Source organism: Streptopelia decaocto, assembly GCF_964273445.1.
Source record: "Streptopelia decaocto genome assembly, chromosome: 6".
Lineage (NCBI taxonomy): Eukaryota > Metazoa > Chordata > Aves > Columbiformes > Columbidae > Streptopelia > Streptopelia decaocto.
In genome coordinates, this window is record NC_138660.1 from 20,499,816 (window position 1) to 20,788,173 (window position 288,358).

The 288,358-nt window shown below is 37.0% G+C and overlaps 1 protein-coding gene across 1 annotated transcript; it reads right to left on the reverse strand.

Annotated features, from left to right (window-relative positions):
• Positions 1–38,317: 38,317 nt before the first annotated feature.
• Positions 38,318–236,407, reverse strand: CLSTN2 (calsyntenin 2). The gene is made up of 16 exons (XM_082056323.1): positions 236,289–236,407; positions 122,879–123,074; positions 119,970–120,178; positions 114,890–115,039; positions 101,825–102,010; positions 93,540–93,788; positions 92,836–92,957; positions 64,914–65,076; positions 55,114–55,280; positions 51,324–51,472; positions 49,641–49,864; positions 46,806–46,976; positions 46,034–46,179; positions 44,462–44,585; positions 42,699–42,883; positions 38,318–42,074 (listed from the first exon to the last, which is right to left on the reverse strand). The coding sequence occupies exons 2-16, from the start codon at positions 123,037–123,039 to the stop codon at positions 41,868–41,870; spliced, it is 2,613 nt and encodes an 870-aa protein (XP_081912449.1). The 5' UTR covers positions 123,040–123,074; positions 236,289–236,407; the 3' UTR covers positions 38,318–41,867.
• Between the last annotated feature and the right edge of the window lie 51,951 nt (positions 236,408–288,358).

The window sequence follows — 288,358 nt, forward strand, 5'->3', positions numbered from 1 at the left end:
GCCCAAATCTAGGCGTTATGTGTAGCCATAAATACTTAACGCATCTTGTGATGCAGAGCCAGCAGAGTAGGTCAGAAGTTTCCCATCAACAGTGCTGCACTATGTATCGCAAGTTGATGACAAAATACTAGAGTTGAAGAAAAACATATTTCTCTCACAGAATTCTTTTTCTCACATCTAATCTGAGCCTTTATTATCACATTTCCAAGTTTTTAGGTTAATGAGAAAACCATTGATAGATCATAATGAAGATCTCTATGTTGACCTTAAATGACAAAACAGGAACAGATAGCTCGTTTTTCAAAGAAAAAGTCTCAGAAGACTGATTTGGGGATGTGGAAGACAAGAAAAAAAATGTGTTTAATAAAGCCCTCTGGAAAGGAATATGATCTTTGTGGTTTTGGTGCCTACTGCAGATATTACTTCAAATTGAATAGTTCTGTTACCTAATAGTGAATATATTGGTTCTGGTGCTAACACATATCCACCAGTGGATTAAAATACTGAGATAGTTCTAGCTGCTATGGTGAGAACTAACCAAGGCTGCTTCTTTTCAAATGACAATCCTTACAAATGGAGTTGAGAATTACTATTTTGTATCTTGTCCATTACATCCTGAAGAAGCTTTTTGTGCTGGGCACAGAACTACAGCTCTAACAGCAATGATGATCTTTGGTCACCTGGAAAATTTAAGATGAAAGCAAATTATTCAATGTGACACCACTCGCTGGTGGTGATTCCATTCGTAGGTGGCATCCTGGTTCTACACATATTACACTGGCATATTTTACTCTTTGCTGTAACCATTCTCAGTATTTAACATGTCGGTAAATACCAGAGGGTTTTCTCTTGAAGACTATAGTTATAGAGTTGTCCTCATTATTGTCAATTTAAATCACTGTGATACACAGTGGATTTTAAGTAGGAAATGAGTCGTGAAGAGATAGATTGATTGATTGAAAAGACTACAGGGTAAACACAAGTAGAAGGACATGACTGAAAGAAGAGCTCACATGCATTAATAGTTGGCAAAGAAAAAAGAGAATATAATAGGGCTAAGCCACCATAATACAGAGGAATACAGTACTGGCAATGACTTGCATTCCTGTGGCATCCTTCATCCAGAATTGTCTTGGGACATCATTCCCACAAGTCAGTCACCTTTCAGGTGAAGGTGACCAAAATAGATTAGAAAGATTAGGAGAAGAAAAATTGCTATAGTCTAAGGAAAGAGAGGCAGAACAGGCAAGCCTAGTTTTCTAGAATGTCATGGCCCTGCGCTGGTGAGATTGATATTACAGGATAATTTAGATTGTGCCTGGAACCTCATCTTGGGCAAATGGCTGTTGAACTTAATCCCCTCCGAACTGTATTTTGGGGCTGGTCCTGCCACGTGCAGGCAACATGTCCTGACCGTATCCTAGTCTCACAAGGGAAGTTGCCATGAGGGAAATGTGATCTCCAGCCAGTCCTTATTTTGGACTGGGTATATAATACACTACAAAGGAAACCCACAAGTTACCTCAGACTAAAACGTGATTTCAGGTATAGTTGAGGACTTAAAACATTGTATTACTCTCTTTTAAAACAGGAAAAATATTAAGGCAACACTGATTTCTGCCAATTGTTTCCAAGAATTCTGAGAAACTTGTGAGTTGGAAGAGTTAAAGTTGCTTCTTCACATTGCAGGTGCAGGGTATTTATCTCCAGTCCACCCACAGGCTGAAATCATTGCAGGTGTGATGGGATACTCAATGACGGAACTGCAGATACAGGCAGTTTGAAAACAGAAGTGAGATGAAGTTGTTGTATGTATGTTCGTACCCACGCTTCCTAAACACAGGCAAGAGGAATCTTTCTTTTTCTTTACTCTGTACACATGTCACATTCCTAAAGGACAGACTTCCATTTTGCAACCACAAAGTCAGAGCCATCTTAGACTGTAAGAAAGAGAGACTATTATATCTCAGGGAATGGCGCTTTAGTGTCATTGAATCCAGTAATTCAATTAAGAGCATTGGCAGCTTAATACACGTTCAACTGAATAGTGTTGCATGCAGCTGTGCTCTACCACATGGTGGCATAAGGAGGAGCAAGCATTTGATCTTCAGCTACACTGATTTTTGTATTCATCGTGTGCAGTGTGCTGCGTGGGCTGCTGGAGAAAATTCTATCCAAGTTGCTGCACAGCCGTGTCTGGATGCTGACTGATTACACCTGCCACATTTCATTTTTAGACAGGTTCATATTAACCTTCTGTATTGCAAAGTGTAGTCTCCTTTCACGATGCCTCAGACTGAATTCCTGAGAAGACACCTCATGTTCCTCCCTTAAAATAAAAGGCAGAAGGACATATTCTGTTAAACAAAATGATGCCTGAGGATTTGAATCTCCTCCATGTCTCCTTGCCCTACCTCTCTAGTACCATTCTTCCATCATCCAGATATTCTGGTATGTAATTCAATTTTAAGTAGCAGAAGCTGCATAGTTCTTATACATCCCTGTCATCTGGTGCATGAAATAAAGATGCATGCACAGCCCAGGAGGTACATGCACATCCTTTGCACTTAAGAAAAGCAAGTAACTGGTACCTATGGAATTACGTAAAATCCCTACTCTGTATCCCAAATTTCATTTCACTCAACTCATTCAGATTAAAATACTCCCTTCTTGTTGCTTCTGTTTTTATAACTTCATGTTTGGCTTCACAGTAATTCCACTGCGATGTTTTTGGTTGTGGAGAAGGGAAAATTTCCGTTTTCACTTTGTCGTCTGGTTCAGAGATTTATTCCCATTATCTCTGTACTTTGATTTTGATAATTGATACTTTACATCATCCGAGCTGACATGCTCTTTCTTTACTGTGTATCCTGTTTCACTCGTATTACTCTCTCACCTTTGTGTTTAAGTGCTTATCTAAGTCTTAGATTTTTACAACCTGTGTATGTACTTGAATGCCCTTTCCTAGTTCTGAAGGGATTTCAGTACAACTTGCAAAATGTGAGAAAAAAATGAAACAGTTATTCCTTGCTTGTGATGGTCTTGTGACACTTCTGTAGAACACAATTCATATTTTTTCCATGACTTGCACCAAATCACTCCCTCAGTGACTTTTGTCTGTTTTTGTCGGTGAAGCCATACTAACTTATTCCAACTGACAAATCAGCCTGATATTTTACATTTACCCAAATGTACCATGGGAGTTCTTAAATGCAACTGTTACTTGAAACATAAACTCTCTGATGCAATAAAGATAAATTTTCAGTCTTTATTCGACAGTTTTGTATGGAATAGTACGTGATTATTTATTAATCTAGCAGAGCAACTTGTTCCCATCCTTGATATTAGTTCTTCAATCATTACAGCTTTTATAGTTCTTAGAATATCATAATTCTTTCTCTCCCTCTTTCTTTTAAGTATTTGAATTCTAAAATATGTGTCTGACCCTTAGAATATGAAAACTTCATCTTTGTTTTCTTACAAACAATTCAGTCACCAGCCTTGTCAATGGGCATGATTTATTGAAGGCAAATAATCAGCCTTTGTCAGAGTGAATGGAAAGAGCGAGTGATTATGGTGATGCTAGTAATACTGAAGAGACAAAAGGAGGAATTTTTTCCTAATATACTACAGAATATTGCTGCCATAATGTGATCTTACAATGATTCAAAAAACTTGTCTTATAAAAAGTAAATTATTAGGGAAAGGGGTTTTTTGTGATGTTGTAGTCCTCAGTCTACTGCTCAGTGAATGCAGATTGAGAAGCATGTTCTAAACAAGATATGCACCTACACAATGCTTAAGAATCAACAAATCAGCCTCGGTCAACAAATTAAATTACACGTGAAGAGTAATTCCTAAAAATCAAGCTTTTTTTTTACAGTATTTCTAGAAATACGCAAACCGATTTCCACCAAGGACTTGCATCCGTAGACTATCAAGGCATATATATACCCATTATGGTGACCTTTATTGTATCAGTCATATGTCCCAGCAAAGCGCAGTCGCCTCCTCATGTTTTGCTACAAGTCTGATGTGGGAGCAGAACTGGAAAGCTGGTATTTTCATGAATGCTTATCTGCAGATGTACTGTTTTGGGGATCCATGTAGAGCCGGATGAAAATCTACATTTTACTAGAGCTGATTGTAGAGGAAAACTACTCAGTCGACATAGTTTTAATCAAATCAGGATCAAAGCAGTAGACTGATTTATGAATGACAATAATTAACCAGCAATCAATGAAGTGTACATTCATAGTGAGTATCACCAATACAGCATAATACACCATAATGCTAGATGCTTAGAATGTTAATAAACACAGATTTCTCAACAACTTACTATAACTAATCCAAGCAGTTTCCAGAAGTGGCAGTTCCAGCAGAGCAACTGCTGGTATTTTCAGGCCAAGTTTGGATGCTGCCCTCTATCATTTTCTCTCTCCCCACTGTTGAATATTTCCGTGCTGCTTTTATAGTTCTTTCAAGCTGACTTCTAGTTTGTTTCAAAAGTGCCTCTGTTACAGTTGAATGTGGCTGATGATCGCTTTTCTCAGTGTTACAAGTTTTGGGGAAAATGACCTCTCAGGCAGTTCGATTACACTTGCACTCCAGACTTACCAGTCATTTTCCAAAAAGGGGTCTGTGTGAATTTGCCCCCAGTGTGCTGTCAGACTAGGTGATATCAGCCTTAGAATCAGATTCAATTTTATCTTCTGGCTCAAGCATGGAAAAAGTACCTTGAGCAAAGCTAAAAGAGCAGTTTGTAGCTTTTATTCTTATTTATCTAGCTCTCTCTTTATCAGAAGCTTTTTTTTTCCTTCCTCCCCTAAATACATTTTTACTGTCTTGTCTCTAATTTATTCTATGTCAGAAATAAGGTATTAGATATCTTTGTGATGTGAGCCTTAAAAATTATGGATGATTCTATTTCCTGGATAGATGTTATTGAAGAGTAGAAAGGCTCAAACTCATCACTCATCTGTAAATGTTCTTGGGGATATGGACGTGAACGATGACTCTTTGTTGATGACCCATAAAATTCTTCATAACTTGGACCTGGAGATTTATATTATTTTCTTGTATATATTTTCTAATTCATTTTTTTGCCAATGATTCTCTGTTATTGAACATATACTCAAATAGCAACACATCTAAAACATTTTCCTACCAAAGCGGTCTTTCAATTATTTCCTTGTTTACAAAGGCATTTTGGTTTCAACAAGTTCACTGTGTTATCAAATTATTAGAATTTCTACAAATGTTAGTGTTGCTCATGATGTATGAAAATAATAGTCTTGTCTGGGATCTAAGTAATTATTAATTTCTGTTGCATTATTCATCAGTTTATTATCCATCATCTATCTGAAGTTTTCCTGTGTTTGTGATAGTCTCTGATTGCGCCTTTTCTAACACAGAGGACGATGGAGTTTTCTTTTTCTGCATCAGAAATCATAAGTTCTTGATATCAGAGGAAAACAGGAATTTTCCAGAATTAACACACAAGGCCAGATTTTCAAATTTGTCAGTTTCAGGTGTCCTACTTAAGCATTTAGTGAAGGTCTGATCTCTGAGCTCCCAGGAATACCAAATAATTAGTCTGTAAGAATCAAGTACTTTTCCAGTGACTCTGGTAGTCTGTAATGGTTTGTTTGTCATATTGAGAAATTAAGAAATTAAACACTGGAGAATTTTTTTCAGTCTTTCTCTCTTTGCTTTTTTTTTTTTTTTTCTTCTCAGGATGATTTTGATGTAATACTGCCCATATTCAATTTTTAAAGTATGAAGTGAAAATTAAATGAAAAATCAAAATGAAACAGAAATTAAATTGAATAATTTCTGGCTAATTTTATTCTGAAGTGATGTGCCATTACTTATTCTTTCATTTATCAGTGTTTCTGCTCTCTAAGTTGCAACTCTGGTCTGAAATGTTATAACAGATAAAGGAAAATCCTCTTCTTTCCATTTCTGTTAAAAAGGGCAGGTATTTATGGGTCCAGATTTTCAATGTTGTGCACAATATTTTCAGTAATGTAGCTGCAGTTAACATAACTATGTATAAGAAAAAATTATGCCTCAGTCACCATACATGTATAAGTCACGATCTGTACACCAAATTACAAAAACCTATGTGGTTGGTTTGTTTGGTTGGTTTGGCGTTTGGTTGGTTGGTTGGCTGCTTGTTTTGGTGGTGTTTGTTTGTTTTTTTTAATTAGGCAAATACAAGTGTTTTCCTGTGTTAGAGCCAGACAGGCACATGACATGTTAGCGTCCACTGCTGCCTCCATCTTCTTTAGCTAGAGTCCACATTTTATGGAAACTTCTACAGGAAGTGTCTGCAATGTTTCTTCCATTATTCCACATACACCGTCATGTTTACGTTAGCCTTTCAAACCATTTTTTTCTAGTGTAAAAGTAAAACATAACTACTATGATTTCAGAAAGTACAAGACCCAAGTTCTAGTGGTTTGCTCATGAGTGACAATTTTTTCCTCTCTTCTCCTCTATTTTTATCTCTGTTCTTCTTGTCTTCTTTTTATAATTCAAGTACCTGGACAAAAACTGTTCCAAATGCTTTCTTCTAGCATGATGGTCAAAATATAACCTTTCAGCATAAAAATCAGATAAGCTTTTTACATGTAGTTTTTATTTTCTACTTTGGTATTTAGAGGGTCATGTACAGTTATAAAATCCCCAGGGCAGCAAATTCAGAGGAAGTTAGACATAAAAAGACAATGAATCCTAAAGCTGTAGTTGCAAGAATTGTCATTGCTTTTTGTTGGCTTCTGTCAGCAGGACAGACTAGAGAGCAGGGTCAAAAAATTCATGTGCTGCGTGGTGATAGATAGATGCAGAAAAGTAGAGAGAAGCTTTATGTCTTCCCCCAGCTGCCGTTCAGCGCTGGAAGCACCTGAAATCTGTAGACAGTTCTCCTGCACAGTGTGTTTTGAGATAAAACAGAGTGTGATAACTCATAAAGTTCCAAAAAGTACTGTTTCAAGTCGAAGTCTGTTATAGTAGCTATATAAAAAACAACAGGAAGAACAAAAATAAAATTAAAAAAAATGGTTGGTATACACATTTCAAGGTAAATTAGAAGGTTTGTTGAGATATCAGAAAAGTGCCTGTAGAACATAAGCAGAGTGACATCCACTGCAGAGAGGGGTGTACCAATGTGGGCATGGAGCTTGTGGTGGAATATCCCAATTGCTAGAAACCAGTCACTGATCTCCAGTGAAGGCAAACACATCCTTGAAAATAAGTTCTGAAGCATCTTTTATTTCTTGCCAGCTTTGTATATTGAGTGTGACAGATTTCAGTCAGGAAAAAATCCTAATTTTGTCTGTTTCTGTGTGTGTAATCTGTGACATGAGAACATGAACACTGAACTGAACCCGGGTCAAAAGCGGAGTTCAATAAATGATGGCATACACTGAGGTCTCCTCATTGCAAAGAAGGCAGCTATTGAAATGGTTTGTGTCAGACTGTTCAATGCTTTTAAATACCTTTGTTGTTAAGCACTTGTGAGCAGTTTGTTAAAAGTAAACAAGTAAGAAATGCACTGATTTCATTTATAGAAGGGGGTGATGTCTTTGGCTGTTTACTGTTACACTAGGATGTGCTGAAACTTCCTAAGTGACTTGGGTCCTCACTGTGCAAGCTGCTATGCATGCACATAATGGAAATGGAGCGCAGTTTGTTACCATTTGGATGACACAATATAAACAATGAGACTGCAGTCCAGCAGGATGAACTGTCAACCTTTGCACCCTAGAGCAGGTGTCTGACTTTTTGTCCCTGTGTACTGGTGAACATGGAAGAAGTTACTGCGTGTAACTGCTGGAAACAAAAATGCAGACAGAAGTACAGGTCCTAAACACATCAGTTTTTAAAGGAAAACCTTAAAAGGATCAAATCTATTGATGATCCCTTGTCCTGAGTATAAATGCATTTCTGTAAAATGACTGATTTTGCCTTTCATTTAAACAGCTGTTTATCAGTGCCTCACAGCACCATTTTCATTATCAAATTCCAGCAGACTGTAGTGTTGGCTCTCAGCATGTCTCTTGGGTATTTCTTGGCCATGTGACCAAACAAGGCCTATTTTCCAACTTACCTCCTTTGACATCACATGTGGTATCATACTTTGCAATAATACTCTAGGTTGCAAGTCAAGGACAGAAAGGTTTCAGCAGATGTGAAGCAGTATAGGTACCCTGACTTTGGCTTAAAGGATAAGCTGTTGACTTGGAATCAATGAAAAATCAGGCAGCACTCTCACTGCCTCACTCTGTTCTGTGTGGAGTTTCTGAAGAGAATACCTCTCAGCTGAGGGGAAATTCTGAAATGGAAAGTTCAGGATAAAATGGTGCAGATCGCTATGAAAATCTATGTTATGGTTGTTTTACTCATCATAAATTCTCCTCCCTCTACACTTACTTTCCAAAGCTTTATAAAGACTTCATTGTCCCGATTCAGTAAAGTGCATACACATTCAAAGCACTGGAGTAGCTGCAGATAGTAGAAAATTGTCACAAAGCTGTTGACCTCTTTTTGATTTGCATCCCCATGCATTCCAATTTACAACCCAAATGGGACCAGGAGGTAGAAATGAAAGCAAAAAGTTGACTGTTAAACTAAATGTTATATAACAGTTTTCAATCCAGCAAAGTTGTTAAAAGTGTTCCACCCTGCATTTTGGCAAAATTTGCGTGGTGATGTGATTATGGTGTGTTCTTATCCACGCTCTTGGGAAAATTTTGTAGTTTAAGCCATGCTAGATGTTGTAGAAATGTGTGTAATTGGGTCTTTTATTTCTGTATAGTGATTTATCCTAACTAACCAGAACAGATTTCCTTGTTCTTCTGTGTAAAAGACTATAATAAAACTAATGTGTAATAAGCTAAGCAGAGTATCATGGTGATAAGCCTCCTCACAGAATTCTTATTCCATGGCGGGGGGAGGAAGAAAGAAAAGAAAAGGGGAAAAAAAAACAAAAAGGAAGGAAAGAAGATACCTAGTTCTTTATACTGAGATTAGATATAATTTTTCTTAAACAATCTTTCTATCAATGATATCCTCTTCATGTTTTGGAGTGAAGAAGTGCATATCGCATTCCTGGTTTGCAGTTGCTTGTTGTCGAAGGGGTATCAAGTTCATAGAACTTTGTTGTAGGGGATGACTTGTACATTATTGGAAGAAAAAAGTCTATCAGGATTGGTCTTTGGCTTTAATTAAAAAATAGCACCCAGGATATTACAAGTGTCTCACTTCATAATGGGAGTATCACACAGCATAAATTATTGTAAAATTTTCTTGCATTTTCTACAAGCAATTACTGTTTGAACATGTTATTGAGCAAACTATTCCAGAAAGGAGAAAAGAAAGAAACTTCTTAGTAACTTGGTTATATTATCCTAGAATCCACCAAACAAATGTTAAGGCTGCTTATTTATTTAGACTATTACCATATGAATTTTGTTCAGACAGAAATGAAGAAAAGCTATACAGTTGAAGGAATATAATTTCTTTGTCTGCCTGCATGGTGACTCCAAAAGCATCACAGGTCCGTACATATAGCCCTCAATGGTAGCTTTTTTATTTTCATCTCTAAATTAGCTGGAAGATCTGAAGCCTGAAATGATCAGCATTGGCTACTTTGAGGAGTGCTAAGTTCTTTGCTTGTGTGACTGAACGTAGGAAATATGCTGTTTGCATGAAAAGGATTGATTATAATAAGCTTTCAGAAGTGTCTCTTTGAATGACTTAGAAAACAACTCAGTTACATTCAGAACATTCTGTGCCCCAGGAATTTTAAGGTGAAGACACAGTGAAACAGTGGTGCTATAACTGAGTAGATGGATAAATAGATAAAGGGATGAACTTGGGTCATAAGTTCTTTTCTCTGTTGTATTCAGATCTTTGTGCACACCTCATACATATGGATGGCTTCTCTGCTTACTCCTGTAGAAATATGTGTGTGACGAGATACACAAGATCTTGCTATGATCATATGTTGTTCTTGTTTAAGAGGAGGAAAGTCTGTATTCTTATCCCACCTCTGATGTCCTGTTGTCAGCTTCTGACCCCCAGGTTCTCAGTCTGGAGAATGAAAATGGTTTCATGGAGCCTCAATCTTGACATGTAGTCAAAAATTTCCTAAAAAAAAACACTGAAAGTCTGGCTTGGTTGCAGTCTACTATCTCCAGTCTTAATTGCACTTTGTAGTAGAAGACAACCCTCCAAGATATGAAGGGAGTATTTTTACAATTTTTCAAACAAAACCAATATATATGTACCAATCTTGTTAACTGTGGCAAGTATTATAAATTGTAAATTACAGAAGACACCTCCAAATATCTTCAAAATATAATTCTATGTCAGCTTTTTGCTGTTAAACAAACTTGCATTTTGTGAGAAACTGCCTGAATCTAAACCAAAGAAAAGACTTGCTCGTGCCCCTGGGAATCAAACCTGCCAGATTTTATGCAGCTTCAATTAAAATACAAGACACAACAGATGCTCAGGCTCAAAAAACTCAGAGTTAGTTTCAGTACTGCTGTAGTACAATATCCATCCTTCAGTGCTGGTGTATTAATGAATGATAGATATTTTATTTGTTATGTAGAGAAACAATTTTGTGTCTGCACCACAATGTTCTGGTATCAATTCAGGTTGTGAGAAGCCACACATACTACACAAAGTTAAATAATAATCTAAATCACCAAGGTCTTTTGGGATTTGAAAGAATGAATGGGAATGCTGATACCTTCTGAGGTACGTCAGTTTCCTTACAGACATTGGGGTTAGCAGCAATTCCGGTATCACATAAGTGGACTCAACAAGTTCTCATCTAGCATCCAAAATGCAGATGTGATATTTCCATGTCACCTATGTTTCTTCATATTTTGTGAGTTTTTTGCTGTTTTTATGGCTTGTTGGCAGGCGGAATACTATCTGTTTACCAGATAAGGTTTCCATTCATTATTACTATAAGGGATGTTTTAACCAAATTATTTTTCTTTTCTGTGACTGTTTTGTTCACATTATTACTTTAGTATATTCCAAGCATCTTTGAATTTTCTTTTTTCCTTTAGATGAAAGCCAAATCAAATCTACATTTAGTAAGTCAGAGCAAATTGACTGGAAAAGTATCAGTTGCTGCAGTAGTTAAAAGTAGTATTATGTTGTCGTGCCAGTAAAAGGTAAAAAATATGCATAGTGACTGAAAAGCCTGTCCCATAAAGAGCTGTGTGAAGTTATTCTTGCAAAAGGCAATAAAAAAATGAGCCCGTTCTCTTTCTTCAAATATGCACCTGGTGTTCAAAACTCATTTTTTATTAAAGTAATAACAAGTAACTAATTTGATGACCTACTTATTGGAAAGTGACTTGTTCTCATAAGAAGCTCAAAATGAATTTTTTAGGACATTATTATTTGGTTTGGTCTGATGCAAACAGGGTTATTTTAGCTTCATGCTTCTGTTATACGGAGCAGAATGTAACTCTATAACAAACATCTTGTGTTCTAATGGAATTGAATAAATGTATACAAGAAACATTCATTTTTTATTATTGCTTTTTCAGCAATAGTTGTCGTATGCAGACATAACTTTTATTTTCTTTTCTCTTTGACAATTTCAGCTCCCATCTCTGGGGAAATAAGAAATCAGTAAAACATCATCTTTGCTTTTTAGAAGCTCAAGTCTGTAAGAAAAAAAAGGAAATGCAGTATTGCTTCTGCCGCCTTAGCCAGCCAAATCGATTTATTATTTTTTTTTTTTTCTGAATTTTTAAAAGATCTCTGTTGGCCTGCTGCTTCTTTGGCTTTCTGGCATGGAGAACACACAAAACACAGCATTGCAGTATAAAGAAGCCTTCTCCTTGTCTATTTCCTCACGGTGAAAAAAGAGGATGAAGTGTTGAGAGAGCAGACAGCACGTGCTTGTTCCAGAAGCCCTGTTCCCTTTCAGCGAGGAGCATCAGCTTTCCTGTCCCGAGGCCACAGGAGCAGTTAAGCCAGCTGAAGATGGCTGCAGCTTGCCCTGTTGGACACAGGACTTCCAAACTTCCCTTTGATCTGGGATCGTTTCAGCTTTTCCCCATTTCCTATCTCTTTATCTATTATGTTTCACCTGACAGCTGCTGCACCATTGACATTAGACATTTCCTGACTATGTAAGTTCCCATCCTCTTTCTTCAGATCACAATGATCAAAAACTCTGGCCTGAAGGACCATAACTTGGATGTCTTCGGTACTCTGACAAGGAATGTCAGTGTAGTCAGAGATGATCAAGCTCTGCCTGTGCTTTCAGTCAGATGCATGAGATGATCATCTGGCTCTGCCTGTGCTCTAAGTTAGAAGGACAGGAGCCAGGTCCTTGCTCAAAGGAGCATATAACTTGACTAACAGGCATCCCTCCTGCTTACTCAGGAGTCTGATTGAGACTCACAGCTAACAATTTTTATAGGTTTGGAACAGGTTTATGTCCCTTGCTGGAACACATCTCTTTCCCAGTCTCCACGCAGATAAAAGTGTGATTTAAATTGCTGCTCTCTAGATGAGGACTTTTCTGTTTCTCTTCTTATCTGGTCCATGGATTATGCAGAGTCTGGTCTTGTTTAACACAAGGTTGATAGTTTTCTGCTCTTTGAGACAGCCAATATCAGCATTTCCTGTTTTTTAAGAAGGATCTTGTTCAGCCATCCATTGCAACACAGGTTTGCTAAACTACCTTGTGTTCATGCAGTTAATTTCTTGGCTCAGAAATACTGATTATGCTTAATTTATGTTCTTTTAAGTTGTTTAATTCTTGGTTTTGAGCCAACTTGGTTTGACATCTTTTTTTAAGTACAGTTATATAGAACTAATCGTACAAGGGTTTCTCATTCTCTAGTAGAAAACAGGGTTATCTTCATGCATGACAGCTGACAGCGTGATGCATAATGTCAAGAGTAATTAGTTAACTGCTGGTGTCAACCCTTGCTAAAATCTTCCTGAGAAGTCACTGGTCATCCAAAGCAGTCATGCAAGAAAACACATAAGCATATTGTGACTAAGCTTTAAGGAATAATGTGCTAAAGTAATCTACAAAGTATACATAGCCTCTTCTACTATGCATGAGGAATACCTTTCAGTAACCTCAATTCTTTGGAATCTGTTTGGTTAGTGATTTTGTTAAATGCTTCTAGTCTTGCGGGCTTAGAGTTCTGCCCTTCTCCTTTACCATGGACTTGTTATGAGCAATCTCTATGCTAAAGCTGGTTTCTCTCTTGATTTATTCTTTGAGAACACATATCACATATGGCGCTTTTACTCTTGCTTGATTGGATGAATGCATTTCTAGGATTTCTAGGGCAAATTATGCATATGCATGTTTAAACTTCGGGTTCTGTGATCATTCATACCAGTTACGGCTTCAGGGAAATCCTATTTCGAATACAAAAGCAGGGTGAGAAAAGACCAGAAGAGAACTAATTTAAAAGCTGAGATGAGTATTCATAGTGAAATCCTTACAAACTTGCAATTTTACAGCACCAGCCTTAGGTAGTAGGGTTTTACACTTTTTCATTGATAAAAGGATAACTGGCAATTCTGTTTCTAATAAATACATTTTAAATACTGAGTTCTACTTGCCAGTTATGAATTTACAGTTCTATGGGTCCACCTGTTGCTATTTTTTTTCTGGCACCAGAGAAAATTGGAACAGAAAGATTCCAGGAAACTAAATATGGGCCAGATTTTTGAACTTGGACTTTTTCCACTGCTGCAGTACCTTAAAGGGAAGATAAAAATAGCTTTATGTCCTATTTATATTGTCCTTCACCTTCCACTTCTCTAGCCCTTGCAAAGTATCTTAAAGCCTCAGATGCTGCTACTGTCTCTATTGAGATATTCTCCTAGCTAGGGTTCTCTGGAAGAGTTAAGTCATGCCCTTGGGTCCTTTGGGCCAAGAGAAACTCCCTTATGCTTCCTAAAACCAGCCACCGGAAAGGCTGATCTACAAGACAGAAATGAAGCAAAGGAGATGGTATTAAGTCCGTTTGACTCCATCCACTTCAGAGACTGCAGTGGCAAAATAGCGTCTCAGGAATAGTTATCATGAGAGCACTATGGAGCAATCCTGATACTATCTATAGACTAGAACAAAGGGGTGCACCAGAAAAGATTTTCAGTATAAACAACTTAAATCCTAAATTAATTTATAAAATAAAAGATAATAAATAGCCTGGCTTAGTGTACAATACATTAATATTGCTAGTAACAATAATCATAAAAATTGTACTATTATAATATTAGACTCTGAAGTTCCTGGTTTTAAGACAGTTAAATAGCTGGAAGTCAAAGAGGTATAAAATTGCTATGGTGTTTTCCTTCAGCCAGGGTGAAATTAAACAGCTTACTTTGAGATTTGGTTGAAACTATAAGTTTAATTAATTAATGGTTCAGTGCACAAGACTTCTGATAAGGCAGACTCTTTGTGGAAAAGAAAAAAAAAAAAGGAATTTTTCTTTTCCCAAGAAAATTAATCAAATACTGGTTGCTTTTAATGCATTTTGCCCCTGCTGCTTTGCCCACCCTTACCTGATCTGCTAATTAGACTACATGTCATCAAGCTAGGATCAAGCCTCCTTCTGAAAGGAGTCCCTGCAGAGACTGCCTGCCTAACTTAGGCTGGAAGTTTTCAAAACCAGTTAGGGAAAGGGAAGCAAAATAAAAAGAATGGAGCTCAGGGGAAATGACTGAATATGAAAGAAACATAGATTTTCAAGCAGTTCAGGTACTAAGATGTGGCTATAATTGTAGTATTTTATTAATCTTCTTTCTATATAGTGAATTTTCTTTCTTCATCTTCTTTAAAGATATGAATCTGTGTTCATTAAAGTCAATGGACAAGATTTTGTGGCCAAATTTGTAAAGGTCTTATGGCAGATAGATCCCTGTTGGAATTAGGTTCCTAGATGCTATTGAAAGTCTCACTAGGTGCTAGTCTACATCCCTAAACAGTTTTGAAATCACCGCAAAATCATTTTCATTAGGTCTGTGATCAGGTCTTCATTATCCAGGCTAAGGGGAAGAAAAGTCTGAACGATTTGAATAAGGCACTGAACATATGTTCCAAATCCCCAGGTGCCATGGTTCATGAGTTCAACTGTGCTATTTACTTGAGTGAAATGTATTGAGACTCTTTGGAACATTAAAATAATTTCATGTCTAAAATCATTCAAGTTTGTTTCACTACAGTAGTGAAGAACCAGTTTAAAATGAACCCGATCCATAGAAATCCAGCAGCCGCTGTAGGTGCCAGGCTTCAGTCTGCAGCAGACACCTGTGGGCAAAGCAGTGGGTGGGAAGCAAAGGAAGGCTGAATTCTCTTTGAACTCTGTGGTGGAGGTGATGATTCCAGCAAACTTCTGTCTTTCCTGAGCTAAATACTTCAGCCATCATTAAACTTAGTGAGAAATGAGTATTCAAATAAGTGCTCACATAAGATCATAAAGAATTGTAATGTGTGGTCAATGCATGGTCCAGTTGTGTGTGTATTCTGTCTCAGACATTAACCAACACCATAGGCCTAGGAAAAATATAGAAACAATGTAAATATACGGTTTCATCTGAATAATCTCCCAGCCTGCAGAAATTTGCAAACCTAATAATTCTTGAACTGGAGAAAATATATTTCTTCTTAATGGCTCTTGATGGATGTTCTACCGTTTGTTCAATTCATTTTCAAATACTGAGCTTTCCTCTGTCTTTGGAAATCCCATCCATGGAATCAGCACTGGCACTAGCTTTTTCTCTGGAGGCAAGAAACATTATGTTGCAGCCATCACAGGAGGGACCAGAGAAAATAGAAAGGGGCTACATCATCTGCTTCACATCAGCATTTGTGTTGTATGACCTCAGAGCAGCACTGTGCTTGCCACAGGTTTCTCCTGCCTACAGGCTTCTGTTACTTGGTTGCAGTCTGCACAGCCCTCTACCCCAAGAATAGTTAAAGACAGGCCAGGATATATTCTCCAGCAGGCTGATCTTTGTGACGGCTACTGAAAAGAGATGCTTTCTAGAAGTGCTGGACTTGATCACCTCCTGGACAAATGAAATTAAAACATTATTGAAACTCCCTGGAAGGGAAAAGTAAACTTCTATTAAAATCCCTGGTCAAAGAAGTGAAAGATTAAAAGCAGATATTATATCCGTGGCTAGAGAAGATAATTATCCTTGAGGTAGTGAGAGAAAAATCATAACAATTGAAAATTCTCACCCAAGAGAACAAAACTTTTCATATTAGGAAATCTCCTAGTAGAGACTTAAAGATTAGAAAAATCAAGTTCAAATACAGAGTAAAGACAATCATAGGCTCCTCTGCGCTGTTTTATTGAAAGTTTATACTATGTGATACTGTGAGTTATTAAGTCTCCCTTTTTTTCTTTAATCACGATTAAACAAAATGCCAAGAGTGGCAAGCATTTCTTTTTTCTTATGTTCTTTCTGCTGTATTAAGGAACAGTATGTAGATTTTTTTTCAAGGCGGGGGGGCAGGCAGAGGGTGGTGTGTGGGTGGCAGAGAGTCATGTGTACTGTTCTGCATCTTCTAATGGTCGGGCAAAAAAACCAGAAGGTGTGCAGTTTTAGTATTCCATAAGGGAGCTGATCACCTTCAGAGATAAGGTTTGCATATACTGGTCCTGATCTTTGCCCTTTTGTACCAATTTTGTATTGACAGCTAAAGAGTGGTGCTCTCATGTTGTTGATATCCCTCCAAGTAAACACACTTGAACCAAATAACCTCCCAATATTGAGAAGGAACTTTTGCTTTAGTCTATATGATTTTATTTCCTTTGTTCTATTGATGTCATCATGTCCAGTAGTGTCATTTGAATTGAAAGATTATTCCTGATCAAGCCATTTTGTCAATTGGTTCCAGTTGTTTCACATGACATTTCCATTATTGATCAGTCTGTGTGCAGACTGATCGCCAACTGTCCGTAAGAGCATCCATTTAGGGCTGTTCTTGGGTTCTGTTTGCTTGTTTAATCCCACAATCTGAAACAAATATTTATCTCAGCATTAGGGTCTGAACAGGCAATTCTATTATCATGGCTTAAAAGTTATCATCTGTCAGCTAAGGCATATTAACATGTCCGTGTGCATGTTTTTAGCACTGATTATTTTACTTTGCAGATGATAAATGGCAATTTGCTGGTTGTTCTGTCACTTTGGATCATGTGGCTTAACCCCAAGACATGACTTTTACAGGTGATTATCAATCACCAAGTTTATGAAGGCCTCAGAACCCTAAATAAAGCAGGAGGAATTGGGTACCCTGGGAATTAATGTTTGCAGGTTTGTCTAGATCTTTACCGACAAGCTGTATTATTGACCCATGAAATAGAGTTTCATACCTCTATTTCTTTCTTTGCATGCCTATGTACCAGGACTTAGAAGGAAATAATGCAGTTGGCATCTAGGCTTCCTGGATGTTTTGTTTAGACTCAGAATTTTAGAATCCTTTTAGGCAAGTCCTGTCCTTTTATGGACCCATACCAAGCTTCAGGGATTGCTAAATGTTAGACCATCTGCAATGTGAATTAAACAATGTGGATTAGCTGCAGTTTCTTCAGGTAACTACTGACCAATCTTAATGTTTGGTTGTCATGAGGTAAGTAGGTAAGTAGGTAGGAAAAATACTTATTTTCGTACTTAATAATCAAGTGGAGGTGTCTGTAAGGTGCAATTTTCCCTCTCAAAATAAGTAGCTCCAAGCAATGCATAATAAATATGAGTGTGAGCTGTGAAAGTGATGAGAGCACTGTTGAATTAATAAGGATAGTCTTTGCCTGTAAATTTGTTTCTCTCATGATTTCGTTCTTTCACTTATAAATCACAGGATGTTTATTACATATTCTCCTACTCCGAGCACAAGCAGCTTATCAAATACTATACATAACATGCCCTGTGAGCTACTTGTAGTCTTTTCTGCATCTGAGACAAAAGTCAAAAGACTTTCTTTACATTGCTTTACATTGGACTTAGGGCTAGACATGTAACAGGGTTTCAGTAATGATGTATGATCAGACTTACGCAAACATGATGAAAAGATCTCAGTGGAATTTTCCTCAAAAATGTTTCCCTTATAGGAACATCCTATGAAACCTATTAAGAATAAAATCAAGAGGATTCTATTGAATTTGACCCAAAGTGCTACTGTATGTAATAAAGAGCAATTACTCTTTTTCTTTCCTTTTTTTTTTTTTTTTAATAATCCTTCTGAAGATCATGAATAATTATATCTCTGCTAGCAAATCTCAGAGGCTGGTTTTAAAAATCTGAGCAAAAATTTCCCAGAGGAATTGATTTCTGTAGGTCTCTTCAATGTGACCATATTCTTTAGTACAGTTACTCATTTTTTTTTGTGATACATTTGAGAAAAGAGTATTTCCACATAGGCTAGCCAAACCTTGATGTAAAAGAGCCACATACTTTCACAGTTTTGGTTCCTTCAAAAGTCCCTTTCATCTCTATGCTTGAAAAATCCACTCTACTATATTGTGCACAAAACATTTCCCAGTAAATAGCTAAGATGGTAATGGGCTACAATTTTTCATAAATTTCTGAGAATTTCTAGTATATCTCAAAAACTGTTCATACTCATCCCATGTAGTTGTCTGATATAACTCTGTCTGCTCTCTTACCAGAATTTTGCTCAGTACAGTTCAAATCTGTGTGCAAGTAACAGAGACCTGTTAATTAGGGCTGTGATAGAAGTTGTGTGTGGGCAAGCTGATTTGTTCAGGTGAGTTCAAGCAGCGCACCACAGCCCTGTGTTGTGCCACGGAAACACAGCCAGAGAGCTGACTCCTGGACTGACTTCCACAGCAAAACTGTTTCAAGTGGCACAGAACAACTTGAAAGGCAGTTAATGACACCAACTCATTCTAAAATAGTTTCAGTGTGCAGAGTGGAGCCCAGGCCCAGCAGGATGAATGACTCTGTTTTAAATAATATTTTGGTTTTAAACTACACAGAAATATGTCCCTGTTCTATGCACTTCATGATACAGAAGTTTTATAGGACAAAAGGATTAGGTGGTTTTTTTTCTGACGGTTAAAAGTTCTTATCTGCAAATTCAGCAGTTTAAGCAGTAGTATCTCCTTGAGGAGGAGAAAAGAGGCCTTCCTGAGGCAGTCTATCCTCAAGGGTTAGCTTCTCTCCTACCAGCATTTCCTACACATTTTTCCCAACTGATTCTATTCTATTCTATAGAACTTTTACTATGTAGCTTATTACTTCCCTTTGCTGACAAGGAAAATTTCCACGTTTCTTTTAAAATCTGCTCTTGCTACAGCCTGATGTGAATAAAATACACTTTTAGGGAACTTCTGTCAAGCTTTTCCACAGAGTAACTGGGACCTTGAGAACTCTATATAACCATGTTCTGCGTTGGATTACTCATTTGGAAAGCTTAGGTAGCTGTGGATTTAACATTGGAGGTCTTAGAATGGGCAAGATGAATGGAAGTCAATAGAATGAGGGACATCTGGAATTAGTAACATATTATCATTACAAAACTCAAACAATTGAGACGTAAAATATTCCCAGACTACCTGCCTCTCACTGCTATACAATGTACAAAATAGGCTATGTCTTCTTAAAGCACTTATGTAGTCAAGGAGCATGACTGGGAACACAGATAATATTTGTCTAATGAGAAATGGAGAATTCAAGCAGGCATGATCATAACAAATATATGATAGAAGGAAGACAAAATTAATCTCAGGTGCTAGGATTTGGTACACAATAGTGAAGCTATTTGGAAGCTATATATTAGTACCTACAGAGTATGTCAGAAGATCCTCGTCTTTGAGCCATTGAAGGTCAGCAATTCCTCTACAAAAGCAATAAAGTAGGAATACTTGGAGTTAAATATTCCTTGGCTTCCACAAAAGGAAGGTTAGATGTAACTCAGAGAAGACTCACTGTTTTTCTCACATTTGTGAAAGCTGAGTAACTGGAAGCAGACTTGACATTTGAATAGCCTCTTTATCTAGCTCCTTAAAAGACAATCACAACTCCTGTAAACTTGAGTTGCACAAAATGAATGCACTGAAACAAGTGTCTGGTGCCTGTCAACCCTAATCAGACAACATTGATCAGAGTCTTACACTGCACAGCACTAATTACCGTACTTAAGCACCCAGTCCATGTGTCACCTGCTTTACAGACCCTGCCTTCATATCCTTCTTTCAACCAGCTTTACACTAGAATCTCTGTCTTTCTGTAAACTGCCATCTTTTCATACTAATACCTCTTTCTTTGTATGCTCTTACGGGCCCTAACTGTGGTAATACTGAGGGGAGGTGTTCCACTTATCCTGCTGGACACGTGAGCTCAGAAAGAAATGACTTTAAGTTAATTAGCTGTTCTGTGATAACTTCCAAAGAGTGGCAGCTTGTTGGTGTAATGCTCATATTCTGATAGAGACATTAATCTAACCCCATTTTGAACATGCTTTGAAATAAGGGTAGACGTATGAATGCAAAACCAGGGCTCACACTTTTAGGTGATCTTGTGAACCTTACCCCTGAGATAAGCACACGCTGCTGTTTTCAGTTACAGCTAAATTTCCTCTCTGTTGTATAAAAGCAATCACTATTGAGGACTTGATGAACTGGAGCTGCCTTCCTATTTGTCACGTGATTCTTTGTCAATTTGTAGCCCTTACTATGAGGATATATTTTAGAAAATATGTGAGGTATCTGTACTGGCCATGAAAGCATAGGCCAGACCAATATACAGTATGTTTGCTGGCCCGTGGCCCGTGTATCAACATGGCCAGAGAATGATGCACAACAGCTACTTACAGGGGATGCTTTTTGTGCAGCTCACAGCACAAAACTCTTCTGAGATGTCTGCCCGACATCAGGCATCTTAACATGACTGCAGGAGGGTATGGCATATTTGGCAACAGGCAGATGGTTAAAGCAGACCCATCAGATGAAGGTACCTCGGTTGCACCTGGAAGTGCAAGGCAAGTTAGACAGTCTCTTTTAATGAGCAGGTTTTATGTCACAGACTTGTGAAATATCTGAGAGTAGTTGTGCGATTCTGTGCAATGTTCATTGTCCTTTGTCTAAGCCTGAAACAAGATAAATTTATTTAAAGGGAAAAAGTTAATCTGTGAGGGAATTGCCATTCTAGAAAAGCCACCTGTTTCTGAGGTAGATGTACAGTGGAAACAAATATTCTTCTCCATCCTGATGACACTTCTAGGAATAAAAATAATGTTCTGTTTGTCTGTCAGCACTTTACTGAACCAGGGCTTCAGAGCCTGGTTCACTTTGAATTCATGCTTAATGAAGCATAAATTGTATTAATAGCAGCTATGAAATCTAGATAGTGTAACAGAAATTTCAGCTCAACACACAGAGTCTGACAATGGCTCAAGTAACAAAGACTGACAAAGCCCAGTTGTGATGCACTCCAGAGATTTCAATTCAGTTCCTAATGACACTGCCCATGAATCACTGCCCACATAAGCAGAAGCCTTTTTCTGGATAAAAAAACCCTTTACGAGAGCCAAGGGTATTTCAACAACAGTATCCGTGAGGCACAATGCACAAATACTTTCAGAGAAGCACGTTACAGAATGTGGAAGAAAAAATTCCAGCGAGTGTTAAGAGGCCAGCCTGCCAGCTTAGAAAAATCTATGAGAATGTTTTTAATAGTCAGCTCTCCATTTCTGAGGATAATTGCGGGGCTTTGGAATCCTGGAAACTCCAGGGGCTTTTAGTATTTGCTGGGTAGAGCAATGCAAAAACATATAGAGAGGGATACTGTGAAGTATCGCAAGGACTCTGGGTGGAGATGATCCTCGTGTGCTATAGGCAGCACTGAGCCTGAGCTAATAAAACACAAGATGAGCATGTGGAGCATTGTACAGATACCCAACCTGGCTTTATACCTAAATCAGCTCAGGTACAGCAGCCTTGACGAGCCTGAATTCTGCACTCTGCAAACACATCTATTCTGCTTCTTGGCAGAGCAGAGAGTTAATGCACTGCATTTATTTGGCAGTGCACTGAGCTGCTGAGCCCTTTCCAATCCAGCTGCCTTTTCATCAAGCCATCTTGGGAGCTGCTTCACCTATGGTACTGTTTATTCATAGATCAGCTGCTAACAGATAATCTGAGTTGACTATACTTGTCAAGTCAGAAAGGCCAACGAGTGGCTTACATTCCCATCTCATCCTCTGTACCTAAAGATCAAAATACTTTATGGAATTAACTAATCAATATCTACAGTACATTACACAAGCAAGATATGTTGTTTCATCTAGTTATTGATCTTTGCTAGTTGACTATGTGGTTTTTGTTTGTTTTCCAAAGCAAACTGATATTTATTAAAAAAAAAATAAAAATCAATGGTGCAAAAACCCCCAAATCTGTAATGAACATAAGGCTTTTTCTTACATAAATGTCACATAAATGCAAAGTGGTCTAAATTGTTGCACATGCTTCTTTAGTATCGCTGTACCAATACATACCAACCACCTCTCTTGCTCTATGTATAGATTTGCACTGCAAGTGCAAACACTCCCAGTGTAATTGAACATACAGTTGCTTTCCTTGGCTGTGCTGCAAGTGGTGCAATAGCAATGTTGAGGCTGTCTTAGTGTTTATTCTGTATGTTTTCATCCAGTATTAGTAGGCTTTCCAAGAAAGAACAGGTGTCTGTCAGTGTATGTGCCTGGGTGCGCATCTGTCCAGTTGGTATTGGTTCTCATTGCACAGGGTTTCTGAAGTGACTGGTGAATAAGGTTCCTGTATGAGATGCTCAAATGATTGTCCAAATGCCTCTCAGAGGGTGATTATACAATGTCTTGTGAAAACCAACCCACATTAAAGTGCCCCAAAATGCAACCACTTCCAGAATGACTAAGTAGACATGTTTCAAAATCCTAGCTAATTTCTTGCTCTGTCACCCTTAAATGAAGATAGTAGTTAGGACTGATTTTCTCAGTTATAATTATTCCACTTAGAATGGAGATATTTACAAAATAGTACAATAAATATCTGCATCTTCCCTGAAAAACAGCAAGCAAAATAACTTGTGTGTATTCTAGACTTTTGAAACAGCATAAATAAAATTGATGCTTTCTGCTTTAATAGACTTTGCTTCAACATTTATTTTGGCTAAATGGCTCAGCTTTGCCTTGACATTTACCCAAGCAGCAGAGGACTAATATTCTGCAAGAAAGCTCTATTCTCTGCACTAGCTCTCATAATTATTATTCTAAATGGGACTGAAACCAGCTATTTGGGATAAATGGCATTTATTTATTGTGAAAAGAAACCTAAAAACAACAATGCTGCCTTTAAATTGGAGAAACATATGGGATACAGCCTTTGAACTCAAACGTCTGCTCATGCTAATTTCAAGAATTCCTACACTGCTTTCCCACTTTCAAGTCTCTCACTAGCTATATGGTTATTGTTGTCTTCTAGACATATGTACAGTGGGAATGCAATGTTCATGGCTGATGGTTTTAGTCTTAGGTAGAAGCTCTCGTTCTTATGTTTTAACTGTCTCTGGGAGTATCGTAGGTCTAATTTAAAAATAAAAATTGTCACATTCTACTAATCACTGGAATGAGGCCTTGTCTGGTAGCAGGATCACCTTGTCAGAGTGAAAGCAGTAATCAGCATTTAGATATTAATTTTAAAACACAATGTACTAAAAGAAGAAGCTATGAGAGTTGTGTGTTTCGGAACATCTCTTGCTGTTCTGCCTGCACCTCACTGCTTGTTACTCCGCTTGATTTTGTCATATCAGGAGACATGTCCCACCAGCATTATATTCTTTTCAATTCTTTCTTTTGTAATGGTGAGACTTGCAGTATATATTATGGAATTTAGGAGCATAAGGTTAATTACGTAGATAGTACGGTGGAAAGTATTTCTAGTTCGTTAAATATTCCTAGGATGTTTGTTGTGCCTCCTTATATGAAAGAAGACATTTTGTTGACTGAAATGCTTTATTAATACTCAAATTAATATTCAGCAAGTGTAAAGCAGTTTATTCTCATTAATTTCTACAGGTCTCCTAGACCACTGTAGATCTGGTCCTAATGTTTATAAAATTAGAGATTTCTATAGCCTTGAATAATCAATATTTTTTAAAATATTAAACTTTCCCTAGTGTGTATGGATTGCCATTTGTTTATGTATTTATCATGTATTTAAGGAGAAAAATATTTTCAGTGTAAATACTGAATTTCATTAGGACTTGATTGTCCCTACTGCAGTTACCTGCTTTCCCTGGACATGGCCTTTCACTCTTAGGCAGCTGGACGTCACAGTCACATTCCATCTGCAAGTGAGCTGTGGTAGAACAAGATTTGTTTACAACCGCAATATTTATTATCTGCAGCAATCAGGATAGTCACCTTCCTATATGATATTTTATGCAGGACTTAGCACAAGCAAGATTCAACACATACATTAGAAAAGCTAATTGGAAATTTTTGTTTAGTTCCATTTCATAGGAGGGGAAAGTGAAGTACAGAGCAGGATGAAGTGTCTTATGAAGATAACAGGAAAACAGGGTAGGAAAATAAAGTCCAGGCAGGCATATTTGAGGCTCATCTCTATCTGCTCTGCCATGCCACATTCCAGGTAGCATTTATCATTTATTAGTATTGCTATCTGTTCTGTGTAGTATCATTCATGGCACTAAATTCAAGGGTCCTCCATGCTACAGTCTATAAAATATGCAGTAGAAAAGACTGCCCACAAAACCTACAGGATAAGTATTAAGCAGGCCACAACAGGCAGCTAAACATCAGACAGACAATGGAAATCAATGAGACAAAGCCGAGCAGCCTGATAAGGAGCCATCCTGATGCAGCAATTGTCTAACGAACCTTCTGCAAGTTACATGAAACTGTGGACAAGACAGTATTTCTGTAAAGCAAAGCAGGTGGTCTGAAATGACGATCTGCGTCCTGGAACTGTCAGGGCAGGAATATTCTGCAGGGTGGCTCAGACTTTTGTGAGCGCGGATTAACAGCAAAATTTTGTTTCAAATACATGTAGAAAGGTATTGCAGAGTAAGACACTTCAAAATGTAGGTCACCTGTGGTTACTGGCTTGCTTTGAAAATATATTTGGTGTCCTGAATATATCCTGGAAGCCTGCAAACAGCCCTTTTTCTTCTTTCCCACCCCAAGGACTGTATATGATCAAGGGAAGACCTCACCACCCCCAGTTTGAAGTGAGAAGGAAACTGTAAATGTAATGCACCACATGGTCACATAGCGCTGTACCTTTGCAAGGAGAGCTCTGGAGTGCAGATTCACGGGAAGAACAGGAAAGCAGCCATCAGTTTATTGATTTCAAACTTTGAAGGTAGAGAGATGAGTGTGTGAAATGCACACAGATCTAAATGGTTTCTTGGATTATATTTTTGAAACTTTTATTCCCTACAGAATGGTTATTTCTGTTTTCTATCTTTTCACTTATGAGTGGCAGCAGATGAAAAATTTGGAAAACAGAGGGGTTCTTTTACCTGCAGAAAGACACACTATGGAATCACTGCTGAGGGCTCTTCCAAGCATTTAATCTGAAAACAGATTTATTAAGTATTTGGTTCTTGCTGGAGTTGCTAATAGTACAGCTAATGGAGACGGTGATTCCTTTTGTCGTGAACCACTGCTCGAAGGAATGAGACAGAAATGTACTGCAGTTAAAAGATACAGAAAGCTCTCAGATACGACAGTAAGGGGGGAAGATAGAAGAACATATCTAAAGTGAATCAGTACCATCAATCCTCTCCATAAACTAATCCAACCACCTCTTCAACAGAAAAACACTTTGCTTGCTCTAAAGATTTAACTGAGCTGGAGTCATCACCCTGAAATTCTCAGCATCTCATTTCTGCCTATCTTATCTGAAGACATAAACCTCACAAACAAGATCTGCAGTTCTCGCTTTTCTCAGTGACCACTGCACTGAAAGAGAGCAAGAACAGAATCTGTACTTCTAAATTGCTATGATCCTCACCCAGGCCTTTGAAAAAGGAGCTAGAGAGCATTACAATTTTTTTCTGAACTTCTGCAGCAATTTGTCTGATTTGTATATATCTATAAACCCCTTTTTTATTGTCATTGTGTGGGGTTTTTTTGTTTTGTTTTCTTTTTGTGTTTGCTTGTTTGTTTGTTTGTTTTTCTCTTTTGAGCAGACATTTCTGATTGAGGGGGTAGTGGATTTTGCTCAAGCCACTGCTGAAAAATTTGCTGTCTGTAGGAGCTTCCCTGCTGCAAGTCACCCTTTTGTTCCCTTGGTGATCTTTCCCTCAAGCCATTTCACACAGAAGCAGCCAGGGAAATTTTAAAAATGCCCATGGTCTTATTTCCTAGCCTTTCCCATTTTGATGAAAAACCTCAGACTGTAACTTCTTGCTTGAGGAGAGAAAGAGGCAGGAAGGCTGTGAATACTGCTGCTCTGGTCAGGTAGCTCTGTTGAAGTTGGAAGAAAATATTTGACCATTGCTTTGGTAAGGCTGCCACAGTGAGTGCTTGTGGTAGAAGGCAGCAAACCTTGATGACACTAGATTTTGCTGCTAGTCTACACCCCGTGAATTTGTTGTAGTCGAGCTGGAATAACTGTAAATTATAACCTCTAGACCACCTAAGCCTTTTGTCGACTGCTGTACTCTGCAGAATAATCTGCATCATGACAGGAAGGCAGATATAAATCTGTTGGTCCTCCTTCCATTTTTGCATCTCGTGTGTAATAGTATATCATTTGACCAACTACAGCATTTAAAACATTGAGATCTATGAACGCTTGTCTATACATAATCCATCAATATATGTCACGTAAGAGCTAACTGCAAGTTTCTGTCACTTACTGTAATACTTGCTACTACCTTACCTTGCATTTGATCTAGGGATAAGACCAGATTCTGGTTTCATGTTTCAGTGTGGTAGAGGACTGATGTTTAAACATTGTCATAGTACAAGCAATAACTTGCAAAGAAATGAAAAGGCCATTTGTATCGGTTAACTTGTAATTTCCATTTTTTCTTCCTCGTGTATTTTGTGTGTGGAGCTAAGAAGGAAAAAAACCAAAAGCGGCACTTTAGCGCATTTGTGGTTGGGGATTTCAGCCTCCTGAACTGGGGAGGACTCAGCATAGTGTGTGATCCCTTGAGATAAATTTTTAGACAGACTAAACCACCAAGACTTGTTGAAGGTTTCCAAAGCCACAAAGGAAGATTACGAAGGTCATTAAAGATCCTACAAAGGCAACAAAGGCTTGGAATTATTAATATAATTAGACTATACGTAGAAATTATTTATATTTATAAAATTATAAGTGAAATTATTGTCTGTTATATCATAAGAAATAATTTTTTGCAGAAAGAGTTATAGAAACCATCAAGATGCACTAGCTCATATGTCTACATACTTTTCAGAAGGTCTTCAAGAAATCTCTAAATGAAATGAGTGACAGTATGCTTTAGTTTTTAGCAGACAATGTTTTCTAATATTTATTTATGAAAAGTCACAATGGGAGGAAAATTTTAGGCTCTTTTTCTGGAGCTCCCGTAACTCGTTTTACTTCTTTGAATCACTGCAATTTCATTGAGATTGATTTGGTCTAGACTCAGAGGTTCAGAAAAGCACATCCTGAATTATTGATAGGTGTTACAGCTCTTTAAATTGCTAGAAACAAAATACATGGTCAAAACCTGCAGTGACTTGCATGGCTTTTCAGGTCATTGCATAGTGCAACTATAGTTTGTATGAACAGACAGTTCCAGGAGTTAATGGTTACTCTGGTTAAGACTAATGTGTGATATAATTTTCTTTCTTTCCTCTTTTATTTTTTATTTTAACTGATGACACACACAGAAGTATAAACCCAGATTGCACTAAAGGATGAGAGGAGAAGAAAGACAGGCAGGAACTGGTCTCTAAGGAGAGAAGGATAATTAGATTTTAAAACTTTTTTTTTCCATTAAGAAAACAGGCCTTGGAGCTATGCAAACTGATGATGGGCCCAGCTTTGCTTGGGTGGTGCAGTCAGCACAGCTACTCCTAAGTAATATTTCAGACCCTCAGGAAGCTTTATTATTAAAAAGTGAAAACGACCGTATTTAATCACATGTTACGCTAAAGGGAATAACCTTTCAGGAGTGCAGGAAGGATTATTTAAATACATCTTCTCGGTTCTCCTTAGGTAAAGAGGAAATGGAACTTTATACCAAAGTCAAGTTTATGTGAATTAGAGCATGAGAAATTTATGTAAAACCCACTCCTGCTGTTAGCAGTGAAGAGGAAATCATGGACTAGTAGATCTCCAAAACTATGGGGCAGTACTGCTTAAAGAAGTGAGGTGACCACCCTCATTGTGAATTTCTATCTAATTGCAATTCCCCTTGCTGTGACTTTCATCTGTTGCTTCTTGTCTGTTCGGTTGTGTCTCCAGCAAAGGCTTGGCCATTAGGTAGCCTGGAACAGTAATTAGATTGCTCCTCCGTTTCCTCCATGGTGAGCAAATTCAGCTCTCAGCTTCTTTTTGTCAGCTTTGTACTCCAGATCCCTTACAACTTTGGTGGAGTTTGTCAGTGTCGTGTACTGGGGAACCCAAAACGGGACACAAAACTTTGGATACAGCCTTGTTGATGCCAGGTACAGGGAACAATCACTTCCCTTGACCCATTAGTGTGCTCTTACTGATGCAGCCAGCATGAGACAAACCAAAGGGTACCCTAGTGACTCAAGTACACTTTGTCTAACTGACTTCTCCCCTGCGAGTCTTACTCCAAAAAACTGCTTGCTACCCCTTCAGCCCCCAGTCTGCACTGATGCAGGGTGCTATTCTATGCCAGGTATAGGGCTTCGTATTTGCCACTGCTAGAGCTTTGTCAGCCCATTTCTTTAGTCTGCTGAGGTCTCTCTGAAAGGCAGCTCAGCCCTCTGGTGTGTCAGCTGCTCGCTCCATCCCTTTGCTGTCATTCCCATATGATGTCTGCAATGTAAGGCAGGCTGACCGTGCACACCTCTTTGCAAAGCTCCTGCTAGTCAGGGAAGGCAGATTGCTAACAGACGTTTCTGACAGGACAGAATATAAATGAGGTTTAGAGATTAGATTTTTCTTTTCTCTAAGACAGGAAAAAACTGTCTGGCAAACCCCCTTAGGCTATATAATACAGATATATCTTTCTGTAAATTTGAAAATTGTACACAAGCACAAGAAGACAAAGTGTAAGTTATTTTATAGCTATTTAAGGCCAATCTTGAAAACTGGAAACAATCACTCAGGTATATATTTCTCCTCTTATGTATAAAATGAATTCTGTTACATAGCCTAAATAACAGCAGGTCAATAAGATGCTAAAAATGAATATCTGTCAACTGTTTATGCATATTTAATTTGCTCTGAATGAGTCATTACATATTTTGACTAGGAAAAGGTCACGTTTAGTAAGAAGTCCTTTAGGATATTGCATACGTATGATAATGTTTTATGACATTTTGCATATATTCAACCTTCATACATGCAGAAATTTTTGATGTGTATCTTAATTGTATAGACAAAGCTATTTCCAAAGTATATAGTATATCCACTATCTCTTCCAGTTCTACCTATCTAAAATGTATAACGTTCAGCCTTCCCAGTATTGCTGCTGAGGTACCCCCGAGCTGGCTAATGATTTGAACGGATGGCTAAGGCTGCGGAGATTGGCTCCACTGCCTGCGTGCGAGATGCAGGAAACGGGGACTTCTGATGGCAATCTGCAAACCTGTAATACTGCTCTCTAACCCCAAGACAGGATTAGGCTCATTGTCCCTTGTGTGTAGGATACAGGCAATATTTTCCCTGAGAGATTTTCCAAACTCCAGCCAGCTGTGCTATGCTATGCCACTGAAATCAGGAGTGCAAAATTTGATCTTGGTTTCAGCACAACCCAGCGAAGGTTGGGGACAGTGATTTAGTTCAGCTTAGGCTTTGCCTTTTTGCCCACTTCTGAAGTGGGAGTTGGACTCTTCTGAAAATTCAAAAGAGCCAAATAGCATCTTAGCTGATGTTTGGTACTCAATCGTGTGTGGCTAATTAAATATATATGTTGAGTTTTTATTATATTTTGACTTGTAAATCATACCTTATGTGATCAGTAGAACATCTCATTAAAGAAGTTAGTGTTAAGGGTTATTGTTCAGGAAATGAGAATATCCCAATATTTGGTGAAATAAGGATTAAAAACCAATACTTTTTATGTGAAATTCTAAAATTATATTTATTGGGCAATTCACAGAAAGTGCTGTAGTAACCACTAAAAATGAATTTGGTTTTATATGTGTAGAGGTGCACAGGCCAAGTTTTAAAATAACAGATCTATTTTCATTATGCATTTAATCAATCATATGGAAAACATCAGGCTATTAACAATTTCGAATTCATAAATGACCATGCAAAGTGATATGGTTTTTATGAAATATACCACTTTGCCATGGAAAGGGTTTTGTCCAACTTGTTCCCACTACATGTGAAGTTAGGTTTCATGTACTTTACTGTGTGTCAAAGTTTACTGTACATTTTCATAAAGAAAAGGTCTTAAAGAACAAAGCAATCAACCAAAACCAGTAGTTTTATGTCTGTTCAAAAATAATTTGCAGTTCATATTCACCTTTTTAATTGCATATAGTCATTTAATTAATGTGATTCTGTGATTCTGCATGAATTGTATAGATTCACACTTTCACAAATGCATTTAGCATCTGCAACAAGACATTTCAAGATGTAGTTTATGGTTGTTTAACAGATACATTTTTTTTTTATAATAGCATCTCTCCTGGACTGAAAAATTTGTTGCTTTGAGACACACTTAAGGGGTCACAACCATACAGATGGTGTTTATTTGAATCCTATCTGGCATATCTTTATTATCAATAGAAGTGGCCACAGCAACACAGAGATTGGACTGTTAAGAAACAGTTCCAAAGTACCAAATACATGTCACCAAGTGCACTTACTGCTCCTCAACAAGAACTAATGCACCTGCACTGACATGGAAGCAAATCGGGGAAATGATAAACTGTGTGTAAAAAGTTCTACACTTTTGCAGGTAGATGAAGTATTGCTTTTACTGTCAAGGTATGATGAAATATGATATAGAATTGTCCCAGCCAATTAGAGCTCAGAGCTGTTACGTTCAACATGATGTGATTGTTTGTCAGCTCTTCAAAATCCCATGTTCTCAGTAACGTATATTTCATAACTATATGGTTAATTCTAACTAGAAACATCTTCCATCAAACTCCAACAGCGTTCAAGGTGAATGTCTGATCCATCACAACTCAAATCATGTTTTACAGTTTAGGAATTTCTCTTTTTTCCTCTTCTTTTGCGCTGCAACATCACCTTGCAAGGCTTAATTGTTTTGCCACCTAGTCTATTAGACTTAAGTTGCTCTTCTTGCAATGGCTGGTGTTGGAAAGGTGGGCAGAGAAAGGTGGGCAGAGACATCTAATGACACAGAACTTACTTGAAGATTGAAAGGTATTTCCACTAACTTTTCTCATCCCTTGTATTAGCCAATGCCAAGGTAGTTGTCTTTATTTGATCCTGGACCTAAAACCACTGATGGCAATTCAGCATTCCCTACAGTATTCTTTGTACAATGCTAGTTAACACCTATCAGGGACAGAGATGTACTGAGGGGAGTGTGTAGTACCTTGAAGTCAACATTGGAATTCTTAGTGTGCCTTGCTCTCCCTTTTACATCAATCCTTTTAGACAGAGCAAATGAGGAAGACAGTTTTATTTCACTTGGGTCTTAGTGATGCAGTGGACATTTGAGCACAAGGATTCCAGTTCTGTTTTGGCTTCCAGGTACAGAAGGCTGGGGTAGACAAAGGAAACACATCAATCGAAAGGCCCAAGCTGACTTTGTACATCCTGTTTGCTTGTGTAATCAGGCTTCTCAGCCAGAGAAGAGGTTTGCTTGAGGCATGCTTGAAAATTAACCATCTAGTCATCATGCAAGTCAAAGACCATTAATGCACTGCAAATTTGAAATATAATTGTAGGCATGGCAATACTGAGAAAGGTTGGTACAGTTCTGTTTCTTTGCAGCAGTTAACATGTGGCTAGAAAACTTGAGTACTTGTTTTAGAAAGTAGATACATTCTGCAAATGAGATTTGATGAGAAACCATATATATGAATCTGTGTTAAAGCAATGTATTTGTAAGAGTTTCTGTTTAGCCTAAGTGTCCCCTTAAAAGCATTGGCAGATGAACAACAATACCCGTTTCAAATTAATGAAGACAATCTAAATTTTAACAAATGACTACTTTGTATTATTGTTTGGTTCCAATGTTTATTGGTTGGCTTTGTCAAACCATACTGACATAAAAGATGCTGCCAAATTCATATTACATCATAACTTAACCATAGATTACAGAAAAGATATTTTAAAAATCAAGTTTCAATATAAATTTTTTTAAATCTTTGACAAGCTATGCAGTGACACAGACCAACACAGAGCACTTTAACAGAGTGAACTGACCGTGATCAATTGAAGGAAATACCAGGATACTAGGTTTTCAGTTTGTGTATTAATGACATTTCATGAAAAGGTAAGAAAAGATGAGTCTGAAAGAATGAATTGGAAGGAGGAGGGTTCATAGCTTCCCTAAGAAATGACCCAAGGCAACAAACTTGATAACTATCTAAAAATATTCAAAGGATATAAATCATAAGTTAGACGAAATATTTAGGGTAGTGCAAAAGGATATAACTGGGACTAATGAGATAAAAATTACAAAAAGGATTATTGAAATTCATTATCAGGAAAAGCTTTCTAATGGTGAATTCTAATAGATTCTAGAATAATCTCTCAGGGGAAGGAGTAGAAGCCCCAGGCTTATGAACACAAAAATAGGCTGAAACACCCCCACCCCTGCCTCTAACACTAGAAAATATATTCTAGGGAACAATTCTGCACTGATAGCATAATACTCTACCTGCATTAGTTTTTCTTTCTGTCTACTGATCTTTATTTCTAGGATTTAATGAGTCCAGCAGCAACTTCTAAACACAATGAAATGTAGATGAAACATTTATTAGGAATCTTAGCCACAGTGTGTGTTATTCTGCAAAGCAATAATGCACTCTGGTATGTTTCCATCTCTGTTGTGATGACCCTTTGAACAGAACTGCCTGTTAACCACAATCAAGTATTTCCCCAAGATTCTGCTGCTGCAGTATTCACAACACAATATAAAAAGGCATCTTTTGAGATGTACCTCACATTTTTCAGATCAGTTTGTAGAGGATCTGAGAATGGAGGTAATAGCTTCAGCTCTCAGAAACATCCAGAGATTATTGTTATCCTTGAAAAATTTTCTGTCTTGTGTATTTTCAAAAATCAAGATTTCTAACTATGTGGTCACTTAAGAAATTGGATCATTACAAAAAGTTTAATTAAGGGCCTTTGCAACATGGAGTACAGTCTTTCTTGGGTGTTCCCCGTTCCTTCTCCAGCCTATGGAGCATGTTGGTTGTAGAAAATCTCATCAAAACAGTTGTGTGTGTGCAGAAGTTCTGTCTCTTACCTCAAAGTAAAATGGGTGATAGTTGTACAGTGATATTTAATTCACTACAGACAAAAAGTTTATGTGCAAATCACCAGCAGCCTGCCTTGGCCGTAAAATATTTCCACATAATACAGACACCGTATAGCAACTTTTGTCATGGTCTTGCTCCCTTCCCAGCTCTGCTGGAGGTAGTGAACTGTAACTAATGAAGCTGCTGCAGACAGCAGCAACCATGCTACATAACTTAAGGTTCTAGTTCATTACTACAACCACCACCTCCATGCTGGGAATGATTAGGTGATTATTCTGTATACGTATATATGTATACATGCATATGCGTGCATGCATACAGACACGGCCATCTCGGGACTCTTCAACATCCTTTATTCCTTTTTCCTTCTTGCTGATAGCTGTCAGTTCTGGACATGAAAATAGCATGTTTCCGTTTTCCTGCTGTTTGACACTCAAGCTTTTAATTTCTCTTCTTTTTAGAAGATGAAATTCCAGCTTTCTTTCACATCAGCTGAAAACCATAACTCTCTCTGTTATTCATGCATTATTCTTTTCTACCTCCCTGTTCACTCTTCCCTAAATGACAATTCAATTTTCTAAAAGAGCTGACTGCAATTAATCAATTCCACATTCCAAAGAGCATGCCCAGTTAAAACGACCATCCACCTTCCCATCTATACACGTGCACATTAAGCAGACCGGAGACAAGAATTTGTTGTCGGTTTCAGTGTTGGTTCAAAATCTCATTGTAGTCACTGACCGGGCCAGGATTATCTGATCAAGTCCTTGGTATCTGTTTATATATCTAGAAGATGCAGAAGTAGAAAGAGAAAAACCCCAACCCACACAACATATTGTGATTTTAACAATTTTGATTGGTGGTTGTTTGTGGTTTGATGTGTTGTAGGTTTTATGTTTTGTTTTTCCTTACAATATCCTGAAAACATCAGCCAAAAAACCCCATATTTATGGGTTATTATGCCTACAGGAACCTGAAATAACTTTATATCTGGTTAGGAAGTTAGATGCCTCTGAAAACCCAAAACTGTATCCAGGTTTCTACAAAAGGACAGCAGTAGGGCAGCAGAAAGGCCTTTTACTCCCAGGAAATTTTCTGGTTTCTGAAGTCCCCATTTGGAAAGAGTTTCTCTTTGCATTGGGCAGGCTTTGTGCACCTCACCTAGTGAAAGCTGCATTCTTCTATCACACACTGTACTTAGCTGGGAAAAAATTCTTCTGCTTTTTTGTTCTCAGCAGAGGAATAAATAGTGACAATACATGACCCTGCAGCTTCAACAGCTGATGAATGCACAATTTCCACACAAGTTGGAGTTGAAAATAGGAATGAGGGCTTTTTCTGAACTGTTTTAAATGTGTGTGATGTTTCAAGCTATTGTGTTTCTTTATAGGCAGTAACTAATGAAACGAGCCCAAAGTTCTTGACTGTAACCATTGTGTCATTGATTTTGCAAGTGTATAGGGTGCTCCACAATGGAGGGCTGTAAGAAGAGCTGCAGCAGAATTATTGAATCATAACACCACCAAGCTCTTCGACAGTGCTTTTTGCTTACAGGGCTCACAGTACTTTGTGAGGGTTGTCAGCATCATTATTCCTATTTACAAGCAGAGAAATGGAAACTCTATGTAGTGAACCACTGTCAGTACCTACTCAAAAGGCAGAAAAATGCCTCCTGGGAAGCAGGGCACCAGATTAGCAACTCTCTTTTCATCATTAGGAATGAAGTTGTGATCATGCAAAACCTCCTGGATTCATTTTCTTGTGCCTAAACTTCAATAATGTGGGTTAAAATTGTTTATTATTTTAAAACCGTTTGTTAGACAGGGCTTTATGAAATGAAATGAAAGCCCTTGCTCCCCTTTCACTTTTGCTATGTTTAAGCATTGTGAATTTCTGTTTTATGTTCCTGTCATCTTTAGGAAAACAAACAAAAAAGGCAAAACCAACCAACCACCAACACAAAAACCCCTCATACCGTGCTTGTACTTTGTTACTCATACAAAGGTAATGAAGTATAATTACCTTCTGCGATATTGCTGGAATAATTTTCCTGATAGATTTAGCAGAAATACTTCTTGGGATTGGGTGTGTAAACAGAGTATGTGTTTTACTCTGCTGTAGCTCTAGTGGTCATCCTTCGAACCTGTCTTTATTCTCAACGCTAATAATAAAGAACCTGGAATCCAGGAGAGGCTAACGAAAAAAAAAACCCCAAAAATAACAAAAAAACCCCAGCAAACCAAAACCAAAAAACAAAACACCCTAGTGCTAAAGCAAATAGTCTGATCACTGGATACACCTTCTTTTGTCGGCTCATCTGAAACTGTCATTTCTTTCACTGGAAATCTGAAACATGCACACAAACCTGACACATTTCTTATGCCTTTTTTTTTTTTCTTTCTTAAAAGGTAAAAAACAAACAACAAAACCATTTTACACAAATATACAAAGATTGTACAGATCACTGTTTGCTTCTGGGTAGTGTAGAAAGTGTTTATATTCTAAGTGTTGCATGCTTTGGACATGAGCATGGGAGTGCTGGTTTTGAGGGACAAGGGTGGCTGTCATTCCTATGGCTGTTTGGAGTGGTGTTTTTATGCTATGAAGTGTGGGCAATGAGGATGTGGCATGAACAAAACTTGTCATCTTGCTCAGCTCAGCCTGAGGAAGCAGAAATCTAATGCTATTATGTGGTTGGTGATACTGGTTGAAACATGAAGATCATACAGAGCATAGCATTATGTACCATTAACAGTAATATTTTTTTGTCATTTCAAATTTGCTTTTACTTTTGCTGTCTTTGACAGACCTATTTTTTTTTAATATATTTTTCTATTTCCCCCTTAGATTTGCGCAACTGGTGTATAAGAACTGCCTTATGGATACTGAGTAAAGGTCAGCAGCTACAGGAATCATCCAGAGGTGCACTAATCCCAAGGCTTATGGTCAAAGTAAATGACACTTCACGATGAGGCTACTGCACATCCAGGTTTCTCCACATATGTCCACTTTTTTGTTGTTGTTCAGTAATTTTATCATGGCAGAAGCAGAGCTCATGGGCCATTTGTTTGTCATTTCCAGCTAGCCAGCATGATGACTTGCATCTGACTGGGATGCTAAAAAGCCACAAATGGCCCCATTTTTAGGGCACAGATGCTGTATACCTTGATGCCAGCATTTCCAGCTAAGTCTCAGAGCAACTCCAGCTGTGCAGCCTAAATCCATGCAGCTTTATAGAAAATGATGGATAAAACAAGAGGTGTATTTCCAACCCAGATAATCTAGATAATATATTTTTATATATTTTTAAAAACACACATACAATATTACTTAAAATTTGTATGTATACAAAATTTTATATTTTATATATATATGGAATATAAGTTATCAGTTTGTGTTTTTCAAAATTCTGCTCATATCACTGCTATTTGTCTACCAACTGTCAATATTTGTCCAAAATTTTAGTTCATGAAATTGTTCTTTTTCAACACCAAGTTTTCATCAAGAAACAAATACCAAAGTGTATTTTAAACATGTTTTTACAAGCTCTGACACCTTTAGTTTTATGCCAAATGAACTGTTCTCTTGCTGTTAACCTATTGGTTGCTTTTTAAGAGTAGTGCTGAAAGAGTAGACAGCATACATCCACAAAACAGCGACACTCCACAGAGGTGAAGCAAATTTGCCCAGCAAAGTCATGATGTCAGATATCAAGGTTTTGTGGTATTTGGCTGCTTTGCCTATGGCTAAATTCCTCGTAATTGTTTAGATGGAAATTGTATTTTGCTATGAGGTTTTATTTTCATTTTCAATAAGCACACAAAAACTGATGGGGATACACTACTATTGAGAGATCTAATCTAGTCAATATGTATAAGTTTAGGGAAGAGGAGATTTTTTTTTTGAAGTCCTGGAGATGTCCTTAGAGTTAAATTTTCTCTCCCTGCTTATCCATATGCTATTGCAAATATCCTTAATTTTGGTATTATCATGTCTATTCCAGGAGCAGCTGCACGAGTCCATCCCAACAGACCTTGACCTGCTGTCACTTCACTGAAGACTTTAAATCTCTTCTGCTAAGCATGGACAGTGGTGGAGACGACTGGGGAGGTGCTGGCACCAAAACTTGCAGAAGACAAAGTGTTGTGTCCCAACCTGCGGGGATCCCCACCAGTTAAAAGCACTGGAGCTGCCTCTCGCGTTACAGGCGTTACAGGTCAGGGAAAGGGACAGCTGAGAAACAAAGCAGGTGCAGGGCTCTAAAGGGATTGTCAAAGTACCCTCTGACCAGCCCTTAACCTGGGGCTACTACTGTCCCATGGCATTATTTCAGCTTAGGGTCAGGAAAGAACAGCTCCTGCAATGGAGAGACTGGATTTCATCCCCACTAGGGGATATGTAAACCCTCTGACCCTTTCTGAGTCTTATTTTCTTCCTGAATGAAGGCTGGTGAATGTGCTGGCAGCAAGGCCAGCACCATGACACACCCGAAAGGGAAATAAACTCCGCCCTCCCATTAGGCCTTGGCCAGGCAGATCATCACCAGTTAAAAAGCAGTTGAGCCACTACTGCAGGATACTATTGCCTGAACAAATAACAACTTTTTATTTTAATTAGTATTAAAGATGTCATGAACCCTAGATGTCTATTTCTAATTTAATCTAAATGGTGTCAGCCAATGCAATTGAAATAAATATTGAGCTTAATCTCAAAAAATATGCATTTTAAGTTTTATTTGTAAAGATAAAATACCTGTGAAGAGGGTAGAAGTGAAAATGAAATGTGAGCCTATTGATCACAAAAAGCAACTTAGGCAGTTACACTAATTCAGGTTTATCACCATCTTGAATTTGCACTTGTAGGTTTTGCAGCTTTTCCCAGCCTTAGATTAGAATTTCAAAAATGTAAAGGCATTCATTGATGTGATGTCACTCTAGACCTCTGGCACCACAGATTCCTGATGTCATGCATTACAAGTACCTCTTCAGAGATGGGGATTTTTTTGGTTGCACTTGTTTATTGCTACTGTAAAAAACTGCCTTTATTTGTGTATCTTCACAGCTCAAACTCACAACAGGGCTAAGGATAAACATTGCATCTTGAAGAGCCAGACACCGCAGTTGCCATTTCAAAATTTACAGCATAAACATTTTTTTTTTCAGAGAGGAAAGGAGAGATATTTGGCTTTTGATTAGGGGCAAAAAGCAGTTGTGTGTGTGGGGAGGTGTATGCGCACACACATATATATGTACATGTTCTGGTTTGGTTTTGAGCAAGTATTTTACATCAAATAATGCTTAATGGAGGAGAGGAAATATTGTTAAAATTATTTATGAAAAAGTGATTTTTCTATGTTATTCTCCTAGTAGGCTTTTGCTCATGAAGCCATTGCTGTCAACTTCCAAACAGATATTCTAATTCTAAGCTTCATTTTGTAAAGTATCTCATTCCCACTAACATTTTGTGAAAAGGATTCTTCTGTTTATTTGAATGAAAAATGCTGCATAATGCTCTCCAAGGAGTAATCTAAAATAAGGACAGTGATACATTTGAGTTTGCTGAGTATCTTGTTGCAAACCAAATTTTAGTGATAACACACATGCCTGTATTACTTTGCTTAGGTTTAAAAATGTAGGTTTATTTACAGTAGAGAAAATACTTTGCTTCTTGTGCAATCTACCAGCGTGATCTGAAAAGATTTGCTTCTAGTAACAAAAAGCTAAAAAACTATTAGATGGAGAAATACACCGATGAACACATGAACATATAAAAGCACTAAAGGCTTGTCAGGTTGTAAATTGCTGTTTTCAAATTGCCTTGATGTTTGCTGTGATAACAATAATAATCAGGAAAGGCAAACTTTTTAAATGATTAAATTTTAAATAATTTAAGTCCAGTTTGAAATTGAACTTTTAAATATCTACTTTTTTTTTTTTTTTTTTTTTGAGAAGAATGCTTTGTTGATGTGTGCGGATAATAATCATCACGAAGAGTCTGCTTTGTGTCACTACCATAATTACCACTAGGAAATTCTTTAGGGTACGAGGATGCTAGGAAATGATCTAACATAACATTTCTGTTCAAGATATTCTGAAATTTTAAAATTAGTATTTTATTAAACAAATTTTGGCCAATTTTAAAATATCTATTCCTATAGATAAATAGTGTTTATGTGGGCTTGATTCCGCAAGTATTCTTGTAAGTTTAATACATGTGAGAGACCAGAATAAAAAAAAAAAAAAACACACAGGACTGCTCACATAAGAAAAACTTTATATATTACCAGTCTTAACAATGATGTGCCCACATGATTGTTGGCACAACAAAAAAGAACACAAAGATCTCTAATTTTAAAATTAATTTGGAGTTCTTTTCATTTACTTTCTAGTTAAACTACAAGCTCTAGTTGCTGGCAATCTTCCCTGCAACTATCAGATGCAGAAACTGGAATTAAAAGAACTCCCAAACCCAGAATATATTCTCCATATTCCAAGATGTTCAGGAGCTGCTAATAATTGAGTATTGAAGGAGGTGGGTACCCTTTAATTTTGCTCAAGTTACTCTTTGCAATATCAACTCAACTCATGGGTGCTCAGGAAGGTCCTGTTGCTGCAAGACCGACTGCTTGTTTCTCTGGGAGGGAGGCGAAGAGGAAGCAGCTCATTTTAAACAGCAAATTACAAAAACAAAAGTCAGTGATAAAACTGTAAAGAAAAGGAAGTACTTAGGAAAAAAACAGACAAGCCAGTTGGCAGCATTTACTTCCATGCCATTTTGTTTTTTATGCATTAGAGCAGTTATCCTAGCAAGTGCGGCATCATTTGGTACGCAAAGTTAGTAAGGGGACAAAAACCACACCACACAGACTTATTGACACGTTGTACGTAGCTTTGCTTTTTTTTTTCTTTTTTCCTTTTTAATCAGTGTTTAAGAAAAATACGCTGTGTTACCATAACAAACTAAAGTATTCAGCCCCTTAAGAGTTTAGGTTTTGTTTTCACTTCTTTTGGTTCCAGGTAGGTTTTATTTCTTCTTGTTCTACTTTATAAAACTTTTTCTCAACATTAATGGCTTCAGGAAGAAAAAATAAGGGGGAATTAATGAGCACAAAAGAGTGCTGACTGTTGTGTATGTTGTCACTTTCTCTTGTGCCATTCAGAGGTGGGTAAGTATACAGAAGAAATAGGGCATAATGTCTTAAAGAATACAGTCAGACAGGAATTCCAGCTGGCATTCACTAAAGCAAAAGGGAACATTTTCATCATGTAAAACCATTGTTTAAATCCCAACCATACATAGCTATGGAATAATGGGGTCACTTATTTTCCACTACTTCAGTAAGACACCGCAGCAAGCTAATGATTTTACAAGACAGACAGTTTAAAGCATCGATTTGCTGCAAATTGCTCAATCCATAACTAATGAACAGCTCTACAGGTTTTCAGCAAATCAATCCCATTAGAATTTACGGTTTGCATAAGATCATTTTACTCAATCTGTGGAAACAGAACAATTTCTTTTTTTTTTTAACCTTCAGTAGCCCCTTGTTGTTGCTGTATTTTAAACTCCCTTAAGTTTCTGTGGGTAGGTTGGATAAAAACCTTGTCTCAAGGGTTTTTAAGCATGCCTGAAAAATACACCGTCCACTTCTACACAGGCACACATGCATCCCGTGTCAAGTCCTAGATACTTCCTTGTAGAAAACAGTTAACATCCAAGAAGGCAGGACAAGACAACAAATGGAATTCAGTCTCTGTCACCTGTAGCACTAAAACTCTGCCCTGAACTGAAGGTGGATTATATTTACACCTATAAGAGTGTGAAGTCAAACAGCAACTGCTATTTGGACCCACACAAGTAATTCTTCATAACAAGCTGAAATCTCTCCTGTATGAAAAAAAATAGCAAAAGTAAAAACCTCTGTGGACTGAGTGACAGGACTTTTGTCACATATCTGCAGTATAGAAACAGGAAATGGAGAACTACGCTTGCTAACAGATCAGGTTCTTGATTACGTTATTACTGGTGATGCCAGTATCTTTGTACAGTGTTTCCTCCAGGCTTTGTAAGAAAAGGGTCAGTTCTATCATTATTAGTTACTACAACAAGATCATTTTAGGCAAAACAGTAATAGGCAAGCAGAAGTTCAAATCCTGTCAATGAATTCATAGACTCTGAAAAAACATTGTATTGGTTGTTACAAAAGAATAATGTGGCTGGAGGGCTCTTAGTACGGGAGTGTTGAATCATCCCACTCCAACTGCTCTTGCCTGGTGACATTCTGTTTGTCTCTCTTTTGGATGATCACTTCCTCTTCCTCCTCCTCCTCTTCCTCGTCACTTTCATCTGATTCAGCACTGGTTGTGTCTTCATCTTCATCTTCTATGTCTTCTTCCTCACTCTCCTCTTCTGTCTGGTGAGGCTTTTCATATTTCTACAGTACATTTAAAGAAGTGAAAGAGAGACAGTAGAAGAAAAGTGCCTTCTTGCTAGTCAGGGGCTGTGAGGATGTCAGCAATTTTTCCACATCTAGAAATGCCAGCATACTGGGAAAGTCTGCTTTCCATCATTATGTGACTATTAGGTATCAAATGTGATATAATTCAGTAGCAAATATTCAAAAATTACTGTAACAAGAATGGAATGTCAATAAGCAATTATCTATCTTAGTCAAGCTGCCAAAATTTAACCCTTCAATGCCAGCTTCTTTAAACTGCTGATCATTTATCGTCCCTTGAGTGTATTAGTGCTTACATTAAAAAGTTAAAAGTAACTATATGATCTAGGGTACTAGGATGCAGATATGGATAGAGAGGAAGTGGTATTGTACCAAAGACAACTTCATCGTCCTATTTAGTAATTATATATGACAGCAGTTATATACTACCATGGTGTGCAGAGCTGAAAACTGAGATGGGGTCCTGAGTGCGCATACATACCACTGTTTTTCCAAGCCTAAATAAGTCTACCCTGAAAGGCTTTAAAGCTCACTGCTAAGCTAACAGCCCAGTCAGTAACTCCTGGTAGTATCATGATATAATACGTCTCAGTTATGTACCTCCATGGGGTTGACGGTAATAGTCAGAGCAGAATCATCCCAATCCATTTCATTTTCTTTACTTCCTTCGTTGTCTGCAGAGCTGTGCTGATGAGCTGTCCGAATTCGATAGACCCCCAAGGTTATGATGAAAATGAGTATGCTCACACAGATTATGATAACGAGAGTAGCCACACTTGGAACAACTGGAATATAAGGAGGAAACAAATTTGTGGAACAAATTGCATATAAAACACTAAATACATTGTCTATTTTTTTCCCTCAGCATCTCTTCCTTTGGACTGTGAGTCAGCACAGCAATCTGCCATGTGCCTGAGACTACAGAAAGTGCTGACAAGTGCCCATCTACTAAGGCTGAGCATACACAAATGGTGTTTACAGACATCTTATAATTAGTATTCTAAATCATAACTAAAAAGTGAGTATGCCTACCACTTGTTAAGTTCTTTATTACAAGGGACAAGTAGTCAATCAGTGCAGAATGAATTAGTTTCAGAACAAGTGTTTTTGCAATAAGGTTCAGTTATCTTACCTGCATGTTGTCCCCTTCTGACTACATCTGAGGTGTTAACCTCACTGTGGGAAAAAGTATATCTCAAAGCTTATATTTTCAAAGGTTTCAAACACTGTTACTGTAATTTAAATCTCAGTCTCCAAGAAATAAAATAAACATGTTGCCACTCTATTTGCCTGCGCTACAACCTTCCTGGGAGACTCTTGAGCATTCAAGTCATTTTTTCCTCACTCTTCTGTTGCACTCTGAGAAGCATAGGAAGAAATTTCTCTGAACTACTCTTATATTATCAACTTCACAATTAGGTTAGTGGAGAGGTGCTGCCACTTTCTATGCACCTTTGCTATGATGTACTGCAGTTCCAGAAGCTACAGAAGTTCTGTACTCCAGTTTATCACCTTGCCCTGCCTGTAAGAATGGAACTCTGAAATCAAAACAATGTTCAAGGAAGAAAGAACTAGTTTGAAATAGTTCATTTTGTAAAAATTCAGTCACCTTTTAGTAAAATATCTGTACAGTAAATTTCCAAGCATAACTGTATATAACTACATATCACTACCTACACTTTACATCAACTTTACTTCTTTACATATGTATCATTCAGGTAAAAGGTTTTAAGAATCCAGTATTTAAACAGATATATTTGCACTGGGTTTAACTTTATTAAAAAGGTTTCAGATTTGGGTATATATTTCAACTCGTATAGTCTAAAAATTCAATTTAACTATATATATAGATATATATATCTAATGCCCCCTGCATATGGCTAGGTGGACATATCTTTTCTCCAGAGAGCTGCAGACTGAGCCCTGGATAGCAGCTAGCAGAAGCACTGCAGCAATTATATATTTAAAAAAAATACAAACATTTCTTCCTTTTGCTTAGAAAAGGCTGGGCAGCAATTAATATATCATAGAAATACAGATGAACAATACAATGTGAGCATAAATATTATCCTTCATACCATTCAATACTAGAAACAAGACATTTTCTTAACTACATGGGTCAGAGTACATAACATTTAAGGAAGACTATGTAATTAAAAACTGGTATCCATTTTTAAAGTACCTCCTTGTAAAGAACAAATTCCAGGTTACCTTCTTTCATACCTGTGCAATGATCTCTGTGCGGTTTCACAAGCTGTAACTATGGACTTCAGGGCTTTATTTGTTGACCAGGCTGAATCACAAGGGAAATACCGATATCCCAGAATCATTTCTGTAGCAGTTTCTGTAAAGTTGTCACATACCTGAGTTGCGAACAGCATTTATGCTTTCCTCTGGGTGATGGACAGATTGGAGAAATTGTGGTTCTACTATCATATGATTTACATGGTCCATGAAGTTGGAGTTGGAGCTGTGTAGAATATTAACCTGGCACAAGAGAAAAATAAGAGATCAGATGCTAAAATGTGCTCTATCTTCCAAGCCTACTGGCTCCACACATTACATTGAACTATGAAGTCCATCACCAGAAAGGAACATTATTATATAGATCTTAAAGGCCAAATTAACTTCTTCTTTATGCCACTGAAAAGTACACAGGTTAATATATTTCTCATTTCTAGCATTCAAAATGTATTCTAACATTTCTAGCTGTAGACTATGAAGTGACATGAAAAGTTATTATAATTTTTTTTAATTTAGCTTTCTGGATAAGTAGTGATTTTTTTTTCTCTATATTAATCATCAGCTTCTAGGTGTTCCCTGAAAGTTAGTGGGCTATTTCTCTTTGTGAACACTGACAGATAATGTATCCAACTCATTAGGTTTAAAATCAAAACAATAAGAGAGAATTAAAATAGGTTTCAGTTTTCCTGCATCCCTACTTTCAGAGTGACTTTCTTTGAAGATACCATTTCCATTCTTGTCCTACTGACACATATGCTCTAAGAAAAAGCCCTGAAGTCCTTGTCAGGGCTGTAGAATGCCAAGGTGAAAAGAATTTTCAATACAACATAAATATGTAAAAATTTTCAGAACCACTAATTAAGTTTTAAGCTGATTGCTAAGAAGGTCCTTCTCCTTCCTGTAGTTACGTGGTACCTGGTTTCTTGGCTGGATCCATTGGTTCTTCAGAAGAGGTCCACAATTTCTGCTGAGGTGCATCAGCAGTAGTTGTCAGTCCCTGAGCAACTGCTGCACTGGACTTAGTTCTAGCACATATAAGCTCAAGAGTGGTATCTAAATATTCCTGGAGTGACTGACCATGTCTGCGTGGTGGATCCAAGAGAACATAACACATGAAGTCCACCCTATGTGATCATTAGCTGTATACTGACTTTCCTCCTCAAGAAATTGGAAATAATGTAAATTACCAGGAATGATCTCCATCTGATGAAGAACACATTATAAAACTTATTGTAATGGAGTACTGCTTGGAAAAACAGGAAATAAAAGTATGTCAGGTTAAGTTAAAAAATAACTAATCTAAGGAAAGTAATGAGGCTGTAATGATTTACTTTTGAGCGGGTGTATAAATCTTCAAAAAGTCCCGTAGGAGATTTTACATTATGGAAAAACAATGATGATGATCTTAGCCTCCATTCTGTCTGAACAGGAGTCATTCTCCAGGTTAGTGCAGCTCAAGAGGAGGGTCATCTCCTTACACAGCAGAATAGAGAGACCCACGTTGAGGAATTCCCATAAAGGAAGTCAGTGTTCAATTTGAATGGAACTTAAAACTTTTCCTCTATTTCATTATTGATACCAGAATATGTCAATCATTTTACATAGTTTAAAGAAAACTCCATGTTGCTGAAGATAAGACTAGTGCTTAGCCTCAGTGCTGGAAAAGAAAAATTGACTAAATGATTGCTTACCTCCAAGTTAAATTCATTGCTGGTGTAACGTCCATTGAGCTCGGAGCACTTGACTCTGAACTTTCGGTCAAAGGTGGCAGAAGTGAACCAGTTACGATATCGAATCTGACGAAGAACCTGTTCATAGTTGTGCATGTTGTCCACACCTGAAATGATGGCAGAGAAGTAATAATCTCAAGGAGATACTATGTAGCCAATGCTCTGTGCACTACAGGAGAAATCAAATGGCCACAGAAAATAGAAAATTTGGCAGAATGATCTGAAAATGGCAGTGCATTAAACATTTCCTGATAAAGCCTCTGGCTGCTACTAAATTATGTGAGAATAGTTTTTGTAAATGAATGTAGCGCCATAATGGAGAAGAACAAACGCAACAGCAAAGGTTAAGAATAAATTATTTAGTAATTCAAAAAAACCAGCCAATGTGTTACCAGAGCTGTGCAGGAGCACTGAGGAAACCTCTCTTTCCCATGTTCCACTGTGATGGTCCACAGAACCCCCACACTTAAAGAAAGCAATGTTGCTATTTTCCGTATTTGGGGAGTAGCAGGAGGGATGCTGATATCAAGACAAAGCTGTGCTGTATTCCAGAGGATAAACACAGCACACCTAGAGATCAAAAATGACTATGCTTTTTTGAGACACAGTCTCTTCTGGAATATTTTGCAACTACTACAGATTTCTGTCTAATTTCTTTCAAATTAGTCCTTTCATTCCAATAATGCAAGTGTTGGTGGGAAGAAATAAGGGAAAGCAAAGTCCATGAACGTACCATAGATTGAATATCCTGCTGTGGAATTTGTGGCATCCAGATGTTTTCCTTGAAGCTCAACACGATCTAGTTCTAAACACTCTTGTTTAGGATCTAATTCTGCACCAATGACCAAAATATCACAGAAATCCAAGTTGTGGAGCATTTCCTCTAATACCACTGGCTTATTGTCTGTGAACACATGGCATATACCATGAAAAGAAAGAAGAAAGAAACAAAGACAAATGATCACAGAACACCACAGTCATTTTATGTGCTTTGCATCAAGGCTTTCCATTTTTGCAAAGATGGGTGCATTGTTTTTTGCTGATATTAAATACAGAATACTTGAAGCAAATCAAAAGAGAAGTGTCTTGCCTGTTCAAGTGCTATGATGATGAAAGCGTACAAAAACACCTAGTGAGATAGATAGATAAATAGAAAGAAAGAGAGAGAGAAAGAGAACGAGAGAGAGAGAAAGGGAGAGAGAGAGAGAGGAAAGAGGGAGAGAGGAAAGAGAGAGAAAGAGAAAGAGAGAGAGAGAGGAAAGAGAGAGAGAGGAAAGAGAGAGAAGGAGAGAGAGAGGAAAGAGAGAGAGAAAGAGAGAAAGAAAGAAAGAGAGGAGAAAAGAAAGAGAGAAAGAAAGGAAGGAAGGAAAGAAGAAAGAAAAGGAAAAAAGGAAGAGAGGAAGGAAGAAAGGAAGAAAATACATTGCTCTGTAATAAAAGGCATTCAAGAATGGTACTGGAAGTAGAAAACTGACATGTGATCCTGGATATAAATTCCTGTAACCGATTCTGGTTTTTAATACTGTATTGATACCAGGTTGTTATCACACATTCATTCTTTTCTTAAGGAAAACCAAACTGGAAAAATACATGTCAAATAGATCTATACTTGGATGAGTCTCTCAGTCACTCTATGGCCCATAAAAAATTTGCATAACAAGCACTATAGCCATCTATCCAAGAACATGATATCATAAATGGCAAGATCCTGTGTTGTGTGACTTGCACAAATTGAATTGTAAACTGATAATCCTTCAGTACGAAAAACATTTCTATCGCTTGTTTAAAAGAGCAGCATACCAATTTAATATTTTAATTTTCTGGTCAACTTGGCACCGTGCCTGGCAGGACTGCTTAACCAGCTCCCCGAGGGTACCACAGACACAGAGACTGCAATCTTGGAAGTTAGCGCCTGCTTTGTGTATTTCATGTCAGAAGGTGGACAGGGAAGGAAGGCGCAGACAGAAGTTTTATGCCCTAGATTCCCAACTCCTGGAACAGTGAAGCTGGGTACCTCCAACTCATCCAAAAATGCAACCCAACTCAAATTTGCAAAATAGGCAAATCTGAATATTGGTCCTGTGACTGGAGAATACACAGTGACTAAGTCAGCTTTCTCAGTCCTGCTATGTGCATCTCTGCTATAGTCATGATGATCACATTATGTAAAGTCCCAAAAAGTGGAAAAATAGCTATAGGGAGATATAGATCAAGATTTATGGCTGCGTTTGCCTTTGTCAGACACAATATCTAGGCTGAGAGAAACAATGATTGAAGCTTGTAATGCAGGAATTGAGATTAATAATTCAATAATATTTTGCAAAAGATAATTATTCCCAAAGACAACTATTATCTATCCATTTAAACCCCTGTTAGTGGAAATAAACAAGAGAAGGTGCACTAGGAGGTTCCTGACTTTCAAGGAATTAAACAGTAGCTTAAGAAATGTTGCTATGTTCCTTTTCCAGGTGAGACTCAGGCTTTTTAGGTTACAAGGTGCTGCAACAGGAATTAAATCAATAATTGTTATGGAAAAAAAATGGGATGATAGAATAAATTTATGAACTAAACTTGAAGGGCAATAGTTTCAAATTCACTGAACAGTTTTGAAGATATAACATTTAGGGACATGGAGTGTCACCTATGCACTGTGTCTTAGGTGATGGATAAAGATCACTCTTTTCTATGCAAGAATTAATTTTTTTACTTACTGCAATTGTAAGCTGTTGATATTATATGATACTTTCCAGCCTTCAGAGGACAGATGCCGTTTCAGGCAAGTGATAAGCAGCATTATTACAGATCATGGCTCCAGGGGATTCTTGCCCCTACACTTGCATACCATCAGCGATTTTATCTTTTCAAGAGATGTACATCTAGTTGCTGCTTATTCTAGTCCAACAAATATTGTTTAGAATGATTCCTCAGATTACTAGGCTTTTCACTTACTTGCATACAAACATCCAAAAGGAAGATTCCTTTATAGACAATCATTTTAATCCTTATTTATATTTTTGAACCTTCACGTAGTGTTGAATAATTATGCACACATTACTCAGCACTAGAATAAACCATCAACACTGAAAAAAAACCTTCATGAATTCTTATATTTACATTATATAGGTAGGGAACTGAGGCACAACATTACTTTCTCAAGTATCAACCACAAGTCAGTATCAGAGCTGGAAATGGAAGAACAGATTAAAACTCCAACCATAGATTTAACAAAATTCTGTTAAAAATAGAGAGATTCTAATGAAAATATGTTATTCAACAGAATATGTAAATATGAGGGGAAAGGAATTAATCTGAAGTAAGACAGACACTAAATGGAAAAGCTGCTTTTTTGAAGCACATACTGATCTATCACTATTTGACACTTTTTTTTTTTCAATGCGTTTCATTGAATGTCTTCAGTACAGCATAACTGCTGCCTAACACGGTCTAAATCAATCTGGGTGAAGCGAGTTCTTCTGTGTTACTTGCTCGCACTATCCTTTAAAAAAATGCGAGGACTAATTTTACAGAGTAAGAGTTAAGTAATAATATTTAAAAGAAATCCACAAACCTCTGTCATGTTCTTTTAAGTCCACTGGATGCTCCATTTTAGTGACTGTGCTGACAATCCTGATGTCAGGTAACAAAATAACACCTCTTTCAGTTTCAAATTGTGCAGCTGGTCTAGCAAAGTGGTCCATCCCACTTATCGTAATCTTGGGCTCATTGGCCTGAAACACCACTACATGCGCGTCTATATCTGGGATAGTAATGCAGACATCTTCACCAAAACATCTGAAAAATATATTATTCATTAACTGCATGTAAGACATTGCATATCAGACTTGTACTGCACAAAACCTGCCCAATGGCTCTCAACCTTTTGTATTGTCTCAGACCAGTCTATTCCAGACTTCGATACTGCCATACGTAAGGACGTGCATCTACACCAGCTCGTACACAGGCCAGCAGTGACAGGAACAGCTCTGTTCCTCTCATCCCCTCCCACATTCACAACTACTGAAATTCTGTAGGGACAGCTTAGCAAACAGATTCATGACAAGCTCAGTCTTTAGTAAGGTCACAATGAGAACAGTATTTTGATGTTTAACTGACATTTAAGGATGTAGTGAATGGTAAAAAAAAAAAAATTAAAAATTAATAAAGATGACAACTAACTTTAGTAAAGCTAACATTAAATTCTCAAAGTGATATCTAATTAATATAATATGGTTTTCTTGTTATGTGTGAATAAAAGGGCCTAATTATCTATTTCAATTGGACATATCATGAGTTCATTCCAGCACCTCCCAGTATTTACTGGAGACCAAAGGGGTCTATTATTAGCATTTTCATCTGAATCAGCACCGTGCTTTGGAAGTGAATCTCCTGACAAACTCTTACCTTACTTCATCTTGGCACAAGGCTTGGGCCAGCCTTGGAGTGTGCAAACTGGGTTGCTTCCAGAGAAACTACAGCAGAAGATGCTCTCCTGACACTTGGTGTGGTCAGCACACAGCACTGGACTAAACCTAGACCTTAGTAAGAACTGTATGTGCAGTAGATGAGAGTTTGTAGAACTGATTTTATTTTCCCTCTAAAGATCTGCTTTCACTGCTCTACAACTTGTAACAGAGACACAGCCCAGGGGAGCCCAGCAGTGGCAGACGGCTCTTTGATTATGTAGAACTGTAAACATTATTGTGCTGGTTCTGTCACTATTGTTGCAGAAAAGTGGAAGGACACAGGTTTCTGTGTAACACCCAACGCCAGCACTTCAGTGATGAAACCCATGTCAGGACACAGACTGACAAAGACTATTCAAGCACAGCTACAGATACTGTTCTTGCAGATATGTCATCTTTTAGATGTAACAGGTCTGCTTTAAAAAGCCATGGGTCTAGCTAGAAGAAACTACAGTTCAGAAGAAACTATAACTTTTAAAAATGCACAGTAAAATAAAAATGCAATAAGTGCAAGTGCTGTTCAGTCCAGACTGTATGCTCCAAACTATAAATAGAATGGAAGTAAATTACATTAACAAGAAAAGTTTCTAAAAAGGACATTATCAGAAGAAAACCACAACATAAATCAACATAAGAGTAAATGAAATTCATCCTTTAGGCTCAATAACATAAAAGTATGATTTAGCAATGTAATTTAGCCAAAATTGTTCTTTTTACATACCCAAAGAAAAAAAGTAATTCATTAAAAATATTCCTAATCTAATCGGTTCAGCTGAAGTGTAACTTACTGGACTTTAGATGAGACTTTGAGTCGTCGTACGCCTGCAGTAGGAAACTGTCTAGAGTTGATGTATGAGACCTTTCGGAGAGCTTGATTTATATTCTCAATGTCATCTCCTTCCATGACAAGGACTGACTGGGAAGGGTTGAAGTGATACTAGGGGAAATGCATATAATTAGTATTTAAGGTAGCAAGTACAGAGTACATATAGGACATTTTTAAGGAATGTTGCACAGACTTAAGTTTAAAATCTAATTATTTAAGAAAAATTCTTAGTAGCTGTTGTTGGCTGAATCCACATATTGTTCCCTAAAACATGTACTCGTATCAGTCATATATTTCATATCTGAATTACTACCATTATAGTTAATTTTATAGTAAACTAATCCTGATTTGCTGAACTTTGCCCAGCCTTATCAATTTTGCTGATACAATTTCTGCAGCTGTAGAGTTCAAAACCTTAGCTTAATGTGATCATAATTATTACGATGTATTTTTTTTTAGGTTAAATACATCCCCCATATAAAAATAAAACAAAAATATGGGCTTAAACCAGAGCAGCATGCAGAAACATCTTTCCTGGGTTCTGTTACCCTGGGTTATCTTTCCGAGACATATTTCAATGTGAACGAACAAAACAATTATAACATTTGCTTCCTACGTCTTCATTAACGTCAGACACAATAAAGGGGATTCTCCTTTCTGTGTCTCATGATCAATAAGGGTGTCGTGATTTAAGATGGAGCTGCTACTTACACAAAGCCAGCTGCTCCTTTGAGCAAGCAAACCCTGCAAAGTCAATGGCTATTCTTATAGCCCTGATCCTTCTCTAGTCCATTGCATTGAACACAAAACAGTCTTGCTGATGAACACATGTTGCTACTATAGCAAAAGATTGATTTTTGTCTTTATCATAACTCATCCTTATTCCATTTTTTTGGGTCTCTTATTTGGTTCAGCAAACCATCTGCATTGCAGAGAAAACCAGATTAACCCCCTTGATTTTGTACTCTACTGTTGTCAGCACAAAACACAAAGAAAAGCACACTTCGCTCATGTACAGTCCCTTCCCAAAGCTGGACATTGATTAGAAGAACATGTTCTATTATTTAGAGACAATGGTTGTCTACACTTCCTTACAATGAGAAAGGCTAAAAAGCAAAAGAGCAAATAGGCTGTGAAGAAGAGAATGAAGCACAGGGCTCTCTCTGTTGAACAGAAAAGAGAGGACTGTCTTTAAAGCTTGTGCAGGAAGGTCATAACACACTGGCAGGGTATTTTTTTAACAAAGAGGAGGAGGACTAACATGAGTCACAGCCTGCATATGCTTCTTTTTCCTTTCTGTAAGCTAGCAGTAATAAGAGAATAAAATTAGCAAAAGGAGACTCTAGCTAGCTAGTTAAGTTAATAGCTCAGCTGCCAAAACAGCTGGAATGCTGCCAAAGGGACTGGAGAAAACCTCAGTCTGAGCCATTTTTGTCTTTCTCATTAAAAAAGGCTAAAAATAGCAACAGTTTAGACAGTGTTTCTGAGGGCTGTTACAGGTATCTGAAAATTAGGTTGCAGACAAAAAAAAAGTCAAACATCACTGTGTCAGAAATTGTATTACAGCTGCATTGCTTGCTCTTAGGTGGCTAAAGCGTGAAGCTTCCTGAATCCAAAGTGGCCAGCAGAAACACCTTCCAACATCAGCTTGCCAACATGGCATCTGCTAAGCGCCGGGTAAATAGCCACACAGAACCTATCATCTGTGCAACTGTCACATATGCTTGTCTGAGGTCAGGTATGTCTATTTTTGACACCAGAAACCATTTCTCTTTATTAATCTGCTGTTCAAGGTCAGGTGCCAACTGTTCCACTTTCATCTGAGTTTCTTGTTGTCAGCCCCAATAAGAAAACCTACCACAATTTATCTCGACTGCTCCTTTCATTTTTGCCTCCTGCTGTTGCGCTGACTGTGGAGCTTGCTAAGGAGGTGAAAATGAAAACAGTAACTTTAAGAAAACACTATAAGAATAGACTATGCCTCATCTGAAAATGAAAATGTTTCAAAGTTTGGTGAAAGAAAGAAAAGGCAGAAAACAATCCCTCATCTTCTTTTTCCCCACTGCACTGCTAATACAGTAAGGAAGCCAATCACCCATGCTGGAGCAGCAGTGGGTGCTATAACAGAGATTTTTCCAAGCCCATGAAACATGACTATTCAAATGTTGCCAAGTTTCAGAAAGTTACAATATAGGAGAAATCAGTATGCTTTTAAGCACCATGGACCAACTGCTTTAATTCATGTAAAATCCCAACCAAGAACTTACTGGTAGGCATACACACTTGCATTCCAGAAAATTCTGATTGCTCTTTGGAAGCACTGTCTTTTAAAAATAGTTTTTACTCCTAGGTGTGTAACTATGCTGGGAGATACAACAATGTGAAATTCTTAATTATGTCCTTGGTAGGATGAAGAAAAAAAAATTCTTTGAGGTGTTCTGCTCATATGTAAAAGCTAGAGCTACCAAAATCCTTCCTTACCATTACACTTTCAATTTTCATTTTAACCCTTGTTTTCACAAACATATTGTTTGTACTACATCACTGTAACATTACCTAGGCAGACATTAGAGTGTATTTCAGGTCAGTCTCCTATCTTGTACAATGAAAATATTTAGCTAATAAAATGTAGTACATGGCTTTTGAGTGCATGCTCTAGAGATGAGGAGTGCCAAATTCATTTTTAACCTCATAAATGTAACTAGTCTTACATTTATACAGTCCTAAGATTACAGTTGGCCCTTTGAAGGCAACCATGAGGCTGATGTGGCTCCTGGTGAAAATGAGCTTGACACTCCTGCTCTAGATCCTGTGTTACAACACCAACCTCTTCCCCACTGAAAACACACCTGTGCAGTTTCGCAGGATGCACAGTCTGCAGCCAAAGTACCTTCCTAGTTTGATTTTGAAGCCAACTCCTTTGGAAGATGGTATTGTGATTTGTGTTCCCGGAAATAGCTTAACAGTGTGTTAACACACCATGCAGGAGAACACCTGTCACCCAATAACGGTATCAGTAAAGGTAAACTGACAATGCACCTCATATACGCATTATAGGATTTATGGTCAAGATCCTACCTATGTATCCAAAACAATGGAATTTGTCTTAATGAATGCAAAGCAATCTGGCCACTATGTCAGCTGAAACAGGATTTCCCTCTGTTATTGTCCAATCTTCAAAAAAGTGCTACAATATCACTAAAGATAGTCATATGCATAATGAAGATGGATAATGATTTATATGCAAATGTCAAATTATAATTTCTCTACTTTAAGGTTTTTTTTTTTGGTCCTCTTTTCATGTCCCATAACATTTTCCTCTTGGAACACACTTTGAATGTTTCAATACTATTACATTGAGACTCTCAGAGTTGTCTCTAGATGAAAGATATTCCACTTATGTTTTCCATTGCTTTAAAGCTACTTGAGATCAAAATTCAATTATTCTTTGGAATCATGTCTATTTCTGTAAAATTACCAAAATAAGCACGAGAACATGACCTGGCAATTCTTATGGACTCTGAAATATCAGCAGCGCCTTACTTTCTGAGCATCTAGCTTTGCAGTAATGGAAACATTTTTCTTTGCAGTGTCACAGCTCTTCTACTGTTCTGCTTTTTCTTTGCATGACTTTATGGGAAATTACATTGCTTCTGGGAGTACATTTGTACTGTGTGTACTCTACCTTGGGCTCTCCACTTCATAAATCAGCTCTAAATTTTTATCAAAGATGATGTCAGTTCATTCCTCACCTTTATTCCTTGGCCAAGACTCTCAAGAGAATTAATATCCAGACCTTCCTTGCAGGCCTGCAAACAGGAAATCACTTTCTGACTCTCAATTTTGCCGGGTCGGATAGTAAGACTGGCCAGGCTGCCATGGAAATACTGAGCAAATCTGGGCTTGGTGACTTCGCCTCCTGCAAGAAAGAGCATACAATATGATTATTGATACCAATACACAAATCCCAAATCTAATAATTCATATTATTTTGTAACACATTTAAAGAATTGATATCTGTTTTAGCAAAGTATTTTTGAGATCACATTGATTGTGATAAGTGGAATTGCTTTGTGGGTTGTTGGGTGGTACCTAGTAGCACCCTGTCTGTATGATTGTCAGTGTTTCTCCAGCATTGTATTCAGGTGTTTATAAAGCTGTGATAACATACTCTGAGATGAAACATAGCTTCCCAAATCTGTGTCCAAGGAAGCACACAATTCTCAGTGTGTGACAATTCAGCCCAGGATACCCAATCTCCAAGTCCTAGTCACTCTAAAATTCTTAGCTCCCAATATTAGCTGAGTATAAATACATTTAACCCAACATGAAAATGGTTATTCTGTATATGTTAAAGCACAGTGCATAATTGTAGCTAATGTTGATAGTAACACTTTTACAGAATGTTATCCAAATTCTTCTAATTACTGACCTTTCCAAATAGAGACCCTCTGACCCTGAGTAACACACATTTCATGCCTGTGCAGCTCCACACGCAGCTGACAGGCAGCTCAGAGCCTCAGACCTCACTGGGAAGGAGGAATGTGCAGTTCCCATGTCCAAACTTGACTCAGCACTAGAACTGCCACATGCTAAGAAACAACTGAGGGAAAGGCATAAGCTACACCCAACCGCTCTTACTGCTTTAAGACACTTTGAGTTCTAATACCAAACCGAGCCTAAGCAACAGTATTTTTGAGATAATGAAGAAGGTCTAAATAGATTACACAAACCTTTGGAGCAGCAGTGCAGAGAATGAAGTGGAGCTCCAGTGATACTGATCTTCAGGTAATCCAAGTGTCCTAAAATTTTTTCTACTTCTAAATCTCATGGTGCAGTGAAAACAAAAGTGTTCTGTAGCACAGCACCTGCCAGTTTCTACCCAGAGGTCAGGCCATCCAGTGAACCTAGATTGCGTCAGCAACTTTCATAGGATTTTTTTGCTGTCAGGGTCTTTTTGCTCTTTCCTACAAGTGAGATACAGCTGAGATACAGCTCACCTCCACAATGGCATTACAACATCAAGACCTCAGAGAACAGGAAAAAGTACTCCTCAACTGTGTTACACACTCTGTTTTGCTCAGCTCTATTGATTACAACAGATTAATATGTTGTGGATGCTAATTCTTGGGGAATAGTTAAGTAGGTCAGACTTAGCTGAATGATGCAATCAACAAAGGAGAACAGAACCTTCCCTGCTGTCAGTCAGGGAGTTAGGTTGATGGCTGCAACACAAAAAAGACTGAAACAGCATCACTTATTCTTATTACAGACCCTTGCATGACAAATTTTAAGAGCTACGGTTTTTTTTTTTTTCCTTCCTTTAATGTAAATGTTGCAGTCACAATTACAATTGTGAGGTGACAGAGGCCACAGTGTTATTCAGAGCTTGATGATAAAATTGTGTATTGCTTTTTCCATCTGACCCAGCACACACATCCCCTCCCAAAGCCTGGCAGATACAGGAGGATGGATGTTGGCCTTTTTGGCATTAATTCAATCCTCATAATGGGAAGATGGTGTCAACAGACTGTGGGAGGCATCCACAGGAACTGTTGACTTTCGTAATTATTCACTGTAATGCTGTTCACCGCAGTCATTGTCAAAGGAGTATGCATCACTTTTTTTCACTTGCTGAGATAATAACTATTTTCTGGACTGAGATTCTTCTTCTTCTTCTATGCTGGTTCTGATCTCTTCTTCCTGGAACTTGTTTTTTTGTTGTTGTTGTTGTTGTTGTTTCTTTTTTTAATTTCTCATTGGGTTGATATAGAGTGGCAGAATTTGATTACTATTGAATTTTACATTTGTATTGTTTTCACTTCAGAGAAATAAAGTGCTGTTTGCATTCACTTACCAATCTCCAAAGAAAAATCATGCCTTTTTGTCAAAAGAAGTGACTTTATTGGCCTCACAGATCTTCCCTTAGGCCTTTTGCCCTATGCTAATAATGAGCAAGTAATTATCAGGTCAGTCTAAGCACAATGAAGTTTTCAGTGGAAATGATGAATCAAGAGGATTTCCAACTGAGATGCAATTCTTTTAAGAGATTATAGACTCTGCTTATACTGACCCAGATAATTAAGGAATGATTGATTATTCAGGGTCCCAACATAAAGATTAAAGTGAATCTGGAGGCAGCTGCAAGACATTCTGGCTCTGAAGTCCTCAGATCCAAGTCCCCAAATTTATCCCATCTCTTTATTAGGGCAGTTTAGGGAGCTGTGTTTAACTTCCTGACAAGCACACGGGCTGTTAAACAGGATGAAACCTAACACAGATTGCAGGAGTAGTCCCAATTAGAGACTCGAGTTTTTATACTCCCAGAGCTTCTCAGCATAAAAAAGTTTTAGTGGGTTTTTTTATATCATTCAGACAAAAATTACTCAGAAAATTACTCATCAAACATGGCACTATTTAAGTTTGTCCCTGCTGTTGGTAGATATCATACCCTGAGGACCTCAGACAGACAGCTTTAGGCTTTAAAGTATTATCTGGAATAAAACAAGTGCAGAGAACACTAAGGGCTACCTGGTCTTAAGTATGCATATGGTAATCTATCTCTGGTAATCTATCTCATTGATCCATGGATCAAAAGTATGGTATAACTTGCACTGTTTAGGATATTTTTTCTCAAGAAAAACTCTCTATACTCTCTCCCAATTAAGTCAATCAATTTTTGCTATTCCCAGGGGAACTGTGGGAAATGATGACAATCACAATAAAATATTGCAATCTTATATATGTTAGAGGAGATCACAGTCTAAGTGATGTTAATGCTGCCCAAATAACTATACTCCTATTCTCCAAATAACATTCCTATGCTGGTGCATAGTTCCCAGTGCAGAAATTCAATTAAATAAGGGACATTATCTATGCTGCATTAGTGACAGATAGGAATGCAAATTCAGCTCTCAAGAAAACGTCTTCCTAAACTAACCTTCCACATATGCCTGTATTTCTGCTACAGCTAAACTCCAGCAAAGATCTGTGAAGTGCATTGAAATCTGCTCCATCTTGTTTTTGATGAGAAGGGCAATATTCAGAAAACACTGCTGTACTGACAGAAGCAGCCGCACTGCTCAGAGAGGTTGTGGAGTCTCCTCTGGAGACATTCAAGACCCACCTGGGCTCATTCCTGTGCGATGTGCTCTGAGTGAACCTGCTTTAGCAGGTGGGTTGGACTAGATGATCTCCAGAGGTCCCTTCCAACCTCAGCCATTCTGTGATTCTGTTGAGTGATACTGGCTGCTGCTACATTGTCCACAGTGTATTTGGCTCTCAGGGATCTGACCCCTCTCCAGCTTTTAACTCTTAGCACTTTTCTTGCCTTGAATAGTAAGTCAGTTCTCTGCCTGCAACTGATATGTCAGCAGAATATTTACATATAAGGTTAATAAGGTTACTCCACAGAAGGACTCCATTAAAAAAGTGATCTCCAGCCTAGGCTAAGCGAAGAGGACAATGACAGGAGAATATAAAGAAAGACAGAACTGAAAACATAAATAACTTAGAAAACAGGAATTAGAGTAGCCTTCTGCTATCCTCATGATACCAAAGCTTCCCTGTTGACAGGCTTCTCCTAAAGACTTTCCCCTGTGCAATGTGCTCAGCTTAATTACGCTGTGAAGCTCCAGCACTCTAGAGTGGGTGGTGTTATTAGAAATATCAACTTACAGTCATGGTAACCTACAACATAACCTTGTGACAAGTCATTAACTTGTGTCACTACTTTCCTGCCAGGACTTTGGGAATAATACATAGAGTAACAAGCCATTTTAGGAGGGGAAGAGTATGAACTCAAGACCTTGTATTTTCACAGAAACCTGGAGGAAGTCTGTTTGCAGGCTGTGGTACAACAGATGATTAGACTACCAAATCATGTAATTTACTCCCTTCTTCCGGGTGCCTTTGCTACAGAATATATCGCATAAAGGGATCACAGTAGGAACCTATAAACCTTAGTTTAAGGGAAGAAATTTCTCACTCTGTGGAAGGGTTCATTTGCTATGTCCCCAGATAAACTGAATCAAAAATCATGAACTCAGAGGAGACCTTACTAGGGTAAACTCCCAGAAAGTGCAGCTCTAGGATGAGCCAACCTTAATTTGTTTGTACTGCTTAGGAGAATGAAACAGGATTGCAAAAGCTAGAAGGGAGAATAAGAACAATTTTGTGGTTGATCAGGAAGTCTGATTCTATTCTTGCTCTGATGCAGATTTTTTTAAGTGACCTGAGGAAAAATCACCTGCCCTCTTGATGCTGCACTTTATCCTCACAGAATAAGAGTAATTCTACTTCCTTGCTACCTCTTTACTACCTTGTTACCTCTTTATTGTTTGGAAAGCTCTCAAGGATCTTTATCCGGAAGGGCAAAGCTGAAGTGTTTTTCTTGCTAGAGAAGACAGAAGAATTGAGAGCTGAAGTTGAGCCTTGGGGAGGTCACTACCATCCCGATGGACCATGTCTACTTCTAACATCCATTCAGGGAGGCAGGGGTTCAGAGACAGTGCCAGGGTCACACTTCCCACTCGTTGGTGTCTCTTTTGTTCTCGGAAGCACACGTACAAGGATGTCAATTTTGTCCTTGAGAAAGAGTAATTTTGCCTCAAAATCTCTTTTACTGTTAAGAGACAGAACAGCACTTTGGACCTAAATAACACCACCTACATCAAAATCACACCCTCCACAATCACCTGCGAGACCACTGGTGTGAACAAAAAAGGCCCTTTAAAGAAATTAAAATTAAGTTATATCCTTAATTCTAAGTATGTGCAGAGAAAGCTGTCAAACTTTACGAGGGTACATAAAGGTCTAATTTCAAGAATATCTGTACTAGGACTCCAAACTGTTCATTTTTGCCCTCAGTTACTTCATTAAGAGACCAGTTTGCTTAGCTCTGTAGGCAGCATTACTACCTTTTTCCAGGTCTAGTGCCACTGAAATCACAGCTAAGAAGTCAGTTAGGATTTGCCATCATGAAGACTGGCACTCTGCTAGAGATAGGCTGCAACAGGTTAAGAACTTTATGTCTCCAGCTGCTATTGCTCTTGGGTCGCATGTAACTGAATAAACACAAACAGTTTAGGCTAAAGATAATGCTTTAATTCCCACCCCCAAATAAACTACCCCTCTCTAAAGTACAGCAGTATTAAACATAAACAACACAAAAGACAAAAACAACTCTATGCTAACCATTGCGGTAGGGCCCTAAATCAGTGAGGTAGCTCTGCCTAGATTTTCTGTTCAGTGAGCTCTCTGAAGAAAGAACAAAGGTTTTTAAAGTAAAAAAAGGAAAACTATACTAGAGCGAAATCCAGAATTCCTAATATTAAGTAGAGAAAAATTCATATTGATTATGGCAGGACAAATGCAAAAAATATATTTTTATACAACTTTCCTCATGCCCAATGTGTCATTAAAGCTGAAAACTATCCTCTAGGCTTGGTTTTAGGTAACTGAGAAGTTTCCTGGGTTCAGTAAACTTTACCCAGTGCCTGACAGGCCCCAGGGAAGTTCTGTTCTTTCTCTTCTCTTCTCTTCTCTTCTCTTCTCTTCTCTTCTCTTCTCTTCTCTTCTCTTCTCTTCTCTTCTCTTCTCTTCTCTTCTCTTCTCTTCTCTTCTCTTCTCTTCTCTTCTCTTCTCTTCTCTTCTCTTCTCTTCTCTCCTCTCCTCTCCTCTCCTCTCCTCTCCTCTCCTCTCCTCTCCTCTCCTCTCCTCTCCTCTCCTCTCCTCTCCTCTCCTCTCCTCTCCTCTCCTCTCCTCTCCTCTCCTCTCCTCTCCTCTTAACTCTAAAGCCTGGCTCTCTGCTCTTTCAGCCATCTTCACCCTCCACTTGTCTCCAGGCTGCCATGCACATCCTGGGACCTTAATGTCTGCCTCCAATACCTTCTTGCCCCCTAGAAAAGACTCTGCTCTTCAGGAAAAGGCTAAATTTCCTCCCTTTAGGAGAGTCCTAGCATTCAACTCACATTATTTGAATAAATATTGCATAAAATCAGGAACAAAATCGGGCATGCTTTTTACACTGCCAAGCCAAGGATAAGAATGGAAGAGAGACTTGCCCATTACAACTGGAATGCTCATGTCAAAACACAACAACAGCAACAAAGTGAAAAAATAAAGGCAAATGGTTTGATGCACATGGGATAGAGAGCACACCATAAGGTAAAGTTTACATTTATCATGTAAGCCTGAGAAACTGCACATTTGTTTTGTTTTCATGTTAGATTCACGAGAACAGCACCAAACTTCAACTGCTCTTATATTTCACTTGAACAGGGGAAGGTAGAAATAAAAACTAACCTAACTTTTCATAATAGATGCTATAAACAGGGCTATAAAAATCATAAAATAGTTACTCTGGAATTGAAATATTAATAGGAAATCTTGATCTTAAAGCAAATAATTATTTTGCTGTGCTCAAGACTCCTGCATGACATAGCTCTGAGAAAGACAGGAAGGAGGTGCAAGCATGGTACTTGCTGTGTAACCTCCGGATGAGTACCAGTGTAAGTGATGACAAGACCAGGGCTGAAAGAGTCACTTTTCTCATAACCTGGAGGATACTTGGATTCCTAGAGAAATAGCAGAAAAATTCCCAGTTTTCAGCTCAGAAATGAAAATTGTCTGGAGTAGCAGATTTTCCTATCAGTGCTAACAGAGTAAATCACAATTACTTTTGGTTTTGATTTTTTGCTTTGCCCTCTAAATACAATCTTCCTGCTCCCCAGCAGTTCTTCAGCTGCCCTGCAGTCATGATGACTTACTTTTTGCTGTGAGCAAATCAGAATTGGTACGGTAAGAAAAAGGAAAGTTATTTCTCCTGGTTCATTTAGTTGTCTGAGTTGAGATTGTTTTTCAAATAATTCGACTTTGATACATGGATACTGTGTACTCAGAACTACAAAATGGTTTAGTAAAGACAGAAAAAAAATCTTGTCCTTTCTGAAGGAAGGGGTTAGAGCTTGTGTTCCCATTCTGCCAGTGCTTTGATGAAAATGGGAGGAAATAGGCTGAGCAACCCAAAGACAGACTGAAATAGAGTCCCGAATCCTATTAACAAAATGACCTTCCATGCGATTAATTTAAAATAGTTTGAGGTGATCAAAACAATCTTATAAAAAGATACACTTTGCCAAAAGTGATATCTTGAAATTTTGTTTCATATAGCATTGAAAATTCTTCTTTTTGCCTGACACGTGACAGTTTAGCAGAATCTTTAGCACACTATTTTAGCTAAATCTGAACATTTTAATGAGATGGAAAATTTATTTCTGCTTTTGATGAGCTCTAAGTTTCACACAAAACAGCAACAACAAAATCTTGCGGTAAATATTGACAAAAGCAATAGGTAAAATTTCAGTACTTTAAATCAGTTGTTTAATCAAAAAGGAAGAAGCATCTTATCCTGAATGGTTATTCATTAAGCCATCAAATTATTCAAGAAAAGCTAAAAATGTCTGAAAACAATTGCAACTTTATATTTGTTTAACAGCTTCAATACTAAATATAGTTTGTGGCCTAAATTTATTATGAGCCTATATAACATTTTTTACCATAATTCTTTCTCTTAACAATTTGAGATGAAGAGAGAAAAATGGAAAGGAAATGAGATAATTCTTATTGTATTTGGCTGCCTTGGAGGTAGATGAAACCCACAGATGCAGCAGTGTGGCAAAACTGGCAAAGCTTTTGCTCACATGGTGCATGTTCCATGGAACTGCTGCACAGTTCTCAAAACTTTGCACCTGCATGATGATTAACCCGAGACTCAGGAAGGGGCTGAAGGGAGTGGATTCCCACCAATACTGAAAGTTTTAGGAAAAAAGAGAGTGATAAACCACCAGGCATGAATGAAAGAAGTTATGGGGCAGAAGCACTACAAATAATGCACAAAAATATTTATATAGACCTATGCAGAAGAACATGAAGTAAGGGATTAAAATAAAATTTCTCTAGCACAGCTACTGAGAAATGCTGATTTTTCAGAAGGCTATACTCCATGATTATTCACAGTCCCGGTGTCATTTGCTCATGTCTGAAAATAACTGAATTTATTCCATTCAGGAATTACATCTGCATTTTTTAGCTCTGGAACTTTGATTTAAAAATACTGCGCCAGAACTACACAAGAAAACAAACAAACAAAAATAAAATTAAAAGAAAATTCATGTAAATCAAGTTGGTATCTGACAACTATTTGTCCCAGGAAGCTACTGGCTAAACCACAGTTCTGGTTTCTGAAGAGTCTGATAGGTATTTCACCATGTGTTTTTAGCTAAATAAGGAACAACTTGCCCTTAGAGCACCAACACCTTAGAATAAAATGAAATGTATTCTGTTATGTATTTAACATCAATGAGAAATTCCAATACACCTAAAGTTCATCCTACAGAGATGGAAGCCCACACATGCAAATACCAGTCAGACGAGAATCCGTGTATACTTGTACGAATACACGGGATTAGTGTCATGCTCATTAGCTATCGTTCTTATCTTGGTGATCAATATTCAAAATTTATCAAATCTTGTTTTTAGGATTAGTATGGCATTATTCTGCATGTTATCATCAAAGTAAAGATTGGATCTTTTGTGTTCACAATCCAACAGCTGGATTTGCTTCAAATATTATTTACACTGAGCAGCTCTGCCATGCATAAGATGTCCAAATTTTGCAGATAACACATTGTAAATGAGCAGAGATCAAACTGGCAAACAAAGTAATAACAGAAAAAGTAAGCCAACATCAAAGAGCGGGGAAGAAACACAATCTGTGTGAAAGCATTTTTTCTTAATTATACAGTTTGCTTCACTTCATATTCTGTCTTAAGTGAAAACAAGACATAATAAATAGAAAATCAACATGGAAGGTTACTGTAGACAACTTTGCGGGAGCAGATGAGCTAAAAAAGAGGACTGCTTCAGTTGTAAGGCAGGAACCAGAAAAAGAAACAGTGGCATAAGTACCAGACAAATGAATGAGAAGAGCAGGATTATAAAAGGTACAAAATGGAACAAACCCTAATATTTAAGGAAAGACCCATACAAGTATGGCTCAGGGGTTGTAACTCTTGTTTTTATCTTACTCTCACATGTGGTCTATAACAGGGTGAACTGATTGAATTAGTGGAATTACTGGTGATATACATCCAATTTGAGGAGTGCAGGATCAGGCCATGAGTTGTGGAAGAAATTTGAGGCAGAGACTGAAAGATGATAGCTGGAGCTCTTCAGAGTAATATTTAGATAGTTTGCGTTGTAGAACAACGGAAACAATTGAAAGAAGTGAAGAAGAAAAATAAAGAAGACATTCATTCACATTGAATACACAAACTGTATTCCATACTTCTTTAGATGATGGAAATGCAAAGCCTGTTAATGTCCCATCCATTTTATCCTTGGACTTGATTAATTGTTAACTCTGGATTTACTTTGGATATTATATCATCAAACTTTATGTAATTTATTTACTATACAATCAATGACACAAATAAGATTATTCTTGGTCTGAATTGATACTTCTACTTTCTACTATTAGCTGTCATATTACCTTGCCAACAAGCCCCAACTGTCAGCTGCATGGCTATGTGGGACGGGTGGATAGGCCAGTCATTGGTCACAAGGTAAGGTTCATATGTTGTTCCATCCATGTATAGAGTAACAACAGGAAATTCAACATTGACAACGTAGTAATGCCATTCTTTATCACAAATCTGAAAGGCAGAATGCAAGAGAAAAATATTAATTAGCACTTATTGGAAGGTGTCTACTTTTATATGCCATATATTTTTAAATGGTATTGTTTCCAAATTCCAGTCATAGAAGAAAATAATGTTATTGCAATGCATACATCTCTAAAATTGATTAAAGTGTAAAACAATGTTGATAAATATTAATGGTACACATGCAGAATATATTTGATAAATAGAGCCATCTTAAAACACACTCTTTGAAAACAAGACATGGATAAAATAGAAAAATCATACAATTTGGTATCTGGTCTACATTTTCACCATTGTTAATATATAGTATTAGTTCCTTAATGCCTATACTAAACTTTTGAGAATGCAAAATTGTTGCATACTTGAGACGTATAAGCATAGTTACTGGGGATCCCTGTTAGTTCCAAATTAAGAAAATACATAGCACTTAGTCACTAGATTGATGAGTTATTATTGATGAGTTGATTCAATTGTCATTATTAACTTATTACATATACATAAACTTTGAAAAGCAGCAGCCACAGTTACATTCTCCTTTCAGGATGACAATATGAGTGTCAAATCTCATGAATTTCTGAGCTGGACAAGCAGGGATTACTGCAAGATGGACAAATTCAGCTTTAGTTCAGAAGGGCACAGCCAGCTGAATCAGCGCCTCTGAGGACGGAAGCCCAGTGTGTAAATACCAATGCCTGCCCCACTCTTTTTTCTTTCATTGTATCTTTCTCATTGAAAAGTTCAAAAGAATAAATCACAGCAAATTGGTGGATGGGTAGGCTGCTTTTAAAAATAAGGCAATTGTTACAATCATGCTACTTTCAATTCTGCAGAGATACTTGTTTTGATGTATTAAGAAACAGAAGTGCTTGAATGCAGATATCCTTGCTGTTTTCGTAGAGGCAAGCAGAAAAGTGATGTTCAAACGTAACACTTTGTCCTTGGCCAGGTTAAGTGCTATCTGCTGCAATATCTGCCCTTTGAAAACAAAAGCTAATGTTTTGTTCCAGAAGACATTTCAACAAGGACTTAATCACTTCTATTTCAAACGGATACATTTATTACTGCAGACATCATAGCTCCACAGCAAGAGATAAATGCAGCAAGGGGCTGCTAGAGCTTTCCTTTTGTAAGCAGTAGACAGCACAAATGTTTTCTGAAGGTTAAATGAAGTGAAACCAAAATGGAAAGTAAATAAATTGGAAGACTGAAAACTTCATTGAACAAACAGCCATCACGAACAGTATTTTGCAGTCCTCCCTTTCAAGGAAAAACAGCTTGCCAAGTTTCCTGACCTGGTCATTAGAATTTGATGCATCACAGCTGCATGTGTCAGACATTTTATATAAAACAAAATGAATGATGTGTCCACATTTGGAAGACCTTGTATGACAAAAGCTACAGGCCTTAGTACCTGACACTTTTCAGAGAACTATCCCAGTGTGTTTGTGTTTTACAACCCTAACCTGCATCACTTGGGATGCCCCAAGTGCTATTATTTAACCAAAGCAGGAGCACTTAAATATAGCAAACCCAAACATTTTGGGATGTCATACACACAAGGACCATGACTTCTCTGTTGACTGACCAATAGTGAAGTTATATTTTTCAAAGAAAATGCTTTCTGGAAACCTGAGATTACATAAATTCCACAATTCAAGACTCCAGCAACTGGGCTCCAGTGCTTCCAAAAAATGCAGATGTCCAATTGCAGATATCCACACCAGACAAAGTACTTATGAACCTCTATTTTTTCTGATACATAAAGACATCAAGTTTTATTTTAAAGGAAATTTAGGCACTTAAAATCTCAGCTTGGTGCTTCCTTAGATTTCAAAAGCACCCAAGTAAGTCAAGTGCTTAATTGTCATATGATTTCAAATACAGCTTAGGTACACAGACACATGCATATTCCAGCAAAAGATCTTTAAGTATCTGTACTGGGTTCCAGTGTATAAAAAAATATTCTACAAGGAAGCAATAAAATTATTTTAAAACTTTGGAATATATCCCAGTCATTCAGCAGCAGATACTATTTCATGCCTTGCCATTTCACAGGTAACAAGATAATGAATCAAAGAATTGTGGATTGTAGTTTGCTATGCCGTCATTTCAGACACCTTCTTTACCTCCTTAAAGAGGAAGCCAATTTCTTCCCTGCGTGCATTCCACAGTGGCAACAGAATGTCATACGGTTGAAATGAAGCCATGAAAATAAAATTATAAAATATACTAGTTTGGCAAATAAAGGAATATTAATCATCTCAAATAGGAACTTTATTTAAAAACACCTAATTTATAAAACTATCCTAATGACATAAAATTACAGATGAATAAGCTTAGCTTTCAAAGAATCCTGGATGGCTAAGTTCGTCTAATCACTCTATCATTTCAGTCTGCCTCTAAAATGTATTAATCAAATCACAGTGAATTCACCAACTTGAAGTCTTAGTGATGATTACAAGCCATTTCATTGGAATATGCTTTTATGAAACAGATGAAAACAGACTCAATATAAATACTATGAAGTAAGTTTCCCAAGTCATCTTCCCAAGCTCTAAGCATCTTCTGATGAAGAATGTCAGACATTTTTCTGGTTTATATTGGAATGCTTAGGAATGGATTGAAACCAAAGTATTTTGGTCTGAGAAGCACATGGTGCTTAGAAACAGACATTATTGGTCTGCAAAATATTTCTTTTTACAGCTTTGTACATAAGGACTAGGCATGCACACATGAGAAAACGCATTTTACAGCTTACAGCTTTCTTTTGGCCTTGTTTAGGTCAGTTGAGGCATATTCATGCAAAATTGATCATTCACCTCTTTGGCCAGCTATACAAAAAGAACTTGTACTTGGAGAAGTGTCCCAGTGGCTCAGCTCAACACTGAAAAGCCATGTGTATTTGCAGCCCTCTGACTAGTTTCCTGAAAGCTCCTTAAGTGCTCTTCCAAACCAGCTTCACACTTTTGGAAAAGCTACACCCAGGCGGAGGCAGAACACCCTGGCTAAGCAAGGCCTCTTTGGAAACTTGCTCTCCCCTACTGCACAGACATTGGTGCTTCCTTTGTTCCACTCTGCTTACCTAGTGCCAGCTTCACGATTCTCCTGTTAATTGCTGACTACTAATGTGAGCTGGGAGGCTCGCAAGAACAGAACTGCTTTGCAAAATAGATTTTTTAAATTCCCTTTTAGAAATAAACCACTCAAAATCCTAAATTCTCAGTGGAAAAACCAAACCAAACCAAACCAAACCAAACCAAACTGATTTTCAGCAGTCACAATATTTCATTGTAAACATACTTCAGACATAAAAGAGAAAATAATAAATAAAAAAAAAGGTGATGGTACAAACTTTAACGATTTCATCTGAAAATGCAAAAATGCTTTCAACCTAACTAGAGTGCTCTTTTTCATCTTTTCTTGTGATTTGGCTAGTATCAGCAAGTGGTCAACACTTCAAGTTAAGCTACATTTTATTTTCTGAAAGAATTTTCCAAGTACTTGCAAGCAGCACCAAAGGAATTTATCCTCTAGGTAACCCCCTCATTCTTATATCCCTCTGATACATAGCCCTCTCATCTGTGTTTCAGATACTGTTTTTCCAGTACCTCTCTTACTCTTACATAAATTAAGCATAATTCCAGTCTTATTAACTGATACAAATTTAAATAGTTGCACATGAGAAAAATTACATACTATCATCTGCAAAAAAAAATATCCTAAAATAGCTTGGAATGTTGGAGGTGGTGTTTTGGTGCTCACGGCCAAAGGTCAAATGGCAAAAGAACGCTAATGGGTCCATAGCTCTCCTCAGAGGGACACTCTGTGTATTTGGGCTGAGGAAGGGACTGACTACTGACAGTGAGTTATGTGCTAAAAACTTGAAAATATGATGGTTAGCTAAGAAGACTGTAGTAGTCATTGCAAATAGCTGGGCTGGTGAGGCCAAGCTGACCAATACTTTCTGTCACAGACTAGAGGAGTTTAAAATCTGCAAACACAGAACCTGACTTTTGGAAAGTGAATAAAGATAAACACAGAAATCACAAAGGTGTTCAAAACACTTCCTCTCTTTTGCTTTTTATGGAAAAGAATCTAAGTATGATTTCCATTAAACATTAACGTTAAATGAATTAAATCACTTCTACAATTGAATTCTTATCAACAGAGGTGACTCAAATTGAAAAAGAATGTGCACTGCTGTTTGTTCAACCTAACCTTACAGAATATAAATCATCCTGCCTGAACTGATGCGCATCTGCTGAAATGTCACTCCAAGAGGTACTGGCCTTTACACAACTGGAACTTTCTCAGACCATGGAACACTTCAGTAGCAGTCTATTATTCATCGCAGTTTAATTCTGTGTCATCTCAATAAATCTACTTGCTGTTGTTTGGCAGTATTTCAATAAGTAAAACATTAGGCCGCTCTGTAATCAAGACTATAGTGGAGAAGGCTATTACATTCATTTATAGCAAAATGGGACCATTAATGAAGGAAGAACCACATTCACATCAGGAATACCCAAGCAGCTAGAATACTAATGCTTACCTCTGCTTGCAAGGAAGTCAGGAACACACTTGGGATTATAAATTGCATATTTTCATAAAGTAGCATAATAGAAAATTAGTCATGCTTAATATGTTTCTGTACAAAAATGTCCTCTCCAATGGTTGTACATGTCTAGAAAAATGCAAAGTCTAAAGAAGATGAAGGCACTGTTTCCATTAATAAAGAGTTGCAGTGCACCTTCATTAAGAGGCTGAATTATTACCACACTTATTAATTAATAGTTAATAGTAATAATTATTATATTAACAGCAACTCTTTCTCTGTGGATGTACATTTGTTATATTTATAAGTCTGCAAGCCTCCAGGCAAACAAAATATTTACCTCAAATCCCTTGTATGCTCCTGTACAGTGCTCATACAAAAACCCTAACAATGGAATAGTTTCCTTATTTACAAGCATGTCTCCATAGAGCTGAGGGAGGTCATCATTGTGAAAGCTTTGTAAACAAGCAGAGGCAATTCAGGCTCTGCATTTTTATCTCACTTCACCAAAGAAGACAACAAATGCAGGGAATCTTCCTTTGATCTTATGCTCAAAGGCATTGGCATTATGTACTCAGTCACAGCACCCACATCCAACCTCTGCACCTTCCAAAAGCAGCCACATGCTTTGCAAATCTGCCTCAAAGTGTGGGAGCTCCCTTTACCCTTGTTCAGAGTACAGAACACTGATGATATTTGGAGGGGGACACGGATATTATTTTTGGTTTTAAAAAATACTTTTGTTTCCATCTCCAAAATAATCCTTTTTCAAAGAGCTTTGTAAAAATACACAAATTTTGGCATTGTTCTTTTCTGTTGGTGATACTAAATCATTAAATGGTTCCAATATATTTTGATTTTTGATTTTTTATATATTTGGACTATCAAAATATTTTGTTACATATTTTTGACATGTTTTTATAGCACTAAGAGAAAGCACTATAATGCATACAAACAGGGAGCTCAAAGGCAACAGACTTACAGGTTCTCAAAAATGGTTTCACTACACCTTTGATAGGGACCCAAGGAATTCTGCCTCTGTAAGAAAGCAAGTCTGAAAAGGTAATTATTTGGAAAGATTTGGCAGTGGATTTCAGGTAAAAATGAAAAAGTTACAGGTATTTGCAATTTTAACAAGAAAAAGATACATTTACATATGCAAAAATAAAAATATTTCTTAAGAGTTTCAGGCAGCGTAGTCATTAGGCACAAGGTCAATAAATTCTGCAGGAAGGTAATCCAAAGGTGAGCACAGAAAAGGCTTCTCCTGTCCTACTCTGGGGTTTGTGAAATGCTGTTCTGAGGAATGAGAACTTTAAAGACATTGTTGAATGAGCTTTTATCTGTTACTTTAGAAACTCATTTAGTATTTGAATTGTTTTCCTATTGTCAGTTCTCATCCACAGACTTCAACAATTAAGCATGTTAGTTTAAAAAAATAAAAGAATATACCTTAGGTAATTCCTTTTGCTATAAGTCTAATGCTCTCTTTTGATTTTTTTCCAATAAATCATTGCATTAAATTTCAGTAGCTGAGCTACCTGCAAAAGCTGATTAAGTGATATAGGGAAATAAGTTACACAGTTAACTTTTTCTCTTTTTCTCATTGTCTAGAAGCACCTTATGATTTCGTGTTTGTTTTGTTTGTTTGTTTTTAATTATCTCATCACCACCAAGAACAAAGGATATACTGCTAAAAATGTCCTAGAGTATGTAATTCAGTATTCAGAATGCTCCTGCTTCATTAGATAGTTGGGTTAGCTAGTGCATTTTTGTTTTCTAATATAATGAACAAAAATATATTTCTGCTGTAAATATGCAGGCTTTATAGTAAAAATTTGCTTTTTGTGTGAATCAACAGATACGCACTTCAAGCTGGCTTTGTGCTACAGTATAATCTGCCAACATATTCATTTTGGGAAAGAGCTATTGAAAATAAACAAAAGCAAACTGCTAACACAGACTAATCAAATTAATCCAGTAATATAAATTATTATGCCTTGTAGCAGTATTTATTCTACCTCAATAATAGGCTCTGTGCATTAGGACAGATATTTGCAACGTTGTTGGCTTTACTTAGTTGAAGCACTGCTGAAACAGAAAAGGATTAAAACATTTATGACAAAGGGCCAGTATATTCTTGGCCACTAAGTGGAGCTGTGCGAATATGTCCCAAATACCACAACCTCTTCAGAAAACTTCAAATATTTAAGCTCTAAAATATTAATATTATGTACTGTATATTTAAAAAATATTTTTGAGTTTCTCTTTCTACATTCATCTTTTAGCAGTTCCCTCACAGGACAATTTTTTTTTCCCTGTTTGTAAAATCAATATGCCCTGCCACTGAAGTGGCAATAAATGCAGTACGTATGTAGTAATTGAGGCAGGCTGGAAGAAAAATATACTGTGTATGGGAAAATAAGGGCTCAATATACTCCCACCAGTTAAATTAACAGGTGATACATTGAAAAGTGTCATCACAATCTACAAGTTCAGTGTTTTTTACAGAAAAATACTGTTGCACACTTCCAGAGCCTGAACCTTAGCCTGCATAGCCCTGCTCGAATTTGATCACAAAGTCTCTCTGAACAAGTTGCTGAATCCTGACAGCTGATAGCAGGCAATGAAGGAAAATCAAAACCAAGCCAAACCAAAATCCCAAACAAACAAAAAAACCCAACCCAACCAAATACTAACACCTCCCAGATTGCTTTGCTCTGGACCAGCACTTTTACACTTGTGAGACTAGAGCATTGCCGCTTTTCCATTTGTTAGCAGTAGTGGTTGTTACATGGAGTAGTTTGTACTCCTTTGTGAGAAAGCTTTTCCATAGCTTCTATCTGTATCAGAACTTTGATGTCTCTAGTAAATATGTTGATGTTACTTCAGCGTCATATAGGGGAAAATAATTTGGAATATTAAATAAACACTCTTCTATATCTCTGTGTTAAATTTACTCCTTCTTTCTGGCACCTCAACTAAGTATCAGAAGAACATTAACCAGAGAAGGAAGTTGTTCCCTGCTCCTTATGCAACTCCTAAGCTTCCTCACAGGACTTTCAGCGAGGAAACTAGAAACACAGCTTGTATTCCCTGCCTCTGGTTGCGTGCACAAAAGGAAGAGAAACCTTTTGGGATTCTATTAAGGTGGTTGAGAGCCACAGGAATCTCATTCTGAAGGCTCTACTGACAGGGGAGCAAGTCCAAGCTCCTAAATGAGGTACTAGTTACATGCCCACAGACAGACTGTGAAACCCTGACAACAACGGCCCTACAGTTCTCTTCAGATATCAATATATTGACACCTTATTTAGGAAGCAAAGCAAAGCAGAAGACATTTTTCATGACAGCATATTTTGAAACAGAGGAACTGGAGGTGAAGGACTTGGAGGCACTTCTTTGCCCTTATAATGTCACTAAAGAAAAGATAATGTAATTTATTGCTGATTGTTTTAATATCACATTTCGTATAGGTCACAAAAATAGTATCTCAATATAAATGACTCAACACAATGTATTGAGTATAAAACTAACAGATTTTCTCATGTACCTTGCTCAAGTAAATGCTGTAGGCAAATAAGTACATATCTAATCACAGTCCTTCCAAACTGATATTTTCAACTGTTTACTCACTGTCTAGCCCATGTTTTTTCTTCTGCTTCATGTTTATACAATTTAGATATTTACTTTCACTTAAAAAAACAAATCACAGACTGTTTAGGAAACAACAGTAAGATTTGTTTGGTATTCTTAAGAAAATATAAACAGAATATGTTATTAGAACACTTTGAGTTCTGTTATTTATGATGCACTGTGGTTTATTTAACATGTCAAACAGTAAAGTGTGGATGGCCATTAAATAATTCAGAAAATTTGATGAGGGGAGTACCACCTTTTAATAATTTTTTTCTCTTGAGAAATACCCCAATAATATTAATTGGTCCAAAAAGAATTCCTGGAAATACATGTATATAGCATGCTTGCCAAGTATACTTTATAGCTACTTATGTTCCCATAAGAAACGCCTTGTTGCATGTTATCAGAAATGCCTATTTATGGTGTAGTGACAAATAAAAGCAATCCTTTCTCTCTCTCCTCAGCCCTTTCCCCTCCATGTACATTCGAGTCAATGCAGAAGGAAGAGCAAGCTCCTAAAGGAGCTGAGTCTGTATTTAGTACCAGACTTACAGATGTAAGACATGTTTTGATCTTTGATTTTCCTGAGATAAAAAAAACCCTGAATCTTGCAGAGCTCTGTAGTGTATTTTATTTTGGGGCTGACTGACACAGCAAATGTCTTTCATCTCAAAGAAGGTGGTGAACAAAGGCACTGCAGTCACCCTGTGGCAACTGGGGCAAATGTTTTATTACTGTAATTTAGTTTTAATCTGATTTCTGTATCATCCTCAGCTTAAAAGAGCTAAATATATAGATGACTCTGAGTTTTCCAGGGTTTATTATGTTTTTGTCTAAACTACCTGCCCCATATGCTAGAGAGAGAATGTTAATTGTAGCATTGACCTCTTTGCTAGATAGATTCTCTTCGTCTCCCTTGTGCTGTTGGCATTCTGCCAGGCAGAGTAGATCACTGACTTCCATCGCAATATTCTGTGCCCTCTTTTGTAATCACAACATCTAATCTATTACTCCATCATTTAATGAAGTCAACTTTATTCCAGCCACATATGACGTATGAGTCATCTGCAAATCAGCCTTCAGAGCATAAAAACTGAAAGGAATTAAAAAAATCTAATGGTAAATCTCTATTCATTAACTGTAGGAGAAGAAGGGAGAGGGGAAAAAATAATCAAAGACTTCTCTTAGCTTCTCATTTCGCAGTCCTCTGATAAGATCTTGCATGATATTACTGCTGGCCCATTTCCATCAGAAACCAGGCTACTCTGAAATATATCTGGCTATTCATCATTCGTCTGCCTTACTCTTAGAAGAGACTAGGCTACTCTGTACTGTATATAAAGACTTTTACATTACTGTAGGATTGAGAGCAATATTCCCTTCTAAATAGGTTGTCAGAAACTGATGCCCAATGAAGGAGGCAGCACCGATTTCAGCAGAAGTTAGAAAGCCAGGAGGTGAGTAGACCAGTTAAAGAAGCATTTAGCAACTTCCTCCACTGTTGTTTTAATAATAATTTAAAAATAATTTTAAAAGGTCTCCATTTTGGCTGGTCTTTGTTCTTACAATACTCATTGCCTTTAAGAGAAAACTTTACTGAGCACTAAGTCATACTGCTAAGTGTTAATTTACTTTTTTCCCCCTATTAATTAGCATAACTTGATCATGAGCTAACAAAAGGCAGAAACATACTCTGATGTACAGTCAAACAGCACTTAGTAGTCCAAATGTTTGCCAGAAATTACTGATATAAAAGGAGTATTAGATAACTGTTTTGTTTTCAGCCCTCTTAAGGAAGAAGAGTCTACTAGATATCAGAAAAAGTTCATTGTACAAAAAAAAGACCACAGTCTTCAGGATTTCTTCTTACTATTTTATAAAATATTCCTTTAGCAATGGCTAAAATCTTAAAAATCTTCATTAGGAGAAATGCAGTTCTTTCATAAATTCAGTATTTTCCATGTGCATTTTATACAGAAGTTGTTTCCAAAACAAAATGAAACACAACATGGCAGAAAATTAAAACAAAAGAATCCACAGTAAGTACTCAGGATTAGCTCTGCACATCAGTAGCACAAGCAGCTTGAGTGCAAAGTCAGTTTTGTGGGATAATGATGCATGCTGGCTTTTCCTTTTTTTTTTTTTTTTTTTTTTTTTTTTTTTTTTTTTAACAAAGATTAACATTTGATCAGTTCCTGCACATGTAATATTTATGGATGAAAATAATTATAATATCCCAGTTCTATTAACTTGGGAACTTAAATTATGCTCTTTAACAATTTTATGCAAAAGATCATCTGACCCATTCATACCTTTTTAGCAGATGAACTAAAAGTAGCATTGGACACACTCACTGCTTCCCAAATGCTTCCCATTTTAAAGAGGACAGTTATGCTGATGATATTTGTAAGGTGCTCTGAGATCTATCAGATAATATGGTGGTTACTGCTATTTATCTGCAGACCATACAAACATTCCACAAATGAGTCACCTGCACATATACAAGAAAAAGTAAAACTATTAAGGATAATACAAATAACTTTACTTTGGAAATGCATCACGGCCAATGTCAGCACAGATTTGCCATTTGAAATCTACTGCTGTGCAAAGCAGGGAAAGAAAGGGAAGAAAGAGGCATTATACCTCCCACCATGAAATGCTGCAGCTTGTCAGGCTCAATATAATATTTCCTTAGTCCTATCAGGGTGGGAAACTGTTTCTTTCTAAATTGAAAGAATGATCAATATTCTGAGATGAATGCACTTTCTACCTAATGATGAAACATGGTAACATTTTTTTAAATCAAGTTGAATCAACCCTTTTACCTAACTGAAACTGAGGAATAAAAGAAACAACCAAAATCTTACCCAGAATAAACATTACAAGCTTAATTTTCTGCCTCCAACTTTAAAGCTTATATGATTTGTTTGTTTATTTACATGCCAGATATTGATCTACTCTCTGATTTGTCAGTATAAATCTTCTGTTAAACACCTCTTTAAATTCCAGAAACTTCTATAAATGTTACATATGCAAATATCTATATATATGATAAGATATTAAAAATGCAAAGACTTAGGGAGATAATGTCTTTGAGAATTATTCACAAACCAAACACATTATTATCACTTAACACATAAGAATAACACCCTTGCCTAACTGAAACAGCCCAAATACCTCATTTGTTTCATAGTTTGAGACATGAAATCTGTTTGACACTATTTTATTGAAATTTTCAATAAAATTTTTGAATTTTGACTATTGATGCTTTTACAAAACACAAACCTGTTATTTCCAAAAGGTACAGATTATGATCATGAATACATCAATGAGAAGAGACTAAGTAGATTAGGAATAATGTTTTCATGTACCTTGAGGCCCACATTGTGTTAGTCTTACATTCTTGCATTATTAATATCCTTTCTAAAATTGACATGAAATCAAAATTGAAAAGAAGTGTGTGCTTTTGAGCACACTATCTTTGAAGACAGTAAAAATGAGCTTTCGGTCTGTGAGTTTATTCCCACCTCAACACAGCTTACGCAGAACTCCCACTTTATTTCACTTACGAGGCCTCATCATTCATTTTTGGACCTTATGTGGAATTTATACCACTTCCTCTGATCTCTGGGATCTGGCTTCTGCTCAGATGATACGTGCAGGGATTCTGCCTGTTAGATATTTCTATTAAGAGATTTGCAATGAACTTGTTTTTTTCAACTCTTCAGAGGGTTCAGTAATGTGTATAGTCTGCAAATGGAGTTCTGGTCATAAACTGAATGAAAAACACATTTAATGAGCCTCCTGAAACATGTATTATTTGCTAAAAGACCAAAAAATACTTTTCAGTATGCTAATAATACTCAATTAAGAAAAAAAAAGATTGAGTGTTAATACATAACAAGCCCTCCTACCTTCGCAATTACTTTTCAAATATTAATCTACTGGGTTTTATTAACTTTGCTTTCTAAAAAACTGGCTGAAACACTAATACTCAAATGTTAAAGGTCACATTTAAGTCAGGCATCTTGACTGCCTGCTGTTCCCCAGACTGAGATTTCTGGCCATACTCCTGAAAGGTATTCAATATCTGAGTATTTTTTTTCCTCTCTGAGCATAAGGAGGTTGCACTAAGAAAAAGGAGGTTGTCACTGTTCAAAATAGGATGATATATCCTTCCCTTGCTGTTGCTGTCTGAACAAATATAATGCTTGTTTCAGTCAGTTATTTAGACATGTTATGAAGGTGCAGAGAGTGTGATTAATGCAAACTAGACTCCAGAGACAAAGCAAACGGGCTAGATATGGTGTGTTTGATTTTGACAGGAAGCACTTGGGCTCAGCTCTGAAAACCAGATTCTGAAGACATCTCCCCTCTTCTCCCTCTCACACATTCCCACCTACATGCATCGCTCACTTTGTTAAACCAAAGCACTCAAGTCCCCTTTATCTATTCAAATCCCCCAGGAAGTGCTATGCGCTCTTTCTCATTCATGAAATAAATATCCAGTCTTGATACCTCAGTTCTTGCCTACCACCAGGAAAATAATACAATTCCTGGGCATTCTGCACACAGAAGGAAGCCCACCAGAGTACCCCCCAGGCTAATGACCTCTCTGCTGCTGAAAATGGTACCGCTGGCTCTTTGAAGCAAATCCCTCTTCAAAGGCTTGCTATCTCTGAAGGAAGTGTTGACACTGCTTGCAAGGGTTGCTTTAAACTTACTCAGCAAAGGAAGAGAGAGCTGACACAAGCATTAAACACCCTTTGACAATTTCCACATTTTGGGAAGGTGATTTACTTGAAAGATATTTGCCGTGTTGAAGGTGCACAGTGCAAATCAGAGATAAAAGAATTCCTGCTCTTACACAACTCTCACATATCTCCAGAGAATCACTTAGTGTTATTCAGATGGGAGCCCACTACTATAGTAATTTTGAATATCACTGTGGTCTGAGATGGAGGTAGCTATAACTGCAGAAAGGCACACAAGAAATAGATGCTTCTTCCCCATACACATTAATGTTGTATTTACTTCACTTCCAGCAGGTAATTAGCACATAATGCAGAGAAACACAAATGCTATTTTGTCTTTATTGCAGATAAAAGGTGGCAATGAATCATATTTGGCTACCTCAATTTCTGTAAAGTGAAGAATGGTTGTATATCCATGCTTCTGTATTTATATTCACAGATAAGTCAGGAAATTATACAGCCCAAATATTATGCACAGTCTCTTTATTGAAATGGTAACTGCTGGGCCTTTAATTACATAGCTGGCACTTTGCAGATGGCCTGATTATATGTTATATACCATACAGAGGTAATTAGGTATCAGCTATATTTGTGACACTGCCAGAGAATGTTATTTAGTCAGCATGTAGCTTTCTTCAGTACTAATCACAGTCATGTTCTTGGTGCTTTTATGGGAGGAAACAAGTCAGGATTGAGGGCCTGCATCCCAGAATAGTTCCGGGTGGATGTTAGAGACATGAAATAAATAGACTGTGGGAAGAAAATTTCAATATCAGTGTTACACAAACCCTAAAATTTTGATGGATATCATTAAACTAATTATCTAAAAGTTCAAACATCTATTCACAGTTGAGCTGGCTGAAATTTTCCCTGTGAAACACCGTTTTACTGCTTGGAAAATGGCTGCTGGCTTACAGACATCTTCCTAAAATTAAATTACTATTGCTAGAAATGGGACAATTGGTTCTTCAGAAAACAAACAAGCAAAAACCCCCCAGAACCGAAAAAATAATATTTTTATATTTGTCAAAGGGTGGCAGAAATGGTTCAGATGTTTTCAAAATTGTATATCACTTTTTTAAAAGAAAAAAAGAGGAAAACAAAAGCTTAATATTGAGGACAGAAGTCCAATATGCTCCCCTAAAGTATTTTGTAATAGACCCAAACCAATTCATATGGAACGCTCACAAAAGCTGAAATTTCCTCTTAACATTCCTAGAACCTTTGGCAGAGTCAGAAGGTAATTTGGGATGAAAACTCTGTCCCTCACAGCAGAATTCTGAAAATAAAATGTGCCTCAGAACGAAACTACCCATCTGACACTTCTTTTTTATTGCTTCAATACCAAAAAAGAACTAAGGGCCTATTTATCTGCAGTTCTGCTCCTCATTTTACTGTGATGCTACCAATAGCAACTTCACAATTAAGAGAAGGAATGGCAGATACTAACTTATTCCATTTTACTCAGGTACCTCAGAAGTACAGTTTGCTTTCCCCAAAATTATATAACGTGATTCATCAGGAAAAATTCATTCTTTGGAAACAAAGCACAGGCTTTTGTATGGCAGCAACAACCTCTCTCCTCTCCACTTTCTGCAGTAAATTTCTCCTTCTTCCTATCTCTGGTCATCCTTTTCCTCCCTTGTCTCCTCACTACATCCCTCTGCATCTTCCAGTAGTTTTTTAATGTTCTTGTTTTCATTGCAAGAACTAAATCTCTATCTGTATTTCTCTCTTGTATGATTCAGAGATCCTCATATTCAAGACATCCTGCTGCTTCTCTGCTACTTTTCTCCCTTCCAATACTCTCAGTCAGAACCAGGAGCCAGTGTTATGCTTTTTGAAAGGTACTACTTCTCATGGAAAGGATTAGACTGAATTTGCATTGCTTCTTTTGTAAAGTATTCACCAGTTCCTGATGGACAACGCCATTTTAGTGATTGCTGCTATCTTCCATTCAGTGACTGGACTCATTTGTGCCCTATTCAAATATAGAGTACTGAACCCCAAAAATAATTTATAAAACAAATTAACCATGCACAGAGATAAAGAAAAAACAGGGCTATGAAGTGGTCATGCGCCAATAATATTACATATTAAAATGTAATTGACCGTACAGAGGTAAGCCAAATCAATAGTAAAAGTAACTCTGGCCAGTAATTTTCCTGTATACTGTAAAGGGATCATCCATCTTATATACCAAAATACCCCAAAGATTTCTGATTTAGCCTATCCATTGCTATCAAGACTGTAAACCCCATAAACCATGATAAATGTAGATAACTTCAGAAAACAAGGTCCACAAGGTCCAATTCCAATCTTAGATACAGAACTTCCATCACTCCTTATACACTACAGCTATGAAAATTGGGAATTTTGCATGCATGAGACACATTTTCAGTTGTATGATCTTTTATCTTCCTTCTAAACAATGAAACTGAGACCAGAATTAGGTTTATGTATGAACAGCATGACATATAGGTAGATTGCAGTCAGTAACTGAAGAATATTGGAAATAGTAATGAATGAGATCCATGTATCTCACAACTTACATGTTTCTTAGAATTTATTTCACTTGCCCAAGGCTAGTGAATGCTCTGCGTACTTTGTATTAATATCCACTGTTGCACCACCAAGCCTGAGCTACTTTATACCATTGCACAGGAAATAAGTGGACTCATGTTCGTTCACATAATAATGCCTCCCTCTCTCTTTTACTCAGATAAGTAGCAGACTTACAGATATTAATGGGTGGCAAATGTAACCATTACTAGAAAATAAGTCTTGCTTTAAAAAAAAAATAAAAAAAAATCAGGTTTGCCCTTTATGAAAAAATAATTTTAAACCCCAATAATATAAGTGAAATACATATTTTGATATGTAGCCCTGTATTTCCTGTCTATCTGTACCCTGGAAGTGTGTAGAGGAGATCTATATCTCCTTTTGAGATTTCTCTTTTTCTCTCTAATATTTAATCTTACTCTTAAAGTATGACAAAGCATCTTCTGAATCGTAACCTTTATGTACTACTTTTTCACTTAACACTTTTTATTCTCTCACATTTTAGCTCTACAAGAAAAGATTCTGAAGCTCCTGAAAGGGCTTGTGTATCAAGTGTTTCCTCATGGTGACTAAACGTGTCATAGGGGTGTGAAGACAGGATGCACTTACTGTGAGAAACCACATTTATACTATAGCTGTCATACCCAAATGACAGCTGAAAGCATAGCTAACTTCTTAGTGGAGAAAAGGCAACTCTTTGGGGCAGCCAACTATCAAAGTGGATCTGTGAGAGCATCCCGCAGTGTGGGGCTGTGTGCAAGCACACGGAGAGCGCCCGCCCACCCGTCCCTTGAGGCACAGGAATGGTTCATTTTTGGGTAGCATTCCCACTGCTGTTTAGGTTAAGAGGACAGCATACCTGACTGTACAAACTAATAACGCACTTAAAATTCAGAGTACAGCATATTGAAAAAAATTACAGAAAAGCAACATTTGCATTTCTTTTGTCTACTAAAAATGACTTGTGTTCCGATTTTGATGTTATGGGTATAAGTTTAAGATGCCATTAATGCATGAAGTTATGCAGGTTTCATCCTCTGTTACTCTAGACAATCTTCATTCCCAATGCATAGAAGTACATATGATACATCAATAGATTGTGCGGATAATTCAATGTAGTAAAGCTTTCATTTAGTTGTCTGAGCTGATAATTAAATAACTGAAATTTGGAAATTATAACAGTAAAATCAAACTTTAAAAAAATTGCTATGATATCTTTTATTTCAAAATATAGCTGTGAAAAAAAAACTTGTATGCCTTCAGGTCAGATACAGATACTCTGCAACTGACTACTCAGGACTCATCTGTCCTATTAAACTACTATTTCAGCTTACAATAAATAATTATTGTAAGATGCCCTTAAACTATAAGTACCCAAATATTTCCGCTGCTAGCAGAGGTATGAGGAAATTGGAAACTAATAGACAGGATTTTTGAAGACATGAAATTCAAAGGTGATGTTTTTCACAGAAGTCGTATCAATTGCAGTCAGACAGATACACTCTTTTTCATACCAAAACTTAAAAGTTGCACTTCTACAACTTGGAACTCAGACGTTTCTAGCAGAACCCAATATACTTAGTGTGCAAATTTCACAAAATATTGCATTGTTGATATTTTCTTTCAAATTTTCAAGCAAATGTTACTTCATTTAAAGCAAACAAAATTTAGGAATTAAAGTAGGGATAAGGTACTGGAGCCTACATAATTTTAAAAGATAAAGGATTTTTTGGTGGATGACTCTAACATACCTTAGTCCACGTATATATCAGGAACTGATTCATTGGCTTGAAGGACTGCAAAAGGTTTTCAAATGTGGAAAAGACGGCTAGTGTCCCAGCTGTTGAGGTCATGAGGAAAGAGGCACCTACTTAAAAGTTTTTTGACATTTCTGATGAAAAAGTTTAAGAGCATGTAAGAAATCAGAGGGTTACTTAACTTCCTGAGCCTTTATGAAAAGTTGTGTGGTGAACAACTAAACAGGCTTTACTCTTTTCCTGAAAGCTTCCAAGGCAAGCAATTCAAGACTTTGCAGAAAACCCTCGCTTGTAAGACTCTACTTGTCTAAATACGATTCCATAATTCCAAGCCATTGCTATGTGTAACACAAAACTGAAAGGTGGGGAGAGGAGCATGGTTGTGTTTTAATTAAATGGTGTTTAATGTAGGTGCAGATTTTTTTCTGGGCTGACTCTTGATGCCTAAATTCCTAAACAAAACAAATTGCTTAATGTGTATGAAAATTGCAATCAAGACTTCAAATCAGAACAGCTTTTATATGTAAGCATGTGGACAGTTTAATTAAAACCACTGTAACTGCTTAAATACTTAAAGAGAAGTCCCTAGGTAAACACTATGCCAGCTCATGGGTGTGTATTTCTGAAATCAAACCACAATTAGTTCACTTCATCTAGAAAGTGACAGTCAAGGAACAGAAGAACAGTACTGCAAGGAATCCAAGTATGTCATTCAGAAAGGTCTCCTATAGCAGTTATCTGAAGGAAAGTGGAAGTTTCCTGTTACCTCTGCATACAAAGCAGTATGGTCTTCTATCACATACACACTAGAGTTAGATTAATAAAATCACTTTCTGTTTGAATTGTAATACACTTAACTGTGATCCCTGTTCTTCTTCTATTTACTTTAGCTGAGCCCTGGGTGATAAGTTACTGCAAGAATCTTCATTACATCAGCCATATTCAGTTAAATATTCAGAACGTGCAAAATGAAGACTGAATTTGAAATCAGGGTCTCTGTGGTGGCCACAAAGCAGGAAACCCTGACTTGAGAGTGTGTCCAGATCCAATGATGTTAGCAGAAACTCTTCAGTGAGACAGAGCCTGGGGCCACTTATGCGAAGACTAAAAAAATGCCATGCAGGCTGCCTATCCCATTACAACAGCCACAGTAAATCGCTCTGAACAAATCTGAGTCCACAAGTTAATTGGCGTAAACAAATTGAAAGGGAAAAGGCTGGATTTATAATAAAACAGTCATCGTAAGCTTGGAAAATAACTTAGTGAGACCCTGAATTCTGACTAACTGCTTGAAAAAATGCAGTGAAATTCTTTAGCCACTTGAATACCATTAATCGTCCATTTGGAAGAACACTAGCTCAGGGCTTAGAAGATCTGTGTGCTATTAGCCTGCAGCTTTTAGTCTAGTTTTGAGCAGGCATGAGTAAATTAGGAACTTAACTGGCTGCTGTGAGAACACTTTAAAACTTGGAAAGTATGCTATGATATGATATGATAGTAGAACTTTGTGCAACAGATATATCATAGCGATGTTTCGTTTTGTAAATTTACTTGCTGATGTAGGATTTTTATGACTTTAATATGCAAATGCTAAAAAAACCCCTAATACAAATACAAATATTATAGCTACCAATAATAATACTAAAGCAGGACAGTAATTTTTCTGAAATTCTGATTCAATACAGTTGCAATTTTTATCTTAAGGTTGCACTTAGAAAGTTATAGTTTCATCGGAAAACAATTTCTGCTAACGGAAAATTCAAGTGAGGATCCTGCTTTTGCCTGCTTAGGCAGCTTCTGCAGGGTTCATTTCCTGCTTACAAAGGATTTGTGACTTTAAAGTAGAAAAAGCTTTTAAGACATGAAATTATTCCTAAGGATTTCCATTTTCTAGCCAGCACTATTAACACTACTAAACTATAAACGGGTTCACAGTTATTTGTAACATAATCAGGGCTGAGATACTCGTTAAGGTTAAATTTTGAAGTAATTCTGGCTCTGTCACGCCCTGGCAAAGCTTTCAGATCCAAGCATATTTTGAGGACTTCATTTCTAATTGGTGGCATTGAATTTAAAAACATCACAGTTATCCTGACCTTATTTAAAAGCTGCTGACATTCCCTTTATTATTACTGACTATCTATTTGTTGGGTGAGAAAGCAAAGGTTTAGATTCTTAGACAGTGCAGTAGCAGTTGCATTGAGAGGAACAGGGCAGATTCACACTAGCGGAGGCACAGGCTTATAAACTTTGCTGATGCTTAATGCAGCCCTCAGGATTTTTTTCCTTTCTGCAGCAAATAAGCCCACTAAGATCATAACAGATCAATATAGCCACTAGATACCAATTCTCCTGAAAGTCTGGTGAATACAGAAAGTGTTTTTTAAATCTATGTCTTAAGACAGTCAATAGCTTAAAAAAAGTAGAGGTCTTTGTGAAAAGTGAAATTGATCTTTTTTCAAAATCATGTAAATCATAAACATTTGGTTTACCCACCACAGCCATTCCTAATACATCCCAAGAGGGTGGTATAATGAGAACTGACAAATCCATACTAAAGTTAAACGTCCCCTAGAGTCTTAAGTGTGGAGTTGTTAATATGGTCACTTCAACATGGCAAATTACTGATATAAGTTTCATTAAGCTATCAGCAACCCTAATAATATATTTTTAAAATATTAGGCATTAATTAGAGAGAGAGTCACACATAAGAAGGCTGGAAGGAATTTTAAGAGGACATATAAAGTCCATCTCACTCTGCCAAGGTTGCACCAAGTACATCCCCTACAATCTGAATAATAAATACAGGAAAATAAAATGTAATGGGTAAAATATAAAAAGTGAAGATTAGTAGATCAAGTTCTAGTTCCATTCTAGTGCACATTTCAGTATCAAAGAATGTGATTTCTGTAAGCTTCAGTTTCCTAGCCTAATAACAAATTTGATTTATGGACAACAATACAATAGGAAGATTTCTATTCAGTTTGCTAAGCGTGATAGACTGAGTTCACTGGAATCTGACCATATTGTGAATTATAATTTTATTTCATTTCCCAGAATTTCACATTATTATTACTGTGGTCTTCTGTAACCAGCAGCTGTTCTTGAACAGTGCAAATGACTCCCTCTTGCCATTAATTCTGCTTTGGGTATTGGCCAGAAAAGTTTTCCCTGTAAGACCATGCTATTTCCTACCATCTACCAACCTCAATTCCGTAAGAAAAGACTCCATTAACCTCAGGGAAACACACTCCTGGATGTGTCTTTCGCACAGTCACCAACCTGCAATGTAACCACCCGCACACCTTGTGGCCTAATGGGCTTCAATAATCAATGATGAGCTGCATGAAAAAATTATGTGTCACATATAGCATTCCCATAGCACAGTTAAAAAAAACCCGGAACAATTATTTTTTTCTTGTCTTATTTGGTGCAAGATAGAAAATGCTTCCAAATAATAATCTTGCTATATAATATATATTCACTCTGGTATTGTGACAATGCTGCAGCGAAGCCTAAGAGTTTGCAAACTAGTTTTCACACAGGCTATGAGTTGCTTTTGTAGCCTTGAAACTCATTATAGGTAATACTTATTTTCACAGTAGGTCTCAAAAATATGGATGGCTTAATTACAGCTTTAAATAACAAAATTGCTTAATCATACTGACAGATAAAGCACCTGAAAGCCCTGATTATGTACTGTAGCTGCAGCATGTCTTCGTGCTGTCATGCTGTAAATTCAATGTGTCTTAGTAAATTAGACCTATAGTTTGTTCATGATGAAATAATTCTATTATAATGCACCTTTATTTTGCTAAATTGCATCATGGAAGCATGTCAGTTCAGTAACACTTGATGACTATAGTTAGGCAGCTCTCTGTGTTTATTTTTTTAACTGTGTAACTAGAAAGCTCCTCAGTTCTGTATTTTTACGTAATTGTTCATCATGTCCTTAAACATATGCATTTCTAGGCTTTGCTATTACCAAGAGTTTATCCAGATGTGGAAAGTAAGTAAATGGAAAAACATCACCAAGCTTTCTTCCTGAACTGCAGACATCCAGAAACCATGGCTCCAAGGCTGGAATAAACAGCTCACACACACAGATAAAAGAACCCATATTTATTCATAACACACACTATTTATCTCCTAACCTGCATTTGGAAGGATAAAGATGTCAGTCCTGCCTTTCTGAAATACTTCAAACACTGCCTGAATGCACCAAAGCCAACCTGCTTTTTTTTTCAAAGATAAACACAGAGGCCCTAGGAAATTGCCCAACAGATCTTGCTCTTCAGCAACATTTTCAAAACACTTTGTGCATGTTTCATACAAACTCTGGTGGTGTAACTGATAAATGTGGGACAGTGTAAAGTATAAATATTAAAACCAGTCAATAAATAAGAAAACAAATGCAACTATTCATCTTCACATGCATAGCTTGATTAGGAATTTCTGTTCTAGGCTTTATATTTCTAGAGTTCCCAGAGTGCTGTAGAAACAAGGCAAGTTAACAGACACTTGAATCCAGCTTTTTGAGTCATATTTTTAAGTCAATATTGAGCTATTCTCTATGTAAGAAATTAAATTGATTTGGGGGGCCTTTCCACAGTAAGCCTCAAGAACATCATACTTCCAATTAATTCACGGTGCTAGAGCTAGTTTGAAATACTTTTTAATTTCTTACAGAATTTCTTTCCCAGAGTTTTGTTTGTTGGTGTTGTTTTGGGGTTTTTATGGTGTCACAGGGTCTTGCTGCTTGCAACCATCCTAACCGGTAACGAACATAACTACATATGTGAATAACAGTTTCTCGTGTAAGTAAGAGATGAAAGAGCGCACATAATAGGTGCTGTTTTCAGGAGTCAACCTAGCTCATCTTCAGTCTTTGGGAACAGTAGGCCAGCATGAACTAGTCTGAAAATCCTATATCATATAATAAAACTGTCACAGCCAGAAAAATAAGAAAACTGCAAAATGAAGAATACAAATACATAGAAATATATCCAAATAATTCCAAGTAAAAATGCAAATAGGTGAATTCTAAACTATTTTCTGCAAGCAGCTCAGTTGCTCTTTTAGGTTCATAGAAGTTTAACAGAAGCATAGAGCAGTCACTGCATGTCACACTGGGCTGGACTGCAGAAATCAGAAATGCACAAAACCAGGCCAATTTATAGGGCATACTACTTCAGACCTAGCCCAAAGGAATTTTTATACATCATAAAGCAAGTTCTTGACAGCCACTGTGATTTCTTTGTCAAGATTTTGTTATTAGCAGTGATTCTGCAGTGGCATTAAAAAGATATATGAAACAAGCTTCTTTCGACTGGAGTCTCAGAGAGTATTATTGACATTTATCAGCACTGCTGACTCATCCTTGTGCTAGCAAAAGCTGTTTTGAAGCAAGATGCTGAATAAAAATTCATAAAAATAGCATTTAAAGATGGAAACTGGTAAATAAATTGTGCCAGAACAGGCAAGACTATAAGACACTTGGGGTACTGTGGATGCTGCAAAGACTTTTTAAGTCCTGAAATTATTTCGTCTCCATTGCAACATGATTCATTTATCATTTCGCCCTTACTGGCTCTGTAGGAAAATGCCTAACTTACATCTTTTTGTAATGTTATTAAATATGTATGCATAAAACAGTGCAGGTTTGCATATCAATTTGTAAAATAAGTGATTAAGAGCATAAGAAACTCTTATGTTGGAAAGTATAGGACTAAGAAGCCTGAGGTCTTTTATCTAGAGGTGAAACACAATGCACAGAGAAGATGAAAGCTTGTGCCATCCTATCCCCTCCGTGTATCCTTAACCCTCGAGGACTGACAATGCTGTGTGCTTTTCCATAAATATTCACTAATTTTATTTCTTTCTGAGCCTCTCAAGAAGGAGGCCACTAGGGCTTTCCCAATGTGAATGACTGTCTTCTCAAAACTAACACACACTAATTTCTAAAACCCCAGCATATAAGAACTTTCACTCATAAATGCTGTAATTTAATGGAAATAGCTAATTTAACTAAGAAAAGGTGCATATACCAAATCCCTTTCATTTTGTTCTCTTATCACATAACATACATTTCTTCAAAAGTCAGTTCCTGCTGTATCATGTCCCTGCACATTAGCTTATTTTAAAAAGTAAATGGAAATGAAGGGCTTGACTGGACAAGACTGTTTTCTAGAGGTGGAAGACCCTATTGTGTGTGGCCAGTGAAGTGGTTAAATGCTAATAGAGGCCTTGCCTCTATCCTTCATCATCTATGTGCATGCACAAAGATAAAATGCATCATGCTCAGATTTATCTAAACCTCTCTCTCTATTTCCTATTATGAAAATAATTGTCAGGGCTTTTCCACAATGAAAAGCACTGCAGGCTTATCTTGGGTTATTCAAAGCAATTTGTCTCATCTTAGAAAAGAAACAATAACTTTCTGCATATTTATCTATTTTTTGCTGACTTAGAATGGCTCCAGATCATGCAGTGTATTCCCCCTTTTTTAAGAGGTTCAATACCAATTTTGCCTGTGGGCTAGAAGACTATTTTCAGGATGATAACATTGGTATAAAACAGAAAATAATTTCCCATTGTAAATAACAACAAGTACATGAAAAAAAAATCTTCATCCTTGGCTAAGATCCCTTCTCCAACTCAATAAAATGTTCCTATTCTGTTGATTTAGGGAAAGGAAAAATACCTCTTGACTTGACTATCCTCAATATCAGTATGAGAAATGTAATATCTTCGATGAATGGAGCATGAAATATGCTGTACATGGTCCTATTTAATGTTATGTTTTCCACTGTCACCAAAGGCTTTAATGCCTTGGCTCATTATTCAAATTACTATTTTGATTTGGTTCTGTGTGGACTATAGTAAACAGCAGTTAAAATGCATAGAAATGGAGGGAGAGAGTTCTCACTATATTAACCAGAAATGGGGAACACACAAGAATTGTCACTACTTCTAGCAGAAATTTGAGGATCAAAAGAAGATTTTCCTGTGGATGACAATGAGAGCAAGAGAACTTAATTTAAACATTTACTACAGAGCTGCTAATAGAGCTCCTGTAAGTGCTTTTGGAAATGTCTTTGCATTGAAAGAAAAAGAAGTGAGCAGACTAGACTACCAAACTTCATGTAATAGGTACTCAGGCTTAAAGAGTGTCTTACAGTTAAGTGTGAGAAAATATATTATTAAAAAGTTGGCAAACACATCAAGATACTCAACTGAAATGATTGTGTGGGAAACTCAGAAAAAAAGGTTATGGTTCTGAAACAAAGAAAACACCTGCACTTCCAAGGAAATGGGAATAAATAAAAGGAAGGAACCACCTCTGATCGGGCAGCTATTGCAGATGTTTGGGAAAACCACGCAAGTTTTATTACCCAGCAGGCATAAGAGACTTGACACTGATTCTCTTTAACCTTTTCTTCCAGATTACTACTAATAGATTCTCTCACTACTAATATAGTTTATTTCCAAAAGGATGAAAGTGGGAGAAAAAAACAAACTATACCATTTTTTTTCTTGTGTTTCTTATAAGTAACAAGGATACCTTCAGTTCAAAGTTTGTTACCTCTGATTATTAGCATTTTTTGCAGACATACTCATCTGTTAACAGTTCGATACCAAAGGCACATATGCCCAGAGTTACAGCATTCTCAGGTCATGCATCCTCAGCACAACAGGAAAAAATTAGCTTAGCAAAGTCCATTAATTTTATTGTAACAAATAGGGCTAAATACACTGAAAGCCATACTGAAAATAAATCCTAAGGCCGATGGACTCACTTAAAGACACAGCCTTCCCAGAGCTAACTTGGGAGCCACTGTATGGAGGTTTCAAGACACTTGCTATGCATGGCAGTTACGATGGCTGTGCTCCATGGCAAGGCTTCAGATGCACTGCTCAGGCGTGGCTCTAGAATATGTTACAGGACTCCTTTTATTCCACCAAGAATGGAGCCTGCAACTAAGATGCGTGCCACCTGCCACAGAAACAAAAGCTAGAGAATTAATTAAATTTGGAATGACAATAAGCTCACTTTCTTGGTCAGTGCCTTGAAAGAATGAGTAGTCTTGTGGGCTACGTAGAGACCAAAGCAGCTGGTATAATAAATTTTACTACTCTGAAATAAGAATGATAAATTATTTCACTAGTTTATTCTTCACCTTATTCCAAGGTCACTGGATTCCTTTCAGCAAAAACAAGCTATGGATTGTTATCACAATCATAAAGCAAGCTCAATAATAAAGTACTCTGCCACATTTTACTCCACTATGGCTGTGCTTGGTACCGATCTTTGAATTGTCTTCCAGAGTCATGTATGCAATGCTGTCTACAGTATCCTGGGCAAACAGTGAGAACTGTACAACACTTAGATACAGTCTAAAAGCCCAGGGAATCTGAGGATCTGCTACTATAGAACAAACAGTTCTGAAGGAGAGATTTCCAGAGCTATTTCAGTATCTAAACATGCAATGGTCTAAGGTGGTACTACAATTTTGGAGCATATTTTAGATTACACAGATCAGTACTGGCAGACAATGAAATATACACTTTAGAACAAAACAGTAGAAATTAAAAGAGTTAATGTGTCAAGCACCACTTTGGACTGCCTTTAGTATATGTTCTTGCTGAGGTGGCCTCAACAAACTAACTTCTCTCCAGAAGCATAACTCTGGGTACAACTGATTGAATCTCAAAATATCTCCAAGGAGATATTAAATTTCAGCTGAAGATGTGAGAAGTTGTCTGCTTATGATATTTCCCTAGGATTATTCATTTCAGACAAAATCTGTAGATGTGTGATTCTGTATTCTTTATCCCTCGTAAGAGAAAAAAAAAATATCACTTAACTAGTTACATACACACACTCTGAGCATGTTGATTCGAAACAATACACCCTCAAATTCACACAGATTTCCCAAATCAACAGACCATCCAGAGGTGGATTTCTGAGATGAACAGCACTTTTTGCAAGGAAATAATACTGTCAAAATAGAAATATAAAGAGTATATGTTGCTCATCAATAACACAGATACTAATCAAATTCCAGTGCAAGGCACACACAAAAATTTGCTTGATATGAAAAAACAATAGTACAGGATAGACTGTCTTTTTTGTGATATAAGAAAAAAAAAAAAGGTAAGATGTTAGCATACCCGTACTTACCAGTTTATGCCATTTTTCCTGTCTATTTTTTAAAAAGTATGGAAATTATGTGGAGAAAGTAGAATAAGAATAAAGTAATTGTAGATGGTAATAAAGATAAAGAAGTTTTTTCACACAATCAAATACATCCCCTGTCAATGGAAAATTATCTTTGACAATACATTTTTCGAGTATTTTGTCATAGTTAAGTTAAAAGAGTTACACACAGATTTCATTTTTTGAGACGAAATTGGCCCTTTCTCATTGTAAGGATATAAAAGAGAAGCTGATTGCATTCAAAGTCAAAATACTTTACATAAACTTTGTATTATTGTTAATTTAGATGCTTAGTATATATCTTAGAAATACAAATTCATCTTCAGCACTCAGAACAGCATTATCTGAGGTGACATCAGTTACTTATGACTTGTAATTTTCAATGTGATTAAATGTAAATTTATCCCTTTCTAGACACTCTAAGATTTCACATCAAGTACAGCAGAAACTGATTCCAAACTGGTTAATGGAAACAAAACCAAGTGCTATGATCATCATATAGTTTCTTACCACATTCATCTGATAATCATCACAAATGTCATCTTTTTATATGCATCTCAAAGGTGAATTAGGAAAGTAACCATTCCAGTATCTGCATCTTCAATACCATCGTTTGGACTCAAAGACATGAAGAAACTTGCTTTGAGAAAATACTACTTTGCTGGAGTCTGGCTTCTTTCATCCAAATGATCCTTATCCTGCTTAGAATTAATAAGTCTATGAAAGGCAACTTTTATCTCTTTAATAATAATTTCCTGGTGATATACTCTTCATAATAAGGAGAAATTACATACAGAACAGCAGATGAAAGTAAAAGTCTGCAGATTAGATTTACCATCTATTACTAATGCCTTTCTGTGTGTCAGCACGCTCTTTATTGAAAAGGTTTCCATCACTTCCATTGTGCTGATAAAGTAGATTTTTTTTTTTTTAATGATAAATGGAAAACTTTTAGGGAACTATATGCAATATCATGTCTCTATCCACTGCTGAAGAATATAAACCTCTACTTACTGCTTAAAATGACCCAATTAAAAAACCTACTCTATAAAATGACTCAACCAAGTTAACTCATTTATCTCTTTTGATGTGGATCCCAATTAGAGGATGTGAGAAGTCGTTGCAGCAGTTACAAGTTGCAACATAATTGCAATAGACTTCTGATTTCCCAAAGCAATTATGGTAGGATTTAGGTTGTTCTCTAGGATTTCTAGAGGGGATGGAGATGAGGAGGGGTTGCAGATAAGAGAAAACCACAGGTACCTGATCCAGTTTCCAGTGGAACTCCGCAGGACGAAAGGTGTCAGCCTGATCAAAGTCTTTGCGCAACAGAAACACTAATCGGCAATTGTGCACATACAGGGCGTAGTGGTGTCGGTTCATCTCTGAAAGAAGGGACAAATAAATAAGTGATCTGAACTGTCGTCAATGCTTTCGTTTATGTAAGTGTGTTTGAAAGCAATATACATGTAAAAGACAAAAAACAACCAAGTAAAAAACTCCAAAAGAATTGACTTTTCTCAATATCATGGATCATTATGTTTCTCAGGGAAGCCACATATGGCAGGCATCTTCCTGAATTACACTGTAGCAGTTTTGTTTATGGAAGCATGATGTCAAAACTAATAAATAAAATCCAAATCAATATTTAATCTAACTAGTTTCAATGAAGAATTAGAACTCATTTTCCCAATCTAAGTCATATATATATATATATATATATATATAAACCAACTCCTATTAATTCCTACAGATGTGTTCACAGAGATTATCCAAGAGGAGAACCAGTACTTGAAATTCAGGTAGACATCAGTCCCCTCAATAAGTTATCAAGTTGACAATGCTTAGAGTGGCATCATCCCAGATTAGCAACTCTTTCTTCAGACCAAATTAAATAGGAGAGAAGGTAACACCCTGCTAACTTTGTTATGCCTTTTGTCAAACCTTTTTTCAATACACAGACTCACCTGTCTTGTCAGAGTTGCAGAGAATAGTCTCCTTCTCAGCTCTTAATCCTGGACTAGGACCATGTTTCATCCACAGAGTGATGGTGAATTGATCAGTTAAATTCTTTGGGACTATTCCATCTGGGATTTTGGCTCCTTGCTTTCCATCAAATTTAAAAATCATGTCATTGTTATCTATAAGAAGCCCAGCTGTCCAGTTAGTTTTTGCACTGGGAGATGGTAACAGGTCAATGGCACCTGAGGAAGCTCCTGCAAACGATATATAATGAATAACATGATAAGAGACAAATGAAAAAGCTGTGACGATTAATTTAATATAGGCCAGGAGTTTGAATCACACTTGTTAGATTATTTTTACTACCCAAATAGTCCGACTAGCTTCACTATCAAATCACATACACATTATATAATACTGACCATGGTAAGCCAGTAAGAATTATTAAATGTATTGCACAGACTACAGAAAATAATTGAATGTTATCCTTCTTGAAACTTCTAATTGTTTTCTAAAATTCATTAAGGACATTTCTTCAGTTATTTTAATAAATGCTAAGACTAGAACCAAATTCTCTACATCCAGCTGGGAATCTTTACATCTTCCCTCCCTGGCAGCATGGAGATATATGGTATGTGGGGAAGATGTTGCAAAATAGAGTACAGTGGGGATGAATGTAGGACAAGTCTCCTCATGTCCAATAGATAGCCATGGTTTTTGACAATAACGTTGGTATGAATGTCAATATGTATTCACCCTAAACCAGATAATATCACTTTAATGCTGGCTGCTAGAGATACGTAATAGTTGTAACTCCATGTGTTCTTGTCTAATGATAGATCTTAGACTTTTAAGTGGTACTCACAATTCACATTAGCCACCCCACGCAACCTAAAGCTAAATAATTAGCAAAGTGGTCCCCAGCTACACAGTATTTGTTTGTTAGAATTAATTGGAAAAAAGAACAACCCAGAAATGGAAAACACTGTGGTGCCAAGATCTGATAAAATAGCACAATTGTTTACAGTTCTGTGTTCTCTTGCAGCTTAACAATTGTCAGTCAGCTTTAAAAACATGTAATGAGCCACTCAGAGCCTTTACTTAGCTGGTGAAAGAGAGCATTTAGTGGAAAGCGTGCTCGCCAGAGTAAAAAGGACAAACAATCTTTGTATTCTTATTGATACTTTGTCAAGTAAGAATATCGTGAACAAACCACAACTGAATAAAAAATCCCAAACTAGTAAGATATCCCACCCTCCTCCAGCACACAAGGAGAGAAAAAAAGATGCCAACTTTCTGCAGGAGTGTAGAATTTAGGACAAGAATGTGTGGAGTTGTATCATATGGATTTTTTAAAAAGTATCATAGTAATGATCTGAAAATATTCAGTGACTGAGTTCTCCAAAACTTATTACTGTAAAATGAGGTTATTTTGAAGTGATAGTAATATCAAGCCTAACACCTACACATTTAAAATTAGAGCACAAAGTGTATTTAAATTATAAACTCTAATTCTGGATATTATGCCACCCTGCATTGCTTAATACACAGACGTTATCAACAGGAATACATCAAACTCAATTTGTCCAGATGGCACAATTCGTGATAAACTTTTTTTTTTAATTAAAGCCACTAAAAAATAAAATTACTCTCACAGAGCACAAGTAAAATCATAATTTTATCAATCAATTTCCTTTTGTGTTAATTTTTATGGTAACTTTATGGTAATTTTTTAACTTACAGAAGGAACAGAAATTGCTTGCACCATGGTGTAGGTCAAATTCCGTTTGAACACTTTACATATGCTTTTAAATGGGCACATGCTTATATTGGGTACATTATGGGCTCAAAGAAAAAGCTTCATCCCTCACTATCCACTCTGGCCATAAAAATTTGGAAAGATTTATTTTTCCACTAGAATGAATTTATGGGAAAACTCCAAAATGGAAGTCTGTCATATAGCTTAGACATCTTGGAAGGGACCCATCAAATCCAACTCCTGTCCCTGCATAGGACAACCTGAAAATTGACACCACGTGTCTGAGGGTGTTGTGCAATTGCTTCTTGAATACTGTTTAACTGCTTGTTAAACTCTGATTCAGCAAGGTGCTTAAGTAAACTACCTTATTTTCCCAACTTGATGTCAGGCCTGTGTAATAGCACTTGGGTACCAAGCTCAACAAGTTCTTTATCCATCTTTTTATGGAGATTTATGGGTTACTCTGGAGCCTCATCCTGTTAGTGTGTATTAATCCTGCCAAGAGAACAACTATTGGATTATGTGCTTGGGAGATTTAGTTGGAGAAAATCATATTGTTTCAATCTTAATAAATCCAACCAGCATCTCAAGCTGCTCAGCCATGTACATACACAGACCTGGAATAACACAAAGAGGATGTATCTGGAGGTCATCCCAGAAGAGCCTTATCATGCTATTGGATCAGTGCCCTTCCAAAATGTAGGGGCTTATGCCCTTTTCTTCTAAAATGCTTCCAGAATAATGCAGGAGCACAGTTTTGGATCGAGACCCCTGAGGTAGTCCTTGCGTATTCAAGCGCTCCTTTTCACAAGCAACTTAGAGAGCTGTCTCCATCTTCTCTCTCACCGTTCATGTTCCTACTGCAAATCTGTGCCAGGTTAAGCACATACTGCTGCTGCTTGCTGAACTGGATCAGGCTGTCAGCTTAGCTGGAAGCAAACCACCCAAATAAAATCGAGCCCAAATTGAGCCTCGAGCAACCAGGATATAGGAGAGAGGGCAGGATCCACCATCCTAGCTAGAGCATGGCCTTACATCTGATACTCAGGGTTTCCTTATTGCAGTTTCTCATCTGCCATATGTGATAATTAGCAAGGCCATTATTTTCTACTTTATCTAAATTTAGAGGGAAAGAGCAAAGCACCATAGTCATCTTTCCACCATATTCTGGGCCACTTTTTTTTTTTTTGGTGACATTTATTCTGGACATGTTTTTGCAGTCAATTGTGTCTTTTATACATTCTTTATTTTTTGTTATTGTTGGATGACAAGGTGAAAAAATGCTTACTAAAATGCTTTGAGGCACAACACTAATAGTTCCTTGACTTTAAAATGACTGAAGTGTAATTTAAGCATCTAAACTGCCCACTTGACTGCCAAAGTGAGTACAAATCATTGGGTTATTGAAAGGCAGACCTAAGCCATCAGTCATATAAAAAAAAAAATTAATGCACTGTCCTTAGCATCTGAATTCTCCAGATTTCAAAACAGATAAGTAAAGGAATGAGCACAGGATTTATAAACTGGGCCCTTGATTGTAAAGAATCTTGCATTTTATATGGCACAGATGAGTGTCTGTGATTGCTCAGCTCTGCACTCTCTGCAATTGCACAATGCTTTTCCAGTAGAAAAAATCATGGTTTTCTTCCTTTTCAAATAATTTAGTCAACCATTAGATAGAATAAGGTAATTTCTGGGAGAAAACTGATTTCCAGAAATAATTTAACCTGCATTCATAAGAGTTCGCTCTATATTAAGAATGGTAACAAATACTAAATACCAAAGCATATGCTAGTCAAAATGCAATTCTGATGTAAAGTTCATTTTCATTCACAACCTTTTTATCGAAGTCCTATTACAAGTTTCTACCTTATCTATTCTTCTCTATGAAAATATGGAAACCTTGGACAAAAAAAAAAAGTTCTTTCAGCAGTGACAATTTTTACGCCCATTTACATATACTTTTTACATTCTATCTGTTTTCTCAAGTGCTTTCTATTCTGTTCCTTGACAGATGTGCCGAGTAAAAACTGGAAGTTCAGCAGTTACATTAGACAGTACATCTGTCCACCTGTTCAAAGGCTGCGTGCAACTACTACAATGGCACTGGCAGACTTGCTGAAATGTTTTTGATCATTCTGCTTTTCACCAGTTTAGGCCTACACATGGTGCAGACGACAGGTTAAGATCGGACTAGTATTGAGGAACATCTATTTTATTCAGGAGAAAAAGAAAAAGACCTGAAATTCTCTTTTCTACTGCCTAAGTGTCAACAGGTAAGGTAGTCGAGCCACACTTTTTGAACTGAACCCCTTTGCACAACCTTCCCAACTAAAGAATTTTAAACCAGCAGAAGTTATCTACTTCGGTGCTACACTTGAACTGATAATATTGTTGGCTATAGCTGCTATTAGTGTTTTATGTCAAGGTAATCATTTGGTGGTTTAGATCTTGTATGTAGTGATCTCCTCTGAATGATTGTATCATTTGCAGTTCAGGTCTGTAACAGGCATAAAGCAATGTTCTTTTTGCTGCCAATACAGGTTCTTAGAGGAGGCAAAAGTACTTGACTTTAGCTATAACATTTATTTTTATTACAATGCTAGTATTTCATGAAATCAAGACTCCAATAGGTCACAAACCCTTGCTTAACCTCTCATTTGTAATGTCATTAATATGATGAAAATATATATTGTTGGTGGATGGGTTTTCTCCTGCTTTTCTAAGACCCCCGTCAGTCAGATAAAGACACAGGATTAAAATTATGATTGCTTCTGTTATCTCAACTAAGCAATTTTCAGGTTGAAAGTGTTCAGATTTTATGAGAATGCTACTACTCACACTCACCTTTACGTCACTTTCTCAATTTGCACATGTAATTGGTAATCGTAACTGCAAACTACTTTTCCCTGGGAATTGGCTCTCCAGTTTTAATCATGTAGTAACACTGGCTGAAAATTTTCATTTAACGAATTATTTCTTAAAGGTTAGTGTATTGATCTTAACATATCTGGCAGGCAGGGCTGACACTGTTGTGGGTGTCTGTTACAGGCCACCAGATCAGGCTGAGGAAGTTGATGAGGCCTTCTATGGGCAGCTGAGAGTGGCCTCACAGTCACAGGCCCTGGTTGTTGTGGGTGATTTTAACTTCCCTGATGTTTGCTGGAAGGACCATTCAGCCAGCCAGCCACAGTCCAGGAGGTTCCTCCAGTGCATTGATGATAACTTCCTCATGCAGATGGTGGAGGAGCCGACTAGGAGAGGTGCACTGCTGGATCTCATCCTCACTAACAAGGAGGGTCTGGTCGAAGCAGTAAAGGTTGAGGGCTGCCTGGGTTGCAGTGACCACGAGATGGTGGAGTTCAGCATCTCGTGTGGCAGGAACAGAATAGCAAGTAGAATTGCAACCCTGGACTTCAGCAGGGCTAACTTTGGCCTTTTCAAGCAATTGCTGGGGGAAATCCCATGGGCAAGACTGCTTGAAGGAAAAGGGGCCCAAGATAGCTGGGTGGCATTCAGAGATTGCTTCTTCCACGCTCCGAATCAGAGCATCCCCACACGTAAGAAGTCAAGGAAGGGAGCCAGGAGGCCTGCGTGGTTGAATAGGGATCTGTTGGGTATGCTCAAGCAGAAGAGGAGAGTTTACAGGTCATGGAAGCAGGGGCTGGCCACTTGGGAGGAATATAAGGCTGCTGTTAGAGGATGTAGGAAGGCAGCTAGGATAGCCAAGGCCTCCTTAGAATTACAGCTGGCGAGAGGGGTCAAGGACAGCAAAAAGAACTTTTTCAAATACATAGCAGATAAAACTAATACCAGAGGCAATGTAGGCCCACTGATGAATGGGGTGGGTGCCCTGGTGGCAGAAGATACAGAGAAGGCAGAATTACTGAATGCCTTCTTTGTCTCTGTCTACTCTGCCGGAGGCTGTCCTGGGGAGCCCCGTACCCCTGAGACCCCGGATGAAGCCAGGTCAATGGAGGAGTTTGCTTTAGTTGATGAGGACTGGGTTAGGGAGCAATTAAATAGTCTGGACATTCATAAATCCATGGGTCCAGATGGGATGCATCCGCGGGTGCTGAGGGAGCTGGCTGAAGTCATTGCTGGACCGCTCTCCATCATCTTTGCCAAGTCTTGGGAAACGGGAGAGGTGCCCGAGGACTGGAGGAAAGCAAATGTCACTCCAGTCTTCAAAAAGGGCAAGAAGGAGGACCCGGGTAATTATAGACCGGTCAGCCTCACCTCTGTCCCTGGGAAAGTAATGGAACAGCTTGTCCTTGGTGCCATCTCAAGGCATATCAAGGATAAGAGGGTTATTAGGGGCAGTCAGCATGGCTTTACCAAGGGTAGGTCATGCTTGACCAACCTCATAGCCTTTTATGAGAATGTAACAAGGTGGATGGATGCTGGCAGAGCGGTGGATGTGGTCTACCTTGACTTCAGTAAAGCCTTTGACACAGTCTCCCACAGCATCCTCACAGCTAAGTTGAGGAGGTGTGGTCTAGACAATAGAGTAGTGAGGTGGGTTGCAAACTGGCTTAGGGAGAGAAGCCAGAGAGTGGTAGTCAATGGTGCGGAGTCTAGTTGGAGGCCAGTATCTAGTGGAGTGCCTCAGGGGTCAGTGCTGGGGCCAATATTATTCAATATATTCATTAACGATTTGGACGAGGGAATTGAGTGTACTATCAGCAAGTTTGCTGATGACACCAAGCTGGGAGGAGTGGCTGACACGCCGGAGGGCTGTGCTGCCATCCAGCGGGACCTGGACAGGCTGGAGAGTTGGGCGGGGAATAACCTAATGAAATTTAACAAGGGCAAGTGTAGAGTCCTGCATCTGGGCAGGAACAACCCCAGGTTCCAGTATAGGTTGGGAGATTACATATTAGAGAGCAGTGTAGGGGAAAGGGACCTGGGGGTCCTGGTGGACAACAGGATGACCATGAGCCAGCACTGTGCCCTTGTGGCCAGGAAGGCCAATGGCATCCTGGGGTGTATTAGAAGGGGGGTGGTTAGTAGATCGAGAGAGGTCCTCCTTCCCCTCTACTCCGCCCTGGTGAGACCACATCTGGAATATTGTGTCCAGTTCTGGGCCCCTCAGTTCAAGAAGGACAGGGAACTGCTGGAGAGGGTCCAGCGTAGGGCAACGAAGATGATTAAGGGAGTGGAGCACCTCCCTTATGAAGAAAGGCTGAGGGAGCTGGGTCTCTTTAGTTTGGAGAAGAGGAGACTAAGGGGGGACCTTATTAATGTTTATAAATATATAAAGGGTGAGTGCCATGAGGATGGAGCCAGGCTCTTCTCGGTGGCAAACAATGATAGGACAAGGGGTAATGGGATCAAGCTGGAACACAAGAGGTTCCACTTAAATTTGAGAAGAAACTTCTTCTCAGTAAGGGTGACAGACACTGGAACAGGCTGCCCAGGGAAGTTGTGGAGTCTCCTTCTCTGGAGACATTCAAAACCCGCCTGGACATGTTCCTGTGCGACCTCACCTAGGTGTTCCTGCTCCAGCAGGGGGATTGGACTAGATGATCTTTTGAGGTCCCTTCCAATCCCAAACATACTGTGATACTGTGATATCTGCAACCCTGTTGTGTGGTTATCAAAGCAAATGTAAGCCATACAGCAGAGCACCAAAAACAAAGATCCACGCATTTAAATGGAAAAAAAAGTACATTTGCTACTATAGCTCAGACAGGAGCCAGGTAAAGAGATATTTTGGAGATGAGAATCGATGTTCCACACCATTAGGGCTTCAGATGAGAACTCTAAGATGGCACAGTTTCAGAGGAAGAAGAGAGAGAGCAGATATCTATAGGCAAAAGACATGTGGCTTTTGCTCTGCCACACACAGAATCTTAAAGTAATGAAAATACAGCAGTGTCCTCAAGTATTTAATTTACCTTTCAAAATGAATTTGTATCTTTTAGACCAAGTTATGAAAAGGCAGGAAAAGTGGAAAAAAAAAAAAATTAGGAAAACTTTCTCTACTAGGATACCTATTTTCTGAAATTTATGTTTCTTAAATATTTTTCTCAATTACCCCAAATGTTGCTTTACATTTTGTTTGTTTTTACTCTGACACAGTTCTTAGGAGAGGAACAGAGAGCTGAGTCAGGAAGACTGAAACACAAGATGGAGACTCAATTCTTGTCAAATCCTATGATCTTCCTATGATGGCAAATCTATACCTGAAATCTCACTATACTGTCACACCAGATTAGTAGCAGAGGGAAGAAAAAGTGAGAAAGAGGTGAAATAAGGAAAGAGAGAATATAGAAGAGAGAATATAGAGAAGGGAAGGTGAAGAGGAGAGAAAAAAAGTTAAAGTAGGGAGAAGTTACGAAAATAGTGAAAACAAATGGCAAAGAAGAATGAAACACCAGTCAACTATAACCACTCCTTTCATTTTCATTGCTACGATTCAAAATGAACCAGCTGAGTAAATCCACACAGTGTGTGCTTACAGGTGACAAGGAACCGGTGCTTTATCTGGAAAAACTGTATTATATTAACTGAAAGTGATATCCATACCGCATAATTTCTGCAGAGATTTTTCTGAGTACGTTTCACGATCACAACCCTTTCCAATGTAATTGGTCTGTAATTCAATGGTCGTATGTATTGAGGAAACTGGTCCATCACACGTTTCTAGATGAATGCTGGGAAACAAAGGTATGCTGCCAGAACCAGGCTTGTATTGAATCCGTTTGTTCCAGTCTGGAAAACAAAACAAAACAACAAAAAGATCAAAGAGTGATTATAAAAGGGAAGGGATTTATAAAATTTTAAATGACATATTGTTCTGAAAGGTCACTAAGACAAAAATAAAAGTTTGAACTTTGCATCAAAAAATTATTGTCCTCAAAAACTGGGTTTTGCCCCTCTTCGTAACAGTGTCAGGCTAAATTAACTAATATGACTGCTGCTAGAGTCACACAAGCACATAGTATATGCATATCCTGTCGAGAAGTGCTAATTGGTGTGAGTCTGGATCTCCAGTCTTGGTGTCCCTGTGACAGACTACAAGCTTGCCCTACAGGGCCGAGGCTGTCAGCTGCACTGAATTGGGTCAAATTTCACCATTTTGTGATACCGAACAAATATCTCCAAAGATGAGGCTTTATACATCAGTCTCACTGGACTGTGACCAAAGGCTAATATAACACATCTGTAGTGCCACTTCTTGTCTTCAGTTGTCTTACTAATTTTGTGAAGTATTAATGACAGAAAGTTATAGCTGAAAGGACTACTCATACTTTCAGCCAGATCTCACTCATCTGTGGTTTTCCTTATGCAGATGTCTCACAGCCCACAACATTTAAACTATCACCTGCCTTAGGCAGCCAGCTGGACATGCCATACATACCACTATGCTTCTCAACTAAAGCATTTAATTTTTAAATCAAATTACTTATGATGTTTGCAACCTGCTTCAGAGAAAACTCTAGCAAGCAGCATTAATGAAAAATGTGTATTTCGGCTATCTTTATAGTTCATATTTTCATAGAACGTTTTGGTTTGGAAGGGACCTTCAAAGATCACTTAGTCCAACCCCTCTGCCATCAGCAGGAACATCTTTCACTAGAAGGGGTTGCTCAAAGCCCCATCCAATCTGACCTTGAGGACTTCCAGGGATGAGACAACCACACCTTTTCTGGACAACTGTTCCACAATCTTACTGTCCTTGTAGTAAAGAATTCATTCTTTAAGTCTAATTTAAATATACCCTCTTTCACTTTAAAGCTGTTACTTCTCATTCTGTCACTACAGGCCTCAGTAAGGTTTCCCCAGAGCCTTCTCTCCTCCAGGCTGAACACCCCCAGCTCTCCCCGCCTGTCCTCAGAGGAGAGGTGCTCCAGCCCTTTGGCTATTTTTGTGGCCTCCTCTGGACCTGCTCTAACAGGTTCATATCTTTCTCTCACATTTTAACCAACTCCAGTCAAATTACCACACAACATAAATAAGAATTCCACATTAATACAGAGATGCAAACGGTTAATTATTTTGAAATCACAAAACCATTCAACTCTGCTACCTAATGTCTACATCTGTGTGTCTGTAACATTTGTCAAAAGAAATATTCTTACATACACAGCTGCAGTGTCGCTGCCTTTTTTTAGACCCAGGTAAAAGAGGACTCCAGAAATGGAAAAAATTCTAGGTCACTCAATGAAATCTTTTAAAGCAAAAGGACAGAAACATTTTTTCTAAATAGCAGTGGAAGGAGAAGTAATAAATATATATAAATCTAGCAGGTGAAGGAGTTTGGTTTTTCAACAGACCTCATTTTCAGAAAGCTTGCACTCTCCCACAATCTTAAACTGGATTAAAAATTCACAAGAAAATCTGAAGCAAACGGTTTGAAACATAGAGCAATCATCAGTCCAGATTCCAGACAAAGGAGACAGGATGCTGGCAGCCACTGGTCTGCATTTCAAAATTCTCAGATTTTCTTCATAACTTTTAATCCCAATGGTACTCATGTAGCATTTTGTTCTCAAGAGGAAGCTGAGACTGAAAGAATGTTTAGCATCTATTTTTAATAAAATATTTCAGACTTGCACATCACCGCCTAAAGGACTACGACTACCTTATTGCCTGTGCAAACATCAGCTGAGTTGCTATTTTAGTAGTAATTTTCAGTTAATAATATTCAGCTACTTCATTCCATATTTAGTTAGTTTTGATCTGCAGGATTGCAATAATTTGTCTGCAACTGTCAACTTAAACAGTTCCCTTAGTATTTCAAGTACCATATAAGGTACATCATTATAATAACAGATTTCTGTTCCCTATACATTCCAGAAACTTAAGGGTAACATTTTTCCAATCAAACAAGAGCAGCAAATTCTTTCAGGTACTTCAGGTAAAAATAAAATAATTTGCTGTTTTGTATACATGCTAGTAATATATGAATTATTGATCTTTATATTCTCCTATTCACCAGTTAAAACATTATATTCCTCTACCTGGAAGGAAAAATAAAGAGAGTCTCATCAGTACCTGAAATACTTCTGACCATCTCAGCAGCTTTCACGTTTCAGCCACATTTTCATTTCTCAGCTATATCAAATTAACTGGCACTCGTGCAAAATACTCATTAGTGTATGTGAGATGTTATTAGCTGTAAAATATCTGCAACTGCACAGTCACCTCCAGTTACATGAAGAATGTCTTATAAAAACCACACTATATAAAATGCCAAGGAAGAATAATGTGAGACCTCTGTTTCTGCCACATGAATGTCCCTTGGATGGGAAGAGGTGTTTCACTTCACAGTATTACCCTTCAACTTGGCAAAAATGGTAATCATAAACCCTGATCATTCTAAGTCACCTGCATTTATCTCAGCTTTAAATTGTAAAACATCAACTAGACTTGTTCTAGTGTATTTGTACCTCGGTCCCCTGCAGATATTTATAAACTGTATCTTTTAAAATATATGTATCTGTAACTAACTCATGTCCAGGGCTCTGCAAGCAGTCAAAAGACAGACAATCCCCCCTGCACTGGTAGGTTGCGCTGGATTAGATAAACTCCACCCACATGGTTCCTTCTTTGCCACAAACTGGCATGTGGTACCAGCACATTACAGTGCAGACTGACAAAAAGTAAACTCTGCCTCCCCAATAGCAGGGGAAGACTAATCCCACAGGAAAAGCTTGAACAGAACTAGCCCTGCTTAGCACTGCAGAAGACAGCTTTTGTTTGGATTTTTTTTATTCAACAGGCTTTTGCATGCCACTTGTGGTATAAAGCTCTTCCAAACAATACAAGACAGCTCCAGCTGGATTTGACTTACAACATAACAACATCAGAGTGTAAATATCACGATGTCAAGTTTGTGGTTCAGGTGTCATCAATTATAAAACAACTATGTCAACTTGAATCTCCGTCTCTGAGGTGCTCAAAATGGATCAAACCAGTAAATCTCAATGTACTAAATAAATTTTTCTTTTAACAGGAGGATAATGTAATGACTTTCCTTGATTTCTACGCTAACAGGTTTGTACATGACTCTTTTTCCTTGTGATCGATATATTATCGATGTATTTTCACTAATTTCTAATGCTCGATGACACCAAGAATGATTTAATCTGATTTTCCCTTGAAGGAGTATGGCACATGTGCAGAGGAGGAATGACCTGATTCATGTCTCCTACATGTGTGTGGCTTTGAACTTTAATTCTACTTCATGACATTAAAAATCATGACAAGGTAATTAAAACTGAAGACATTTTAACGCAACTCGTACTATGCCAGTGAAATGAAAACCTTCTTTCATGCTGGAGTGAAGATGTGCATCCTGGCAGCTAAATGTAAGATCAAATTTATGTAGTGCTTTTAGTGGGTCCCTGCAGCATCTCTACATAATAACTGGAACATAAAGTTCCCAGAGCAATGTAATTGGTAGATCTGTTTCCAGCATCTTCGCATCTGTCCTATCTATAGAGGCTGGATATTGGCTAAAGGCTATTCTGCTTCTTTTATTTTATTTTTTTAATACTTATATACTTCATAGCTTTGCCAAGATATTTTTATTAAACATTTTCCTCTTTATTAATTTGAAAAAATGAAACAAACTAAAATAAATAAAAATATCAGTATACACAAAGCATTTCAAACAAGATCAGAAATATCTCTGTAGTTTCACCAAAAATACATGTATTTTAATGATTTATGAAACTCCCTGTATCTTAAAAGCAGCAGTCGGACAGCACTAGATGCTGACCAATGGTATTTGGAAAAGCAGTGCACTGTCCTCACAAAACAACAATTTTCTTTCAACACTAAGTATTTACTGAAAAGTGCACATTTCCAGAATATCATACATTGCAGCCACCTCAATAAATAACCTGCTGTACAGTTCAGCATTCTCCACAGGCAAAAGATCAATGGCTATAAGACATTTCCAAAATGTACAAGCTTTGGTACTTGCATTTCTACTTTGAATTAAAGATACAGGGCATTTTTAGCAAAACAGACACAGGGTAACAGTTCCTGCATATATTCTCTTGGGCAGCATTCTCTCTATGGGCTTTTAAATTGTACGAATCTAACAAAAAAAAAAAAGAAAAACAAAGGGCTTTAGTTTCCCACTTTCCCATTTGGAAAAAAAACAAACCAAACCAAACCCCAAGACACACAAACAATCTATCTGTTGTGCTCCCCATTTCCTGATTAGCCCTCCTCTAAACTTCTGGAAAGAAAATTTTTACTTGCAAAAAAGGAAAACTCAGCCTTGCAAGAGATCTTTCAAAAATTTTGAATGCTGCTTCTTGACACGGATTACAGGTGAACCAAATTGAGTCCATGTTATTATTCTCATTTTAAAGTATATAATTAATGTTAAAATGGATCATCTGCTATGTCTTGTCATCTCAGGAGGAAAGTAGAAAAAAGACCAGTAGTCATCTCTGTCCAGCCCTTTCTTAAATACCTTTGTTTCTGTGAAGAACCTGAACTTCTTGACCAGAGGTCTGTTCAGCTTGTCTAAGCAGATTCCCATTTGTTAAGTAGATAATTTTACAAAGGAGGATGCCCCTGCTTAACTGGACACAAAGCAGGTAATAAGCACCAGCAGAATGCTACTTCCAGGATCCATCAATGTCACTGTGTGCTGCACAGACCTTAATTTTCTAAAAACAATTTGCTAAGTTTTAAAGGGTTAAGCAGTCACCACCGACAGAAAAAAAAAAGCTTTATCTCCTGGGAACCAAATGTGGAGCTTTGCGATGGTTGCCACAACTCCTACCAGATGTGTTGTGCTAGGGAAGTTTGGTAGAAGTTATGCCAAAAACGAAACAAGATTTAACTGTCGGCTACAATCATGCTTCTTTTGTGTGTTTAATGACACACACAAATACCACAAGTTTTAGGTTTGTCAGCTAATCTACAAGCTAGTAAGACACAAGTGAGACGACTCCTAAATCTCATGCCACATATAAATTTAAGGATGTTAAATATGATGAGTGATTTGTTAAATAAATGATAATCAGAAAGTTTGACCCAGTTAAAGCCTCTCCATAGCACAGAGAAGACTCAAACTAACTTCCAAAGCCCATCTAAGGCACTATGGTTTGCTAAGAAATTTGAACGCAGATCTCATAAGCATAAAGAAACAGCCACATGCACCTCTTCTTTCTATGGTATGCTGACAGTTTAAAAACCAAAAAACCAGAGACAGAAATTTGGAGTACTGCAGGATAGTGGTAAAGTCTGCTGTTGCAGGAGTTAGTGCACCATAATGGAACAGCAGCTGTGCCCGAACTAGTGACACTGAATAATCCAAACGAGTGATAAATCCCCAAGCCATAATGGTGCCTAATTATGCAAAACAAAAATATATAAAAAATAGGAGATAACAGCATAGGTTTAACTATTATCTGTTGTACGTTTGCATTTGAATGGTAATAGGTATTTTCTGCAACAAACTGGATGTCAGAGCCCCAAGTGCACTAATAAAGCCCTAATGAGGCTCCATAAGCCTCTCCTGGGGCCTCCATTCACATCCAGGGGCCAGGAGCTCTATTTAAGCTCAGCCCCATCACTTCAGTCCTAGCCTGACCTATGATGCTGTAGAGGTGTTGTTCTCTAGCTCAGCCACAGCTTTGGCCATAGGGTTCCTTTATCCAGAAGTCAACCCACAGACTGACTTTCTGGCTTGACAGACCGGCCTCATCACTATGGACCTGCTCAGTGACATGATCCTAACACTCATCTATGGATCAACTTCCTGGGACCTGCCTCCTCACCATGAACATGCCTGAGGATCTGGGCTCTTGGCTGAACCTGGTCCCCATCTCTGGGTCTGTTCTGCTCACATCAGTTGGGTGACAGGTTGGCGCTTGATGATGAAGGCTCTGCCAGCCCTGTTATTACACTTGACTCCTGGCTTGCCTTCCTTTTGGGAGTAGTCCTACTCTTGGTACTCCTTGACATCACATTTAGATGTGGTTAGAGACTTGTAATGTTTGCAGAAGAACGAACTACCGAAAAAAAGATATTGTTATGGGAAGAAGCAGCTTCCCAGTTATCCTGGAGAACAAGGGCTGTGACTATTGTTTGGATCCTGGTGTTCCAAGGATTTCTCTACTAAGAAGCATGCAAAGAGCTTCTCAAATTCCAAAAGAAAGACTCTGAAGCATTAGTTACTGAATTCAATTGAATTGAGGATGTCAAAACTTGTGTGGAAACTCTGCAATTTTTAAGCCCATGGTGTAAGAGTATGTGGAAGATTTTTATGTGTGGAGGAAAAAAAAAATACAGAAAAGCTTCAAACCTAACTGGATACCCTGTAGTGCTTTAACTTCTGAGTGGATGAAATGTCACTGGAACCACCAACCATCAGCTGCATCTGAGAGGTAAGAAATTTCTCAGTGAAATGATAATTGTCCCAGTGAAGCTCATGGAGATCTTGCAGTGAAAATTTAAAAAAGGAAAGATGGTTTTGTAGTTGTAAATGCAGAAAAATGAACAAAGGAATGAACCTCCACAGAGGTATATGGAAATAAGAATCCAGTTAAATAGGTCTAAAATGAATGTTTTCTTGCATGAGTTAGGATGGAAAAGTCAGTCTTTAGTATTTCAATTGTTACATAATATAGAACTGCCTAAAGAGAGGGCAATAATGGGTTACTCTGAAAAGGTAAAGTTTGTGGTACACAGAGAAGAACTAGTAAAGATCCTTGTGAATCTGCCTTGGGATCGTTATTTGATATTTCCATTAATGGTCTTGGTGCAAAGCCAGGACTGCATTAATCACTTCTGCTAGTGACAAAATTGGAAGGCAATTCTACATTGGAAGTCGATATAGAAAGAGGATATCTCATGTACAGAACAAGATGACCTTGAGAACTGGTGTTATAGAGATATTGCTTGGTAGTAATGATACAAAGTGCCAGCGCATGCTCAGGGACCCGGCAAGCTGGTCAGTCATCACTGAAAAATGACACCTGGAAAAAAAGCTGATTCCATTCAGTCAATAACAGCATGTCCATGAGCCACCAGTCTGATACAGCCAGGCAACAGAACGGTAGTCTTGGAATATATAAAGAACTGTGTTTCCAGTAAGAGGCTGTGGTAAAAAGAAATGCAATAACACCTTATCTGGAGTGTTCAGGAAAGATGTATTTAGCTGTAATACATACACAGAATTTGCTGAGGAGAGAGTATATATTAAAATTCAGATTGAATCAGGTATGACTGCATTCTCTAAATATGTCTGGTAGCCAAACAAAAGAATGTTGCTGATACAAGAACATAAGTGAGTATGAATTTATGCAAACTTTGAGCGCAAAAATTAAAAGTACTCGGATGTTAAATTTATTTTCAAATGTCTGAAATGGGTATTTAAACAGTGGGTATTCTACCAAAATGGTGCCATTCGAGTTAATAGCTGAATGTAAGCATTTTGTTATGATTACCTTGTTTTAAGGATGTATGGCTAATACAGGTACAGCAGCTCCAAGACCAGACTGGCATAAAGGCTCCTTGCTTTGCAATAAATTTCATTCTTAAAAATATTGGTAAATATCTGATAGCTAAAACAATACAAGCACTGCATTTAAAACTGCTGGGTATGTGCACAAGAAGAATAGAAAATGATTTATATTTATTGCAGGACATATTTGGGCCTTCAAAATTGTTCCTGAAGAATATGAATATTATTTTCATAAGCAAGGTTTCTGTACTTGACCACCCTCCTCCAAATACCAAATTTCTTTAGTAATCATATTGTTCCATGCTAAAAGCACTGACAGCTCAAAAGCGAATACAGTTTTGGTTTTCCACTGTAATTGGATTTTATTAGAAAGCTCCCACGAATACCAGTCTAAAATCACTCAGCATCTACTGCAAATAGCACCTATGAAGTATGTTCACTCAGAAGTAATCTAAGATCACCCAGCTACTAAAAGAGAAGGTCCTGCCCTGCTCTGAACAAAAGGAAGATTACGTTTCAGCTGATATGACCTGTACACGGCCTCTGAATGACATTAAAGAGGTGATAAGAATGTGCCTTTTCGTGGTAGCAAAGCTCTAGGTCACCTCAGTGAGCCCTACAAACCCTAAAGAAGTAGCATGCAGTATCTCTGATACATTAACATTAAATATTTTTATAGTCTATTAGGTAAATAAAGAGAAGCTTTTATTTAAAAACTATGTTTAAGCAAACACTAAGCAGAAAGTAACTGAATTTTTAAGGATTTTTTTTTTTAAATGATTTTTTTAGGAACTTCTACTTTATATTACTCCCTCAGGTAATTAGGTTAAGTGAGTACATGGGTTCATAGGACTTGAAGATAAGGTTAGGAAATCTTTTCAAATTAGTAAAACACTTCAGGCTGGATGCTGTGAAATCCTGTTTTCTAATGAGTGTCTGAAGTTTCTCTTAAACTGAAGATTAGTGATCATTGCTCAGGTAAGGGCTATATTAGATTTGGCAGAAAAAAAAAAAAAAATAGGTCCTATTTGGTCAAGGAGACAATGTGATTTTTAGTTTTTGGATTGTTGTCTTTGCTCCATACTTGCCTCCCCAAGAAACACATTTCAACCTTCCCTGTTTGTTTCGGAAAAGGCAGAGTCCCCTGATACTTCACTGGGGTATTCAGCTGATCGGTTTAGAGGAGCTTTAGTGTTTTATGCCTTAATAACTGCTTCCTGCCTGAAATAAATTGCATTTAAGGGAACAACCTGACTTTTGGTTTAGTCGTCAAAAGTGGAGCAGACCTCTAGCAGCCTCAAAAGATATTTTAAGTTTTTGAGGATGTGATTCTACCCTTCATTTTTTGAGGCTAAACTCCGATTTATTTTCTTCCCATGTAGCACCAGAGAGCTTAGTACAGGAATAATTGTTTTCAATTTTCTGCTATCTTGCATCTTTCAGTACATTGTTTAATATTTCCATTTTTTATCCCACTAGGATAAAAACTAGTAACTTCTTTGTTTTTATGAAGACTGATCCTAAAAGTAGCAGAAATAAGAAAAAACCAATATTATGGTACCATAAATGAGCTACAGAAAATATGGTGTAGATTAAAGGTTTGTGACTTTCTTATTTCACCTCATGTTTTTTAATAAAAATACTGTATGGACAATTAGTACTGTGTTGCCAGAAGTCAGTCTACCCTGCTTTGAATAAAGCAGAAGTAACTTAACAGAGGTCAATTAAACATTAAAACTACTACTGTAGTGAAAAGAAGCACACTGGATGTGAATCAACAGGAAAGAGCATAGTGTCTGCTCTCTGTCCACAGAACTGCAGCAAAGGCCAAGTCCTGGAGGAATGGACAGAACCCCAGGCAATGTGCTGAAGAATTAGTGGAAAACAACTAATTGTGTTTAAAGAAAAAAAAAAAAAAATGGAAATAACTTCAACTGCAAATCTACCCATTACGATGTCAAGTACTATCATTTAGCTTTTCTTTATAGTGTTGTCTCTTTACTTACCTGGCAGTAACTGATCACTGAAAATCACAGAGATTAACACACAGCATGAAGAGAATTTGTAGAATAGCTGCAGAAGTCAGTTGACAAAACTTGCTACTGAGATCTTCCAATTAAATTAACTGATTAGGAATTAATTCAGTTAATTGATTTACATTTTTAGCTTGCTTATGGTACTAATAACATTCCAGAGTGGGCTTCTCAGAATGGTTTGATGTCAGTTTGGGTCAAGTTTGTTTCTAAAGTATCTTCTTAATAAAGTAGAAGCTTGTTTTTTTTTTCTGAAAACGTCTGTGTGGGAATGCTTCCTGACTATATTAATGTCCATCTTCAGAGACCAGGGAAGTAACTCCAAGATTTAATGAAGACTTAAATGCTAATAGCCCAAGGGAATACTGTTTAAATGATAGCACCTTGGCTTGTTGAGTCTTATTTGCTCTGCTATACTTGTCAGTCACATGTGATTGGCCTCTAGAAACAGGAATAATTTTGTACACTGTTTTACATAAACCTATTCGTCCCTGTCCCACCCCTGCGCAATGGAGGTTATTTGAAGGGCATCTGCATTGAAATTTAATGCACTGAAATTTTTAACACTGAATGTGCATTAGACTACTACAATGTCTACTCACAATAGTTACAGAAAGAACTTGAACAATATTACAGATCACTAAAGCCAGTAACTTCAAAGAAATAACTGCCAATGCTATAAATAGAAATTCCAAGTGTTTATTTATTCAAGCTAACACTGAAGAACAAGAAAAAGAAAATCATGTTGTATTTCAGTAACTTCAATGTTATAACCAAAGGCTTAGAATATTCATAATTTCTGTCAAGAAAAACATCATTGTATCTCTCTTATTCATCCAATCTTTTCAAATATAGCATTATTTCCAAGAAGATTGAGCATAACTGTTGGCTGCCTCTTCGTGGGGAGGTCACAGAGCAACAGACACTGGGAAGAAAAACACTATAAATACCCTCAATTCCCAGTCTCCAGATCTTCTCTTTAAGTAGGTTTTGCTTATTTGAATTTTTTTTTCCCAGCAACAATTAATTTTTATAGATACTGTCTCAAAGTGGAAAATAACACCTATATGATTATCTTCACCTTTAAAAAGAAGTAAGCACAAAAAAAAACCCAAAACTAAGAGAAATGTAGGCATTTCTGGAAGTATTATGATGCAGCTCATTTTCAAATTATAAATAATGACTTAGTATTTAAGAACTAAAGTCATGTCTACCTAATTCTTTACCTAAATACCTTATGCCCTGAGTAGGCAAACAAGCACCACCCACTTGCACTTTGTGCTCTGTGACCTGGAGACACAGCAAGAAGGTGAAGCAGCCACCTGTCTGACAGAGGGAACGGTACCATTCCACAATGATGGCAGGGAATGTGCTAGAGCAGAACATAATGAGCTATTTCATATTTTTACCTTGCAAGCTGCTTTAAACTTTCCTATGTATTACATTCTTTTTCTAAAAACTGTTGCTTTATATCTGCTGTTTTCTCTCTTTTCTCACCATCACACTAAAAATAACAAGCTGGCAGTCTCTCATATTAAATAGCTAGTGTTAACCAAACCATCAGCCACATACAGCTCTGACTTGTAGAACAGAAGAAAATAAATTTTGCATGCATGAAATAAAGCTGAATTCCAGCCTTTCATTAAAAACTTAAATAGCTTGTAAACACTTTATGTAATCTAAGATGAACAAAGCATTGAAAAAATCCCAAACCTCACAAAAAAACCCCAAACCCAAACACCTTATTTGAGGCTGTTTCTGTTAATTTTATTGGCTGCCTAGTGTCTATATTCAACTCATGGGACCAGCAATGACCATCTGTCCTATAATTAATGCTTGAACTATGAAATAAGTATGACAACATTGGACAACATAAACACACCATAAGTAACATATCTTTGCAAAAAATATTCAATCAATAAAATTTCTAAATGGAAATAATATGGAGATTTAAAAAATCAACGATTGCACCTATTTTAATACAAATTACAAGCTAATTTGTATTTAATTCGAGATTACTCCATAAAATGGAACAGAAAAATACCTACAGTGTAAAAAGACCATATTGGTTTAATAGAATAAATCTTGTTGTTTTGAGCAATAGGATCAGAAAATGTGGAAATAGTTCATAGGTATTCTACAATTTTAATAAAAATGCTCTTCAAAGTAGTTGGGTGTGTGGGAAACTGGTACATCCCTGAAAAATAAAGATGTGTCCTCTAAGTGAGGACTGTGAAATGGAATCATGATACTGCACACATTTCCTTAGAAGGTCCTCGAGACCAGGGCTTCTCATTTTACAAATAAAACCTTTTTTCCTTCTCAATGTCTGTCTGCAAGTTTACCTTCAAGTACAACAGCTAAACTGTTTTTTTCCTTCTCAGTCTTTTCAAAAAATTACCATTATGAAGGTCATGTTAGTCCTGAATGACATCTGCATAGTATGGCTACATTCAGTTGGTTTGTCTGTAATACAGCCCTCATTTTCATCTTAATTCCTTATAATTTGTGGCATATCTACATTCCTAGTACATTGCCAGCTGGGTTTTTCTCCATTTTTAGACAAAGTAGACTGTAGATCCTTAGAATATTTTTAGAAAACTAATTCGTATTGAAATGTCTTGAGACAAATACAGTAATCAGGATAAAAAAATGCCTTTCACTCCCACTACCATGCTTTGACTCACACCTGCACGCACGTGAAAGCCAATCCCGTCCCTGGAACAAGATAATCTGAGCAACTCTGGCACACATGGGAAAACTACCTTGCCACAGTGGCTTCAAATGTTCTAGTTAAAGGAGTAGTAGGAGAAAGGCAAATAATATTTTTTTTTTTTCAGTATCTTCAGACTGAATTATAAAATAGCTTACAATAAGAGAAATTCATCTTATTTTCTAATCTGTTCTTTGTTCCAAACAGAGAAGAAACACAGCAAAGGTAAACAAGTATGGAATTATTATTCACTTTTTTAACAGGCTTGAAATGAAGTAAGCATAAGAAATAGCAACAGTTTTCTATGGGCACCCTAGTTTCCTTACGGTGCTGCGAGGCAGAGGGAAAATATAGAAGAAAAGAGATTTCAACAACAACAGAAAAATATATAAACTATTAAACCTTACCTTGCCAGCCTGGTTTGCACACTGGTTTGACATTAACTCGTACTAAGACATCTTCGGTTGCACGTTTTTGCCCACAGTCAAAGGCTGTGACCATTATCTCATACTGGTGCTGATTATCATAGTTTAGTTTCTCTGTGTTTCTGATGTTACCTATAGATTCAATAGAAGATAACATTCAGAAATTACTTCTTGGCTAAGCATATACAGGCTATAACATTTAGGTTCTGGTTGTGATCAGAAAGCCCTTTGAAACACATGGGACATGCACATGTAGGACAGTTACAAGGAATGAGAAGTATTTTCTATCAATACAGCAGAGAAATAGAGAAATTCTTAAGCAAATATAAGATGGTAGCGATATGATATGGGCATCTTGAAATGTAAAGTATGAGTAGGTGCAATCTCATTTTCTACATCTTCTTATACAATCTCATACAATACAATCCTTTAACAAAGCAGCCACATTCCTGAGATCTACTGCATCTCTCCAGTACAAGTATCTTCCTTTTTCCCCTAAAGCTATTACACTTTTGGTGAGAGAGATTTTTAGCCCTTTAACACCTCTGTTTCAAAAATAGGAAAAGCCCCAGATTGACCTTCTACATTAGAGCAGTTAGTGGTATTTGATATGACAGCACAGCTATCACATGGAAAATAAAATTTGGCAACAACAGAGATTATCTGCTGAATCGGACACACATATAAAGGTGACAAATTGTTTTGGGAACAGAGGAATTACAACTTCCACAGGGAAAGGGTAATATCTTTCTGAGAGAACTTCCTGCAGGACTGGAAGATCACCATGCAGAATGTATGTTTTCTTAATTACTGTGTTAAGCATTTAATTTCTGTCCATTTCCACTGAAATACACTTCTTGCTCAAATTGAAACCTGAGACTGTTTGATACGTTTCACACTTCTGTTCAGGGTTGTTTATTATACCATCTCATTATACATCTGAGGATGTTTGTTCTAGAATTCAAGAAACAAGGTTACTCTGGATCAATGCTGTGCAAAACAACTGCCTTCAAACATGGTTCTGAAAATCAAATTGTTGGGCTAAATTTGGAATGGGGAGCACCCAAATCCTGGAGTGCAGTCAAAACCAGTGATCTGATTCCAATAGCTGCTGGTTAACCTATCTGTTGGTAGGCATGCTGGCATTGTTTGGGGGTTTGGGTGCGGTGGGTTTTTATATTCCCATTTACTTATTTATTATTCAAATGAATGAGAGACAGGTGAACGCAGACAAATGGAACTTCTTCAGTCTTTCACTAAACCTACATTAGTTTAATTAGTAAAGACTTTCAGCAGGCCTCTCTCTCTGATGCACCCTCCTTATCCGGTCAGAACCAAAAACTTTCCTGACTACTACTATATCAAAGCTAACTTTAGTAGTTTAGTTGAAACTAATGCAAAGTCAGGTCTGAAGGAAGGCTGCTTTTGCAATTATCACTACCTTCTGGTTCAAAATTTGTAGCTTAAATAGACACATCTGCATTTATAAATCAGGCCCCATACTCCATTTTATGTTAACTTTGAGTCTTTACCCCTCCCTTGCTGAGCAGGGCACAGAGGGTGACAGACCTTCTCACTAATTTTGTCTCAAATGGAGAAGCAGAAGGACCTGCTGAAGACTAATACAGAAACATTGCTGTGTTCTACAGCTGCTTTGGTTCTCTCTCAGGCACCTCACTTTGTCAGGCAGTTATCTGTTCTTGCCATCACAAAAGCAACTGCAATAACAATATCAACTATAATACTACTTGGTTTTTCAGTTAGTAATTAGCAAAACAGTTTAATCTACTCATTTTGCTATCCTGAGTTGCTTGATTAGTACCTGCCTAAGCAGACTTAAGGAAAAACTACCACTATATACTTAATGATTCATTTAATATCTGCTTAGTTGTTCTTTCCTTTCTGCATTATACTTTTTCTTAGGTGAATCTTCATATTTCACAATTTGGTTCTCCTTGGTATTATTTTAGTCCATGATCAGGCGAGATAATTCTCAAGAAACAATATTGATATAGCTCACTTGATGATGTGGGTTCTGTGCTAAGAAGACAACTAAACTAAGACACATGCAAGTCTCTTAAAACATATTGTGTCTTATACCTTTAGTCCCAATTCTTTGCACAGCAAAGCATAAATTTGTCTTTGCCTTTACACAGTTGTATTTTATGACCAAGAGTTCATTACCTTCCAAGTCCGGCTCATCGTATACAAGTGTCAATGTTATTAGTGTTACGGTTTTATAACACAATGTAATTTTTTTCACAAAAAAATTATGTATCAAGGGTCAAAGTTGCCAAATGTACATGGGAAGCCCTATATTCCCTACCTTTAGGCACCTAACTACAAAGATCTACAAGAACTACACCAGAGCCGAATGCTGCTTCCTGTGCCAGTGCTGGGTGCCTTATACAGTTTGGTGATGGGAAGGAGACTGTGCACTGCTACAGTATGGGAGTTCTCTCTCCCTTTCTCCACATGTTCCCCAATGTGTAATATAGTTTTTTGGGGTAACAAAATGCTCCCTGGATTGATCTAGATACTAGAACTAAGTTTTGCCAGAAAGACAATGATCTGCCAAAAGAAAAAAAGCTGATGGAATAGCATATTCATCTTTCTAAAGGCCTGTGTTTATGGTTTGTTTCATAGGCTGGTAGTGAAAACAAAAAATAAACACCACCTGGGACTGATATGAAATTCCACACTTACGTTACTGAAAAGCAAAAACAAACAAACAAAATCCAAAACACCTGACTTGGAAAAGACACAAGAACCTAGATTTGCTTTTCACAATGGGTAAAAAAAAACACCCCTATGAACAAAATCCTAATTAGCACAGTATTAACAGACAGTTCCAGGCATCTCATATACCTATTCTAATCATCCTACAGGTAACAGAACTGGGCACAATGCCAAAGCATTTGTACCAGAGTAAGTTTATATCAGTTGGCACAGAGAGACATTCTCAGCAATGAAATATGTTGGAACTAAACAACATATTTCTGTCACAAAATAAAAGTGCAACCATCTATTTTAACTCTGTCTCTAATCCCAGCGGGTTTAAGCAATTACCATTATATAAAAAAAATGCAAATTAGACTCCAATTACTGTTGATTGTGGCAGCACTGTGCTTTTAGTGAACAAATAGATCAAAAAATATTAATTGAATTCATGACCAAGAAACTGCAAGTATTACAACTTTCTACCAATTATTCAGTGCAGGCTTTAAAGTCACATTTAAATCAATGATTTTCTCATTGCCTTTGCTGAAAAGCAGGTCCCAGGCACATGAGGACAGAGAGATAACCAAAGATTCCTGACGCTTCATATCCTTTTGATCATGCCTCTGTAAGAAACCCATGATCACTCACGAGCCAGCTGTGCTGTGTGATAGGAGCCGAAAAGGCATAAGCAAAAGGAATGTCTGCTCTCTATCATACTAATATCCATGTTTTATTTATCTGTGGTATCTGTCATAAACTTGGTATGAAATGATGAAACCACCTGTGACTGATGTAAGTATCCAGCGCTATACTGGCAAGTCATGAAAAGCTCTGGGAAAACTGTGGTTTCAAACAGAAACACGGAAAACTTCCTTTTATGACAACAGAGGAAATCTCACAATTAGGAAAAAAACAACAACAAACAAAACATAGAGAAGAAAATCTTCTAGGGAACTGCACACAAACATCTTATTCCAAATGCCCCCTTCCTGTAAAAAATCCTTTATGCAATTGCTCTGGCAAAAGATTACTGTGCCAGCTGACCTCATTTATTTAAACACAAATGTACTCATCATGATTATACCTCCTATGTAGTATGCTTTCCTCCCAATGTATTATTAACAAGACAGCTTTTTTCCCCAATGTCATTTACAATTTATTGATGCTAACACGTTATTAGCTTTTGGTGCTCAGCTGTGCGTTGTACAAGAACTGCACAAATAAAGATGAATAATTTTTGAATAGGGGAAAGGATTTTATAAAACATCCCAACATGAAAATGACTGCTTAGAGAAAACAGTAGCTCCATGCATGTATTCAATTTCCAATTTGGCCAAAAATCAGATTTGACTTTCAAAGAGTATCCTCGTTCTACACAAAACATGGATTAAATGCTTCTGTTAGGAAAGATAAAGCAGAGCATTGCTGGGCATGCACACAGGGTGCTTGTTCTGGGGAAGCAAGTTCTGTGAGAAGAGAAATTTCCATTTTGAATTTCTGCACAACTCTGCACACGTGAATATCAATAACAAAGACTCTTATCTACAAAGTGATGCCAATATGGGACTGCTGAAGTACTTGAAAAACAACACTACTATTTTGTATTGTCTGAAGCAAGCAGAGAATAGGAGGGAGGATCTTCAACACATTCTTAATGCAGCCCAGCCACCTCTCCCAAACTCAGTGTCAAGTTCTGTGCTTTTCCCTGGTGAGAACTTGACTGGGAAAAGCAGGAAGCTGACAGGGCTACTGAGGTCCAAAATTGCTGCATATGGAAAACTTAATATGGTTCATTATTTTTCCTATAATTGTATATACACTAGAAAACCAACTAAAATCTGCTCCAGGAGCACCACAAATGGGTAGATCTGTGGACCCATGCCCTGAAAGTTTTAACAATCAATAAACATATCCGGAATATTGTGAATTCTACACTTAGACTCTGCTTCAGAAAGTTTAGAAGAATGGGACTAGCTACAAACCAGTGAATAAACCCTAGAATGTAGGGCTACATGCTGCATTAGGAAATGCCATCAGTTGGACGGGAGACTACATTTGAGACAATTAAGAGAATGGACTGAGTGACAGAAATATATTGCTCATCTGAAACTGGGGCTTTACTTTCCACAATAAATTATGGTGGCACTTTCTGACCAAATCTTACATAAAAGAGCTGGAATTTCCCAGTGAAATGGATCTTTCGTTCTCAGAGATGAGAATAGGATTACTCTCCTGAGTTAAAACTCAAGCCAAGTTATCAGCTACTATCAATAAGGAATTTATCTATAGAAATTACTAATACCTGTCGCAGAACTTACAATTGCTCCATCTCCACACTCACCGTTTCTGTCAATGGCAAAAGGAACATCAGTTGTGACAATTTCGTAATTGCAGATCTGGCTATACTGTGGGGAACAGTCCTCGTCTATGGCTTCTACCTGCAGTATGCTGTCATAGATCTTCCCTTCTGTCACGGTGGCTTTATACATGCTCTCCTTGAATACTGGTGAAAACTCATTGACATCCTTTACCTGGATATGGACCACTGCCCTAAAATAGGTAAAGACAGACATCAAAGAGAAAAATTAATTTATCATGACACAGCACTAATAGTTTGTTTTCAAAACACTTGAAAACACTAACAAAGCATATCTAGAAAACTACGTACACACCATGCTAAAATATTATTGAATTTTTTGTTTATTTTGCTCTGCTTAATATCTTAATGTGGCACTAGGTAAAAACCTGTTGCCATAACTTGTAGGTAGAGGGCTTCATGGTGCTCCCTATTAAAATCTGTCTGCCTCTTAAAAAGGACCCCAGCAGAAAGTCAATGTTATTATTCCACTTTAAAATGGGTTAATATGAAAAAAAAAAAAAAAAGAAAGAAAAAAAGGAAGAGAATTACAGTAACCTTACATATTCACTACCTAAAAATGGTGAATTTATGAATATTCTTTGGTATTAAATAAGCCTCTCACCATCTGCTGATTACAATTATTTAATGCTTTAATTAGTTACAACATTGTATGTGTAAACCTTTGATGGTCAAAAATAACAGGCCTTTTTATTATTTAATAAGCAAACTCTAAAGGCCGTCCTTCGAAAGAATTTGCTATCTGGTTTGATAGGCAAGGTAACAGAGGGACGGAGAAATGAAGAGACTTTCTAGATCAATAGCAGAGCCAGTAGTAAAGGTTGGGACCCAGGCAGCGCAGCTTATTGTGTGGTTTACTATACAAACCGCTATGAGAAAGTGTAACAAAGTCTGATCCCGATATGCCAGATTTCATTTGGTCAGGATTAGACCAAAACTTTCCATAAGTGGAACGTTCTAGCTTGTTGCTGACATGTGAGGGAAAACCATAAAAAAATTTAATAATATGAAGCAAAACCTGTTTCTGTGACTTGATGGTTATTTGATACATAGGCTTCCCTCTAAATCACAGTATCACAGTATGTTTGGGATTGGAAGGGGACCTCAAAAGATCATCTAGTCCAATCCCCTGCTGGAGCAGGAACACCTAGGTGAGGTCGCACAGGAACATGTCCAGGCGGGTTTTGAATGTCTCCAGAGAAGGAGACTCCACAGCCCCCCTGGGCAGCCTGTTCCAGTGTCTGTCACCCTTACTGAGAAGAAGTTTTTTCTCAAATTTAAGTGGAACCTCTTGTGTTCCAGCTTGATCCCATTACCCCTTGTCCTATCATTGTTTGCCACCGAGAAGAGCCTGGCTCCATCCTCGTGTCACTCACCCTTTATATATTTATAAACATTAATAAGGTCCCCCCTTAGTCTCCTCCAAACTAAAGAGACCCAGCTCCCTCAGCCTTTCTTCATAAGGGAGGTGCTCCACTCCCTTAATCATCTTGGTTGCCCTACGCTGGACCCTCTCCAGCAGTTCCCTGTCCTTCTGGAACTGAGGGGCCCAGAACTGGACACAATATTCCAGATGTGGTCTCACCAGAGCGGAGTAGAGGGGAAGGAGGACCTCTCTCGATCTGCTAACCACCCCCCTTCTAATACACCCCAGGATGCCATTGGCCTTCCTGGCCACAAGGGCACAGTGCTGGCTCATGGTCATCCTGCTGTCCACCAGGACCCCCAGGTCCCTTTCCCCTACACTGCTCTCTAATATGCAATTTCCCAACCTATACTGGAACCTGGGGTTGTTCCTGCCCAGATGCAGGACTCTACACTTTCCCTTGTTAAATTTCATTAGGTTATTCCCCGCTCAACTCTCCAGCTTGTCCAGGTCTCACTGGATGGCAGTACAGCCTTCTGGCGTGTCAGCCACTCCTCCCAGCTTAGTGGCATCAGCAAACTTGTTGATAGTACACTCTATTCCCTCGTCTAAATTGTTAATGAATATATTGAATAATATTGGCCCCAGTATATCCTGAAAAAGTTCAGCATGCATTACAGAGCTAATTAAATTTTTAATTGTAATGTGTCCTGGATAGGCAAAAGGAAGAATAATTACTATTAATCATTTATTTAAATGGCTCTCAGCAAAATGAACAATTTGTACAGCAGTTATACATCTACACAAGAATTCAATTCGTCTTCAATGACAAATGGTCTGTAGCTTGGTTTTGTGAATTGAAGGGGGAAAAAGGCTCTGTGCCACTCAAGCTTATGCAGAAAATTGGCTCCACACTAAAAAGTATCATCTACTAACCTTCAATACCCCCTCTTTCAGAGGATTTGAATTCCTCTGAGACTTGCTGTCCAAAAGCTGAGGTCAGAAACACACTGTGGAAAGGCAACACTGCTGCAGCTTATATACACGTACATAGTAAAAAAACAAAAGGTGATTTTTCTTTTCTTACCATTTTAAGTGAGGTTAACAGAGAAAAAAATCTATTTAGAATTTGTAAGCATCAATTAAATGCTGACTTATGTGTCCCAGATGATCTGCTTAGTCACTGTATTTAACATGAAAACAAGAATGGGAAAATAAACTGAGATGCTGAGATTAATGAAAAAATACTGAGATGCATTTCTCCACTTAAACAGGGATCCTATTAAAAGCTTCAATGCAACCACTGCAGAATGGGTCAAATTGCAAGAGGCAGGAAAGAAAAAATATTTCCCAAAAGGAATAAAAAGTGGATGGACTGTTGCAACAATGGTTCATCTTATTTGCCTTCTACATTACTATGAGATAAAAAGCAGCCCTTCAATCTGATATATACTGTAGAGTAAATGGATACCAAAGGAAAAAATAATTCATCTTCATTTTCACCCACTTGTGAGATTTCTTCCAGTTTGTTCCACCTGGTCCAGATCCACAGTCATAGGCCTGGATGATGAATGTATATTCCTTCTGCAGTTCACAGTCAATAGGACTTTTTGCTCTAAGATGACCTTCTCCAGATGTCTTGTTTAGCACAACAGCTTCGAAGGGCATTTCTTGTCCATGGATTTTAAAAGCACAGATTTCACCTGCGAGGAATAGTATAAAACAATCATAACCAGGGAGGTCTGTGTCTTATGCACTAGAGTGACACTGATGAAGTAGCATTCATTTGTTTTACACATGTTGTTATAGATAAGGGAAGCACACACTCAGGTAGCGGTTTAGAATATATCCAAAAGGGCCACTGACCACATGCTTGTACGTGTGATGTGGTGAGTGCAGCTCTGGTCACGTACTTCCCTCCTTCCCTATCACTACTAAATGGTTTGTTAAAGCCCTAAAGTCTATTCCCTAGATATGGCACTAACATCAACGTTGACCTAAACTATTTTTGAGCTAAATTAAGAAGACTGTATTTAGTTAAAGAAAATAGCAGAGGGAAAAAATAGAGAATTTCTTAGACGTGGTCTTTTCTGACTGCTCGCTCTCCTTCCTTGAGCCACTTGAGCTGCCAGGTGGTAGCAGATGTTCAGATTCTTGCAGTTTAGTTTCCCAACAGTAAAAAAACCTAATGATGCAGAACATGGGCACATTCAAAATATATCTTGCTTTATTTACAGACATATGTCATCTCTGGAGCAGAAGCAGTTGAAGGAACACAGACAAGTGTCCGTTTTGGACATCTCGGTCACCCACGACATTCACACTCTCATACATGTATGCCTTCTTGGCAGCAACTCACTCTGCCTCCAAAGTGCCTCCTAATATAATAGATCTATAGTTTCTCTCAGAGGAATACTATATAACAAAACAGATGATATACCAAGGACTAAAAAAAATTATTTGGACACAAAAGATAACATAAAAAAAAAAAAAAAATCTTATGAGAATAGGAGTCTGGAAGGGGGGGAAAAAAACCCCCTAGTTTCTAGTGATTCATTTTTTTATCCTTCATACTGATGGCAAGGATATGCATGCTGAATTCATTTTTTGCCACTTCAGAATCCAACTTTAAAAATAAAATATTTATATAAAGACCAATGCGGCTTAAATATTTTTATGACACATTAAACACATGCTCTTTTCTGAGCAAGTCAGTCTTGGGCCATGCATTATAGATTCAAAGCTGTCTCCCACTCACATAATCCTTTTCCATCTATTTCCAATTTACAGTTGTAGCCTTTTGGAAATCTCCTTGCCAATCATATCTGAGTCAACTGCCATATACTAAACTAACTGTAAATCTATGACCTCTAATTCAAGCCTGGCTCCTCACTCTCTTTTTCTAGAATATATTGTTTGTTTTTAGAGAAAAAGGGGATACACTGGGTCTCTAAAAGTGTTAGAGTTCATAATTCCTATTACGTGTGAGAAAGAAAAAATGTGAAGGAGGTGTGTGTGGGGAGGGTGGGGATTAGGTAAACTTAGTATTAATACCAGCTCTTTAGGATATTCTCTCAACTACCACCTCATAAGCTTTTCTTGATTACAATGGGAGCTGAAGGTGAGCTCAGCTATATACACTGACATTTAGGCAGATGAATCCCACACTTAACAATTATAATCAAGCCTATGAATGTCTTTCCAGGATCTGCACACAGTTGTTTTAGTAATTACAAGGCACTGGGAAAATACATTAAGTATTTGTTTGGACATTTGCTTGCTGCAACCACTCCCTCAAGTGGCATGGGAGAGCGGTGTGGTTTCCCAAGACTGAAAAAAGTTGTGGTCTTTTCCAGGCTCTCATTCACCCTCAATGAGCTCAAATATTTGGGCTGTGGAAGAAGGAATAGATTTTACCATGAGAATCTGACTCCAAAAAGACTAATACTGTGCATGTTCCTAAAAGTAGGCTCCACAATGTTTATGAACTGTTGCACAGGAAACAAAGCATAAGATTAAGAGAGGGTTGAAGTGAAGCCAGTTGTTCAGCTTTGATTGTGGACACTGATCACTGAGTTTGTATCTCAAGTTGTCACACACACCTTTGAGAAAAAACTATAATTTCCTTGCAACTTCAAAATGAAACATTAAGCTAACATGTTATTGTGGATTTCAGTTTTATTTTAACTAAATATGAAAATAACAGTGTAAATATGGGCAGTCTGATGGAAAAAATACTATTTGTTGTGTTCTATAACAGTGGCCTCCATAGTTTCTTAATAAGAAAGTTTTCCTCAGATGCACAATTCATCAACAAAAATAATAACTTCAGTGGTTTGTGTTTATTATTTTATTGATCCACTGTTTGACTGTAAACATTATGGAATTTGCAGACATCCAGGCCTCCTGTTCTTAAAAAAACAGAAATAGCTCAGGGCAGAAAATAGTTCTCTCAGTCTTAGTTCAAACATTGATCACTGTTTCCTCTCCAAATGCAGAGGCCTGATGCAAAGCAATCACAGAAGCAGCACTTGTTCTAATTAGATCTCAGCAAATATTTTAGAAGTCTCTATATCCTGCTCCTATGCTAGATACTCCAGCTTTATACAGAACTCAATTTTGTCTTTTACATCTCCATTTGCCAACGATAAAATAATGACAGCTGCATGGATATGGGGAAATATTTGTAAACACACTGCAAAAAACCACATGGACTCCCAGACTCTGGCTACAGAAAGCTAATTATATGAAAACAACTGTGTATGTTTTTAAAAACTAGTAAGATTTTTTCAGAAGGATTCTACTACTGTTTGCAAATAAATCATTTAACACTGTTGAAAAATGAAAATATAGAGGAATCATAATGATTCTAAACAGGTACCTTCCTTAATGACTATATTGGAAACTATAACAGTTGTAAGAGCCATAACAAAGCAGAAAATTAAATAAGGGTCAACATTACATTGCGAGACACACATATGTACAGATACATAAAACTACCAATAATAGGCATTACAAATACTGTATTTAAAATATGATATTTTTCATTATTAAATGGAGCTACAGGGCTTTATTTAAACCCAGCTAAGCTAACCCCAGACCCACCTACCTGGTGCCAACAGGAACTGTGCCAAGCTTATATTATTTGCTGGGTTCTTAGATATATATTGTCATGAAACTTATTTGAGGAACGGGAGATGGGGTCTCTCTCTTATTCAGCCTCACAATTTAAGTTGCAGAACTACCACATTCAGGACGTTGGCATCACCCACTTCCCTTCTCCATTGTAAGTGTGAAATAAATAAAGGGCAAACTGGGATATTGTTTTCCTCTCAACAGACAACACAGCAAAATATCAAGCTTTGTTTTTAATTTCATTTGAACGTATCTGAACAGATGCATAAAGGATGATTGAGGGATCATAAAAATGGTGGTGGCAGTGAGCCAATAAAATAGGGATAATTTGGTGATACCACATAAAGACAGAAGCACACCAATGAAACCCTATAGCAATTGCACCCAGGGTAGAAGGAAAATATCTCTTCTCCCAGGGCAGGATGTACATCCTGAGGGTTTCCAGTTGCTTCCTGTAAAATCTTCTGATTGCAGGGTTTAACTTCACTAACAGTTTCTTCATTTTAATCCATATTTTAAATAAATTCTGGACATTATGTTTTTTCTTTAAATCATTCAGGCTAGCATTAGCCATTAGCACATATTAATTTTGAAGCGTGCATTATTTTAAGTTGCGAGCTCTGGTAGAGATCCATAGGTTACTACTGCAGGCATAATAATCATATAATTTCCTTTGTAAAAATTATAATAACCTGAAAAAAGCTATTGACAGTTTATAATTTCTGAAATATAACCAACCAAACTTTCCACTGTTTAAAAATTCCTAAAGACAATATTCAGTAACATTTACATGCAAGATTTAGTGATTATAAACCTTAATCAACCAAATTTTATTGCAAATTACTGCTTTTTATATAAAAATAAAACTCATGCTTCTTTCAGTAGAAATAAAAATCCCCAATGTTACTTCTTTAACAACTACACAGAATTATTCATTTAAAGTCAATTTCAGAAGTTATTAAAAAAAAATTGCATGCTTATTTTGCCTTTCACAGCTACCTCTGCTTTTTCTTCAGCTTTCATTAGACCAAGAATACAGAAGACTTCAAATGAAAAGCTGGGATCTCTGACATTTAGTTATTTTCATCAATAGTCAATACAAGTAAATGGTTGTATGTGAATCAGCAATCACTAAGTGGTTTCATTTGGTTGTATGAAATTTAAGAAGGCTCAGTGCTGGGTCCTGCCCTTGAGTCTCGACAACCCCACGCAACACTCCAGGCTCGGGAGTGGAAAGCTGCCTGGGGGAAAATGGGTGTTGATTGACAGCAGCTGAACATGAGCCAGTAGTGTGCTCAGGTGGCCAAAAAGGCCAACAGCATCCTGGCTTGTAACAGAAACAGTCTGGCCAGCAGGACCATGGCAGTGACCATCTCCCTGTACTTGGCACTGGTGAGGCTTCACCTCGAATCCCGGGTTCAGTTTTGGGCCCCTCACAACAATAAAGACATTTTAGTGCTGGAACGAGTTCAGAGAAGGTCAATGAAGCTGGTGAGGGGTCTGGAGCACTAGTCTGATGGGGAGCGGCTGAGGGACCTGGGGCTGTTTAACCTGGAGAAAAGGAGGCTGAGGGGAGACCTTGTCGCTGTCTACAACTACCTGAAAGGAGGTTGTAGAAGAGTGGTAGTCAGTCTCCCAAGTAACAAGCAGAAATGGCCTGGAGTTGTAAAGGGGGGCTTAGATTTTCCTGGAAAGGGTTGTCAGGTGTTGGAAAAGCCTGCCCAGGGAAGTGGTTGAGTCACTTCACTTAGGAATTTGAAAGATGTGTAGCTGTCGCACTTAGGGACATGGTTTAGTGGAGGACTTGGCAGTGCCAGGTTACTGGTTAGACTCAAGATCTCAAAGGTCTGGAATCCTGCAGTGCAGGGCTGCTGACATTTGGAGTTTCTCAGTACCACTGGGGAGGTTTAATTCTTTGACAAGTTTTCTGTCATAAGCTGTACCTACCATTTAAATAATTGCAAAACATAGAAGATTATGTTTTGAGGGAGGAAAGGGTAGTTGTTTGGGAAAATAATAATAATAGTAAAAAAGAGAGATGTAAAATATCTTAAAGGACAGAAAAAAAAAATAAGGCAGTAACTACCATATATGCTTTTCCAGCTCATTGAAGTCAATGCTATTAAACTCATATTAAAATCCAGGAAGTGATACTGACATCATAAACAGAGGGAGGTGTTTATATCTTAATAAAACACAAAAATTGTTATTTCCTCATATCTAATTTTATAGGCAACAAGCTCTGCAAAACAAGAGCATAAATCCACTGCTACCCTTCCTATTCTGTTCCTATGGATTTGAAATTGGAAAGTGAAGGAAACTGCACTTGTACTTCAGGTGATTCATTGTTGCCATAAGCTCACACCAAACCAACCAGGCTTCATTTTTCTGCTGAAGCAGGGACCAATTGCTTGGGATAAAAAGATAGCTCTGTGGGTAGCACAGAAGCAGCAGTCATATCTGGGGTTCTTCCTGGCTCCATGGTAAGCTTCCCAGGGAAATCACTTAGGTCATTAATGTACTCAGCAACAAACCACCTGAAAAACCTACTCTACAATTTTGTTTCAATAAGGTTGCTTAAAAAAATGTAATTTTTATGGACATGCTCCAATTATAGTGAGATATATATGACCGCGTTGCACTTTTGGAAAACAGACCACCACTGCTTAGATGCTTAACATGTCACACTGTGCATTAGGATCTGCACAAGAGACCCTTGCACTTCAGCTCAAATGATGGAGAATTGATACATGCTTATTTGAAGGCTGCAATAAACTTTGAGACGGATCACAAAAATATGTAACAAGGCAAAAAAGGTTTGCGCACATAAAGATGTGGTTAATTAACTAATGAATATACAGTTCTCTGTATTATATCCTCTATTCTAAAAGCATAGAAATATAAAATATTGTCATTTATTCCTCCAAAACACATATCCATGTTATATTGTAAATAACCTCAAACATTTCTTAATCTTTTAATCTTTCTGAAATCTGCAAGATTCAAGAGAGAAAGAAAGCAACAAGGTTTGATTTTAAGAACAGTACAAAACCATATATTATCATAAACAATACATAGAGGTCCATGTGTAACTACAACAGTGGAAGGCTTTTGTTAACCTCATTTTTTACGTTTGCAAGCATCCTGTGGATTCCGCAGTGCATCTGAGTTACACACACACATACCCTCAACACAGAGAAACAGCTGTCCAATCTAGTTAGAATGCTATAAGGCATAGCACAGCCTCTTTAACCATTACGTGATCATTACTGAGAAATATGTGCCTTGCCATTTTTTAGACTACCACATTATTATGAGCTATTTGAAAAATAATCCTGCAGCTGTGCAGTTAAACCTGCAAAAACCCCAAATGAATAAAAGGAACTTTATCCCCCAAGAGCTCAGTGGAGCACAATTAGTCAGTTCTCAGTTGGGTCATTTTCTGATCTATGTTTTCACCATCTTCACACACACTACCTGCATTATTTGATTAGTGTTTCACTTGAGGTTGCAACATTTGCAGTCAGTGACAGCAGGTTTCCTGCTACTGCAGCAGATGAAGCATCACTTTGCTTCAGCCAGCCATCTTGCAGTGAACACAGAAGCCCAGATGCTACCACTGCCCTAATTACACATCTGTGTCTGAAAGATGGATCATGAAGCTATTTCACCTCTAGGTTAGTGAGGTCTAGACTGAGAGAAGCAGGAGATAACTTGCCCGGTGAGGCACTGACCCATTTTACTGTGTATATATTTTGAAAAAAGTGAACCTATTTTATAAGAGAGACCTAGAGGTCTCTGCATGTAAGATTACAACGGTTATTATAATGCTTGCAATGATTCCTAGCCACTAAGTACTGCTGAGCTGTTAAAGGACAAATGCTAATAAAATACATAAAAGTAGCTAATGATGTATAACGTGACTAGAATTTAAAATTAAATAAAGACCTAGGATTAGGAATGCTGGCTAGCAAATATGTACAGCTTACGGAATTCCAACAGGCTGGTAGGCACACCTAACACAAACGTTTTCTGCAGCAGGACAGATGCACCAACTTGACCTACTAGGTTTGTCTCTCTTTTGCTATATAGAGAGCACCATGTCACAATCAGTTTAGAAAATCAGCAGCTGTTTAGTCTATTGAGGACTCAGCTGACTGACAGAAAAACTTACTTTTTAATTAAAACACTTTCCCTGGGGCCCTATATCAAGGCAGACAATTTCTGAGATAAAGAAGCTTGGAAAATGTTGCATTTATTAAAATTATTCCCCTGAATAATTTAAAATGTATTGTTTTGGGGTATAGTTGGATAATTCAAAGCACACAGTGGATGATCAATTCAGTTTTCTGTTTCTTTTTACTCAAGGGCATCAGGCAGCTTTAACTTGAGGTTTTATATCAGGAACTTTGGCAAGGACATACTATAAGCAGTGGACTTAACCATATAAAGCAAAGGAGAAGTAAGTACTAGGAGCTAGGGCTGTTTTGCAAAAACAACCAATATAAATAATCCCCAATATGTAGACCAAGCCAAAAATGACTATTGGGCTCTACAGAAAAGTGATTGCCTACAGGTTGTTAACAGTAGTCCTGTGTCCTTCTTCCAGCATGCCAATATTTTATGATAGCCATTCACCCTCTTTTTTCTCAGGTTTGGAATTTGAAAGATGAGATTGATTAACAGAACGCCATTAAAAAGCATTACAGAATCACTTGAGAGCAACAGGTGGTCACTTGAGGCTATGTGGGGGTCTGCAGACAGTTGGATGCCAGCAGCTCTAAGCAAGAAACCCAGCACTCACATTAGCACAGGGCTGGACCTGAATGAACAGGTGCCAACTCCTGGATGTGTCATGGCTGGAAAGTCTGGAGTGAGAGCACCCTGGATGTGCACAGAAGACATGAGAAAGGACAGCAAGATCCACCTGTAATTTATTTATATATATATTTAATGAAGTGAGGACAAAGAACACCATTTTTTAATGAGAATTTTCTCCAAAGCATGTATGCAGACATGTCAGGTTTGCAAAAATAAGCATTAGAGAGGAGCAATATGAAATACTTTTGGATAACCATGGAACATTGGCAGCCTATGAAGTGAGATAAAATGGAAATTATGCAGTTTGCATCTTTTCACTGGCTCCTAAACTCTTGTCAGAGACGCATTACGTATCTCAGGACTGTTTCACCTTATGCCCACAAAACCACACGTGGCAGAGAACACAGGTTAAAGGTTAGGAAAGGGGTAAAGTGCTTGCACATCCCCAGGTTTTCACTCAAATATTTACTCTGCTACAGCCTCTTCTTATGAAGCAGATTAAGTAAAAACCTTAGGAACATTAATTCAACCTTGGCATGGAGCCTGGGCACAAGGGTTTAATCTGTGCATCCTGCAGACGTGCAGTAAAGTAGAGCACTGAGTTTAATTGTTACAAGAATAACATATGGTTCCTCCTCATCACAGCTTTTTTTTCCCCCATTTGTTTTGACTTCCACTTGTCTGTCTTTAATCTGAAATATTCAGCTCCAAGTATAAAGACATCCTCTGGATTGGATCCGTAGACATGATGAGTTTCTTTGGGCACAAATGCTTCTACTACAAAGCATCGATCACGAATGAAAAATAACAGTCAAAATTATAACATCTAGCCTTTTATCAGAATGGAAATCACATAGCAAAGATAAATTCATCAAAGAAAAGGTAAATGCAGATCTCTCACTACAAGATCATTTGCATTCTAATTTGTGTGGACACTTAGAATTGCTATCATTATTCTAAAAAAAAATACATTCAGCTTATCTTACTCCTCTAAGCCTTACAACATCCTCCTTCTTTTTTTCTTTTTTCATTTCTTTTCTTTTTCTTTTTTTTTTTTTTTTTGTACAGTTTATTTCCTGTCATGCCTTTATAAAGACAAGTATCAGTGCCATTTTATTCTGTACTGTTCCTAAGCATATGGTTGCTCCCCTCACCATTACCAATAAGTCATCAAAAAGCTCCAGCCACTTACCATAGTTCAGACAGTAAACAATTGCATTTTATGCAGAAAAAGTCTGCAGTGATTTGTCACTCACAGGCAGTTCATGAGAAAACCTGTTTTTTTAAGCACACAAATCTGAGACAGACTCCCCACCACAGCTGTGTGTAGGATTGCCTTAGCTTAATATTTTACACATTAGAGGTGTGAGAACCTTAGCTGTGTGAGCTGACTACACCTCACTATTTCTGGAGCTGTCCTTGAACAACTGTGACTGGATATTTTGTTCCTTATTTCCAGCTTTTGACTGTGCTAATAACAACACAGACAAATACTTAAGCAGTACAAAAATCTCAGATTTTTCTGAGACATTAGCTTATACCTACTCAGAATTTAGTAAGATCCTTGCTTTTTAACACAGGAGTGTCAGCCAAAACAGGTCCTGATATATTCAGGGATTCAGATGGGACTCCAGCCACCGAAACAATTTCAGAAGCACAGACCCTTGACATAGTATTTATAATGGTAGGCAGTGCTGTGCACCAGTAAATCTCGGGCTGATTGCAAACATTACTCTTTCATGTAATGGTATGATTAGTAGTAGTATAAAGTAACTTTTCTGATTTAGAAAATCGGATTTTTTTTTTTAATAGTCTCATCAATATGAAAATAACTATACTGGATATAAAAACCACATCTGCATTGAACCTAAAGATACAGAACAACCATTAAGAACTCTTTAGTAAAAACAGGAGCTCTGTACCTTTTAAGATTTTACAATGGGATATTTCCTGCGTATTATTTATTCAGTTATGCAAGGAGGTTTGTTTTTTAAACAGTAAATTCAAAGCCACAATAAGCTCAACACACTGGGTTTTGTGCTTCTTTATCATCTAACACACTAAAAAACCCTACTTATTGGCTGTATTTCTTCGATGTTATCCTGGTTGCTGCCCTCATCTTTTTGCTTGAGCAGGAGCTATACAGAGGACATAAATCATATTGTTCAGCAGCTTTGAAGATGATGTTAGCTTTTTTCCCAATGTGGAATTAAAAACTATTTGAAACTTTTCATGAAACTGAGCTGCATCAAAATAGCTGTTTTCAGAGAAAGGTCAGGTTTTCAATTCAGTTCTCGCAAAAACCCATCAGCACTGCACAAATGACAGAACTATCAAAACACCCACAAAATACTTCTAGTTCAGTAAAACTGTATTTTTGATAAACCATATTTTTACCAGCTCCGTTATAAATATTTAATGACTTTGCTGTTTCTCTTTGATTTCTGCTCCCTCTCTGCTGCCCATTTCTGGCATTGTCAGTCTGAGAGCTGTTTGTGACATCACACCCAGCTGCATTTTGTGCTTTTTTTTTTTTTTAACCTATTAGAAATAAATACTTTAAGAGACTGGGACTGATAACCCTTCTGAAAACCTGTAGCACCTGTCCTAGATTATAACAGATTTGGGATTTCATCCTTGGATTTAATTACTACTTTCTAGGAATTCGGACTTTCTAGAAATTTGCAATCAGCAGATTTCTTGCCTTCAAAACACACATGATCTTGTAAACATTTCAGTATCTGGGGGTGTAACAGGGGTCATTCCCTCATCTTCTGCCTCAAATCAGCATCTGAACAAGTCACTTGCTGTTCATGGAAAACTGAGGCCCATGCTCACTGGAATAATTGAAACTGGATTGAACTCAATGGAAAGATTCTAATTGATTTAAACAGGGAGCAAACCACACTGTGTACACATATTTTCATTTCTTCTTTACATTAAAATATTCCTGGATTTATTATATATTCCTTTAAATTACTTAAAATCTTTGTTTCTTTATTTATATCTTGGATCTCTAGGAGTTAAGACTTTTGTGGGAGGTTTTTTTTGGGTCTTTGCAGACCCAACCGTTTAAATGTTTTATAACGTGAACTAGCAGGATGTTTCTGTATCTAGCCTTCGAGCAAATGAGACACAACTTTAAAAAAAAAAAGAAAGACTGCCTGAAAATAGAGTTAAAGTAAAAAATACAACCTGGGTCTTAATGACTGGATACAAAATTTACATTGATTGCAATGGCAAAAGGCAGTCTCTTGCCAAGTCCTGGTAAAATCCATAATTGCTAAAGGGTAAATTATCCTTGGTTAACTGAAGCACAATAAAATTAAACCTTGTAGTACAGAAATGAACACAGATCTCTCAGTTACCAGATGCTGTTATGCTGTTAAGCATAATATCACAGATCTTGGTGAGAGAACAGTTTATTTTTCTACTTATTCTGTATTCCATTCCCACTTTCATTCTACAAAGTGAAGACCAAAGCTTATTTTTTATGCTTTAGGAGCTATGACTGAACTTTCATTGCAATTTAATGTTTAATTTGAAATTAATGGGATGAAGGATGCAACTATTAAAACCCAACATGTGCAACATAAAGCAATAAAAATGTAACACCATGAAAATTGCACTGTAATAAATCATTTCAGCAATTTAGAAAGTACAAATAAATATCTATATAGTTTCTATTTTACTGCTACTCAACAATGTAAAAAACAAATTATATTTGCAGTTTCTGAAGTAAATTATAATATTAATTTGAAAATATCTGCTAGGAAACACAAACAAAGCATTTTATCAAGATGTAAAGTTAATTTAAGCCTATTCTGTGGTTAACACAGGACACTATTCAGTTGCATTTGCATTTACACCATCACAAGTGGGCAATCAGAGCCCCCTGGCTGTGGCAGTCCTGCTTGGAGAATGCTTGGCTCCAGCCCTGGGAAGCAAACCCTGTGTCAGCACAGCTTTTAGAGCAGATATTTACAGACTTGAGTTTCTGGGTGAAAAGTGGTTTTCTGGAAGGAGGAATTGACCACCTGTTTGCCAGGGCATTTGCTGAAAACGGCTCCTCTGTTAGCACTGTCATGAAAATGCCTATATGTTTTGGGACATTCTGATTTCATTTAAAAACTGGTATTTCCTCGCCATGAATATAGTGCAAAGTTGCCTTCCATAAATGATCAATACTGATGGTGTTATCGGTACTGGTTTGTTTTCTTTACTTGAAAGTCATACCTGCTTGCTCTCAAGACACAAATATCTGTTTACAGTTTCTTCTCCTATTAGCCCTGCAGCACACAACTAAAACTGAGTGAACTGGATCATGCTGCTTCTTGCACATAATTAACAGACTTGTTTACTAAAAGCCTCATTTCCTGATATATTGAGTAAATGCTGATCCTCTAGACTTCACTGGAAACTGCAGGTGGTTACAAAGCCTAAAGACCAGCCCCTCTGTCTTAATCGTATTTGAGAAAAACAACATGATTGTACCAGTATTTTTAAGGGCACAGTTTGAAGACAGAGCGATCAAACAGTTGTCAGTGAGAGCCTAAGAATCTTTAGATACAACATTTTGTTTCTGTAAGTCTGGGCTCACTTTATAGATGTAACCCTTAGAAAAAGCATATGATTTGTTTGCAAATGGAATATGTAGGAAAATAATCAAACACAAAGAGATAGAAACAACGTATTTTAAGAACTCAGTTACTCTTTCCTTAGCACAGAGTTCTGTTTGCAAATTCTACATTTTTTGCTAAATATGCACTTAAATCAGTTTCTCGCAGGTTAGACTGCTCTTCCTGTGGGAAAACTGTCCCTGTTCTCATCCACCCAGTGACCTCTGTCCCTCAGGAGCCTTTACAGGGTCCTTTTCTACCCCCATGAACAGACAGGGGATGAAGCTAAAAAACCCATTACAACAGCATCTGATACCCCACAGCAAAGGAAAACGATACGCAGAAATTAAATAATACAGGAAAGCAGCTATGCTTCTGCCAAGGCTTTGGTCTGTAGAACAGAGTTGCACACAATTAGGTGGTGGGGGCCACCTCCATGAAGACTGGCAAACACCTGGGAACTACTTGGATTTGGGACTGAGAATTGCCCACTCACATACCCTCTTGCTCTGGGCACAGCACTGGAAGGAAGGCAGAGAAACATGGTGCTCTCAAGGAGGTAAATCTCGCCTGAGTGGAGTTTTTCAAACAGTCCAAAATGCATTAACATCAGTTTTGTTGTTAAATGGAAAACAGGCAGCCTCAACTGGCAAAAAACCCCAGCGACAACCCTCGTCATCCTCTCAGAGTTGTTACATAATTAGCATATTATGACTGTCAAAATTACTTATCCAGATACTATGATAGCTCACTTATCAGATTATAACTACTTAAACAGCCATAATTGTACAGAGATACGCAGCCACATAACCCTTGAAGAATTTTGAATATTATATGCCTGATAAATGAGATGATAATGAAAGTAATTAAAACACTTATTTTTGATAAGTTGTGATTTTCAAATTATCGAGTATGTCAACTTTTACATCTATAAAACCATGATCTGTAAATGGAGTAAAAACACTTCCCAGCTGTGGCACTGGTACAAGTTTGGGTAATGATATCTGAAAGCAATCCGTTTGGCACATTTCAGGTGGTGTAGCAGCTCCCTCTCCTTCAGAATTCTGGGAATTCTCGGAAGAGCACGTCTGTGTACGTGTGCATACTACAGAGAGCAGGTGGAAAAATACTAGCTACTAAAAACCAAACATATAAAAAAATCCTAGCTCGAAAGCAGATGAACCCTTGGTATCTGCTCATCAACATCAGGTAAGTCAGTGCCACTGAGAAATAATTAAAACTTTTATTAAATTTGTGCCAGGCTTAGTTGGTCTTTTGAAATGGTTTCTTATGGTTCACTTTCCAGTGTGGAACAAATGTGCAAACATGCAAGCATTCACACACCAGCTGCTTACATGATTTCCATGGTTGCCCTCTGCTCTAGCCCATCATTTCAGGGATTGCCTCCCTGCCTTTATTTTTTCTTTTCTTTTTGCAGGGGTTGGGTGTGGTGGGGCAGCGGATGGTGAGGTGGTGAGAAGAATAACATATTTTATTAAAACCATAACATGTTGTTGTTTCTGATTCTCAGCTTTACATTCCGGGTACAGGACAATCTGGTAACAGAATGGATAATGACTTTTTCTGCTTTTAATTATGAACTATATCTCTCATTCATATCAGTTTATTCACAGCATTGTTCCACTGACCTCAGAAAGCTATTCTCTATTTTTACAGCTGTAAGGGAGTGAAATACGCACAATAATCCTAACAAACAATAAGGCAAATGAGGCTGATGGAAAAAAGGGCAGGAAGGAGCAGAGAATGCAGCATGGTGTCTTCTTGCTATAGGTTACAGACAGACTTGGTAAACCCCATGATTGGAAAGACTATTTTTCTAATCTAAGTTCTTGTAACCTAAGAAAAATTAATCTGTGGAATTCCACACCAAGACAGGTTCAACAGAGCCAGGCATAGTCAAGTTCAACTCAGGCAAGAGGCTGTAAGGAACCAATAGTGAAGAAAGGACAGTGACTAATCCAGATCTGTCAAACCCTTATGGAAATAAAGAAACCTGTAGTTTATGGACCCAGACCTGCCACAGGGTAAATAGCAGAATGTAATGATGTTAGACTTATCTCTTGGAAAGCATCTTCAGTGGAGAAATTAGGGAACAAGAAACATATGCAGGTTATCCCCAAGACATAATGCCATTTTTAAGAAAAAATACAAACAGCTAGATTTTCAAGAGTCGGAGACAGCAAAATGTTTTTACCAATCTATCACGAATATACCAAGGCAGTAATTGTACAGTTTATTCTATGCCTGTCACGTTTTCCTGAATTTGGACACATATTTTTTGAACTAAATTTCCTATATAAATATATATTTAAACTTCCATAACTTTCATAACATCAACCCTCAGGGTATGTGGAGAAGATTTAAGATAGTGTTCATTCTAAATACAATGTGGCCATTTGTGACCACTGCCATCAAGGGATAACCTGAGGCACAGATTGCAAGATCTGGTCCTGAATGAGATGCAGGTACACTGTAGGGCCTGTTCAGGCTAAGGAATCCACGCTACCTAGAATCCCATGGATCTGCACTCTCTTTCCACTTTGGTGTCACCAAGAACCCCCTGTCATGACTTCTAATGTGCTCCCTTCTTCAAAAACATCATCACAATTGGTTTGAAGTCACATATACACACAAGCTCTATTAACAGCAGCTCCGTGCCCCTAATCCCCCCCTTTTTCAGTGTTCTGTTTACTTTCAATAGAGGTTTTAAAATGGGATGGTGGACTATGCTATGCAAATCTGACCAAGTTTTCTGATGAAATCAGTATTTGGACATGTTCAACAAACTTGGCAGATACACGCAGTCCCAGGTGTGGGTAGCATGTATTAGCTAAGCAGGACTTCCTATCAAATTTCTTATCCCAATTTAAAGGATTCTTCAGGGTCATACTGGACCTGAGAACTGGAATACAGGTTCTTAGTGTGTCACTGCATGTCATTTTCTAATTCTGAGATGTTTATAATTCTTCTAATAACTACCCATGAAGGAGAGTATTGTGAAAATATATTAGCTAATGCCTTCTGGCAGACAAGTTCACTCTCATGTTTATTGCAGGACTCAGTCCTTCATGTCATTTTTTTTGTGCAATGGTTATGGTCAGAGCATTCGCTAAGATCCACAAGTAAGAAGCCAGAACTAATCCCTTGATCTTTACACAGTGCTACCTTTTTTAGTGCTCTCATAAAAGGATATGTTGTTATACGGGAAGTGTGGGAGCACATAAAAGGTCTTTCTTACAGTCTTGCAGTGGAGAAGAAGGATACTAATCACACAGCCCTATTATTCTCTCCTCTGGGTGAGAGGACAGTCACAGACCTGGCAACCTCACTCCCTGTTAGCAAGTGAAGTTTTAATAAGGAACTTCTTTTCTTTCTTAAAAACAAACCAAAACAAACCAAAATCTCTAAAAATGAGAAAGAAAAAAAAAAAAAAACGATCAGAGAAATGGTTTAAAACTACAGGGAGAAGAGAAAATTAACCATTCCCACTAGTCATATTCAGTCTCAGATTCTTGGTGTGATAGATTGGAGGTGTGTGACTCCTTATTTTGTTGTTTTTTGGTAGTTCTTTTGATATGGTGTTTGATTTGTCAGCTCATTCCTCTCTGCTCCAGCTACCCAGTTTTCTGTATCTGCCACTCCTTTGTCTCATGTCAGGCAAAGGATCAAAAGACTGACAACAAGGAAAAGAACTGTAGTGGCTGATCACACGCAGTGCATTGCATCCCATTATTTCATGGAGCTTGTTTAAATTATTCAAGTCCCTCTTCTTTTGTTCATAACCTTGTGAAGCTTTTCTTCTTCAAGTTTTTTTGGTAGCTGATTTAAAACCAGTAAATACAAATAATGGGGTGATGTAGTCTAATTGAAGATTTAGTTGACTCTTCAAAGAGCGTGACTGCTGACAGTATTCCATATTCAAACTACAGACTTCTGCCTGAATTGAATAAAACAATGTCTCTCACACCAAGAGTCCTGAATCAGATTGCAGAGGAATTTACTTGCCTACTCCAAAATGATTTTGTTCTCTGTCAGAATTAACTTAGCAGCTGGACCTCACCATTAGTTTTCAATCTGCTCTAGCTGACAAAAGTGAAAGGTGCTAATAAAGAAGCAAAAATGGGTGAAAAAACACATAGGGTATAAAGCAGTCACAGCTGAAAGACTCAGATTACTCATTTTCTCCTTCAACGAGTATATCCTGCTCAGAATAAGAACTCAAACTCTGCAAATGAAAAAGATACGTGTTTTTAATATCCAAAAAACCCCAAACCACAAAACAAAAACCCCACCCCAAAACAACAAATAACAAAACCAGAAACCCACCAAAGAGGAAAAAAAACCCCTACAAAAACATACACAAAAAACAAAACCAATGAAAACAACCCCGCCAAACAGGAACAGAAATGTGAATGTAGAAGGAAAAAAAAAAATAAAGCATGCCTAACATTCATTCTATTATGAGGATAAGAATTCACCAATCATCATAAATTATATGACACTTTCCTTTAGAGAATATTTTGGTGCTATTCCTCCCCTCTCTTTAAAAAGCACTTGCTATGGAAAGACTAAAAATGGTTCATGTCCGACAGCCCACTGCTGAGTTCCCAGGATAGAAGGGTGTGAACAGACCTGTTTTGAACCAACTTCCAGTCTCTGGGCATTACAGATTGCAGACCTGAGAAATACTTCATCTTAGATTTTCAAATTATTGTTGGTAGGATCCATCTTAATGACTCAAGCAAATGGCTTTAGAGGAATCTCTGTCAGCCTAACTTTCTATCTCAAAACAGCCACCAAATAGCTCTTACAGTAGGAACATCATTAAAAAGCTAGTTTTCCATGTAATACACATAGACAGCTGAGTCTTGACTATGTATAGGTATCAACTGTCCAAGAGGAAGACAAAAAAAATAAAAATAATCACTTCCCTAGGAAAGAACATCTCTCTCAAGATTTCTTTTTATCCAGCTTTCAGCTTTCTATTGTGGATTTAATGTCCTCTTCAATATTACCCAAGGAGGAATGAAATTCATAGAGAGTTCTTCTTCAAGTAGAACAGAATAATCTTCTTCAAAGAATGATTCAATACTTTGCTCTAAATATAGTTAAACTAGCAGTAAATACATCTTATCATTCCAGCTACTATGGATTCATTTTTCAGAACAGATTTCTGCTGATAGTAGTACTTATTTTCTGGTTCTCTATAAGCTTTCCTAGTGAACAGTTTGCAGTTTTGAACCCATTTATCCATGCCGATTCCCCATAAAAGACTGTAAGCAATATTTTACAGAATAGGAAGTAAAATACAGCATCAGTAACTTAAAATGAAATGAAACCACTAGTGAAACAGTGAATTATACCCACATCATTGCCATCACAATTGTATTTTAAACCTTGGTTATTTGCTCTTTCAGAAGAGATTTTTTAAAAATTTTTAAAAAAATTCTTAGTCTGAGCTATGCAAATCTCTGAAGTCACAGAAAGCTTCGTCGGAAGATAGCTTTCCTAATCACCAGGCTTCCTTCAACGCTCTATAGGATGTTGATTGGAAAGACAGAAACAATATGTTTATGACAAACAGATGTTTGATCCAAAATGTCTGCAGTCCATTAATATGGATCATGTACTTCTGAGACTTTCTTTAATAGACAGCTGAGCAAGAAAGGTTAAAGAAAAAAACAAAAAACACAGACTGTGATCACAAAAAAAAACCACATGGAAAGTATGCTGAACACTTCTATAACTCATTGAAATTTTGCATGGTTATGGCCACACAGCACATGTCATTTCTGCCTGTGTATGCCAGGTGATAATCACATGGATGAAATCAATGCCATAGTTACCTCTTCCGATTTAATGTCACAGAAATGGCTGTACAGGTAGCAATGAGACCTAAAGGTCACTTGCATGGTCTCCATGCTGAAAATATATGGGTGAGGACAGGAAGCAATCGAAGATTGCTGAAAATTAAAGAAATGAAGAAACTATAGCCTAATTGTAGGAATTGTGAGGTTCTGAGTGTGGCTGAGCACCTAGAGAAATTGGATCTGCCAGAATGAGGTCTTGGACTGCATCTACATGCCTAAAAGAAGCACACAGCAACATATTTTTCACTCTCAGACTAAAACAAAGCTTAAACTGGAACAGGATCATATGTCACTGACCAATTTGCACTTCAGAGTATGGCATCTCCTTGATTTGATCAAGTGATCTTGATTGCAATTTGTTCAATTTAAGGATATATTTGAATGCATGTTAGTAAACATTAATATATCCAGTTGAATTGAGCACTTCTGTTGTTCTGCCAGTGGTAACTGAATTTCCCTGGACATATACTTGCACGGTGGTTTAACTTTCAAACATTTCTATTTGTTTAAGACATATTTACATAAAATGGGAAACAGAGATGGAAAAGAATTCATTGTCAACCAAAATACTCACAAAACATTTTTTTTTTCCAGATTAGGAATAGTTTTCACTTATTAAAACTTAAAATGCATTCTAACACTCTTTTCTCTATTGTCCAGTTCATTAACTTGGGGAAAAATATATTTTACAGGATTAATACATACAATACGATTTCTGTAATATGTTAGTGGCGCATTTTTATACATATGGACTTTATACTACACACTAAAGGGTTCTGTTTAAGAGACTTAATAGAGGAAGTAAAATTTCCAACAATGAACTTACAAAAAAGTATGAAGAGAAAAAGGGAAGAGAGAAAGTAGGAAATTAAATATATTTCAAAATAACCATGGATTTTCATTTAGCATTTAATTAGCTAATCCACAGTACAATTCAGTCTGCACAGTAATACGTATTTTAATATGCCCCACTATCAAGCTTCAAAGGAGTGTCCTTAATGGCAGGGTTTCAGTTTTTTTGGGAAAGACAGATGAGAACTAGATGGAATGAGAGCATAATGGAAATTCTTCTATGCCAAAATACATATAATTCAATTAGCACACATGACTGAAACCTCAAATGAAGTTAATGAATTGCATTGTGCAATATGCCTTTGAAACAAGATTTAAACTAAGTCATTATTAATTGAATAATTAATGCTCCTAGTAATTGACAGGCCCTGCTTTAGTTGCCTTTAATTTATTCATTCATATGACAGGCTGTTCCTTAGTATACGGAGACTGATTTTGAGATGTGTTTTCCATTAGGCAGGAAAAGGATAAGCAGCAGATGTATACAGATATTTAAAACCAAATTATGTTGCAGAAAGTCAGTCAATATTTGCCAACTACTGGTTTTGTTAGTAACTCTACTCCACACTTCTATCATAATTGTGTCTTGGTGGACTGAACCTGGGAATAATCCACTACATTTTGAAGATGGCAGAATGGAATCTTCTTGATCTTTTCGAAAATTTGATTCATGGAGTTAAATACATTTTAAAAGAAATAATGAAATGAATATTTATGTGGAAGAAGACTGGATGGGAAATCCATATTTAAATGATGTTAAATCATAGTTTAAAATTGCTTTCTGTGCACCCTCTGTCGTACTAGCGTACGTCAAAATCTTCTCAATACAGCTTTTGTATAAAATACTGCATAAGACTTTTTACTGCCCGGTAGCCCACAGAATTTAAAATGCATTGTCACTCTGTGGGCAGAGTGTAAAGACAAGCACAATTTAAATACTTGCTCTCTTCTTGCATTTAGCCATTAGAGGGCTCTGAATGCAATGTCCTCTTCACAAAGTTCACTCCAGAAAACCAGGAGGACTGGTAAAAGTATGATTTGTCACTTCATACTTCTCAGGGGTTCACGCAGTATTCAAAATACAATTGTGTTCAGTTGAAAAGGATTCCTTGCAATGTTTTCTCACTTTGCAGTAAGTCTCTGTCTAAAGTTGAAACCAAGTTTCTATATGTAAATGCCAGATTCATTGCTCTGGCCAACTCCTACCCATGAAATAGGAAATGCCATAAAAAATTAAGAGATTCCATTCCATTAAATTTAGGGCAAGCATTTCTTTCTCCAGCCCACCAACAAGAAATCTGGAATGACAGCTCTGTAAACTGGGACTTGTACAAAACTGCAGAGTTCACAAAGAACCTGAGATCATACACAACATATTGCAGTCCAGCCTGGGCCTTGGAGACCTGGCCAGGGAAGAGGATGACAGTCAGTCATGATTTCCTGCAGCAAAGTCATTTGCTAGAGAGTCCAGCTCAACACAGGTAAAATGACACAGCAGAATGGAAAACTCAGCCTGAAGAGACTCCCCCAACTGCTATGTCAATGTTTTTGTTTCCATGGAGGAAGTAAAATATGGCCGCTTATAATTAGATGAACCCATATATTTAAAATGATGGCTTCTTTTCAGTGTGAGAAAATGAACTTCTAATGCTAGAAACAAAGGTATTTCATTTGTGAATTAAGCATTCATAAATGGAATATTCACTTATGAATACAGTCCATTTCTAGTAGTTGTACTACTGGAAAAGTAGTTTGAAAGTAGAGAAATCATCCATGAATTTTCATTACACCATATCAGAGTTTCACTCCTTATCTTTCATAAACGTGGACTAAATCACTGCTGTCTCCAAAAACGCATTGGAATTCCCTTTCTAAGACTATCATAGACCAGGAATTAAAAAAAAAAAGCCAACCAGTCTAGTGGCTCAATTCACAGATCGTTCTACTGCAGCAATTTAATGTACTTATGCACAAGTTAAAAATTTCAGCATGATCTTTGACTGGGTCCTTAGCAGGAAGCTTATTTGATTCATGCTGCACTTGGCTTTAGGGGGCAGCTCACTGCAACGCAAAAGCAGCTCTCAAGAACAATCAAACTGAGGTGGTGGCAAGACCTTATCCACACAGAAATTTAGCTGACATCATTAATTAATTCTGTAATTCTGTTAAAAAATCGACCTATATTTAAGTGGGATGTGATCTCAAGGAATTTATGCTTTAGGATGAAAGTAAACATTTATTCATCTAGCCAAATTACTTACAATTACTTAGCACCTCTATTTCTCCTTTTATAAACAATTGAACAAAAAGATTACGGGGAAAGGGGAGGACAACAGAAACATGCAGGAATAGTAAGCACCAAACTACATTCTCTACAAGATTAGGTGGCCTCTGCTGGTGGAAGGCTTTTGTCTGAGATACAGAATGAATGAGGAATTGCTGGAGAGGGAAGGTAGGTCAGGCACATTTCCCTTCTCCTTCCTGAGAGTAAATTGAGAAAGGCCTCCAGAGGCTGTCACTCCAGAGTTTAAACCAACTTGCTCTGGCATTGAGTTGTGATTCTGGAAATAAATAAGCCTGGAAGAAGGGCAAGACTGGGAGATGAGAGTTTATTCTCTGTTCCTGGCAGAGGGAAATGTAAACCAGCTTATGTACAACTGAAATTCTGTAGTTCACTAGTGTGATTCTAGGTGAAAATCATGAATTACTAAGATCCATTCCACGAAAATCCTGAGATACAGAAATATGTAGGACACAAGCCGCCATCTTTTTTCAACTGCCATTAAAAACAACTTAGTCACTGATGACAGTGGAAGTTGAGCTTAGAATTCAATCCTACATTTTTATCCTTATAAAAGAGTACATGCACATGTTAACGTTATTGGGAGAACAGCTAGGTCCCTACATAATGACAGAAAACATCTACTTGCTAGTAATGGAAAACCTGTTTTCTTTCCAGGAGGTCTACATAATGAATCATATTGAAATACAGTTTGGTTTAAAACTATGACAAATCTGATATTATTTTCAGGTTGAAACACATCATTAAGAGGTTATTTGTCCTGAATAAAATTGTGTGGGAAATAGGGATTATTTTAATAGTGCTGGGATCTCTTAAAAAAAAAAATAATAAAAAAAAATCAATAAACAGAGTATACAATGGCCAGAAATAAAAGGTGTATGATTGTTGGAAAGGAAATGTCAAGATACAACCCCACATAATAGGGTAATATTTTTCATCTGGAATTCATTAGTTCCTGACACACATTACTAGTGTAATAATTTACGTCTCTCTCCAGTTACTTAAAGTAAAATCTGCAGAAATAAACCATAAATACTTTCATTGGCTTTTGTGTTGCCAGCTGAAACTGAACATGAAAAGTAAATGGGAAAATTAATTTAATGCCAGTAAGTTGATCATTTTGGCCCAGCAGTTCTTGCCTGCAAATGCCTTTTAAAAAGCAAAAATAGAACCTAAAATAATTTGAAATTTGTGATTTATGGATTTCACAAAAACCTGCTGAAGTATTCATTTGTTTACTACTCAAAAACATACAGTACACGAGTAGTTTGCAAATTACTAACACAGCAATACTAGGATTTTTTTTTAGATATCAGAAGATCAAAAATTATTCGAGATGGAGTTTACATTTTAGTTCATATTTTCTGATTGACAAAAAGGGACAGATAAGACCTTTTTCACAAAAAGGAATAATCATTCTTTTCTTTCATTGTATAGAGTTATTTAAATCTGTAAGCAAAAACCTGCATTAATAATGATATTGCCTTGCCCCTAGACATTTTCCATTATTTTATTAGAGCAGAGGACCAAAACACACTTTCTTTTAATTAATTAAAAGAGAAGAGGAGATAAATCTTTTGAACCTACATAAAACACCTGTAAAACAATCTCATAAGACAGCAATTTACTATGTGAAAACAAACAAAAATCAACTAAGCAAGCAAAAAAGACAAATGTAAAGTTATCAATAAAATTATTTGCCTATAAAACATGTCCTCTGTATACAGGATTAGTAATTGAATTACCTGTATTTGCCTGTACAGATTTCCTTTCCTCCTCCTCCTGCATTCAAATCAATATGCAAATATATTAGCATTTCTCTAATGTGATTGTATTTGTTGCTCCAGTATGTGGGGCCACATTAGATAAGGCAGTGAGGCTGGTGAAGCCAATCCTCTTATTTCACCATCTTATTTGCTGCAAAAGAAACTTTTAAGACCCAGAATTTATTTCCCCAGTGACCTAGTGAGGTAGAAAGGCCCTTCTTAGACAACACCTACTTACTGAGCTTGCCAAATGACACCAGCTCACAGTCGTGTCCTTTTTCTCACCTCATGCTTCAAAATGCCTCTTCCTCAGTTGTTCACAGAAAAATGCTCATGGGAATGAGTTGTGAAACAGATTGCAAACTGAGCCAGGTTAAAAATAACTCCTAAAAAAACCAACCCCAAGTCTTCACATTTTGACATAACCCTCAGGGGCTTAGAAAAGCCTTTTCAATGTTTTTTTCCACATCCATAACTAACCCACCCATGCAAAAGCAAATACTAGTTGGACTTTCCCTTTAATTCTTATGCTCATCTGTGCTTCAGTTTCACAGACTAACTGTAATTTAGGTCTGTAATCTCACTGAAGACTCTAAGATTACATATAAACATATGTAAATACAGAAAAATCATTAGTGACATGTCTCAGGAACTAATCTAGATGGAGTTCCAGTTCCGAGGCTGACAAGGAAAAGTTTAGGTTTAGGTTTTTTCTTTTTCTTACTGGTTTTTGATTTGGAAGGCCTATTTTCCTCTTTTTTTTATTTTTTTTTTTATGGATTGTGGAGATTTGCTGTTGGTGACAACTGAACATGGCTCATTGTTCATTAAAAAAAAAAAAAAAAAAATCAGGCTTAGTGCTGTTTCCAAACCCAGAAATAGTGTCTACTTCAGCTGAAGGCTTGCATCATTTTATGAGCCAGAAATGAGGTAATGAGATTTTTTTTCCCTACTTTTTCTACAACTGTGGTCAAAAGGCAAAGGGAGAATATAATACAGACATGAAGCTCTTCTTCCTTAGGGAATGGAGTCGGGTGAGGAGAAAAGCAAGAAGCTGTACAGGCAATAACAGTGGGAAAGTCTATGTTGAAATATAATCCATGAAGAAGGAAAAGCACTAGTTCCAGCAAGTAGCTGGTATAGCTCCAGATGACTTAGATACACCCACATGAAATTAGATTGGTAGATGAAACATAACTCAGAAAATATAGCTATTCTCAAACCTCACTCATTTTTCTTGGGTGTATTTTAATGAAAAAATTGAAGTTGAAATTGCTTAGAAAGCTTTCAGTGTGACATGGTGCAACGAAACACTATCTATGAAGGAAAATTAATTCTAATGGCATTGAATAAAATAACAATTGTGGAAACAAAACAAAATCATCTTAATTAAACCTTCTAAAAGCTTTTAGGAGGATTGCTTTACAAATAATCAAAACAGAAAGTCAAATATTCAGGTGTTACATAAAAAAAGGGCAAGTACATAAGAAGATGGCACAGATATACCAAGAATACAAACAATGTAGTCACAGGCTTATGAGTCTTTGTTTTCAAGTGCAAAATAAAACATTAATGAAATGCTCACAAAATTGAAAAAGCACTTAGGAATGGATCCCTCATTCCTGCACCTTCCATAGAAGCCAGAATTCGTTCTGTTGCTCACGTGCAGGACATTGAAAACATTCAAAGAAATACAGAATCAGTAAGAATGAAAAAAACCATGAAATCCTAACAGCCCAGAGAAAGTTTTAGCATTTTGAGTTGTTTGTTGCTGTTTTCTAACTGGCTTTAGGTTTAAACCATCCCCAAATTCTAACTCAAAAACTATCTCATTAGGAGCAACAACCATTGGGGATGGGTGAACAGGTCCTCTGTAATTTAGTGCTAGGCACCTGTGTCAGCCGCGCAGTGCTCCAGTACTTCCCTCTAGCTCTGCAAGCTCCAAGTAAACCCCAAATACTGTTTCCATTATTTTCCTTTTTCAGTCTCTTTGTGTGTGTGTGTGTGTGTTCATGCAGACACAGTATTTAAATGAACAATAGACTCCACCAAAAAGCTATGGAAAGCAGATACAAAAAGTATATATGTGTGCATGTCCATCTGTCTCTCACAGATAAAAGCAACATTTAATGATAGTGATTCTGCAATCAAAAGTAGGGCTTGTCTAAGGGTCAAAGATTTATTTGATTTACAAAGAAAACAAGGATAATTTCTTAGAAGTAAAGCATTAAAAAAGCTTAATTGGGTTGTGATGATGGCATAAAAAGTCCTTTCATCCACTTTTATAACAGCAGCTCCTAGCAACCAGAGTTATTCCTACCTGCCAAGGCCTAGATATGGGACACAATCTGTGATAAAACTTGTAATATCCAAGCAGGAAATTGCAAAATTATGGGCAATTCACTTCCTCTGTGTAAAAAGCCCTATTTCCAGCATCTGTAATTTTGAACGACTGAATGACAGGATGCCAAGTTTGTGTCAATCACAGGTAATTTGGGGATTACATAAGTAACAAGGGCTTTAAAGGCAAACGTAGTCTAAAAGCTTAATACAGTTTTGACTTTAAATGTTAAGTTGTTCAACATTTTATTAGTGAAAAATTTCAGCAGTAACCTGAAGTACAGACATTACACTTTTATAAAAATATTATTTTCCCTAATGTGCCTTCCTAATGAAAGGCATGTTAGGATTATTTTGATTTCTCTTTCTAATCTTAAATTTTTACAATTTAGTATTAACATATTTGTTGTCTACTATGTGATAGAAGGAATCAATGGTAAATCTTTTCAATTCAACAAGCAAAATGGACATGTATTGCTCTATTTCAAAAAGTGTATTGTGCTGTTCTAATTTTTCTCACCAGTTTAATTCTGTGTCAATTGCCCAAGTTCCTGTTAATCACCTCTGACACCCCCACAATACCTAACACCATTTTCTGTTCCATCTCACACATTATCAGAAGAATCTCACAAGTGTTTTATACTGTTATTCTTCTGTCCTTGTCCTCTGCCATCACAGATCACAAAGCAGAGACATACTTATCTACTCCTTTTATCAGCCTCAGTAACACATCCCCTTACTTCCCTTGATGCAAATTTCTTTGCCAGCCTGATAAGTCTCCTTCTTTCCTCTTACAGTTACTTCTTGCCTCGTACAAAAATCAACCAAACAAAAGCAATCCGCATCCTTTCCACCACTTGCCTGTCCAATACCTTTCCCTAGCTACTTGGTGGCCCTGACAATTCAATGTGCTCTTTCTTCAAGCTGAAAGTCTTTTACAAATTCCACCCCACCCACTCCCAACATTTACTGAGACTAAAAGGACACTGATGTCTTCAAATGTGTATAAGGGTTTGGCCTGCAAGTCCTCATGAAATGAACCTTGGAGATTCTTCAAGCTTGTGACAATAAGGACCTCCCTGGCATTTATGGTACAACAAGCATTCAGGTTTCATAAGCTTGTGAGATTTCCTGTCTTTGAGATATTACTCTCCCACAGGCCCTGTTTATAACCAGCCAAGAAACTACTGTTAGGCTGACAGACAGAGAAAAAGACTGGTTATGAAATACTTTCTTCCCCAGGAAGACCAACCAAAGATACGTAATCTGCCAAAATGCAAGTTACAAGTATATTTATGAATAAAAACATGTTTAGCTAAAATGTTAAATCAGAAGTATAATAATGATCAGACAGAATTGACTGGTATATTTTACTTTTAAATGTAAGCGTATCATGGCTTCTTCATAACTACTGATGTTGCCTACAAGTTAAAGAAAACCACACTAATTCTGATGTACATTTTCTACCATCTCGGTAGTGTTTAAACATACAGGATTTAATTTTGAGGTGGTTTTGCTTTTTCACTTATAAGAATGCACTGAAAATAAAAAGCTGAGAGACACATAGAACAACATTTTGGTCTGTGCACACATATATCCAAATTAAACCTGGAAGTGAACTTCAGACAAGTATCTGACTTTGCATTAAACAATATAAAATTGTCTAAAATGTTGTTTAGAGTTTTTCTTTTAATAATGCATTAAGCAATACTAAAACAGTCATCAATAACCCTGACTATATTTTAACAATGCGAAGAGTACGGAACACATTAATATTATATTTGTACACCTAAAAGCTAAATACAAACTGGCATCAGCACAGTTAAAGGTATATATTTCATAACATCATGCTGATTGTTCAATGAGACTAAGAGTAAAACATCAGAAACCAAATTTTCAACGGAGGGAGACTATTAGGTTTGGTGCAGCAGGGCATGAGATAAGATTAAGACAGACAACATTTGCAAAAAATTCTTTTCAGTTTTGGTTACTTTCTTAGGAGAACTATTTTCCCTAATGTTGTAAAAGCAAGTCTGTGGCATTATTTTCATTTTTATGTCATGTCTGAAGGCTGCAAAACCTTTCTGGTTCAGCTGAAAATGAAACTTTACTTTTCTGTAGCAAGAAGGGACTTAACAGTCACACAACTAACGTGGTTGTTTATTAAAAGGGCTTGTCACATATATTGCATGGTTAAAGACATCCTTCCAGCCCCACAGTGCAAACTGACTTCCAGTGCCTTCTGCAAACTCTTTCTGTCTGCACATAGTGTTTCTTCCCCTTTGGTTACTGGCACCGCACTTAAAAATTTAAGTAGCATTTTGGGGAAGGTAAGACAATTCAATGCTTAGCCTGCTTTGGAGCCAGCCTGTAAACAGGTAAGACTTCATAAGTCTATAAATTCACCACTTGCTCTTGTGTAAAGATGCAGCATTGTGTTAATCACACACCTGCTGCTGCCATCGCTCCTGCTGCTTTCGTGACTGCTGCCCCTGGTACTGCCAGTGGCACAGCGGGATCCACAGGAAAGCTGCTGGTGGGGAGTAGTTCAGTATTTAAAACACAGCCTTAGTTTTAGGCATCCTTTTCCAAGAGACAAATGTGCAGTTTGTACAACAGAAAACACAGTAATAGTAGCCCCAGCAAGACGCAACTTGTATGGATAGGATATATTGTAACTATGGAGCAGAAAACTTGTTCCTACTTATCATGTAGTATGCAAGTGTTCAAGGTTAAATGAAACAGAAAAATACTGCTACAATCACACTGTACTCATGTGCAACTGAACAAAAAAATACAGATGCAGAAAAAAATAAAAAGCTAAGAGAAATGCAGATAGAAGTATGGTACCTAGGTGTGCTTTTACAGTGCAGAAAGCAATAGTTCGAATTTCATCTGGCCTTTCGTCTTTTTAATACATAGAATTTCTACTTAAATTGTTATTGCATGCAGTTCTCAGCTCCTTTTTCAATTTTTCATAAAAATTCCTCAAGTATACACATAGATACAGTGGTTACACTGTAAAAACATTTAAGGCTGGCTTAAGCCAGATATTTAAGTGTCAGTTTTTGGTTTTAAACATCAACATTGCATAGGGAAAATAAACCAACTTCAATAAACAAACATACCACCACTAATCATTAGCCCCATGAAATTCATTCATGGGAGAAAGGAATGATTGGTGAATAATTCCAATTTGCTACTCAAGATCCAAGGTAGTTATTCGGTAGGTCACAGAAGGTACTTGAGATTTCTCTGCAATGTAATCTTTATCATACAGCCTATTTCCTAAATATAGACAAGAGGAGAGTAGTAGACATCTGTGATACACCAGAGGGTTGTGCTGACATTCAGAAGCACCTTGACAAACTGGAGAAACAGGCTACTAAGAACCTCATGAAGTTCAGCAAAGTCTCGCCCTCAGGAGGAATAACCTAAGGTACCAGTAAACACTGATGGCCAGAAATGTTCCCTTGTGACATAAAGACTGATGGCATTCTGGACTCCATCAGGACTGGCAAAAGTTAAGAGAAATTATCCTTCCTCTCTACTGATCCCTGGCGAAATACATCTGGAGTTTTCTGCTCATCCTTGGCTCCACAGTTCAAGAGAAACATGAAGCAAATCCATAAAAGGGCCACAAAGATGATTACAAGATTGGAGCACTTGACATAAAAGGAAAGGTTGAGAAAAATTGGATTTTTCAGCCTGGAAAAGGCTCAGGGGAGAAGAAAGAGACAGGCTCTTCTTAGGCGTATGCAGTGAAAGGATGAGAGAAATATAAGCACAAATTGAAACACAGGGTATTGCATTTAAACACACACACAAAAAAACCTTTTCACTGGTATGGTGGTCAAACTCTGGAACAACTTGCCCAGAAAGGTTGTGGATATTCCCTTGGCAACCTGCTCGAGCTGACCCTGCTCTGAGCAGATATTCAGACTAGATGACTTCCAAGGGTCCCTTCCAAGCTCAACCAGTCTGTGATTCCATGAAACCTTCAAAACAGAGTCAGAATAGCAGGATAGCAGGAATAAAGCAAGAGTTGACCTTTGTCAGTTTCAACCGTAAAGGTTGCTCTATTCTGACAAAAATTTTAAAAGAAAGTTGAAAGGACTTGTACATGAAACGCACTTTTCTCTCAATTTCACAACAGTCTTCCTTTTTATTTAGGAGCTTTTCACTGTCCTCCTGCATCGCAAACAAACCTTGCCCCACTCCTTCAGTAAAGCTTCTCTTCTTATTCTCTTTAACTTTTGCATCTCCTTCATGTTCTTATCAAAGCTCTATGTCAAAGACTCCATTTTTGCTGGAGAGCATGTCCTACCTCCTCCAGATACAGATATTCAGTTAATCCCCAGAAGGATCTACTTGACCTACTGCACAGTAAACAAAAATGGCAAATAAGCAGCCTTAGCCTCTGCTCCCTACCAGACCCCTTTTTTCAAAGGTAACTTATGCTAACATACAGTAGGGATGGATAACCATCTCTCAAACTTAACCTGTAAGAAGCAGATTGACTGTTAGAGCAGCTTCTGTGACCTACCAGCAGCTCATGGTCCCTCTGCAGAACTTGGAAATGAAGGGAATGGATCTGGCAATGCAAAAGAACTGTATCCATCTATCTCAGTAGGAGATCTGACTCAAAATAATTAGTAAATTAACTAAGTATCTGTAGCAAATGTTGTCTCTTCAAAAGTCTCTACTGCTAAAAAAGTTTACATCCTCCTTGTTCTTTTCCACTGTAAAGCCCTGTAAGTAAATTCAAAACCACTCATCTGTGGTAGACATTGAAACCATATGAATTTATAATATTTCAGTTAAAATCTCTGATGTCACACGTTATTTGACACTACATTTGCTAATATACTGAATTTGAAAGGAAATGGAGATATCTTAATATCTGGCAGTATTAAACAGTTGACAGAGAACGATATTCCTAAAATCCAGTACGTAAAAGATAACACTGAGACTATAATGTTAAAAATCATTGTTGCAGGATAGGTGCTTGGTAAGACTTACTGATAATGTACGGTTTTGTTTTAGAGAAACAGATTAAAGACTGCCAAAGTTTCCAAAGTCCACTGCCCTCCTTCCACAATGGAAGTCTATTCATAACCTTAGATTTAATATTTGAACTCGGAGTTTGTTCAGCTTTATAAACAAATTAGATAGCTCAATTGAGCAGTCCATTCCCTCAGATCTAATTCCATCTCCTCTCTGTTTCTGCTCAAAATTGGGTTTAGCATGTGATAAATAAAATACTTGAAGTGGTCACTTCAGACCTGGATTCATCCCACGTGCACATTTGGCTAACATTTTACATCACTGAGAGGAAACACCTAAGTTTGGAAGAGAAATATTAAGACATATTGCAGACAGTGAGAAGCAGCACAAGAGAAACAACTTTTCAAGTATGTTGACAAGACTCGCCTCACTATCAGGATAGAAAGAAAATAACTAACACAGAAAACCACAAGAGAATAACATAGAGCTGAGCAAAGGAGTCAGAGAAAATAAATATTGCAGAGCTCATCAGCAATGTGTGATGTAGTGATGTGTGCATGTTCATTATTTAACAGCATGATTTCTTGGAAAGGCATGTAAGTAGGAAATAAGCCATGTGCCTTCTTGGACTTGAAATATGACCAGACTGTATTACAGTTTAGTATCCTATATAAGTGAAACTAGATGTCCTGAAACTGAGCATGTGACCATGTAGTGATTCAACATATGTTAAAACATCACAACATTTCCCTAAAGAGGCAAAAAATATTTACAATTTTAAAGGATATGTGGGAAGACAAAGGAATTCCATGTTATTAAGAAATGTTATGGGTTTTTTAAATATTTAAATTGGTATGTTACCAATAGAATAGTCCCTTTCCAGTAGAATTATACCACCATCTGTTCACTTCAAACCAAGATAAAGAATTTGACTTCACTATTTTTGATGTAAAAAATAAGAAGGCAATTTTGTCAAATCTTATAGAAAAGTGGATCTGAGGGAAGGCAAAATTGCATGAAAAAACTTCAAAGAAACATTTTGAGCAGTTTCACACAGCTCTGATGAATACCATAATGAAAGAAAATTAAGCTAGGCACTATAGAATTGAGTTATCAAAAATCTGGATGAAAGCGCGTATTGTCTTTTTGTTACTGCTCTCTGAGGAAGTAGAACATTCATTTACTAGAAGGAGGGGTATTAGACATCCTGCTTTTGGGAGTTAGAAGTCATTCAGAATGACACTGAAAAAGCATGTGTAGAACAAGTAAGATATCAGACTGGGAAACAACAGAAGCACCAGTATAATGATGTATTTCAAAGCGCTTGGTTCAGTAGTAGTTAACAACTGTGTATGTGGAACATGATATTGTCTATATCAATTTTGCAGTTGTCTCTCCTGCATCTCTGCAGAAAGGCTAAAATATGAGTTATGGGTTTTTTCAAACATGCTTTGAGAAAAACACGGGGCCTGCTTTTACTTTTTTCTATCAAAAATATGCTGAGAACACATTTTGCAATAATATACTTTGAAAGGATTGCTGGATAACATTTGAAAAGCACAGTCTATATTGGTAAAGTCATGGCATTGTTAAAAAATGCTTACTGTTGGATTTGAAATCCATTGAAATGTAATGCTACTTCAGCTATACCACCGCCTCCCTGTATGTAAAGTGTATATTTTAACATAATACTTTAATATACTTTTTCTTTTTTGAAAATGTCTGTGTCTGTTTCTCCTTTCTTTGGCATATCTTTATTCAAGTATTTATGTTAGACACATTTCAGGGAACTCATTCTGCTAAATAATAACCTGTACCATACAAACTACTGTAAAAAAATATACATGGGGTTTTACTCTAATGTTATGTACATTAAAAAAAAAAAAAATCTTCACCTTGTTTGTTAATTAAATTACTTCATATACTATTTTACAGTATTCAAATATTGTAGGGTACAGGAAAATCAACTGGCTGCTGGAAGTTTTCAGTTTTATTCTCCACGTCCTTTTACTGTGTTCTATTATATTTACAGCAAAACAACGATGCTAATGCATTTTCATTCTTCTACACTACAAGGCACAGAGCCAGCAATGAACTGCGCCTTTCGCTTTATATGCTATGAACCTACATCCTTAGGCTTTTCTTCTATTTACTAAGCTTGGACATGGAGTACTGGTCTCTATGTTTTCAGTAACCAAAGAGGTGAGTCTGTATAACTGATTTTCTCTTCGCTTGTCTTTGGTGATTATAAACATTCCATAACTATCCCACCCGTAAGTTTACCCCTGTTTTCAGTACACCATATGAAAAACTCAAACCAAAAGAATAGTGTGGTTATGGACCTCAGAAACTGTCAGAACTGAGATAAAGTTACTTTCTCACTTAAAAACCTCTTAGTACATAGAGCTTCATGTCTGAATTGCAGAGCAATAGTAATATTTGTTTATGCACATATTTAACAACAGCTCCTTTTTTCTCTCTACTCTTAGACATTAATACGTTTGTTAGGCTGTAAGTTTGAATGCTTTGCTATTGTTTCCTAATGAACAATCAGTATATACAGTGTATTAAACATTTCTGCAAATGCAATCCAATGGTTTACTGTATGTGAAGTGATCAGTGTATCTCAGAGATGCAGCTTCTCTCTGCACTGAAATCTCAGTAAATTTCTCAGCCTGATTTTCTATCTCCTATAACAGTGAAGCCTTTCATTACAATAATATAATTTCCTATCTTTAGGAGGAACCAACAAGCTTCGTCCTGATGAGAAGTGCAGATGGATAGACAAATAGTTACACAGATAAATCACTGAGATCAAGGGCTTTAAGGAGAAACTGTGTGAAGCTTGTGCTTGGGTATGCACTGATCAACAGATCCAGGCTCTGTGCTTACCTTCTAGAAATTGCCAACTATCCTTTCTTTACGACAGTGCTAGAATTTACTTAGCTACCCATTTCAGGAACTCACTCTCAAAACCTTAACATCTTTTTTCTGCTTACACTGCTTTGCTGATAATGAACAATGCAATCAGTGTCTGAGGGCAGAGCACAGTTCATCAAACTTTATTTGCTGTAGTTGAGGACCACTGTTGGCACAGACCTTTATGTGCTGGATTTAGACTGAAAAGTCCTGATGAATGAAGGTACCAAGGTGCAATTGTCTCAATGATTATGTTTTAAGATGCTGAAGAAATGTCTCTCAATTTAAAAGCCTAATTTAGTTTTGCTGGTCGCAACCATACTGTGAAGACAGTTTGCTTATTGCTAAGACTAGTGTAATAAAAAATAAGGGTGAAAAGTCCTTCTTTCCCTTGAACTGTTTGTATGTGAAATTATTTCTATCAGTACACACTGTATTTTTGTGAGATATGTCAACATCTTCACCAAGCAGGCTATAGCTTAATGAAACGTATCTATATAAGCACATATTGCCTTGGTCTGTATTATACACAGAGATCTCATGGGAAGCATAGTGCTAAAGATGAACCTTCGCTGTGTATAATAACTGGCCAGAGCCATCAGCTTGTCTCTTCACTACTGCAGTTGCCATCTGCCCATTTCGTCTTTTCTAGTGAAGGACTTGTTTTTGATGGCTGCAGCCCAGCTCCGCCTACGATAGTCTGCAAATTGAAACTTGCATGAGATTAAACCTCCACACATGGGGAGAGACCCTCCAGGTTGTGCTTCTCTTTAATCTATATACTTATGAGCCATAGAGCTGCAAAGCCCTAAACCACTTCCAAAAAAATGACACTTTGGCAAGTGCTGAGGCAGCAGCAAAAAGGCAGCTTTCCATCATGCTCATGAATAGCTTGTTAAATATTCATCAGTTTCTTCCAGATTTTTTTTTCTCTCCAGACTGCTGCTTTTGAGAAGGGAGACTCTACTAGAGAAAGAAAACTAAATCATTCTGTTAAGTGCCGGTCTGCTTGCCGGATTTGAAGCCCTGCAGTGTGGTGGGCCAAACTGTGCTCTACATACTCTTATCTCCTTTTCAGTGCAGCATGAATACAAGGCATATCTGACTTTTTTCGCACACAAAAAAGTCTCCAGCTTGCTTTAAGTGGTGCTTCAAACATCGGTCAGCTGATCTGTCAGGAACATGGATCAAGTGCTATTCAGACTAAACTTAGTAATGTCAGGAAGAATTGTCTTCTAACACCTGCTGTCAGCCAAACATCTTGTGTTATCTATCATACTATCCTGTTATTCAAGTATCATTTTATTAGATGGGACAGTTTCCAACCAAGCAAGGCTGATTCAACAAGTGTTAACTTGAGCAAATACTGCAGAGAAGGCAGCCTTGTAGTAAATAATCATACAGAAGAAAAATGTTCTCCAGTGAACAGGATTAAACTTAGAAATAACTATTCATTACAGGCTATAACTCTGGTTATCTCCCCCTCTTCTCTGTTCCAACACATTCTTACATGATAACATGACACTTTGGATTTTGCTTTAAGCACATAGCTTACAGTACATCTCTGCTCACTATCACCTGCAGTCAATCCACTGTATTCTGCATGTTCACCTATGATTTAATTTTGATTACATTTTTAATGGCCTCTCTATGCAGAAAGAGAAAATTACACTGTATCGAAAGAAAAACAAAGGCTACTTAAACATAATTATTTAATGAAGAAAGAAAAAAGCATAACTGTAACAAAAGCAGTTCTAGACAGTCTTGCTTGGTAGATGCAAGAGAAAACAAACTAGATTTTGTGAAGACTTATTATGCTTTCACTTCATTTAGCACAAGAGAACCATCCACAATAAATGACAGCAATAAAAAACTAAAAAAGGAGTAAGCCATTTTACCACTGAGTAAATAAAGAACTCCCTGATTTAATTTACTGAAAAAAACAGGGAACTGTAAATTCTCTACGAAACACTGAGTTGTGGAAGGATGTAATATCTTGCTCCCGGGATTCCTATCAGCAGTGCAAAGTTTCAAGTTAAGTCCCTTCTCCATAATGTTTAATGCAGTCACATTCCAGTTCCTCATTCAACTTATGATGGTGTGGAGGAAAAATGTTGTTAGCTTTACAAACCCTATGCAGTATCAAAGAAGGAGTAATAAATTTTTCCCATCAATGTCCAAGAGTTACAATTTGCCATTTCCAGGACTAGGAACTGATCTGTTCTTTTAGTCAGATACCACCTTCAAAGGCTAGGATCCCTTTTACTACTACAAATGCCCAAATAAACACTTTTGTTTCCCTTTACTAACTATGGTAAAGTCTGTCAGTTATTTGAGTTAACAGATTTTCAAATTTTTTATCTTAAATAAAAATTAGAAGTATATCCAAAAAGCGATGAGTCTTTTTGAACGGATCATTGAATGAAGAGACAATGGAATGCAGCAATTGATTCAGAAACTCTTCAACAGACCCTACTGAAAACCGGAGTGGGAAGATAATACTGTGTCACGCAGCAGGACAGAATGATCTTAAGAGGACAGACAAGTGAATGAAAGGGGGGAAAAAGGCACGTACTGATATCTGAGCTCAGATGGCATAATCTCAATAGGAGACTGAGTAAAAACTATGTTAGCAAAACAGTGGAGACTCTGAGGAATAAAACGAAATCAATCCAGCTGTGGTGCCATCAACATGCTGTGGTTATTTTCTGAACAAGCCAACTATCAATAAAGCACTTTTCAAGGTCTTAGAATAGAGGCAAAAAATAGAGGCAAAAAAAGACCTTTTCTTTTTTTTTTTTTTTTTTTTTTTTTTTGTTTTGTTTTTGTTTTTGTTTTTGACAGCAGTGGCAGACAGGCTAAAAAAATGAACTGTTTGTAAATACAGCTTCTGTCATATCCAGTGTGGTGCTGGATAATATTTCACAATTTAGACATATTTCCCCTTTGTGAAATACTTTCCTCAGTGGTCATGGATCCTTGATCTCATTATTGGTTAGTCGTGGTACAGGTATAACCTGGACAAAGATTAAGTCCTGAGGTAACAACACACACATCAAGCTATGCTGTTTTTCCACACTCACTTTATTATGGGGTCTTTCACTGGCATCCTAAACTGGATGGTTCTGTTGGGATAGACTCCTCCTGCCAGTGCAGTGAATGGGGGTGACTTTAGGCCAAGAAAGAGAGAAAAGAATGGAAGCAAGAGAGGAGCAATGACAAGCTCATTCTTTACCACTGCGTTTAATCACCGTAACTTACACTCTTGTAGGTGAATGCAACGGACTGACAAACACACCTTTGCAATAAATTGCATGATCAGTTCAGTGGGGGAGGCAGCATTTGCTGCTCTTGGTTAAAAACAGAGTGGAAAGCTTTTAGATTAGTACTTTGAAAGCTAAAACTCAGAAGACAGACATCATACATAAAATATGGTCTGAACAAGACAAATTACGCAGACAAAAAGCACCTCAAAAGCTATCAGACTAAAAACCTCCCAACATTCTTTTTGTATTCCAAGAGTTTTAGAAACATTTGAAGTAAAGTAAAAATCAAGTCTCCCGTATACCACTGCAGCACAGCATTTCTTTCTAAATCTGGGGATGCAAGTTGCATTCAGTGCTACTCTGCAGGTGACAAATTAAGGTTAGAAAGACAATAAAAATAATTATTCGCATTGGAGTGGCCGTACCAGCTATATTTAAGGCCAAGGAGACTGAAATGAAGGTATTACCTGGAGAGTGGTTTAGTTGTGAATACTGATTGCCGGGAGACAAACTTACAAGGCTTAGTAACTATTATGTTGTAAAATTTATCCTGCCGAACTATAGATTCTTAACTATAAGCTACCTTTCTAAGCCCTGATCAAACAAAGTATTTTACACAAGTTTTAGGTCATATATGTAAGTAATTCCATAGTTGCCATTTATTTGCAAAGAGAATGCAAAAAGTACTATATATTCCTTCCTTGAAAATACCTTCTTTTAAAACTTTAAATGAAACAGAATCTCATCCTATCTCTATGCAATGTAAGCCTGACAATTTCCAAGCATAAGATGATTTCCATCTATTTCTCATGTGGTATTTAAAGTGGTATTAAAGCATTAATTTCCTTGGTACAACAGATAATCCTATTAAAACAGTTAAGGTTTGACATCTTAAACCTACACCTTGTATGATGCTAAAACTCGGTCTGAAAATAAGGTAAATTTCCAAACTAAAAAAAAAATAATATATATTATATACATATATATATACATTATATATATACTTAAAGAGAAATGCATCAGATACACAAATTGATGATTCATTTCCCCTGAAATAAGCAGACGACTTAAAAGAACAGGAAATTAGTACATTGATTAGGGCACTTTATTAGTGAATCAAGCTGTATTTTCTTATTTACATCCTCTAATTCATGCTAAAATATTAACCTACATTCTGTGAATTTGTAATGGTGAAATCAGTATGTAATAATCACTGAACCTATGAGCAAAATTGTAAAATGAAGATTCAAGAGTCATACAGAATGAAAGTCCCTTTCTGTGGGAATTAACCTGCAATTACTTTTGAGTGTTCTTCCTCCTAAACGTCTAAGAAAAACATAGATTGAAGTACTCTAAAATATATATCCTTACCAAAACTATATATTATATCCAAGAAGTTGAAAACCTGTTACATTTATTTTACACTTTAGTTCATCAGTGATCAGGTACTCAAATTCTTCCATTAGTGTCAAATGACCAAATAAACCAACTTCAGCCAGTTTAACCGACCTCTCATGCACCCCAATAAAGAAAAGGAAATGTTCAAATGTCTGTGCCAGTAGTAGATGCCAATTTCTAGGTGCTTAACTCCACCAACCACGATGCCTTTGTACTATGGGATACACAGCTAATCCTTTCAGGAAGGTACCAATTACTCTGGATTAACTTTTGAAGATAAACTTATGGTAAATCTATATATACACAGTATGTGAGGAGGTGAACACAAACACACTCAGTGTGGAACACCAATCAATAGCATCTAGTTCCCTACCTGATGGCTGTTTGTTAGAACACAAGACCATTCTGCAAACGCACAGCAGAGTACAGCGCTACCAACATGTCTGAACTTAAAATTCTGGAAGTTCTGCTTTTAAGAGGGAGGTTTTACACAAGAACCCTGCCGCTGCTATATATTGTCAGAGAACAGCAATTACAGCTAAGCAATTATCTCTCTTTCAGACACACACAAATACATACAAATGACAGATACTGTCTGCATACCTTTTTGAGATCTGGGATGATAAATGAATAAAGCAAAGATTACTAAGCATGATGTGCACAAATCAAGACAAACACAAAAAAATCATCAGCAAAACTAGGGATGCATACAAGTTTGCAAGTTGTGAGTATAATCCCACATATCAATACAGTAACTCTTTCATTGCATGTTGGTATATCATTTGATAGAACCACTCTAGAAAGACCTTTCTTTCTTACTAGAAGTTTATATGTGCAGAATGGGACAAAACTGGACTGTATTTTTTCATCTCCATTGCCTTCATATTGGTTTTACACATTGTCACTATAACAAATCTTACAAGACAATGGATTTTTACAGACCAATTCACAGACACCCTGGAACTCTTAAATTATTTACACTGTCAAAGAAGTGACCATCAATTGTATTCCCACAGCAAAACACTTAGGTATTTTATAAAGTCTATATATGCATATCCACTAAAGTGACTCTGGTAACTAAAAAATAAATTTATAAAAAGAATAAGATAAAAGAGAGGAAAAAAAATAATTGTTTTAACAACATCACACTTCAGATTGAAATCCCGTGTAAGGAATTTCATGGAAAAGATTGACACTGTTGCTTCAGATTAAGTTGCTGAATGACCTCTCTGCCTTCCCTGCCCCTCACGCCACCCCCCCCACTTTTTGGCACAGACAACATAAAACTCACACATTAGATTCTTTTTTATTTTTTGATGCAGTTGGAGTTATGCAACCTTTGAGGTATTAATGCACGGCAATTACAACCCACTGCCAAAAAGTTACCAAAGATGTGGAGTTCTTGGGTAGTGTGGATTTCATAAACGTGGCCTAAAAAGCAAATCTGAGCAAGCTCTCAGCTTTACTGTTCTAAGAAACCACTTACTGAAGCAGAGCTTTTTCGCAAAATCGTATTAAAAAAGATCTCCATAATAGCATTCAACACAAAGTGCCATGCACTTCCAGTTATAAACTTCTTGGATCCTTGGAACTGAACTCCCTTTCCATCTTTTATAAGTGGATATCAGAAAATGAGAAGGATTACTGACTACTTAGGATTGTGAATTAATTTTATGACTTTTTTCCCCTACAGCTATTTCTTTTTAAGTTTCTTCAATAAAGAGTAACCTCAGAGGCCCCTTACACACTGCAAAGGTTCTCAAGGAGCTTAATAGAGAGGGATTAGGTGTGCAGAGAGTTGGGCAGACTCAAAGCTCCCATTTGAGGAAATCTGGTTTTGCCCTCCTGTGTATCTTTGAAAGCACCCTGTAAGTGAACTTCACAGCTTTGCTACAGGCAAATAATACGGACAGTACCATGTACAACTTTTCATTGTGTACACTATCCCAGATCAAACCTTTCTAACGCAGCTCTTGATTTCTGTGGAAAACTGAGTTTTGAAAGCCAAATATTTAGTCTTTCTGTAAGCAGTAATGACATGGTATATAATATAAATGTACACAAACTACTTTTTCATTGGCCTCTTACTTCCTACAGATTTGCATAAAACGGGATGTACAACGGCTACAGGTCTAATAAAAACCCAAGTTAGCCATTTTGTTGAAGTAGTCTGCCAAAAATTGAACCTAAAATGTCATATGATAGGAGTTTCTAAGATTTATTTATTCTACCAACAATCCTGATGGGAATGCTTAGAATTTATTTATTCTTCTTTCTAGTATGAACTAGCCAGGGCAAGACTGACCAGAAGAGCAATCATAGTTATTTGTTGGAATTAGTAACTAAAGGCAAGAAAACTAAGGCTAGAAGTTTGGTTCAAGTCAAAAGACAATACTTCCTTCTCTTGCCTAAAGGGAGAGACAAAATTGTCAGGAAAGCCAAAAATAAAGAGACAACAACATGGCCTTTTGAAAAGCAGTCACAATAAAGCAAGTTAGAGCCTCACAGGGAGCTGTGTACCAAAAAGGAATGGAAGATGTGTAGCTGCGTGCCCTGGCTTTGCTCCCAGGTCAGTAAGAGAACATATCTCATCTCCTGTTTGCCTGCCTGAGACCGATGCCTCTCATAAGCTTCCAAATGAAGATGAATTAGAGCAGAGTCCTGAGTCTATGAGTTTATGTTCCAACAACTTCTATTCTCCTGTTCTTTCATGTTTGTTCCAGTCAAAGCTTGCCACCAAATCCTGTGGCTTTCCTACACGCACCTGTGTGTGTTTGCACACACTGTCCGTGCTGCACCAAAAGAAGCAACCTACCACTTCATTTCTACCTAGTCCCACTACATGACATAAGCTACCAAACCACCACACAAAGCTGTATTAATCAACTGCCCCAGAGAAGTGAACCTGAGGTGTTTATACAGATCAGTTAGACACTGGACAAGGCTTTTGCTCACTTGCTTGAAAATCTGGGTGAGAAAAGGAATAGTTATCACAACAAGTATCTTTCCCTATCTCTCAGCCTCAGGGACCTGTGTTTGCATGTTTTCAGTCACACATCTGAAAAGGCACTGTTTAATAGACAGGATTGCAGGTGACAGAGTGGAATAACTGACAGTTGGAGGTTGTTTGTTTTGCTTTGGGTTTTTATTCTTAAAGATGAAAATTATTACATTACATTTAAATTGTTATGAAGATTATAATCCATAGATCTTGTGTAATACAAGCTAATTTAGCAAGAATGTCACCTTAATTTATAAGTGTGTAGTGACGTTTCTTTCAAAAGCTTCTAACTAAATTGTTTTGAACAGTACCACTATAATACAGTTTTATCTCTAGAAATCAAACTCGCAGAGACCACAATTATTTAAAATATTATTTTGAAAGGTCATAAAACCTCTTAAATATATCAGTTGAAATCAGTTTGACTGTCAGGTACAGGAATCAATAATACATAATTTTATTTGACTTGTAACTACAGGCATGTGAGCACACTGCTTGCTGCAGGCATTAATCAGTGACACAGGAACAGCATTTGCAATACAGACAAAGCTGTGAAAACTGTACATGTATTACCATGACATGCTAGTCAAAGAACTATATTCTTCATCCCTCTGAAGCAAATTCAGACATTCAGATTTTAACTGATAGAAAAGTACCTCCACAAGAACTTTTGTTTGTTTGTTTCTTATTAGTTTTTACAAAGAATCTTTCAAGATTTACTTTTGGTTTGTCAGTGGTTCCTGCCATAGGAATCTTACCATAACTGAAATGAATCCTTCCTGACGAAGGAGGACCATCAGAGACAACCTCTCAGAACACAATCAAATAAATTCCTTTATTTGACACAAAGTAAACAAAAAACTATTTTAACAAAAAAGACAATCTAGAAAAATAATATGATCAGATAGCCTGCAACAGAAAGGATGGAGCTGCATGATAATATTTCTTTTGATATGAGGCAGAGGATTACTTCTCCAGGCAGATGTGATTAAGGAAGAAAAAACAAGTAAAAGAAAGCAAGCATAGACAGCATGAGACTGGACTGAAAAGGCTTTAATGTGCAGTTTGGGAAAAGGTTAGAAGGAAGTTGAAACCAGTAAAGGAAAAACATCCAGGGAACAACTTTTAGCAAGACAATAAATGAACGAATGAATAAATAAATAAATAAATGTTAAAACATGTTATTATCAGCATCAAAAAAGTCCTCACAGCATCCATCTACAGTCCCTCAAAGGAAGAATTTCAGGTGTTACTAATCCCTGTTTAGCAAAGAAAAAAACCTCCAGTATTTTCTCTGTTACTAAGTTTTGGGATTTTTTTTTTTTCTTTGAATTCAAATCACAGATGTATGCTTTGGAAGAATCCTGTCGAAATGCAACTCCCTAATTCATTATATACTGCAGAAAAAATTAACCCAAAACACCACCACCCTCGATATTTGAAGCTTCCATATTTTAAAATATTTCCAAAGCAAAAACATCAGCTGCACAAAATACAGAGAGACCTGAAGAGATTCAAAAGTGGAAAGATGTATCCTTCTGTATTAGAAATTTTTTCTCTCCTCCCTTTCCCACCATCACTAAGCAGTTTACCACAGAGGAGAAGAAACATATATCGGGTAATACAAATTCAAAGCCAGAAGAAGAGACCTTGAGATACCAGTATGTATTTAACTGTCCTTAAGGAACAGTAGGTGCTTTCTGCTTCTGGTAACCTTTTGCTCCTACATTTTATGAACCTAAAGTATTACTGGGTTAATTTTATTTGCTATTATGAATATTGAAGATACTGACATATCCACAAATGCTGTCTAACAATTTGCTGTCACTGACACTATAGCTTAAAAACTGATAAATTCATTGGCATCTGAACATCCAAATTAATTAGTTAATTCCAGCTCCCCCCCTCCTCCTCCCAACAGCTGAGCTATCTGAAAAGGGAAGGAGAGTCTGGAGGGGAATTTTGCCCTTTTATCCAGTCAGATACAGCTGTAGTAGCAGCATTTAGCAGACAACATTTCCTATCATAAGGAAAGGCAATTCACCTTGGAGCCCTCAGCACTTTATAGAAGTGTCCACTGTCAGGAAAAAAAGGACACACCCCATCCTTAGGTATAAAGTCTGTCATTTATTTCCTACTAATCAGTGCCATTCATCTGAAGATACTACTGCAACCCAGGAACAGAAATAGCCCCTATTAACCTTGTATCCCTCTGCCATTTTGTGAAAATGCTAAGTTTAATGATTCATATTAGAAGTTAAAAGAATATAAGTACCATGACAATGATACTTCTAATTTTTCTTTCTGAAGATTGTGTACTACACATATGCCTATCGTATCTGGGCTTTCTGTGATGATGGAACACAAAGCAGAACTTGCTCTCAAGCCTCAGCCCAGAATAATAGAATGTGCCTCTATTTTTCTCATGCAATATATCCTGCTATTACTCACCACAGATTGCTCATCTCAGCCATATATATTGCGCCCAGACCAGAGAAGCAAGAAGAGAAGCCATTCTTCATACATTTTGCACATGTAATTAGGAAAGAAGAAAAGCCAAGAGAGCTGGAAATGAGGCAACATGTTTGAAACAGAGTACTTTGGGGAAATTTTACTCTCCCAACAGTTTGTCTGTTGTTTTTGCATCCTGCCACTAAGTGTTACACAACTGGATGCTCTACATACTTTTTCAGTCATCCTAGCTCTCGTCACGCCCTTCTTACAGCCAAATGAAATGCTACGAAGTTCTGAAACACTTAAAGAAGGGACTCTGAATTTGGAATTTCTCTGTTTAAAGACAAGTTGAAACACCTTTCCTGAGTTGAACTGGAATTCGCTAGTACTATGATATTAAACTCGATTAGGTAAAACATAAAGTTATAATAAGCAATGGGCCACAAACTTCTTAGTCCAGTCATTTGGGGTTTTCCCACAAGAATCAATTAGCCCATTGTCCTGCGATGTTGAAGGCTACATTAGTTACCTAAAATGAATTTATTCTGACACACTTTTGAGACTGGATAGACACAAACTATCACAATGCTGTTACAAAATACTATTTGGTTTTGGTGTTCAGGTGTTTTTTTCTTTTTTTTTTTTTTTTGGGGTGTGTGTGTGTGTGTGTGTGTGTGTGTGTGTGTGTGTGTTTTGTGTGTGTGTGTGGTTTTTTTGGTTTTTTGTTTGTTTGTTTTTTGTTTTGTTTTTTTTTGTTTGTTTGTTTTATTTTCTGTTCTGAAAACGTATTCACTCACCAAGCAGTGTTTCTTAGAGAGACTCAAACAGAAATGGGACTAGCTGTATACAAAACTGCTTTGTAAAAATTTTGCTTTCACCTTTCTCTTCAACCAATCTGTTTTTCTGTTATCACATATGGAGCTTAGGCATATAGAAGTTAATTTGCTGAGTCTCAAGGTATTATCTTATTTCCTTGATAGACAGCTTCTCACAGTTGAAGACAGCAGAATAACAAAGCTCTGTTAGAAAAAAAATATTGCCTATTCTTGCTCTTAAACTAACTTCTAGAGCCTTTCATTTACAGCAGGGTAAAATTAAGGATTTTTCTGTTTTGTATTTCTGAGGAATTGATACTATACAATTCAGCATTAAACTCAAGAAAATCCAACTGATGGGTACCATTTCTTCTCAACTTTGTGCCTCACACATTACTAGTGGTAGGTAGGCAAAAATATACAAAAATGCAGAAAGAAGGGATGATGCCAAAAAAGAGGTTTTGTTTGGTAAATCTTTACCACTAGGTAAAGAGAATACTCGTGTATGAAGGCTCTCCTCATTTCTGCATGATGAAAAATGGTTGTTCAGCAGCTTCCTTGATGTTTCTGTCTTCTTGCTCTGTATATACATGCTGCTTGCAGACAACTTTCATTTCATAGCAAGGCTTACACTAACTCCATAAATTTATAAAAGAAAACATTTGCCATCAGTAAACATTAGCTGTATTTTTCGCCAAGAACTTTAGTATACAGGCTGGATTCATGACACTTAACCAAACTGCCATGTAGCTCCTTCACTGGTGCATACCTCAGCTTGGAAGAATAACGTGCTTGGATTCTTCTCACATAATATCATCTTGCAGTTATTTACTGCAGCTTGCTTATCTCTGTAGCATGTAGCAGTAAGAAGCTTATGGATTTGATCCATTAAAAATGTGTTTGATCTATTCTTCTGTATTATATAAACAAGGAGACACAGATTTAAAATCTGGAGCTAGAAATGCAAGCTAAATCATATATTTCAGCCAAATTAAAAGATGAACACCTTGTCTAGGTTATCTAGGCCCTGTAAATTCATACAGGTACAGTGCATGCTTGACATGTAATCCTCACTTGCTCTAATACCCTTCAAACACTAACAGCTCAGTAGTATGCATAGGGCCCACTTACTATTTGCCACATTTAATATTGCTCTAACAGAAGCAAACCAGCATTTTTCCAGTTGTTGACTTTCAATCATTTGCCTTAAGCAAATCTATATATTTATACATCCTGTTGTTAAACTTTAGATGCCACACCTCACACACACTTCAAACTTGAGTAGCTGCCTGGGCACAAACAGTAGGTTGCATTGTAAATTAGTTATGTGGGAATTAAATTGTAACTGTAAAGAACCAAGGTCACTAATGAGCTGAAGACAGAAAACAGAACTGCTGGCTGCCTTTCAAGTTTAGAGGAATATTCAAATGGATGTTATACTTGAGACCAGAGAACCAGATTAGTCTAATAATGAATTCATTGTTTATTTGCAAGCTGTTAGAAATTTCAAGGGTAATAATCCTGCATGCAGGAAATTAGAATCTGTGTCCATTCTGTGATCCAGTATTTATCACAGCAAGAGACCCAGGAGCTGTCACTGAGGTTGCAGTTAGACATACAAATGAGAAGAGACAACCCTCTCAACACAAAGAACCACCACACATTAAAATCGATTGCAAGCACATCAGAAACACAATGTCATGTTAATCCATGTGTAAGAAAAAGACTTTGATGCCCAGACACTGTCTTTGCCACCAAGGGGAATTACAAATGGTGCCATGATGACATCTGTTTCTTTAAAAAGAATAATCAGGGGATTGAGGGACATGCTCCCTCCTGGGTGAAGTTCAGAAGGAAAAAAACAAAAACAACACACACACAAAATGCAAAACAAAACAATGACAAAATAAACAAAAGCACACACAAACCCACAAAAAACTAACGACGACAAAAAAACACAAACAAAAAAACCCCACACCACACCACACAAAACAATACCAAACCCAAAACACACCACTACCACCAACCACCAGCAATTAACTAAGCAGAAATGTTTTGAGAGATAAGTACAATTTCTCTATACCCTGAAGCAGTAACCTTGAAACAAAACGTCCGCACTATTTTTGCCAGTTCTACAGGCTAACAGGAGGCTACGGAAACACGTACAAATGACCTTCAGCTTCAGATTTTAGCCTGACAGGAGACTATGGGTAGACAGACATAATGCAGACTAAGTAGCTGTTGCCCAGCCCAACCCTAACAAGTCAATAGAAAATAAATACATATTTGATCTTTGTTTTTTAGTATGAGCCTGCTCAAAAAAATAGATGAGTGATCATACACCTCTACTGAGATGAGAACTTTATATTCCTTTATGAAATAGCTCACTAAGTCAGTGTATTACAATATGCCTTCTCAAAGGGAGACATATGATACTGGCTTCTAGGAACTGGGAAAAGGATCTCACAGAAAGCAGAAGAAAGGAGATATTCTGTCCCAATGACCTTGCTCTGTGATGGACAAACAGGAATCAACTTTTAATTTCCTCTGTGAATCAAAAGACTGAGCCATCTGGTTTGGTCAAGCATATAACAAAAACTTTATATTTAACATAGTACTCTTCTACACACAGTACAAATCTGCCTTCTCATCTTTTGCACCATGGGATCTATTTCAAGCAAGGCTGTTATTCATGAAGTCCACCAATATTTAACATGTTAAGCAGCAATGTGGCCATTGCTATCGCTAATATACTTTGACAGTACAGATACACTTTTCAAGTTCTATTAGCATTCATAGAACAGATAAATAAGCTGTTGTCATTTTTTTATATACGGTGTTATTAAATAAATACCTCGATAAACAGATAAACAACAGGTAAAGCAGGGCTTACTGTACTAAAACAGAGGAATCTATTTCTTAAGGATTCTATTCCTTAAACTTAACTTTAATATTCCTGCTTATTAATTTCTTTAAGGACTTGTATCTAACCACAAAGGCAAAAGTTGGGATTCAGAACACACTAACATTTGATCTGTACTCCAAATGAGTTCATCAGGAATTTAAACTACCAATGTTAAGGTGATCCTACAATTGTTACATTACTATTGAAGTAGCATTACGTAATTCATTAGACTATCTGTTCCAAACATTGCTCACTTTCAAATAGGCTTAACGAGTCCATAATTTCATGTAAGTGCTATAGGCATCACTAAAACTCTAGTGCTATTTTATGTTTTATACTAAGGCTAATAATGTATGTCTGTTGATTTGGAGTGCAAATTTAAACATAAGCAGTTGAACTGAAAAACAATGCATTTTCTTAAAAACAAAATAAAACCACTGAAAACAAGTGATTTTTTTTTTTTAAATCATAGAATAATTTTGGTTGGAAGAGACCCTAAAGATCAATGAGTCCAACCATAACCTATCTCTAGCACTAAACCATGTCCCTAAGAACCTCATCTATAAAACTTCTAAACACCTTCAGGGATGCTGACTCAACCAATTCCCTGGGCAGCCTGTCCCACAGCCCCTTCCATGAACAAATTTTTCCTAATATCCAACCTGAATCTTCCCCGGTGCAACTTGAGGCCATCTTCTCTCATTCTGTCACTAAATAAGCAGTCTGATTTATTGCTTTGTTATTTCAAAATAATTTTAGCCAAGCATTTCTTCTGGTCAAGCAATTGTAAATAAAAAATAATTCAATATTTAAAATCAACCTAAGTATTAACACTTCACCAAAACTTAAAACAGAATTGTATAAGAAGGAGAGTATTTTGAAACTCTTTAGTACTATGCTGGCAACACATTCAGATCTGCCCACATGCTGACACGTACAGCACAGACTGTTCACAGCATGAGGAGCATTACTCAGCACACAGCACTCATCGCGGTTTGCATGCTTTAATCACAGAGGTGATCTGTACTTCGGCTCAATCTAAAACTTTGACTGAAAAAGGTGTAGGCAGCACACTGTGGGCTTGACTTCCATGGCAGAGGCATTTGGTGCTGCATATAAAAGCTCCAATTAAAAAAAGGATGATTGAAGTTGAGGAACTTGATTTCACACTAGTGAAAGTGCTGCTGACAATTAACACAACCTAGGAGGGGATGGGGAGCACCCAGGCATGAAGACAAAATACAAAACAGATGTCTGGGGAAAATTCTTAATTTTATTAAAGTAAAAGCTGAAAAGCTTTGAATTTAAGTTTCTTCATCAAATTTGAAGTTTATATATAAAGATATATCTGTCATCCAGGCCTAGAAATATCTGAGGTTAATGCCCTCATGCCTGTAGGTTCTCATAAAATTTGACATTTAAAAGTTGATACTAAAGTACATAAAATTATTTGCCAGTTAACTAAACTCAAGATTATATATTCCCATTTAGGCAAAGTTAACTTCTGAAAAAGTTGTATAATGCATGTGAGTTTCAACATCTGATCCTGACAATCAGTTTTTTCTTAAAGTGTGAAGTGTGTTATTTCAGGTATTAGTTGTCTTACATCCCCTACTGTATCAAGGCTAGAGATAAGTAGATAGCTCAAAATAAGATAAAACCTACAAAAAATACATGCTTCCCTGGTTAGCCTTGTATTTTCCTAAATATGGTATGTTAAATATCCGTATTCAAGCTTCAGGTTTTAAAGTTGATATTACGCTTAGTTTTAAATCCTTGAAAACGGGAGTTTACAAAAATAATAAAAATAAAAGACCTTGAGCAACAGCACCTCACAGTTCCTTCAAAATGCAACCTGACTGCTATTGTTTAAAGCTGCTACGTATTCTACTTTGTTCTTCCTCTCCATTTGAGTTTCTTGTATTATCCTCATTAGTTAAACTGTTTTTGAGTCAGTGCAATAACAGCTGAGCAGTACCTTCTGAATACCCAACTACTGTGCCCTCTTGATTGGTTTGTTTCCATGACTGCTAATGGTAAAGTTTTACACCAGTGGATACTTCTGCTTCACCACAGCACAATCTGGATTGCTGCTCTCAGTGCGCCTACGTAAAGATTTGAACTGCCATAGAGCAATACTCTAAGGTGCTCACAGAAATTTTATCCTCGATGGAGTTCAGCTTACAAAGGTACTTTTGTTATTTTGACATTTGAAAACATTTTAAATGTTCATAATGGGTTCTATTTACCAGCCTTATAATAAGAAGATTGTTTACAATTCCAAGGCACAGTCATAGGAGACAGATTACTGCTTGCTGTGTTCACTGACAAGACAGATCATCTTCCCATAGCAGAGCACAGACCATGTACCAAGTACATGACTGGGGTTTATTTAAGTGCTGCTTCCTCTGTTTGACAGATTCTATTTTGTCTGTCTTCACTGCAGAAAGATAGCTTCGACATTTCCCAACTTGTGCAGTTTGAAAACTTGGCCCTTACAATAAAAATTTAGAATCAAATGATGCTAACACTGATGCTGGTGCTTGAACACGGCTTCAACAGTTGCTAACAAAGACTTATTTCCAAACCATTTTTCCTAGTAACATATCCACAAAGAGAATGCACATTTTAAGATCTGAGTACAGAAGCATAGTAGTTTTGTGTAAGCAACAAAACAGAGTACTGTATACCAAATTGTATATGTGGATTCAAGTAGATATTCAGACAGAGGACTCAAAGCGAACAGCTGCAGAGTCAATCAGCAGTTGTGTCACATACAGTAAGTGACAGTCAGCCATACCATATTCAAAATAGATCCGTTACTTTCTTTGATACCAGAGAAAAGAAAGCATCACCATTCAGTAGAGCACTTGGACAAATGTTTATTTTCTTTCCTGATGAGAATATCAAGATTAATAAAATGTAGTTTTAAATCCATACCAGTAAAGAGAACAGAGGAACACCACTGTTGTACAGTTTTGTGGTATGTAACACTCAGTTCAGTACCTTTTAAGTAAAAACACTACTCCTATGCAGTATCTTTATGAAGATAGGACAGTATTGGGATTGCTTATTTCTTCTTCCAAGTCAAAAAGTGCTTCGACTGGAAATGTCAATTAGTGGTGTTTAACAGTCAGTTCAAATCTTTTCTGACTTTTCAGGCTATGGGCATGTGGAATCAGACATCTGAACTGGGAAAGGTGCAATTGCATTCTTCTTAAAAATATAAAGCACTTATTGAATGAGAAGTCTCGAGCAGTGCCATCGGCTTTTTGTGTATTTTCCAGAGAGCTAGCAAACCAAGCACTGCATTTAACCTTTAAGTTTTCTTAATGTACAGACCTATTTTCTCATTAAAAATGTGAAATTTACTTGAAGTTTCTGTCATTATGTCTCTCTCTCCAGTTCTTCCCAGTACTGCGTTAATCCAGAATTCTGCCCGAAATATCAGTGCTACTTCATGTGTGAGGGGTTTGTTTGTTTGTTTTGGGTTTGTTTTGTTTTTAAACTCTGGACTCATTCTAGATTTCCAAATAGCCAAGTGCATTCTGTGACGAAAAATGTTTTCTTTTAGTAATCCATGCACGAGTTTACCTGATGCTAGATGACAGCTTAAGGTGTACAGAGATTTTTTTTTCCTAAAATCACTTGGGAAATGAAGTCAACTTAGGTTACAGCTCACTATCAGTGAACCAAACTTCTAAAACAGAATGTACAATACGATGTCCTGATGGAGATAAAGCTTTTGCTTAGTAATGGACTCAAAAGAACACACTTAGGTTTGAGTTCTCTTTCAGGATCATCTGTCACTGGTTCAAGTTCAAAACCAATTTTAAGTAAGAGGTCAGGTTCAGTCCCAATACAGGAGGAAAAGAAACAACTTTTTTTTAACCAGTCCTCAATTCAAGGTTGTACTCAAGAGAGTTAAAGTTACAGGTCCAGGTTATAGTTCACATGAAGCACAATAATAGTAAGGAAACTAGTTTTTGTCTGGGTTCAGTTTGCCTTTTGTGGCTTAGGTATTCCACAATTTGAAGCTCAAGAGGCACCTGTTACCCATCCAACCAACATTCGCAGTACAGTTAGAGTAATTTAGGCAATTACATTTTGGGTTGTCAGGGAAGAGCTGAAAAATTCCCCATGAGTGGCATTCATCCTTCAAAGTGTTGGGTTTTTTCGTGGTTTTGTTGTTGGTTTTTTTTTGTTTGTTTGTTTTGGTGTTTTTGTTGTTGTTATTGTTTTTGTTTGGTTTGGGTTTTAGTTTGTGTCTGGTAAAAAGCAAAGACAAGCAATGTAAACCATAGCTATAGGAAGGCCTTTTGAAATTAGCTAGCATAATTACAGACCACTGTAGCTCACCTCCTGAAAGACGAAAATCAACAGCCAGAAAGGCTTACGATCTTTAATCTTGTGCTTTCCAATGGAGACCCCCACTGTAACACACCATCATAAAGAATTTTCAATGTCTGAGACTGATCAAGAGTTGTGGCTGGTTATATTTGGTTTTGCTCTGCTACTATACTATTTCATTCTTGGAACAAAGTGTACTTGCATACTTAAAATTTATGTCTTTCTCCCCAGTCTGGTGATTCTATATTCTCAGGCTTCTGAAAGATTTGGAACTTTAAATAGAAATGACCTTTCCCTTGACTTATTCCCCAGAAAGCTTTTGCAGAAAAATGCTGTACACTTGCAGTTAGACACATACTAACACTTTTTGAAGAAATTCAAATGTTTACTTTAACAGAGATCTTTCTACATGGAGGAGGATGACATTTAGCAAACCAGCTTTATGAAAGAAAGAACTGATAAACTGAAGATCCCCAAAATAGTAGCACTTTGTGATGCTTGGTACCAAGAAACACAAATGAGTGTGTAACCTGAGAATCTGGTTCAAATAATTATTTCTCTGTGGTTCTTCAGAGAAGTTACTTCAAGGCAGTCAACAGAAATACCTTTATCAACAAGAGGGACAGTAGAAACTAACAACCAGACAGAACAAAAAACCAAATAAATTATATACGGACACACACACGATGTTTAAGACTAGCATTTGCAGTTCTTGTTTTGTGGCAACACCTATAACCACTCTAGATACCTGTTTCAAAAACAAGACTGACTTTTCCCAGCCCTTCTCTCTCTTCTGTATAAAGCATCAGACCTGGTATGTGACCAATATTACAATATTATAGCTTACACACACACACAAACTGTCTGCCAGCAAAATTTAACAATATAGGAAAATATTTAGGCAAAAAGCCTATACTTCTGAGACAAAGAACATCATATCTTTATGTAAAATATGAAAAAAAGGAAGCTGAAATTCCCTGCAACTATTTTAGTAATTAATGGACTTCTAATTAGGGATCTTCAATAACAGGAGCTGCTTTCTCTGGGAAATCATTTGCTCACCACAAAGTCTTCCTCTTAACACCAAAATAAAGTACACATTTTTAAAACAACGAATAGGAGAATGAAAAAAAAAATTGACAAGTCCATCTGAATCATACTCGTAAGCCCTAATTCTACTGATAGGTCCTGACGGTCTTGTAGAGAATTGTCAAGTTTAAAATGTTTCCGTGACTACACAAAGTTTCTATATCATTAAGATACGTCACTGAGGACTTTCTTCTTCACTCATAAACCCAGTATCAGAGTACTGCATGCATAACAGCCACTGTGACATTTAATTATTCATTCAAAACCAGTTGAAATATCTCCTAACTCTTGCTGAACTAGTACTGTGTCAACACATGCTATCTACCACATCCTAGACCAGAGAATTTTACAGAAATACTCAGAAATAAACTTTTCCCCCATGATTGCTTTATATCCCCATCAGGATACTTCGCATGTCAGATTGAAGAAACTTCATAGATTACTTCTTTCCCAATTTAGTAAACATATCCTTTGATGAAATAAAGCTACTAAACTCCAGTCTACGTATTTTACGTGTGTACAGGGTTGTTTAAAGATGCAAATGTCTGTTAAATGTCTAGAAGAAAAAATGAAGGGGAAAAAAAATGACATTTCAGAAATCTACACTTCTTAAATGTCTGAAGAAGCATGTTTCTTTAAACATGCAAGAACTGTTCACACGGCTAGAGAAAATGACCCCTAGGAGTTCTGGTATTCTGCCCAATTAGTAAGATAAGACCATAAATTTTAATCCTGCAAATAATCATAGAATAGTTTGAGTTGGAAGGGACCTTTAAAGGTCATTTAGTCCAACCCCCTGCAATGAGCAGGGACATCTTCACCCAGATCAGGTTGTTCAGAGCCCCACCAGCCTGGCCCTGAATGTTTCCAGGGATGGGGCACCCACCACCTCTCTGGGCAAACTGTTCTAGTGCTTCACCACCCTCATAATAAAAAAAATTATTGGTAGATGTAATAATACTAGCAAATACTTAGTATCTGTGGCAGTCATACTTTTAGGATCATTATAGTACAGGAATAGAGTGTACACCTAGCAAAACCTCAAGGATCTGGCAAAAGTTGGATTTACAAATGTTCTGCTTCAACTAAAAAGTAGTTAATATAATCCTAATATCCACAACAGCACTGGACTTTCTGAGGCATAGTCTTGAAACCACATATTTGCATATTGCTGTAAAGATATTATACTTTATTTTCTCAGAGGCTACATTTATATTTAAGGATAGGAATCTCCAAAGTGCCATTCAAAGGCAATATGCCCATGAACACATCTAAATATCTAAGTATTTATTTGCCATTTTAATTTCCAGTCATTCTTCTGTCCAAATTAATAAAAAATGCACAGATGCTGTATCTTTTTTTTTTCCTTCCCTGCCCAGATGTCATCACAAACCAGTCTGCTTTTACAGGGAATTTCCCACTCCTATGTTATTCTAAGAATCAGCTTTTATTTGCAAAATGCCCATAATTACAGTGATCAAAACCACCCAGGGAAGAATAAAGGGGTGCATTATGAAAATTTCTGTGGAAACTTCCTCTCATACACAGTTTCTATTCATGAAGACACATGCCTCTGCCAAGCTGTCACAATTAAGCTCAAGATGGTCCATCTTTTCAAGGTGGTAAAGATCACAACCAATAATCTTTATTAGGGCTCAGAATTTAAATTTAAATGTGAATTTAAACACAAACTCAAGCATTTAAAATTTGCCTAATGGTAAAATTCATATCCAACTATTGAGAAGTACACCAACTTAAAAATTAAAACAGTACAGACTGGAACATAAACTCTGGATATCCCTGATGTCTCCATGTGTATGAGCCACTTAATTCATATCCTTTATGTTTTGAAAAGAACATTAAAAAAGGCAAAGACTATATTTGATTTTAAACACGTGTCATACTGCCATCCCAAGCTACATGGCACTATTTCAGAACTCTGTATCACACTATATTATATTTGTAGTGACATAAGTTCAGAGACTTACTGACACAACACTGGATTCTTCATATCTATGGAGAAGAGCACTACTTCTAGGCCAGGAAGAAGAGGGGACAATCCAGTCTTTTGTCCATACCACTCTGCATTCCTGGATGGCATCAGAGCAGGGTGCTGGGAGCACAAAGTTCCCTTGTAGTCAGTGCTCTGCTTCTAATGCATCTGAGTTTGAGAGGTGACAAAGTACTACAAAAGTTTGCATCACTGGATATTCATCCTGGTGCCACAAAGTCTTCAGATAGCTATCTGTCTCAGCTTCTGGGGAATATAGAATGTCACTACTTAAACCGTGTTCATAGTGAATACCTTACAGCACATTTCTTCATTCCCAAGCAGTAAGTCTTATAAGTAACGAACTATACCAAACAGCATATGTACATCATGGTTGAATTTCACACCTAAAACCTCTCTATTGTGTTGTAAAATCTTGCCAGGCAAGATTCAATGGAAACTATACAACCTCACTGTAACTTCACCGCACCAGGCTTTATATATTTTTCTATACGGTACATTGCACACGTTATATTTAACAATGGGCCCCAGGAGAACGCCAGCATTTCTTAGCTTAAGGTCACAGTGTCACAAAAGCTCATAATACAATTTATACCTATCTTATTCTAGCATATACATTTCTAGAGTGCAAAAGGAGGCTATATCTCCACAGAGAGAAGTGAGGATTTGTAAAAGTTACAAGGTGGAGTTTCAGAAACTTCATTTCTTGTTTTCACTGCAGCTGACCTTTAAAGACAATTCCCTGTCAAGTTTTGTCACATTTGAAAGATATATAATTTTGAGTCCTATTGGTTAATATGTAAAATGGCTATTTTATTAATAGGAATTGATTTTGTTTCAGTACTGCCATGAAACTCATGAAACTGTCTTTGCTGCAACAGTAATGTTGACGAACAATGGAGGGAACAAAAGGGGCAGCAAAAGAGTACTTAAGCAATAAACACTCCTCAGAGTCTTTGATCCAATAAAATACAACAGCTGCTAAAGGATGTGACTTGCACTATATGTTATGATCTTTCTTCAATGTAATGAACACACTGGGTTTAGCATTTTTACAATATTTATTTCTCCTTCCATATAATTTTGCTGGTATCAAAATGGGATTTTTTTTTTCCTGCAAAGCCTTTGAGTGTAGTTAATTCATTTTGTTGGAAGCTGAAAAGAAATATATCAAACTCTGTCTCTAGGAAAATAAAATAGCTTGTTTTTATTACATTTATTTCTCACAATACAATAGGAAAAAAGGTGTTCGTCTTCTTGGGCTACTTATCTGTTTTCATCTCCAGTGAAATTAGTAGGAAAAGAGGTTAAATCTTAGGTTTTTGCAAGATTTAGGGTCAATTAGTCTATTCTGTCTGAGACAATTACTGGGTTCAAATGTACCCTAAGAGAGACAAAAATGCTAAAACCAAAATTCTTTAGTAAATGTCCTGGGACATTTTAGAAAGTAAAATACTTAAAACATTTTAAACATTAGAGGAATGATTAAAAAAGAATAAAACAACAAAAAACAAAAACAAAACACCTACAAAACAAAACAAACAACAGAAAAAAAACCTAAAGAAAAAAACCTAAAGAAAAAAAAACACAAAAAACCCACCACCAAACAAACAAAAAAACCCAAAAAACAAACACACACACACACACACACACAAAAGAAACAAAACAAAACAAAAAAAACAAAACAAAAAAAAAACCACAAAAACAAAACAAAACCAAAACAAAAAAAACAACTAAACCCAAAACCCACAACTATTTCAGTTTCATGTTCGCAGTTCAGATCAGGAGTCTGCTTTAGAAAAGAATTTCCCAATCTTACTATGCTTTGGTTCACATCACAGAATGGTTTCAAAATTAGTGTCAAAACCAAGTTTTGCTTCATACTTCCATTTACAGCTCCTCAAAATCACTTCTTCATTTCCTCTGTGTCTTGTCTCGCATTGATTCTTCTATAGCTTGTTTAGCAGCAGCCAAAGAATTGCAGCAGTCAAGGCTCAGAACTGCCCTACAAATATTCACAGCAGGGGCTCCAGAACAACTTGTAATTCCAGAAAGCAACATAACAGTAATAGTGCAGGTGACCCATTTTTCACTAGCATAATCTCAAAGGATAAAAACCTATTATAAAATGTCATTTCAAGAAGAATTTTCTTCATTTTAAATACACTTTTTTTCATTATAATCTACTTTTTCTAATTTATTAATTTATTTTAATGATGAAGGACCATGGGGAATGAGAAAGAATAAAAATAATTGCAAATATTGGTCTACTACTAAAACATTGTGGTCTATAAACCCTTATTATTTCAAAAGAAAAGCTGGTTTTCATCTCTCTAACTCACTCTCTAATCCTAAAACATATAGTCTGACGAGGAAAGCTTAGCATCTTCTAGGTAGTTTTGTGCTGAAGATCTCATACTGTACAGCACATCCTAGGGATGGTTGTGACGGCCCATAATATTCTGAACATACGTCAATTTGTATGACAAGAAATGATCCCTTCTCTGCCCATCTACAGCCACCTTAGCCCCTGATGGGCTGAGGGAAGTAAGAAAAGATTACTTAGAGCACATAGGAAGCAATACAATTTGCCCTACTTTGCTTTGTTTAGCCCCAAAAACAAATCAAAGATGATGATGTGACCATAATACTGAAAAAAAAACTCAGGGCAGATGGCACGATTTAGAGTTACAGGAAGGCTTGAGGGGGATGGAGAAGAGATAATAGGAAATAATTTATGCTTCATCCTCCAGTAAAGCAAAATCTACAATTCAGGAAAGCATTTAATCATACATATCTTCAAGTGCATACAAGTTATGCTGAACCAGGGATTCCATCTCTGCAGTGAGGTAGATATCACAGGGTAAGGGTGAGGATACAAATGGAATTAATGTCAGGTAATCTCTTTCTATGTAAAAACTGCTAAAACTTGTAATGGTTTTACAAGTCCTATGATTTCACAGCATTGCTATCTTTCATAGCTTACGAGATGCTCAACCTTTCACCAAACTGATGAAGGTTCTTCCTGTATTCCAAAAAATAGTACCATCAGAATCAATTCACTTCTACAACACAAGGAAGAGATTATCCTTATAGAACTTGATGACAGACACCTGCTTCAGTCAATGTTTTCTGAACCACTCTAACCAGGTCATTTCAGCTTACTGCAGCTTTCCTCCTCCCATTCTGTTTAAGGCCACTGTATGATGTGCGGAGAGCACGGCAGAAGGAAGGCAGTATCACTGTAGGAGAGGAAATGGTATCCAGCATGGACCTGTTTGGAGAGTAATGCTGATCAGAACACCAGAGGCACTAAAAGGGAATTCACCAATGTCAGCATCCTCGTGCACAGTGTCCCAGGGAAAAAAACAGAAATATGGCACAGCCCCAAGGACAGAACAGCTGGAAGCTCCAGAAGCAGAAAGGGGGAGCCTACTGAGAAGCTGTTTTGTTGAATGTGAAAAGCTGCTGGTGAAAAACTATTCCCCACCTCTGCTAAGAAAGGGTCTCCCCTCCTTTCTTAAGCACATAGATCCTGTCTAGCAGCTCAAATTCCCCAAATGCATTTGCATATGTAGTTACTGCACCAACAGCTCGAAAATACAAACGTCTTCAAAACTGGATTCAAACACATCAGATCTCTAAATCAGTGTCATGACCTGCTGTGGTACGTATGATATGTAAGGCCGCATGGCATAACTCCACTGTAGTGTGCCGGAGAGGATTCCCTAGGTAGGAAGGCAACACTCAGCTGCCCACAGCTCTCCAGCTCACCTACTGAGAAACACAGATTGTGATACAAGGTATTACTGCACAGAAAGTGGCCTGAATTAAATAACCAGAGAACAGATTGCCAACTAAACTGTATGTGTTGTTTCCTTAAATCACCCTCACGTTAAAAAGAGCAAGTGGGAAGGAAAATCCATGAAAAGACTTCCTGCCATTTGGTCTTTAATGCTGAAGGGAGAGTTGAGCTCCAGATCTGTATTTTAGATATTTTTGTTTTATAAAGCTGATCTTTAATTAGTGTAATAGACAGTGAGGGATGCTGGAATAGACAGTGAGGGATGCTGGAATGACTAGTAAAGAGTCCCTCTCCAAAATACATTCATATCAAAGAAAGAACAGATGGTTTAATAAAAGAAACTATTACACAGCACAAGGACATTCCACAATATTATAATGATTCTCTTTACTATTGGAATTATTAATTTCCTGGGATATTAGTGAACAAATCTAGTTAAAAAGTTGGCTAGACTAAGCACTCATTTCCAATAAAAATGCAGCATCTTTTTACACAACTAATTCAAAGCCTAGCAATATTTTTCTAGAAGACTCTTCCAATTTAATATCATAACTTTGATATCACAGTAGAGAAAGTAAGGTGGCTTTACTCACTAGGAACAGATGGAGAACACAGCCTCTTTAAAGGAAACAGAGGATAGAGAAAATGGTTATTTCTAGAGGTTGTGCATTCCAGTTTGACATAAGCCACATTCCTGAAAAAAAACATAATATCTGGTTCACCAAAGATACCTCAGTCCAAATTCCTAACAGTTTCAGGTCTTTATTAATACTTTTACCAAAGTAGCAATCCCTAGTATTTAAAGATTAAAAATGAAATTTTGACCAGGCAACAACAAATTGAATTCAACTGGAAAATCTGAATAAAAATCCTTTAGGAGTTACATGTAGAAATATTGCCCTATATAAGTATATGCTTTCTCATGGATAATATGTAGAAGAATAAGAAGTTCCACTACAGTAACTGAATGGTCTTTGAAATGTTGGTTGTGGTTTGTTTGTTTTTTTTTTACTATTTTCTAACTTATTTTGCCCTAGGCACCCTGTAGGGGTAGGGCGTCTTTTTACTGCAATTATTTCAGCTAATATGATGACAATGCAGCCACGCCCACTGTTATTTAAGATCAACAGAAAGCATGGAATTAAATTCATTATAGTGGACCACAATAAATGCATTAATTCTACATTTTGTCTGTGAATTGTATATCCAAATGTTGTCATTAGTAAAGCTACATTTGTCTAAATATAGATGTTCAAATCAGTTTGTAAAACTGCATTTATTTTGGTAATCAGAGTCATTACAACTCTTGAACTATATTTGATAAGTTCCTGTTTACTTGAAATTGGAGCAAATCGCACGCAAAACTTGTGACCATTTTAAAGTACAAGTCCAACACTATCTGTCACAGTTGGTCTACCCTACCCAACTCTCATTTGGAGTCACTTTCAAATCATCAATCCTTTAAGTCTGAATTGGACTTTTGTTTTGCTTTTTAATTCTTGAAGTGCAATTATCAAACATCTTCATGCCCAGACTGTTTCACTGGCATTTTCTTCCCAAACTGCATGTTGTCGCATGTCTTTCTATTGATGTTCCCTCAATCTCCAAGCTCATGTACACCACAAAGTGGCAAATCCTACCAGGCATTAAATTCCAGTTCCTTTGAAGTCACTAAGAAAAGTCCATAAGGACTTCAGTGGAAGCATTAGTGCTCACCCATCAACACTCTGATGTGACCCTTCTCTGTCCCCACCAAGAAGAAAAATGTCACCTTAGAATTATGAAAAGTCTGGTAGTCTTGCCTATGTCTATACAAAATGTTTCTGGTAGACAAGCATGGTAAAAAAGGAGACAACTACATCAGTACAGTCCCTTGTAATACCATCTAGTTCCCAGCAGCCCTTCTCGCTCATCAGAAGCACTCCATAGTATTTCTCTGCTTTTACTGCATGTAGAAAACTAGGCAGCTCAGGCTCTTCCAAAAGTGTAACCCCTGTCACCAAGGCTCAGACACTCCAAGGGTAAGTGAAAATGAAACTCCCAGAACGTCACCAGTGCAGCAGCATGGCAGAAGTCTTGCTAAATGAAACCAAACACTCTTACAAATATAATCAATCAGAAATACATCAAGAATCAAACCAAAATATGACACTCTAAGGCTCTTATTACTGAAAACACATTAATAGAAAATGGCAGCTAAAGAGGGATAGTACAGGGTACTTAATTAAAAAGAATCATCTTCAAAATTTTTCTTAGGCTTCAATGTTTACATGAAGACAGAATATGGATGATGTTCTTAACCTACCAGAAAACTGTTTTCAGTAAAAATTGCTAATCAACCATAACAGATTTTATGAATTATAATCTCAGCAAATGAGAATCCAAAAGAGGTTATGTGTCCAGATTAATGCAACTTGAAAAAATAAAAATAAGAGAGGTGTTAGTACAGTAAAACAAGACCCTATTATGCACCATAATTAGATGTCAGTACACATTGTCTGTTCACATGCTAATTTTAATTTCTAGGACAAACTGTTTTAAATGTTTGGACATATAAATTGATGCTATGCAGTTTAACAGTACACTCTCTTGAGTATCAGATCTGAAAATTAACCTCTTTTGACAGGCTATTATTTAGGAGTTTGATTCTGCAGCCACAAGTGAACCAGCTTTGGATACAGCTGCAGTTTGGATGGAAAGTGCATTGAGCAGCTTATCTGGCATATGAACAGAAGCAGGTACAGCTTAGGACAACTCAAACATCCCAGCAAATTTCCTGTCACTTCAGTGATCCCCTTGACTTACCTTCATGGACTTCTAATGAGTGAAGTTCAGCAAAGTCAAGTGACTGCAATCATTGGTGTGCCTGTAGGATCAAACTCCACAAGTGCAATATGTTCAAGTCAGGATAATTTGGGATTGCTGCTGCTAAAAGTGTACTACTAGAGAATGAAACATCCATTCCAATATCCCAAAGTACTACAGTCACCCCTATTCATTAAAGTAAGCATACCAACTGACAAAATTCTACTGACATCCACCTATTTTGTAAAAGTTCATGTCCCACTGCACCAATATTTTTTATCTTGAGAGCTATGAGGGTTCATTCTTATTTCTAGAGAACATAAAGAGACCTATCCCATAAGAGGGACTGTCCTTTTTTGCTTTGATGCCCTTTGAAGATGAGTGTATAAGAAAAAGGTGCAGGAAGTTGAACACTATTATTCAAGGCTTGCAATTACACTCTTTAAGCTCTGTTTGAGAGGAGTAGTTACATTTATACAATCCTAAAATCACATTCAGCCCTTTGAAGGCAACTGCGAGGCTGATGTGGCCCCAGTGAAAATGAGTTTGCCACCCCTGCTCTACAGCTTCCACAAACTTGGGAGGACTCTTGGGGCGACTGTCTCAACTTAGTATTTTCACGCTCTGTTTATATAAGCTGCAAAAATGCATCTTTGCTATTTATTGTAATAGCTCTGAAGAATCAGAACCAGCTGGATCCCATCTCCAAATAACCAGGAGATGCCAGCTAAGTTTCAGTTCCAAAAACATTTTATTGGCAATGGTGCATGAACCAGAATGAACACAGCTTGATTTATATCTCAAGCTGAGCTTGCGGCATTGACAAAACAACAAGAAATCCTGAAGTACTTTACTTGTAAATTAAACAAGTGTATCCTAGAAGCACTTGCCTGCAACAAACATCAAACACTATAACGCTGCGTGCTCAGTTTCACATTATTTTATCTTCCATCTTAAAAAATAAGACATTTCCCTTATGGAATATGTAGAACTCAAAGGCAGACAACTGGTCTACAGTGATGGTTCAGAAATTTACAGTGGGTGGTAAAAAATTACAATGGCACATGCCCCAGGATGGGTTTTTTTGTTTCTGACCTAACTAGAAGAGGAGTAGAAAAACAAATCCAAAATTATAATTTTAAGAATTTAAGAAAGACAGAAGAGATAACAAAGCAGATTAACTTTCCATTTCATAGAAAGCCCAGATCAGTTTCTGGCTTAGGATGGAACTTAAACTTCAGGCTTGGATTTTAATGAACTGGGATACGTATAGATATATTCCATATTGCTCCAAGCATCCTTTCCAGGTCACTATCACTGAAGTATACATTAGACCATACCCTTTAGCATGCAGCTACTTTTAAAGAAAAACAGTTGGAAAAGTAAAAAAATAAGACCACTGGTCTGTGTAGGAGTCTAAGAAAATTCCAAACTATTCCATGAATTCAGCTGTGGAGGTAACCTCAGATGGAAGAGCAAAGAACAGCATTTCAACAGCAATTACATTTTACAGCAATTGTCTGTGTAGCCTGATCAAGAAACAGGAATAATATTTCATCCCAATGCTGTGACTTCCAGGGATTTGACCTGATTTAAGAGGAGCAAGTCACTTTTCCTGTCTCCCTTCTTAGCAATCAGCATCCATTTGTCCCTGTGGAGAATGGCAATATTTCTTATATTTCACTAAGTTTTCCAAGGCACAGCTGCATTGCTTTGGTATTGCAATCATAGCTGTTCAGGAAGGCTCCAAGTTATGGAGAGGTTTCTCATCTCTTTTGCATCTTACATCAGAACCATTTGCTGTCCAAGCAAATCCATCTGGTCTTAGAGCTGCTCTTTTTAAATTAACTGTAGTTCTATAGTATTGCTAGCAGAATACGTTTTTTAAAAGCTATAACACAAATTGTCTCTGTATATGACAACATTAAGGGAAAACTGCTTTCATCACTTTGGGACACTTTCTTCTGTACCATGATATGATTTATCTTATTATGTTAATGTTTTGCACTGAAGCTGTAATCCATCAAGGATCTCTAGAGTGATACTGAATGGAATAAACAATTAACTGCCAGCTAGAAACACCACAGTATATGGCAAAAATGAGAAGTTCTGGGAAAACATTCTCAAAAAAAAAATTAATAAATCCATTCATATTGATTGAAGAAGCAGAAATGAGAGGTTTTTTTCTTTTCTGGTATCCCATGGAACTGAACTTGCCCCATGTAGGAAAATATCATTGGAAGGAGAGGAAAAAATATCACTGATGATTAAATACTAGTGTTTCTGTTTTGTATTTTATAAAATATCTATTTCAACACTGATTAGACCTGTAAAGACAGCACAGTAGTAATATAAACCTCTGAATTAAACAGTAGCACTACAATAAAAAAAGAAATCACAACCTGATTGTGATTTACTTTGCATTTTTTTCTCCACATTCCTTACAAGGACAAATATTTTTAAAGATTATTTCCTAGCAGCCTAACCTAGCACTGGAATTGAGTTCAACGAGAAGTAGAAATAAACATTCATGTTTTAGAGACTGTACGACAGCATTTCAAAAGCTTGTGTAGGAGAAAAACTTTGCAGAATCCCTACCAGTTTGTTGGTCTTTGTAGGCTTAAAAAATGTACTAGAACACTTACAATGAGTAGGGTAATAGTTTGAAGCTACTCTATACAATGTATATAAATTTTGAGACCAACAGTTTTGAACTCCACTGAAATAGTGGGTACACCATTATGCGTTGTTCAATTGAATAAAGACTGGTTTATAGTAGCAAAAGAAATAGCAAATTATGTTCATTTAATTCACTTGAGATTCAGCTTGTTTTCTGCTTCCTTGATATTAATGAAAAGAAATCCAATTTGTTCTACATGGCAAGATATGTAATTTAGATGCTTATAAATGCACAGTTCTGGTAGCAGCTCTCTGAGAAATGTTGTCTTAAAAATGTTTGTTTTCTAAGTCAAGGAAGCTATAAGTTTAACAAAACAACATGTTTTGCATCAAAATACAACAAAATTGGAAAAAAAAGCTTGTTTCTCACAGCAAGTGGGCAGACTTATAGGCTTCTTGTAACTTGGAAAGAGATCTTTAGTAACAGAATGATTTTTACAATATACATGCCAATACAACATTTTTTTAACATTTATTGTAAACCATGCTTAAGCTTAAGAAATATGATTAAAAAGCCTTCTAATAATTTGTAACATTTCACAACATTACACACACTGGACACATAGCCACAACCTCCTTGGAAAAAATGTTCCTTCTTGATTTTTTGTTTGTTCCTATTTATTAACAAGCTATCTAGTTTGTTCTAACCAGGACAATCCTTTATGACACTGTCTGCATTCTTGCCACCCAAAGTATACTTCCCTCACTTCTAACTTTTCTGCTGCATGTATAGAAGTAGTGCTGCAAGCATTGTAAGCATTAGCTGCATCACAGGTTTAAATACAGGGGAAAAAAGTGTTATCAAATAATGACTTGATATAAAGCAAATGGTGAACAACTCCAGTTTGTGGTCTATCCAGCATAAGACGGAGAGAAGAACAGCAGAACATGGGAGTTCCTATGATGATACACAGGTTCTGGCCTGAAGGTAACCAAGTCTGAGGAATCAAAAGAAATTTCTCAGGCAATGGTTAGTTCACAACTTCATTTTTTATTATTAAGAGGAAGTTGAAGATCCATTGTGGAATAAGTAAGATTTAAAACAACAAACAAACAAAACAACCCCAAACAAAACCAAAGAAAAGTAGCTCATTCCTTTATTTATACTCAAATACTATGCTAGCTGACTTCATCAGATACACAGACATGAGAAAATCAGACTGATATAAAGTGATAAGTCTTATTTGCTAGGCACTAGTAGGTATAACAAGAAACTTCATTTACACCATAATCACATCTGTACAAAATAAATGTAAAACATGGCTGCTATTTAATACAGAATTCTGAGTGGGGATAGAGTTGCCCAAATGCAAATAAGAAGTGCAAGTCAGTGAAGAACCAAGTCATTTTACCATAACTTGGATTTCAGCTGAGCCTAACAAATGTATGTTGTTACCGTAAAAACTAAGAAAAACTTCACATACTATTTGATGTGGCTCCATGACCTCCCTAGCAGAACTATATCTCTCCTATTTAATTTTTCTGTTTGTGACAAAATTTCATATTATTCATACTACAGTAGAATTTTTTTAAAGCATTAGCTCCTTCTACACTATGCTGGCAGCTGGGATCTCCATTACAGCCTCAGGAACCAATTGGCAGATGTTAAGAAATGTGATATCATCATCAAGAATATTAAAAAAAAAATAGCATAGTTTTGAACTTGGTTTCCCTAGTCCTTCCATAAGACTGATGAACCATTTAGCTTCCACTATCTCTACACATTACATATTGAAAGTATTAAAGAGCCACAAATTTACTTCCTCAGTCGAGAGTTCAACTCCCATATTTCTCCAGCGTTTTGAGCTTGATTGCAAACATCACATTATTCAGCTTCAGAAACATCAGACTGTATACCTTTCCCAAGCTTCTATAATTATAGAATGATTTTAGAGCAATCACAGCTAAACCATACCACTGCTCACAAAAGAGGGCATAAAAGATAAGTAATATCTTCTAAGTGCATGCACATATATCTAAGTATCAGTAATTGTTACTATTTATTTCTGTTGCTTTCCTGCAAAATTTGATCCATTACTGGATCAAAACCATTTGACTTCACAGAATCACAGAATGTCAGGGATTGGAAGGGACCTCGAAAGCTCATCCAGTCCAATCTCCCTGTCGGAGCAGGAACACCCAGATGAGGTTACACAGGAAGGCGCCCAGGCAGGTCTTGAATGCCTCCAGAGTAGGTGACTCCACAACCTCCCTGGGCAGCCTGTTCCAGTGTCTGTCACCCTCACTGAGAAGAAGTTTCTTCTCAAATTTAAGTGGAACCTTTTTTGTTCCAGTGTGTACCCATTACCCCTTGTCCTATCATTGGTTGTCACCGAGAAGAGCCTGGCTCCATCCTCGTGACACTCATCCTTTATATATCTGTAAACATTAATGAGGCCACCCTTCAGCCTCCTCTTTGCCAAGCTAAAGAGCCCCAGCTCCCTCAGCCTTTCCTTATAAGGGAGATGCTCCACTCCTTTAATCATCTTTGTTGCCCTGCGCTGGACTCTCTCCAGCAGTTCCTTGTCCTTCTGAAACTGAGGGACCCAGAACTGGACACAATATTCCAGATTGTTCTTTCCTTAGAGACTGTTCAAGCACAAGAAATACAACTGCCCTTTGTGGAAGGTGGTGATCAAGAAACTAAAAGGAAAAAAACTTCTGATTTGCAATGTTTCTCATTTCCTGGATTTCAGCTAAAGCGTATGAAAATGTAGGACTGGATGGTGCAGCATTTCATGGTGGGGGAAGGTGGGCACAGGAAGTGAGTTTTGTTATTGGAACTCTTATTTATGGTAATATCTTAAAGCTCCAACATGTCAACACAGAGCAAGAAATCACTTTTCTCCCAATGCTTTTGTCATCAGAGACTTCCTCCTTTTCATGAATTACAGTAATCTATTTCCAATGGTATCTTAATCTTCCTCAAAGCTATTTCACCTCTTTTAGGAGCACCACCAAAATATTCAGGTAATTGTGGCCACATCCTAGTCTTGTCAATGAGCCTCAAAAGACACCACTTTCTCATTCTGAAGAGAAGGCAATCTGGGTTAAGGGCTGCAAATACACTTTTACACAAGATTAGTCTACACAGCAACAAAAGTTTGATTTCCTATGTTTCTTAAGATACAGAGACATGAAATTTGTGGAAGATAAGCAGACAAAAAAATTGGTTTAGGCTAACCTGAGAGCTTACATTTGTCTCCCTATACACTCTCCATCTGTCTTTGAAGAAATCAACAAGAAGTTCAGTACTTTTACATTCATTCTTCTAACAGAGCCACAACTCAATTTTGAGATAGATCTACAACATGTGATGGACTGTGCTTTTAAAATGAAAAATATGTGAAGTGGCTGAGGTGGAAGACATAAAGGGATTTTTATTTTGTGTTAACTAGTTTCTTCATTTTAAAGGTCTGGTTTGAGATTCCATCCAACTTCAAATATACTATGCAGTACAGAAATGTCCCTCAACAGATTTTCAGCACTTGGCCATCCACCTTGTTTATAATGCCTTTAAAATATAAATCATGCTATAAGCAACATCAGTTCCCTCAGGGTATAGGTCTTTTTCTTTTTTCAAGACATCATCTCACACAACTCAGTAAGGTTTAATTTATCTCAGTCATCTTTTTAAGTTAAATTACGAATTTGTAAAATGTGTCTTCCGATCAGTGCCTTAGATTACTCATATTATTAGAGTTAGTGCCGGAAACAAGATTCCTGGCATTCAAGTTATGACTTGTTTAGGAAATTTATATTGGCATTTTCTGCATCATTTGCTTTTTCTCCAGTGAATTACTATCGTGTCTTTGATTCTGTTAAAGAAATTTCAGCCTTATGGGAGAGTGAAACTAATTAAAAAAACTGGCAAATTTAACTTCAGGCAGAGTCTCTGAGCTTCCTCTTAGAATTAATGTACCTATTGATCTGCTAAAATAATACACTGAAAGCTGCAGTCTATCACAGAAAATTGTAAGGTGTTTGAGGTCAAACACTAATTTATCCTTTAAGGGTGAGCATATTGTTTCTTATACCTATAGGTTAACCTGGCAGTTTTCCAAGACAGATGAACGAGAACAAACAGGAATTAGGTCCTATGAAATACACAGGGTGAAAAAAAAATCATATGAAAACTTGGGGTTTTTTTTTATTTACACAGACAGAACTTCTGAAATATTACAGAGATGATGAAAAGTGTTCATGCTTTTCAGGGACAGATATTAAACTATTTAGCAACAGGTTTGTTTTTGTTTTGTTTTCTTATGTTTGTTAACAGAGTTAATTTTAAAGTAGTCTTAATACTGCAATGTGCCTGTGAATTTTTGTCCTCTTCCCCAATCTTTCCTTACTGCAGGTGCTACTATTAGACAAGTCGGGAAGAAAAGGACTGCTGTAGATTTTCTATATCAAAACCAAAACAAAACAATTCTAATTTGTCAAGAAGTGAAACTGCTGATGCAGGTGGTCATTAAATAGTGTCTGCTCTTTGGTGGCACTGGAACCCAGAATAAAGGATCTTACAAAATGACAATCACTGAGATTGAGAAGATGAAGAGAAAGGAAGAGTTTGTGTTGGGGAGGAGACATCATAAATATTAACAAAAGGCACATCGTCTTTGTTAAGCATATTACTGAATATATCCACTGAATAGCCAAGTGCTACCTCAGTGATTGCCAATTCTCTAATAATAAAGGAATTTGTAACCAAAAACTCCAAAGTACAATTAATCTTTGCTGTCAGATGTCCTCAACTATCATCACTCTATACCTTAGCAAAATTTAAATTTAAAATAAAAAGATAAAATAAAACTGGTATTTTTGTTTCAACCATTTAAATCAACAGTTTCTCTTTGGTACCTTTTCCTGTGGAATCTTTATAATTACCATAGAAGCTTATTTAAAATTATTAAGATTCACATAAGTTATTACATTATCTCAAAGTAAGGAAGGCACTGTGTAGACAAAACCACAAAACCAATTTTAAACAGAAGAACATGGAATCTGAAATTGGCATCTGTAATTTAGGTCCAACAGTGGATGGCAATCTACAAAGATGGCATATAATAATTTTAAAATTAACTATTTTTTGAATCCTTTGCCAAGCCTATGAGCATAGCTGTCACTCCCCTGTCTTCCTGGATTTTTCACAAGGTCTTTGAACTTTTGCTGTCCTGATCAAAACAGCTTGTGTGAATAGGTTACATATCCATTGCAATTTGAAGTCAGAAAGACCTAGAATTATCAGTTTGGTCTACCTTACCTTCTTTGTCCTTTTTCTTCCTCTACCTATTATCTTTCCTTTTATTCTTTATTTGCCTTTTGTTTAGCAAGTATCAGGCTTAGCCAGACAAGATCATATTTCACAACACTGCTCTGAGCCTGTGACCAATGAGGCAGTCAAGAGCACTGACCTAAACGGTTTGATGTTAATTCAAGTTTGTCAGGTCACAAAATGTCTGATAAGACTATGAGCTGAGCCCATGTTTCTCCATCAGTAGCAGTACAGTAAAAGTCTGAATGAAAAAAAAAAGGATTTTTTTTTTCTCTTTTATTGTTGTTTCTTCTCCCCTTGCCTGCATACGTCTCGTTCGTCTTGTTTCCTCATAAAAGGAGTAGGCTTGACTCCAGTAATAGCTCCAGTCCTCAAATAACTGTTTCTATTAACTCCCCCCTCACAGAATCATCCCTACAAGAAACAGTTGTTACCATCTCAAAATATATCAAGCCGGCTGTTGTTTTTTCCCTGTATGTTTAGAATTAATTTAAAATATCTGCAATCATGTACTAGCCTTGGGATTGAACTGACCAAAAGCCTGTATACTTGAACCTGCAAACTATGCTGGTTAGTGCCATAAGCAGGCTACCTGCAATCCTCTTCATCTGTAACTGAATTCAGTGTTTCCCCCTTTCAAAACAATGCTGTTTCTTTAACACAGCACACTAGTTTATTTTCTTAATCTCAAAATATTCCAAAGCCTTAAGCAGTAAATGATTACTCTGTTTCCTCCTGATATTCACAGTGATCTTACATAAAAGCTTTAGCTGGCTCATTAGTCATCACACACACCTCACTTCCAAAAACGTGCATGGAAATTGGTGTGTAAATGCCTTGAAAGTGAATGAACTGATTCTCAGATATGGAAGTACTAATAAAAGAGTATTACCCACACTGCAGTTGTTAACAGTGCTGTAATGAGGATTTCAACAATCAGATTTAATATCTAAATTTCAATAGCTGTCTTTTTACAGTTATGTTAATTAGGAGAACATTATAAAGTAAGCAATAGCATATGCTTTCACTTAATAATTATATTTTGAAGTCTTGCCTTCAGTAGATGACACTGAATGTTGAAAAGTAGCCTTTCTAAATCAATTTGTATATTATCAACCCTGAGTAATATTTTAAGCCTTTTAAAACGCAAAGAATTTTCACATGCCCAGTATTTAATCAGAGTATATTTCTGAAAAGGCACCCTACAGGATTTCTTAGTTTTCCTTAATGAGTGATAAAGCACAGTGGTACTGGCATGTCTGGCCTTTCATCTCACAATATTGTCCTTTAAGGAAAAAAATTAACCAAATATACAAGTTTGGTAGGCCACCTTCTACATACAACATCCCTCTTCTATAAAATATAGAATTAGATGTGCCTTTTTGGAAGTTATCCATGGTAGGAAACTATAGCCTGCCTAGATCCCTTCTGAGTGACAGCCTTGCCTTTGAGCATGATGACTGATTCCTCCAGTTTGTTGTCATCTGCACGCTCCATATGAATGCACCCATTGACCTCCACCAGATTACTGCTCTGGCAGTGGAGAGGTCCCAGGTCAGACAGTGACACTGCTTTGTACCCAGACACAACAGGATCAACTGGCCACAGCACCCTGAATCTGGCCAGACCCACCTATTTGTCCATCCATCCAGACTGTGGCATATCAACTTGGATACAAGTGTATTGTGAGAAACAGTGCTGAACACGTTGATAAAGTCAAGATAAATTACATCCCCTACTCTCCCCTTGTCTACAAACCAAGCTATTTTACCATAGAAGTTAATCAGGTTGGTGAGGTATGACTTACTCTTGATAAACCCATACTGACTGTTCCCAAATCACTACTTCTCCTTCATGTGCCTGGAAATGTTATTCCAAGAGGACTCAACCTATGATTTTTCTTGGGACAGAAGTTACGCTGTGTTACCTTCTGCTGTCATTAGACATCAGTGACACAAACACTTAGACCACACCTTACTAGGAGATTTAATATTAAATAGCTGAATATGGCCTGTCCAGTTCTGAAATCAGATTCATAACTCATACAAGCTAAAGTGTAACCCTGACTTTGTCATAATTTTTCAGCAGCAATAGCTCAAGGTATTTGTAAACTACTGAAAGCCACTGCTACATTAAGTGACAGGATGTCTCTATTACATTTATATTAAATATTTTTCTTCACCATTAAATGACAAAACTTCTAACTCAACTTCAAACAGTGTGAAAAATACATCCAATTTTAAACTTACCATATTATGATAAAGTCATTTTGAATGGCTAAAAGCAAAATGCAGATCTGTCATCCAAGACAATTAGGAAAGAACATTTCTCTTATTCTAACTACATATGCATATTTTGCATAAAAGTCACAGGAAGATCAACTGTCATTCTACATCAATATCGATCAAATGACAGCATCTTACGTCATCAACTGTTTGGTTTAATGGAAACAGAGTCCCTGGAATACAATGCTCTAGCAGGATAAATGACTCCCACATTGGAAATAAATGTCTCAGTTTCACCTCAACGTTTATTTCCTATGAATGCCAAGGGGATGCTAAGACATTCATCTGGCAGCGGGAGGACATCCCATTGCAACATCCTGTTCTGACATTCTCTCTTAAATCATCCAAAGCCTGTTATCAATATCCTTGATCTAATTTCCAGAATTCTTACACCCACAGCTTAAAGATATGCTTCCATGGATTTAACATTGTGACTACTAAACAGCACACAGGAAGATTCTGAGGGAAAAAAAAACAAGAAAAAAATAAAAGAAAAAAAAAAAGATGCTGAAATGCAAATTTTCATCATGCAAGATGGGCACTAAGTGCACTTGGATGAATTCTAGAAGAAGCAAGATGGAGCCTTTTAGACAACGTTACCTTCAAAAGGAATGCTTTGCTACTTCACAGCCTTCTGTCCCTATCCAGTATCGAGTGTGTTGAGAAAAAATGTGTCACCCTTTCAGTTTTTAAATGTTTGATTCAAATAGGGGCCAACATCAAATTTTTGATCAGTTTGACAGATTTGCTTTTTGAAGGCTGCTAACTGTATATAAACCAGGTATTTATTTTAGTGCTGCAGAGTTTTTTCAACTCAGAAAACCATTCTGTGAACTCAAAATGGTGCTCCCATCTGCAGAGATAGGAGCAAGAATACAAGTCTTTTGTAGCTGCAAGCATTTAGCTGAATGCTTTCCTCTGATATGAAATACAACTAAGCACAGAATGTTGAAAGTATGCTCAGTATGTACAATAACATCACCCATTTTGTCTGTGAAAAAGGCCACTGACGTTCCTTTTCATACCTGTCACTTCAAGACTGAGAACTTGGCCTAATCATCATTCTAACCCCATCTATTTGGACTGTCTCCAAGTTCAGGCCAAAACTGATAACACTGAAAGAAAAACATTTTTTTTATTCCACCAGACACTGCAAGAAAGATACAAAGTGTATCAATTCTGTTATAGGGCTTATTATCAAATAGTAGTTGAAATAGTTAAAAGTGAATGGTTTTTGTCACACAAAGGAGATGGCAACAGGTATCTAAGTAGAAAATAAACTAAGTGTGCACTGCCTTTTTTCATCACAGAAGACATACGGATTGATGTATTCGTGAAGAACTTAAAAACAGTGAACACAAATTGGGATCACGGCTAAGATACAAGTAAAGCAAAGACACAGCAGTCTATATCTATTCGGAAGTATAAAGATCAAATACTGACAGGATACAATGAACAATGTCTTTGTTTCCTAATGTTTTGATTCTCAAAGCATTTTTCCTGTTCTTTTGTGCATTACAAAATCCAATTTTCCATGCTTAGTATAATGGAAGTGTACAGTTGTGTCTCCTCTCTTTAGGCTTAGCTGAACACAATCTCTCAAACCCTCTTTGAGCCTTTTTATCTGATTGGTCTTGCTTTATGGTTGAACCTTTCTCAGTTGAAAATCTGGTTGTTAAGGCATTCTATAATGGAACTACATCCCCAGTGATATTAAGGTTTAACTAACATTCAGATGTAGTTTGTACCTAACTGGAGTTTCAGCTTCAAGATTCTTTCAAATAAATTCATTTAAAATAATTTCACTTCCTAAATTTGGAATATGGACAACCTGGAATTAATTTCCAATTAAAACCAAATTAATAATGTGAACTTCATATTCACATAAGATGGGAGTGACAGGAAACACAGAATAAAACCAGGAAACATGTTGCCATTGAAAACAATATCAACATTTCCATCTGACCTAAAAATATTTCAAACATACGCATTCCATTTGTGTGTGTATGGAAATATCTTCAGTTCTACAAAGTCTGCATCAAACTTGGAACCATTCCTAGGGATGCCAGTTATTCAGTGGAGGAGGACTCCTCAAAAACTACGGCTTGGCAAAAAAAAAGCATTCCAAGTTTTGATGTTGTCAAAAAGGACAAAGAAATCCTAAAAGCAACGAGATGTGCTGGTGCATAAAATCCCAACATCAAACTGATTTTCCAAGTGATACAAGACAAGCAAGGTGGACAGAAAAGGCCGCATCTTTTGCTCCATGTATTGAAATATGCAGCACCTATGCCAGTAGAAAATCGTTTAAAAGATACCGATATTTTTAAAAATGCTCTTCTGAAAAACATCTTTTTATAAGCTTTTTACCATACAATTATAAACTACTTATTTGTTTCCTAAGATTTCTGTTTGGTTTATACATAAAATAAACACAGTACTAATATTTATTTCTACGTTGTTTACCTACACTTGACACACAAATAAGACTATACTTGAAGAAATCTAGAAAAGATACTATAAATAATTTTAAAAATATCCTCACTGATACATTATGTTTTTAAGTGTCTCTCCATTCATAGGGATGAACAAAATTTGGTGCTCTTGCACTGAAGAAATCAGGTATGTCCTTAATATTTGCTTACTTTACCTCATATATTAAGAGCATATACTTTACTAGCTATTTTGTCAACATACAGCCACAACTACTGTAAATTCATAGCATGAAGTACATGCAGTAATTCATATCTCAAGGAACAGATAACGCATTTTTAGAAGGAATACAAAAATTCAAGCTTATATACTTCTGGTTTGTTAGTTTTGTGTGTGGGTTTTTTGTTGTTGTTTTTTGTTTGTTTTTGTTTTGTTGTTGTTTGTTTGCTTTTTTCCCCTTCAGTTTCAATTCTGACCTGTAACTAAGTTTTAGAATTTAAAACAGTAAAACTGAGATATAGAAGGACAGAAAAAATAAATACTACTTGGGACAATAGGATGCTTTAACCTTAGGCATCTTTCACATCTTAAACAAGTTAGACTATGCAGAAAAGTATTTAGGAGAGATCATTAAGGACTATGTCAACATTGTGCTACATTTCACCAAAATGCAGCCACCTCTGGGATAAACATGAACTTTTACTCAGCAGTACATACTCTCCAAAGTAGTTTCCAAAATTGCAGGGACATGGCAGCCAAACCAAGCTTAACTGGCCTACTATCCACATCCTTGCAAAATTTTGCACTAAGTGCAGAAGTCTGAATTTTATTTGTATTCATATAACAGATCCACGTGACAGCAAAAATTAACAAAGTAAGGAGGTTCACTGTGATTTCATCATAAAACATGCAGACACAAACATTTCTGAAACTAGAAAGGATTGAAACCCACTTATTACATGCCACTGTCAGTATGTTCAGATTCAGTTATTCCTAATAAGGGCGTGATAATATTATCAGTGAATGTACAGTTTGCGAAACTTGGCCCCAGGACTTCAAAACAGAGTGTATCTATAAATGTCTATGTCAGATACTTGAAGCATGTACAGGATACACACCGACGTAGAGGTGTGTGCAGAAATACTAGGGCTGGAAATATGTATTTTATGATGCATTATATCATTTACCCCTTACCTTAAAACCCAGCAAAAACCCCAAAGGTGGCGTTTGTTACTTCATTCCCCTCCGCAACACTGGGAAGCAGTCGGCACCCGACTCATGGCACACCATTATTTTTAGTATTTATATAATATATTATTAGTGACTTCATGAATACAAATTGTTCCAAAGATGGCTTGTAAATATTTCCTCAAAATATTAAAACACTGCATAGCAGTACTAAGAATTATACAGGTAATTTTGTACTATAGCTCAAGGAGAATAAGTCAAATATGTTTCTCTAATTCCATTCAGATCAACAAGGCTTCAACAATAACTAAACCTATAAAGACATAAAGAGCCTGCAGGGAACCTTTTTTTTTTTTTTTTTTTACTATTAGTAACTACTTTCACACCAAATTTAGACATACAATAGACAAACCATTACATTCCTGGGATCCTTGTTAATTGCCCTGTTATACATTTTACATTTGTAACAGCTCTCACAAGTACAAAATTAAGTATTGTCTATCAGCTCTTTGGAAAGTAACCCGAAGTGTTTGACTAAGATATATAATTTGCCCATACACATTTCTTACCTTCTAAATGACTTATTTTCTGAAGTACTAGAGGAGTTCCTTAATTTTCAGACCCAACATTTACTGTCTGTGAGATTAATAATAAAGTATTAAATAAGATTAAAAATTTATAGATAAATAATACCTCTTATGCTGTCTCCTGATATTAGTACTATACTTTTTAGCAGAGAAATATATTAAAAGGGGCAGGCTACAAATAAAATTATTAAAATTAATCATCTCAACTGTTCAGTTATGTATTCCCTTAGGTCTCTGTTAAACACACACGCTGCAGAATTAAACCTAAAACTTCATTCTGCATTAACCTTCCTATTTTTAAGGTGAGTTTTTTCTTATTATAGTGCCAAGATTTGTTCACAGAAAAGGATGCAGTGAAAGATACCCACCACCTAAATGAAAAAATATTTGCTGCTACACCTGTTGTGTTCAAATCCTCCACAACTCCAGAGATTACAATCATTATCACAGTTTACTGCACATTATAAAAATAAAATTGCACATACATATGTTTTAAAACTTGGCAACTTCCTATATTTTGTTGCTTTTTTCTTCTTTCTTCTTCTTCATGAAGATCCCACTTTTTATGTTTCCTCACCCCAAATTATGTATTTGCTTATACTAATCTAAATATCTGTTTTCCTTTCACTTACACTTACCGAGTTTAAGCTCATACTTCACTTGGTCATTTCTTAAGAATAGAAAATTTGCTATATTTTTTGCTGCTTCTGAACAGTTCCTCCCATTCTTCTCTCAAGCAAATATTCTGTCGACCTTGGCACACAGCAAATGACAGAGGATCAAAGAAGATCACCTGCTACCCAAAACAATGTACCTGTCCTTCTTTCAACTATCATTCACCTGATAAGCCAGATGCTGTGCTGCTTGCACATGTTAAGGTTTCTTCGAGGAAGGAAGCCTTTGGGCTTCATTTTTAGTGTGCACCCATTTAAGTGCTGGTAAAGCTTGCTTAATCTCTCTAATTGCTAACTGACAAAATGCAAATATTTTCTTCCTATTTTCCTTTGCCAGCTTTATTGCTGCCGTGACTGGGGGAGAAGGAAGCTTGCAACTGTTTGGGTTCTTCTCCAAGTCCTCCTCGAGCACTTATCACAGGCTTCAAAACAGATAGAATTTTCCCAGGTAACAGAAGAATGAAGCCAAGGTGATTTCTGCCAGGTTCATTTTAATGCTGACAAAAGTTTCTAAAGCACGCTTTGTTGATTTTAACCAGAAAAAACCCCAAACAACTTATGCCACAGGCAAATCAAAACATTATCTAGGGGAACTTGCTTATGTCATGCCAGAGTTCAAGTATGTCAGGTTCCCAGTTGTAAAAGCAGTGAGTCTGCATAAGGGGATGGTGCGTGTTTGGGGATATGGTACCTCTCAGGCAAGTCACTGACTACCATTTCCTCTGCAGTAACACAAAACGCCCAGCTTTACCAAGTTCCCATTCCTGACACTCAGCTGCTTCTGTTTTCTTGGAAGAAGGAATCTCTCTCCTCATCAGAAAGGCTGCAAAATTCAATCTTCTGAAATGTTTGAAGGACCCTGGGATGGCTCTAACTTCAGTCACACTACATCTTGAAAAAACAACAAGTTACTGTGGTGCTGCCCATCTGCAGGCTCTAAAGGGGAACATGGCACTGGATACACCCAGTTTATACCATGGAAAATTCTCTGTTCAACAACATGGACTACAAAATTCCTAGTGTTCAAAAAAAGCCTATAAGCAGTTGTTAGACTATTCAGAGTACGTAGCAGAGCACATCTTTCATATTTATCCTGCATAAGCCTCAATGCAAATAGCAGGGCCAGCACATTTTATCAAAAATATCTCAGAAAAAACAAGACTGAGACAAATAATCAAAAGGAATGCCAAAATGCAGAGTACGAAGAGCTTGCTTTTCTGAAGTTATCCGTGTTCATTACTGACATTCAGTGATGAAAAATACATGAGACAATGCCAGATTTACTAATGTAAACCAAGAAACCACAGGGTCTGGGAATGTAAAGTGGTCAGCTTCAAAAAAACCCAAATTTTGCAGTTAGCAATAGAGAAAAGTCTTAGACTGCAAACCTAAATATTAAATTTCTGGCTAGTTCCTTAATTTTAATAGACATTGAATGATGGTATTAACTCACCCTTATCACTGCAGGCAGTTATGGGTATAAAACAAAAACCAAACCAAACCAACAAAAACAAACAAACAAATAAAAAAACCACAAAACAACAACAACAACAAACCCAACAAAAACAACAAGCCACACAAAAAACCCAAAGCCAACCGACCAAACCCAAAACAAAAAAACATTCAAGTACTCAGACTGCAAAATATATTTGCCTGAACTTTGGATAAGTATTGATCAAAGAATGCTAAAGCTCTTTGTTTTACACACATGCAATTACCAGCTTTGAATTTGGCTGGTGCAGGGAAACACAAACCAGGTCACAGTCTAACAATATTGTAGATCACGTTCTTCACAAAGAAACAATTGCAGTGTCCCACGAAGTCAACATGTACATTCACTATAAGGACAAGAACTACCACAGAGCACCCCAGCGTACCTTCTCATTGAAATAATTACCTTGCACTAAATATTAATATTGTTACATATTGTTTGCACTGCACAAGCACCACAATTAAGGCCATGTGAATCTACAAAGAGAATTTCTCTAAGTAGGTGTAAAAGCCAAATATTCCAGCATTCATAACAGGCTTCTGGTTCAACATCCCAGTGTGGAAACTCTAGTCATTTAGCACTCTATGTGGCTGAATCTATGCTTCTGTTGCTGCCTAAATCAACCTACTACATGTGCTGAAAATTACATTAAAATTTTTATGAACATTTTCAACAGTTCTCCCTCCCCCTCCAATTAAAGATGAAAGCATTTAAAATCCACCAAAAAGCTCTTTTCCTTAATGTATGTTCATCCATAACCTAGGGCTGGCAAGACAAAAAAAAACTTGTAGAGAGTGCAAAGTTGAAGGAGCTCAAATGTTCAGATACAGCACTTCATTCATTTTAATAACAGCTTTAGGTAACTGAAGCAAAAGTAAGAAAAAAAAAAAAAAGACAGCTCTGAAACTTTTAAAATAAACTTTCCTGTAATCTACAAAACATTACTACAATAGAGCTCTCTGTTTTTTTCAGGAACCATTCCCTTCCCCTCTTTTCAACAACCTAAATAAATATGAAAATAAGAATTATTTAAAATAAACAACAAACAAACAAAAACAAACTAACAGAAAAAAAATACCAAAATCAAACCACATCAAACTGACACACATGTAATTACTGAAGGAGGAAAACAAAACAAAACACACCACATTCCCCTCACTTCTACCCTTAAGATTCCCTTCATATTTAACATATTACTACAGACTACTTTCTCAAAAGAACAGCCTTCTCTTGTTCTTAAAATGACCATGTAATAATTCTGTTCAATTAAAGCTTCCTGAAACACGATGGTAATTTTTCTCTCACATTCTTAACACTGCTAAGCTAATGTAGTAGGTTTTATTTGTTCCTGCATTATAATGGGGAAACAATCTAGTAAAAAAAGCAGATTAAAAGATAAGTTCAGGGGAAATACTTGGGAGAAACATCCATCCTGAGCTCCACCTTCACACAAAGCTAACACAGTTCGGGGTCTTTCGCTAAAGCTCCCCACACAGAGGCATGGGCTGCACAGCAGCTGACCTGCTTCTTGCCCCCCAGCTCCATCTCTCCAGCCTGGCTGAACAGGAGCAACTGCCGGCACAAGCATTAAGCATCAAATCTCAGCTCCAGGTCAGTGCAAGGGTACAGCAGAGTTGAGAAAGGATGCTTTACCTCCACCAGCAAATGAAGGCAGCAAGCGTTGTGGGGGAGCCAGTACTTGGCCCATGCTCAGAGTCCTGGGACTGCTCTTGCCAACTCTTCTCCTACACTGCACCACAACACAAAGAAAAGTCTAAAAAATACACAAGAACTCACCTGGGCTCAATGTGGGGCACCAAAACCCAGGTTCGAACAATGCTGAGGGCAGCTATACCATTTTGAAGATGAGGAGACTTCCCAAGTTGCCTGGTGTCCCAGCCAGCACACAGCACCCAGGTGTCCCACAAATAAGGAGGAGGAGCCCTTCTCTGTTGGAAGTAACCAGCTGCACCTAGTTCTGCTGAGCCTAAAATCTTGTCCTGAACAGTTTTTGTGGCACATTTTTTTCCACCGAAAACATGTATGAATACCAGCACACTTAATAGCAGTCAGTCCCAGAAGACAAGTGAGATAAAATATTAAGAAAGCATTAGTTACAGGCAATTAATTAGCATAAATGCTCTGTTTCCTTCATTTGCTACACTAATACTTTACAGCAAAGACACTAGTGATGGTTCTTCAGATAACAGAGATAAATCTTGTTGTCATTTCCAAGTGAGCAGGGGGTTAAATACTTTTTTCCAAATTAACAGGAACTAAGAATTCAGCACACATATTTTGCAATATCCATTATGTTTGACAGCAAGAGAAGGGAGGCTAGAACTGTCCTACAAGAAGAGCAACTGCTCTAGGCTGCGCAGAGTCAGCAATACAGTATGTGCCCCAGTTTCTTCATCTCTGCCAGCAGTATGCCGACACTGAAGGCCAATTCCCACAACAAACCTGCTGTGGGCTCCCTGGGATGCACCAGCTTCTGAAAAGATCACAGATGCTGAGATGAGAATATAAAGATTCTCCCACTGACTTATATTTCTGCTTGGATGAACCAAAGGTCCCATTAGCTTGGAAAGTAAACCAGAACTGAGGACACACGTCGAGACTTCTGCAAACAAACCTATGAATTTCAACCTATCTTGCCACATGGAAGGCAATAGTTTGTGAATTTTGAGGTTCTCCAACTCTTAAGTCAGAAAGAGTTTATAGATTGCTACAAATACTTTAACAGCTACCTGGAAGGACTAAATTGATTTCTTACTCATCAAATATCCATGTTTACTCTGAAAAAAGCTAAGTGTACTTTACTGCTCCCAGAAGGGACATACTCTGGAATATATACATATATATATGTGTGTGTATATATATAAGAAGTACAATGAATAAACAATAATTATTTTATTCAGTTTTTTTACAAAAGAAGCCTGAATATTCGAAATATTCCTCATGTTTTTAATACTTTTAACTTCTACCACCCAGTGAAAAACAAGGTGATCACAGCTGGAATGCGTTTTACATAATTACAGCAACACTTGGCTAAAAGCAACTGAAACAAGTGAGAGTTGGGCACTTTTAAGCGGGTTAGATGGCTGGCCGGCCAGACAAGGCAGTGTTATGGATATATAAATGATCATAAAGGTGTAGATGTAATTCTTCTTTCATTTATTCTTCCAGGATGCTCACCCTTTTGCACACAAACTAAGTGCTATTTTGTTACTGGGGCTTTTGGCACAGAACGCATTCTGCATTGCTTCCACAACAAATTCCTCACAGCATTCACCAGCTTGAATTTTTCAGTACACTTATAACTGCCTCGGCAAGCAAACTGAAGGGATTCTCAAATATGTATGCAAGCTCATCTGTAGGCTATAAAAGTGTTTGCGGGGAAGAATCCTTAGTGGTTAAAACAATACCTAAAGGTTTGTCCACACACATACACATCCCCTCCTTATTGTTATGTTCTGAATGCAGACAAGAGAAAAAAGAGAAAAGATAACACTCCCTTACTTTTTTTTTCCTCATCCCTAAAAAATCCTCCATCTCAGTATACAAATCTGTGGTTTTATACAGTGAGCAACTTTATACAATGTCTACCTCTCACCACAGCTCTAACTTCAATGCTGTTTTGAAGAAAGGTGGGTAAATTCTTACCTATGCATTCACTGTGTACAGTGGCTAAACGAATTTAGCTTGAATACAAAGTGAAGAAAAGACCTCTAAAATATACATGGTGTCCTTCAGATGACAAGCAAAGCAGTATAGAAAGGCAGCTGTTTTCAATTAATTGCCTATAGAGCAGTCCATTCTGGCACATATGAAGGAACATACTTCTGTCTCTGATGGAGCTTAATTTGCTTTTGCCTACTGCTAAACTGATTTCACAGGAATGATTTATCCCACACTCAAAAGTATTCTACTGAGAAAAAACATGCCTTTTGGATGTATGCTAAGACACCTGAAAACACCAGAATATCTCTTATTTACAGATACTCCTTCCTCATAATTCCTTACGCAAAGACTAGATAGCTCTCCCCTTTTCCCTTTTGAAACTGCCTTAATTCAGACTTGAAATAGCTGGTAAAAATGAATAGCTGATAAGACTATGTCAGCAATCTCTATAAAATATTGTTTATTGCTTCAGTGATCAGACATGTTAGGTGTTCAAAGTTCTAGGCTTCCTCCTAGAAATGTCTGCAAACTTAGCTGTTCATATCCACACACCAAAAACCAAACCAACCAACCAAAAACACCCAACTCCAAAACCCCCAACCACCCGGGTTAAAAGTCAGTAAGACTGGCTCTCAAAAGGAACACAAAAAACTGCAGGCACACCAGTAACTAACTCACTCCCTGGCAGACACTTCCAAATACAAGAGCACTCAAGCAGAACTTGAATGCTAGAGTTTAAACTTGCCATCTAACATTATAAGCTAGACAATTCTTTGTCAGCAATCATTATTTCCCTGTGTTCTAGAAGATAGAGAATGCACCAATTTTTATTTGGAATATAAATATTTGGAATATTTGGAATAAATAGTTGCTCCTGGCCTGTTGCTCCTGGCCTATTTCTCTGGCCTCTTGGCAGCATTACAATAGCTTAGCATCATGAGACACTGTGCTCTCTTCACATAGGCGGCCTTGAGCCTTGGTTTTCTGAAGCACATTTGCATTTGGAGGATAAGCCAGAGTGTGGCTGTGGCAGGGTGTATGATCTGACCAGAATCACCAGTCTAGGAAATCGTCCATATGATTTGGCAGAAATTAATCAATCTTGAGCTGTTAACACAGTACTTTTGCAACTAGTTCTCTCTCAGTTCAACACTGAAAGAGATTTGTATCCCAACCTTGGTATAAAAAAATATGAGCTTACACATACTCCCAATGAAAAAGGACAAAATAACAGGAGAAAACATTGATTTTATGTTAACCCTTGCTCTAACTCATTTAGCATGGACTAACGCTGTGCTGAACACATGCCCCAAACTTTGCCTTTTTTAGGTTCTACCTCTTTATATTAATGTACTGGGAAATGTGGCAGCTACATAGTATAGATCAGACCACACAAACACATTTTGTTCATTTAGAATTTTTCACAACCCTTTGCTTAATTTTCCTAAGTTTTGTAGGGGAAAGAAAACACCACGAAGTACTACGTGAAACAGGATTCTGCTGTATCTAGCTGAAGTGTCATGTCTTTCCCTGCACTCACAACTCGAAATAAACAATGTCATTATTTTAATTTAGTTTAAGCAATCAAACTTATACCTTTTAACTGCAAAAGAGATGGAAAATAACCCCTGCTTCAAATCTGTTTCCAAAAGAGATAGTAGCGCTGCTACAAGGTCACTTCAAAAGGTCCAGCTAAGCTTTCATAGCAATAGCTAAATTTGGATTAACTCTTATGACTTGATATAGCAACTTTTCAGTTTGATACCTTTCCCAGATGGTATTGGTAGAAACATCTTCATAAAGACAAAGGCTGAAATTTTCAAAGCTATAGAGGAACCTGGACTGATTTTTTAAAAATATGCTGTCCCTCAGGATCAACATTCATCCTGAAGTCGACAAGAGTTGTAATGCATTTAAACTGATCTAGCTATCTTACTACTCATTCAAATTAAAATGCCTGACATTTCATTTAAACCCACAAGACCTTCTGATTTACTGCCTAAGATATAACTAAGATGGCTTTTATTTTTTTCTGGTATGAAGTTTCTGGATTTTGCTGTGGTCAGTTTACAAATCGTGCCAAGAAACATAACCTAAGATGGCATAGACACCAAAAACCTTCAGTACTCCCATTTACATAAAGTAGGTTATTTGACCTTTTTTATTATTCATTAAGTGTAATACATATTTCATATTATTATTTCTATTAAAAGTTTCAGGAAATGAGAGCTGGTATCTGTATTTTTTATTATGCTAATGCGCATTTCAGTTAAGCCTGTCAGTGCACAAGTATTTTGAACAAGTATTTTAAACACAAGTACTTTAAACACAAGTATTTTAAACAAGTCTACTAAAAGATGCAAATAATAATCAAAACAATAGCAAAGATAAAGTTGTACCTTAAATACAGGCAGATTAACAATAAGTTGAATTACTATCTGGGCAGCAACGTGGTCTTTTCCCAGGTCTTTACCCTGATAAAAGCAAATCTAAAACTTTTAGAGATCCCTCTGTAGAGAAAGTACAGAATGAGGGGTTAAAGATGCTTGGAAATGCATCTCTTTAGGAGTTGTAAGAAAAAGCTACAGGAAGCAGGAGATGCTGTTGGAATGCACTCTAGTCAAAAGATGAACTTCAGATAGTCCTGGATATGTAAACTTTTGCTTTGTCATCTGTTGCTTCTGCTTGGTATGTGCCTTTGCATCAATTATGTTTTATTTTGAAAAAGCCATAGTTAAGTCCTCCAAATCCACTATTCTTAAAATACACTGCCATTTGTCAATGAGATGTAGGACCATGTGGACAGTGTTCTGTAATCCAAATATCTTTATTGTATTATGTTAGACTATTTACACGTGAAAAGGGGGAGAGGGGAAAAGTTGTTCACTTTATCATTCCAACTCCTTGCTATTTTATTCAAGCACTTTGTGTGTGTGTGTGTGTGTATGTACTTCAGTCTGTTATATAGCATGCTCAGTCTTATAGCATGTTTCAAGCATGCCTGCTGGGGTGTGGGACCTATTAGAAAATAGTGAATAGCTCATCCTAAAAATCTGTTCCATGCAAAAGATTAAGCTAGTACTAATGCCAGCTTAAAGCTGATTCACAAAAGCTCCAGCTTCTCCTCTGGTACCATTACTGAAAGTTGCAACTGCATAAAAACAAAAGAGAATTTAAATTCAATCCTAGTCCTAATTCATGGACTACTTTAAGACATTTTAGCAGCCTAAAAATCTTGTCAGAGCATTAATATCTCTTAAAAGATCTCACTGCTGAGCTTCTAGAACATTTTCTGTTATTCTTCTTTGCTTTCAACTATTGCCCTCTTGGAAATACAATATGCCATTCTAACAAGAGCCCAGTATTGTAATACTCAATGAGATCTATCTCAATAAAAACAAAGAAAAAGTGGAACATAGTGGTTTTCACAACTCTAGTTAGAATGGTATAAATGTTTTATCTATTCCCTCTATAATTTTCACTTCACCACCATATTGCGTCTCTACATTTTCTGCTTGGTTTTTCTGTTTTATCTATCTGTTACATCTATAATTTACAATCTTTCATTCCAGAAGCACAATTCCTTTGCCTTTCTCTATTCTTTTCTGGCAGGTCTAGTATTAGAAATCTTAAGGAAATGGGAAGGAGTATAATGACAACAGCAGGCAGATGATTTATCATGAAGATTATAGGCTGATAGGCCAAGTCAAAACCTGTGAGAAAATGTATGACATGATCTCTGTGTTAATGTTTTAGTGAGCTCCAAATGTTACAATAGAAAAATTATGACAGGTGATAATTGACAGTATTAGTATGGTGATAAAGCTAACTGGAAATAGGATGACAGTATCCTTAAAGGTTACAAAATGTAAAAACCCGTTCACTGTGATATTTGAGACCTCATAGTCAACATGACAGAAATCACTGCAGCAAGCTTCACTAAAACTAAAAACCAAAGGATCTTACATCTGGCATTGTGGCAAATGGGCAAGTGAGGACCTACTGGCCCTGCAATGACTGAGGGAAAGGAAGGGGCAGACTGGGATGAGATAATGAGATCAGCTATTTCTCCCTTGAAACCTGAAAGTGTTTGTCAGTGTAGATAGCCTCTATTATCCTTGAAGGATGCATGCTCTCCATACTTCCACCCACAATTTCAACAAACAGCGACTTTTTTATATAGTCATTGCCTATCAACAAGCAGTTGATTCACAAAAACAACAGAAATCATTCCAAGGTGGTGAATTGCCAGTCAGTAACAGGTTATCACTGTTCAGCCAGAAAGATTATATAGCCTGAGTTTCCCAAAAATATGGCTGCTTCTTTTTGGTCTTTTAGGCTCAAGTTTTATTTACTGTCATTAATTTAGTTAACTCCATCCCCTGCATTCAATGCAAAATAGGACAGGAAAAACATATAGGCTAGACTTAAGTGTAAAGCCTTTTTCTCTTAGAAAACATACCGAGAACTGCTAGCAGCAGTCTTTCTGAAAGATTTTCTGAGAGGGAAAAACTCTTTTAATGCTCCAAATAAAGCTGAACCAGGCAATATCTCTAAGTCTCCTGCAATGGACTTTAAGTGGCAAATGGGAAACTTTTATTCCTGCATAGCATTTTGCAGGTGTTTGACCTTCATCCCTTGATTTTCTGGTAATTCCTAATAAAGGATTATCTGTTTTGTACACCTAGCTAAATGAAAGTGTAAGCAGCTGGAAAGTTGTGGGTTTTGTTTGTTTTTGGTTTTGTTTTTTTTTTGTTTGTTTGTTGTTGTTGTTGTTTTTTTCTGTAGGTTTACTTCATAAAGATAATTCTACCTCCACAAAAAGAAGGAATAGGACATCCAGAGTTATTGCCATCTACATGAATCATGCCATATTCTGTTTCTTCATTTCTCTGAAGCACAAAGAAGTTAGATTGTGTAGGGGAACATCTTACCGGCTCATAGTACCAGGTTAATAAGTCTAGCTCACCTCTATAACACCTACCACCAGATTCAGAGCTTTATCCACTGTGAGATTTATCAGGACCCTGGGAAAAGAACTGAGCAAGTGTTTATCTTCCTCCTTTCACAGCACAGAACAATATTTTGCTAAGGTCACACGGAAATCTCTCACCTAAAACAGTAAGCTGCCAATGCAGAAGCCCTAAAAGCTGACAGCACTCCAATCTTTTCCTGACACACAAGTAGGATAGCTTCCAGAGGACTGCGATGTTTAATTTAATATCATCATCCTCAACATAGGTACATGAGTGTAACATAAACTATCTAACAAAACCTTTGACTTAATTTTTTTGATGAAGCCATGAAAACCAGACTGCCCCTGGGCCATCAATCAGAAGGACCAGCCTGCAAAATCAGGCAACTGAACAGAGCAGAGGCCATTGACAGCTGCACTCCTGCTCAGCCTTCAGTTTGCAGAGCCAAATAGCCTGAGCCACAGTATTGTCTTTAGGGGCAAAAATGAGTGTGACATAGTCCCTCCTTATATTCGTTGGAGACTCTAGACTCAGACTGCATCCCGAGATGTTAACAGCATGTTCAAGATGAGGGCTACATTTCAGCTTCAGTCTCTATGTGTTGTATAGACTCCTGAGCTCTTGAAAATGGTACACATATGAAACCTATGCAATATTTTTTCAGAAAAAAAGGAAAGCACTTGTTGTTAATGGTGTTCTGAAAAGAGAACAGATAGGGATAGTTAGATGATAACTGATTTAATTTTCAGCTACCTTAAAAATAATTAACATAAATTTGAACATCATATAACCCACAAACATAGGTGATGCAACTTAGTTCTGGCACTCTAAAAATCTCTCTGCTCAATAAAGAAGGGCTGATATGCCTCATTTCTCTAAAGCACAGTAGTTCACCTTTTCTGCTGCTTGAATTTCAAGTACTGTTATTTTGACATTCAGTGCTCACTATCCAGCTTTATGTAAAGTCATAAAGTCTAAGAATATGGTGGAACCCATCAATCTTCTCACTTTAATTTTTATTAATTTCTGAATTCAAAATGAATTAAATACTTATATTAATTTATAAATCTCATAAAAGGGAAATTAATTGTGTTTTTTTCAAATTAATTAAACTCCACTGAACTCATCTGCTGCCACATCAGCAAGGCTTCAAGAGTTCATAAAAAGCAGCTGACAGTCCTTGTAAACAATAGCTGTTCCTAATAAGACCATATTAAACTCTCTATGCCACTGAATTAAGGAATATGAAATAATTTCAATGATAAAACTTAATATTTAAGCAAAAACTATAATGCCAGCATTTTTTCTACCTGTGGTCTCTCTCAGTTTGTTTCCCTTCTTACCCTCTTTCTAGCAAATTAAGGATGATCCTGACATTCAAGAGACATTATATTAAAACATGTGGCTTAGTAGAAATGAAGAAAGTAGTAAAAAATTCAGTTGCAAACCTTAAAAAATAGATTACAAGGAATTAGCACTCAGTAGTTGTTATGATTTGGCATTGCAATGATAAAAAGAATTATAGATAAACAGGATATATAACAGTCACAGTCTCTGTCATTCATTCTTTAAAAATATTTTTAAACTGTGTTTTCATTGACTAAACAGCTTTGATGAAAAAGGAACAGCTAAATCAAGCACTAGGCTTGGCTGCATAGCATTGAATATTTAATTGTGGTAACACTAAAATATGTCGATATGGGAATGTTTGTATTAATGTACCCACTCTCTGCAGAAAGGTCATTAAAAGAAACCAAAATCTGAGAGAATATTTGCAACTGCTGTGATACTTCTGTGATATGTGGGCTGCTTGGGCATCTGTTGCAACACTTGCCAAGGCTAACCACCATTTTGCCACGATCCCCCTGCATTCATACAGAAATCCCATTATTTGTTAATCGGTAATGAGAAGAGCAAAATAAACAGACAATCCTTATTCTCAGAAGATTACAAACTAGAAGGCAAACTAAGCTTCACTTATTGGAAGAAAAAAAAAGAAGTCCCCCTGCTGTAATTTCAAAACACTACTCTTTGTCCTAGTCCCAGTAAACCGAGAAGCATATTCCTCTGATCAACTCTCCCATGTATTTGAAAATTCCTTTTTTCAATCATTTCTTGATTCAAGAGATTAAATAACCCCCATTCTTTTGAAGATCAGATTTCTTGGGACCTCTGCCTACGCTGCTTCTTCTCTGGATTCTTCACTTAAACACGATACTTACTGATGAAACCTGAAACCACTCTGTTTTACACAAAGACAGTAATAAAGGTCATATTAAATGTCTCAAAGTCTCATTCAAACCTGATAGAAAATTTATACTAGAATTACTTCATTGCAGTTTACAAACAGAAATCATCATAGTTTATCATACATATTTTTTCTTTAAAGCTGCCTTCCTGTGTTGATGTAACACACAGTTGGCACTATTGCAGTTCCTCACTGCACACTCTCATTCCTTTCTCTCTACCTGTAGTTGTCATGCTGTTACAAAGAGGCACCCTAAGTATGGCCACAATTCATTCAGAGGAAAAGCCCCTCTGACTCAGTGTCTTCCTCTACTTGGAACCAGTAGCAGGTGCTTAGGGGAAGCAAGTAAGAACAGGGAATGAAGAGAAAGTAGAAAATAATAGCAGTAGATCTCCCTGGTTTACAGCAATCTGCTGCTTAGGGACTCCAGTGTAAGTTGGGGAGTGACCTATTAGAGAGTAGGGTAGGGGAAAGGGACCTGGGGGTCCTGGTGGACAGCAGGATGACCATGAGCCAGCACTGGGCCCTTGTGGCCAGGAAGTCCAATGGCATCCTGGGGTGGATTAGAAGGGGGGTGGTCAGTAGGTCAGAGAGGTTCTCCTCACCCTCTACTCTGCCCTGGTGAGACCACATCTGGAATATTGTGTCCAGTTCTGGGCCCTCAGTTCCAGAAGGACAGGGAACTGCTGGAGAGAGTCCAGTGCAGGGCAACGAAGATGATGAAGGGAGTGAAGCATCTCCTGTGTGAGGAAAGGCTGAGGGAGCTGGGGCTCTTTAGCTTGGAGAAGAGGAGACTGAGGGGTGACCTCATTAATGTTTACAGATATATAAAGAGTGAGTGTCATGAGGATGGAGCCAGGCTCTTCTCTGTGACAGCCAACAGTAGGACACGGGGTAATGGGTTCAAACTAGAACACAAAAGATTCCACTTGAATTTGAGAAGAAACTTCTTCTCAGTGAAGGTGACAAACACTGGAACAGGCTGCCCAGGGAGGTTGTGGAGTCTCCTTCTCTGGAGACATTCAAACCCGCCTGGACACATTCCTGTGTAACCTCATCCAGGTGTTCCTGCTCCGGCAGGGGGATTAGTCTGGATGATCTTTTGAGGTCCCTTCCAATCCCTAACATTCTGTGATTCTGTGATTCCTGGGCCAAACATATTAACACTGGCAAGACTTTAGACAGAAGCAAGCTGATATTTTCTTCTTGTTTATTGTTATTTTCCTATTAATTCTCCAAATTTCATTGGCATTTTTAATCACTGATTTGGACTGTACTGACCCTACCATAGAACTCTCTCAAACAGATTTCACAGATGGCAACACAGTGACATTGCATCCAAACATGTCTTCAGGCATCTTACTAGAAGCAGTGCTCCAACTCATAGCTGTTCACTTATGAGAAATAAAGACATTTTAAAACGTCTGCTTTACTCTGAAGGAGAACAGTCAGAAATGTAAAAGGGGGGAAAAAGAAAAAAAAAGAACAGTTTTGACACTGATTCTTACATAACACAATACACTGCATGAAGGAATAGTGGCTATAGGCACAGTAAGGCATTACAAAAACCTTTCTATTTTTCCACTTTTCTATTTTTCCATTTCCACTGATATAAACTGTCACATTTCTGTTGCTTTAAATGTGGGGGAGGAGGGAGAAGGTAAGTGAAAGACACCTTTTTACAACAGTTCAATACTTTCTGTAGAACAGAACTGTTTATTTGCATCACCCACAGACGATTTTCAAGATCCATCAGTCACCTCTAATACCAGGAGCATAACTGTTCTGCTCTACATGGCTGCTCCTAACCAAAGAAAGGAGGGATTTCAAAGGACATATTTTAAAAGCTATATCTTTACATGATAGGAACTATAGATACATAGATATTTGTTTAAATATGGAAGTTTTTAAACTTCCTAAGCATGACTGCTTCTAAGGTTTAGTTTAGTCGTTACACTAGTCAGCATGATTCTTTATCCAAACTAGCTATAGATCTATGAAGATTTATTAATCAATGAGAATAACAGTCCACAGTGGTAGCAATTCTCTCACCTCTTTTTGACTTCATTACTTTCCCATCCTACAACTTCAAGTCGGAAACAGATTTAAAGGAGGAATTTTATGCGTTACTGTTTGCCCATAACTCAAGCAGCCGAGCAATTCCTTATCTATTTGATTGTGGAAAGAACATTTATTCTTAAAAAAAACTATATGAAAATACAAAAAAATTGGATTTTATTTTCCAGTAACTTACAGATAGGTGTAATTGATTATTTTCTCAATCCATCCATCCATTTGTGACCAGCTATGCAATCCTTTCCAATCAGCATATTTTTGATTGAACTACAACCCTAAAATTTATTTTCATTCAAATATTTTGTATGTGGTACACAACAAAACAATTACAAAAATAAAACCTGTATTTAATATGGAAATAAAAATTCTTTTGGTATGGGTCTAGAAAAGTTCCTTGCCTAACACTGTATTTATTAGGTATGGTATAAATGCATCATTAGTAGGTCAAAACCTGCAGGTTCCAACTAAACACAGTAAGAAAAAAATATGTTTGCATTACCCAAACAGGTCTAGAGTATATTACAGCTAATACTTCTGAAAAGAATGCACAGTTAAACACCTTTATTTTGTACTGAGAGGCGCTTAAAACTCTGAGTACTGACAAAATGGATTTATAATTCTCATTACATTTTCACATATCTTATCCATATGCTTTCTGCACAAATACTCAATGATATTGATTACTTAATGAAAGCACTTATGAGAATGTTCAGAAATATCCTTGAGTTAAGAACCTCAACTATACTTCACTTCATAAGGATGAATGTGTTTATTTGTAAATCTATCTGCATCGCTTTGCATATTCAATAAGTAAAGCTAAAATTATGAACCAATAAAGCCAATAAGATTTGCTGTGTCAAATTTATAACAAGAATGAATAGACACATTTAAACACTAATAATTTCTGCAAACGTTTTAAGCAAATAGGTTTATGAAGAGCTTACGCTGAGAGCACTTACAGAATCAAGTTCAAATAAGTGGAACTCATTTACTTCTCTGTATGCCTGACAAAGTCAAGATAAGATTATATAAAGGTACAAAGTTTGTTGGCTGTGTGAATATGTTGCTTTTAAAAAACAAAAAAAATTCCTAAACCACAGACATGCCTATAAACACTACCACCTATGTTTAATGATTCTCTTTTTCAGTACATTTCAAGCAATAAATAACCTCATCTTGCCAAACCCCTGAAAGGTCTCTGAGTAGGGAATTACGAAGATCTAAGTATAAAAAGGAAGAAATAGGCATCTTAGGCTTTGATATTTTTTAACTCGAATAAACTGATTCCCATCTGTTCTGAACATTTTTTTATATGCATATATCAATATTAAAAAAAATCAGCCTACAATGAAATTAAGATACGAGATGTCTGTATTTTCAACTCGGATACTAAAAGGAAAAAGTGTTAGAGCAAAACTCAGGATGTATAAAGCTTCTACTCTGCTTTAAGGTTTTAATTATTTTTATACATTATTAATTTATTTCTAGTAGCACTGAAAGTCTTAAGGATATTCACATCCTACCCCTTATTTAAACTAAGAACGCTTAATCATACTGAACTTTGATTAATGCTTTCCGGGCTTTACTCTGCTGATTGGTTTTTGTTTTGTTTTATTTTGGCAGGTTGATAAATATTACTATGTATATTTAAGGAAAATAATTAACTAAATAAACTGATTTTTCTCCCCTCAGGAAGTGATTTTGTTTCTATGCTTGCTCCCCCCAAATCTTAGCCATAAACAGAAACATCCCATTTAAAAAAAACATTGGGCACTATAAATTGTAAAATCACGGATTGTCAAGGATTAGAAGAGACCTCAAAAGATCTTCCAGTCCAATCCCCCTGCTGGAGCAGGAACACCCAGATGACACTACACAGGAATGTGTCCAGGCAGAATAAAATATTTAAACATTTTAGTAGGATGGATTAGATGTTAAGCGTGTCATATAATGCCAGGATATATCTATTAAAAATACATTTCATAGTAGATATGTTCTCCTAATACTAAAATCTGGGAAACAAAAAATTGTTATAATATTGCCAAACTGAAAATCATGCATAATTCAGGACTCAAATTGAATTTTAATCTTTTAAATCTTTTTATAATGTTTGGGGAAATATATTATGTTTATGAAAACAAAGAGAGAGAAAGAAGATTACAAACCACATCACTGCTTTTATGTTCATTCAGAAATTATACAATAGTTAACAGAAATCAGTTCTTTGAATCAGTGGTAGGAATAGGAAGCTCCCTGAACATTACAGATTCATATCCAAGTTTACAGGATTGCTCAAGAACATTAAAAAAAAAAAAAAAAAAGAAAAGAAAAAAAAAAAAAGAGGCGTTCAGGAAACTTTTCATCACAAAAGGGAAAAGAGAAGCCCTTTTAGACTTTAAACAGAGGAAGAGCTGAAAGAGGCAGCCACCCTTCAGTACATGTCACTGTGTTTTCCTACTACCTTCTTCTAGTGAACTACCGTATGACTACATCCCTCCCTGCAAACCAGTTGTAACTGCTTCTTACAGTGCCTCCCTTTTCACAAATCACTGGTCTCTAGTAAAATAGTATTTTTCTTTCATACCCTGCTGGATCTCATCCTCACTAACAAGGAGGGTCTGGTTGAAGTGGTAAAGGTTGAGGGCTGCCTTGGTTGCAGCGACCATGAAATGGTGGAGTTCAGGATCTTGTGTGGCAGGAACAGAATAGCAAGCAGAATTGCAACCCTGGACTTCAGCAGGGCAAACTTTGGCCTTTTCAAACAATTGCTATGGGAAATCCCATGGGCAAGGCTGCTTGAAGGTAAAGGAGGCCAAGATAGTTGGTTAGTGTTCAGGGACTGTTTCTACCAGTAACCCCATACAATAAATTAATCCTTAGTTTGGCTCAACAGATCTACCAGAAGTCATTTGTAAAAAAGCAGTTGTTTCAGCATCTCATCCCCTGCAAAATACTGTGAAAACACCTGCATGGCAAAACAATGCTAGTACATTAAAAAGCTTGTTACAAGAAACACTTATGCTTGTCAGGTAAATGTTCTCTTTCTTCTCTCCTTCCTCCCCAGTTTTCATAACATGGAATATTCATTTTAGGTACTTTAGGTATTTTTGTACTGGATCCCTCAACTTATATGCAAAGCCATTCCTCAACATATAGGATAAGTCTTTAGCAGCAGGGAAGGATTTCCACACTTTCTTCTTAAACTTTATGGCCTAGCTATTTTGTGAGGTCTCTGACATCCACGCTAATTATTTCTATACACTACATCTTTGGGAAGATCTGTGTACTGGGTCACTGTGTCACCCAGACTCGCCTGCAGATGAGAGTGCGAAGGTAAACACTTAACTCTGCTGGTACGCAGCAAACAATGAACTTCAAAACCAGGATAACTACTTCAATTATTCACCTATTAAGTGTCCTAGATTTCCATGCCATGTAGTTGCCACTGATCCTGATGCAAATCCCAACTCAGACTTGCCTGCATGTTCTTGCTGGCTTCAGCAGATGGTTATACATTCAGAAGAATTAGTCACAGTGTTAAAAGAGAAGAAAATAACACAGAGTTGGCCAAGAAAGTATTTATTTCTCTTTTACTACTACTTTTTGCTCATTCTCAGCCACACTGGAGATAATGTTCTCACATCAGTAATAAAGATTATCTGTTTTGCTGCAGCAGTTGATTAATTTTGTTTTAGAGGTAACTGGATTTTGTTTGATATTCAATTTTTCAGTTCTTCAAGTGCTACAAATTAGGAAAATAAAGTCCATCAGGAAAGTCGGACCCATATTTGCTGAGCAGAGGAAGAAGGTTAGGAATTAGAAATATACCATTTTTAGAGAGGAGACTTGGAAAAAAGCCAAGGATCTGTCATCTGCATTTCACTAGAAGAAATGACAGCTAGATCCAGGCCTTGAATCATCATTAAGAGAGCAGTGGGTTCAAACAGCTCTTTAATATTTAATTTGTATATATAATTCTAAAGCCACTACACTTTTGATATTTGCAGATCTAAGAGTAATTTATTTGCTGCAATAACACAGCCACAATCATAAAATGGAAGATGCAGTCCTATTCCAGCAAAACTGGGTAAGCAGGGAAGGTGGTTGGGATTTTTGCTTCAGATTAAATTTTTAGTTGCTTTTATTTGTCAATAGCACTTTGGATGGTCAGTTTTCCCCAAACACTATTCTGTGTCCACACTTTAGACAGACCAAAAGTGAAAACCAACATATTTTATTGTTATTTGGTTTTACTCATTAGTGTTCTAATACACTGAAGATGCTTTATTTACCAATGAAGCAATTACTTCACCTTGGAAAACAAGAGACACGTTATTTAAATTGGCCTCAAAACTGAGATTTTGCAGCTCTCTGCTCTCTCAAACAATCAGATACATTAACAAAATATCCCACACGAATTTCCTATCCTTCTCTCTGAAACAAGGATTCATTGAAGTCACAGTCTGTAGCTTATTCTTGTCAATTAGATAGTATAGATAACCATTAAATAAATTCATTTTTTGATTATTGGAGATTCCTGCAAAGGAACTTTCTGAAACAAAGTGATTTTCCTGATTAGAAAGGAGAATAAAGTAGAAAAAAATACTGGGGAAGACGCACATGCATCTTTTATTGGGTCAGACCCATATTGTCTTCACTTTTTTCAGCAGCGCAATGATACATCATGCCAGATGAAAATCTGACCTGTTGTAATTTCAAACATATCATGCCTATTTTCTTAATAAACTGGAGTTAATCTATTAAATGCACAAATAGCCTCTAGACTATGCAAAAAAGAATGTCAAGAATGAACAGAGAGTTTGTTTCATTTTATCTGAGCAAGGATAAGTGTCATCTGTCTTCATGAAAAGCTTTCTATTTTTCTTTTCTGAAAATCATTCCTGAAGCAAGAAATAGAAACATTACAGTGTCAGTAACTGCCAATAGTTGCAACATTGATGTGTGTAATCCTCTTTAGATGTATGTCAGTGCAAGTCAAAGGATCCTGGTTACAGCAGCAAAGAGTTCTAACGCTAGTGATGAGGCCACTCTTTGATTAGAAATCCTATGGCTATTACATTATTGTGTGGCAAGAAAAAAAAAGACATGAAAACAGACCATAAATATGCACACATCTATATATATTCGTGGTGTAACAGAAAGAGCAACCCCCGTTTCATTTTAAAATTCTACCAAATTAATTTGAAAAATAAATTTCCGTCACCTTTGATGAAGATCACTATACCCAGAAACAAGCACAGAAGTGCACAAAACCCCATAACAGCTGGGAATACTCTGCCTTTTGCATGAAGGGCTCAGCATCCAGCAAGATGTCATTCCATTGTAGCAAGAGGAATAATGTGCAGGCTCTCCAGATTTTTACAGAGTGATGGTGTAACACATTTCCAGGCACAGGAAATAAGAACTGGATAAGATCATATATAGCAAGCACAAGGTTCTGGATATTTTATAAAATCGCTCACCTCCAAAATTTCTAATCTAAGTGAAAAAGCTTATCTGTCAAGGAAACATAGCAAGTGAATTCAGGACCATATTTCTGAGCTAGTGGTCTTTTAATAGCATTTAAAGTAATCATTTAATAACACTCAAGTCAGAATTACTGTATTGTCTAAACTTAAAAAACTTGTTCTGTAAGTACTGACCACATGCTATGGATGGTTTGTGAAGAAAACCAGTAATCAAAATATTGAAAGTAATTTCATTTCTCTGCTTTAATCACAAATTTTAACAGAGGAACCAGGTTGGGAAAAATAAAATAAAAAAAAATTATGAAGCAGTATTAAGAGCTGAAGAAGGCAATGCTGCTTTCCCTCACCAACTCACAGACACTCACAAAGTTGCCATTCTGTAGGAGATGTTTTGTTGTTAACCTCCTTTGTCCATCTGTACATACTCATTGTATGGAGTTCTGCAGCTTACATTTTGCTGCTTTGCTTGGCTAACTTGTGCTGCTCAACACAACGCAGAAAAGAAATGGCTCATCTCACTGAGGAAAAGTGCTCATTGTCATATAAGTGGACTGATTATATCTGGAATAATTTGATAGACAACAGAGCATGAGAATTGTGCCTTTAAGTCCTATTTCAAGTGCAGACTGAGATAAACAAAACGATAAGAAAGCTAAAATTAAATGCTTATAAAGTTGAGGCAATTGAAAAGTATGAAATAAGACATGAGAGGTAAACAGCTACATTTCAGGATTATCCTACCACTTTTATGTTTTCACGGTTTTCATCTGCTAAGATTTTTTCTTTATGTTTAAATAGATAAATATGCAGACACATATCCTTTGTATACATACTTATAGAAAGTCAAAGTATGTACCTGTACTTTCACCAGTTCAGAAGGGATTCTGAGATTGAAGGAATCCTGGCTTCTGAAAATGGTGGAAGCCATCTTGCAAAACACAAGGAATATGCAAGACAGGGGAAAAAAAAAAAAATCAAATGAATGTTGGAATACAAAAGAGGAAGGATTGCATATGTAATGGTCAAAAGGATTTTGTGAAGAACATGAAAGGCAGCAATTACATTTATAACAGTCATTTATTCAATAGTCTCTTTAGTGTGTATTGATGGTCACCAAATAACAAAGGGTAATCAAACCGGGCATTTAAGTGACTGCCCAAAATCTGTCAGAAAAGAATTAAATTTTGATTTCCCAAGTCCCCTGGGCTCTATTTCCTTTAAAGAAAAACTACACATACATAAAATGGCTCAAAAAGGAAATTACCAGCATTTATAATTCCTAGGTAAGAACAAGATAAAACGTGTGTATGAGAAATCTGGCTGACAGGTGACATGCAAGGTGGAGAAACAAGCTCACGGATCACAGACTTTCTCAGTCAGTTCATTTTTGTTGACAACTAATGGAAGAGAGAGAAGGCTCCTATCTTTCACTCCTTTTCTAAGATTTTTCCATTGTTGTCAGCAAAACAGTATGTAATGGTTTAAGTGCAGAATACTAAAATATTAATTCCTACGCCCTAGTTTTGTGCTCTGTGCACACTCCTAAAGTGTGATAAGTTACTTATTTTGGTTGCCTGATAAAAAATTGATCAATTCTGATCAGTGTGAACCTCTTAAAAAGCCTGTTTTTACTCAGGTGTAAACCTAAAAGCCACCACAACAAAGCAGCTTTTGTGCATTCCAAAAGCAAAAAAATCACACTGCAGTATCACAAACGAAACAGTCTTCAATAAATTATACTGAATGACAGCAGTTCATTCTTTCAATACAAAAGAGTATTAAGTCTGAAAATTTCACAGCAGACAAAGACAAACTCTGAATAAATATTATGATTACAGCATTCTCAAAACTACCTGAAACATGCAACATCTACTTGGTTTTGTGTATTCATGCTTCTGTTTCGTAGACTTTACCTACTGATTTCTCAAATCTCAAAAATATAAATTCAGAGTAGTACAGCTTATTTCAGCACTTAAAATTATTTCCCATCAGTTTCTGTAATAACAATGACTCAGTTTTCACTTTCTTACTCAAAGCTGAATCTTCGTTGTTAAATCTGCTTTCACCTCTCTTCTGAAATTTGGATTTTTGCAGTAGGAACTGAGTTCAAAAACTCTTATTTTCATAATAAAAGTATCCCACAATGATTTAATAAGAATACGATCCAATTATTTATTTATTTACAGTTCAGACTTTAATCAAAAAAAGAAGTCAGCATTTTTTATGATTAAGAGTCACTCCCGAGGCTGAGCATAAGAACTAACTTCATCTTCAGTAGTGCAATGTCAAAAAATGGCTTAGGAAATTGTATCACGTGTTATTTTAAACAAAGTAGATGGTACTTCTGTCTCTTATTCTGGATCACAGACTAATTCATATACAAATTGCATGAGGGTAAAGTATTAGTGATATTTCACAATATGTTAAATTAAAACTTAATTACTACAACTTTAACTTCACCATGGCAGCCAGTGTTGGCTTTCTAGAGGGCAATTGTTAAAAAACCCAAAATGTACACAGCCTATGGTTCCAGGTGCTTCATCCGGTTATCTAATGCCTTTAATTATTGTTATTTCAAATCTTCACAAACCTTCACAAACCTTCACCTGGTTAGTCAGTTGAAAATACATCAAAAGAATTAAAACATCACCATATTTTAAGATAGTCTATGGCTATATTTTAAGACAGTCCATGGCTTTCTCACTTATTATGAGTTCTTCACAACATTTAAATACATCTTCAGAGTTGTTCATTAGGTTTATTACTCTAAAAATCCTCTTGCTGTTTTGAGAAATCAAGCATTTTTTTCATTTATCAATTCTTAGGAAGTTAGGGCACCACCTCTACATCTACATAGATACAGTGTTAGGATAGATACACATGGAAGTGTTCATCCCTGGGCAGTTTATAACCTCTCTTCTATGAAGATATCATGACATTGACATAAAAAACTAAGAATATATCAGCACAAGGGAGTTTGTTTCTATATCTAATTCTGCCCAACAAAGCCACAGTCATAGGCAAGAAAAGTTCTAACCAAGATGACTTTTCCCTGTATAAGAGCCCAGAGCAAGCAAACAGATTACACAGAGACTCTAAGAGAAAGTTATAATTGTTCTGCCATGTTTTCATACACACTATCAAAGCACACTTTCCAGTAAACAGCAGGTAGCATCTTCCTATTTAAATCTTGCACATCGAAGCATAAGACTGTTTTGTTTTCAGTACATCAGCTGAGTGTTGAATGCTCAGCCCCACATCCAACAGCCTTTGGCTTCTCCAGAGACACTGATTATCTGCCATGTGTGGCATATCGTAGAGCCACACACCCCTAGAGGGACTGGACCAAGATCAACAATGTATTTTGTAAAGGGCATTGAAAAGCTGACAGATGGTAACAGCTGGGACAAATTTGATTAAAAGAGACACTTTTAAATAAAAAAATTTATACAATGGGACTTTTCATTGCATGTTATTTCTTTTTTCGTTGCATATGATTTCCATTGCTGTTCAAGATGCTGTTCTTTGTACGCAGTTCCCATACCCCAGCCAGTTTCCACAATTAAGGAGAGCACTAGACTAGCATAAACGGGCAAACATCCATGGAAGTCAACAGAGCTGCATAATTTTCCCCTTTGGCGTACATATAACTTGTAGTGAAACATTGCAGGAGTGAAGCAGTGGGAGAAGCGGCTGTACAGAAACACAGCCCCACAGCTCCAGTGAAGCTGCCAGTTGGGATGTAGAAGCTTTGCTGTCCTAAAAAAGACTCCTAGTCCAAAATCATCTAGAAGCTGATGGTAAATTACTGACATCCTTTCAATTCTAGCATGCCTATTAATTACAGTGTTATAGTTAATTTAATTTCTGCACTCTGAATTCCACTTCAAATACACCATTAGCTGTTCCTGTCTTCATTCATAGCTTTTTTCATTAGCACACCTGGAATGTCTCCAAGGCAAGCATCTCAGTAAGGAGATGAAGTCATGTCAGAAATATTCATTAAATCCATCAGATATACTAACAAATCCATCAAGTACCAATGCGCCTTTCAAAAATTTTCTTTTTGGCAGCTGTTTAAAAAGGGATCCACCCGAATTTACAACAACAAAACACACTAGGCCTGCAATACTGTGCTTACGAGCTATATCCACTAGTGCAGAATAACAGTCACTTAAATTTCTTTGTAATATAAGAGGAATGGGTTAATTTTAAATTCTTGAATTAAATTTGAGTTTAACAAATTAGGCAATTTAAAATCAAATAATTAAAATTTAATTAAAATATAGTTTTCTTATGGAGATGAATTTCTATAATAGTCTTGCAATCAGTCTCATTCATTAATTCAAAATATTTTCCCTGCTGTTTTAAAACTAATATGAAATTGCAAGCAAATTACAGTGCATTATGATTTTTAAAAATCAAAGAAAAATCAGGAAATTTAAAAATTCAGTTCCCTCCCATTTACAAAGGTAATACAAATCTGGTTTGCAGCAGCTATATCATGATGCTACTTGTACACCAATCAGCCAAAGTCACATTCAATCAAGTAACTAAAAACTAATCACTTTGCAGAACTAGTTCTTTTTCTCTCAACCTTCGTATTATTTTCTAATCTTAACATATGAGACCTTGCTAAAACTGAGGGACACTGACCTGTAATGAGAATTACTTAATGAGAATTGCTAAAACTGAGGGAAACTGACCTGTAATGAGAAATACTTAATGTGAATTGCTAAAACTGAGGGAAACTGACCTATAATGAGAATTACTTTATTACAGAAATAGCCTAATACGAGTGTTTGTGTGTATACAAAATGCATAAGCAGGTTAATTTTGTCCAAAAGATGCTATTATGCAACAGAAGTTTTGTAAATAATGCGTATCATAAATGTATATGACATATCTACCTATACTTTATCCATTCATGCCTTAATGGGTTTCCAGTAAGAATAGCATGTCACAAGTTCAGTGTCACAGAAGGGCATGAAAAAAATCAATTTACAATCCATTAGACTGAAACAAGACACTGGAGGGGATGGAGGAGGAGAAAGCACAAGAGCCAGAGAGAGAGCAACTACACAAAGGAAAAGATTAGGGCATCAAAAAGATGAATGAAGCTTTGTAGATGATCTTAGTTGGAGATTTCACATCACTGAAACACACTATCATGTCCTCCTAAATTAAATTCAGCTAAGCCAATTAGTTGAGCAGCTCTAGTGTTTGACATCACAGCAGGAGCAGATGATAATGAGGGCTCTGCAGCACCAGGGAGGTGGCAGAGTGTGTAACATTGTGAAAGACTAACACAAGTGATATATTCTTTTCAAAAAATTCTGAAGTCTACTACATTTCTTTTTGGCCCTCCCCTCATGATGAAGGAGGCAACAAAACCCAAAATATCTAAAGCTGTCTCCACTGAGAGCAAAATTAGGACAACACAGAGCACTTTACAAACCCTTCCTGACTTGTAGTCAGTAAGACACTTCCTCCCTGAAAGACGTCTGTGGCTTGAGTGCAGGGTATCGTTCCCTAGTCAACCACCTCCTTCCTTATTTTACCAGTTCATAATAAATTCTCCTGGTTTAACAAATCTTTAGATTATGTTATTGCTCATGTAGTAATATTGCAGAGGAAATATGCTACTGTATTTCTTTAGAATGCACAGTTATCCCTCGTTCTTAATATAAAATGACTCTAGTAAGAATCATGATGTACAGAAAACTTGCATGGATGTTCCCTTCCACTTTCTATACTCTTCACACAAAACATTTTTGTCTCTATTTGTCTTGCAGAAAAGTCTTTCATGTAAATCAACAGAATACTCTTAATGGGAATAGCTGACTAAAAGCAGGAAAAACATATATTTGTGCTTAACATTTGTGTCTGTCCCTGCTTAATTAAGCACTTCCAAGGCATTTCTAAAACCCTCTTTGGCTGCTTTTATAAATATTTATTAAAACCTAATTAAATGTCTCATGCATATTAACTATATAAAATATAGATATAACTACAAAAACAACAACAACACAACAAACAAAAAAAATGCCACCAGACACCTTATAAGCGCTACACATAACCAGGTATTTTTTCCTCAGAATAATCTATTCCATTACCAAGAGCAGTCTTTCTGATGGTGTAAGCAGGCTCGCTCTAACCCTACTGTCTCCCACCTCTTTCCAATGGCACAGCGTTAATGTCATGTTTTACTTCCTCTAAATAGCAACAATGACAAATAATACAGAAACATACAAGTCACTAACTGGGTAAGTAGCTTTATTCTAGATTTCTGTCCACTACAGCATCCATAGAGATATTTGCACATTACAATAATTCAACTATTGTCACAAAGTAAACTGCATAGAAAAATCTCCACCTAGTTTCCTTGAAGAACCACACAGAAGAGAGCTGAGGATTATGATCAGAAGGGAACTAGTCTTAAATAGAACAGAATAAATTCTTTTTGCAATAATGTACTTAAAAGCCACAGTTTTAAGCAAGGAACAGAAGGTTGCAGGAACATTAGATGATTTGGTAGTATAGCAATAATCTACCAGCTACCAGCCACATCAACGTCAATCATGAAAAATGAACAATTGTTCTCCTTTAGCTTAAAGTACTCTGAGAGCAATATAATTTTAAATGCACTAGGTTTTTTATCTTACAAATAATTCAGATTATTTTAACCCCAATTTTCTTATTTCCCCAAGCAAATTATCTTAACAATTTCATGTACTTAGATAGCAGTAGCTATTTCATTAAAACATGTAATCTTCACTCAAATAAATTCTCCATAACGAAAGTGTACCTTTTCTCAATCTAGTCCACTTGATTCTGAACACAGCGTTGAGTATTCAAAATGTTCAATTTTAAGCACTTCATCACAGAAGCTGTCAAAATCCCAAGTTTACCACCCAGTCCATGGAGCTGCTTCCAAAGCCCCACTGCCCAAAACTAATCCATTGCCTTTCAGTCTAAGAAACAAAGAGTCATCCTGACATCAGAGAACACTTAACATAAACTAAAGACTTCATGCATTTAATACAAAAGCATCAGGCTTCATTTATACATGGAGTGGTTGTTTTCAAACATTTGCACCAGTCTTGTGTCACTGGCAAAAAAACCTCAAGAGATTATTCAGATAACCGGAATAAGGTTAGGTATTTCTAATTGTGCCGTTCTTTTGGTTTGGGATTGTTTTTCAAATAAAAATATATTGCATTTGGTACTAAATTAATTCCTGAGCCAGCATACAGTTTTGTATCCTTTTTGAACTTTGACTTTGGAAGGTATCTTAAGTGTAATTTCACGTGTATAATTTTAGATATAATTTCTAATCGCTAACCCAGACCAATGGGCACTTAGACGACATCTGAGATCACTGCAATACATGTATGACACCTTTCAGAAGAAAGGCTTGTACTATTTAACATGAGACAAACAACAAAGGAGTATCTCATCTTTCTTCAGAGAAGTGCATCTTTATGCACATAAATATATGCACCTATTTTCATGCATTTTATATAATAATTGTATAGCAGTAATTAATGAGTTATTTCATTGCCTGTGTCTCCATTAGTTCAATATCATTATTTTCAAACTTCATTCATCCCTCTCCCTAATTTTTCAGATTAAACAGATAATAAAAATTAGTAACAGTGACAGTTTGGTATAAAAATATCACTATCAACGAGCCAACAAAATCTACACAGATCTTTGCAACTTCTCTTTTGTAAACATCCATGTATTTGTAAACACAGTGATACAAAACATACCCCAAAAAGCTTGGACTGGTCATATAATGGAAGAGCCTTATGGTAGGTCAAAGAAAAAACAAAGAAATTTTCAATAACTTTTGAAAATATTTATCTTAAAATCACTGACCATGAATAGTTGTGAAATGTGTAGAACACAGTAAATAAAGTGTTCACTGCAAAATGCAATTTTAGGTCAGCCAATGCTGTTCACGGATTTTTTTCAAACCTGGTAAGACATTTGGGACTAGAAGTTTCAACACTTCTGGTTTGTTTATGGCTTAAACTTTATATGAAAGTTATAAAAGTCAATTAGTAAGAAAGAAATTTCAGCATAACACAGCTAATATAATTAGATCAAAACATGAGTCACTTCTCTAAAGAAAAGACATGAGTCTGAACAATTCTGAAGTGAGTCTGAACAATTCTGGACACTAGACTCTCATGTCTTAAATGAAAAGTTTCGTTTTGTTCTTCTGTTTTTAACTGCAAAAGGTAAAAAGTAACAAATCAAGTTACAGTCCCAATAGTACGATTATCAAGGTTGTTTGAGGTTTTGTTTGTTGGTTGCAGGGGGCAGGGAGGATGTTGGGAGTTTGAGTTTGAATGTTTGTGAGGTTTTTTGGTTTGTTGTCAATTTTGGGTTTTGTGTGGCTTGGGTTTGTTTTGTTTTGTTTTTTTTTTTTTTTGGGGGGGGTGTTTGTGTGTGCAGTGTTGGGGTTTATTTCTTGGTTTTTTGTTTGGTTTGGGTTTTTTTGTTGTTGTTTCTGTTTTTTTAACATCTGCTCTCCTGTCACTTAATCTTCTATAATATCTGAAGATCAAAGGAATATAAAAAAGCCAAGAGGGACAGTGTGTGCAGTCAAAAATCCATTAGAGCTGGTAATAAAAACTTTAATTTTACACGGCTTTTTAAAAGAAAGTAAATTAATATATTGCAACTGGTCTGAAACAAAGACAGATGTCCAACAGCATGACAAGACTGAATCCCTACCAGTCTCTTTCACAACCTCTCCTCCAAAAATTTGTTCACAACAACAATTAAACAGAAAACTAAGTCTCACTGAGACAGAGTCTCCAAACAAATCGAGGGCAGACAGTACAGCTTCTTCTTGAAGTGGTATTCAACTATTTATTTAAAGGCTGCATTTTATATATTGTTGCATGTCTAACTGTATTAATTGTATATAGCATAAGCTGTTATATTTAAAAATACTAAGAGATGGCTGATATTAGTGTCTACTCATTTTTTATACACTCTAAAAAAAACACTGAATGACAAATAAAATGTACCTACTTGATATATGGTGTCAAGATTCACAAGGGACATGTGGCCTTTCATGGCTATTACGTGATTACAGTCAACACAGAACTGTTATACAGGATAATACAATCTGGATCTGAACCACTGCCAGGGTGTTCACGCCACACAATCTGGTCATTTGGCCATAAGGGTGAGCTGGAAGAGTCAGTCTGCTGGCAACTAGCTTCAATGTACTTTCTTCTGAATTTTATATGAGCACAAGACAAAGAGCATTTATAGCACAGCAGTCATATAAAGATAAACAATTGGTGTTAGGAATTTTTATTTATAACTGATATTTTGTAGGCCTCCATTTTTGTGTGTATTCTACATTGCCATAGTAGTTAAGAGTGAAAAGAATAGTTTATATAAAAAGCTAAGGCTCCTTTTCAAAAGTAAGTTATTTTGAAATAAAAATATCACTCTAATACAAAAGCAAGGCTTACACTAAATGGTGAATCTCATTCTCCTCACTCAGCTGAGAATAAATACTCAGGATAAAGAATATTGCTGGCTGACTTCAGCCAGGACACTGCTATGGAGACATGACCAGTTCTTACAAGAAATAAAACATTTCTGAGGTCAAAATCATAACATTCTTATGACTATCAGAATAATTTAAAAGAATAAAATAAGGAAGCACAGATTGTTATTTTTTTTTTAATTTCCTGTAAAATTTGCCAGATATAATTAGGTCTGGTTAAGAAAGAGAGTTTATCATTCCTACATCATTGCATTTTGTTTTAAGTTTTTTTGTTTGATCTTGATTCAGTTTAAATGAAACAATTGTTCTCCAGAATTGTTAATGACTCTATGTTGCATTTCCGTCTTTCACAACAATTAGGATGTTACAGGTGAAGCTGAAGATTTTCAGCAGACCAGCAGGAAGGTCAAAGAAAACCATGTCTTTCGGTTTCCCCTATCATGGACAGGGCTGCTAGATAACAATAGTTCCTACAGTACAATTCATTTGAATTTGGCATAAGTTCTATATACTGGTGGTTTTTACATAGAAAGCTTCATTTTGCTGGATTATCTAGCTATCACCTAGTTCTCACTGACAATATTAATAAATTGTTAAAGATTGTGGTTTTTTATTAAATGTAATGGTACTCACATGACAAGGCTTTAGTAGTTTCAAAGAAGTTGTGTGTGACACAAAATCTACATCCACACTCAGAGCAGAATAGCAGTTACCAATTTTGAGACCTATGGGCTTGGTAATTCCAGTACTTCCCATTTAGGTTTATCTCTAGTGCTCTGAAGAAAGAGCCCAGAAGCTTTACGACTGACACTATTTTCCTGGCAACTTCAGTTATAACCTGTTTTTATTAAACAGTATTTTAATTAAGTAGTCATTTAGTACAATACTTTGGTACAATAAAATGGCAGATTCTGTCCCTATCCTAATATATATGCTGCATATCCACAGTAATATCCTGCCCTAATTTTCCAAAGATCAAGTCTTACCTATAAAGAAAACTATTCAAAACAGTTTTAATTTATTTAACATCAATATTTTCCCTACATAGTTTAAAGGTCCAAGTGAATATAGTAAAACCACAATTAGTTGGTTACTTGACTTGTTTCTTTCTGGCTTTGAGTAATTTAGCATATTTAGGTACAATAAAGTTTTCCTCAAGGCTCTCATTCCTTACTGTTTTTGTCAGGCAGAAGCAACTTACATTCAGTGTCCATGCATTAAAGTCTAATTTTCTTCCTAGCCTTTTACTCCTGCAATAACAGACCACTCAGCAGCTAGTAAAGCTCTATTAGAACAGACTGAATTCTTGGATGTTTAGTCTTCTTTTGACATATTAGTGTTGCCTACATTTATTTCACTACTGTCAAAATTACTAAGAAAGGCAATAAAAAATAATTCGCAAAAACTTCAAGAAAAACAAAAAGAACAAACCCCACACACACAAACAAACAAAATAATTTTAAAAAGCACCACACAAATCCCTCATCTCTGAATTTCAGGAACTAACCAACAGAGGTCACTGTCAGAGTGATATTTTTTGGTGCATTCTTAATCTGAAGCTTGAGTATTTATCACATGAACTGGAAGATGAGCAGTATCCCTTAGGTCAACACCAGCATCTCTGGAATCAATTGCACTATTGCCAATCTTTTATTCTACCTTAGGTTATCATGACCTTGAATAAATTATTTTTTTTTTCTTTAAAGATTACAGTCCTAGCTAATTAAGCTACGTAAATAAATGTAAGCTTCAAAAATAGAAGTTAATAAAATCAGCAGGTGATTTGTTATAAACAACTGCAATACTTCATGGGTTCACTTACAGTTATTTTGATCATGCATAATTTTCACAGTGAAATATTTAACACCGGTGAATTCTGGGTATCATAAACTTACAGCATGTTTTAAGTCTGGCTGACAGTGAGTTAAAAAATACAGTATTCAGAGTCACAATTTGAAAAAAAAAAATCCATATTTTTCATGTTGTACCAAAAAGACTGTTTCTATTATTCATGCTACTACTTATCAATCAAAACAAACAAACAAGAAGGCTAGACAACTTTACAGTTAGAAGCAGAGAAAAGGAATTTTGTGTTCAGCCCCTGGGTGTAAGTGGACTGACAACTACTGGATTTGCTGTGGTGCAGCTGAGAATACACGCTCCTCTGAACTGCTGAAATAACAAAGATGATTTGGGAGAGTTTGTGGATGCAGCTACTAGTTGGCTGCTTTTTTTTTTCCCCTCCATATCCTTTACAGTGATTTCAGCACAGCCAAAATGTAGTCAGACACCAAGACTCCATCTGCAAAGGAAATCTGATTTGCAGCTGTTTCTGAGATCCAGAGTACCTGTCTGTTTGAAGCCAGGAAGACACACATCTGACCTTTTTTAAAAAAAGGCTATTTTTAAACCTATGAAGAGCGTAAATGCAGTTTAAGACTTAATGGGCCCAACTTACTGTGGTAAAATTATCCAAGCTTATCCTTGGTGAGACACATTGCACTCAAGTGCAAGTGTATCAGCCTAATAATGGTGACACGGGAGAGTTAGGCTCTTCAATTTCAAGGTGAAAAGGGCATTCATTGTTTCAGTGTTCTAAAAGCTACTTCCTATTTCTCTACTTCAGGTGCCTGTATCAATAACACAATGGATAGCCTAAGCCCCCCTCCCATCCTCATGATGTTTAAGATGCTCAGGAGCTTATAGGGAGTAACAGAAAAGGCTGTTGCTGGAGAAAAAAAAAAAGAACTAATCTGCTCTGCTTGGCCATGGTAGATAGGACAAAAACTGACGGGCTAAAAGCGCAGTACAGAAAGTTCAGGTTAAGCATCATGGAAAACAGCAAGTGTGCTGAAGCATGGAAGAGATTGCCCAGGGAAGCTGTTACATCTCTGTCACTATAGATCTTTAAGACTAAGACAGAAAACTATTTATCAGGAATGATACAGATATAATAGGTGCTGCCTTGGGCAGGAAGGTGGCCTGGAGACATCCTGAAGTTCCTTTCAGATCTATTTTTGCACAACCTGGCTGATGAAACAAAGTTGCTTTTGTTAAAATGCAGATAGATGTCCTTTCCAAACAGCCTTCCAAAATCCTACATCATTTTGTGAGGGCTTCTTGCTATCACAGAAACACAACATTGCCAAATAAATTCAGATGATCTCACCTTGTTTCTAGCCAAACCACTCCTTAGCCCGAAAGTCAAATCCTCTTCAGTGATTTTCCAGCCCCTTAACCAGTGTATGATGGCTGACTGTTGTATGGCTCACCCTGCAGGTCAGTGCAAGTCTAATTCAAGTTACATTCCTTCTTTTGTGTAGATTTTAGATTTTATTATATGTTTTTAAAGAGAGATTCCTCCAATGGATTTCCCTAAATTGGATAATAAGCTCATACTGCACCAACACAATACTGTTTTTGAAGGGAAGGATGGAAGGTACAAACTATTTCAACACTTGCAGTTTCTTTGTGGTTTTTTGGGCTTCTGGATTTGCTTGTGATTTTTGGTAGTTTGGAAAACAACTCATATTACTTCTCATATTTAACCATTTGCTATGGTATTTTCAAGCTTTCCTTCATAAGTAGAGGCCTGAAAAATGTACTTGCATGAAAAAGAAAGTGACTATGTTCATATCATGATAATTTTAAGAACTGTGATTTTACATATACTCCAATTACTGCACAATTCACAATAAATTCATAAGATAAAAAGACAACACAGACCATTCACTGCAATCTTGTGAAAGTCTTCATGCTCCAGTTATGAAATAGGCTGATCACATCTGACAGCCGGCATTTTCACAGGCACATTTAGTCCTGTTAGTCTCGCTCATTAGTCCTCCCTGGAAACACAGACCTGCCGAGAAGGTAAGTGCACAGAAGATTCCTTTTTCTCCTGTCGTCACCCTTGATTTTAAAAATTAGGCAGAGGTGACAGAAAAAGTGCGGATTATAGTAATTTTCTTTTGTGACCACTCTATGAGTAGGGGTTTGACATGCACCATAACGTGCATACTACCAGAAGGGGTTGACAAGTCAGTTAATAAAAGATTTGCCTTAGTGGCCATGAAGAGGAAAAAAAAGCACAAGTATTAAGTTTCCAGGAGAGAAAACAAAAATACTGTCTAGAGTTTAGAGTAGGTCTATGACACAACTAACATTTAAACTAAAAAGAATGAGAACATGAGAATGGGCATAGAAAACAAACCAAAGCACCGAGGGCTGATAAGAATCATTGATGAATACCAAATGTGTCTTAATAGTTTAGTTCTGCTTTTATGCTTAGTAATAAAGCAGTTATTAGGTGAAAGATTATTTGTTCAGGTGAAAAATATGAAATTCATGAATTAGTGTGCACCAGGGTGATCGACAGGAGCAAGGTGTACACTGCTCAAAGCATCCCTGATAATATACAGCTCAGAGCTGGCAAACCCAGATCACTTCCAAGCTTCCCTTGCTGAACTTGGATGTTTCACCATGAATAGTACAAACGGCCCTTCCTGGTTCCTTTAAGCCGGGACTGTACAGCAGATCTGTGCTTTCCCGCATGGAAAGAACAGTGCAATCTCATTATCTGCTGGTATCTGCTATTAGTGCACATCTTGTCATCATTATAACGCTAGAGACCACAGTCCTAGCCTATCTATAGATATGTCAGACCTCAAGGCTAACTTTGTTTTATAAAGCATAATGCAGACAATTTGGAGACAAAAACTCCATGAGGTTTATAGTCTCCAATGCAGAGGCCCAGCACGCTTGTTTTGACATGACATAATTTCTGGCTTGACAATACTGCAACTCCTTTCTGAAGCTCTCCTTGCCTTGGCCATAAATGTAAGGACTACCTATCCTTACGTCCACAAGATAAGCATGGTTGCAAAAGGACTAACTGCTTGCTAGCAAGATATAGAAATAAATATGGAATAAAAAGGTATAAATTAGTAAATAAATGCATGAAATAAATAGACATTCCTCCTGCTGTGACCTGTCACCCCTTTCAAGGCTAAACTCTGTAAATTTTCCTCTGCTTGTCACTGAAGGAGAATGAACACTTAAAAGGGAAGAAATTAAGTAAAAAAAAAAAAAAAAAAAAAGACGCATGGAAGCTTTTCCAAACAGGCAGGGAACCCAGGTACTTCAGGGGAATTAAGGCCTCAATCAGTATTACAATATTGTATCTGGATTGCAGATCGTGAGGCTAAATGTATAACATTACCTGGAAGTGAACTATTAATATCAGCGAATACACACCAAGTATTTTCCCTCCCAGAGTTCATAATACTTCTTAAAATATAAATCTATCTAAGGTAATCCTTATCACAAAAGCCAGTCTCTGTCTGTGCAAGTTCGGTTTTTCAGAGGATGATTTTCTACAAGAAGAGTAAATCACCAATTCATGAAAAACATGTTAATTGCCCTAATATGAAAAGCAAACAAAACAACCCAAAAAATCAGGCTAGTACATCCCCAGTCAAAGAGTTCGTAAACTTATCAATGGAAACAGCACATATGAATAACATTCCTGTAAGGATCCCAAGGCAATGCAAGTAAAAGAAGCAAATATGGGATGGAACATTCATGGTAATGGAAAAATCCTCCAAAAAGAAAAAGGGCATCTTTTCACAAGGAATTGATCCTCATTCCAGAATAATTCTTCCTGAAGATTTCACAGATAGGTTTAGTTTAGCAAGGATTTCCACCTAAGTTTACATTACTTTTTTCCACAAACATTTGGAAGAATGAGTATCTGAAAGTTTCCATTATAAGAAAAAAGTGTGTTCAAATCATTATGGATAACCATTTATCATTCAAAGTCTCACTCCACACTTTTTGTTTGCTTCTTGATGAATGCATGAAAAGTACTTTGGAAACACTTTTTCCTTTGCTTCAGAAACTACTAACTGAGTTAAGGACACCTTCTCCTGAGCATCTTTGTACAAAGTACGCCTGCTCTGATTATAATTCATACCTCCCAGTCAGAGGCTGTCTACTTACCTCTGAATGGCCACTGATTATGCCTCCATTAGCAAATAACCCGGTGCCATAGGAACTGATCAGCAGACAAAAGTGTTTCGTGCTGAGGTTGCTGTATCCATATGCATATGCTATTGGAGGCTTTTACCTCTGACTAAGTTTAACAGAGTCCCCTCCACTGAACATCCACAATGCATATTTTGGCAGAAAAGCATTTTGTGCAACTGAGAACCATAGGGTGCCATGAGTGACAAACCAATCTTGAGATTAAAATGAGGTTTGATATATAAAAAACATTTGAGAATCCCTGTTTTGCAGAGTATGAGTTTGTCTGTGGTTTTGTGCAAAATGGCTAATAACAACTCTTACACGATGCTGTAAAATGCTGTTTGGGTCAAGTACTTACTGCTTACTGAACACGACTGTATTCCACAAGAACGAGGATACTCACCTTTGCTAGCTCCTTTATTTATGAAAGATGAACATTCTTAAGCAATATAATCTTTTTAACAACAACTACATCTTTTTAGGCTCTTCAGAACAGCTGTCAAACCTTAATATTCGCCCTTTTCTTTAAAACATATGTTTAATGAAACAAGGAAATAAAGAGAAAACTTGTTTGACATGCAAAAGTAATATTTTCTGCTTAATGAACTCATAATATCACAGAATAAGTGTCATGAAAAATAGCATTGATACCAGTAAGAACTTCTATATGACATACACCTATCATACAGCAATCTGAGTAAAAATCTTCAAAACCTCCATTAAATTTCCTGTCCAAGTCTCAACAGTTATAAAGTACTAACACAGTAACATAAGTTCTGAACAACTTTAAATATTTGTCACACAGTTTGTCCATAGCCAGGGAGCAGAACAGGAAGAGAGAAAGCAGGGACTGTTATTACTAAAGAAAATTAACTATGTATTACTACTTTAGGCAACTGTAATGATTCATTTCTATAAAAGCAAATTCAAATTTAATTATATAATTCTTGTGTTTTCATTAAAAATACATTGATAGTGGAAGCTTTCTATATTATGCTGTTTATAATCACTTCCACTTCACAACAAATGAGCAGACACGTTCATTATAAAAGGTCTATGGGCCAACAGTCAAGTCCTGAGTACTCAGATACTCAGCCACTAAACATTTCCTTCAGATTACACTATCTCTGTACTTCAGATTCATTCCTTACAAATGTTAACAACTTCATAATGCAATCCATAAGCTCAAATGCTGCTGTTAACTTAGGTTCGTACCTGCAAAGGGAACAGGTGCATCTTTATCCAAAGCAACAAGGGGAGGATCCAAAATTACAGTGTCATTATTTTCAGTTATGATTCCGTGGTACGATGTCTCAATCCAGGGCTTGTGTTTGTTCACTAGAAAAGAAATAGTATGTCTAATTAATTTGACTTGTGTTTTACACTCATTTAGCTCATTTTATCTTTAAAGAGAAATTATTTAGTGTACATCCAATATTAATGTTATTACTCAAAAGTCACTAACAAGATCACAAAGTGCTTTATAAACATTCAAATATTAAACCAGTATTATATGCGTATTGTACTCCAATTCATTGATGAGAAAAACAACACTTACAGACATCCCAGTTAAGACACTAAAAAAGGTGCCAATTTTCAAAATATTTTTAATGTGTTCCCAACTGTAAGACATAATTAGTCAGACACTTTTGAAGGCATTGCTTTCAGTTGCAAAACTCTGATGCAAGAGGAAATATATCCAGAGAAACACAACTTTTATCAAGACACAAAGGCATGAAGGAGGGCAGGTGAGAACACTGGACTCTCTCCTTTTATATTTTTGGAAAAATATCTAAAATTACTTTTGTGTTCTGTACATTGTAGACAAAAAAATAAACTTGTACATTTTAATCACTTTCAAGAAAAGTCACCGGTTTTTTTCTGTTAAACCAGCTTTAGTTATGCTTAAATGGGATCTGAAGTTTTTCTGTAAAATCTGTCCTTCAAATACAGCTGTTGAACATGAAGATACCTGATTTTGAAGTAAAGAGGAAGATCATACAAAAAGACACTTTTAAACAGGGGATACACCACGCATCATCAGATTGTCTTACTCCTGAATCCTGTCAACATGCATCCCCCCTCACCAGCCTTCTCCTATTTATTGGACAGTAGGAAGATGCATTTCCCCTTTCCTTTTCATTGTGTAGGAGGCTTAGCTTTGCTATGCTTATAAAAAGCATTTTGTTCCTGCAGCCACAATCTGAATGTTATGTTTTTGGAACTCCTACATGAGTAATACAATGATGCTAGCCTAAACAAACTGCAATTTAAAGAATGTATTACCCCAGGCATGCAGCAACATTGCACTAAAAAATATTTACCACTTTTTTCACCAAGTCCAGATGCAAGGTAAATTTTATACATATTATTTAGTTCTGTGTACCAGATGCTGAGGAAAAATCTGGTAAGAACAGAAATCACCTCAAAGAGGGAGAGTTGACACAGTAAAAACAAATTGGAGCAGATAGGATTATTTAAAATAACCCCACTGTAAAAACACACAAACAAAATCCACATGCACACACACAACCATAAACTCTTTCCTGCCTTGCCTTATGTAAAGTTGCCAGACAAGAGTGAGTTTCAAGTTTCTCCTACATAGTTTCTTCTGTGTGAAGAAAGTAGCAATAAATGCCAAGACAAGAGAGGGCTCTGGCCACAGCAGAAGAGCTGGGCAATTAACAAATTATTTTGTTCACTGGCTATTTGGAAAAAGCAAGCAAATTTATGACAAACTGAAGTTCATTCTTTTTCTTTCTTGCTTGTTTAATCATTAGGAAATTGCAGACTCAGGAAGAATGATATGAGGTGCTTTTAAAGCTGAATTATTTTATATTCTAACCACTAACATGAGAACTTTGAGTTCATTTATATGTTGCAATATATATTCTTTCAGAAGAAAGCATACTTCACAGTAGTTTTATCCATTTTTGCAATAACTAAGCAATGGGAAAATTAAACTGGGGATGTGTCAGGGAAAGGTGAAATGGAAAAGAGGGAACTCAAATCTCTTCATCTTGTAATGACTTCACAGCCTGAGGAGAGATTGGCAAGTTTATGTAATAGGATAAAGGCCAAAAGTCTTGTCGATGCTGAAATATGAGAACTGATGGATGCAATTTCAGAGCTTTGTATGGCATTTGGGATTCAAGTTTGCAGGGCAGTTATTCTGTATCTGTTATTTGAATACGTGAATTGCCTCAACATCCAGACACATAAATATGTTCCACTGGTACTCAGACTCAAAGGCTATGATTGACACATGCTGTACACAACAAAAAGCAATCTCTTGATTGAAGCCGGATACAATTTAAAAATAATGAACTAGTAAAAAGGAATTTGCATGAAAAAGGAACTCCTTATGCAAATAAAAGTTCAAGTACCAAATCTAGCTTTTTCTTCCTCCTGGCTATGTTAATTGTCTGAACACTCACTAAAAACAAATAAAAAAAAACAAAACAAAACAAAACTTCTACCAAAAACCAGCCAACCAAACAAAAAGCCCCTTTCCTCCGACTATAGATTCTACAGAATAGTTTTGGATGGCACTTTTGCTCAAGAAACCTTTTTTCCATTAGCGTCCCATGAGCCATAACAACAGCAAAATCAGTGACAGAAACGTAATTCCTTAAATTATGTTGGAGTGAGAAGAAAGTCCATTAGTAACAAGTTCTACAACTTAGCCCTAGATCTTAGAGATAAAACACAGTAAAAGGTCAAATTATTTGCAAGCTCTTAGGAGGTGCATTTCCAAAGGAAAAATTATGGCTACACAAGCTTTGTATAACCTGTGGCACAGAAATTTTAAAATAATGGAAATCATCCACACTCTTTGGGAGTGCAAGACAATTGTTCAGATACAGGCTGTATTTATGTTTAGAGGAATAAATTGTGTTTTATCATAGATAACATATATAGAATATTAACAGATCTATTCAAATCTCATGAGCCGAGTAGATTTTATTTTTTAAAGTTTCAGCTTTTTGACAGATACCCAAAGCCGTATCTGAAAAAATGAATTTTTTTTTACTATAATTGATTAGAACCTAAGTATCTTAATGTAAATATATACAGTTAAACTTTTCCTTTCCATCCACATTTAGTTTAAAATGCCCCCCAAACTATATTAATGTTGCATTCTTTCCTCATCTACATCCAAACCAGTCAAACTTTGGGTTGGGTTTCCAAAGACACAGTAATGCCACACTGCATTTATTGAAACAAAATAAGGTGGGAACTTGTTATTTTATTTTCAAAATAGAAGAGTCATGAATGGTTAAAAAAAAATCACAGAATCACAGAATGTTAGGGATTGGAAGGGACCTTCCGAAAGATCATCTAGTCCAATCCGCCTGCCGGAGCATGAACACCTAGATACTGTAATGTTTCTCAGCAGTGCTTACAATTAACAACACCCTATAAAAGAAAGTGATAAGCAAACTACATTTTTGATCTGCTTTTGTTAAAGATGATGGAAGAAATCTATATAAAGATTTGTGTGTGAAGTTTCAGGAACTGTGACAGCAAAGTACTATACAATAAGCTGAACTCAAAAAAAGGAAACAAGCTGGATACTCAGCAGGTAAGACCTATACAGGAACTCTTCTCTCTCTTAAGGCATATTAAGTAGTATCACTCTTACATTAATTCTAAAACTGTAAAAAAAAAAAAAAAAAAAAAAAAAAAAAAAAGAGAGAGAGAGAGAAAAGTATGTTTTAATCTTTTTTACAAAAGATCTTATCTGAAAGTATTACTCATTTACCTTTTCCTTGCATTTGTCTAGCTGGGTAAAAGTTGAAATCACTACAATGCCTTCATGAATTCAAACACACACCTATTTAAGATGTACAGATGAAATATAGCTATGCTGCGGGTGTTTGTTTTGGTTTGGTTTGGTTTTTGTTTTGGGGAGTTTTGTTTGTTTTAAACTTGCCTCCTTTCCTATAATTTAGTAGCTATTCATATAAAATCATAATGTAAATAATTTCTAGCATCTAGGACAAGGCAATTAATCTTTTTCCTTTATTACAGTTAGAGGTCAATTCATTAAAAATTGTATGCATCATTTACACTGCATTTTCATAGTCTGGCCCACCAAAGCTTGTGATTACAAGCCTTCAGATGTAATTAAACCATCTTGCTAGAAAACTGCCACTCCGTGTTCCATCTGCAAATGCACTTGGCATGTAAAACAATTAAGCAGAAAAAGGCAAAAGAAAAACAAATTTATTCTGTAGAGTCTGCAGGAAACCTCATGTATCCTGAAACATTGTCTTGAAAGTCAGTTAAAGGACAGGCCTCAAAATTTAGCAAAATTAATACACAGAAAGTCCGGAATCACAAAATATGCCAAACTCCTGCATTCTATTTTTATGCCTTTTCCCCATCCTCTGCACACACAGTGCCCTGGGTTTCACCCTTTCCAGATGGCAAGCTCAGAAACCCACCCTGCTACCTGTCACCTGATAAACAGCAACAAAACCAACCAACTCTTCATGCCAAAGTCCCCTACAAACTGTGACTGCATCTGAGCACTTTCCACCTGCACTGAATTGCCCGTGGGAAGCTCTGAAGCAGAAACCGAGAACAAAATCACGGAGAAGACGTTGATACGTCAGCAGAAGGAAAGGAAAATATCAACCATCTCCCACCCCAAGCTCTTTGGCAATCTACCAAAAAGCACTTTACTATGAGTCCAGGTACACAGATCACTGTGTCTGTAATGTCTACAACATTAAAAGTCAACTGCCTGCTTTATCAGACTGCAAGACACGCACAGGGCTTTCTGAAGGCAATCATACTCTCTGTAAATTAAATCTTCCAAATCTCAACACCTGTGAGCACAGATGCAATTTGTGAGTGTAGAAGTATTATTGTAACTGGACCACAATACAGAAAAAAATGTATGAGGACATCATCTTATGAGGAAAACCAACATATTTTCTATAACCTAAGATAGACACTTGTTTCAGTCGGGGGAGTGGGTGGAAAGCAGCATGTGTGAAAGGAATACAGCACAATGGTATTTCCAAAATTCAGATGGTTTCTGACTGAAAATCCTTATAAAATGGCACTGATCCAAAAATAACACTTTATAAAAGAACTATGGAAGAAAAAAAAAAAAAAAGTGAAGATTAGGAGGTTATAATTACTGACACTAGGGCAGTCAATATTGCCTATTTGATTTAACTGCTGATTTTTAAACTTTAGGAAGTTAAAATTTGAGGCAGAAAAATATAAGGGTTAAGAATTGCTTTATGGATGCAAATGTTTTATTTATTTTTTTTCCAAAATACACAATGAATCTATTTTCCCTTTAAAAGTACTGATAATATATTCTCTCATATCTGTATCTAGCTTAAAGAGGCTGTTGATTCCAAGAAAATTGGCAGAAAATTTCAGCTTTCTTACCACTTAGTTCAGCTCTCAATCCTTTCATCTGCTAACTTCAATGAGCTTCAGCTCAGCCTGTCGGAATCTTGTCTAAGTGTCAATGGCCTTCCTCTAAAAATCAGCCAAATTGAGGATGCTTAGGAAACCTTTTAGACATATGCATGAAATCCCTTTAACTTCTGTAGAATATGAGCCTGAACCTCATGCCTTATGCAGTCCCACACTACAAGCAGTGAGTATTTATCTCGTACACAAAGAAAGAGAATGTTTCTAATGCCTTATTAGGAGCACAGTGCCTAACATAAAAAGTCCTAATGATGCAGTTGACATATCAACATCTACAATGCACAGTCATTATGGCTGAAAAAATCTCCTCCCCAGATCTGGATGCCATTGGTTTGGCAGTCTGCTCCTACACACTTTGTGGGGTGTCACTTTGCTGGGTAAATACCAGAGTCAGACTTGTGGGGTCACCAAGGGTTAGAGTTCATTGTTCTAAGTATTTCAGAAAAAAAAGGCCGCTGAAAAATAGAACTTGTCTGTTGTTAAAATCCCCTGGCTTTTCCTCTGGATAGTTTTAATAGGCCTGGCACTGAAACAAGGTAGCAACTTTAAAGGAGAAGAAGAGGTCAGAAGACTATTTTGATTCACGAATGTGGCTTGTGCCGTGTTCATTCTAACATGATCAAGCTAGAAGTTTTGAAAACTCGAACCCTTAACAGAAATTTGATGAGAGTCTCCAGTAACTCTAGTTAAGGATATAACTGATACTGATATTCCTGTATCTGGAATATTGCAAAGATTGTTGTTTCAAGCAAGTCCTGTTCACATAGTTCATACACATGACTGTTGTGCACAGGTAACCTTTTAACACAGACCTCAGTTCCTCCAGGCTGCGACCAGAGATGCAAACCTGGATTTCCTGCATTGCCTGCTCCAGAATGGGCCTGGGTTAGAAAGCAAAGACAAGAATGAAATCTAAAATCTCATAGAGCAGCAGCTAAGAATAAAGAGTTTAAAAGATAGGCAGATTTGGGGGCTCAGGTTGCTAAAGAAATGAGAATTAGGAGTTTGACAAAGAATTCAAGTCTTTAGAAGGCAGAGAAAACAAAGACATGGATAAATGCATTTTGAGGGAAAAGAAACTAAGCAAGAAATGGAAACTAAAAATGGCTGGCAAGTAGAAGTAAATAAATGTTTGCATTTTACAGGATTAAATCTCTCTCAGCATTAATAAAAGAAACATTGAATGGCTATATCAGAATAAAACAGAATGCTGTATTTCCCCACATACAAAAGAAACTGAAAACTTTCCTATAAAACACATTTATATATTTTTGTCAAAGACAAATGGTAAAGAAGAAATTTATTCTTCTGTCTCGCACTTAGCTCTCCATGTGATATCATTGCCTCAATTACTGAAACATCAGTAGTTATGTTCTGGGTTTACTTTTAGATAGATAACTTTAAATCATAACACTTTATGTGCTTTTATATAAAACAATAATGTGAAATTCCTCCCCCAATTAAGGCAATGTGAGCTTTGACACTATGTTCCGTTAAAGCAGAATTCATATAATTTATGATATGTGATTATGAGACATGAACTCTTTGGAGAACATTTCAGCTAAAGAATACATTATAAGCAATGCATCCCAGCAACATTAAATTACTCAGTGGAGATCTTACAGATAAGTTGGCACTGGTTTTAACATACTGCACAACAAAAACCTATTTTGCATTAAATAGACTGCATGAGAAAGTCTTCTGACATAAGCACTTTTTCTGGTTCCCAAGAGAAGGCCTTTCAATAATGACAATTCCCATTAGCAAAATCTGTTCTTACATTAAAAAAGGGGAAAAAATGAGGTGGATGGCTCCTTTGTTTATAGCTCATTTTTATTACAAGCTTATTTCACCAAAAGCATCAATTGCCTTGTCTAGTGAATTTGATAATATTAGGCAGCAACCTATAGGCTCTTTCGGTATTTATTCTGATGATTATGTCTCTGTAAATATTCTTGATTCTCATATAAAACCTACATGTTCTGCATTTTGCTCTGAAAATGGTCACTTCTTTTTCTTTCTCTTTTTCCCCCTCAACATCCTAATTCCTAATATCTAGATTATTTGAAACTTATCAGTCTATTTACATAGAAATGAGGTTGCAAACAGCCTAGTTCAAAAGTACAATCCACACATTAGCAAATACTCCCTCCTCATATCCACATTTATGTATTTAAATAATAAATTATGAGTACAGTTGTTGTTCAGAGTGAAAATGTGGCAGAACTTGCCTGTATTAGGAATCACAATTACTGAGCACTGAGCCCTATTCCAGTCAGAGCTGGACATGGCACCAACAAATAACACATTCCTGTCCCCATATGACTCCAACCACAGTGCCAAGAGGCTTGTTAGATTTCAGCCTCTTTAGGAATGACAGCAATCTATCAGCTTCCACAGTGATTTAAGACAGCTTTCCAGCAGTAATCCAAGTAACCTCCCAGTACAATTGTCCCTCTCACTTCAGCCTGCTCATATAAACGAGTGAGGAAGGAGATATCCAAACACAGGAAAAAAACTTGGAGATCACATGAATGTATATATTACCTTTATTCCTTCCCTCTGTTATTAAACGTAAGTGAAGCCACCATTCTGGGCTATGCATAGCCTTTCAGATACAAACATGAATGTTAGTCAAAGGGTTCTTTTTTGAGGTTTTTCCTCTTTCAAAAATGATTAGTTCCTGTCTATATTTCTGCCCTACTCACACAAAGCAAAAAAAAAAAAAAAAAACCCGACACACTTTTAGAGTTGTTGCACACTGTACAAGGGACCACACTGTAAATAAAAAACGATGGCAAGACGGACCAGTCTTCCTGACTATTTAAAACCAGATAGTAAAATCTCCTCATTGTTATAACCCACAGAAGGTCTGCAACTGGGTCACACATGGAAGATGACAGTTCCCAACAGATTCCTTTTCTCTGATGAGGGATGGAACATTTCACTCACTTGCACAGCAACCAAGTGACATCTGCTACAGTGATTCCTGCTTCTTCTCAATAACAGGCATTATGATTGGGCACCTCCTCTTCTAGTACGACCCTGCACATGCACTCTGGGAACAGGAGTCTCATTAATTCCATGAAAGTCACATGTGGCCCATGAGTTATGGGTCCAGCCACTAGGTCTGCTGACAGGACTACAGCAAATATAGGAAAATAAAATGATGGAAAACTGCTTTTTTGGAGCATGATGTAAAACATCATATTGTGTTACAGGATATACGAGAGGACTGCCAAGCAGACAAACAAGTGAAATAATCAATGGTTAGACACAGAACATCCAGCCCTCAGGCACCACAATGCCTTTGCAGGCATATTGTTTAGAAGCTGACAGCTCAGCTATATTTCTCCACCAAAACATCTAATTTTTGAGAAACTCTGAAAGACTGGATGCAATCAATACTTTTTTTTTTTTTTTCCCCTCCAAATAAGGTATTATATAGTACTAAAATAATAATTTTGCTCAGAACATCTTGGCATGAGTACTTGCATAAGATATTACCTTTCTGTCTACAAATTCATTCAGCATTGATTTCTGTCCCTAATCTTAAAAACAGCTAAGCTTCAATTCATTACTTATTCCTAGATAATTACATAGATCATTTCTTAATTACTGCTAATTGTTGTAAAGAGAGTTTCCAGGGCTTTGGCCAGTACAGAAAAACTTGTTTCTCAAATGGAAGACAGAATTATGGAAGAAAAATGAAATTTCATCTTCTACACATTTTGGGGTTTTTTTAGTTAATTGATTATGTCTCTTATCTAAGTACTAAATACTATTTTTCCCAGTTTCATCACTTTGACCTTAATTAACAGCTACTTCTATGAACTGCTAATAAGTAAGACTGATTTTGATCCATGACATACCAACTTTTATCCTACAACATTGCAGATGGGACACGCTTTATTACAAATTTTATTTCATGCTTTTTATTGCAAAAGGTATGGAGCAATGAATGATAATTATATATTTTACAGTTCATTCACTTCAAATTGATCATTTCATATTCATTACTCTGGTGACAGACATGTCCTGTCAGTTTTATCCCTCATTATGCACATAATATCTGCATTTGAGCAAGCAACAGAATTTTGAAAGAATACTTCAACCAAGTTTCCATGTGGGGAAAACATAAAAAGCCACCAACCTGTTACATTAACTTTAGGCTGCTGTCAAAGGAAGAGTTGACTAAAGTCACATTTCTGGTATTTCTTACAACCTGATTGAAAAATTAGGTTTGGGCATAAAAATATACAACTATACAAACTGTTCCTATAAAATCTGAAGAAAAGGTTAAAACTCCTGGTCATACTTTCAAGAAATAAACTTCAATTTTGTTTTCCCAGTATTTCAGAACTTATACATTTCACCACCCAGATATCATTACTTTTGGTATTTCAAAATGTCACCCTAGTTATAGTCAATGATTACTTGAAAATGCAGGTAACATAAAGCAGGACTTTTTTTCTGGGCTTCCTAAAGCAACAACTCCAGACAGTTTCTGTGTATCAGTTCCAAGCAAGAGTTCTCTAGATGCTCTTCTTCTGAGGCTTGTTTCCTTAGAAATAATTGCTGATAATCAGTATCTTTCGTCCATTGATTACATACTCAATGTTTTATTCAAAGGACACTCACAAAATCTGACTTGCTAATAAAAAAGTGGTCTGATCTTCTTGCTTTTAATTTTTACATCCCCCAAAACAGGTTCTGGGTCCAACATGTGAGGTTATAAGAAATATGACATGTTAAATACAAAATACATGGAACAAGTGAGTATAATTCAAAGGCAAGTACACATAAAAAGCCACAACAGAAAATACACTTCAATACAAACCAATAGAGCAGAAAAGCTTTGTGATAACCACAGCTGAACCATATCAATGAATTAGAATATATGCTGGGTAACAATTAAAGGGAAATGATGAAGACAACATTCTGTAAATAAATAGAAACCCTAAAGATCTCATGGTACATGTGTGAAGGCAGAAAGGTCTGAATGTCACGTCCTCAGCTGAAGTGTACAACATTTACAATTTTTATTTTAACTAGAAACACACTTGTAACTGTCCAGAGTCACCCGTGGATTAAAAAAAAACAAACAAACAACAAACACATTTAACTCCAGGTTTTTGATTACTTTGAAACTTCATTCATTGAAGATCCATGCACAGTAACTTGACAGCGACACTTAAAAGCACTAAAATTGTTATATATAAAAGTAAAACAAGAAACAGCAAAGATAATTAAATGTTTGTATCAAGCTTGGCAAGCCAGGAGAGTGCCTGCAGCTACATAAATGCAGAAATGATACCACATCATCATGTAAACACGCATTTAACAAGGCTGATGCAGGGATTTGGCAATTGGCTGTGTTTATATAAGCACATCATCAACACTGCTCATCAACCTTTACTGTTATAGCACAGATAAAAGAAAAAAAAAAAAAAAGGACAAAATTTAAGGTAGTCCACATTTTCTAACACAAATAGAGTAAAAATGCAATATATATTTTTCCCCTGAGAAATCGAGATAAATGAGGAGTAAAACAAAGGAAAAAGAAAAAAAAAAAAATACTAACTTGGCTTTAGGAGGAAAAAAAAAAAATATATATTTTATTGAATTTGTATCAGTTATAAAATCTACAATTCACTTCATGTTTAAAGCAACTGAAGGCACTTGCCTGACAAAGGTCAAAGCACTGCTATGGTTCAGAAAGAAGGGACAAAAGTGGACCACTTCTATTTGACTAGTCTCATTATCTGTAGTCCCCAAACACAAAGAAGAAAATAATCTGCCGTCAAAAGGGACAAGTCATCAAGAGGAGGGCTTCACAACCTTTCAAAAGTACCTTCTTTTTCAAAGCAAAACATTGAGTGCCTTTACGTTAAGGATGTCAACTTGAATCTACCAACAGGAGCAGTAGCTCAGTGTCCCTAGTCCCTTCTGGGGTTGATCCGAGCTCAGAAAAACTGGGCTCCCAGACGACAGAGGGCAAACAGCAGAGCTCACATATGTGAGATCTTGAAGGAGCTCTGCAGGAACAAGGCTTTGGGAGCCACCGCCTCTCACAGATACACATCAGACAAGATCATTCAAATGTATCAAATGTGTTCATACATTTTAACAAGATGCAGATGACAGAGGGAAATGATGACAAGCAAGCTGCCCTAACACATGCTGCACATATTTTCATCAATGTTACCACTGATACTACAGAGCACATTTGCATAACAAAGTGGTAAAAACACATGGGCCTTGCGCTTATATCATTGTGAGGAGGAATTAAAAAAAAAAAAAAAAAAGAGTCACTGAATTTTCTAGGTAGGGCCCTTGTTAGTTCAACACTACCGTAAGTAAGAGTCATGTCAACAAAATAAATCATCAGCTCACTCCTTTCGCTCTTTGCTAAAATTAAAACTGAACAAAAAAGCAAACTCTATGATTATTGTGCCGATCACATTCTCACTGGAGTTAGAATAAGTAAAATCTCAAGAGTTTAAGCAACTGATTTAAAGGTGACAATGAATCTATAGACACTATAAGCTCAAAGGTTTGCCATACTTGCCGTGCTAGATTACAACTAATTGGTTGAAAGTTTTTGTGCCCTGCCTTTTGCCCCATGTTTTCCACACATAACTCTGCTCCCCTAAAGCAGGGACTTTATGTCCAGTTCTGAATCAGCCCCTGAACTACTTTAAACTTTCAGCTTGGTGCATCAAGTTAAGCAAAATCCCTTACAAAGCAGAATCTCAGCTGCTGTCCACATACCTCGCCTTGATCACAACTCATCGCTACTATTACAAAAACTAATAGTAACTATTACTATTACAAAAAGCATTTGTAAAAATTACTCATAGCATTAAAAAGAAAAAAAAAAAAAAGGCAGTCATATTCTACAGAGAAATGTTTTGGCCAGGTTAATTACTAAACCTTTTTTACATAAGCAGGAAGAGTAACCCTGTGCAAGTCATAATTTCATGGACACTTGAGAGCAATGTAAATCAACACTACTGCCAAAAGTTTCACTGGCTACAGTGTTTCTGTAACTACTGTCTCACACCAGCATCAAAGGTAAGGCAAGCAACAAACAAGAAATTGACATCTTCCCCCACCCCCACCTTCCCCTCACAAGGATGTCCATTAGGAAGTTGCTTTTCTTTGGAGGATATAAAAACTACCTGGAGGATTCTGCAGATTCATAAAGCCTCTGTGCAACAAACAGTGCCTCAAATTCCACATCTCAACTATACCATAGCAATCTGAAATAGTATCACAGACTTCAATGAGATTACTCTAGTCTTAGGCCAATATACCAGCCACAGTCATGTTTTCACACACCTAGGAGATAGGCTTGAAAAATCTTTGGTGAATTAATCCCAGTGAGACCCCAAGGCTATGTCTAAACTAATTCGAAAATTCAATTTGTGTCCTTCCAGTTTCTGATACTGCTTCTGATTTTATCCTGTGGTCAACTTGCACTGTTTGCACCAGAAACATTAATGAAAAGCAGTCCACATGAACCTTCACCCCAAGTACCCAATTTCTGCTGTCTGCCTTCAAAACAGATTGTCATCTTGTTCCAAATGCATTCTGCAGACCAAACAGGAATATTGGTTCAGCTGCTTCCTCTTCAGAAGAGAGCAGAATCAGAAATCAGGTATCCTCATTTTATTTCTTGTCTTTGTACAAACCTTTCCTTTGGCAGCTAAACAAACAATGTACACATATTTGGTAAGAATGCACAAGGAAATGGCTTTACAATTCTTTCTCAGAACTTGTCACTAAATATATTGCAGTAATACTTTTAGTCTTTGGACACGAAATCGTTAGGTATGGGCTATTACTTGCCTTATCACTACATTACTAGATCATAATGAAAAATAAAAGTTTTCATCAGCATGCACATTTCTGAAGTGCAGTGGTTTGAAACTACCCCAGTTACAGCGTCTAAGCATTAGCACTAACCAAAATGAGTAACTGTTTTTTTCTTCTGAACTAAACAAGGTTAAAATAAAAATCCTTTTTACACAAGAGATGATGACTGATGGCACATGGCTGAGACAGTGTTCAGATTCAAAAAGCATCACAAGGATTCACAATGTCATTCATAGCAGAACATTCTGCTAGCAGAGACATCAGTATACAGAAAATATTACTACTGCAATGAGTCTCATAGGACTCGTATGGTGCATAGCCACGGTGAGCTGTTATTCATCAGCATTGCAATTAAGTTAAAAAACTAGTAAGATTCAGAAGTTGTGGGGGTTTTGTTTGCTTTTTTGTTTCTTTTGCCTGTGTAACTTTTTGATGATAAAGACAATGAACTTTGTTCCTGTACATCTATCAATGTTTCTATCCATTCACCTTTGACTGCTTCTGATATTGATCAAAGGATCTTTACCTTTTCCTTTCTTACTTTTTTAGATCAATATTTTCTTTTATTTCTTTTTTAATATCGGTTTTGGCATAACTTTATATAATGGCTATGATGTGTCAATACAAATTTCTCCTCCACAAGGAATGATGCACATTCAGGTGGATCATGCTGAAGTGTATTCAGGACTACATTGAAAAAAGAAAAAGGATGGGCAATAGTTAAGAGTACTTTTTATGCTTTTAAAAATACTTTTATCAATCTTCATCTGGAACAGCAGTTACTACAAGGGGCCATACGCAGACCAAACATACCTTTTTTATAAGGTCTTTCCCTCATAATTTCCTTCTAGATGTTTCTCAGAACACAGGCATATAAACATAGTTGTATAGTATCAAACTTTTACTGGAGATCTAAGACAGTAAGTGCTAACATGGCAGATGCTGAAGTGAACAACATGATCCTTATTTTTATGAGTAAATATGGTTCTAAAAGATAATAATTAAGAGTATATTGTAATATTCAGACTACATTCAAAAGAAATCACTTGAGCTGTAACTGAATTTATAAATGCTACCAATCCATTCCAGTGCAAAGTCAAGGCTTTACCGCGAGTTTGACTTTGTAATGAGACCACAAGTACTCATGGAAGCACTTAAGCCTCAGCAGGGAAGCAATAACTGCTTCCTAAACTGCCTCCCAACTTTGACAGTCCCAGACCTGGCAGTTGATAGTACCAGTATGGACTCCAAACCTGCAGAACCAGGAGGTGTGCTCTGCACTCAGCAGAAACAAGCATGCAACTGACTAGACCAAATACATGTAACTGACTAGACCTAATACATGTAACTGACTAGACCTAATACATGTAACTGACTAGACCTAATGTGGATTTAACAACACAATAAAATCTGGCCCTAGCCCTGCAACAGAAGTAGAATTCTTACTGTGGTTTCAACTGTGTTTTCAAATGAGCCAAATCAGGACCAAAAAAAAAAAGCTGCAAGAAAAGGAAACCTCAGGTACTTCACAGGTCTCAGCTGGGGCCACCCCAAGACAGCTCTCACAGCAGTAACCAACTGCCTGAGTTCAGTTTTGTTTTTAAAGATCTTTAATCACTTATAGGCGTTCTCAAAGCCCCTAACTACATCTACCCAAATTCCAAAGCAATACAAAAAATTAATGGTTTATACTTAAGTGGCATGATACAAGTATTTTGGATGAAAAGCGATTGGAGCTTCCACGTTGGCAAATGTTACGTAGCAAGCAAACTTGGCAGACCAGGCATGGTTCCTCCTGACCTCTTTACGTGCCCCATGCTCTCCACTTTGCATTCTCAAGCTGACGTTTAGTCTCTAAAGAAATACCTCCCAAAGCTGCATCTCACTGAATAAGAAAAAAATAAATTAAATTACCACAATTCGCTACTACATAGTTTCTGTCATAACTGAATTGTGGCAAAAGCTTTCCTAGGAAGACATAGTAGGCATGCTGACAGGAATTGTGGGGCCACAGAACTTCAATGGGCATAAAACCGAGATGCCACGATGCAGTTACTTACTGGGAAATAACCCTCCTCATCTCTTCCGACAGATTATTGAACAGTCGCCAGTCCTTTTCTCTCTTAATTTAGACTTCTGGTTTTGCAAACATCATTTGCAGGTGCATCCATTCTAATCCCTGAAGAAGCTGAATATTGCTTTTTTATTAACAATAAATGAAAAAATAACAGGTAACTGTACTGGGTGTGGGTTTGAGGTGTTGGCGGGGGCTGCAGGAGCAGCCTCTGTGAGGAGAGTCCAGGGCTGCCCCGGGCGGGAGAAACTGGATCCAGCCGGTTGCAGCCAGTTGTGCAGCCGCCCTGCACCAGCACAGCCCGGCCTCTCAGAGGGGCCAGTGGCACCTCTGGGAAAATGTATTGAAGAAAATTAAGTACATAGTAACCTTTTCTTTTTAAAAAACAAACCTAAACAAAAACAAACAAACAAACCCCCCCAAACAAACAAACTTACCCCATCACCTGATATTTTGGCAGTTTAAAAAGAGTAAATTGTAGATATAAAACCATTTAAAAATATTCTCTCTCTGTATAGCCACCCTATTTGAATAGAAGCATATTGTCCTTGTTCTTTTGTTTGAAGACATTACAAATAGCTTTCTTGCTATTCTCAGTAATTTACAGATCTCCTCAAATCCCTATAACTTAAATATTGCTCTATGCACATTTCATAAAAATGAAACCAGAACTCTGAGCAACATTTCTAGGTGTGCACTCAGTATCCCTCAAATACTCATTTAACATTACTTTATTCAGACAGTAAATTTTTTGCAGATTTTCTTTGTAGCCATAATTCTGTTCCTTTAAGTTTTAAGTACTATCATTTCCTTGACTTCCATTCAGGTGTTAACAAATGAGGTTTTTAAAAATTAGGAATACATTCCAGTCCAGTTCATGAGAACTGTAAGCCCTAAGTCTATGTATATGAAAACACGTGGTGTTTATAAATAGATCTATTTATTATATTTTTTACTGACAATTTTTTGTTTGTTAAGCAGTAAGGAAAATTAATTCTATTACTATTTGCACTAACAGTAGCGTGGATTTTCTTTTTTTTTTTTTGAGATGTGTAAGATTAAAAAGTATAGAGAACAAACTTGCCCACTTGTATTATTTTTTACCAACATGAAAAGAAGTAGAGCTATGTCACTAATGAGGAAAATATCTATTAAGTGGTCAGTTAGGACATCATTTACCTTAGTAATGTGTAGCAACTTCAAGATCAAAAAGTGAAGGACAATGCAAAGCCACATCACAGAAGTGAAAGATAAAATGGTAATTATCATGGCATAAAAGAACTTGGAGACGAAAATGCAAAGAGGGATAAAATCTCTTTTATATATATACATATACAGTATAGGTACTACAGATAAAATATATGCATAACAGACAAATCTAGAAAGGACAGGGATGATTTTGTAATCATTGCTTTGCCACTAGATAAAGAACCTGCCCACTTATTTTTTGCCATGGACAACAACTTGCCTTTGGCTTTCACAAGCCACTTTCTACTAAAGATGGTGTTATTTTCATCTCCTCTGCAGCAAGGGAACACAGAGGAACTAGACAGATACTCCAGGTCCTCCACTTGCTCCTGGAGAAGCCCAGCTGCATTCCCCCACGGAAGAAGAAAATGTTTCTAGATAGTAATGCATATTGAAGACTTATGTATAATAATTTCTGGCTTGGCAGCATGAGTCCTTTCTTTGCCTAGATCTGCCTTCATGGTGGAGGAACTAAAAGTAAACTTTTTTCCACATATAAAGTGACAGTCATATGAATGTATTCACAGTAAGAGCCTCTGCTTTCAAAACTAACTTGAAGACTACGCAACAGACAAGTATACAAATACTATTATCTCTATTAACCTTACTACAACAACATTTTTGACATGTGTGAATGAGAGAAATAAAACAAATAACTTGCCTTCGCAGGAACTTTTTAATGGAAGTTAAGAGGCAAGAATAATGGTCTGTCAATTTTGGGCCTCATCAGCCTCTAAGCTGGATCTTTGTTAAGAAAATATAATTGAAGTAGAATGAAATGTTGAACTGACAAAGAGATCTGACAACCCTTTTTTAAGAGATGAAACAATTCAGTTGTAGAAAAAGATGACCACAGCATTTACTTTCTACTGAAAATAATGTGAGAGTCACACTCAATTTTAAATTATTAAAAAGAATGACTTTTTTTTTCTAGCTTAAAACTAATACTTTGAAAATCAGCTAATAGCGAGACAACAGGACAATTCCCATCTCTGCTACACATTCCTAAATTAGCTGATGAAACTGTAATTATTTAGGGACAATAAAGAGAATATCAACTCTTATCTAGGTTTTCTACAATATGCATTAGCTACAGTTAATAAAATGGATGCATGTTAAACAGTGTTGGACAAAGAGTGTATACTATGCTCTGCACTGAATGTTCCAGTCGTAAGTCTTTAATATGAGTCAATTGAGTTATGGGCATACATCTGTAGATTTTCAACATATTAAGACAGATTAATTTGCTGGATCAGTGTCTGCATAGATTATCTGCCATGTGAAGTGCCAAACTGCCAACTGCAGAAGATAAGCCTGTCAGAGGCAGCTCTACTTGCAACAATAGTAGGTACAAAAGTGTCATTTGTAATAAATCATACTGGTTACTCTTTGTGATGGACATTTTGGGTTTTTTTTTTTGTCCAAAAGCCTGCATGGAGTACACTGGCATAACTTTTCAAATAGAGAAGAGATGGGCATATAAAACCAGAAGCAGTGAGTATGTATTGCAAGTTGTGGACAGTATCATGAAAAAAAAAATAAATAAATCTAATCTGCTTTGTCTGCAATATTTGTGATGAATCATGCTACACACCTGCAAGCAAAGAAAAGAACTGGGAGAAAAAGTGTTATTTTCACCCACAGTATTTTGGAATCACGTGGAGAACACAATTGTATGTGTGGGATTTGTAAAACATGGGCTAGCTGGTTCAAGAAAAAATGGATATAAGCTTAAACAAAACTCAGCAGAAAAAAATCAAAATCAGTCCAGCATTGTTACAATAACCCCACAGTACAGTGGGGACAGTGGAGTCATGAAATGAAGAAGCAGGGAGTACCTCCCCACGACAGGAACTTTCTTATGCTTTACTACTGATGAAAACGAATTACAGAATTTTTTCTTGCTAGTGTATGTTATGCCCTTTCCCCCCATCCTGAAGTCCTTTTTATATTCAGTCTGAGAATAACAGATTGCTACAGTCTGAATCTACAGGCTTTTTAAACTCACACTGCAGAGATGTTGTGCCACAGGGTCTTTAGTATCAGGTAACCCTCTCACACAGCAGCCTGGACTGTGGCTACTGCACAAACACAAGCAGAGAAATCCTCATATTCTTTCATTCCTATTTCAGCATCCTAGTGAGAGTTGTGTATCATCAGCATAATGTCCTTCCTTCTTCAAAAAGAATCAATGTAAATATTTACTTCATATCTACAAAGCAGATCTATAAGCTCCAGGACAGAGAACCAAAAGAGATCATAGTAATCCGTCACTATAACACCCCTCCCCATGCATTAGTTTGAAGTAATACCAAACTTAGTCAGTTACAATTTCATAACCAGCTTAATGCCAGCAGTGTTTTCACTCAAAGAAGCCAGACGTAGAGGTACAACTGGACATGTATTAGCAAAATCCCACAACCACCTTCATTGCTTAAAGAGATATTCCCTGTACAAGCACCTACCTACAAGAACTACCTTTAATGAAAACTCCTTTAGGCAATCAGCCTTGTGAGGAAGACCTCCTTCACAAATCCTCACTCTTTTAGTGAATGACATTCTCTAAAATATTGACACTTTCCCTTGCTGAGACTGGCTGAGATCTAATCCGTTATCTCAGGCACCCCTACAGTCCACACAATTATGTTCTTGTGTTCATGTTACTCCAACCTAATGCCTACATACCAAAGCTGCAAATACTCAGTGCTCTGGGATTACCTGTATCAAAGAGCAGTAACAGATGCCATACATCATACATCATCCCAATGAAAGATCCATACGGAACTGCCATTCAGAAAAGCACGTAATCTGAGGAGATACTGAATCTCCTCATGTTTGAGTTACAGCTTATTGTGCCTGCCATGTTTACTACGAAGACTAGTTTGCCTCCTTGCTTTATTGCTTTTTGTGTAGGGATGGGAGTGTCAGACAAATGCCTTCCCTCTTGTGGCAGAATGACAATCCAAGCAGCCCTGAGCACACTGACCGGAGGAAGAGAAGCCCTTCTTCTCCTCCACAGCTGTAGGAGGACAAAGGAAACCATGCATTACAGGAACAATGTATGAAATAAGAGTCATATAAAGACACAAAGAAATAGTTTTCTGGCTTTGGAAAACATCCAAAAATATTCTCTATTTTGCCTCACAACAAACCCAAAATTAATAAAAAAAAAAAAAAATAAAATAAACAGAAAGACAACAGAGCAGATGACATATTAGCATGAAAGCAGCTCCAAAGCAATTGGTTGGGATACAAGCAATTCAGACAAGAGTCCAGATCCCACATTTAAGGCTAATATTTTAATCTCTAGGCTATGGGTTTGATGAGGAGCTCTCTTTCAAATTATCACTTTCACCAGAGACCTGAGGAAATGCTTTTAACAAAAGGCTCATCAAGGTTAGCTTTATCAAGGCTAGTTTTCCTGTAAATTTTCAGAGTCAATAAATTAGGGTTTCTGATAAAACGCATCATGCTCAAAAAAATATAACCTGCTCTTATGCAATGATTTTTGTGCTTTCTTCTAATAGAAGGATAATTTGTTTCTACAGAAATGGGCCACCTCTGTACGGGTGCATAATTTTGGTAGAACTTTGTTTCCATAGGTGCTGGAAGGTGCTAAAAAGCTATAGGGTATTCTACGCCTAGCACTGGCATAGCACAATAGCAGCTGAGAACTGCAAACTGAGAACTGAGCTGTGAACTGAAAATGAAAGTATTCAAAATATATATGGAAGGATTTAGGCATCTGAAAGACATAGATAATATGGTTTCCCAGGAACACAGCAAAGTATAAGTGAACTTGAGAGTTCCCCCACTGTAACCACTGTACTCTAGATGTACCTTACAGATGAGTGAGCTCCTCTTTGACATCATCCCCACCTTTCCTTGAGCCCACAATCTAGAATAGCCACCACAAATGCAGTCTCTGCTAAAAATCACAAACCAGTAAAACCTATCACTGACAAAGTCTGAGTTATTGCCCTTCTGCCCATACTCTTGATTAATGGTGCAGCCACAACAGTTAAAAACTGACAATGGAAAGAGTTACATAAAAATTGCAAGTGATATTAAAAATGTTTCTTGAGAAACAGGACTGTGCTTGCAAACAGATAATTTAATTTCCTTGCACCGCCCTGTAAACCCAAGTTTGTTAAATTAAAGTGAGATTTGTTTTCATCCTAGAATCCACTGGGAGGGTGATTATGCTGCAACACACTTCACTAAGTGCTGGAGGAACAAAGAGGAATGCACAGAATGTTTCAATATATGGCAACTGCATATTAAGTAACTCCTTGATTTTCCTAAATGAATACACTAAAATGAAGAAAATTTCTTATAGAGCCAAATGAATATTTACCACAGAGTAATGATTAACTGCAAGCAAAATTATAGCTCTTTAGCCAGCTAACTTTATGTTAATTTCAGTGCTAAATAATTTGAGAAGGATTTCTTATGCAAGAATTGTGTTGCTCTCATTCAATGAGGCAGGTGCAGGTAAACTCATGCTGTGGACCATACACAGGTCCCAAATAATTTCTTACCTTCATTTGCACAATGATTTGCTATTATTCATTCCCAATTTACAGCCCACTGACCCCTTTTCAACCAGTTTCATCCATACACACAAACTGTCAAAAAATTAGGAAAACAAGAACAGGAAAGTTCATTCGACTCACAGCCTGTATTCATCATAACATTAAGAAATTATCAATTATCCGAGATCAAAAGGATGACAGAAACTCTTGAACCTAGATAGTCAATATTCAAATGACTAAGTTTTGGAGATTTCTTCCCATGTGAACTTCAATCAAAAACAAAAAAGGGATTTAGAAGAAGCAGCAACTATAATACCTGTTTCCCTTGAGCTGAGAGTTTGCATTACAATAGCACATTTAACAGAAAGCTCCACAAAGTTTATACTCACTTCACATAACCTTACTTAGCTCAAGATAAGCAATAGCGCCCAGCAGCCTCTAACAGCTGGTAGACCTGACAGTAGAAGACCCCTGCTGACAGCTACACCTCAGCACATGAACAGAAGTGATCAGCTCTGAAATCACCATCATGCTACATTGCCGTGTGTTAGGGACTTCGTTAGGAAATATCAAAGGAATCTCAGATCCTAAGTGCTACAGGAGTAAATCCCCACAAGATTCTTTGCTGATCAGACTCAGTGGAAGATTTTCTTGATGATTCCAAAATATTAATATTAAACTTTAATTCTGAGTGAGAAAAATATACCAGGTAAGCACCTAGAACACTTGAATAACACTGCAGTAGTGCATCCTCACCTACAACCCGTGTGAAGCTATAGTCAGTTTTCACAATATGATCAAACCCAGCCTGATTTGAGTTCTTTTCCCATCCCTCCCTCCCTCTCTCAATTACAGACAGAGCAGAGCAAGGAAGACAAACAAACAAACAAACAAATCTTTCCTGCTCTCTTAAGGATATACCAAAATCACATCTAATCAAGGTGTATGCATAATAATACCACATGATATCAAAGTTTTTCATAAATGAAAATTTGAACAAATATTTTTCATCATTTTCTATAAACATGAAGTTTTTTGTTTAGCCTTAATATAGCACGTTTTGAATTTTGTTTTCTTGTAAAATTGGAAAAACAGTCTTCTCAAGAAATGTTTCTGGGTGGTTCAATTAATAAAATAGCAGGGATATCTCACCCTCACAGAATTGCAAGAGTTTCATCTGAGAGTATTTACTTTCAGAAGTTTTCTAAATTTTAAATGAATTCACAGGAAGATGGTGCAAGCACTAACCCACTGGAATTCTGCACTGCTTAGGTGCTTCCAACAATCTTGTCATAGCAGATGGATTTCACTCAAATGGCCCCATCTGTCATTTTTCATTCGTATGGCTGCAAGTTGAACAAAAAGAACACCTAGGGCACATTTTCATCAAAATAACTTGCTAAGCAATCCAAGAGATGAAAGAGATAAAGAAGATAATGCTCCAAATCTTACACTAGGCAGAGAATCTGACCCAAATAAAATGAAAATCTGGCAGATTCACTCACATTAAGAGATGGGAATCAAATATTCCCCCCGCTTCCTTCACCCAAAGAGCTGCAGAGATATTTGGCAGAGGGGATTTTTCCCTTACTGTCACTTTTTATTTTGTTGGTTTTGGCCATCTGTCCACTATTAGGTCCCCCTGAATGAGAAACCAGTTTAGAAGCATAGAGCCATTTTCACCACGTTTGTTTGCAGGGCAGATGAGGATAGAAAGGGATGATTAAAGCTTTTGCTGGTTAACAATAAAAAAGTGGGAAGGGAAAAAAAGAGCTGATCTGAGTCTTGTGAGACAGAGCTGGTTTCAAACTATTGCTGTCTGTAATTAGTCTATCTGGAGGAATGGAATTTACCCCACGCACCTGGCAGCCCAGCAGTTCAATTTTATATTCAAAGTACCTGGGTCTATTAGAATAGTGGCATTTCAAGCACATCCAGTCAGATGCAGAAGTTCAATCTGCAGTAAGAGCAGGTGAATGATACAGATGGTGCACACAGCTACAGAGGACAGACCTCCACCTTTCATAAAGGGGCACTTGGTGCTCATATCTCCTGCAGCGCTCTCCTCTTTCAGATGCCATTCAATATGCTTACACCTAGTATAGAGCTATTTTTGCCTTTTTATTTCTTTTCTCTCCTGAGAGTTTCATCAATATCAGTGGAGACATCAAATACAGTAGTGGGGAAGGATAATATAAGTTTTCTGCTAAAGTAGTAGTCACATTGTCTGTATCAGGATGGTGTCTGGCTTACAAATGTTTTGTACTCATATAATGAAAAAAGCAGATTTTGTTTGACTAGAATAAATAGTTGTGCTTTTCAAAAAACGTAAGAAAAACATAAAACACAAAAAGCCGTTGAAAAAGTCATGCTTTTCAGAAACATGTAATTAATTTAACAATAAAACCTGTGAGTTGCCAGCATTACCTGACCAGACTATGTATTCATAAATTGAAAGTAAACATCTCTCGTGCAGTTAAGTGGCACAGCAATCTGCAAGATATGTAAATATATTATATCAACTGTTAGGAACTCCAGGAACTTGTTTATGAAGCAAGCCAGCCCTCAAGGAGCCCTGCTCCCCTCCCCAGGAAACGCAGAAGGGTGTGCAAAGAATGACACAAGGAGCCCGTAGTGTTGAGGTCTCACACAAGAGCAGAGAACTTTCCCCTGCTGATGAGTGACTGCTTGGACATGGCACATTTCAGTTTATTTTCCCTTTCATAGGTCAACAAATTCCAAACAACATCCATGTCTGTAATGTTACCCCAAAGCCTCCTTTTTGTCCTCAGAAAAGGATCATTCTGAGATGCAAAACATACTTCTGACACCAGTGTCTGCCACTTCTTTTTCCTTGACCCCTTCAGGCTGGCAGCCTAATTGGCCACTCAGATTTGCATCTACACATTAGAAAAATCATACTTCTTAATATCAGTGGGATGATGCAAATGTAAATTCAGCATTTGTACCATGCTGAAACTCCAAGGCCAGAAGAAAGTTTTCCCCCAAAGTATACACAGTGAAAATAAATATGTAAGAACTAAATCAGTAGAACAATACCCTCAGAGAAAGCAATTCCAAAATGCTCTGTATTAATCTGGAGAATTGCTACCAATAATGACATTTCTGTTGGCATTTTAAAGCTATTTTAAATGTAGACCATTCTATACAGAGATATTACACTATAATCAAGCCAATGTCAGTAATACTTCAGTGTGACAAGATCAGTCACAGGGATCCAATAGCTCGGATAATAATTCTGTGAACTCCAAAGAACTGGAAGAACTCAGTGGCTGTGCTTTTGTTCAACTTTATATCTGTTAGCCACAACAAGATGCAAAGCATCTTGTAATCCACAGTGAAAGCCACTTCTAGAAATGAGAAGTGAGATGAAAAATAGGTAGAGCAAGAAACTATGCACTGATGGAACTATACAGAAGAGCCTGCAGAGCATTTGTCTGTAGTAGGGCTAATCCCAGCCAGTAATATCTCAGTTTTGTGAAAAATAAATTCCCCTGACACTTAAAAAATAAAAAAAAAAGTCAATTAAAAATAAAACTATATAAAGTCTCTCTATATACACATATATTACATATGCATATATAAAAAGGAACTACTCATAACAGAGACACATGAGATTCACAACGCAGAATGGTGAATCACTGCATAAAATATACTTAGAAAAGCTCAACAGGGAATAGGTAGAGTGGTGGGTAATTGCTTGTTCCCACAATGGTGCTGAATTTAGAAATGAACAGTAGTAATAACATTCATAATGAAAATTCCTTAACTACTTAGAGACTGCAGATCTAGACATACTATAAGTTTACTACTATATTAGTGATTTTTCATAGGACAGGGAATTCAAAAGCATAATTTTTGTTAGAAATACTATAGTATTTAATCACTTAATGTCTGTTCTCCTGTCATCTAAACAGTCAAATCAGTCTAGGGAAAAAAAAAAAAAAAAAAAAAAAGAAAAGAAGATCATATGGAAAAGTTAGAGTAATCATACAAATTCATTCACCATCCATTTTGTCAGCATATTTTCACACCTAGAAGACCCCTCAAGACCCTCACAGGAAAAAACAAATTGAACAACTGAGAAGTCTGGGTTACTACCAGAGTCACTGGGTAGATTTAAGGTAATGCCACTACTGAGACAAGGAGAGACTGCAAACAAATTTGCAGATATTTCTACAAATATGTGGGAAAAATATGGGGGAAAAACCCTACATAGATAACATGCGACTCTGAATTCAGCTTGCACTAGTTTCTTCCCCTTACACACTCCTACAAAGGAATCCCAGCTTAATTTACCTGCTGTAGAGAGAATAGCTTGCTAGTATAATTTTGATTTTCCTTGATCATTTGAAAATAACAGGCAAAACACTTTTTTCCACTTAGTCAAAACCTAACTTCAATATGGTATCTAGGCAAGGTTTTGAAATGTTTCTGTATTTTTGGTCTGTTTTAAAGCTCACTGCAGTCAAAATTAGCTTTTTTGTTGACTTCAACAGACCAGAGATTAGGCCTTTGCTGACACCTTACTCCATGCGGGACAGCACAAAGATTTTAACTGAGACTTTTGAGGTATTTCCAAAAATACCACAGCATAATGCCTTGCAGAAGAAGAAAGGAGGGAGGAGGAAAGCAAAGCTGTTTAGATCAACCAACCAGTTGTACCTTGCTTTCTTGTAGAGAGAAAACGGATATGGCATGAAGTAATTATTTTGTAAGTGGGGGGGAAAAAAAAAAAATCACATTAAACATGCACTGATTGTCATTAGGAATTAGGCACCACACCAGCCACTCAAATACAAATGCTTCTACAGACTCATGTACTACTGCCCAGGAAAACATCCAGCAGCTGTCTGTCCCTATAGATCCTTCTCAGCAAGAGCAGCACAGCTTTGAGCCATCCTACCTGAAATACCTGTATCCCATCCAACTGAAAATTGTCTTTTCCTCACAAAAGCCATATGTTATCTTTTAGGATTCTGAAGCACAGCTTAAATTACAAGGGTCACATCACTCTATCCTAGTGCAAATAACATATATTTTCATACATCAGAATATTGCCTCACAGCATGAAACAGATTTGCACAAAAAAAGAAACGGTGCTCTCAAAAAACCTATTTACTTGGTTGTTGCAAAATACAACACTGGGATGCTCACACAGATTTACCAGTTCAGATTCAGACACGATGCTGTCATGCCAACTGAGAACTCAAACAAACTCATAATTTTAATTCCAAGGCTAATACAGGCAGCAAAAACTCAGGTCCAGCCATATTTTCTAAAAAAGATACACCTAATCATTTCATTCTCACAGCTTTTTGTTCTTAAGTGTGAGTTTTTCTACATGTTAAAAGCAACATAGTAAGACAGACATTGTAATGGCTTTCAGCATTCAGAAAAATGAAAAATAAGTAATACATGTTTCTCACAATCAACTGCACAAGACTTTAACTATCAAGTTCGAGAACTGCTCAGTCTATTGTAATTTTGCAATAAAAATATGAAAATTCCCTGAAAAATACTAGAAACAGTATCCTAAAACATTATTTTAACAAACAACAGAATCTCAGTGTGTCACACAGCCCTATAGTGCTGTGGCTGCACTAAAGGATTGCCCAAGTCACCAGATCACTGTTGAACCAGATGCAGGAAAGATGATAATGTTTGAATTCTGTCTCATAGTACCACTATTGCGCACTGAAAAAGCCATTTTTGCCCAGAATCACAGCAATAAGAATGAGGCAGGATGCATTAATATTCAAATTATATTATAATTTTAAGTAAGCTTTACTGCTTTATTTTAAACATGGGAAAAATGTTACAAGTGTACCCACTAAAGGTCAACACTGTTAATTACAGAATCAAGTGCCATGTGAATTAGGACTGGACTCTGGTATAAATTTGTTCTAGTACAACTGGCTATTTGAGCCCAGATGTAAGGACTAAGTGAGGGTGAATTTTATGGCTTTCTGTTCTTCAGTCCAGTACTCCATGTCCAAGACAACACCTAAAGACAAAAAGGTCTCAGCAAGCATTAATGTTTATTATCTCATTAATGTTTATAAATATGTAAAGGGTGAGTGTCAGGAGGATGGAGCCAGGCTCTTCTTGGTGACAATCAATGGTAAGACAAGGGGCAGTGGGTTCAAACTGGAACACAGGAGGTTCCACTTAAATATGAGAAGAAACATCTTCACAGTGAGGGTGACAGACACTGGAACAGGCTGCCCAGGGGGAGTGTGGAGTCTCCTTCTCTGCAGACATTCAAACCCGCCTGGACATGTTCCTGTGTAACCTCAGCTGGGTGTTCCTGCTCTGGCAGGGGGATTGGACTGGAGGAGCTTTCGAGGTTTCTTCCATTCCCTAACATTCTGTGATTCTGTGAAGCAGCAGATTAGCACAGCAGGCATTGAGATACTACATCTCTTCCAGACATGGTGCAACTTTGTGACCCAGCCTTATTTTGAATTTTCTTACTTTGTATGTACTTTTAAGCCTACATAAAAGTTATAGATAAACCAAGGCTGCACATATGCACATTGGGAGAAGTCTGCAGCCTAACTGGATACCAAATCTATCATTCAGGACTAGCTGTACACAGTGATATATTGCTATTTCCTTTATCATACTTTGAAAAACACCATTTCAGTCCCTCATGTAAATGCATTTTGATTCTCATTTATCAAACAGCAGCAATGTCCTCTTCTGCTAAACTAAACTGCCTAATGTGCAGTGGATATCAGCTTTCCCCACAGCATACTGAACAACTAAGTGAACATACTCTGCAAGACTTACAAGAAGGATAAAGTGTTTACCTCTGATGTTACCCAGATAAGACTGGTCGGCATTACAATACCATTACCACTTTGAGCTATAGTAAATGGATTATTTTGCTTATATGGTTTGTTTTCCCCTTAATAAATTTATGGACAAGATCTAGAACTAAAGAGATTAATTGGAATAGAAGTGATAGGATGATGAGTAACAAAAAAATTATCTAATTTTAAAGCAGATGTTGTTTCAAAGATTTGAAGATATAGGTCTAAGTCTTATATCAGTCTTTCTATGTAAATAAAGGTAATACTGTATTTTTAATAGTCAGTGTAAAGCATCTTGAAATCATTTTCATTAGCACAATAGTAAGCTACTATCAATATTTTTCAATAAACATCTCTTTCATATTCTGTCTTTCTATCTTAGAGGCATTTAGATTATTTCCTTCAATAAACCAATTTCATTTAAAGGGTTTTTCCACATTTCACAGTCTGCTCATGACCTACATCTTTGAATTAGAACTAAAACTAATCATATTTCCCATGCACTTTACAGAATAATAAGATCAGGAACAGCATATTGTAGAGAATGGAAAAATACCACAGAAGATGCTTCCACGTCACTTCAGACAACGATGAAACAACCCAACCACAAGTCTGAAATACTAGGTTTCAGCTTTGGTGGCATTCATAGCTACCCCATACACTTACCCAGGGGCACATCTGCTCCAAACACTGGAACAGTGATGCCTGAGTTGCTGTATCAACATAATGCAGCAAACTGCACTGCAAAGAAACCAGCTTGAGTTTTGAAAAAATGCATAGCTTAATTAACACAGAACCATGCCTAAGCAAATAAGTCTGGCAGCCATCAGAGATCATAAAACACTGTAAATATCATTACTTGTAATCAAAATGAATGAAGGCAGCAGAGCCTCGTTAGCCATGTGCAATCCCGCACTGTGATACCAGCACTCCTCCCAGACCGGCTCTGCACTCCTGGCTCTGCCAGTCCCTAGCAGCTCCCGCCCCAGCTCCCTGCCCCAGCTTGCAGAGCCAAATCTCAATGTGCCTGAAGAGATTCAGCACAGCTTATTAACTTGACATCCTCTTAGTAACTTTCTGTGAGACTCAGGCCAGGTTTTTAGCGGTACTTAAAAATCAATGAGGTCGATACACCTTTAGAAAGTCCCAGTAGACAACTACCGGCATTCTTAATGATTTCCAAAGGTGTAAAACAAAAAATCTGCAGATTCTGACATTCTTCCATTTTCAAAAGGGTTCAGCAGTCAGAAAATCTAATCCTGGGGTTGCAGTCTATTGAAGAAGAAGAATTTGAGACTGAAACCTTGCAAGGCATGAAACAGCATTTCCCAGTAGAGTGCACTGTAACAGCAGTTTCGCTGTTAAATATTTAAGTTAAATAAATGATGCAAGTTTGCTAGGAAAAGTAGAAAATATGTAAGAAATGTAGTCTACACAAAAGGTTTTTTTTCAAAAATAATTTCAGTGGGCAAGTCCAACTAAGCACCTTAGTTTCAGCAGTATCAATACACAGCACAGAGATATAAATGCCACTAAAGTTCTGTCACTTGCAAAATTTTCTGGTATCTCTCTATTAATTGATTTATAAAACACTGGCTTTTTAAAGCATACTTTTGTTTCTTTAAAGTATACACAATAGCAAGCATGAAATTTTAGATACAGCCTTTGTCAAGTTGATCAGAAAAAAGTGTCCAGTTTGTTGGCGATTAGGTCCAATAGCTGGTTTTCACTGATGATTTGAAAGGCTATTGTATGTGCTGAAACCCTATTGAAAGGCTGTCCAAACTTTAGACCTTTTATTATGTTTAAAAGGAACTATCATTACTTACATTTTCAAGGCCAAAATACAGGGATTCTAGGTTCTTTAAATTTTTTTGCTCATAAAAAGTTAGACTACTAGCCTTTTAGCACTATGGTGATACAAACTACCGTACATTATCACAGTGGACTGAATGATTTATTAATACACCTGTATCTAGCCACAACAGAATCTATACTGGATCACAAATCATAATGACCTATGACCAAAACCCAAGGGCAAACCTGCCACTTTTAAAGATACATAAATGATTAATAACTGAAAAAGAAATGCATGCATTATTTGCTATATTAAATCATCTTTCTAAAGAGCGCTCTATTTCAGGTTGCAACAAGTGAAATCACAGAGGAATACAAGAATCTTAGTGTGATTTTTTCTGCAAAAGCAATACAGAATGACAGCCCACAGACCAGCAAATTCAACATCGCTGCTCATGTTCCCATTTTCTCTATGCCAAAAGAACAAATCCTTCACTCTTCTTCATAGATGCCTTCTCCAATAAGACAAAAATTTTAGCAAGAAGTATAACAATTGGTTTAACAAGAAATTAAGTATTTAATGAGGTAAAAAAAAATGTCTTAAATTGGATAAGTCATCTTTGGCAATGCAAAATATACAATGCTGTCCATCTGTGTATCATTTTTAGCAGTGTATGAGCCTGATTTTGTCAGGAAAAGTAAACTGATGTGCTGTATCTGAGACTCAAGGAGCACCTCTTACCATTTCAGAACTGTACAGGAGAGACAACTACGCTGCTGGAAGGAGTTATGACAAGAGCAAACGCTCTTTATCTCACTGCATGTGATTTCTTAGCAGATTTTACAGTAGTAGTATAAGATAGCACATTCAAACAATTTTTTAAATTTGATAGTGTCCACAATTATTTGTAAATTATTTCCTCCTTTGCTACAGTTAATAAACACAGAAAGCTTGAAAAGAACAACACAGAGCCACATTAATACGTTTTTATACCATGCTACACTACAAGGATGCTTACAAAGCAATATTACTTTTACATTAAAAGCTCAAGCTTTTGATTCAAATCCTCAAGGTCAAATGTTTCAAAACCATGCAGCTTCCAGTACAAAAATAGGAACAGCCTCCATTTTTTTTAATCAGTTCTGTTTGGGTGATAACTGACTATGGTCTTTACCACCAGTACAACTGGTCACACATCCCTCGCTGGGCTACCTCATGACAGTTTTCTCCAAACTCAGCAGAGGCCACATTTGGCAATATCTTGTACAGCTCATCCTACCGTGCACAGGCAGGGGTGGAGGAGCAGCATTTACAAAGAACAGAAGATGCATGAGCTCTTGCTCCACTAATCAGTGCAGGAACATCCTATTAATCAAAAGATCAGCAACAAGGCACACATCAGACAAGCATCCAGATGGTAACTTTGCAAAGTTTCCAAAATGCTTTACCTGTTTACAGGGTGATATTGCAATATTATACTCAGACACACAATTCAGGGAAGACTCTTATATAATTCCATGCCAAGATGGTATAAAAGAGTATTTTGGGAAAAATTCTTCTTTTCCCTGAAAGCAGAAAGATACACATGCAGAACAATGGATCTGTACTTGTCAGTCCTCCTCTTTCTTCTGCACTACTCCCAGCCCTTCTAACCAGGGCAGGAGGTGAAGATTTGATAGTACTACGTGCCCTCACCAATCAAGTACTAAGAGATTAAGGCTGTCAAATATCTTTGTCTTCTAAAAAAGCATATATTGCTATTTCCTCTCCATATTAATTTAACCTCACCCCAACTGTAATCCCAAACCAGAAAACATAGGTAAGAAAAGCAGAAAAAAATGAGTTATGTGGCACAGAAGATGGGTAGAACAAACGTAAATATAAATCACTAACAACCTACTCTCAATCTCCTCCAACTTTATAGAGGGCCACTGGAAGGAAGATCATAAGAAAAAAAAAAAAGGGAAGAAATTCCTACCCAGCCATATGACTTCAGAAGCTTCTTTCCCCAAGAGAGCCAGGTGGGTGGGATGCATCCCACTCCTCATCACATGAAGGATGCTGACCTTTGCAGAGCCCTGAGATCATCCAGGAAGAATTAGTCACTGTAAGGTTCTGCTTCCTCTAAATTTTTTCCTGGTAATGGCAGACAGTTTAGAAACACTCTCTGCAAAGCTGCTATATGGCTTGAGTTTAATCATAAGCATATCGCAACTCCTCCTCTGCTTCCCCTGAAGCTGCATTTTCTTAGTGCACGGTCCTCTTTCGGAAGCATCTTCCTGTTTCTCTAAAGTGTTTTTTTCAGTTAATCCTACCTACCTCAGAGAGAGAATGTCACTCTTATCTTTTGCAGCCATGACTTCCCAGGGTAGGGATATTCCACCAAAAAGAGATGGTTCTGATTTCAAAGGCCTGTAGTTTCGAAGTGTCAGCTTAAGCCTGCAAAGTTCAGTCCCAGGAGGGATACAACCAAGCTAAGTCAAATCATTAAGCTAAACTGGAAATCCATGCCACTGCCCCCAGATAAAAAGGAGAAAAGAGAGCATACAGGAAGACACATGCAAATGAAATGGCCTCTCAACTGAGATCTGTCTCCTGATGTTTTCTACACTTATCTCTACAAAATAGTGCAAGAGAATCATTCTATATTTGCATTTGTGACTGATAATTTAAAGATCATCACGACGATGGCAGAAGGTCCTGCTGGAGACCTCAGGCTCAACTAGCAGTTCCTGGGGTTTTCTGCAGCTGTTAAGAGAGTCATCTACTGCCGTTACCAGCCTTTGCACTAATTCAACACAGCACAGGACCAGAGCGACCCTCTCTTCTGCAAAATGTAGGTAAAAGAAAAAGAGTTTTCAAAATAACCATAGTCATAAGTTGTGAGAGCTGTAATTACTTAATCACTGATATCTTGGATGGGATGTTCAGAAGAATAAACTTCAAAAGAAAAAAAGTCCCGTGTTTCCATTTGCTGAGTGGAAACGGGTAAAGTTTCAAAGTGCTGAGAAATAACACCCTTACAACCACACACTTCTCAAAACTTTTGCTTTGAATGAGAATGCTGAAATTTCATTCATGCCTCTGAAAACCTGGTCTCTTGTGTGCAAGCTTGTCTCTTTAAATTTGTTCTAGCTCTCCTAAAGCTAGTACAAACTTGTGGGTTGCAGTTAAATAAATTGCTTAAAATATACTATGATAACAATATTTTCTCTTAAATGTATATAAGAACTGAATATGTAATTCTAAGGCATATTTACACTTACTAATTATTCTGTCAGATGACTTCATTAGTCTGTGAGATGGCTCTAATTGTTTTCTGAATTATTTGTGTGAATGACTAAAAAATTACTAGAAATTATACTATGAAACTGGTCTCAGTACTTGTTTGACTTCCCACAACCAGTATTAATAAAGTTTCAAGAAGAAATCAAAATAAAAACTAGAGATGGTGGCATTCAACCTTTCAATTCAAGTAAGATACTAAGTATTCACCTTATTTATTTAATCAGAAAAGACTGAAGTAATTAAGTTAATATAGCATCATAAATATACCATAAAAACTTGGTCGTTTTCTGAAAATTAATTGAGAACTTTTGCTACTTGACAAATATGTCTTTATATATAGAGTGTTTAATGCAGGTCCAGCACAAGTGGGAAGACAGAGCTTTACACACTTCACACCTATAAATCAGGTTCCCAAATGCCTCCAAGCTATAATAAACAGTTGACACCAATAAATAGCAGATGTTTTAGAAAAAAAAAAACCATATTTCTCCTCCTAGACAGTTATCCCAATTTATGTATGCATACACGTGATATTGTTCTGATCAAAGTCATTACATGTATAAAAGGCCAAGCTTCTCCTGCACTGAAAGGGCTGCAAAGTGAAACTGGAACCTTTATATGGAACAATTTACATCCTGAATTGAAGCATCTCTTTTTGTACTCTCCTCATTTTCTCACTTTACACAAATGAATGCACGCTTCAGACCAGCTACAATACATGGCCACCCTAGACAATACAAAACACCAATAGCTGGTGTGTCCACAATAAAAACTACCCTTTGCATGTTTTTTTGCAGCTTCCTTCTAGTATCTCCCAGAGATCCTCATGTACTTTGCAAAGGGGTTTCAGTCCCCTGTTCTGCTGGGCCAGGGGTCGCAGTTAGATCCTGTTAACCTGAAATTGCCTGTTTTCCATTTCAGGTACTGACATACAGAACTTAGTCCAGTGCTGTGCTGCCAAAATGTTTAAGGAGCAGAAAAACATGACATATGAAAAGAGGCTGAGAGAGCTGAGAGCTGGGTTTGGTCAGGCTTGAGAAGGACAATGGAGGGGGAGCACGAGGCTGGGGGGGAAAGGCATAAAATACACATGTGCTGTCATTCACAGTCCTTATCCTGACGAGGAATATAAACTTAAAATAAGTCTTCTATACAAACTCCATCAATGGCTCTAAATCTCAATCCTGCAATGACTATTGTTATATTTATAATTTTTGCAAGACTTAAGATTTGCTTAAAACTTCCAACAGTGCTGACCTAATTTAAAAGCTTGAGAGTCTTCATTAGAAGTGACTGTGAGCCTTGTAAATCCATTAAGAGATGTTGGAGATCTTTATAAGTCAGCAGCATATGTTTGGAGTTTTATGTTTACTTAAAACACACAAATCTTAGTTTTTTCAAGTCTTGATTATTTGGGATTTTTCTCCTGTTGTATTTGTGTTCGTAACTCGGGAAGAGCTCAAATACATGCTTCCAAATTTCTAATGATATAGAGTCACAAAATTACTTTGGTTTGCAAAGAAGGCTTAGCTCAAAAATTAAAAAAAAAAAAAAAGCAGGATGTGTAATGACAACTTCATTTAAAGAGGAGGTGTGCAGAAATGAAAGCTACCACAAGATCGGAGAAGCTTTTATATTGATTAGAGTTTAAAAGAATAACAAGAATAAAGAATCCTGTGAACAGTTATTAGTACAAGGTAATAACCACTAATGAGCAATCATTCAAAAACACATTCTAACACCTTGAGGGATCTCAGGCACGTAAGTCCATGAACAGAAGGAAAGAGGTAGAAATTTATGGAACATGGATATTCATAGGAATGGGAAAATTTACCCATCTCAATACCAAGTTCTTCTTTATAGAAAAATTAGGCCACTTTATTTTTTTTATCTTTAATTTTACACTTCTGGAATGATTTTAGGACAGTTAGTCTAATGAAAATACAGTAAACAGAAACACGCGCCTTTGCCAGTTCTGTCATTAATTTCCTTTTACGTATACATTACGACTTCAGCATACCAAGCAATTGCAACTAACGGTTGTACAAATGAGATCAATGTTGCCTTAAGGTAAAAATAACTGATCAGCTCAAAAATCGGCATTGAATTGCAATGCAACGCAAGCAGCTTTTATGCAATGTCCTTCATATTGTGTGATGCCCTGGGAGGCTTTTATGTCAAAATACACTTGGGTTAATTAAAACCAAGGTCAAATGAACAGTGTTTCTAGTTTATTGTATAAGCAGGTATTACATCAAATTTCCTAATATCAGCAAGTTGGGTATCTAAATTTGAGCTGCAAAATTAGTTCTAAACTTCAGTTAATTTAGTAAGAGTCATGGAGAGGTTAATAACTATTTAAAGGAATAAGAAAGTTATAGTGGGTGATACACTTTCTCCTGAACCTTCTATACTGTGTCTGAGGTTTCACAGCTTCCTTAGCACATTGCTCATTTTCTTTCATTTGTAGCAAGAATTGCAAAGAGTTAACAGGAAAAAAAAAAAAAAACATTTATAGAAAACATCACCATGTACACAGACCAAAAAGTAAAATATTTACAGGTTTTCTTATTTTGCCAGTATTCTTGCAGGAATTACCAAATAGGAGGAAAGGAGTAAGTGCTCCAAAAAAAACTATAATGTAAGCTGACTGGCTTATTCTCCTTACCAGGTATGCTTTAGAGCCTGGTTTAAGCCTGGCTTTATTTTGTTATTGCAGGAATAAGAACTCACAACTCAACTGAAGGTATATGAAGCTCTTAAATGGCCTGACTGCTGTGAGCACCATGCCAGCTTTGTTGTGTAGAAGACAGTCACACACCTATGGAAATAGCATTGAATATACCAGCGAACTAATGGCCTTCAGAATTTGGGGAAAATGTCTCTCCCTGAATAGATTTCACTTAATCTAGCGGACCTACATTCTACAGACATGTTAATTTAAATCTCCTCAAGTTTGCTATGGATATGCCCCAAATCACATCAGGTTTGACAGACTTATACCGAACCCCATCAACTAGTTTCACAGCTACAATTTGGAAAGCTTGATCCAGGCAGTATTTGCATAGTACATTTCATACTTTGCTTGCATTACTTACATTAGTAATCTCCAGCCAAAATCTCTGGAGTGGCTGCAATTACACAGATTTTAGTAAAACAAGTTTGAAGCTTTCTGAGGCACCTGAGTATAAAAGAGACCATAAAAATTACTTGCTTTCAAATTACAGACTCTATTAGGGAAGGAAAAGGATGATGGCCTCTTCTGTTTTTCTAACTCAGGCTTCGTCTGTTAGCATTAATGAATGACACTTAACCCAGACATCCACAGAAAAATAAAACCAGTCTATTTTTCTGAGAGAGAATGACCTTTTAGTGACCTGTGTTGGAGAGATCTTCAGATATTTAACTTAAAATCTGTAATTATAAAAAATGGTCCTTCGAGGTCTAAAAAACTTGAGCATTTTATTACATTTGTCTTAAGGAAATGCTCATGATACACTAATGACTCACAGTGCAAAAAGACCCTCCAGCTGCATCCACACAATTCGTGGGACGTCCCAGGAGTCGTGGTTTCAGGGAAACCTGAAGACGCTCTCGCTTCCTGTATCACTTCACCAGCACCAAGGGCTGCTCGGGAAAGAGGGTCAGATTCTCCTGCGTCCCCTTGCAGGGTGATGGTCACCCTGCCCTCCCACAGAGGCTGGAGAACTGAGCAGTTTTCCAATCTAAGATGTTTGCAACTGATAGATGTTTGCAACCCTCAAATCCTTCTCACCCTCCTTCCTTTTCTTCATGCTCCAAAGGTTGGTTCAGAGCGCCTACATTATTAAAAGAAAAAACAAACAAACAAAAAACACCCCACACCAAAATATAGCACAAACAAACAAAACCCACACCAACCAAAACTAAATAACCAGAACAAAACCACAAAACCCCCGCAAGTCACCATTTGCTCTTCACCCATCAACTCTTCTGTGCCTAAGTTCTCTCTGCTGCCCCAAAGGTGACGTCTTGGTTTTTGAGATGTTATTCTTGTTTTCATGTTATTTGCAGAAGCAGGTATTTTGATCATCATCCAGCACAATTTAACTTCCCTAAATTCACAACATGTCATATGAATGTTCTGCCAATTTGTTTTTCAATTTGGAATTCATCATTCCCAATATCATACTGAAATCCTCATTCAGTTAAAGCCTCTTCATTGACTTCAGTTATACCAATACTGATCCTGTTTCTTGACACACAATTTCACCATAATCTGGTTACTTTTCACTGTAGCCATTATTTCTTTTTTAAATACACAATCACACAGAAAACTTTAAGTGTTGATAAAATACAGACAGAGCAATATTATCCAAATATTGAAAAAGGAATGAAAGAAAAGCACAGTATGCCTGCTCTTCTAAGCAGAGGCAGAAAAGCTCAGCGCCTCACTGTCACTTGGAGGGCTGATTGAGTTTCCACAGATACTGGACATTGTCACGCTAAACACGCTGTTCTTCTAAAGGCCACTTCAGTGGCCATTCTCCGCTTCCAGTTTACTAAGCATGGAAACGATTATACCAGTAACACATCCACATACATCACTTGGGACAGGCTGTTCTGCCTTAGGCTAATGCGAGTCTTTGAAATGAACACAGCATGTCTGGAGACTTTAAAGTAGAGAACTAAACATAGAAGCTACTACTGACAAGTTCATCAGTATGAACTTGCATCAAAAAAGAATACTAATTTTTAATATATTTCCAAATAGGGAAAAGAATAATTCAAAAGAAGAGAAGATCAAATATTTTAAAAGTTATTTTTACTTTTTTCTTGCAGCAACAACTAGATTTTTCTGCTCTTTAATCCTGAAAACAAAGGAAGTTTTAAGTGGACTTTACAGCTTAAAAACACTACTCTTTCTTCAATAGATTTACTTTACATGTTTACAACCTGCTGGAAAATCCTGCTTTCCTCCAGCAGTGGTACAGAGAAATATCTACCAGCCTATATTGATCTTTTCCTCCCTGGAAGTTTTTTCTTACCCTGGTGCCTATCACTGCTTGATTGCTTAGCATACAAGTTGGTAAGCCTACACACTCAGAGTTGATCCTTTTAATAAGGCATAAGTCTTGTCCTCAATTAGTCCAGCAATTAGGGTAATTATTAACAACTGTTACCCTGTAAAGAGTAAGTGATCACACAGTAAAAGCTGTCAAGGTACATTGTGACCTATTTCGTCCCCTCTGACTCAGGAAGAACTGTGGATCTTACCTTCATAGATGAGCAGAGTTTTCTGGTGGATTAAATTTATCTCTGCTTTAGTTAGAAAAATTAAAGAACTAGCATAAGCATTGATGTGTGGCTGTTCCTGCTGCACATCTACACAGAGCAAAACAAGAGCAGCTGACAGCATGGTGTGAAAGGCAGACGTCACATCTAGGAGACTGCTTTACATTTCCTAACCTCCGTCCTTCGGTTGAAACTTGTTGCTGTGTTCAGCAACAGCGTTCATACTCATTAAGCCAGGAAACAGATATAACTTAAAATTGATTTAGTATTAATTACTAAACACATGTCATAAAGCAGCCCTCAGAAGTCCAACAAAAGCATTTACTTGTAAATTAAACTGATTGAAGTCACTGGGCAGATGAAATCCGTAAACACTCAGTACGCCAGTAAGCAATCATTCGCCAAACCACACATACTGTGAGGATCACATTGTCAGGCTGTGGCACAAACTCAGCTGTGGCAGCCAACGGTGCCATAGGGCATTAATACTCTTAGCCCACAGCAAACGCAAGAAAACCTGAATGACAGGTCCAAACTCAGATTACTCCACATTTGCTGTTGACGCATGAGCAGTCACTAGGGTCTACAAAGGGATTTGCGTATTTACACCCACTACACTCAATGATACATGAAGTGGAGTCCCAGAATGGGATATTCTGAGCTGGGCAGGGCTCTGAAACCTGCTCTTGTATTCTCTGTTGAAGGAAAAATATATTGCTCCCAACAATTTGTTTAACTGAAATCACTTCTGCAATATTTTGTAACAGATGTTCAAGCAACTGCCTTGAAGGCCTTGTTATTCAGTTCATCAGAATCTGCCTTCAAAATTACAGAACAAGTAACCAAACTGTGCTTCAAAACAACAAAAATAGGTTTCTTTGCCAATGTGACCTATTCCTATTTTTAAAACCTCCAGTCTAGAGTTGGTAAAGCTGTACACCTTTTCGGTAGTAGTCTCACTGATTTAATGCATAAAGCTAATAATGCAAATAAACCTTTGCAGAATCAGAAAGTCAATTCCAAATTTAGATTTTCAATTGAAACACTAAAGTACACAAGAGAGATGTAGGGCATATAACTAGATTCAGCATTTACATTAATGTCAAACTAGAGACTGCATCTTTAAACCTTTCCTTTCAGTTTCTCTGTTACGATCCTGCATCTCTGCAGTTATAAAATTGGATGTATTGACCTGAATTATTAGAGTGTAAAAAATGAATTTCTCTGTGATTGTAACATTCTTCAAAAACCCCACAAGTGTTACAAATTAGTTGCTAATAAAATGCATTCGTACTGTGAAAAATTTTATAAAAAATTTTCCAAAACAATAAGCATCTACTTCCTCGGCAGATAAGAGCCACCAAGAGCAACAAGGTATCATCTAGATCTAGAAGGCATCATCTGATCTAGATGATGTATTAACAGTGGTAGTATTTTATGGAAAGAGAAAACACAAATTTAGAGAAAATAAAAATCCCGACTAGAAAGTTCGTTATTACTACTTACTTAAATGAAACAATATTTTCTCTCCATGCACCTCCCTTCTGATAGGCAAGAAACACCGTCCCTTCCCAAGCCCTTCTTCCTCAAAACCAAAATACATGTTTAACTAACACTGATAATGCGCAGGGTTACTTTGTATTTTGTAAGGCTGTCAGGGAAATGCTGCTCATATTCATACGCACGGTCCAACAGGCACCCTCCCAGGTGTTCCACCCGCTCACGCAGGCAGCCTTAAAAGTAACAGTTATCAATTATCTGCATATAATCCCAAATTCTGAGTATTAGAAATGGGCCTCTTACAATCAAGTCCTTTGTCCAGCAGCATCTTTGTTTTTACCTGCACAGGCAGACAAGGTTTACAAGTTGGAAATAATTTGATATGGACGTATTGTTTTAGCTAGATTTTCAGCAAAGGACTTTTTGATGAGAATGAACATTCAGATTTAACCCAAAACTTGTGTTTCTTTTAAAAGGTTTTTTCAAACTGGATTCTCAAATACCAGAAGGGTCTTCAGGTCTCACCAGCTGCCTCAGTTTATATCAGCTATTTTTCTTACGGAAATTATGGCATGCAACCTAATACAGTTCTGGTTTTGAACATTTCCTTTTGGAATGATCAGTCTTCAAGGTTTGTAGGTCAAAAAAGTACATTTTGCAGGCACTTGTCCTTTGCTGCTGTCAGCAATTAGAAACAATGCAAGTGAGAAAGGCAGAGAGCGGGGAAGTTTTCCAGCTTACAGGGGCATCCTGGGCTACAACAAGTAAAGCAAATACTCGTGAAAGTTTCATCTCCTTTAAGGGATGATAGCAAGTAACATACCTTCAGGACATTAAGATAAAAGTCATGTTACCAACAGACTGGTTTATTGTAGTTCTCCCAAGATCTCAGGGAGATTGTTGTCAGAAACTTATCATGGAGTTGTTTTCTTTGATAAAGATTTTACAGTTTTACAGTTGAAAGAAATATCAACCACAAAAGAAGTCCGTTTTGTTCAGTATCAATTTAGTCTCTATTTGGCAGTCTGTTTAGTCTCTGAGCACCAAGGTAAGCTGCTTAGTTCATCTTTGCAAGGAGTCAAGCAAATGTTCTTTGATAATATATTAATTACAAAGTTTTAAGCACCACATAGAGTCTGTAAGGATATACAGCCCTCAAAAGCAAGGTATTTTCACACACTGAAGTAGATAATGATTACGTTTATGCTGAGTTCAACCAAAAAAATACAATAATTAGTTAGAAATTATATGGAAATTATTTATGTTTCCATAGAATAATTAATGCCTATGAAAGTCTCCAACATTTATCATCTCTTCTTCAATGTACAGTCAGATGACCGATAAAAAATGCATTGTCTGAAAGGAGGAAAGTTCTTATAAATCATCTGATGTTGCGTCAATGCATGAGCTGAGATGCTTGCGCAATGGATGTATTTAAGAACAAAATGTGATGTCTTTTTCTTCTATCAAAAACAACATTTACAATGTGAACTTGGGTAAAATAATGATGTATTCTCAGTGATTCTGTCTTTTCTAAGTTTTCTCTTGCTCATTGCAAGGTGTTTACTTTTTACTGACACATTATAAAAACACACAGTTCTCAGGAGAGTGGAAACTGGAAGGATATAGCAGAGGAAGTGATCAGTCTACCATCATGTTTATTTCTTCAGGTTTTTTCCCAAAGCATACCCTACCTCGACAGCATGAGAGACAGGACAGGCCTTTGGAATGACCCAGTATGTTCTCTATTTCAGAGCAGAGCACGAAATTTCCTCTAAGGAATGAGATGAAGCTTCAGGATTTTGTGAATAGGGAAGCACAGGCTGTCGTCCTTCATACTGACTCCTGCGATACATGCCTGAAGTGCTGGCAGACTTCAAGGGAGAAAAAAGAAAACACATTCAGCCTAAAGCTATGAGGGTGGATGTCAGCTCTAACAAATACACAGGAGGATCCTCTTATTCCTAAGATTAACTGTTTGAGAACACAGTTGTGAATAAATAAGGAACCTTTGTAACTGCACAAACACAAATATAAAAAAATACTAGGAAGACAGGTAGTGGCCACTTTTGTCAAAGTCACACACTATATTAGTTATTTTTAACTTTGAGTTCTTTATATGCAAACTATTATCAATAAGAACCTACATTACTTTATTCAAGCCCCTTCAAATATAAATATTTTAGATATAAAATAGTAGCCAAATTCAACTATAATTTATAGTAATGGCTTTCTTGCTGGTAAACTATAAAGCATAAATTATCCAGAATAAAATTTGTCCCTATATATGTTTCTGTGGAAAAGTGAGTACTGTATGTATATGGTCTGCTGAAGCCAAGAGACTTGACTATCTCACTTTGTTTGTCCGTAAGTGTCATGCAAATGGACCAGAACCTACTGCCTACAACCAGCTTTGTGGAAAATACAACCAAAATAGAAACTAATTCTCTCAGCAAGGTAGAAATGACATTTTAATCATGTATTTCTTCTGGAATGCTTTTTCTAGTGTTTTTTTGGTTTGGTTTAGATTAAATTTAATTTTAATTTCACATCAGGAGATGTTCTCTATTCTTTCAGTGTCCACTGCTGAAAAGGCCAGATACTAAAGGTAATTAAGCCATGAGTCACAAATAGGTGGAAGTGCTGCATTCGGGAGGGTCCCCCAGCACTGCACCCCTGTTCTGTCCTGGTGCCCACTTTTGACGGGCCCCTGCAGAGTCCAGTCACACGGGGCCAGGCTGCACCCTCCCCATTGCAACCACATACACTGGGAGAGGGCAATGAGATGGCCAGAGAGCAGCCCCACCGCTCCAGCCCACAACTGGCCAAAATCTCTCTCCCTCCTTATTGTCCCATCCTCCATCCAGCACCTCTCCCTGACTATTGGGAGCATCAACTGCCAGGTTATTCCTTTCCCCTTTGTACATATTCCCACTGGTTTTTAGTAGCCCCTCTCCAACTTCACACACGTACATACCAAACAAACTATTTCCAGTTTTGGATGCCCTCCTGCTTGCCCACTGACGGACCCTCTTTGTTTTGGCAATGTTTGCTTTATACTGGACAGCCCAAGATGATGCATGTTCTTACGCTAAGATCACTTTTTCATTTCTTATTTTGATTTTTATATTATCTAAATAATGTTGTTAAGCAGTATAAGATTCCTAATTTTCTATAAATTCCTGAACAGGTACAAGGAAAATAAAATGAGACTTTTTGGCGTATCTTTTTCTTGCTAAATGTAGCTTCAGGTATCAAACACAGCAACCTATTCAACAGCTTTCATTTTATATGAAACAAGGTGTTGATTAAAACCAGTTTAGCAGCTCTGAAAGCAGGGAACACAAAAAATCTGTTTGTTCTGACTCATGTTATGTAAATGTCAACAACAGACCGACCTTTCAGCCTAGGAGTTGGGACAGAAAGATTCCACTTGCACAATCTTTAACAAAATCATGGTATCTTAAAAACAGAAATGAGACATTAACAGTATAAATTGCTTGGATTTTTGTTGGGTTTGTCTGTGTTTTTTGCTGCTTCTGTTAAAACTGGTAGCGGACGCTCAAAAGGAGTAAAGAGCTTTCAGAGGAAATTGGAATGTTTTATAACACTGAAGATGATTTACAAAATGGCTAATCACAAAATACACATGTTTTGCTTTCATATCTTACAGAGCAGGTGTCTATGCTAAACAACACCCTATGCTAATTACAAATCAGCACTATGAATTTAAAATCTTCACATATAAGCTACTTGCTTCTTGCACAGATTTACATGATTACGGAAAGTGTATTAATGTCTCACAAGGAAAGTACATCTGTGAAAAATTGTCTTCAAAAGCATATTTAAGTTTATGCAAAACGCTTCAATTGTCCATATACTAACCATCCCACATAAATCAGAAAGCTTTGCTTTCAGATGTGATTTATGAAAAATCTCACATACAAGACAACATAATATAGCTCTTTGTTAGTCAACAGCAAAATGCACTTAGAAATGCAGTATCTTAGTATAGCTTTATGCTAAAAATCCTGTAATACATCTAGTCACATAGAAACTGATCCATCAGACAGTGGCAAGGAGTTTGCTGACACAAAAGGTTCTTCAACCTTTTGCAAGTAATGAGTACTTGACTCTGAGACCTTTTGCAATATTTTCTTAAACAGCAGAACTACTATTTCCTTTTGTCTAATATACCCTTTTATCTTATGACTTCTGATATATTGAAATGATGAACCATGAAAGAAGAAAGAGATAATTAATTACTTCCTCTAAATTTAATTTTTCTTCTTCTCACGTTAAAGAATGATTGTTTTCACAATTACTGCATTGGAACAATCACAGAGACATCTGAAATATCCTTTTTAGGGGGAGTACAAAAGCCCTGGGATCCATAAAATTAAATGTTCGGCTTGAACTGTTCAGACTGAACAGAAATCCGCTATTGTTAAATATTTTTAAGCATTTTATTTCCAGAAAAATTCTACTTAATTCTACGAACTGGTTCTAATATGTTCTCATTTGAATTTCTGTAGCTTCAAGTTCTAATTACTGGATCTCATTACTGGGATTTTTGTGTATATTTTTGTTTGGTTTTGTTTTATTAGTTTTGTTGGGTTTTGTTGGTTTATGCTTTTTTGTTTTGGTGGGGGGGAGGCTGTGAATTAGAAAACTACTTACTATCATAAATCTCTCCATCTCTCCCCTATATTGGCAGCTATATAATCAAGTGACCCCTTCAGCTTTCCATGGAATAAAATGCCCAAACAGATGGAGGTGATCATAAGTCCCAGTACAAAGCACTTTACCTAGAGCTTTCTCCTAATTGAAAGGACTTTAAGATCTGTATATTCTGCTTTACATGGGAATTGTTTATTTGGATAGCTCAGCTGAGCTAATTCTTTCTTTAGCTATTTGGAACATAGCACTGTTTTTCTTCCCTGCCTTCCATCCATTTTCCTTTGTTAAAACAATTTTTAAGAGAAAAGACAGAAGTGAAACAGAAGCTCCAGCCATACATCCTGCAAGTACAGCAATCTTTATGCTGGTAACTGAATCAAGTGTTAACCCTCAAGAAAATAATCCTGATGGATTTTTCTACCTTTAGTTACTATGTGCTGCAGTAACAAAAAAAAGGCTGGATTAGTGACTTGAGTGACACTTTTCCTTTGAAGTGTCTCAAAGGAAAGAACATAGTAGCTCACCAGAGGCGCCTGAAACGAGAGTACTTCAGAATACAACTCACATACATATAAATTATCTCAAAGGTTCTTACAAGCTCTGAACAATTCCCATGTTCAATTCCATAATTCCCCAGCTGCCATCCAGCACAGATACTCCAAACAGAAGAAAAACTGGGGATGCAGATCTGAAAAAACATATATTACTTTCTTGTTGGGTCATATTGGGATTCATTCAATCCTTTTTCCTCCTTTCTCCCCAAAAAGAAATAATTCATGATGTCAAAATACACTTTCCGGAACAATCCATTTTAACTTCACTACTTTCATAGCCAGCTGAGTACACTACATCAGATGTGGATGTTGTGGGCCAGATCCAAAGCAGGTTTCTATTTACATAACAAATTGATGTATTAGACATTAAATTTGCAACTGAAAGTACACAAATATCAAGCCAAGAATAATTGGAAGCTGTCTTCTATAGGGCTGCAAATTTTATCATGTATCTTGAAAATTTTTTTTAAAAATAGTCTTTTCATAGAGTAGTTGCTGGCAAAACAAGGCTACTGGGAAGGAACTGTTTACTCTTCTCTAAAGATCAACAAGCATTACAGTCAGAAGTCTTTTAATATTTTTTTGTTTGTTTATTGGCATTTTTTCTGTAGAGCAATCAAGTCAATGCTTGATTGTGAGGAAAACCTAATTTGGCAAGAGAAATACATATTTCATGAAAGCTGATAAAGTGTTTCTAATTGCAGAAATTATATTCTCTCCAAAAATGCTACAAGCTCTTCTTTTTGGGAGAAGGGACAGATTTTTCTGTATGCTAAATATGCACCTCTATTGAACTAATCAGTTGGTGATGCATGAAATCAGACTTCACCTATCAGGGTGACCTTGCAAAGGTCTTCGTACAACCTATTATTTAACATACATTCCAGGATAATTCATCAGAAAGGTCACAGAACTCGACGCAGAGCTAAAGAGCACTTAAGGAAGGAACACATACATGTCTTCTTTTTTTTTGTAGCCACGTATTTTTATACCAGCAAGTCATATTTTGAGCAACCCTCTGTTGAATCTTTATTTTACATATTATTTTTAGACACGGAAAAGCTATTTAAATATAACAATCTTCAAAAAATATGTTTGTTTAATTTGATATGCCTAGACTACTATATAGTGTTCTATATAGAGATTGATTAAATTATCAGTTTCCAGAATGAGATCCATGCGTGTAGAAACAAGTCACATTACAGCATCTTGCATTAGCAAGCCTCAAAGAGAACTATACAGCTCATATTTCCTTTTGAAGCAGGAAAAAGGCGAGGAAACACCTCTAGTGAATGCAGCTGCAGTACTTGGAGAGGAAAGGAAGCAAAGCAAAATCATCTCAGTGATTGAAGACAGCACCTGGCTGTCTCAGAATCCTACATTTGGTAGCCTGGTGGATGGAGATGCTGGAAATACAAAACTGCTGCTGCTTTCCATTTAAATGAGAAATTCTCAGGCTTTCAACAGGAAAGACAACTATAATTTTATATAAAAAGTGGCAACTAAAAATTTGATTACAAACAACAAAATACAATAGACTGCTCAAGTGTCTGACAGATGAATGCTAATAAATAGGTTTTTTTAATCTGGATCATCGTAATTTTTGCTGCTAGACAAAGTAGGCATGGTTTTGACAAAACATAAGCTGCCTTTGGTTACATCACATCTTTCTTACTTTTGCAGTATGTTTTCTCCCTTTTCCATGGTTCTGCGTAATCTGACACAAACTCCGTATAATTATTTTTATGTACTTTAAGAGGCTACATGTCTCCTGTAATTGCTGACGACATTTAAATTCCATGGGGAAAAAGCAACACTTGTCCTTAATAAAAAAATTAAGAATTCTACAAAAGCAAACAGCCATTTCAGATCATCCACTTTCCTCATAAAGCTTCTTATTTATTGAGTTAAATAAATAGTAAATTGATTTATAAACTAATCAAAGGATAAGAGAGGAAGGCAGAAGATAAATAAGATCTGACAAAGCTGCCTTTTTTTTTAACCAGGTAGTGCCTGTTTCTCTGCAATGTATCATCAGTCCTCACATGTGTGCTGCAGACTGCTTGACTAGGAAGATGAGCTTCATATCTGTGACTGAACATACAGCATAATCAGCTAACCATCTGAGCTTCATTCTTGTCATGATCTTGAATTTAAACTGAAGTTTTCTGATTGCATGTGATAGACAAATAATGGGCAATTACCTACATTTCTACTCATAGGACTTAAAGATCTCCATTAAATATCAACATGTGTAAACTACTGTTACAGTATTGCACTTAAATTATAGTTGTAAAGTGAAGCACTTTTGAGGAGACTTGTGTGGTAACGAAGTGTGAGCATTGACATGACAAGTGAATCAGAACACATCTCTTAGGACAAGGAGATACGTTAACTCAGCTTTTTGCATTATTATAGTTCCGCCTGGAGACTAACAGGATCAAAAAAGTCAAGCCTAAAGACACTCTCCTACTCTTAGCTAGTCTGTCAGACATCTCTCTTCCCACAAAAAGAATGGCTCAGAAGGAATATGGGTTGCAGGCTGATGCACTGGCCATGCCAGAGGGGCTTTCATGAGGAAAGAATTCAGCACTCTGTGCAGATTGGCCATTAACGGAGCCCCATCAGAACCGACCGCAGTAACTCACTGCCACAGTGCACTTCCACAGCTTAACTTCTAGCAAAGCAGAATTGATTTTAAGAGAAACCTGAAGAAACTGAAGTGAAATTTTGAGCCGTCTGGATTTCAGTTTAGCACAGACAGAATTCCAGACAGAAATGACAGAATTCTCACTTTGTGATTACAGAGATTTGAATACATTCATAGACATTTTCATCAACATATCTTACTGCTCTAAGCCAGCTCCAGATGTGCTAGAATACTCTGTCACTAAAATGTAGAGTTTAGCAAAAAACAGTTAAAAAACTGAAAATATTTATATGAATTTCTGGAACCTTTAAAAAACAAAACAGGCATGTCAAAAATTTCACATGTTCAGAAGAGTTAAATGCCTTTATTTGGTTCAAGGTTAATGCTATACTTTGTGTGAATGATCATAAAAAAAACCTAATGAAATTTCAGAACACCAGAGCATAACAAAATCCTTATAACCCCTATAAATTCTCATTTTTATTGACTCTTTCAGCAATATCTGTTAAGTAAAGGCCCAGCAAGGTACATAGAAAGCAGTCTCCTTATACTGTGCAGCTAGAACTGAGAATTTCCTAAACTTGGTATATTCATCCGCAGGGGCTACTAGAAAAATCCAGCCAATGGACGGTTATTAGGTATCCCTCCACCCTTCCTTTACTCTCAGGCATATTAAACAGAGGCTGGCAGAACAGGAGGCAGATCAGAATCAAGACTAAATTATAATAGCAAAGTTTTCACTTCAGTGTTTTCTTCACATACTAATCACATTGCAGTCTTTATGCTGCTGCGGGGAAGAAAACAAAAAAAGATGCTACATCATCTCCCTCTTAAAACCTGTTTCTATGTAATTTATTCTCCAAGGGGGAAAGAAAAAAAAAGGCTTCAAGAGGAAAAAAAAAAAAATTAAAATCCCATGCTCCCCCACAAAGAATAATTCATAACATTTCAGTAAATTATGGCCTTGAGACCACTAAAGTAGTCATTAAATTACTAGGCTACATTATTCTATCCATTTATGAAACAGAGGAAATGCTGAAGCACAGAAAGGCTTCTCTGTTCAAGCTTTTTCTGTGTTATTAACAAATTATTTATTATATTTGGAATTTGACAAAGATTACCACTGTAATATTACAGGTTTCTACTGACATGTTAAAGGAAACTGTTTAACAGAGAACTAAGATGACATTTGGCTTGCAAAGCCTTTGGTTTGAACTAGCAAGTGCATTAATCCCACTGCAAACATCCTAAACCCACAAAGGCCTATGCTATTGCTCCTGAATTATCCACACGCTTTGAAATAGCACGAGAGACCTCCCAGAGGGTCACAGATCATTGATTGTGCCTCGACTAGTCTGGAGCATGTTGATCAATAAGAGACATAATAGGAAGGTCTCAAATAATTGGAAATTTCAAAGGAGTGCCGCAATCTCTATAACAACCAACTGATATGGAAGCACATAAAAATATCAGAGTCAGAAGGGAGTTTAAAACAATGCTCCAGCTTCACACATTTTAAAGACTTTCCCATTGAGAAACATCTTCCCTCATCATTGGTAGCTGGCAATTCCACCCATAATTTTATGAATAGAATTACTTCAAGTTATGAATATTCAAGACTTGGAAATTATCTTCTAATTTATAATGGAATAGTTCTGTCAATTTCTGGCATAGAAAATAGAAATAGCAAATATGCTTTAAGGACTTCTTTTCGCAGAACTGGAAAATTTCAAAGTAAAATCAAATTAATACAAATAAGATGACATATTTCATACAAGGTTTTGAGTACATCCTGGTCTTACTGAAGAATAACAGTTCTAAGAGGAACAGATTTCCTTTTCCCCGCTCTCTGAACATTAGGGTTTTATCTAAGCCTTGAGTTCAAATAACACATGGGGGGGTATGTTGTCAGTGTCAAAGAAAGCACAGGAGCTGCAGACTCCCATCCTCATATGCCACTAACAGAATTGCAAGAAAACTAACACCACAGTGGTTTTGGTGGAAAAATGAGCTGCTGATGAGGTGTGTTGCCTAATTTCGAACAGAAAATTTAAAGGTTTCTCCAATATTGTAATGACTTACCATTCAGTCTTGCGACATCTTTACACTATTTCTACACAACAATGAAAAATGCAAAGGGTTTGATTGTTCCTTCTCTGGACTTATTACTGCTTGTAGTTCTGACAGGAATAATATCTCCTGTCAGCTCCACTTTTAAAATGCTGCTATTCAGCACATCTTTGTTGCTGTTAAAGCCTCAGTTCTTCCTGGAGAAGATCAGCCTATTGTTCATCATCTGCTTGAACACAGATCTTCATTTGAAGTAGGGATTAATTGCCAATGAAAAGACTGAACTTTAAGATGGCTCATTTCATGTTGAAGTAGTCTGACAAGAAAAAATTTCCAGCAGAGTGCTAAGCAGAGGTCAGATCAGCCACAGGATAACAAGACTGTGGTGCAGGTTTTATGATTTGTCACGCCAATGGATGAATATTTTATTCTGCCCAGGGGGTGCTACCAGGAGTCAGAGTGCTAAAAACTATACAAAATACTTCTGTTCTAAAAGACTTCCTGTCCAAGAGGATGCTTTCTTTCAACTGCAAATCCACACTGGCAGGAAAAGGAAGACAGATCCAGCTGCAGCCAGATGTGCCAGGCAGTGCCAGTCTGTCCGTGCTGCTGGGCTCTGCCTGTAACCAGGTGCCTGGAGAACAGCTGTGGGTGGAAAAATGCTTTGCACCCTGCAATGGGAGTTTGTGGCAGGAAGGGGATGGAAGAAGCCTGCAGGGAACTGTGTGTGTTCAGTTCTTTAATTTCTACTGTAATGAGATAGGGAAGGCTCTGCTGCAGCTGGGAGTGCAGCACGCTGCCCCATGCAGAACGTGCTGCTGAAAACTGCCTGAAAGCTCTTTCCTGGCTCCCACCAAGCCATAAAGCTCTCATTCATACTTTGGAATAACAATACTTCTACAGAAGGATGAAAGAGGTACTCACCCCTATGCACAACAAAGAGCACAGGATTGAAATGCCTTACACCACAGAACAGTGGTTTAAAGCCCTTGATAACTGAAGCATTCTGAAGGAGTCAATGTGGAGTGCAAACCATGCTCCAAGCTATGATCTGCTGTCAAAGAACATGTCCTAACTTCACATCCACCACAAATATGGGAATTTCTTCTATCACTCATACTGAAAAATGAATTGTACTCACAATATTATGTATAGGGTAACAACATAATGCTGGAGAGTTTTAATCTACTTTGCAGTAAATATATTTATATGTATTTTATAAAATACTTAAGAGATTATACCAGCTTAATATTATATGCAGAAAAAGCATACCTTGTGAAGCATGAAACATTCAACCTCAAACAAAAGGTCTGAGAAGACTTTGCACTTGGTAGCAAGCACTGATAAAAATGAACCTTATCCAACGATCCTTAACAATTCAAGCATTCATAAGCATGTCATTAATAGGTTTTGTTTTGTAGGAAATGAAAAGAAAAGGCTTTACAATACCAAAGGAAAACGTTGGACTTTCAGTTTTAAAGCTACACACAGCATTCATAGGAAGTTGAACTTGAAGAAAGATGTTTTTCCTAGTCTTCAACATCTCCATGTACCCCCAGCCCCACACTTCATGCTGTGCATGCCCTGCACTTGCGAAATGCAAGGCCACTTAAACTAGGACCACATGCCTATGGTAACGGCTTCCTAATAAAAAAGCAATCACCAGTCATGACACATCTTCCCACTGATGCAGAGGAGTTCGCACAAAGCTGGTGAATGACAGGAAAGGAGAAGTGCTGGGAAAACCAGGAGCCCACACCAGAGAGTGAGCCCCAGCCATCAACCCACCCAACTGAACCACTAACTCACCCCTAACGCTGTCTCCCGCTCTCAGAACAGGAGCACCCTCTGAAACTACATTTTAAATAGCGAGCATGACAACTGTAGGTTGCACTTTATATCTCCATTTCATTTCTCCAAGGATTAATTTTATAGCCAGGTATTCAGTTTTGAACTTTGCCTTCCAAAGACAGTTAATGATCCCAGCTAAAGGCTGGAGGGTTTTGTTGGGGTTCCATGTTTGTCTGTTTTTTTGTTTTGTTGCTGGGGGGCAGGGAGGGGTGTGTGTTCTGTTTTGCATTTTTTTGGTGGGTTTTTGTTTGTTTGTCCTGTTGTTTGTTTTGGATTGGTGGGGTTTTTTTGCCTTGCTTGTTTGGGGCTTTTGTTGTTGGTGGTTGGTTGTTTTTTCTTTTTAATCTGAAAATTTCTCCCATTAGCAGAAATTACATTTGACAAAGATGTGTAAAAATGAGACCGAGAAACAGTTTTTCAGCAATTATGACTTTTTCCAAGAATCATTCAAAAATCTAATTATTACTTAAAAAAAAAAAAAAAGCCTTCATTCACATCACCTCTCGAACTGCCCAATAAGCCACCCTTCCTAGAATCTTATGTCAAGCTAGCAATATGTCCTACCCCACTCTAGCAATGGG

Coding starts and splice junctions, on each gene's coding strand:
- CLSTN2 (XM_082056323.1), bottom strand. CDS start 123,039: ATGCCCTTCGAAGCTGTTGTGCTAAACAAGACATCTGGAGAAGGTCAT. Junction 120,179..122,878: donor AACTGGAAGAAATCTCACAA/GTGGGTGAAAAT, acceptor TACCTATTTTAG/GGCAGTGGTCCATATCCAGG. Junction 115,040..119,969: donor TTTTGCCATTGACAGAAACG/GTGAGTGTGGAG, acceptor TTGAATCTATAG/GTAACATCAGAAACACAGAG.